Here is a 288,358-nt window from a genome sequence, read left to right as displayed (position 1 = left end):
AGCTTTTAGTTTTTTTGATATTTGCTATTGTTTCCTCCATTTGTTTTTCATTTATTTCTGATCTGATCTTTATGATTTCTTCTCTTCTGCTAACTTTGGGGTTTTTTTGTTCTTCTTTCTCTAATTGCTTTAGGTGTAAGGTTAGGTTGTTTACTTGAGATGGTTCTTGTTTCTTGAGTTAGGATTATATTGCTATAAACGTCCTTCTTAGAACTGCTTTTGCTGCATCCTGTACATTTTGGGTTGTCGTGTTTTCACTGTCATTTGTTTCTAGGTATTTTTTGATTTCCTCTTTGATTTCTTCAGTGATCTCTTGGTTATTTACTAGTGTATTGTTTAGCCTATATGTGTTTGTATTTTTTACAGAATTTTTCCTGTAATTGATATCTAGTCTGATAGCCTTGTGGTTGGAAAAGATACTTGATACGATTTCAATTTTCTTAAATTTACCAAGGCTTGATTTGTGACCCAAGATATGATCTATCCTGGAGAATGTTCCATGAATACTTGAGAAGAAAGTGTATTCTGTTGTTTTTGGATGGAATGTCCTATAAATATCAATTAAGTCCATCTTGTTTAATGTGTCATTTAAAGCTTGTGTTTCCTTATTTATTTTCATTTTGGATGATCTATCCATTGGTGAAAGTGGGGTGTTAAAGTCTCTTACTATGATTGTGTTACTGTCGATTTCCCCTTTGATGACTGTTAACACTTGCCTTATGTATTGAGGTGCTCCTATGTTGGGTGCATAAATATTTTCAATTGTTTTATCTTCTTCAATTGATCCCTTGATAATTATATAGTGTCCTTCTTTGTCTCCTGTAAGAGTCTTTATTTTTATGTCTATTTTGTGTGATGTGAATATTGCTACTCCATATTTCTTTTGATTTCCATTTGCATGGAATATACTTTTCCGTCCCCTCACTTTCAGTCTATATGTGTCCTTAGGTCTGAAGTGGGTCTGTTGTAGACAGCATGTATATGGGTCTTGTTTTTGTATCCATTCAGCCAGTCTATGTCTTTTGGTGGGAGCATTTAAACCATTTACATTCAAGGTAGTTATCGATATGTATGTTCCTGTCACCACTTTCTTAATTGTTTTGCATTTGTTTTTCTAGGTCTTTTCCTTCTCTTGTGTTTCCTGCCTAGAGAAGTTCCTTTAGCATTTGTTGTAGAGCTGGTTTGGTGGTGCTGAATTCTCTTAGCTTTTGCTTGTCAGTAAAGGTTTTAATTTCTCCATCGAATCTGAATGAGATCCTTGCTGGGTACAGTAATCTTGGTTGTAGGTTTTTCCCTTTCATCACTTTAAATATGTCGTGCCATTCCCTTCTGTCTTGCAGAGTTTCTGCTGAAAGATCAGCTGTTAACCTTATGGGGATTCCTTTGTATGTTATTTGTTGCTTTTCCCTTGCTGCTTTTACTATTTTTTTCTTTGTATTTAATTTTTGATAGTTTGATTAATATGTGTCTTGGCGTGTTTCTCCTTGGATTTATCCTGTATGGGACTCTCTGCGCTTCCTGGACTTGATTATTTTCTTTCCCATATTAGGGAAGTTTTGAACTATAATCTCTTCAAATATTTTCTCAGTCCCTTTTTTTTCTCTTCTTCTTCTGAGACCCCTATAATTTGGATGTTAGTATGTTTAATGTTGTCCCAGAGGTCTCTGAGATTGTCCTCAATTCTTTTCATTCGTTTTTCTTTATTCTGCTCTGTGGTAGTTATTTCCACTATTTTTTCTTCCAGGTCAGTTTTCTATTCTTCTGCCTCAGTTATTTTGCCATTGATTCCTTCTAGCGAATTTTAAATTTCATTTATTGTGTTTTTCATCATTGTTTGTTTGTTCTTTATTTCTTCTAGTTCCTTGTTAAACATTTCTTATATTTTCTCCATTCTATTTCTAAGATTTTGGATCATCTTTAGTATCATTACTCTGAATTCCTTTTCAGCTTGACTGCCTATTTCCTCTTCATTTGTTTGGTCTGGTGGGTTTTTACTTTGCTCCTTCATCTGCTTTTTATTTCTCTGTCTTCTCATTTTGCTTAAATTACTGTGTTTGGTGTCTCCTTTTCATTGGCTGCACTTTCATAGGTCCCGTTGTTTTTGGCATCTGCTCCCAGTGGGTAAGGTTTGTTCAGTGGGTTGTGTAGGCCTCCTGGTAGCGGGGACTCATGCCTGTGTTCTGGAGGATGAGGCTGGATCTTGTCTTTCTGGTGGGTAGGACCATGTCTGGTGGTTTGTTTTAGGGTGTCTGTGAACTTAGTATGATTTTAGGCAGCCTCTCTGCTAATGGGTGGGGTTGTGTTCCTGTCTTGCTAGTTGTTTGGCATAGGGTGTCCAGCATTGTAGCTTGCTGGTCTTTGAGTGGAGCTGGGTCTTAGCGTTGAGATGGAGACCTCTGGGAGAGCTTTCGCTGTTTGATATTATGTGGGGCCAGGAGGTCTCTGGTGGACCAATATCCTGAACTTGGTTCTCCCACCTCAGAGGCTCAGGCCTGACACCTAGGCAGAGCACCAAGACTCTGTCAGCCACACGGCTCAGAAGAAAAGGGAGAAGAAAGAAAGAAAGAAAGAAAGAAAGAATTAAAAAATTAAAAAGTAATAAAAAAAAGAATGAGAGAAAGAAAGAAGAGAGCAACCAAACCAAAAAACAAATCCACCAATGAAAACCAGTGCTAAAAACTATACTAAAAAAGAAAAAAAATAAATGGACAGTCAGAACCCTAGGACAAATGGCAAAAGCAAAACTATACAGACAAAATCACACAAAGAAGCATACACATACACACTCACAAAAAGAGAAAAAGGAAAAAAAATATTTATATATATAAAAGGAAGAGAGCAACCAAATCAATAAACAAATCTACCAATGATAATAAGCTCTAAATACTAAACTAAGATAAACCTAAAACCAGAAAGAAATTGGATGCAGAAAGCAAACCCCAAGTCTACAGTTGCTCCCAACGTCCCCTGCCTCGATTTTGGGATGATTCGTTTTCTAGTCAGGTATTCTAGAGATGCAGGGTACAACAAGTTGATTGTGGAGATTTAATCCACTGCTCCTGAGACTGCTGGGAGAAATTTCCCTTTCTCTTCTTTGTTTGCACAGCTCCTGGGGTTCAGCTTTGGATTTGGTCCTGCCTCTGCGTGTAGGTCTGTTCCCCGCACAGAAAGGACAGGGTTAAAGGAGCAGCTAATTACGGGGCTCTGGCTCACTCAGGCCAGGGGGAGGGAGGGGTACAGAATGTGGGGCGAGCCTGTGGTGGCAGAGGCCAGCATGATGTTGCAACAGCCTGAGGCGTGCCGTGTGTTCTCCTGGGGAAGTTGTCCCTGGATCACGGGACCCTGGCAGTGGCAGGCTGTACAGGCTCCCGGGAGGGGAGGTGTGGATGGTGACCTGTGCTTGCACACAGGCTTCTTGGAGGCTGCAGCAGCAGCTTTAACGTCTCATGCTCGTCTCTGGTGTCCGTGCTGATAGCCGTGGCTCATGCCTGTCTCTGGAGCTCGTTTAGGCGGTGCTCTGAATCCCCTCTCTTCACGCACCCTGAAACAATGGTCTCTTGCCTCTAGGCAGTTCCAGACTTTTCCCGGATTCCCTTCCAGCTAGCTGTTGCGCACTAGCCCCCTTCAGGCTGTGTTCACGCAGCCAACCCCAGTCCTCTCCCTGGGATCTGACCTCCGAAGCCGGAGCCTCAGCTCCCAGCCCCCACCCACCCCGGTGGGTGAGCAGACAAGCCTCTCGGGCTGGTGAGTGCTGGTCGGCACCGATCCTCTGTGAGGGAGTCTCTCCCCTTTGCCCTCTGCACTCCTGTGGCTGCGCTCTCCTCCATGGCTCTGATGTTTCCCCCCCACCCACCCTCCATCTCTGCCAGTGAAGGGGCTCCCTAGTGTGTGGAAACTTTTCCTCCTTCACAGCTCCCTCCCACTGGTGCAGGTCCTGTCCCTATTCTTTGTCTCTGTTTTTTCTTTTTTCTTTTGCCCTACCCAGGTACGTGGGGAGTTTCTTGCCTTTTTGGAAGTCTGAGGTCTTCTGCCAGCGTTCAGTAGGTGTTCTGTAGGAGTTGTTCCACATGTAAATGTATTTCTGATGTATTTGTGGGGAGGAAGGTGATCTCCACGTCTTACTCCTTCGCCATCTTGAAGGCCCATTATTGTTACTGTATAAGAGGTTTTAATATCTTTTTGGGAGCCTACCTCTCCCCATTATTGCCCTGCCTTTTCCAAACCTTCTTTGATAATATTTCCTGTTTATTTCTCAGTTATATTTTAGAAGTCATCCAGAAGCATAAAGACTGGAACATGGTCCCAGTGCTTTCTTCTATATTCTTCTTCCTCTAGGCACTCAATAAACATTTGTGGAATTAATAAAAGATAGAAGAAAGTATACAGCATGGTGTTTGCTGAAGGATGCCAAGGTAAAAACAAGTTTACACCTGCTTCCCGAAAGCCCTGACACTTCCAAAAGACACTTGGACTCTAGGATGTGTATTTGAGAAACCCTACTCTGCTGTTGGAGGATTACTGTTTGCTCATGCATGCAACAAATATTTATTAAGCACCTACTTTATCCCCAACATTGTTCTAGATACTGGGGATAGAGCAAATGAACAAAAGAGACAAATAAAATAAACAAATGAATATCTTATATAAACCATTTATATATAGTTTATGAATATACTTATATAAGTAAATAAACACACATGTGCAAATAAAGTATAAAATAAATATATAATACAAAAATAAATAACTGTATAAAATAAATATTAAATAAAAAATATAACCTCAAGTTGATATAAATGCTCTAAAGTAAAATAAATCAGGGTGAGGACATAGGGAGCGACTGAGTTGGGGATAACATTAGAAGGGACAAAGAAGGTTTCTCAAGAGGTGCCTTTGGGCTAAGACCTGAATAAGAGGAAGGCATGGGAAGACCTGTGGGAAGAGCATTCTAGTCAGAGGGAACAGCAAGCATAAACATTCTTAGTCAGAAATAAACATTATGATCAAGGAAGGAAAAGATAACTATTGTGGTTAGAGTCTCATAGACAAGAGAAAGACTCTCAGCAGATGTTGCTCAGGTCTGGGTTCCTCTTTGGCCCATAGACTCCCTAGTCCTGAGCTTCTCTTTTGATGGCAAGCTTGCTGGGCTTGAATGAGGAAAGTCCTGGGGAAGGGTTGTTTTTTTCCCATGGTTATAAACCATTCAAGCCACGCTACATGACAAATGTCATGGCTGGCCCTTTCAGGCTGATGTTTGCAAGTCAGCATCTGTTGAGTTATTGGTTTGGAACTATCAGGCCTAGGATCACCAGCCTTTCCTCTGTTCCAGGAGAGGCAAAATCAAAAGTTGCTTTCTGTCATCAAAAAGTCTACAAATAATAAATGCTGACGAGGTTGTGGAGGAAAGGGAACTCTTGTACACTGCTAGTGGGAGTGTAAATTGGTGCAGCCATAGTAGAAAACAGTATGGAGGTCCCTCAAAAAACTAAAAATAGAACTACCATATGACCCAGCAATTCCATTCCTGGGTATATATCCAAAAATAAAGCCCCACTAATTCGAAAGGATACATGCACCCCAATGGTCATGGCAGCATTATTTACAATAGCCAAGATATGGAAGCAACCTAAGTATCCACCAATAGATGAAGGGATAAAGAAGATGTGATATGTATATATCACACACACACACACACACACACACTATATATATAGAGAGAGTGTGTGTGTGTGTTATATGTATAATGGAATCTAATTCAGTCATAAAAAAGAATGGAATTCTGCCATTTGCAACACGTGGATAGACCTAGAGAGTATTATGCTTAGTGAAATAAGTCAGAAAGAGAAAGATACTCTGTTATCACTTATATGTGGAATCTAAAAAATAAAACAAACCGATGTACATAACAAAACAGAAACAGACTCTTAGATACATAGAACAAACTAGTGGTTACCAAAGCAGAGAGGGAAGGGGGGAGGGGCAATTTAGGGATATTTGATTAAGAGGTACAGACTACTATGTATAAAACAGAGAAACAACAATGATATATGGTACAGCACAGGGAAATATAACCATTGTTTTGTAATAACTTTAAATGGAGTATAATCTATAAAAATACTGAATCACTATGTTGTATACCTGAAACTAATATAATATTGTAAATCAACTATACTTCAATTAAAAACATGAGTTGTTATTTGGGAGAAGATGGGTTCCCCCTCTCCCCAGTTGTTTCTTTGAGCCTAGATAGAAAAATCAGTGGAACTAGTTTTAACTGTTTTGCTCAGAGTGACTAGTTATCAGCTACCCATAGTCTTTGAGAAATCAACTTCAGATCTCAGAGTTAGTTCTCTCCCTATGGATAAAAGGGAAGCTCCCACACAGGAGTGCTATGTAAACAAGTAAATATCTGTCTATAATGTAAAAAGACACAATGTAAGTGTCTACAAAAATCCTATTTGTAGAGTGGAAATTCCATTAGAACGTTGCTCAATAGGACTTGCATTCAGATATATCACTTGGCAAGTAATAATGGATGGCATGGGCACACAGCCTAAGAGTTTATAAAGCACTTCCACTCCCATTATTTCATTAAACTTCACAACAAATCCACAAGATGGAGGGCATTTACCTCTGTATTGGTCAGAATATAATAGGTTATGCTGTGGTAACAAACAACCCCAGAATTTAAATCAGTGAAAGCATTTTTTTTTACTCAGTATAGGGGCAGGACAGGAATAAAGATGCAGACGTAGAGAATGGACTTGAGGACATGGGGAGGGGGAAGGGTAAGCTGGGACGAAGTGAGAGAGTGGCATGGACTTATATATACTACCAAATGTAAAATAGATAGGTAGTGGGAAGCAGCCGCATAGCACAGGGAGATCAGCTCAGTGCTTTGTGACCACCTTGAGGGGTGGGATAGGGAGGGTGGGAGGGAGACGCAAGAGGGAGGAGATATGGGGATATATGTATATGTATAGCTGATTCACTTTGTTATAAAGCAGAAACTAACACACCATTGTAAAGCAATTATACTCCAATAAAGATGTTAAAAAAATTTTTTTAAATAAATATAGAGTGTTTACTCATTCTATATTGCTGGTCAGTGGAGGATTCTGGTCCATGTCGTCTTCACACAGAAACCCAGGCCAAAGGAAGCACTACCATTTTGAATGTTGTCCAAGGGGAAGAGAAGACAGTGAATCATGTGATCTCTGAAATGCTTCCACCCTAAAGTGACACACATCACTTCTGCTCCTATTTAATTGGTCAGAGCAAGTCAATGGCCACATTTAACTTAAAGGGGGCAAAGAAGTATAATAACCCCATATTCCTGAAAGTAGAAAGGAAGTGAATAGTGGTGACAGTAGTAATTTCCACCACAGCCTCATTTTACAGCCGAGAAATCCAAGACTCAGAGGTATGACATGTTGAGGGAAAGAGTTTGGAATTGTTGACCAAGCTTACAATAAAGGATGTTTAGGTATTGTTACTAAGAGATAGTATGATTTCATTTGAAAGAAGGTTCTCAAAAGTTGAGAATATGAGAACATAGGCTTTGGAGCCTGGGTTCAAACCCCAAATTGTGCCACTCACTAACAGAGTTCCTTAAGCAGGTGATACCACTTCTCTGAACTTCCATTTCCTCATCTATAATATGAGGCTAAAAAATTAAAAAGAAAAGCTTGCAGGGTTGATCGATAATTGGAGTTAATTGGAATTAATGTGGATAAAGTGCCTGAGCCCAAACTTAGTTATTCTAACCCCAAATTTAACCCCCTTGACTCTGCTAGGTGTGCCAGAACATGGAAATCTCATGGAGCAAGTCTTAGTCCAATTCTTCTCTGGCTTTCTATTTCCCATTGTGACATGTGAATAGGTGAGAGGATAGAAAGGAAAAGGAAAACGTGAGACAAGAAGGAAGGTCAAAAAATAAAAATTAAAAAAAGAAGGAATATCATTTTTACCAAGAGTTCAGAAATACCTTTTTATACCCCATTCCCTCTCTTTACAATGCCCTCTCCTGTCTCCTTCTTCCAGTCAACCCCTACTTATCCTTCAAGACTTAGGTCAATCCAATCATTTTTCTGGGAGGTGCTCCCAGACTCCCTCATGCTGAATTTGATGCCCCTTGTCCAAACCCCCAAATCACCTTTTGTCTAAGTCTATCTCAGCACTTAGCACATGATGCGTAAGTGTTTGGCATATAGCAAGCACTTAATAAACACCTAACTAAGGAATGAATCATATCATTGTGTGGCATAGAAGTATCCTGTTGATTTTTCTGTCTAGTCTCATTTCTCTCTATCCATCTCCTTACCCTGCCTCACCTATTCCTCCCACCAGCACCCCAAACACACACTTGCTATTCCAGAAATACTACACCGTTTACAGACCCTGAATTCCCTCAGAATCCCCAGCCCTCCATCTTTGCACATCCTGCTTCCTCTGCATGGCATGCTCTCTCACCACCTTTCAAACCCTTAATCATCTTTTGGCAGCAGCTGAGGACACGGTAGTTTCTGAAACTAGGCCACCTGTGTTTAAGTTCCAGCTCTGGTTATTAGCTGTGTGACTTCAGGCAAATTATCTAACTTCTCTGGGTCTCTGTTCCCCCATCTATAAAATAGGGCTAATAAAAGTACCTACCTAATAGGCTTGTTATGGAGATTAGATGAGTTACTACATTTGAATTGTTTATAAGCATACCTGGTACACAGTAACCTCTATAGAAGAGCTTACTATTATAATTTAAATCTTAGTATCAATACTACCTCTGTCTATGCTGGGGTCACAAATGGACAGGTTGCAGGCTATATTTTATTAGGATCACATGGTGTTTACATTTTATATTGCAATGCCCTCCAATTAAGTAGAAACTCTACCACTCCCTGTATCCACCTGTTTGATTCATTTGCCTGGTCTTGGAAGCTTTGGGTTTGCAACCTTGAGTAATCACATCTCTTTTCTGACCCCCTTGGACAAACTCCCACAGGTTCAGTGCATACCTCCATTAAAGCAGTTCTACAAATAAGTTCATTTGTATCATTTTTTTTAGATTCCACATATAAGTGATATCATATGATATTTGTCTTTCTCTGTCTGACTTACTTCACTTAATGTGATAATGTTTAGGTCCATCCATATTGCTGCAAATGGCATTATTTCATTCTTTTATTATGGCTGAGTAATATTCCAATGTATATGTATACCACATCTTCTTTATCCATTCATCTGTTGATGGACATTTAGGTTACTTCCATATCTTAGCCATTTACCAAAGGGGAAATGTTGGGGGAGGGATAAATGAGGAGTTTGGGATTAACATGTACATACTACTATATATAAAATAGATTAACAACAGGACCTACTGTATAGCACAGGGAACTCTACTCAATATTCTGTAATAACCTATATGGGAAAAGAATTTGAAAAAGAATGGATATATGTATATGTATAACTGAATCACTTAACTGTCCACCTGAAACTAATACAACATTATAAATCAACTATACTCCAATGTAAAATAAAAATTAAATTAAAAAATAAATAAATTACATGTGCCATAAATGAATGTCTGACTTGCACAAAATTATGATAGTTTATACTAATTTTGTGTGGCATATTTGTATTTAGTGATTCTTAAACACAGCATGTAAATGCATATATAGTGGGAAAACTGTGAAAGCATGAGTACTATTCTTTTCAAATAACTCTGTGACACTGATTTCCAATTATTAAAAACGTAGGATATCAAATTAATAGTAGTTAGAGAGAAGTTTTACACTGCTGACTAAGTTGGGAATCTTCATCTACACCTTATTTTTAATCTCACAAATTATTAATTACCTAGAGTATAGTTTAGATGCATTCTTCCTGTAAGACTGTTTAAAAGAACCGCATGACTGTAAATAGGGTCTGACACAATCATCACTGTGCAATAAGCCAGACAGTGTAATAAACTTACCTTGTCATTTCAAACGAACAAACAAAAAAGCAGTTCTACAGCCTTCTGATTATTTTCTTGTCTCAGTCTTCACTCCACTGTGATCTTCTTGAGCATAGGGATGGTGATCTCAGTATTGCTAGTACCTAGAATTTTGCCTTACACAAAGAATTGCTCAATAAACACTTATTGAATGACTGACTGAATGAATGAAATGAAATGAATAGTTGACGTAGCCCCTATTGTCACTTAAGAACAGGCTTCTGGAGAGAGTTATGGGGTTTCTTTGCAGGCAAACCTAAACTTTAGAAGCCATCCGCAGAGAGCTTTCTGGTCCTGCCTGGCTGATTTAAAGAGCTCTCTTTAACTCCTTTCCTCCAAGGCCTCATCTTCTCTGACAGTCATTAATGGGATCAAACTAATGAGACTTAGCCACAAAGGCAAAAGAGGCACAACACAACACAACTCCCTTTGGCTTTGTAAATAACTTGGAATTTGTCAGGATAAGAGCTGAGGTCTCCTAAAATGAAAAGGCATGCATCCTTTTTTTTTTGGAAGATAACAAGCTCAGGGTTTGCACAAAATTGTCCCAAAACAGCATTCCCTCTTTAGAAGTGATGAATTGTTTTTTCTAAGTTAAGAAAGTGGGGATGTGTCCATATGTCATTTGGCTAGGACCCTAGGCTGTGTGACCCAGGCCACAGGTTTACAGGCAGAGCAGGCTTCATGGATTTACTCTACTCTGTGCTTGGGAAATGCACCTTTAATAGGTGTACATACATTTGGGAGTAGTAGGACTGGATGTCATGCATCCCTAGTGGCTACAGTGTGATCCAGTGGAAAGATCACTGGATTTGGAATCAGACAAAGCTGGATTGGAGTCTATGGCAAACAGACATTAATGTGGCAACCATAACCTCCACTTCTGGCACTGATATGCCTGTGTAATGCCCTCCCCTTGAGTAGGGGTGTAACCTGTGATTTGCTCCTAACCAATAGAATATGGCAAAGGTGATGAAATATCTCTCTCATGATTATATTATGTTACACAGTCGTTGCTCAGTATCTGTGGGGGATTTGTTCCAGGACTGCCTGCAGACACCAAAATCTGTGGATGCTCAAGGCCCTTATACAAAACGGTGTAGTTTTGGCATAAAACCTACGTAATCTTCTTGTATACTTTAAATCATCTGTAGATTACTTATAATACCTAATAAAATGTAAATGCTATGTAAATAGTTGTAAATACAATGTAAATAGTTGCCAGAGCACAGCAAATTCAAGTTTTGCTTTTTGGAATTTTCTGGAATTTTTTTTCTAATAGTTTTGATCCATGGTTGGTTGAATCCATGGATGTGGAACCCACGGATACAGAGGGCCGACTGTTAATGACGACACCATCTTGCTAGCCAACTCATTCTCCCCTTGCTGGCTTTGAAAAACAAGCCGCCGTAAATCCTACAAGGAACTGAATGCTGACAACAACCACATAAGGGGGGAAGCAGATTGTTCCTTAGTTGAGTCTCCAGACGAGAACCCAGCCCTGGCCAGCACTTTGATTGTGGCCTTGCAAGACCCTAAGCAGAGAACTCATCTAAGCCATTCCCAGAGTTCTAACAAAATAAATTATGAGACAATAAATGTTTGGTGTTTTAAGCTGCTAAGTTTGTGGTAATTTGTTACACAGTACAGCAAACCAATACAGAGTTGTACCCCTACCACTCCACCACATGACTCTGGGCATGTGCCTTCCCCTTTCTTGGCCTCTATTTGCTCATCTGTAAAATAGGAAACGATAACCATGCAAATGCTTACCCTGCCCCCTTTCCAGGGGACTTTAGAATCCAATGAATGTGGGAGCTCTTTGTAACTCATAAAGCCTGATACAAATGTGAGGAATGCCTGTTATTTTTCTTTGCAGACTCTCCAGGGCATAGCAGCTCAAGTAGGTGACCTTGAAAAAAGAGAAAATGGGAAACAAATAACAAAAAAACTGCCCTGGCCTTAAAATTGACACTGGCTTATCTGGCCCATGTTGGAATATATGATTTTATGAAAAACAATCCCTGTGGGTAGACTGAAACATCTCAAACTGTTTGGAAGACATCCTAGCTAGATCCTTAAGGTGTCTGGCTCCCTTGGCTTCAGACTACCCAGCAGCCAGGTGCAATGTCCCATCTGTTTTCTCTCCATCCACCCCACTCCCAGATCCTCACTTTACAGACATCAGCTCCAAAAGCTGTCGTCCAATAGCCTCATTACTTCTAGGTCACTGCCTGAGGCCATGGAGGTTATATGGGGATGCGACAGCCTGAAGCTCTTGCCAGATGGAGCAGAAAGCTGCTGACAACCGAGGGAGGGTTGAGTTCCTTTCTTTTTTTTAAAAATAAATTTATTTTTTTTATTTTTGGCTGCATTGGGTCTTCATTGCTGTGCATGGGCTTTCTCTAGTTGCGGTGAGTGTTGCGCAGGCTTCTTATTGCCGTGACTTCTCTTGTCGCGGAGCACGGGCTCTAGGCATGCGGGCTTCAGTAGTTGTGGCACATGGGCTCAGTAGTTGTGGCTCGCAGGCTCTAGAGCGCAGGCTCAGTAGTTGTGGCGCACGGGCTTAGTTGCTCCGCGGCATGTGGAATCTTCCCGGACCAGGGCTTGAACCCGTGTCCCCTGCACTGGCAGGCAGATTCTTAACCACTGCACCACCAGGGAAGTCCCTGAGTTCCTTTCAAAACAGACCAGCAGTTCATAAGGCCACTCACAGTCATTCAATCTTGTGAACCTGAGCTAGGGAAAAAGGTTTGCTGCATGCTGGGGGCACTAGACCACATGTACAGGTTGATCACCCGGCCTGCTCTTCCTTGAAATAGCAGAAATGTAGGTGTTGGTCAACCACTTCTTCCGAGACCCTGCTCCAAACCCATTCTGCCACATCGCTTGGCATAATGCATGGCATTCAAGGCACTGAATGATCTGGCCCCTGCCTGTCTCTTCTTGGTCCTCCTTCCAGACATCCTCTGTCTCTTTCTCAAACACTGGTTTAGGGCCTTCTCTTAGCCATTGGGACTCTACCATAGAACAGAGAAAGCACCCCCTCTGCCACCACCACCACCAGTAATAATAACAATAATAGCATCTAACATTCATGTGCTTCGTAAGTTTATTGCATATATTAATCCATTCATCACCACAACAATCCTGTTAGGAATATGCTGATATTACCATCTCCATTTTATGGATGAGGATATCAAGGTGTAGGTCCTACTGCTAATATGTAGTGGTGCGATTTGAACCCAGATACATTGAGCAGGAAAGTATGTTCTTAATCATCATGCTATGCTTTGCTTTTGTTTACTTGACTATCTCTCCCACCAGACTGTGTGCTCCTTATGAGCAGCAATTTTGTGCCCAGTTCCCAGTACATTGTCTGTCACACAGTAGTGTTTAAAAAAATGTTTATTGGATGAGTGGATAAATGAATACACAATGAAAAGAGCACAGAATTTGGAGTCAGAAAGCCTAGTGTCCAGCCTAGTAATCTATCTTCTAATGATTTTTGTGGCTTTGAGCAAGTGAGTTAACCTTTCTAAATCCAAATAGCATAGTGTTCACACATGTGGGCTCTGGAGCCAGGATGCCTATGTTCAAAATGAGGCACCACCACTTACCGGCTGTGTGACCTTGAGCAAGTCCCTTAGCCTTTCTGAGCCTCAGTTTCCTAAACTTTAAAATTAGATAATTGTAATAATGAGGTCATGGGTTGTTGTGAGGGAAATATGAGTTAATACATACACAGTGCTTAGAACACTACCTGGGATGTAGCAAGTGCTTGATGCATGTTGGTCATTAATGTTATTATCACTCTTTAATAGTTTCACATATGAAAATGGGGATGAGAATATTTGTCTCACCAGGTTGTCGTGAGGATCATATGAGGCAAAAGACATGGAAATGCCCTGTCATCTTAATAGCACAGTGTAGATACTACAACTAAACTTAGAAAACATCCCAAATCAGTTCAGGACCTGAAGCTCAGATTCTGTGTAGCTTAATTTCACACTCACAGGTGAATGGCAACCCCCCAAAAGTTTGGATAAAGACACTAGTGTTGGTCTTGCCAGTGGCCTACAACTCCCAGATTATGTGTGAGCATGGTGTTTTATAAATAGAGACCTTCCCTCGTGTAAATCGTGGGCCAGAAAGTCTTCCAGATATGTGGCATTTACCCCTATAAGAGGCCAGGAGGTGGTCAGAGTTTGGCAGGAAGAGTGACATGACAAGAAGAAAGGACCTGTGAAGCCTTAGAAAAGTTTCCACCCTCTGCACCATCTCCACTGAGAGAGGGGAATGACCAAGGCACAGAGCCAATGAGGGGCTTGGGTTAGATCAATGTGTCTCAGTCCAGGCTACACACCGTCTACCGTGGACACCATGAGTGAGAGAGAGAAGTTGTCAAGAGGACAAGGAGTCAAGCAGTGGTCCAGCAACCCTGGTTCCCAAGAAGAAAAGGAGCAGGGAGGGAAATAACCACACATTGCTCTAAAACATCCTGGGCTAGTGCGTAAGAAGGGCCCAAGAAGATGATTACAGTTTCCACGTGCTAAGGTTCCCAGAGACAAGGGTGGCTAGATGTTGCTCAGGCTGTGACCCTCTTTGGTCTGCCTAAGACAAGGGCCTCATCCACCCAGCCTCATTGAGGGCAAGAGGGATCTAATAACTTCAAGTGAGCAAAACACATTTTTCAACAATGAGGCAAAGGTGAAGTGTCTGGAAAAAATCCCCATTTGGGTTCTCAAAGCCCCTTACTGCTGGCAGCTGCCGATTGAGATTTGAGTGGGAGGGTACAAAGGAGAGGGAAAGGAGTGAGAGATTTATGCCCAGACTAGACTGAGGGACTGATCTAAAGGAGGCTGCGTTAAGTATAAGAAAGTATAGACACAATGCTTGGACTGGAACCAGAGGGACAACAGTGAGTGAAGGTTGCAGACATTTTTCCTGCGTGGAGGCTGGAGCAGATCTTGTAGTATTTTCTTCTTGCTTTGTAATGCCTGCACTGACTAGAATAGGAAAGAACACACAAACAGCTGACTGACTGTTTAATAGAAGAGGGGCTGCTGAGGGGGGCCTTAGTGAGGTTTGGAAAGCATAGGAGACCTCAGACTGGATGTGAGTGTTCTGCTATACATCTGCAATTTTAATGTGGTTTCCACAAAAACATACAGCTCCAACTATGTGGCTACCTGCTTGACTGGCTTGTACTACATCCACTGCTCAGCAACTGGATTTTAATCCGGATTTCCTGAGCACTTCATTGGGGCCTAATCTCAGGAGAAGGGGATTATAGTAGATACAAAAAGGCTAAGACTTAGTCTTTGCTATCTAGTTGGGAAGATAAAACAAACCCTTGGGTTCCATTATAAAATATACCAAAGGGTCAAATGAGTGAGCTCAGAGACCCCTGGAAGGCAAAATCGACTGAGCTGCTGGACCTTGAAGAATGGTTAGATTTGTGAAAGGAGAAAAGGGAAAAGACAAGGGAAGGGAAGAGAAACTCCCGGCAAGGTAACAACTTGAGTAAAGACTTGGAGGTTGGAATGAGCATAGTCTGTTCCAGATACACAATCTTCATGTGATATAACACGACTCATATTCAAGACACTTCCTCCACTCTTTGATCAAACACAGCTTTGGCTATGTAGATAGATAGATAGATGTTAGATATAGATAGATAGATAGATATAGATAGATAGATAGATAGATAGATAGATAGGTAGGTAGTCCGGGGCCAAGAAACAGAACCATGTTTAAATATTCTGGGTTTATCATCAATTCACTATATACTAATTCAATAATTCACCATGACTTTGGACACGTCATTTATTCTCTGTGACCTCTGCTCTCCTCTCTGCAACAGAATGGGAGCAGGCACCCAGAGTCTTATCCTGAAGGAGATTCACCCTCTAACTAGCCTCTCCATCATCCACACACTCTTTACAATGCTCCCAGGAACTCCCAGGAACCCAGAGAATAACTGTGAAGTGAACAGTGTTTCCCAGATCTAATCAGAGGCAATGACACCAAGAGCCGAAACCCATGAGAGCCTGAGTCCTTTCTATTCTCCTGTTCCCAGGGTTAAACTTTAGATTCAGGGTGCTGGGCGGGAGAAGGGACCCCAGTGTGGACGTGGGGCCTGCATGGCTGCAGAAGAAACAGCCCTGTGTCTTTGGGAGGCAGAAGTTTCAGTCTCCCATCTTGAACCTCAAAGGCTCCCCCTTGGTCACCCTGAAAACAGGTGGGGTTGAAACTGGGCAGACAAGAGACAGAGCTGAAGCAAGGCACCCGAGTGTCAGGTACAGAAGGGGCCTGGGGTCCATCTGTCCCACTTCATCAGTCCTCCTCCCTCCAGGCCCTCATCAGACTCGGGCTAGAAACTCTTTCAGCTCACCTGCTCCCACCCTCTCTACCTGGCGGAGGACTCCTCTCCTCAGCCTTCCTGCCAAGCGTCCCCACCCAGTTTCCAAGTGACCCGGGACAGACCTGGAAGCTCCCTGCCTCGGCGGGCACAGGATTCCACTTGACAGAATGTTCTTCCTGCTGGTGAGCCAATCCTGCTCCCCTGTAACTTCCTTCCACACACCCACGTTCTGCCCTCAGGACAACCAACCAGACAGGACAGCGCCTTATTCTCAGGAATGTCTTTCACATATTTGAACACAGCTACCTCTGCCATTCTTCCTCCCTAGCCAGGCTTCTCTTTCCCAAGGTGAATACCCCCATCTCTTTCAGTCACTCCTTATTGATGCCAAAGGAGGTGATGCTTATCTTGATGCCTGAGTGAGGCAGCTAAATGCCCAATTTGTGCAAATTGGGTTTGATTTACATTTGTGAAACTTTGGGTAAGTCACTTTGCCTCTCTAAGACTCATTTCCCCCATATGTATATTGGTTTTCTTTGTGGTAATGGAATGTATTTACATTCCATGCCAGAGCTTGTGGGACATAATGGCCGGATTACACCTGACTAATCATATTTTTTTCCCTAGGTATCTCAATGTGGTGTTAATAGGTGAGGCTGCCCATATACTAAAAGAAATTCAGTGATTGGTTCATCTTGGCTAACATTTAGCTAACAAGGTGTTCGTGTCGTGTCATTTGTCGTGTCATTGGCTATAGTCTTAATTTTGCATGTTTCATGGTTACCATTTTGCATTTTCTCTCTAATCCTCCAAATTATTAATGGCTCAAAAGTGGTTTATTCAAGTGCAAAATCAGTGATGAAAAACCACAGTAGCTCAAGGTAACTTTAAAAACATAATTAATGAACTTGACTTTGGGATAAATATAGAATGTGAAAATATGTGCATTAGGACAAGTAATGTGAAAATACGATGATTTGATGTAGCAGGCAAAAAAACTTTTAATTTACAATGCTACTTTTTCATAATTAATAAGATTAATATGTGGCTTCTCTATGATAAAAAAAACAATTTCTGCTAATATAACAACAGAAATTTGGAAACACTGGCTTTTGTGGAGATCATAGTGTTAGGAAACTTGATCCAATGATGCCACCAAAGCCTTCATAACATTTTCATAGAAAGCACAGTGACCACTCTGGTAACCAGTCATATGTTTCCAGAAAAAGCAGAAAATAATACTTTCTAATACTAGATTGATGAATATTATTACTAACAAGAAATAAGAGGCCCAAACTACAATGGCATCAACAAAAATTACACTGCTTAGAGTATATGCACTACTTTTAACAGTTTTTCTAAGAAACTTATAATACTAACCACAGAGTTTGTGGCAACTATTATATTCATAAACATTCAGAATGAATATTTGGCACAGTTGGCTCGTTACTATCATATGTTGCATAATATTATTGGATGACATAGTGGAAGAACAATTTCTAATTTGTGAACATATTACAAGACATTTTCAGTTGGCATATTGATATACATATTCAAGAAAAGTGCTGGTTAACTTTTGTTCCGTTAATCACTGAAAAATAAGCCTTCAAGAGAAGATAGTATTCATTTACTTAAAGATCATTTTGTGATGTATGATTACAAACTGAAAACAATAGAGCTAAAATCAAAATTGACAAAGCAGCAGTTATGCATGCAACAAGGAAGGACCCCGCGGCCACATGAATAAAAGAACTTGCACCTGAATGTCAATTCACACTTAGAAGTATTCAAAGAAAATTAGTGGTCAACAATATACCTCTTGATTTTGATTCAGTGTTGAAGAAAACAGTCAAGATTGGGATTATGATAACATACCTCCCATTGAGTGTTCATCTTTTCACGATGCTAAGTGAAGAAATGGGCAGTAAGTACACAAGTCTATCTTTCCACAGTGATTTATGAGGACTATCAAGGGGAAAAATATTCTCCCAAGTTTTTTGAGGAATGAAACATAAAGCATTTCTTCATGACAGTGATAACACCAAAGAAAATCTGTATTATTTCAATAGAATTGTTCAGGTGGTATATCTCAGCAATATATTTTGCATTTTGAACAGCCTGAGGCTTATCACTTCAGGGCTTAGATATTACCATTTTATGGTATCAGGATTTCTTTAGATGACTTAAATGTGATACAAATAGTTCAATCACCAAGAGTTTGACTTGGTGATTTTCTTCACTCATCGGAGAAAGAAATTCAGCGTATATTAAAACCACATCCACATGCTGTAATGAAATGTGAAAAAGTACCTTTCAGAGCTGAATACAACCAAAGAAAGGATTAAATCCATTTGCTACTATCTTCCAAGTTGAAACATTCACCTTTTCAGCTTTTAAGTGTAAATGCTTATCATCTCCCTGTCTGTCTGATGGAGTGTTGAATGTAGCCCGTAGTGAGAAATTATTTCATAATTTCTAGGTTAATGTTCTATCTGAACATGAATATCCAAAACAATCTGCCAGAGCCACCAAATACTTACTGCCATTCCTAACAACTTTAATTTGTGAATTGTGTTTTTTCTTTTAATCAAAATAAAGGTAAGCAAAGAAACCAAAGAGATGTAGAACCTGACCTATAACTCGAGTCATTATTTATCTGGATATAAGTGTCTTGGTGAAATACTGCAAATAAATTACCATTATTCTCACTATAATAAAATTATTGTCATTGAATTTTAGAATTCAGTTTTCCTGTTTTTAGTTAAGGTTTGTAATGGATATTTGTGTGTGTGTGTGAGAGAGAGAAAAACATGGAGAACCCTAACCTATATAATTTGAATTGGAGGCTGGGAAACATTTCCAAGCCAAATATTTCCCCTATGCCTAAATATAGCCCATCAGAGTGTTTTCTTTTTTTTTTTTTCATAATCAAAATGAAAAATCCCACTGGCAGCTAGCACGTTAAGCTTCTATCAGTTATCAATGCCTTATTGCAGAAGAATTTATTAGATCTTTTCCCATTTGATAGATGAGAACAAATTTTGATAGGGAAAAAGGTGAGGCAGGGAAGACAGGCTCAGAGAATAGGATTAGAATCATCATCTAGGAAGCTACGAAACAATACTGATGCCCAAGCTCCACCCTCGACAATTGAATAATAATAATTTAAAAAGTTCCCAGATGATTCCATCATTCAACCAGGGTTGAGAACCACTAGTCCACATGCTTCCAGCCAGTTTTGTTTCATTGGTGGTTGGGGGAAGGGAGTGGATCTTGGGCTCCTGAAAGGGCTGCAAAAAGGGAGATGCTGGGAAGAATCGAGAACATGAACGAAAAGGAAGATAGGATGGGCCCTTTAATAAAACTGGTTTAATTTTCAGTTCAAATTTTATTCAAATTATTTAGTTAAGATGGAATCCATATGGTGTCTTTCAAGTTTCTGGAGCACTTTGTAAATAAGGCCATTGTTAAGGGGTTTCTAAAGGGAACCAGCTAGCAAATTTAGCAGTAGCCTCAGCAATGTATGTAAGCAACTCTCTGCTTGAGGCACTCTTGCAGAAGGATGGAATGTGAAGTGAACGCTAATAGGGAAGGAGGAAACACACACACACACACACACACACACACACACACACACACACACAAACTGCCCAAGCAAAATGGCTATAAAACTGTAGGACTGGGGTAAACCTGGTAAGTAAGTGGGGCATTTGGTGTTACTCATGGAAAGAAAGGAAGGAGAAATGTTAGAAGAGAGAGATCACTATTAGTCTTTCTCTCCTACCCCTTTGCCTCCACTTAAGGTGTTCTTTCAGGCTGAGAGAGGGAGAGACAAAATAGGAGGGCAAGTTGGTCTGACAGCTCAGATGAAGGCTAAAGAGATTTTTATGCCAAACAGAGGTGCAGGCTAAACCGCCAGGAAAAGCTTTCCTTTCCAAAATGGCAAGGGAAAAAAAATAAAAACAAGAGGAAGGGAACAAAGATGTCTAATTTTATCTAATAACTTTCTTTACAAGCTGCCCTGAAGTACCAACTTTCAAAAGGAAATATTGGTTTCAGTTAATTGTGCTTTTAATTCTTATGGCCTGAGTTCAGAATTCCCATGTAACTCTCCAGAAAGACACATGCCTTTCTACTTACCTTTTGACACTGTGCACAGACCACCCTCACTCTCTCACTAGCTTCTCCAATGGAGAGACAGCGCTTCAGGCAGCGTGGTATAGCGGATAGCCCATGAGACTTGGGCATCAGACACACCTGCCTTCAGATCCCAGGACTGCTCTCATGAGCTATATGACCTTGGGCAAGGTACTTTGACTTACTGATTTGCAATTTCCTCATCTGTAAAATAAGAAAATAATAGTATCCACTTGTTGGGTTTTTTTGAAGATTAAATGAGATGATGTATATAGTGTGCTAAGCACATAGTACGTGCTTTTATAATTACAATGCCAGGTGTTGAGCTGTATTTTGTCCTCATTCTTTTTAAAGGTATTGCAAATGTCCTGTGAAAATGGAGCCCAAGGTTAAGGAAGACCAAAAATACAATGTTGAACCACAAATATGCCCAATTCACTGCCAAGAGACGAGTTTGCGAAGGTGAGACTTTCTTGGCAGACTATAATTGGTACCACCTTTTTCTTGCATGCATAAAATCTGAACCTAGGCATTCCAACTACATTTTCCTTATTTGAGTAAAAGGGGATTCTTTATGAACTGGATGCTTTAGAAAGAAGGCCAAACTGTTGGTTGCACAAATTTCAGAGAGCATAGCTCTCAACATAGCTCTGTAAGTACCATCTCAGTCCAGGGATATTCAACAGATGGTCTCAACAGAACAAGTTGTTTTGCTCACTGGCTCCATTTCAATTATAAAGACGAATTTCAGCAATAAGGCAGATTATGCAATGAATTGGAAGTATTCCATTTTGAAGCTGTGTTGTTTTTGGAACTACCAAGTGTAGTTTCTCCTCTGGGTACCAGGAAACCATGATGTTTATATATTTGCTGCCTCAGTGTCCAGCACTCATCCTTTTCGACCTAGCAGGCTAGATCCTGTCCATCATACTACAGTGATAGTTAACCAACAATCATTATCTCACTTCGGTATACCTCTATCTATTCGGGCTTCTCTGAGTTCCAGGTAGCCAGCCCAAGGATAGTGTTACCTACAGTTCTGTGCTACTACTTCACACCTGTTCATTAGAGCTGACAAACTTTCAGGAAGTTTGCAAGGAAGTGGTTAAACACAGTCATCGTTAAAAATTAAATTATATAGACTTACATTTAAAGTAATAAATACTCATTATTCACTAATTATTTTACTACATTTTATTATGATCTATGATTTCAAAGTTATTTATATCTGTTGTATCTATATGGTGGAAATATGATACCATGGTGTGCTACAGAGCATCTCTTCTCAAGTCTGCATTCAATCATGCCACATTGATAGCTTGAACTTGGCCATGGTGGGAGTAGTTACAAGAAGGAAACTGGCAAATGTTACAAATTAAGGTATTTTTTTCCCAGAGAGCTAGTTGTTAAATATTTACCAGCATACCGTTGGACTTACCTCCCTTAAATCTCTAGAGAATCTGATGGCCATCATCTCAAGTGGAACACTAAGACCTCTCTCAATATCTCTGAACCCCAAACAGAATTTCCCTGTACAGTCTTGTAATTGGCTATTACTCCTCACTGCCTTCTTCTCATTCTAATTCTTCTCCCTCCCTCTCCCTCTCCCCACCTCCCTCTCCCTCTCTCTCTCTCTCTGTCTGTCTGTCTCTCTCTCTGTCTCTCTCCCTCTCTTCTGTCTCCTGTCTTTATAAAAGTATTCTTTTATATCTCTTCTTGGGAACGTACATTGAAATAATTTCTCCCCTTTAAGCCCTTAAAGCCATGAGTTCCAAACCCTTTTAAATGAAAAGAAGGAAAGAACTCTGGTTTCCACTGTAATCAGTGGAGATATGCTGGCAACTTTATCCATTCACTTATTCATACATTCAAGAAACTTTCATCAAGCATTTACTATGTGCCAAGCAGCTAGGTACTGAGACTCCTGAGATAAAATAAGATATGGTTCTGCTCTTAAGGAACTGACAGTCTAGAAGGGAAACAGACAAGTAAATATGGAATAATCAGATAATATGATAAGTGCTGAAACAGAGATGTGTATAGAATATAATGGGAACCTACTGTATAGCACAGGGAACTCTACTCAGTGCTCTGTGGTGACCTAAATGGGAAGGAAATCCAAAAAAGAGGGGATATATGTATACATATAGCTGATTCACTTTGCTGTACAGCAGAAATTAACAAAACATTGTAAAGTAACTATACTCCAATAAAAATTAAAAAAAAAGAATGTTATGGGAAATGAGAAGAGTAAGCAACTAAAGTTTTCTGGTGCGAATGGAGACTGGGGAAGTTTTCACAGAAGAAGAAACATTTGAATTGGGTATTAAAGGATGAGTAGACGTCCTTAAGACCAAGGAGGCATGGAAGGGCATTCTGAGGATTGGAAACAAGGACTTGATGTAAAGGGGAATGGCAAGCATCATAGTTAAAAATTGTCAGACTTAAGCAAATGGGAACAAATAAAGGAGTTTAATGGAAGATTTGATAAAGGCTTTGGGAGGAAATAAAACAAAATACACATTAGAGTGTTTCTGGGGATCTAGGTAGACAAGAATGGATGTGTGGCCTTTTCAAGGTACCACCATATGGCTGAAGCAGTTCCAACTATTTTCTGTCCTTGAGCTCAAGATTACAATTTCTGAGAGAGGATGTGTTTGGTATACCATGTATCATATACCCATCCATGCCCTGGATAGAGTTGGGCAGAGCACCATGTATGACAGTATCACCAAGACTGCAACAAATGGGAGAGAAGCAGTTCAACAAAAGGTATCCAGCACAGTGTTCTCTAATTCAAGTGGCATCTTGGCTGTAGCTGCGTCTCTTCCTAAGTTCTAGTTTCTGCTGAGGAACCTTTCCTCAATTGTTATAGCTTCTACCTGGCAGCCTCTACAATGAACTTGGCACCTAGGCTATAGTAGCACTGCCTCCTCCCTGTCTTCTTGCAGTCCTCGGGATGATAGGCAGGTTTCTACTATGGCTAACCTCTGGGTTGCCTCACTTTCTCCTGGTTGGTCTCTCAGCTCTCCCACTTCATTCCCCCATTAAATTTCATCTATTGGACACTTGATATAGGCTCTGTTTTCCCGACTAGATTCTTACTGTTGTAGTTTTACTTCTTTTGGCAGGGTAAAAACTGACAACAATCAACACAGGGGACCACTGGGCTCAGAAGAGCCCACATATCAAAGCTGAAAATAAGGCTATTCACATACCTGGACTTTAATCTTTGAATCACTAGTGTTGAGCAAGATTAGCAGAGGAAGCTGAAAAATCACAGCAGTATATCAAGGGCAAAAGAAGTAATAGCTATAAACTGTAACCAAACATTCACTAAGCTGTTGTTTTGTCCTAAACCTCCATGGGGGGTATTTTTAAATGAGTTTTCCATTGACTTAGTTAATTATTATAGGCTTTTTCTTGTGACCTTGTCCCTTTTTTGGAAATAAGTGCTTTGCTGTTGTTGCTTTAGAGTAGAATCATGCTGTGTCTCGGCTCACAGCATGTGTGCAGGGTGTGGTATGTGGACTCTTAGGGGAGCACGTGAGTACAGGGGACTGGGTGTGCATGCCTTCAAGTCTGGTGACTCCAGCTAAGGCTTTTCATCTATACTCTTATAGAGGAGGAGGACACTGACCCTAGACAGTGAGGCTGGAGATTTTTGCTGTCTCATAGGACTGGTCCTTTCCTCCACACTCTCAAGTCCATTTCTGCAAATGATTAGTCATTACTGGTCAAGAAAACTTCGCCTGGCTTGGCATCAAGACAGAGGTAAGGCTTTAAACTCATAATCTCCACTAGTCACTCCTAAAGCTCCCAGAAGAAACATACACTCTAATTCAAAATAGTATTCAAATGCAGTTTCAGAACAAATTTCCTAGATTTTACTTACCCTGCCCATTTATAAACAGAACAATTATTCAAGCTTTTCCTACATGGAAATTCAGGAGCCTCCACTGCCCCAGAACATCTTTTATTTGAGATTCACTTGAATTTCCTTCAGTATCTGAGTTTTGGGTCTATGGCCTTTTGCATGGCTATTAAAACCAGTAGTAACCTTGCCTCTATAGAGTGGGATTAGGCCAAGGTCAAGTCCTAGATTTCATGTGTCCATCCATACATGGTCTGGCTTTACTCAGACTTTGATTCACCTAGGTAAAAGTGCACTAGTATAAGGGCTGTAGAGCCAATGTTGAGTGGCCATGACTGTCTGTCCTCTTTGGGAGCAGTAGAAAAGGGAGACATGAGTGGAGGTCAACTCACCACTGGACTCCTGGTCTGGATTTCTCAAAGAATCCTGACATAGAGATGCCAGAGAGTACCACACATGCTCCAGTTATTGTGCCCCAGGAAATCTTTTAGACCTTACAGGATAGGTTCTCAAAATTGATCTTGCATCAGAATCACCTGGAGGGTTTGTAGGAGCTCTATGCTCCCACAGAAACATCCAAAAGCAAGCAAATCAGACCCAACTTTGTCAGAACTCTGGTAAATAATGAAGGGTTTACAGCCACCAATCGAATGCTTAATCAAGAAAAATGGTGGAAAAGCTTTGCAGCACTTTTACTTGCCTTCTCTCACCTCCTCCTCAGGGCAGCAGCAGACTTAGCCCATATTCCCAGTGTGGGATCCTGGTCCCTGGTTCCAGAGGAAGAAGAGACCTTACTTACATATTATTGAGTGTGTCTGTTTTAACCTGTCTGGAGTTACCTGAAGGACTGACACAAGATGCTCATCTCTGTCTAACTAATTTGGAACTCAGGTCGGAAAAGCCTTGGGCACTGCTTGAAAACACAGCCAGCTGAACTAAGAACCCATGGACGCCTGGGGCAAAAGATAACTTTCAAAATAGACAATAGACTGGTCTAAAGCTTGGCAACATAAGCTGGCGAGAGTTTCTTTGGGAAATTAGGACATTCAAAAGCACCATGCATACAGGGGAATCTAGAAGGCCACATGCATGCCTAGGGCAAGACACATGCTCAGAAAAGACTTGAGAAAACCCTAAACTTTCACTTCAGGCTGATCCCTAGGCTCTGTGCAAGCTTGGCTAAGAACCAATTTGCAAAGATTGAAAGAGGTATCTGTCTATTTGTTTTAATCTGTGTTTATTCAAGGAAATCTCTGTCAAAATACTAGCTGAAAACAAGCTAAGGAACAGACACTTCAGTGAACACACGCAACATACCAGAACTTATGGGATACAGCAAAGGCAGTGCTTAGGGGAGAAATTTATAGCTGTAAATACCTATAATTAAAAAGAATAAATATCTAAAATCAATAACCTACTTTACACCTTGAGGAACTAGAAAAAGAAAAGCAAACTAAACCCAAAGCTAGCAGAAGGAAGGACATAATGACTAGAGTGGAGAAAAATAAAATAGAGTATAGAAAAGCAATAGAGAGAATCAATGAAATCAAAAGCTGGTTCTTTGAAAAGATCAACAAAATTAACAAATCTTTAGTTATTCTGACAAAGAAAAGAAGAAAAATAAATACATAAAATAAAAATGAAAGTGGGGATTACACTTTACATAAATAAACAAGGATTGTAAAAGAATACTATGAATAATTCTACACAAAAATATTAGATAACCTAGATGAAATGGAATCCTCAAAATACACAAACTACCTAAGCTGACTCAAGAAGACGAGGAATATTTAAACAGAACTATCAAAAGTAAAGAGATTGAATCAGTAATCAAAAACCTCCCAACAAAGAAAAGTCAAGGACCAGATTTCTTCAATAGTGAATTCTAGCAAATATTTAAAGAATAATGAACACCAATCCTTCTCAAACTCTTCATAAATAGAAGAGGAGGGGACACTTTATAACTCATTCTATGAGTCCAGCATTACCCTGATTCTAAAGCCAGGCAAGACATCACAAGAAAATAACAGATTAATATCCCTTATGAATATAGAAGCAAAATTGTCAACAAAATACTGGCAAACTGAATCCAACAGCATAGTGAAAGGATTATACACCATGGCCAGGTAGGAATACGAGAGTGATTCAACATAAGAAAATCAATCAATGTAATACACCACATCAATAGCTGGAAGGAAAAATCCACATGATTAACTCCATTGATGCAGAAAAGGCATTTGACAAAATCCAACACCATTTCATGATAAAAGCACTCAGAAAACTAGGAATAGAAGGTAATTTCTTAAATATAATACAGGGCATTTGTGAAAAACCCACAGCTAATAACATCTTCAATGGCTAAAGACTGAAAGCTGTCCCCTTAAGATCAGGAGACAAGACAAGTATGCCCACTCTTACCACTGCTATTCAACATTGCACTGGAAGTTCTAGCCAGGGCAATTAGATAAGAAAAAAAAAGGCACCCAAATTTAAAAGAAAGAAGTAAAACTATCTCTACTTGCAGATGATATGTTCCTATATATAGAAAATGCCAAAGAATCCAGAAGAAAGCTACTAGAACTAATAAAAGATTTCAAGTTGCTGGGTACGAGATCAACACACAAAAATCAGTTGTGTTTCTATACACCTGCAGTGAACAATCTGAAAAAGAAATTTCAAAAGCAATTCCACTTACAATAACGTCTAAAAGAATAAAATAACTAGGACTACAGTTAACCAGAGAGATGAAAAACTTGTACACTGACAACTACAAAACATGGCTGAAAGAAATTAAAGACCTAAATAAAGGGAAAGCCATTCCATGTTCATGTGTAGGAAGACTTAATATTGTTAAAATGTCAATAATACCCAAAATGATCCACAAATTCAACACAATCCCCATCAAAATTCCAACAGCCTTTTTTTTTTTCAGAAACGGAAAAGCAGATCACCAAACTCATATAGAATTGTTAAGGGGACTTAAATAGCCAAAACAATATTTAAAAATAAGAAAATAGTTGGAGGACTCACACTTCCAGATTTCAAATCTTACTAAAAGCCTGCAGTAATCAAAACAGTGTGGTACTGGCATAGGATAGACATATAGACCAATGGAATAGAATTGAGAGTCCAGAAATAAACCCATACATCTATATTCAATTGATTTTTTGACGAGGGTACCAAGCCCATTCAGTGGGGAAAGAAGAGTCTCCTCAACAAATGATGCTGGGACCACTGGATTTCTACAAGCAAAAGAATGAATTTGAACCCCTATCTCATACCATGTACAAAAATTCATCAATGACCTAAATATAAGAGTTAAAACTGTAACACTGTTAGAAGAAAACATAAGTGTAAAACTTCATGACCCTGAATTTGGCTATGGATTCTTCAATATGACAACAAAAGTATGAGAAACAAAAGAAAAACTAGCTAAATTTGACTTAAAATTGAAAACATTTTTGCATTAAAGGACATTATTTAGAATGTGAAAAGACAACCTACAGAATGAGAGAAAGCATTTGAAAATCATACATCTGATAAGGGTTTAATATCTAGAATATATAAAGATCTCCTACAATTCAACAACATATAAAGACAAACAACTCAAGTGAAAAATGTGAAAAGGACTTGAGTAGTTTCTTCAAAGAAGACATAAAAATGGCAATAAGCACATAAAAAACGCTTGACATCAGTAGTAATTAGGAAAATACAAATGAAAAACACAATAAGATACCTCTTCATACCTACTGGGATGGCTATAGTTTTTTTAATGAAAAATATTAAGTATTGGCAAGGATATGGTGAAATTGGAACCCACATACATTGCTGGTGGGAATGTAAAATGGTTCAGTCACTGTGAAAAACAGTTTGGCAGTTCCCCAAAAAGCTAAACATAGGATTACCGTATTCCTATTCAAAAGAATTGAAAACTAGTTTCAAACAGATACTTGTACACCAATGTTTATTGCAGCATTATTCACAATAGTCAAAAGGTGGAAGCAACCCTGGTGTTCATCAACAGGCTAATGTATAAAAAATGCTGTATATCCATATGATGAAATATTATTCAGCCATGAAAAGGACTGAAGTTCTGACATATGCTACAACATGGATGCACATAGAAAACAATATGCTAAGTAAAATAAGCCAGACACAAAGAACAAATATTTTATGAAATATCTAAAAGAGGTAAATTCATAGAAACAGAAAGTAGATTAGTAGTTACCTGAGTCTTAGGGGAAAAAACAATGGGGAATTATTGCTTAATGTTTACAGAGTTTCTGTCTGCAGTGATGAAAAAGTTTTGGAAATAGATACTGGTGATGGTTGCATAACATTTTGAATGTAATTAATGCCACTGAATTGTACATTTAAAAATTGTTAAAATGGCAAATTTTATGCTGTACTATATATTTTACCACAATTTAAAAAAAGAGGGGAGAGGAGGTGGTGAATTGGATGAGAAAAATAACAACAGTAAAAATAACTTCCTAGTTGTGAAAAATAAAAAATAAAAACTTGAAAATTCAAATTAACCTATTGTGTCAGAATTCAGGTTAGTGATTGCCTGGGAAGGAAAATATTACAAAGGGGCAAGAGGAAAATTTGGGGGTGATGGATATAAGCATCATGTTGATTGCAATGATGTTTTCATGATATATACATACATCAGAATTCATTAAATTGTACATTTTTAATATGTGCAGTTTATTGTATGCCAATTATACCTCAACAAAGTAGTTTTTTAAAAATGAAAACTTATTAAGTAACCAGTTTTATTAAAGACTGGATCTGTATAATCAACAAGACAGGCCCAGTCTCTGTTGTCATGAAGTTTACACCCTAGTAAGAAGGATAGGTTTTAATCAAATAATCACACAAACCACTGCTTAATTAGAAACTGGGACATATTCTAGGAAGGAAAATTATGGGGAGTTCTGAAAGTGTATTAATATGGGACTTATTCTAGTCTGGGAATGACTAGGGAAGCCTTTCCAAAACAAATGGCCTTTGAGTTGAACGTTGATGGATAAACAGACATTAATTAAGCATGGATTAATGGAGATGGAGGGATGGGGAGGAGGCAGATTTTTAGTACAGGGGACAGCTTATGCAAAGGTCCTGGCATATAAAAGAGCTTGGCATGTTTGAAGAACTAAAAGGCCAGTGTGGTTCAGGCATAGTGAGTAGGAAGAAAGTGGTGGGAGAAAAGACTAAAAAGATAGGCAAGATCAGATCATGCAGCATGATAGAAGCCATAGTAAGGATCTGGATCTTTATCTTAAGAAAAGCGTGAAGTTATTGAACGGTTTTAATTAGAAGGGTAACATGATTGAATTTAAAGGAACACTCTGGCTGCTATGTAAAGAATGAACTGTAGGAGGACAAGAGTAGAATCAGAGAAACCAATCAGGAGGCTCCTATAGTGAATGGTCCAGGGAAGAGATGACAGTGGCTTGGTCCAGGGTGGAAGTAGTGGAGTTTGCAAGAAGTGAACAGATTTGAGATATTTTGTGTGAATTGGATAAGAGGATGGGTTTTGAGTAAAAAGGAATGCTCTGCAATAATTCTTATCATCAAACTACAGCCTGCAGGCCATATCTGGCCCACTGCCTGTGTTTGTAAATAAAGTATTATTGGAACACAGCCACACTGATTGGTTTATGTATTGTCTAAGGCTGCTTTTGTAATACAATGGCAGAGTTGAGTAGTCGTGACAGAGACTATATGTAGCCCTTGCAGCTTAAAATGTTTACTATCTGGCTCTTTACAGAAAAAGTTTTCTGACTCTTGATCTAGTATGATGCTCTTAGATATCTGGCTTGTATGACTAGATGGATGAATGGATGTAGGGGAAGAAGAAGGCAGAGAGGAAGGGAGGAAAGATAGAAGGAGCAACCTCCTGGGGGAAGAAGTCTGTGGTAATATAGGAGAATAGAGGATGTGAGGAGTGGTCCTAGAACAGTACAGCAGAGGTGAGAGGTGAGACCACAGTAACTGCAGGATATATACATGTATGTGCCAGAAGTACATATCCAGATCTGTCAGAGAACTGAATGGAAGGCTGATAAGAAGGAAAAGGGAGATCCCTCTTTGTGCCAACATCATGTTTTCAGTGGCTTCGTTAGGGACATTTACAGAAGACGCAAAGCAGGAAGGGCTATGACTAAATCAGATCATGAGTCAGAATCCAAATCATAACATATATTGAGTTATTACTACATGATAAGCTCTGCTCTAAGTGTGTGACCTACAATGTGATTCCTCACAATAATGCTAAGAGGTAGATTCTCTCATTATAACCATTCTACAGATGAGGAAACTGAGTCGCAGAGAGGTGAAGTTAACAATAAGTGGCAGGGCTAGAATCTGATCCCAGGCGAGACTCTGCTTTTTTTTAATCTTTTTTTTTTTTAACATCTTTATTGGAGTATAATTGCTTTACAATGGTGTGTTAGTTTCTGCTTTATAACAAAGTGAATCAGCTATACATATACATATACCCCATATCTCCTCCTTCTTGTGTCTCCCTCCCACCCTCCCTATCCCACCCCTCTAGGTGGTCACAAAGCACCGAGCTGATCTCCCTGTGCTATGCGGCTGCTTCCCACTAGCTATCTATTTTACAGTTGGTAGTGTATATATGTCCATGCCACTCTCTCACCCTGTCACATCTTACCCCTCCCCCTCCCCATATCCTCAAGTCCATGCTCTAGTAGGTCTGTGTCTTTATTCCCGTCTTGCCCCTAGGTTCTTCATGACCATCTTTTTGTTTGTTTGTTTTTTAGATTCCATATATATGTGTTAGGATACGGTATTTGTTTCTCTTTCTGACTTACTTCACTCTGTATGACAGACTCTAACTCCATCCACCTCATTACAAATACCTCCATTTCATTCCTTTTTATGGCTGAGTAATATTCCATTGTATATATGTGCCACATCTTCTTTATCCATTCATCTGTCGATGGACACTTAGGTTGCTTCCATGTCCTGGCAATTGTAAATAGAGCTGCAATGAACATTGTGGTACATGACTTTTTTGAATTATGGTTTTCTCAGGGTATATGCCCAGTAGTGGGATTGCTGGGTCGTATGGTAGTTCTATTGTTAGTTTTTTAAGGAACCTCCATACTGTTCTCCATAGTGGCTGTATCAATTTACATTCCCACCAACAGTGCAAGAGTGTTCCCTTTTCTCCACACCCTCTCCAGCATTTATTGTTTCTAGGAGATTCTGCTCTTAATCACATTTTGAAAACAGATGAAATGGAAGAGAGACCTAGCCTTGGGGATGGAGACACCTAGTCCTGTCTCCTGTAGAAAAATATCCAATCTACATTTGGGGGTTTCACATTGGAAAGACACCCTTACCTTGTTAGATAGGTCAGGGTTTTCATTAGCAAGTATTCCTAACACAGTGTTCAAGAATTTTGTGAGTAGGCATCAGCATCAGTGAGCATCCGTTCAGAGGTCCGTACAGAGCATCTTATGGTCTCTTGAATACCTGCTCCCAACCCCTCAACACTCAGCCACCAGAGTTGAGCAAGAAGTGAAGCTGCAATACTACCCTCTCTCTTCTCCTTCCAAGCTGCTCCACTGCCTTCTGAGGAGTTATGTTTTTTCTTTGAGCCCCCAGATGCCAGTCATCCTCCTCAGCACACCTGCTGCCTAGCTCGAAAAAGCCTCTGCCTTCCTAACCAGACAGGCTGCCCTCATCACCACATTGGACCCTTAGGTTATCTGCCCTCAGCCTAGGTAGAGCTATGCCCCAGCTGTTGGCACCAGCTGCCTTCTTTCTGCCCACTTTCAGCACCAATGGGAGGTCAGTCAGACAAACGGCAAAAACCCCAACCTTTCAAATAACAAGATTGGAAATACCTTGCTAGTCTGGGTTCCAGGGAAGAAATTCCAGATACCACCTCTGCCCCCATTTACCTGTCCCTGATGCCCACTACTTCACACAATACCATTGGACCAGAAGCCCATTTGCTGTCCTCATTTCAGGGTCATTTTTCTATTTGCCTTCCTCTTCTTCTCAGTTAGATTTCCTGGAATGTGTCTACTTGGCCTGAGGCTCTTTCGGTCCACTTCTGAAGCCTCCTTCCTGGCTGCTGCTCCCAGATCAGCCTCCACCTGGAGAACTGCTTGGAACTAAAATTGGTCTGGCATTGCCACATCTCTGTTCAGATTGAAAGTTTGATCCTTTTTATAGTCTTTCCATCTCCTTCTGTTTCTTCAGGCTATCTCCTCTTCTCTCAATGTGTAGTATATTCTAATTTCATGGTCAAGGGCAAGGCTTAACAGAGCCCCTTCCATTTCTGAGGAGCCAAGGAACAAATGTGGGGGCCAGGTGTCATTGCTGCCATTGCCAGCCCTGCCTGCCTGGCAGCCTTGAAGCCCCTCTAGAATGTCTGGTATGAAGCACACACCCTAATTCAAGGAGCTTAATGATCAACGTGAATCACATTTGTAAATCTAAGATTCTGAACTTAGATTCAAAACACGACCTAGTAGAGGTTATTAAAGGATGATGGAGCTTAACAGCAGCCTGAATAGAAAAGGTTTAAGAGCTTCAATCTCAATCCTCAGCGCAGTGTGGGGTGGTTACTAAAATCAGTGAGGATATAGTCTGCATAACCAGAAGTGCAGTGTCCATAGCAAGGAAGATGACGGTCCTGCTCAGGCCCAACCTCAAGCCAGTATACAATGGGATAGCCATAGTGGTTGTTAAAATATTGAAATCCTTCCATTCTGATTGGTAAATAGCAGTAGCCCGGAAGCCTCCAAGTGCCTCTTCTGTTACCCTAATGATTCCCTGTACCCTTGACCTCTTCGTAGTTCAGAAATTAGTGAGTTATTGCCCAGCCCAACAGAGAGCCTATACATAGGACCTGCTTCAGTGCGGAGGCCACTCTGATGGGTCATGCTTTAATGGGCTACTAAATATGTTGAATATCACCTAAAGACTTACATTATCACCCCAGGTCCTGCTCTGCTCCATTCCAATGAGAACATATCAGTTGAAGGTGAGAGCAATGATCAGGAAAATCACTTTGTAAAAAGCAGTAATAAAAGCAAACCCTCTACTAAGTGTTTTATATTCATTAGCTCATTTAAGCCTCATTATTAATCTGTGAAGTTGAAACCAATATTACTATCTTGTATGCTGATGAAATTGAGTCACAGAGAGGTCAAGTGATTTACACAAATTTCCACAGAGTGTGAATCAAACCCATGTTTCCAACTCCATTTATAAGAAATTTCCAGAATAGACAAATCGATAAAGACATGAAGTAGATTAGTGGCTGCCTAGGCCTCAGGTGCTGGGGAGAAATGGGTTGATAGTAGGTACAAGATTTCTTTTTGATTCTAGTGATGGTTGCCCAACTCTGTGAATAAACTAAAAAGTGTTCAATTGTACACTTTAAATGGATAAAAAATCGTACGGTATGTTATGTTAATTATATATCAATAAAATTGTGTGTGTGTGTGTGTGTGTGTGTGTGTGTGTGTGTGAGAGAGAGAGAGAGAGAGAGAGAGAAAGGGTCTGGCTAGGGAGGAAGAATGGCAGAGGTAGCTGTGTTCAAATATGTGAAAGACATTCCTGAGAATAAGGCGCTGTCCTGTCTGGTTGGTTGTCCTGAGGGCAGAACGTGGGTGTGTGGAAGGAAGTTACAGGGGAGCAGGATTGGCTCACCAGCAGGAAGAACATTCTGTCAAGTGGAATCCTGTGCCCGCCGAGGCAGGGAGCTTCCAGGTCTGTCCCGGGTCACTTGGAAACTGGGTGGGGACGCTTGGCAGGAAGGCTGAGGAGGGGAGTCCTCCGCCAGGTAGAGAGGGTGGGAGCAGGTGAGCTGAAAGGGTTTCTAGCCCGAGTCTGATGAGGGCCTGGAGGGAGGAGGACTGATGAAGTGGGACAGATGGACCCCAGGCCCCTTCTGTACCTGACACTCGGGTGCCTTGCTTCAGCTCTGTCTCTTGTCTGCCCAGTTTCAACCCCACCTGTTTTCAGGGTGACCAAGGGGGAGCCTTTGAGGTTCAAGATGGGAGACTGAAACTTCTGCCTCCCAAAGACACAGGGCTGTTTCTTCTGCAGCCATGCAGGCCCCACGTCCACACTGGGGTCCCTTCTCCCGCCCAGCACCCTGAATCTAAAGTTTAACCCTGGGAACCGGAGAATAGAAGGGACTCAGAGCACTATCTACACTTGGCAGCCAACACTGGAGAAATGTGAACAGCTGAGCGGACTCACCTTAACCCTTGGCCATTCTCAAACCACAAGACACCTTCTACTTGAAAACCTTCTAGCTTAACTCTACCACATCAGCAAATTTCAATCCCCATATCCAGTGAGCTCTTTGGCTTTAAGTATAAATGCAGCAGCAATAGAACAGCATGACTTAGGATGAGGCCAAGAAGACAGGTATTGCCCGGTTTGCAATTTGGTCAAGACTCTAGTATTAATGGTGTCATCAGCACACTTTTCCACAGTAGATAGTAGAAGATTTTAGAGACTTATTTAAACCATCTTTTTGTAATACTGTGGTATTGTCTGTATGCCTAATTATAGCTGACAAGAGGATCTCAAGGAATTCAAGAATTCTCTATGTCAGTGCTAAGGGTGGACACTGGATAGATGGCTAAGAATGCTCTCATACAGCTGGTATGCACTGTGATTAAAATTCTCAGGGGTTGGGACTTCCCTGGTGGTCCAATGGTTAAGAATCTGCGCTTCCAATGGAGGGGGCGCAGGTTCAATCCCTGGTCAGGGAACTAGGATCCCACATGCTACGGGGCACAGCCAAAAAATTAAAAAATTTAAAAAATTATCTGTGGTTAAAATATTAACATACTTCTGTACTGGTTTGTAAATAGCACTGCCCCAAGCCTCCCAAGTACTCCTTTGGCCCTGGCCACTTGAACCTCCCCCTCCCCAGGCTCCTGCCATGCCTCAACTACGGGGAAATGACTGACATGCAGGGAGCCTTCCAGATCCAGCTCCTGATGAGACCAAAGATAGTTCAACATTTTAAAATATTACCTCTGATTAAGTCTTAGGTCTTTTGTCTGGGAGAGGGGACATGAGACTTGGGGTCAACCACTTCAATGTTGAGAAGCCAAATTTGGAAGAATTTTATTGTACTATATATAAAGAGGAAATACAGAGCAACTTAGGTGCTGAAGAAGAGTCACTGAAGGACTGGGTTCTAATTCTCAACATTATGACCTGAGGTCAGACACTTAAGCTCTTTGTAACAAAGTAGATTTAGTGTCATAAAGCTTAATAATATGTTCCAAGAGCTTCTGATGAAGGGCAAGAAAGATTTTCTTTAAATCTAAGTTGGGATTTGTTAATTACTGTCATTGTTCCTCTGATAGTTCTGAGTACAGAAGAGTACACTATTTTTTTCATAATACAATGATCGTCCTTGAAATATCTGTCACATTTAATAATATCAGCTAACATTTACTAAGCACTTACTCACCCAGACACTATTCTAAGCATTTTATGTGTAGTGTCTAATTTAATACAACTATTCAGGTAGACATCACTATCGTCACTATTTGATGTTGAAGAAACTGAAATCCAGGGATTATTTAACGTGCCCAAGTCACTCAGCTGGTAAGTGGCTGAGCAAGGTTTTGAACTGAGGCAGTCTGACTTCTGAGCCCACATGCCTACCTGCTATGCTATATTGTATATCAACCAAGTCCACTACACCTCATTTAATCCTCGAACATCTATCTTAAGGTAGGCATCATCACCCTCATTTTATAGGCAAGGCAACTAAAGCTCAGAGATGAAACCACTTACCTAAGTTCACCCAATCAATAATCATCAGAACTGCAGCTCCAACCCAAGCCTTTTATGCCAAAGGCTGTGCTTTCTTGCTTCATGTGCTTTCCCATCTCCCAAATAACTTCCCTTCCTCTAGTACATTTATTCTTCCCTGGCTTTGTGTTCTCATGGTCATCTTCAATTTACCAGATTGGTAATTCCCTTCCTGAGACCCCTGGTAACATTCAGCCTTTAACATTGACCCTATAACTAGTCTGTAACCTACTCCTCATTAAAATGTCCCCCAGATTTAGTGTCCATTCATCTTCACCTGAACAAATCTTTACTGTGATGGTTGCAAAATGATGATTTTTCCAACTCTAGCACTCGCATTTTCCAAATCCTGCACAACAGAAATCACAAAGCTGACCCTCTAACTACTTCTTGAGCCAGTCAAGCAAACTTTTTTAATGACTTCTGTTTCAGTTACAGTGCTTTGGGCTGCAACTACAGATATCTGACTAATTCATACTCAGACAATAAAGACTTTTCATGAGCTCACATAATAAGAAGTATGGAACAAAGTAAATTCCCAGATTGCTTAATTTAGCAATTCAGTGATGTCATCAAAGACCCAGGCTCTTTCCATCTTTATGCTCTACCATCCTAGGAGTGTAGTAATGTCTCTCCTTTCTTCAATACCACATATTTTCTAAAACGGAAACAATACAGAGAAGATTACATGGCCCTATATGAAGATACCTGAATTCATGAAGCATGTCATTTTTTTCTCAAATAACTCCTTTTTTTTAACATCTTTATTGGAGTATAATTGCTTTACAATGGTATGTTAGTCTCTGCTTTATAACAAAGTGAATCAGCTATACATATACATATATCGCCATATGTCCTCCCATTTGCATCTCCCTCCCACCTTCCCTATCCCACCCCTCTAGGTGCTCACAAGGCACCGTCAAATAACTCCTTTTTAATTGGGCTGTCCTCAAAATCCCTATAAAAAATTACAACCCCATCTCTACATTCCCTCTCTTCTTTCCCTGCTTCACTTTTTCCATATCACTTATCACCATCCAGCATATATTTTATTTATTTTGTTTCCTCTCTCCCACATTAGAATGTAAACTCCATGAAGGCAGAGACTTTTGTTCACTCTTGTATCCCCAGTACCAAGAACATTGCCTGGCACACAGGATGCACTCAATAAATATTTATTGAATTAATGAATGACCACAAGATGACTGCTACAGCATTAACATCACATCCTCAAACAGCAACATTCTAAGGAGCAAAAAAGAGTCATGAGACAAAGAGGGTGTTTTCTTTCAAGGCTCACAGTTTTTATTAGAGAGTATATTCTTTCCTAGAAACCCCACAACAGACTTTCCCTAAGGTCTCATTAACCAGAACTGGTCATATGCTCACTAGTAGGTTTCACCAGGCAAATGGGAATGGGATTGCCATGATTGGCTTAATCCAATAATGACACATCTCCTAGGCTGAACAAAGAATGACTCTGGGTTCTTCCCTGAGCATATGGGGTGAGCATGTAAGGCTGTCATTTGAGCAACCTACAATGTTTGCCATAGTAGCTGCACATACTCTTGAGAACATCATCTAATCTCTGTTTTCCTCTCTTTCCCCCATAGCTAAGAAAGCTCTCTTCTATCTGGCCAGCTCCTATTGGACCTTTCTGTCTTTCAATTCAACACCTAATGTCCAGATCTTGATCTCTAATACCATTCCCCACTAAAAGAATCAGAGGTCCTTGGAGAAATGGGTGATCCCAGCGTTGGAACAGAGTAGGTACAAGATGAGCCTGGAACATCTCATTATGCCAGAAAGTAAGGAAGTGCTGGGACTTCTCTGGTGGTCCACTGGTAAAGAATCCGCCTTCCAATGTAGGGGACGTGGGTTCGATCCCTGGTCGGGGAACAAAGATCCCACATGCTGCAGGGCAACTAAGCCCACGCGCCACAACTACTGAGCCCACGCGCCTTAACTAGAGAGTCTGTGTGACACAAACTACAGAGCCCACACGCCCTGGAGCCTGCACACCACAACTAGAGAAGAGAAAAACCTACACGCCACACCTAGAGAGAAGCCCGCACGCCGCAGTGAAGAGCTCACGCGCCACAACGAAAAGATCCCGCATGCCACAACGAAAAGATCCCGCATGCCACAACGAAGATCCCGTGCTGCAACTAAGACCCGACGCAGCCAAATAAATAAATATTTTTAAAAAAGAAAGTAAGGAAGTGCTCAAGAAAATAATGGGCACATATCGCAAGGACACAGGAACCAGATATTGAAAGGGTTCCCACTGTCCAAACATAGAACAATTTGGGCACCAAAATAATTAAGAACAGTAATGAATTATAAGCCATTGATGAAAAATAGGAATCCATGAGTTCATAGTGGTAACAGGAAGATAAATAAAGGGGGAGAAGGGAGGGTTCATGCTTATAGTAGAATACTGAGAATTGACTGGTAAATGTGGAGGGAGTGCTAGAGGTGGAAAAAAATCATCATTTTACAACCATCATGCTAAAGATTGGTTCAGGCAGGGATCAATAGATACTAAATATGGGACATTTTAATGAGAAGCAGTTTATTTGCAGGCTATTAATGTGTCTTCCCACAGATGCAAGAGATAAAATAGTAACTATACAATGAAATGATTGGGCAACATCTTGACATGGGTGCCACCTTGTACAATTCCCTAAGAAGGACATAGCATCACCTATGTGATATTCCTGCCTGGAATACATAACCTGAATCTAACCACAAGGAAACATCAGGCAACTAAAATGAAGGACATTACATATTTTTTAAAAGCATAAGGTGGAGAGGATGATATTCTTCAAAAATGTCAATGTCATAAAATATGTACAAAGAAATGCTGTGGAAATGTTCTAAATCAAAAGAGAGTAAAGATACAGGACAGCTAAATTCAATACCTGATCTTAGACTGGATCCTATACTGGCAGAAGCAAACAAAAAAAGCTATCAACAGCGGCCAGTTGCCACAACTGGAATATGGAATATCTTACATAAGAAATATGGAAAGTAGATGATATTAAAGTATCATATTGATGTCAAATTTAGTGGTGATAACTGTGCTGTGGTTATGTAAGAGAGTATTGAAGTATTTATGAGGAAAAGGGCCACGATATGTGCAGCATACTCTCAAATGGTTCAGGAAAAATCAACTATGACATACGTATAGATAGATAAATAGATGGTAGATGATAGATAGAGCAAGCAAATGATAAAGCAAATGGGCAAAATGTTGGAAATAGGTGGATCTGAGTAAAGGGTACTTGAGTCTTCTTGGTATAATTCTTATTCTTACAACTTTTCTATAACTTTGAAAACATATCCAAATAAAACATTAAAAAATAAAACATTACAGCTCATGATCCATTCCATCTTCTTTCGAAGTCTTCCCTGCTTAGTTTTGTGGGGGCTCTCAGGGCTCCAGGATAGTGAAGGTTGTCACCTGTGGATTTGTGTGTTTGGGAAAATATGAACTCATCCCAGTTATTTGTGGGAAATCTTCCAGGAGAAGAATGATTACTCAAAAAACATTTACTGTGTGCCAAGCACTGTGTTATATATATGCTGGGATAAAAGGTGACTAAAGTCAGCTTCTTGCCCTCAAGAAGTTCATGAATAGACACATAAGGTATGTGTCAAGTACTATAATTAGAGGAATGCACAGGTTCTAGGAGAAGCCAGAAGAGAGATCGCTTATTCAGCTGGGGGCAGGGATCAGAGTTAGCATAGGAATGTAGAGAGGTCAGGGAACTTTTCCCAGAGAAGATTCTTGAGTTAAGCCTTAAAGGGTTTAGCCTGTGGACAATGAGAAGGAGGGAAGGACATTCTTGGCACACAGAAAGGAATGAAAGAGGTAGGGTAGTAGTTAAGAACACAGACTCTGGAACCAAAGTGCCTGGGCTCAAATCCCGAATCTGTCACTTATTAACTGCATGACCTTGGGTAAATTAGTTAGCCTCTCTGTCTCAGTTTCTTCATCTGTCACGTGGGGATAATGACATTATCTACCACAAAGGATAGTTGCTAATGATTAAATTTTAAGAGATGATATGTCTGGGCCACAACCTGGCACATAATAGGTGCCCAATAAATATGAGCTCAGTTTATGTCCCTTTCAGGAAACTAGAAAGTTTCAGTCAGTAGACTGCAGAGTTCATGTCAGGGAAGGTGGGGAAAAAGGAGGAAGGATGTGATGCCAAGCTAAGAAATTCATAGTTTAGCCTAAAGACAATGGAAAGTTATTGAAGAGTTTTAATAACTTGATCTAATTTGTGGTTTAGAAAGGTCCTTCTGGCTTGGAGAATGAAGCAGGGTAAGAATGGAGGCAAGAAAGCCAGTGAAAAGGTCATTGCATCAGTTCAGATGACAGGAGATGAGAATCTCGGATAGTGTAGTGAGGCAGCGTTATTGAGGAGGGAACATTCAAGAGACACCATGGGAGTAGAAGTCAAGGTTAACTCCCAGGTGCCTGATTGAACACCAGGATGGATAAAGGCTCCATCCTCTGTGATAGAGAAGAGAGAAAGAGAGCAAGTTTTGGGAGGTAGGGGACAAAGACGATGAGTTCAGTTTTCACCACAGTAAGCTTGAAGGGCCTGTGGGACATCCAAGTGAGAAATCTAATCAAAGGTAAGATATAAAGGCTGGGATTCACTATCACTTAAGACTAGCAAAGCAAATTCTACCCTTTTCTACCTGTGTGGCCTTGGACTAGCTATATGTCTTTGCTGAGCCACCCTTTCCTCCATTATAAAATGACTGTAATGATTAAACTGCCCTATTATAAGTGAAAAGCACGCTATTGAATTATACAGTATGATACAAATGCCAGATATTTTTCTCTGGGGGAGAGCTAACACACAGAAAAAAAAAACTTACTTTTTAGATCATCTTTTAGGAAACTTTTCCCTTCTGGGGCAATAAAAAGAGTTTCAAGAAAATACAGGAACAGCCCTGTCTTTCCTAAGCCTGGGTTTTTTCTCCCCTCCTAGTTTATCTAGACTAAAAATGGGCAGGAAATTTGAAAATAAGTCTTCAATGGGCTGGAAGGAACCAAAGTTGAAATGAGGGACTACAGAGGCCAAAACTTGAGATAGAATTCGAGCATTCTGGGGCTAATGTCATCTGTATTGAGATCTGGCCAACTTCCAGACACAATGGCAACATCCAAGACCCTGACTAGAGACAGCCTTGCAAGGCCTTTTGCAAAGAGCTTGGTTCTCATCTACCCTTATGGCAGTAGGTGTGGTTTGGAACTACAGGGACCACACATCAGGTACCCTAATTCTCTGTACCACAAACTAAATTTTGTCTGCAAATCCTTAGGGACTTGTCTGCCAAAATGTACCCTTGGTTCAATGGCCTTGCCTCATAATTTTCCTATGGAAGTCCTCATAAGCCCCCAGATTCTTTTAGAACAGAAGATATAATATTAGCTATTCAGGCTGTGAAACTGACTTCATTTGTAGAATGTGGGAGTATACAGTCTCTCTCTGGGAAGAGAGTATACAGTCTTTCTATTAAGTTCAGCTTGTTCACTTATTAATAGGTATTTTATTGGGCTGGTATTTTTGTTGCATCCCCAGATCTTGTGGCCCTGATCTTTGAGTCAATCATCTTTGAACCTATAGGCCCAATAAATATACCAATTTCTCAAAATCTCTGTTATTCTCTGTGTAGGATAATGAGGAACTTTATTTTCCTCATCTTTAAAATAGAAACATTAATACTTACCTTGCAGGGTTGTTGTGGGGACTAAATGAGATTATACATTGAAAGTGCCTACCCTCCACATTCATTCAAAAGTATTTACTGAGAACCTACTATATGCCAGACACTGCTATATGCATTGAGGATAAAGCAATGAAAAAAGACAAACATTACTAGCCTCATGGAGATTATATTATAGTGAAGGAAGTCTAACAAACAATTAAATAAGTAAAATATATAATATGACAGATTGTGATAAGAGATATGAAGAAAAATAAGACAGGATAGAGGGCTAGTGAGTGCCAGTCACAGTTGGAGATCATCACACACAGAAGGTACCTCATAAATGGTAGATATTTCTAAGTCTCTTTGGTCTCTATACCTCAAGCATTACTTGCATACAGAACCTAAGTGCCTGCAACAGTTCAAAGACACAGATCAAAACCTAACTATGGACCAGGGACTCGCTAGATTTTAGGGGTATAAAGATGAACAAGGCATGATCCATAGCCACACAGATCATTTCAATATACTATAGTAAGTGACTAGACATGGGGCGAGGGGGACAAAGGGTAGAGGAGAGTCAGTTAGCACAGTCAAGGGTCAGGAGAGGCTTTCTGGAGGTGTTGATGCCTAGGCTGAGACTTAAAGGTTGAGAGGAAAGGAATTTAAAAGGGTGAACTTGGTGGAAGAAATGACACCAGCAAAAGTCATGAGGCCCATGGACTAGTGAGGTGAATAAGAAGGAGCTACATTGAAGTTCAGGGGATAGAGAGTGAAAGGAGATGAAGCCAGAGAAGTAGGTACAAGTCAGGAGAACATGGAGAGTCAAGTCACGGACATCACTCAGAGCACAATTATGGAACAACCGGAAGTTCTTGGGTAGAGAAATGATATGGTCAGATTTGCATGTTAGTGGGATTATTTTGTAGAAAACAAAAGAAAGTAGAAGAAAAGGGATCATGTTGCCTGCAGTTTGTAAGTTAGATTACAAGGAAGTCAAAACTAAAGGCAGAGAATCCAGATAGGACACTACTAGAATAGCCCATGTTGGAGAGAATGAGAGCTTGAATTGCAGGAGACAGAGAGGAAATGATGGATTTCAAAAATATTTAGGAAGGCCTTAGTGGCTGATTCAATTAAGAATGAAAAATCAAGGTGACTCCCAAGTTTCTGGCTTGGGTCGATGGTAGTGCTCTGATGGGAAGTACAGAATGAAGGATGGATTCCCTGGGAAAAGATGACGAATTCTGTTTTGGATCCTCCAAACCTTATTCAATAGCTTATTTTCAAAAGATACTCTTTTGGGACCTGGTATACTTTAAGGTTTTGTAGTCAGGCATAGCTGGGTCCAGAATATAATATGGGAGAAATAATAAAAATTTACCTCGTAGCATGATAAGGAAGACAAAATGATATAATGCATATGAATTGCTTAGCACAATGCTGACACATAGTATAGATTTGGTACTAGCTATTATTATCAGCCTCTTTCTTTTCTGGGCTCAGATCCCACCTCCCACTTCTACTCAACTCCGCTAAGTTTGCTTTTAAGGTTTTCTAGCTGACTTGCCTCTGACCTCTTAGCATACTCCTTTGGGGACTGCCCCATGAATTTCTACAATCTGCATTAATCATCCTGTTTACTTTCTAGTTTCTTCACGGTTTTGAAAAGAGCTTCATCTTTATTCTGCACATGTTTTCCCTGCTGAGTCACCATCTCAGGTTCCCCTTGACCTTCAGATTCATACTCCTTGCTTAGAAGGAATTTTTAACAGGTATGTCTCTCCAGGCACCAATCTACTTGGTATCAGCATGAGCATTAAATGACCCTTTTATCATCTAAATAATTTTGTTACTAGACGAGACTACCCAGTACAGCAATTTTTCTGACAGCTACCATACATTTAACACCTATTAGGCAAGGAGCTTGAAATTTATTCTCCCATTTCATCTCTATGAACCTTCTGAGGTAGGTGCTAGTACTATTCCAATTTTGTAGCCAGAAACTAAGATTTATTTAGCATTTACATGATACCTGGTACAGTGTTAAGCACTTTGCATATGTTAACATATTTAATTCTCACACCATCCCAAAATGTAAGTACCATTATTAGCCCCAGTATTCAAATGAACAAACTAAGCCAAAGACAAGTTAAAGTAACACACTTAGGGCCACACAGCTGATGGTGGCAGCTTGGGGATGGAAATATGAATGTGTTTGCTCCTGTGCCCTGCTGCATGCCACAATGGGACAAGAAAAGGAAGGGCTGGGGAGTGGGAACCAGACTGAGTATGCATATCTGATAGGATGAGTAAGTATGGCTACTGTATATCTTTGTATTGAAAGACAAAATTAAGTCTTTTTCTTAGTTGGCTTTACTTGTAAGGTGATGATTAGGAAATGGAGTTAAGGGGGCTGGCGTTTGAAATTCCTTCTCCAACTCCTTCACACTCCTCACCTCCTACTCAAACACACATTAAAACTTCTAAAGTCAATCATCAAAGACATCGAAGTGGAGAGGAAGAGACTATCATTTGACCCACTGTCCTAATGCAATAATTTTCATTTTCTATAGTCCTTTCTAGGTTGTGTCCATATAAAGACAGTTTGACCTGGTTGTAACTATTTTGTATTTTGCTTTATTCATTTAATATTATAAAGTGAACCTTTTATCTTTCCTATTTCATTTACTGACAGGTCCTAATATACATCAAGTTGTTCAACATTAACATTATTTCCAGCTTCTCATTAGTAAAAATTATACTCATTGACAATCTTTGTGCCTATAGGCTTGTATTTTCCTTCTGCTGAAGTCTGTCCTTAGGATAGAGTCCCCAGGGGGATTGCAGTGTCAAAGGCCAAGAACATAATTATGGCTCTTAATGCAAATTACCAAATTGCTTTCCCAAAGGATCAGACCTATTTGCATTGCAGTTGTGAGAGTGCAAGCTTGTCATTGGTGGATGGAGTTTTTTAGTTGCTATTTTTCTTTCCATGTTTTTAGTTGAGTCTTAAACTTTATTGTTTCAATGATTACATATATACTCAAAATAGTGGGAAGGTGACAGGAAAATAAAAATTACCAATGAGGAATGAAACAACTGGCCACAATTTAATATCCCTTTCAGATGTATTTGTGCCCATGAGGATCTGCTAGCAGGCTGGTGTTTCAGTCATTTTCAGATCCATTTTTTCCATAATGAGATGACAGGTAGAAATATGGCCAACTTGGCAGGAGCCCCAGTTGGGAAGGTTAGATGGAGAGTGGGAGGGACATCAGCCAGTGTTGAGGGACCTGGTGAGTGGCACATGTAACCAGGACACAGAAGGCAGAATCACAGTTTAAGGATTAACTAAAAATCATCATTGGCATCAAAGTTCCCTCCATTGTGTAATTAACCTGGTAGTGTCTCCCTCATACGGAAACTCATTTGTAGTCATACTAATTAGAATCAAGAAGCAGTGCTGGCAACAAAGAAGGAAAGTCCAGGCCAGCTGCCCCTAGGAACAATGCAGAGACAGAATGATAACAACTCTTATTCAGAGCTCCTTCCTTGTGTTCAGTATTGTATGAAATGCTTCCCCCAGCTTAGCTCTAATCATCATAACAACCCTATGAGGTGGGTATAATTAAGCTGATTTTACTGATGAGGAATCTGAGGCTCAGAGAGGTTGAGTTGGCAGGCAGCATGAAGAGGTAGTTAATAGCATGAGTTCTAGAGTGAGAGGGTCTAGGTCGGAATCCTGGCTTCCCCATTTACTAGTTATGTGATCTTAGACGCATTACTTAACTTCTCTGCCCTTCAGTTTCTTCTACTTGTAGAAGAAGATAATAATAGAAGAACCTACCTTGTTTGCAAGGATTGAAGGAAACAATATATGCAAAGTGCTTTGAACAGTGATTGGCACATAGTAAGCACCCAAAAAGTCTGAACTGTGATCATTATTATTACCCAAGATGCCACAGTCTGTAAAGAGGAGAGCTTGGATTCTGGCCCAGATTTGCTGGCCTCCAAATGGCATCCTCTCTTCATTAAATCAAAGAGCCCACTTAGAACTAGTGTATGTTGTTAGCAAACCCTGTTTAGCCACCCAAATTATTTGCTTGTACTCTGATTCTCCTAGGAGCCACATGAGGTGGCAATGCAGGGATTTGAGTCATCTCCTAGCTCTTGTGGAACAACACCTCTTCCCCAAGGGAAAAGACCACTTCTTCCTTCTCTGTATCTATGAGGCTTGGACTAGTGGCTCATTAGGAAATGGTAATTTCCCACTAAGAGAGCCAAGGTCCTAGGTTTTATGTCCAAATACAACTCTGCCAGGGCTAAAGCAAGCTTCTATTCTGTTCTATTGTCTTTTTTTGAAAACCCAGAAGTTGTATTCAGGCTCAATTTTAAATCCCTAACCCAAGAGCATTGCCTCAGGCCAAGTATAATGGTTAAAGTGAAATTTAAGTAGAGAGGAGCTTCTGTGAATAGCTAATTATAAGAGTTAACACTTATTAAGGACTTTAAAATGTTCTAGGTACTATTCTCAGTTCTTTACCATTTCTGTATTTAATCCTCACAACAACCCTCTATGGTAGGTACTATTCTCACTTGACAGAAGAAACTAGACACAGTGGTTAAGTAAACTGGCAGAAGGTCACTTAACTAGTAAATGCAAGTGCTAAGATTTTAATCTAGGGCCCTAGAACCCACACCTACAATCACTATACTCTACTGACTCTCATTAATGGTAAAGGGCTAATTAATAGACAGAGGCTAATCTTAGTCTCTAGCATAGTGCCTGACACAGAGAAGGCATTTATTACATAATTTTGAATGAACCATTCATTATTTATATCTCCTTACCATGCAACCTAGTAATAATTGTGCATTTAATTAAATAAATTAGAGTCATGTTATTAATTTGTCTAATTAGCAAATTAAACTATGTGCCTGGATTAGCCTTAGTATGGCTCCAGGTAATGTAATCATCCATTCAAAATGCACAGCAAAGTCATTCATCCTTCACTGGTTGAGAATACCTACTAGAAGCCAAGCCCCCATACTGTCTCCTGGGATACAGAGATAAATAGACATAGGAACTCACAGTCTAGTGCAGGAGACAGACATATATGCAAATGCAAATGATACCGTCTGATCAGAGCATTGAAATGGAGAGGAACATGGGAGGACAGAAGAGGAAAACTAAGTGTGAGCATATAGTGTTTTTGCTGTCCAACATGTCTTCTTCTGGTAACATATCTCATCCTACTTAGATGGGTGTATCACCCAACTCTGGTGTGATGATTAATTTTAAATGTCAGTTTGACTGGGCTGAGGAATGCCCAGATAGCTGTTAAAACATTATTTCTGGATATGTCTGTGAGTGTGTCTCTGAAAGACATTATCATTTGAATCAGTAGACTGAATAGAGGTCACCTTCACCAATGCCAGTGGACATCATCCAATCTGTTGAGGGCCTGAATGGAACAAAAAGGCAGAGGAAGAGCAAATTTGCTGTTTGCTTGATCTGGAATATCCTTGGATATTGGCACTCCTGGTTCTTAGACCATCAGAGTCAGACTGAATCATACCACCAGCTTTCCTGGTTCTCCAACTTGCAGGTGGCAGATCAGGGAACTTCTTAGCCTCCGTAATTGCATGATTCCTATAGTAAACAAACAAATGAATAAACAAACAATTGGTTCTGTTTTTCTGGAGAGCCCTGACTAATACATCTGGTCATTGTTATTAGTTTGGGGATAGACTCAATTCAGAAACTTTTGCTGGGACTATTGAGAAAGTGGGTCTGTGTTTCCACTGGGGTTGCTGAGTGGTAAGATGCAAATCTCTAGCTCTTGGTGGCTATCTTGGCCACCATGAAGAGAGAGCCTACTTGAGAACTGAATCAACATAGAAGAAGTCAGAGCCAAGAGATAGAAACAAATTGCAGATGACATCATTTGAGCACCTGGATCAAGCTATGCCTAAAATTACCTCTGTGCTTTTCTATTACCATCAATAACCCCTTTCTTTTGGCTAAAGCTTATTTGTGCTGTATTTCTGTCACTTTCAAGCAAAAGAGTCGTGATTTATACAACCGTCTATCTATACTCTGTGTGTGTGTGCACATGCCAGCGTATGCACACATATACACTGGTGTGTTGGTTAGTTAGGGAAGGCTTCCTGGAAGAAGTATGGCCTGAGCTAAATCTTATGTTGGTAGGAGTTACCTAAAGCAAAGGGAAATGTATTCAAGGCAGAGAGACAGCATGAGGGGGGTTGGGAGTAAACAGTTTGGTGTGGTGGGAGGGTAAAGTGAGAGTCAGAGGACGAAGAGACAAGGCTAGAGAGCAAGGCAGGGGCCAATTTGTGGAGTATTTGGAATGTCGTGTTAAGGAGATGGCAATTTGTATTTCTTATATGCCTTTTCTACAGCCTAGCCAAATTTTTACATTGCTTCTCTTTGTAATTTTTCTCCAGTAACATGTACCAACAAATAGTATCAAAGTAGAAAGCTCTCTAGGCTTGGAGTTTGGTCAAACTCAGGATCCACTGTGGATTCTGAATCACTAGAGGAGCCTCTTTGTGATGTCCTATTTGTTGGCTGCTCTAGGGGAGGCAATCTTTATCTTCCATTCCATGATTAAGAGATATATCAAGACACCAACCAGAATGTTCCTTCCATATGACAAAAAATGCCTTTGGTCTTCCAGGCTCAGCGTCATGTGTTCAGTGATGACTGAGCATCAACCATGTCCATGCCCTGTGCTAGACATTGGGGAGCATATTGAAGAATCAGACATGGTTCCTGCCCTCAAAGAATATCCAGCCCAAGGGAGGAAACAATTACAATAAAATATGATCAGGGCCACAGTAGAGTAATATAAAGGGGGCAATGGGTATATCAAGAAAGAATACCTTACAGGTATCAAGGAAGATTTCTTCTACCAGTGTGATCTTTGAACTGACTTGAAGAAGGAGTAGGGGTTTGCCAGATGGACAAGGATAAAGTGGAGGGTATTCTAAGCAGGAAGAAAAGTTTGTGCAAAGGCCTAGAGGTACAAGAGAACAGATTGTGCTTAGGGTGACTGCCCATAATTTGGTACATCTAGAGATCCAAGTGTGTGTTGTAGGGGGAGGTTGGAAGAGGGTTGTGGGTGGCAGGGGGAATAGTACTATGTAAGCAGGAGCCACAAAATAAGGATCTTAGTCAAGGGACTTAGATTTTATTCAGTAAACAATGGGGAACCACTGAAAAAAAAATTGAACAGAGGAGTGACATACAGTTTGTGTTTTAGAAAGAGAATCCTGGCTACAAAGCGCTGCAAAGTGGAGAATGGATTTGCGGCATCAGGAAGCCCAGTTAGGAATCTGTTCCAATGGTCTAGGTGTGAGATGATGATGAAGTGGCGGTGGGCATGGAGAGAAATGGATGGATTTGAGAACTATTTTAGGACTGTAAATGGCAAACCTTGGTGGCTGAGTGTTTGTCAGTGGTTGGGAAGAAAAAGGGAGAAGTTAAGTATGATATCCAGATTTCTGAAGTTTAATCTGAAATTAAAACACTGAAAGAAAGAAAAAAGAAATAAAATAATTAATAATAATAAAAACACTGAAAGAAAAAACACTGAAAGTGCCCTAGATATTAAAACATCAAGTAATTGTCAGGTGCCTGACAGTTGTTCCAGAATTTAGGAACCTCTTTCTTTAGCAATCTGAGCTGCCAGACTCTCAGAGAAAGGAGCCAGGCATTCCCAAATTTGAACATGAGGCCTTATGTGTGGCTTTGTTCATGTATCTATATGGGTGAAGGGGTGGATGTATACACATCTAGGCACACGTACACATTCCTGGGACCACCTCCGCAAAGAAAATATTTGGAGAAAGTCATATTTTTCTGAAGTCCATCTGACACTCCTGGACAAAGGCAACAGGTTATTCTTTCCTCTTTGGGCTAGGTCATTCTAGATTCAAGCCAAAGCAAAACAGTTTCCTCTTTTGCCAATATTTCATAGATAGGGTTCATTTCTACTTACTTTAGAGTAAAAGTAAACTATCAAAGAAAAAAAGGATATTTATATCTATATTTTGACTGTCAACTGTGTACTTCTCCAGAGCTTCATCAAAACCACAGTGGGGACTTTGTTTTGCTCAAATGCTCAGTGCATTGGTGTACCTTCTCTGCCACTTCTCTGCAGGGCAAAATGATGGAAACTTTTTGAAAGTAAAAGGGCTGGATTTTGTGTGTATATGAACGTGTGATTTTTTTCTTTCCATGGCTGAAGTAATTGAGGTAAGAGCTTAATATGCACCAAAATTTTATTTTATTAATGACTAAGGAGTAATGAATGACTCGCAGAAAACAGAATTTGAGAAGTAGAATGGACTGGCTAACACACAGCTCAAAGCAAGGGGTGGCCCCTGTCCAAGCTGGGTACCATAAAAGGCCATCGTCAAGCCCACATTTTGGATCTCAGCAATTCATCTGATTTTCACATCCTTGATATGGAGTCAATCCCTGGCTGAAACTCCTGTAGAGCAATGGTAAACATTCTTCACAGCCCAGCTGAACCTGTACCAGATGACTGATTTCCCCAAGGGCAAATTGAAGGTTTCCAGTTGGGCTGACATTAGTGTGAGCTTAGAACACAAACAAACCAACTCCTGCTCCAACAAGCCTTCCTGGAGAACACCAACCACAACAGATGGCAGCCTCTTTCACACACACACACACACACACACACACACACACACACACACACACACATACACACAAAAGCTGTCTAGATTTGTCTACTAAGGAAGGAAGAAGTTCTAAATCTATAGTCTCAAACATAATACCAAGCCAAGATCCTGAGATTCCATGAGACAATTGGTGTTTTTCTGAGTGGATAAAAGCATAGGTTGACCCAAATGGCAATAGAAGGAAGGATTCTTTATAAAAGTTATCTAAGGAGAAACTGAAACTCCATATTTCTCCAGCAGCATGTACTTATGATTTATTTAACAAAATTACTGTCCCAGCTACAGTATTTTGTATGCTAATGTTATACTAGCTTTAATTCAAAAGAAACAGGCTTCTATCGTTATGTCTTTCCCTAGCCCCAGGCAAAATTCCCCAGGAATCAGACTCTTTAGTAGGTTAGTCTGCTTAGATTTGCCCTTTGTTGCAACCCTCACCTCCCACCTCCCCCCAACAACACACACGCCTTTAGGTGTATGCTAGGTGGGAGGGAGGAGCTTGCTATTATTTTCTTGTAATCTGTATATGAAAAATACCTGCCACACTAGACTTTTATCGCTCTCCACTGATAATTATCATTGCCCCAGATCTCTCCTCTGTGAGAAACATTCAGAAGAGCCAGGGTAATTGTTGGGCAGGGCGGGGATAAATGGAGAAACAAGGGCCTTAGAAATCCAAGTAGAATAGTCCAATGGATCCAATTGATGAGATTAAAAATGAACACTTTTTGATATCATTTATGACATAATCTGTTCCATTAAAAAATGCTTTGGGTCCCCCTTTGCCTATGAGTCAACTGGCCCAGGAATATTCTGGGTCCACCAATACTTGATTTTCCAAGAAAGCATGGAGGGATGATTAGTAAAGCAATGAATCTATTCTGCCTTTGGTTTCACCTGTAAAATGGTGACTCTAATTCTGACTCTTACCTTATTTTTCCCAATGGAGTGATGAAATTAAGAAGATGACTTGAGTATCTTAGAAGTATGTACCATAGTACACAAGATAACAAACACAAAACACAGGTTAGATTTCTCTACTAGGATCATTTGCCTATGACAAATGAGAACTTCCCTAGTCTGTAAATAATCTTCAAACAATCTGTGAGACAGCACAGAAAGGGTTTCTGAAATAGTGACTGCTAGCACACAGACAGGAAGTAGGAAGTCTGTGACTCCAGAATGGAAGGAAAGGGAAAGAAATGAAATTAAGCAGTCTTTTGAGGTAGAGCCTGCTTCTAAGGGAGAAGGTAGAGCCTGCTTCAAGAATCGGTATGATCACTGTGGGAAGGTGGCCCTCAAAGCTAAGTTCAAGGAACACATCTTCATTCTCTCTCCCTCTCTCCCCCGCACATACTCAGATCAACCTCCCTTGAGGACTGCATGGAGCTTGGGCCTAACACCCACATACACTTCCTGTTACACAGATGTACAGACACAGAGGCACCTAGGCAATCAGAGCTGCATTCAGAAACAGGCCCATATAGACATTCAGAAGACAATATGGAATAGAAAGCAGACAGAGGACACACAAATTGCATAAAATGGATTGGGTAGATATATTTGGGGGGTAGTAGTGAATATTAATACTCTCATCCACACACAAGTTCAGAACCAATTGAGAGACATGGAAAGCAGAGAGGCAGAGATTTAAAATATCTGTTTATTACTGTTAAAATCTGGATTGGAGAAAAAGGAATATGTAGATGTCCATAATAGGCTTCTTAATACCCTTCCCACTTAGCTAGACAGAATTGCCAACTCACCCAAAGGTGGGGAAAGAGGTCAAGAGAGTTATTCTAACAGAAGTACTCCCAAATGGAAACATGAAGAGAGCAGAATGGAGCATTCCAAACCCTTCTCTCCCCTGCAAAAGAGGAGAATATGACAGAGACATGATTAATAAAGTCATCGCAGGATGCTTCTGCAGCCTCCCTGCCTTGAAATCCTGGTTTTACCATTTCCTGACTTAGTTTCCTCACTTGGAAAACAGTTACTAATACCTACTTTGCAGGGTCATTGTAATCATTGCCAATAATACATGAAAAATGTGTTGCATGGTGCCTAGCATTTAGCAATTGTCCTCTGAATGTAGGGCAAATTAAGCCCACTGAATGAATACTAAATTTTCTGTTGAAACATTGTTTCAGTAAATATGTAAGCCCTTTAAAAGAACTGTTATGGCCATACTACACAAAGTGATCTACAGATTCCATGCAATCCCTATCAAAATTCTGATGGCATTTTTCAAAGAAATAGAAAAAAAATCCTAAAATTTGTATGGAACCACAAAAGACCCCAAGTAGCTACAACGATCTTGGGAAAGAAGAACAAAGCTAGAAGCGTTACTAGTGCCTGGCTTTGAAATATATTAGAAAGCTATAGTAATCAAAACAACAGGATATTGGCATAAAAAAACAGACATATAAACCAGCAGAACAGAATAGACAGCCCAGAGATAACCCCCCGCACAGACATTCAGCTAATATTTGACAAGGGAGCCAAGAACATCCAATGGGCAAAGGGTAGTTTCTTCAACAAATGATCTTGAGAAGACTGGATATCCACATGCAAAAGAATGAAACTGGACCCCTATCTTACCATTCGCAAAAATTAACTTAAAATGGATTAAAGACTTAAATATAAGACCTGAAATTGTAAAACTCAGAGAAGAAAACATAGGGGGAAATCTTTGTGACGTTGGTCTCAGCAACAATTTCTTGGATATGACACCAAAAGCATAGGAAGCAAGCATAAGTATATGGGACTACATCAAAATAAAAAGCTTCTGCACAGAAAACACAAAACCCAACAAAACAAACAGTAGATAAGGCAACCTATAGAATGGGAGAAAATATGTGCAAACCATATATCTGATAAGGAGTTAATATTTAAAATCTATAAGGAACTCATACAACTCAATAGCAAAAAAGAGAAAGAAGAAAAGAAAAAAGAAAAAGCAAATAACTTGACTAAAAAATGGGCAAAGGATTTGAATGGACTTTTTTCCAAAGAATACATACAAATGTCCAACAGGTATATGAAAAGATGCACAACTCACTAATCATCAGGGAAATGCAATGTCTATCACATCATACCTGTTCGGGATGGCTATTATTTAAAAAAACCAGAAATTCCTATTAACCATTGTTGGCAAGGGGGTTGAAAAATTGGAATCCTTGTGCATTGTTGATGACAATGTAAAACGGTGCAGCCAGCATGGAAAACAGTACAGAGGTTCTTCAAAAAATTAAAAATAGAACAACCATATGATCTAGAAATCTCACAACTGGGTATTTGTCCAGAAGAATTTAAATCAGGATCTTGAAGAGATATTTGCACTCCCAAGTTTATTGCATCATTATTCACAAGAGCCAAGAGGTGGAAACACCTAAATGCCCATTGACTGATGAATAGATAAAGAAGGTGTGAGATATATGCATATATATATATATATATATATATATATATATATATATATATATATAATGGAATATTATTCAGCCCTAAAAAAGGAAATACTGTCATGCTACAACATGGATGGGCATTGGGAACATTGCTAAGTGAAATAGGCGAGTCACAAAAAGACAAACACTGCATGATTCCACTTATATGAGAAATGTAAAATAGTCAGATTCATAGAATCAGAGTGAAATGATGGTTGCCAGGGGCTGAGGAGAGGAAGGAATGGATGTTGCTATTCAATGGGTACAAAGTTTCAGTCAAGCAAGATGAAAATGTTCTAGAAATCTGCTGTACAACATTGTGCATGTAGTTAATGATACTGTACTCTACACTTGAAAATTTGTTCAGAGGGTAGATTTCATGTCATATACTTTTGCCACAGTAAAAAAAATCTGATCTTTTACTAGAGCAAGGATTCTGAAGCTAGGGTCTATAAGCCTCAGCCCAAACTATATGCAACATGGGGTGATAATGCATAGCTTTCTAGGAGTTTCTAGGGGAGAGAGTGCATAGCTTTCACTAGACTCTCAAAAGAGTCCTTAATTCGGAAAGGAGCTAGAGGTGCTACTATGAGGAAAATTGTATTCAAATTTGTGTTAAAAAATAAAAAAGTTCAAAGAAGGACTGCTATTTCAATCTCCTTCCTACCAATAAAGGTAAACTGGTCAATAGATTTCTAATGAGAAAAGACTCCTGTGAGGATTTTTTTTTTTTATGAGGTGGAAGTAAACAACCTGTTTTTAATTTCTCTCTCCCTGTTTCGCTGATGGACCTTTTGCCCACCTCCCCTGTTGGCTCCTTTTTAGATCCTTCTTGACTTTTAAATACTAGCATAATATTTTAAATATTAGCATAATCCAAGGTTTCATCTAAATCTCCATTTTCTTATCATTCTGATATCCCTGCATGAGATTATCCACTCCAAATGGCTTCAACTATAATCCAAATGTGTATTATCAATCACCATTCCTCTCTTGATATGCGGTTTCCTATTTCTACCTGCCTACTGGACTTTCCACCTTTTTACCCACAGGCAATTTAACATACTTTAGAGTGAATTTATCATCTGTCCATTGGCTGCACACACACACACACACACACACACACACACACACAGAGAGAGAGAGAGAGAGAGAGAGAGAGAGAGAGAGAGAGAGAGAGAGAGGTAGAGAGAGAGAGAGGAGGAGAGAAATATACCCCTGGACTCTTCTCCATTGCTTTATTTTCACATGGTTCATCTCCATCATTAAGGCTTTGTTTGCACATATAACGATGTTTAGCCACTTGCCAGGAAGTAGTCCCAGAATTTTCAAACTGTAGAGGAACTTCAGAAATCAAGTAGCTCAATCTTTTCCATTAACAGAGAGGGGCAATGATCTGCTTAATATCACACAGCAATTTAATGGCAGAACCAGCTTAAAATCCAGGCATCTCACATCCTACCCAGTACCCTTTCCATTACATAATCATGCTCCCACTAACTGTACTTCCAAGGAAGAATGAGATCCCTGCCACTAGCAGTAATTTTTATCAGTAAAGAAGCAAGATTATCCAGCCATCCGATGTTCAAAATGGCTACTTATGTGCTGTTTGCACCAGGGGCTAGGTAATTTATGTTCTTTTGCTGTAATAATGGAAAGGATAAACTGAAGAGTGCAACAAGACATCAGTGTGGAGTAAGTCTTGGAATGAAAATAGATTGTTTAAAGGCTAGCTCAGTGCTTGCTTTCATAATAAGGTTGTGAGGATTTTGACTCTTTCCTTACCAAAGTGTTTTCATATGTATTATTTCATTTTAGTCTTCAACAGGCCTGGGAGGGAGGGAGGTCAGGGCTTATTAGCTGAAGTTTACAGATGAAAAAAATTAGACTGAAAACAGTTCAGTGATTTGCCCAAGGTCACCCATCTAGTTAGTGACAAGGCCAGGGCTCACATGTGTGTCTCCTGCTTCCCAATCTCTTTTCTCTAGTCTAGACACATAATTCTAGTAGACCTTGAGTGATGACCACAGATCCTGTGAACTGCACTTTATAGATTTCAATACGCTGAAACTGAAACATGCTAAGTTTTACCAAGTGACAATCATGGAGATAGAAGTCTTATGTCAAAAAGAAGACGAAGAAAAAAAATAAAAGCTCAGTTTCAAGGTGGGACAGAACAAATGAGTGTTATGTCATAGGTTGACATGCAATCAAGAAACTCAGCTGCCATTTTCTCAAATTTTCTGCTTTCTAGTAGGAGAAATGCAAACAAAAAATGAACATGATTGAAAGGGTTTCTGCAGGTCTAAAAATCTAAAAGATTGAAGGTGGTTCCCCACATGAATCATCTCTAAAGACTTTTTTCCTTTTTTTTGTTTTTTTAAAAATATTTCTATTGGAGTATAGTTGATTTACAATGTTGTGTTAGTTTCTACTGTACAGCAAAGTGAATCAGTTATACATATCTAAGGACTTTTAAAAAGCAGGTTATAAACACCAAAACTGCAGTTCTATTAAAGAAAAGTCAGGTCAGCATCATATAATGCAGACAGTCCAGGAGGCGGAGAAGAAAGGATTGGGGGAGGGAGGAGAGCCTGTGAGAGAAGTTTCTGTGGCCTGAAGGGGCACACACAGGCTGAAGTGTGTTGAAGAGGCTGTGACAGGTGAGGAAATGGAAGCAAAGAGTGACAACCTTGTCCGCAGAAAGCGGACTGTGGAAGTAAGGGTGTCATGGTGTGCGTTCTTGGCGATGAAGAAGAAACTGCACAAGAAGGCAAGAGATGGAACAGGCAATAGAGCATTGAGGGGTCGTGTGGAGTCACCACTGAGTTGTCAAAACTTTCCCTGCTACTGGGAAGCTCTTTAAAAACTCACTGCCTCAATGTGGTAACCGTGCCCAGGTCAAGACTGAGAAATCAGCCCAAGATTTCGTAACAAATTCACTTTTGGGGACTGTTAGTGGGGGTATTCGTTTGGTCTGTCCTAGAAGCTCAGCTCAGACACTACAGCCTCAAGCATGAACAGATGAGCAGAGACGTTCTGGCCCCCGTCTAAAAGCCGATTCTTCCAAAAGGCACCACATTGTTAATTGGCTAGCTTATCAATGGATGCTCCTTCCTGTAGGTTTGTTTAGGAGTGAAAACAATACTGCTAGTCATAAAGTTTGCTGATTCCTGGCTTGGTCATCTCAGTGGGGCAAGTGCAACGCCGTGCCAGGAACTCCAGATGACTGGAACATACATGAGCACAGTGCTACCCATAGACGCCAGCACTGAGCCAGGGTGCGGCTGAGCCTGGGCAGGGGGCATCCTCAAAGTGCTTCTTTATTTAAACTATGCTCCGGGGCGATGTTTCATAATGACCCCACACACCTAGCTCATACACACAGAGCAGCCTACACACACAGCCCCACTGTGTTCGCTGGCCTGCTTGCTTGACTTTCCATCCCTCTAGGCAAGGTCCACAAATTAGCAGCTTTGTAACCCTCCCAGGACCCGGTTCTCGGGACCTTCAGAAGAAAAAGGCAGTCAGAGAAACATGAACGCGCTAATCGGGAAAGCAGCATTTCAGCCCACTCAGCCACGCGGGCCATCCACACTAACGACTTTCACCTCCCCTCGCCTCGGCTGGTTGGAGGGGCGGGGAACTCTGCAGTAAGGAGGAGAACCAAAGAGGGGGGCCTGCTTGAATGAAACAATGTAACAATTGATGTGAAGCCTCGCCTTGCTCCCACTCCCCAGCGATCCTATAGGCGAGGTCCCAGTGACTGCCCCTCCCCATTGCTCCATTTTCTTGTCCATTACGCGCTATCCCTCCGCCTCTCCTTCTTTCTTTTCTTTTCTTTTTTTTTTTCCTCCTTTCTCCTTCACCCCCCTCCCCCTCTCTCCAGCTCCGTGTCATTTCCTCCTTGCGCTCGCTCGCTGCCCGAGAGTCTCCAGCCAGGAGAGTAGGCGGAGCAGGGCGGTGCGGGGTGGCGTAGCGCTGGAGGGCTATGGTGGTGGAGCCGCTGGGGGCGGAGGCAACGTAGCCCCCGCGGAAAAGGAGCCCCGCGGCCCTGAGCCGAGCGGAGGATGGAGAACCGGCCTGGGTCCTTCCAGTACATCCCTGTGCAGCTGCAAGGGGGGGCGCCCTGGGGCTTCACCCTTAAGGGGGGTCTGGAACACTGCGAACCGCTCACAGTGTCTAAGGTAAGAACTGGCGGCTCTGTCCCAGCGGTGCCCAACTTTGAATGGGCGAGCGGGTACGCAGGCTGCCGCCGGACGCGGCCCTCAGACCAACTTTGAAACTTGTTCGGTGCTGGGGATGAAAGCCCCGACGTGAAGCATTAGCTGCACTGGTGGGGGGGGGGTCTGGCCACCAGCCCCGGCGCGGACACCCCTTCGGGGTGGCGGGAGCGCTGGATGAGAATGCGGCCGGCCCCGGGTTACAGCCCCGCGCGCAGACACCCTCGGGAGGGTTCGGGGGCCGATTCTGCTCCCCAGTGTCTGGGCGGCTGCTCCCCTCCGTTGGAGCTGGAGGAAGTGGTGGCTGTTGGGGGTTCCTCCTTGGAAGTTCCCGTGCCCCTGCGGGACAGCGAGGGGCTGAAGGGACAAGCAAGGCGCCTTGGCACATTTCTTCACGGCGTCGGTCCCTGGATCGACCGGCGGGCCATCTCGCCCGGGCAGGTTGCGGGGCGAGGGTCCGGTGTGGGAACGGAGATGAGGCATCGGTGGCTTTCGTCAGCCTCACTTCCCACGGCCGGACGCGCGCACATCCATTCAGCCGGTGGGGCGTTGCTGCTGCCGCTTGGGCTCGGCCTTTCCCTCCCGCCGGAGTCCTGCCCCAGCGCCGGCGAGATTTCCTGCACGTTGAGGAGAGTGGAGGAAACTTTTGCGCCATGGAGCGCAGCAGTGCCGCCGCCGCCGCCGCCGCCGCCGCCGCCGCCGCCGCCGCCAGGGTTTGTTTGTTTTAGGAGGCTGTGGTCTGCAGGAAGCCAAGTTGCAGCTGAGGGCAGGGGAGAGGAGCTCTCTCGAGCGCTCCAGAATCCCTGAGCAAGCCATCCCCCGGTAGGGGTGAGTGTAGGGGGTGGGGGCCGCGGGGGCTGCAACTGGGAAGAGAGATTTGCAGGACGACTCACCTTGAGGCGCCAGATGGCCAAGGGAGCGAACTTCACGAACTTTATCCTGTTTTTTTTTTTAATTTTTGTTTCTCTGAAATGCTCAAATCTGAAAAGCCCTTCCCCTTCCAACCCGCTCAAATTGCAGTTGAGGTGGAAGACGTGGGTTTGGGCTGCAGATAAAAAGATGTGGTTTCTCTGTGGGGAACAAATGTCACTTTATTGTTTTGGCTTCTTAACGTGGGTCACGTCTCAGCAGGGGGTGGCGAATGCCCCCGCCACACCCCCGCGTAACCTGTGCCCCTTTCGCCAGGCACCGGAGCTGCTGGTTAACTTGTAGGGGGTCCTTCAGGCCTTGGGGGCCACACTCTTAGCAATCCTGGGGTGTTGCCATGGGGTGTACCAATCATGTTGAGCGCCTGAGGCAAAACTTTGAGGGGCTGTCAGGGAAACCTGGTATCTTTAGCTTCCCCAAACACCAATAACCAGCCCAGATCTTCATCCAGCACCCCCTTTCCCCATACTAGTCATGTATTTCTAACCAGCCTAAGATTGCTTTGTCACCCACTGTGACGCCATTCCTTCCCCCCCGCCCCCAAGGCACTATCCCTTTCCCTCCAGTATTATCCGGAGGGAGTAATAAGCTTTTTTTTTTTTTTAAACACTCTCAAACAACCCCTTTGAGAAGGGGAATCCTGGCCTTCAGGAATTTCTTCTAATCAAACTCCTCCTCTCCCCGCTGTTTCCACCAAGGTCAGAACTGTCTATGCAGCCCTCCATGGTCTGGCAGTTCCCCCCTTTCTTTTTCTCCTGACACCACCCACAGACTTTCCAGTCTGCCCAGACAACCTGCCTTGGAGAGGTCATTTTTCACCCCTGCCCAGGGCTGACCCATCCTGAGAAGCACCCCAGAGAGTGGTTGCTGCTGTGGTCCTGGATTGTTTTGTGCACCAGCAGGAGCATGGCAGGGGGGTGTTACTAAGCATGGGGCAGCCAACAATTTGTGGTCTGGCTGGGGGATTATTTGAGGGTAGATGAGGGTTTCCTTGGCCAAGCTGTTGAGGAAATGACTTGTGTGTTGAGAGGCAGGGTGCCTTTTAACGACTCCCTTTCTGCTGAATGTACAGTTGACCCCTCTTATATATGAAGGCTCATTATTACACACATTTGGATATGCAGGGGGTAACATCATTTCTCCCATCTATCCCAGATAGCTTGATTCCTTCCAGTAAAAGCCAGCTATATATAACCTGGTTAGCCCTATTATTATATAAAGGGGCCATGGCATTTTTGTAAGGTGCAATGGTTGCCTGTATTTTTTTTTCTTGCCAAGACAGTATGTGGCATAGTTCATTAATCCCCTTTTAATTTTTCTACCTTAGTTTTGTTTCCCCTTATGCTTCAGAACAATACAGATTTCTTCTTGAAAATAGCTTCAGTCTGTACACATTGGTGGGGGTGGGATGGAAGGGTGTAGAAAGAGAATTGTATTGACAGATTGAAAACTTGGGTTCTAATCCTTGCTCTGCCACTCACTAGCCCCAGGATCCTGGGTACATCACTTGCCCTCCCTGGGCTTAGGTGTCTCCACGTCTACTACGCAGTTCAAGTCTTTAAATAAGACTATGACAGTCTGGTAGCCAATCCTTTATGCCAGTGGTAGGCTCCAAATCTATTATATTTTCTACCACTTGGAGAGTTTCTTTTTTTTAATTATTATTTTTATTGAAGTATAGTTGATTTACAATTTTGTGTTAGTTTCAGGTGTACAGCACAGTGATTCTTTTTTATTCAGGTTATATTCCATTATAGATTATTACAAGATATTGGGTATAATTCTCTGTGCTATACAGTAAATCCTTGTTGCTTATCTGTTTTATGTATAGTAGTTTGTATCTGTTAATCTCATACTCCTAATTTGTCCCTCCCCCTCTCCCTATCCCCTTTGGTAACCATAAGTTTGTTTTCTGTGTCTGTCAGTCTGTTTCTGTTTTGTATATAGATTCATTTGTATTATTTTTTAGATTCCACATAAAAGTGATATCATACAGTATTTGTCTTTCTCTGTCTGACTTATTTCACTAAGCATTATACTGTCTAGGTCCATCCATGTAGCTGCAAATGGCAATATTTCATTCTTTTTTATGGCTGAGTAGTATTCCATTATATATATATATGTGTGTGTGTATATATATATATATATTTTTTTTTTTTTTTTTACATCTTCTTTATCCATTCACCTGTTGATGGAAACTTGGGTTGTGTCTATGACTTGGCTATTGTAAATAGTGTTGCTAAGAACATTGGGGTGCGTGTATCTTTTCGAATTAGAGTTTTTGTTTTTTCCAGCTATATACCCAGTAGTGGAATTGCTGGATCATATGGTAGTTCTGTTTTTAGTTTTTAAAGGAATCTCCATACTGTTCTCCATAGTGGCTGTACCAATTTACATTCCCACCAGCAGTGCACAAGGGTTCCCTTTTCTCCACATCCTCTACTTGGAGAGTTTCTCAATTCTTCCAGTAGTACTGCAGTTTGTGAAGGGGCATGGGGCAATACCGTTGAGGGATGTATCCAGTCTTGGCGGCCTCCCACCCCAGTGACCTTTTGCACGCCAGCCTGCGTTTCCAGAGTAGGTGAGCACTGGGTTGTAGACACTCCCTGGTGGAGTCTGGGCTCAGGGAGTAGGAGAGGACTGTTTTGGTGACTCCAAATCACTTGTGATGATCTCAGGTCAGGCAGAGACAGAGGTAAGGTGCCAGAACCATGGTAAGAAATATCGGAGAACCTCCTTCGGTGTCGTGGGGAAAAACACTAAAAACGATTTGGATCTGATGTGGTGTACATGCTTGGAGATAGCTTGTGGAACAGGTGGAGGCATCTTGGGAGTGGAGGAATTTGAGGAAAGGTGATTAGTGGGAAGAGTGCATAGAGTGTGAAAGTGTATTTCATATTTGTTATGGGGGACCCTTTGGATCAGGAAGTAATCAGGTTGGGGAAATCATCAGTTCCTATAGGCTTCTATGATTTCCCTGAAAGTAGGGAATTCAGCTGCCGAAGTTGTGGAGACTGGTATAGCCTTCTCTTAACAATTAAGTGACAAAAAAAGAAGAAATGTTAAAAAACAACTATTATTATTGATTATCCCAAGTGTTAAGGGATGGTTTATGATTGCCCCATACAGTGTGATGTTCCCAAAGAAATGTGACCAACTAGAGAATTGGGCCCATGCCCTTGGCGTTATTGATTCCTTTGGTTAGCATCTACCTCGTTGACCCAGGGGGCCTGTCTGGATGAAGTGGAGATTTTCTTCTAATCAGACTTGGCTATTTGCTACCTAGGGGTCCCCCTCTACCCCCTCTACAGTGTAGACAGTCATCCATGAAGTTGGCTCCGTGTGCTGGAAAAGATCCACTTTGGAGGGTGGGTGACCTTTTCAAGGTTCTGGCGCCAATGATTATGCATCAGATAGGGCCTCTCAGAGGCCTCAGAGATTCAAATTGTATTCTCCTGTGGTGTGTGTGCGTGCGTGCGTGTGTGAGAGAGAGAGTTGCTAAGCTGTAGTGTAAGATTCCTATACTCATTTTGAGTTCTTGGAAATGTGCCCTGAGGTTGGCTGAGGGTGGAGAAAAGAAAGGGTGGAGACCAATGTGGGGATGCAGGAAAAGGAGAAGGAGGAAAATTGGGGAGAAGGACAAGACATTGCAGAAACAGGCTCACCCTACATATTTGCCCTTTTCCTGGCCCACTTTTGGTGGCAGTCTCTATCTGGTACACTGAAGGAAGTGGACGCTAGTTACTGCCCTGGAACAAAGTAGGGTGGGGTGGGGCAGTAGCCTGGAGGAGGAAGAAGCTTCACCTCCTCCACTTAGTGTGCACTGATGTTGCTATATTATTTTATCCTCTTTGGACCCAAGATTCTATTTGCCAAATGGGGGTCGTTGGCCCATCTTTATTAGCACAGACGATGTGAAAATGAATTGGGCAAACCCTAATTCTGTGTGCCATCCTTAGCCTGGGAAAATGGCAGGACATGCTCTTTAAGTTGTTTTTATCCCCTCCCCCATCCCCACTGTGACTTTATTTCTAGAAGAAGCACACAAAGAGGCATTTGAGATTTCAAGAGGACGTGGGTAAAGTCAGATTCAGGCTGTCTTGTGGCTGGCAGTAGATTTGGCTGTGACTTTGAGTTCTTGTTGGGTGCAGAGGTAGTGTTATGCGAGAAATGGTAGTTCTGTGAAACCTTCTTAGTTATGTTATAGGCCGGGCCCACCCGCAGGCCAGGGCTTGGCATTCACAAGGGGACCCTTCATGGGGTGTGCTTCTTGAGAGCTTAGTCCAGCCTGGTTACTTAGATGAATCTCCTCCTCATCTCTGCTTCTAGAATCAGCAAAGATGTCTACTACCTCAGTTCCCCAAATGCTCCTCTCTCTCTGAAAGTAAGCTTTTGGGGACATGGGGTAGGAATCCATCCAGAGAAATACAAAGAAGGTTGGAGGGAGGTAGTAAGGCAAAGAGGGTGGGTGGTATGTCTGGTAACCCTTGGCTGAGCTTTGGGTACACACTACTTTGGGGCCTGCTGGGCTGTCACAATACACCTGGTAACCTATTGCAATCCACACATGTGCTCCCTGAAGCGAAAAAAGGCCAAGCCTATTAGAGGCTTTTCCTTCTCTAAAACCTCAAAAAAAAATAATTCAACTGCAGCTGGAAGACACTTGAATGTTGTCCCTTAAACAGAATTCAGATGATTTTGCCCCTTGCTCTCCTCCATCTCCTCCCAGGATTTTTTTTTTTTTAAGAAAAAAGACTTAGATTTGAGATTGGTGTTTATGGAGTGATTATCCGGAGGGAACATCAGAATTTTTATAGTTAGGCTTCTTCAGAACCAGGGGACAAAAAGATGCTGACCTGTCTGAGAAAAGTTAATGAAGAACAGCAGAGATTAAGTGAAGGGCTGCTCTCACTAAGCACCCTCCTTCCCCGCCCCTCACCAAAGGGCAGGCTCAACTCAGGCCTGCTAACGGAATGCTGTTCTTTGAGGTGGCTGGAATCACAGATTATCAGAGTGAGGAAGGCCTTGTGGAAGTCACCTGGTCTTAATCTTAACCGATCCATGTGCAGTAGCCCTGAGCTTGTTCTCCTGTGGTCATGGGGGAGCTCACTCCCTTCTTAGCCAGTCCATTTCAGTGTTGAAAAGTTTTCACTGCAGTAGACAGCTTTTTCTCAGGTTGAGTTGAAATCATTCTCCATCTACCTATTCTCTATGGGTCCTATAGCTCTGCCTTCTGGGACCACACAGAACAAGATGCTTTCTCTTACTTAGGACAACCTTTGGGAGGTCTGAAGACAAAGACTGTGTCTCTTTGTCTCATTTTTCTGGGCTAAAGAGCCTTAGCTCTTTCAGCTGTTCCTTACAGGATCTGAGATCCAGCCTCCTCCCACTCTGGATGCACTCCAGCCTAGCCATGTTCCTCTTGAGTTAGGGAGCCCACAGCTGAATGCAGTAACTGAGGAGAGTCAGACCAAAGTTAGGTAGGACCATTCTTTAAAAAAATACAGCTGAAGACCACTTTGGCTCTTTCTGGCATCCATGCCATAGGAAGACTCTGTGTCAAGCAAAGCCTTTTAGTGGAAGTGTCTGTGCTGCTGCTAAGCCACACCTGCCCAAGGCCTCTACCTAGGCACCTGGGACAACTACATAAGAGATTTAGGAGGGGCATATCCCATCACTCACTATGTATTTAGAATTGCCCCTAGCCCTGCCCCTAGCCCAGGTCAGCCTTGGAAAAAGTGTTCTAAGGGAGATGATAGAGAAGACATAAGCCATGAATTCCAGGAGCATATATATTTCTACAAAGAGTTACAGACGAGGAATTTGTATAATAGAAGAAGGAAGTGGCATTTGGCGAATAGTGTCAAAATCAGACCTCTAGAACATCAGATTGATTTGATTTGATTTTTAACCAACTACTGGCTTGGAAATTGTAGGAATAACCTCTCTGAACTTAATTTTCCCCTTCTGGAACAAATAGGTGTCTCCAAGATTGAAGATGCTGACCCTATGTGACATACAAGCAGACTCCAACTTACAGAACCCCTTGGTAGGAATTTAGACACAGCAGTCCCCAGCCCTGTCAGATATTTATTTCTGTGCACATTGCCGCTGGCACTGGCTGCAAATCTCCTATTGTTGCTGCCATTCCTGTGTTCTGAGGTCTTCTGTCTGTACCTGGAATACCCACAAGAGTCGTTCCTTCTGGAGGTCTTGCACTGACAGTCTCGCCCCTCCCCCACACCCTCACATCTACAAGTTTGTCACCTGAGTTGGGCAAATGCCTTTTCTTGCCCTGATCGGGGAGTGTATTGTAGTGGAGCTTAATCCTCATTATCACTGAAGGATGAGAGGCCTGGAGAAGAGAGAGTTAAAGTCTAGGAAATATGTCCCCCTGACACAGTTATTGATAGTGGCCACGTTCAGAACAGTTCTGGAGAGGCCTCTTTCATCCATAGTGTATCACTGATGAAATTACAGAACCTAACCACCATTTACAATATTCTGTCTATAGGGAACTGCATTCAAAGCTCCAAGCTGCTTATTTACGAAAGGTAATCTTGGAAAACAATCCATAAGTCAGGGACAACAAGTGCTCTAGATATCTCTGTTACATAGATGTAGGTGGGTTTGGGGTTTCTACTACTATCACTGCCCAGGTGCTCATATCCTTGATCCTGGGGCCAGATTTGTGTGTACATAAAGTGTATGCATCATTAAATTTCTCTCTGAAACTGAACTCCAGGTTTACCTGATTTATCTTGTAATCAGCAAGTGACCCTTTTGTATTACTTATGTTGGTACCTAGATCACTTTCACTCAGTTTCTGTGAAGGCAATATTTTGTTTCCTGGTGCTCCCCTGAAATACCCGCTTCAGACAGACTTCAATTAAGTCATTAATGAACAAGTTGAGATATTATTTTTCCCTGCTAAAGACTGTGTTCCAAGGACTGGGATGGGATAGAGGTTTGTCTCCTTACACCCCTTCGCCCCATCCAGTATAAACAGGCCAAGTGGAAAGATTGTCTTAGGCATTAGTTTTGCAAGGGATGATTTGTTCTTCCTCACATCACACTGGCATGTTTACTTGGGCACATAGCCATCCAGGCTGGGCACTGAAATTGCAGAGATCCAGATGACTTCGTTTCTCAAAGAGACTAACTCCTCCCCATTGACTTCACCTCCACTCCCTCCTCTTTCAGTGTGAGTCTGTGACTACGCCATGCCATGGGATGAGCATTGCCTGGTAGCAACAGAGACACATTTTCCATGCATCTAGGCTACCCTTCTTTCATGTCCAGTCTTTGGTTCCCAGCCCCCACCCACCAGCACCAAGTTGCTTGAGGCCTACATTTGGGACTGTCTCATTCAAGTGTCACTACTTCTTGGTTCATTCATTGTCTTCCCTGCCTGCTGTCCAAAACCCAGCTTTTTTTGTTGTTTGTTTTTCTTTTTTGGTACAGTGGGCCCTTCTAGTCTGCTGTACCAGCTCTGTCCCTCTTGGCTCAGCCATACTTCCAGTGTGGGGAGGTGGGGAGAGAGAAGTTCATAGAGTTAAGGTTGATAAAGTTTGAAAACTCTCAGCAAATTGGTAGCTGGATCAGGGGGAACTTTTCTCATACTGTGTCTCTCTCTGTCCTGTTTCAGTGGAGGACTGGACCTTTGTCGCATTCCTGATATTCTCTTATCAACTCGCTGAGTAATCTTGGCATGTTATTTCACCTCTCCGTACCCTCCTGTTTCTTCTCAGCCTCTCCGAGGGGCAAGCTTCTGCTTTATTGACGGGATGCTAAGAGCTCCAGGACCTTCGCTCATGATCTAGGCTGTGGAAGTGTAAAGGCTGACTGACAGCAGGCAGTTCTTCCAGGGCTTAGCTTTTCTCCACGCTCCTACTTCCTATGTTTCCAGAAGTGGCTGTTTCCTGGTATGTTCTCAGGGACGGCGTGCCACATGGTCTGTTAACTTTCACTCAAGTCTTTTAATGTTACATCTGTGAGGAATGCGGGAGGTGGGACTAATTTGACAGGATCAAGGGTTAAGCCCAGTGATGGACAGACCCTTTGTGGTGTCTTCTGGCCCCCACCCTAATGCCACTCAGCAGATTCCCAGCTGTATGGTCTTCTCTCTTCCTGAGCCTCTGGCAGGGAAGTTTTGAATGGTTCTCCTATACTGCCTTTCACGGTCCATCAGAAATTGATTTTTCTTTTGGGGGAAGGGGTTGGGGGTGAGATGAGGTAGACCTGGGAGGAAAGCTCGTTCAGCTAGTTATTCTGGAAAGGGGTTAGAGTCTCATGGCTGCTGCCCCATCTTTGCTTATGAGAACATGACAAGCTAAAGCCTTGTCTTTGTTGGGCTGCCTTGCTGCTTTCCATTTCTTTTTGTTTGTGTTTGATGTAAGTAAAACCTACTCTGAAAACTTCTGCAGGTAGGCAGTTTTTGATGGCATCTTATCTCTGACTTAGAGGGTGAGGGATGATGTCTTGGAGACTCAGGGGAGAGTAAGTATCAGTTCTTGACTCTCATGTTCTTTGAAGGACTTGACTGAGAGTTTGGAGCTCTGTGTTAATTTAAATTTGTAATCAGGGAGTAGCAAGGCAACAGGAGGAAAAGTGGACCAGGCAGGGACCTGGATACTCCACTTGTGTGGTTATGCCTCATTGGATGGAGGTAATGCTGTTTGGTTGGATCTCAGCAACCTCTTGAACTAAATGGGTGATCCAGGCATAGATATGGGGAGATAGGAGAGGTAGTGGACCTGCTATGTGGTAAATACTGCTACTTCTAGGTGTTTTATTACATATATTCTTATTTAATTTTTACAGTAACTCTTTGAGGTAGATATTGGTCTCCCCATTGTGCAGATGAGGGGACTGAGGCTCAGGAGAAGTTAAGTAACAGACTCCACGTGGATGAGCTGGCATTCAAATTGACTTCTGTCTGACTCCACATCCCAGGCTGTTTCAACACTATCATGTTTACATAGGTGAAAGAAAGAAAGAGAGAGAGAGAAAAAGAACTGGATAAGAATATGACAGGGGGTGGGGAATGAGAGAAATTAGAGAAATGTAACGTACTGCAAAAATTGGTACTGTTACCAGTACATGCCTGTCAGGGGTCAGGGTCAAAGGAAAGGTTTTGTTTTGTTTTAAATCTCAAGTCAGGGTGAGAAGTATAAGCTTGGATTCAGAAGACCTGAAGTTCAGTCTTCGCTTTGCTGCTCAATATTTGTGTATGACTGGGCATGTCATTTTCCTCTCTGTGTCTCCATTTCCTCATTTGCAAAATGAAAATAATAAAACTCGCATTTTTTCTCCAGTAGGGAGGGAGATTGATTTTATCCTTTATCTCATATAAATACTAGATGTGTATGTGATTTAAGAAAGAAAGGAAAAGCATTCTACAGGTGTCCCTTATTAAGCAGAAATGCTCTTAAGGGAATTCTGAACTTAAAAAAATAAGTGTATGAAGTTACCAAATCTTTGGAAGTTGTATGAAATGGCAGGACATCTTTAATGTGACGTTTGCTCCTGGCAGAATTTGGAGGACCAGACATGATTTCTGGCTAATGTTTGAAGAGACAGCAATTTGAAAGGCTATGCTAAGCCTTGTTTGGCTCCTACCTAAGAGCTCTCAATTAAGCCTCCAATCAATCAATCAGTCCACCAGTCAACACGTATTTGTTGAACACTTTGTAAAGTGCCTTACCCTAAACTAGAGAGTACAAGAGATAGCCACCATGGAAGACCTGTTCCCTGGAAATGACAGTTTTGTTGAAGAGAGGCACTACTGCAAGCCTGGGGAACAAAAACCTTAATTTAAGTGCTGAAACCATGGGCCAGGATCTAAGAGCAACATTTAAAAAAAATTATTGAAGTATAGTTGATTTACAATGTGTAAATTTCTGCTGTACAGCAAAGTGATTCAGTTATACATATACATACATTCTTTTCATATTCTTTTCCATTATGGTCTATCACAGGATATTGAATGTAGTTCCCTGTGCTCTACAGTAGGACCTTGTTGTTTATCTATTTTATATATTGTAGTGCATATCTGCTAATCCCAAACTCCTAATTTATCCCTCCCCCACCCCCCCTTGGCAACCACAAGTCTGTTCTCTATGTCTGTGAGGAAGAGCAACATTTATTCAGTGAGAGGAGATTTCATTGCAGGCTGATGTGGTTAGGGAGCTTTGTGGAGAAAGGAAGAATTGAAGCTAGGCCTTGAGGGCTCTACAGGATTTAGGTAGGTTGGGGAGGAAGAAAGGCATTCATTCCAGTTAGTACAAGTGCGGCATGTCCTAAGGACTCAGGCGACAGGCCAGTTGGTTCACCCCCACAGTGAACTGAGTAAGAGTATGAGCTCCCCAAGGGCCAGGTATGTGTGGTTTCTTCATTTATTCACTTATTAATTCATGCATTAAATTTATTGAGTGCCATTCTAGGAGCTGAGCTATACTTCCTATGGCCTGTGAAACCAGCACAAAGCCCCATAAACGTCACTTTTATTTGCTTTCTAAAAATACTTTCATAGTGCGTACCTTGGACCAGGCACTGGTTTTCTATTTTAACACATATTAGCTCCTTTATCAACCCCATTTTACAGATGAGGAAATTGAGGAATAGAGAGGTTAGGTAACTTGCCCAATGTGATACTGCTTGTGTGGCTGGATAAGTGGATCAGTGAAGATCTGCTTGAGTAATGAGACATAGGGTGAATGGGTTTGAGCCAGTTATTCTGAAGAACCCAGAACATTGGGCTATAGGATGGATTCAGGTTGGAAGTATGTAGCCATTTTGTTGTTTTTTGGAGGATTAGAGTTAAAGTATTAAAAATAAAGCATCTAACACAGTACCAGCCGTATAACTGCTTCCACGAGGAAAGACCTGTACTGAACAATTGGAGATGGCATTATAAAGGAATCAGTCATCTTGGCAACGTGCTGACTGTTGTTAACACATTAGCAAGTTGCCAGAGGTAGTGGTAATATACACCATTTGGATCTGAAGAAATGAGGGAGAGGCAGGAGTTAGAGATGAATCCAGTATTTCTAATCTAGAAGGCTCTAGGTGGTGACGGAGATTGGGAGGGCTAACCAGGTTTAGTTCAGTTTTGGATCTTCTGAGACCATAGGACCATCAGGGAAAGGAGTTCCATAGGCAGTTCAGAGAAAGAAAAAGAATTTTATTTAAGGCCACTGGTCAGTTAAAACAACAAATCATTATTTTAGGAACATAATGGTTAACACAGATGATTTACTAATCTGCTGATTGTTGTGGAAATGACTTAATTGCCAGACAATCTCATGCCCCAACAGACATTGGAACAGGCCTGCATTGTTATTTAATGGGCTTTTCTGGTCATAGTTTGGTCTTGCTATCTCCTCCAGTCTGCAGGCTGCCTAGTCACCTGAGGTATTACTGGCTGAAGTTCTTTCTGCCTAACTTAGTACTTTCAAGTGATGGGGAAGTCCAAAAATCAAACAAACAAAAAATAGAAGAAGCTGTCAAAACGCCAAAGTTCAGACATGAAGCTGGAAATGTTAAAAGATTCGAGGCTGTTAAAAAACATCAGTTGTCTTGCCAAGATATTTAAGGATTGTTTTTGCTATATGAAAAGTAAAATGTGGAGGCTTCGTAAGGCAAACTCCACTGGAGTTTCAAGTCTGGATTGCATTTTTGTTGTTAGTAGTTTTATGCTCTCTGCATGGGGGAGTATTATTAATCTGTGAATATCATTGTTCATATTTCTGCAGTAGCATTGGTTCTTAAAATGTGACCTTTGAAAAAGCATTGTTAAACTTGCAAATATGATTTAATTGTTTTCAGTGGTGTCCTCACCGTACTTTCATCCTGAGTTTTATATTAAAATAAAAAAGAAGCTAACACAACATTGTAAAGCAACTATACTCCAGTAAAAATTAATTAAGAAAAGGAAATAGGGATTTACTTCACAAATTCATTGGCTGCAAATCTGGCTGGAAAACATCACTTTATTATTAAGAGACTTCTGCACATTTGGAGTGATTATCTGACCCAAACCCTAGACTGGATGTCCTGTATACTTACGGAAAATTCTCAGGAAAGGTTAACTTTCCTACCTCCATCCTTCTTAGATTTGCTTTCTAGATCCGTTACTTTTTTTGTACAGCATCACATGCTTTTCTGCATGGTGTAAAACTGAAATTCAGAATGTTGTAAAGATGCTTGTGCCATGGAACTTGGTCTCTTCACTCCCTCCCTCCTCGTAGACAAAACTCATTTCATGCTAAAAATCTAATGGGCACATGGGTTCCCTTTACCTAACTCTGACCAGGTGAAATAGCTTGTAATTTATATTTGAAACTGATTTGAGTATCTAGCTGCTGGGGGTATTTTTGTGAAAAAGGCTACCCAAGTGCTCTGGCTTTTTTTTTGTTTAACATCTTTATTGGAGTATAATTGCTTTACAGTGGTGTGTTAGTTTCTGCTTTATAACAAAGTGAATCAGCTATACATATGCATACATCCCCATATCTCCTCCCTCTTGCGTCTCCCTCCCGCCCCCCCTATCCCACCCCTCTAGGTGGTCACAAAGCACCAAGTGCTGGGGCTTTTGCAAGAGCCAGCTTGCCAGTTTGTCTCTGCTGTGTGAGCACTGGTGGGAGGATGATACTCTCCCTCTCTGGTTGTAAAGGGTTAAATATGTAATTTTCATGTTTTCCCATGCCTTTGGCTGGAGAAATGTGCAGTGTTCTGAAACCTGCCCAGGCCCTGCACATATTGTATCTGCTTAAGGAAGGTTTTGGCTCTTAGCCCTTCTCAGCTGCATTAGGGTTCAGGTTTCATCCTTCTCCCCTTCCAGCCACTAATAAAAGCCAAAAGAATTAAGGATCAGGGAGAGTTAATTCCCACTGCTAAGACCCAGGTGGGGCCCTTCCACCTCCCATCCCGGCTTCTAGGTTAGAGCCCTAATTTAGGGCTGAGCTCTAGTCTAAGCCTGTAAGTGACAGTGATCTGGAACAGGCCCCAGAAAAGCACTTGACAATCAGGTTTTGACTTATGTTGGCACCTCTCTCTCCCCCCACCCCGCCTCACCCCCCTCCCTCTCTCTCCCTTCTCCCTCTTTCCCCTCCAGCTCCTCTGTTGGGATCTTAGAAGAGACCAGGGGCCAAGCCAACCGATGCTATTACAGAAATGGAAATGATGTATCATAGTTCCTTTCTTCTAAACTGGGAGTTTGGGATGAAGCTTCTACTTTTTTTTTAAGTCCCTGACCCAACTTCAGTACAACATTAGGAGTCTCATTCAGAATAAGAAATGTCATTGATATCTCACCCAACTTAAAAGAGATGCATAGTAATGAGCTCTGAAATTGTGAGCTCAGACAGAGAAGGCAGCTTGGAAGGAGGATCTTGCAAGAGCTGGGACAGGCAGGAAGAAGCCTCCTTCTGGAACAACTACACTATTGTAGTGGCCTCTTCAATGGTTTCCCTCCCTTTGATCATCCCCCCTCCCACTTAAAATTATTTAATATTTCCCTGCTACCTCCAAAATAGAGCCCAAACTACTTTAGCCTGGTGTAGGGACCATTGTCCATTGGGCTCGAGTCTTACTTTCTAGCATTCCTTCCAGGACCCAGATTCTCAGGCAGAGTGTTTTCCTCTCTACTCCCCCCACCAACACACCTGGGAAGTTCTGGCCTCCAAATTTCCCATCGCGATGTTCCTTGAGTGGCTCGGCTTCATATTGCCGACTCAGAAGGCCTGCTCCCTTCTCCCCTCCCCTCCCACTTGGGCCTAACCTTCAAGCCCTACTCTATGCCCCAAGCGCATCATCTCAGTCTGCTCCTGGTGGATGTAATCTCTCCCTTTTTGGAATGCTGGACTTCTGATTTTCCAGTAGAAATGTTGGGGTACTTTCACTGCCCTGTGTCTGGTTTGCTGGACCAAAATCTTCTAGAGGACAATGGCTGTGTCTTCTGTACCTTTACTATCCTCAGCACAGAGCGGAGCAGATTCTCCGCAATGGTTTGCTGGAAGAGTAAGCAAAACTTTTGTACTCAGTAACTGGTCACGTCCCCCTTTCTTCTCCCCATTACAAATGAGAAAGCGAATATGACTTGAAGAGCTGGATATACTAGCCGAGTTTTCCAGTCTTTTGAGAAACCTAGTAAGTGGGGTGAGCCTTGAATGACAGACACATACGAGCTTGGGACAGAGGGAACGAATAGAAGGAAGTAGTGGTACAGGTGGACATGGAAAGGGATCCCAGGTGCAACCCTGGATGAGAGGGGAGAGGGCGGCAGTGGAGGCTAGGGTCATCTACCTGCTTGTCCAAGAGCTGCCTCGAGTTGGGTTTGCAGTGGTTGGGTTTATTGCCGCTGCAACTCCTGTGCGTGAGCTGTGTTCCTGAGGCTTGCATGTGGGAGAGGCCTGCTGGCTGATGATTACAGCATTCCCTTGCTGTTGGGAAGCGTTGCTGCGAGACTCTTAAAACAGCAGCCACCCCTCTTGTTGCTATGTGTTCAGGGAGGGTAGAGTGTGAGGCTTCTGCCTGACTCAAGTGTTTCATTGCTTCAGCTGAAGCAGTGTGAACCTACTCTGTGTGTGTGTGTGTGTGTGTATGTTTTCACTTTTGCTTAAGCAAGCCCTAACGTGTTCTGTCTGACTAGCCTTGGATGTGAGTCACCGTCTGGTATTTATACCCAGTGCCTTAAGTGTCCTTATTATTTGACCATGACATTCCTTTTCTCACTGTTTTACTCAAAGCTGAGAATGCTGAAAAGGGCCAAAAGGAACCTTGTCCGTCCTCCTTCCTAATGGGGGTCTCATCTAATTGGCGGCTGTCTCTGTGGAAGTCAGTTAGGTTATGTCAGGGCACTAAAGGAAACACATCAAAACTCACACTGGCAGTACTGTGACAGTTTAAGATACACTGTGGGGTCTTCTCTTAATTTGTTCCTGCCCAGACTAGTGCTAGAGAGTTTGATCGCTGGAGCAAACTTTAGGAACAGGCCTCGAAAGAGACCCCAGGGAAATGTTTATCCTCATCAGGATCGCATAGTAAGTTTGCAAGGAGTACAGCAATCTGAGAAAGTCTTAGAGAAGATAATTCGGTCTTTGCAGGCGTTGGTGGAGAAACAGAATGTTAGCTTGCTCCTCACTGCTGTTCCCATTAAGGTCCTTCTAAAGTTGACAATTTTGTCTTGGGAGCGTGCTCGTAGAGTGTGTGAATGGCAACCCCATCAGGGGCACTGTTGTTATCAAAAGGACAGAGCCTCAGAGAGGAAGGACACGACTGCTAGCATGGTCATTTGGAGGCTAGGCAGGCGGTAAATCATTTGAGAATGAATTAAAAGTTCAAAGGGCAGGAGGGAATGCTTTGGGTGACCTCATAGGTGTGTGAAAAATCAAAGGGATAGCTGATGTGCTTTTATTTTTTGAGGGCTGGTTCGAAGGAGCGAGAGAATGGAAGCACACAGTAGGAAATTGGAACTCTGGGTTGGGGATGATCAAAGCTACCATTGATTAACTGCCAATTACATTCTGGGAATTTTATGTGCATAATCTCTAATCTTATCACTACTGTGAATTAAGTGATAGGATTCCTATTTTACAGATGAAAAAAAAAAAGAGGCTCAGAGAGGCCAAACAACATTCTCAAAGTAACAAAGCCAGTAAGTGGTAGAGCTCTGCTTTGAACCCAGCTCGGCCTGACCCCAAATCCTATGCTTGTCCCACTATACTTTGGAATTTTGTGTCAAATCCTCTTTTTGTGCCTCACGTTCTCTTTCTAATACCAATATTAACTATTCCTCTGCCCACGTTCTGTGTGCCGTAGCATTGGAGAAGAGGCAGGTCACACAGACCAGTCATTCCCAAGCTTTCCTGGGAAGTTTTTAAATATGTGAATTAGACTCTCAGGATTAAACAATATGGTGTTTGATATGTACTTAGTAGTGTCCCTATTCTAAGAGGCAGAAATTGAGGCTGAGAGAGTTTCCAAAATCCATTGGACCTGTAAGTGGCAGAGCTGGTATTCAAAATTCAGATTTTAGAGTGCCTTTTCTTCCCAATGCCCATGATGCCTCTCACACTGGGACAGGGGAAGCGATAAACAAAAAACTCTTCAACTGTCTGATGGACAGTGTCTACTTGAATAACTTTTCTCTTTTTTTATCTCAAACCCCAATATATCAAAAACGGAACTTGTTATCTTCCCCTTGCCAAACAGGCTCTGTCCTTGGCCTCCTGCCTCCCACTCAGCCAGCATTGAAATCTTGGAGTCACTGCTTATTCATCCTCTATATCCAATCAATCACCACATGCTGTCAGTCCTTCTTCCTTCAAAATAGCCCTCATATCTACTCCCTTCCTTTCAAATCCTGCTACTCCCACCCTCTTCCAAGCCCTTATTTATTTCTGGATTCCTGGCTGGCTTCCCCGCCTCTAGGCTCACCCCTTTAAAATTTACCCACTTCCTCTATCTGAGAATTTTAATTTCCCTGTCTGTACAGTGAAGAAGCTGAACTGGCTGGTTGATCTTTGCGGTTCTTTCCAGCTCTGATATTCTAGACCAGCAAACCCGCCATTGACTCTCTTGTACTGCCCTCTCTCACTTGAACAGTTGCTCTGGTTCCATGCTTAGTCTTGCATAAAGCTCTCCTCCATATTGTTCCTAGCGTCTTTATCTGAAATCAACTTAGAGTTGAAAAGAATCTTAGAGGCCTTTCAAGTTGGCCAACACTGACCCACTGCCTGACTACCATTTATGACACCCTTGACTTTGGTTGACCAGGCTGTGCTTGAACCCTTCCGTTGATGGTAAAAACTCTCTCACAAGCCAGCCCTTTGCACTGTCAGGCAGCTAGAGTTGTAAAAATCTCCTACCACAAATTGACAACAATTACTCTGCCTTTATGGCACTCTATTATTCAAAACTTTCTTCATTTTGATTTAAGTGCCAACCCCTCAAGTTTGGCAACCCAAGTTCTCCATAATATGGCTTCTACCTTCTCTGCTAGCCTTAAATCCTGGATACTTCCTTTGCACTTCCTCCAAAAAAAAAAAAAAGGCTGACATTCATTGCACACTTACTGGATGCCAGACACTGTTCTAAGTCATTTTACATGTATTATCTTATTTAATCCATACAGCAACCATATAAATTCCTATTGTTCTTCCCCATTGTGCAGAGGAGGAAAATGAAGCATATGGAATTCTAAATGATTTACACAAAGTCTCACAGCTAGTAACTGGTAGAGCTACGATGTTAATCCAGAAAGGCTGTTTTGAGAACCCATGTCCATAACCCCTGCCATACACAGTAAGCCCCAAATGTGACAACTCACAATTTCCTAAACATACCCAGTGCTTTGTTCGTCATCTTCTTTCAACACCTTCTTAGTCCTATCTACCTGACTAAACCTTGCCTATTCTTTGAGGCTCAACACAAATTATACTTCCTTCTGGTACCATTCTATTCTATCTTCCATCCCTCCATTCTTCTTCCATTTTTCTCCCATAAAATCCTTACAGTTTTCTTCACGTCTCTGCTAGAGCTCATCATGTTCTTTCTAATGAGCAGTGTGAACCTGTTTTATATTCCTCATGGAGATTTTTTTTTCATATTTTAAGTTTATATGAATCTTTGCTTTCTGAATCTGGTTTCTTTCTTCAGCACAAAATTTCATTTCTCTCATTGCCCTGTGGTTTGTACATTTGTTCCCAAGTACCATCAGTGACAGGGACAAAAACCAAACAGTTCAAGCATTGCCATCTGTAGTAATATTTTATAGTATATATTGCATAGTAATGTAATTTATATATTTATTACTTTTATATTACATTTATAAAATGTAATATGAATTTTATATATTATATTTATTAATTATCTACTATAATATTAATTATATATTATATTAAATATTTATTTATTTAAACTGAGAGCTGAATGAAGAGCAACCTAAAAATAAGGAGGGATTTTCTTAGCACCTCTATTCCCAGTATGACTGCCTTAACATTTATTACTTCTCATTTTCCCTCTTCCTAGCCCTTAACATTTTTTGCTATGCTATCTACAAAGTGATATAAATTTTGCTTTTTTATATCAATGGATAGATGGATGGAAGGATAGATACTTTGCCACTTGATCTAGAGATTGTGAGTGTGTGTGTGTGAAGTGTGGGGGGAGTAGGTGGTGGTTGTTGGATGGTTGGAGGTAGATGCTAAGAAAAAAACCTTAATTTTCCCCCCAGCTTTATTGAGATATGATTGACAAGTAAAATTGTACATATTTAAAGTGTACAATGTGATGATTTGATACATGCATACTTTTTTGGTGAGAACCCTTAAGATCTACTCTCTCAGCGAATTTTAAGTATGCAATACAGTATTATTAACTATAGTCACAATGCTGTACATTAGATCCTCAGAACTCATTCATCTTATAACTGGAGGTTTGAACCCCTTGACCAACATTCCATTTCCCCCACCCCCTATCCTCTGTCAATGACCATTCTACTCTCTGTTTCTACGAGTTTGACTTTTAATTTTAGATTCCACATATAAATGATACCAGGCAGTATTTGTCTTTCTTTGTCTGGCTTGTTTCAATTAGCATAATGCCCTGCAGGTTCATCCATGTTGTCATGACACTTTCTTTATCCAATTATCTGTCAGTGGACACTTAGGTTATTTCCATGTCTTAGCTATTGTGGATAATGCTGCAATGAACATGGGAGTGCCGATATCTCTATGAAATACTGATTTCGTTTCCTTCAGATATATTCCCAGAAGTGGGATTGTTGGATCATATGGTAGTTCTGTTTTTACTGTTTTTGAGGAACCTCCATAATGTTTTCTATAATGGCTATACCAATTTATATTCCCACCAACAGTGTGCAAGGGTTCCCATTTCTCCACATCATTGCCAACACTTGTTATCTCTTGTCACACCTTTTCATGTAACTACTGGTCCTTTGTATATTCAGGTCCTTTGCCCATTTTAAATTGGGTTATTTGTTTTTTGTTTTTTGGTTTTTTTTTTGCTATTAAGTTGTTTGAGTTCCTTATATATTTTAGATATTAACCCATTATTAAATATATGGTTTGCAAATATTTTTCTCCTACTCTGTAGTTTGCTTTTTTACCCTGTTGATTATTCCCTTTGCTGTGCAGAAGCTTTTTAGTTTGATGTAGTCCCACTTGTTTAGTTTTGCTTTTGTTGCCTGTGCTTTTCGTGTCATTTCCATGAAACCACTGCCAAAACCAATGTCATGAAGCTTTATCCCTGTTTTCTTCTAGGAGTTTTATGGTTTCAGGACTGTAAGTCTTTAATGCATTTTGAGTTTATTTTTGTGAGTGGTATAAGATAAGTGTTCAGTTTCATTCTTTTGCATGTGGATATTCAGTTTTCCCAACAGCATTTATCGAAGAGGCTATCCTTTCCCTGTTGTGTGTTCTTGGCACCCTTGTCAAAGATTAGTTGACTGCATGTGCTTGGATTTTTCTGGGCTCTCTATTTTTATTCTATTGGTCTGTGTTTTTATGCCAGCATCATACTGTTTGGACTACTATAGCTCTGTAATATAGTTTGAAATCAGGAAGTGCAATACCTCCAGTTTTGTTTTTCTTTCTCAAGATTGCTTTGTTATTTAGTGTCTTTTGTAGTTCCATATGAATTTTAGGATTTTTTTTTCTATTTCTGTGAAAGATGCCACTGGAATTTTGATAGGAGTTGCATTCAATTTGTAGATTGCTTTGGGTAGTATAAATGTTTTATCAATATTAATTCTTACAATCCAAGAACATGGTATATCTTTCTGTTTGTGTCTTCAATTTTGTTTTTTATTTTGTTCTTGGATATTCAGCTTAGTTATTCCTTTTTTTCTTAAAAAAAATTGAAGCATAGTTGATTTACACTATTGCGTTAGTTTCACGTGTATAGCAAAGTGATTGTTTATATATGTATATATCTTTTTTCAGATTATTTTCCATTATACATTATTACAAGATATTGAATATAGTTCCCTGTGCTATACAATAAATCCTTGTTGTTTACCTATTTTATATATAGTAGTGTGTATCTGTTAATCACATACTCCTAATTTATCCCTCCTCCCCTTTTCCCTTTTGTAACCGTAAGTTTGTTTTCTATGTCTGTGAGTCTGTTTCTGTTTTGTAAATAAGTTCATTTGTATTATTTTTTAGATTCCACATATAAGTGATATCATATGATATTTGTCTTTCTCTGACTTATTTCACTTAGTATGATACTCTCTAGGTTCATCCGTGTTGCTGCAAATAGCAAGATTTCATTCTTTTTTATGGCCGAGTAATATTCCATTTTATATACATATATATGTGTGTATATATATATCACACATCTTCTTTATCCATTCATCTGTTGATGGGAACTTGGGTTGCTTCCATGTCATGACTATTATAAATGGTGCTGCTATGAACATTGGGGTTCATGTATCTTTTTGAATTAGAGTTTTTGTCTTTTTTGGATATATACCCAGGAGTGGGATTGCTGGATCATATGGTAACTCTATTTTCAGTTTTTAAAGGACCCTCCATACTGTTTTCCATAGTGGCTTTACAATTTATATTTCCACCAACAGTATAGGAGGGTTCTCTTTTCTCCATTTGTGTCTTCAATTTGTTTTATGGTTTTCAGTGCATAGGTCTTTCACTTCCTTGGTTAAATTTATTCTTTTTGATGCTATTGTAAATGGGATTGCTTTCTTAATTTCTTTTTTTTTAACATCTTTATTGGAGTATAATTGCTTTACAATGGTGTGTTAGTTTCTGCTTTATAACAAAGTGAATCAGTTATACATATACATATGTCCCCATATCTCTTCCCTCTTGCGTCTCCCTCCCTCCCACCCTCCCTATCCCACCCCTCTAGGTGGTCACAAAGCACTGAGCTGATCTCCCTGTGCTATGCGGCTGCTTCCCACTAGCTATCTATTTTACGTTTGGTAGTGTATATATGTCCGTGCCACTCTCTCACTTTGTCCCAGCTTACCCTTCCCCCTCCCCGTATCCTCAAGTCCATTCTCTAGTAGGTCTGTGTCTTTATTCCTGTCTTGCCCCTAGGTTCTTCAGAACTTTTTTTTTTTATATTCCATATATGTGTGTTAGCATACGGTATTTGTTTTTCTCTTTCTGACTTACTTCACTCTGTATGACAGACTCTAGGTCCATCCACCTCACCACAAATAACTCCATTTCATTCCTTTTTATGGCTGAGTAATATTCCATTGTATATATGTGCCACATCTTCTTTGTCCATTCATCTGTCAATGGACACGTAGGTTGCTTCCATGTCCTGGCTATTGTAAATAGAGCTGCAATGAACATTGTGGTACATGACTCATTTTGAATTATGGTTTTCCCAGGGTATATGCCCAGTAGTGGGATTGCTGGGTCGTATGGTAGTTCTATTTTTAGTTTTGTAAGGAACCTCCATACTGTTCTCCATAGTGGCTGTATCAATTTACATTCCCACCAACAGTGCAAGAGGGTTCCCTTTTCTCCACACCCTCTCCAGCATTTATTGTTTGTAGATTTTTTGATGATGGCCATTCTGACCAGTGTGAGATGATATCTCATTGTAGTTTTGATTTGCATTTCTCTAATGATTAATGATATTGAGCATTCTTTCATGTGTTTGTTGGCCTTAATTCCTTTTTTAGATAGTTCATTGTTAATGTATAGAAACACAACTGATTTTTGTATGTTGATTTTGTTTCTTGCAGCTTTACTGAATTTGTTTTTCAGTTCTCACAGTGTTTTGGTACAGTCTTTAGGATTTTCTATATATAACATCAGGTCATCTGCAAACAGAGACAGTCTTACTTTTTCCCGTCCAACTTGGATGCCTTGTGTTTATTTTTCTTTCCCAGTTGCTCTGGCTAGGATTTCCAGTTCTATGTTGGGTAGAAGTCTTGAGAGTGAGGAAACTTGTCATGTTCCTGATCTTAGAGGATAAGCTTTTAGCTTAATATATACTACTTCTCATCTTCCCTCTCCCTTACCCTTAACATTTATTGCTATGCTATCTAGAAACTGATATGAATTTTGATTTTTCACATAGATGTATGGATAGATACTTCACCACTTGAACTTGTAAAATCTAGTGTGTGTGTGAGAGAGAGTGTGTGTGTAAAAAATAGAGATAGAGAGGAAGAGGGAGAGAATGGTGGTGGTGGTGGTGGTGGTGGTGGTAGAGTGGTTGAGGGGGTGATTCTTTTTGGAATAGAAATTTTCCATGTTTTCTGTGCTAATAAAGCCCCTTTAAAATGCTACTTTCTACAGAACTTCCTCCTTCCCCTCCCCTCCTCTCTTCTTTCTTCCCTCTTCTCTATTTCCTCCCTTCCTTTGGTAGTTATTGTGATTTCCCATTTGTATTTTGTAAATGATTTCCATCTGAAGTTTCTGAGTTCTCTGCTTGAGTGAGATATGCTTATCTAGCATGTTAGACAAGAACATGATTTACTACCCAGACGGACAGACTAATTAAATGGGTAACACATTGGTCTCTAAAGGATCAGGATACTTTTGCTAATTCCCTGTGTGTACCAATTTAATTACATTTCAGAAGTCAGAAAAATTTAAGTAGTTCCAGTTGCAGTGTTCCAGTTCACTAAGCATTAACTATAAATCACTAGTGGGCACTTCAAAAAAATCTGTTGATGGACTGGCTGGTATTTTACATGAGTATAAGCCACCTAACCTAAGGGTCTCTACGTTGGTTTTGCAAAGTTAAAAACGTGCTCTTGATATCTCTCTCTGGCCCCATAATATCTTTGTCAATCCCCACCCTATCCCTGTACACCTTTCATAGGGCCCCCTTTTCTTCTCCCTTCATATTTTTCAACAGACTGTTTAAGGGAGTCATAGACTGGTTGTGATTATTACTGAACCATATAGGAACCACACATCTTCTTTTTTTCTTCTTCTACTTTCTTGAATTATGGTTATGTCTTCCTAAATGAATATTTTTAAAAAACAACCAATACTAGTTTTTAACTATTGAAGAACTTATTAGCAAGTAGCCCAGTCTTAATTTCATCATCCAGTAAAGCCAAAGTTAATAACCCCTCTTTTTTTCTTTTCTTTCAGCTAACACCTAAAATCTGTTCTATAGGAGGGAGATACTAGTTATTGCAGTATATATTAGTGTGCAGCCTTCATGACCCCTTATTTTTTTTGACTAACAATTCTTCTGGATTAGAAGGGTCTGGGAGTCATTATTTAGTCTCCTTTTCCAGAATGAACTATATATACTGTGTAAAGTTTGGCTACAAAATAAGCATACTTATTTTTATTTGTTTGGGAAATCAGTCCCTATTTCACAAGTATGTTAACTATTGCGTTGAGGCAAATTTGACTTGATTTTATATTTTACACATTTATCGAACTATAATTGATGTATAAGAAATTATACATGTATAAATGCCTATACAATTTGATGAATTTTGACAATGCCCATGAAACTATCACCATAATAAAGGTAATAAACATATGATTCATCCCCAGATGTTTCTTTGTACCCCTTCATAATCCACCTCCATGACTCCCAGATAACTACTTTCTATCACTATAGATTAGTTTGCATTTTCTAGAATTTTATATCAGTAGAATCATTTAGTATATATTTTTTGTCCTCCTTCTTTCACTCAGTATAAATATTTTTACATTTTTCCATGTTCTTGCATGTATCAACAGTTTATTCCTTTTTATTGCTGAGTAATATTCCATTGCATGAATATACCACAGTTTGCTTATCCATTTGCTTGTTGTTGAACATTTGGCTTGTTTCTGGCTATAATGAATAAAACTGCTATGATCATTCATGTATAAGTCTTTGTGTAAACATATACTTTCATTTGTCTTGGTTAAATCTACAAGTAGATATGACTGTGTCATATGGTAGGTGTACCTTTATCATTTTTAAAAGCTGCCAAATTATTTTCCAACATGGTTGTAAATATCTTACACCAGTAGTGTAAGAGAGTTCCATTCCATACCAATACTTATTATGGTCATTTTTAAAAATTTAGCCATTCTAGAAGGTATGCATTGGTATTTCTTTGTAGTTTTAGTTTATGTTTTTATAATGATTAGCGATGTTAAGCATCTTTTTATGTGCTTATTTGCCATATGCATATCTTCTTTGGTGAAGTGTCTATTTAAATCTTTTGCCTATTTTTATTAGTTTTTCTCTTCTGATATTGAGTTGTAAGAGTTCTTTATATTCTAGATACAAGTCCTTCATTGGGTATATGTGATTTGCGAATATTTTCTCCCAGTCTATGGCTTGCCTATCCATTTCTTAACAGTGTCATTCGAAAAGTAAAAGGTTTTTTTTTTTTAAATGTCTGTGTCTCTATCTCCATCTCTGTCTAGATCTCTCTCTCTCCATCCTAGGGATGTGAAGTTATATCTCATTCTGGTTCTGATTTGCATTTCCCTTAATGAATAACGATATTGAGCAGCATATTTTCATGTGCTTATTGGCCATTTGTATATCTTCTTTGAAGAAATGTCTATTAAATCATCTGAATATTAAAAAAGAAAAGTAAAATGTTTTAATTTTGATAAAGTCCATTTAAATATTTTTAAACATTTTATAATTTCAGCTTTTTGTGTCCTAAGAAGTCTTTGCCTTACCCAAGGTAACTATGATTTCTCTCTTATATTTTCTTTTAGAAGTTATATAGTTTTAGCTCTTGCACTTGGGTCTAGGATCCATTTGGGGTTAATTTTTGTAAGTTGTGTGAGATAATAGCTGAGGGTTTTTTGGTTTGCTTTTTGTTTTTGTTTGTTTTGCATGTGAACATCCAGTTGTTCCAGCAACATTTGTTGAAAAGATTATCCTTCCTCTATTTAATTGCTTTGGTACCTTTGTCAAAAATCAATTGACTCTATACACATGGACACTGTAGTATGTACCTTTGACCTATATGTTTATCTTTATGCCAAAACCACATTGTTTTGATTAATGTATCTTTATAATGTCTTGTATTCAAATAGTGTAAACCCTTCAAATTTGTTCTTTTTCAGAAGTGTTTTGGCTATTCCCAGTTGTTTGAATTTCCATATAAAGTTTAGAATCAACTTGTCAATTTCTATTTTAAAAGCCTGCTGGGATTTTGATTGGGATTACACTGTATCTGTAGATAAATTTGGGGAGAATTAACACCTTAACAATACTGACTTTTCCAATGTAGGAGCAGGGTATATCTCTCTATTTAAATGTTCTTTAATTTATTTCAGTCGTGTTTTGTAGTTTCAATCTACAGCTCTTGGATATCTTTTGTCAAAATTATCCCTGAGTATTTCATATTTTTGATGCTATTATAAATGGTTAGTATTTTATTTTATTTTTTAAAGGAATTACTTTATTTTTATTATTTATTTATTTATTTATTTATTTTTGGCTGCGTTGGGTCCTCGTTTCTGCGCGAGGGCTCTCTCCAGTTGCGGCAAGCGGGGGCCACTCCTCATCACGGTGCGCGGGCCTCTCACTATCGCGGCCTCTCTTGTTGCGGAGCACAGGCTCCAGACGCGCAGGCTCAGCAGCCGTGGCTCACGGGCCTAGTTGCTCCGCGGCATGTGGGATCCTCCCAGACCAGGGCTCGAACCCGTGTCCCCTGCATTAGCAAGCAGACTCTCAACCGCTGCGCCACCAGGGAAGTCCCAATGGTTAGTATTTTAAAATTTTACTTTCTGATTCTTGATTGCTAGTAATAGAAATGTGATTGATTTATGTATATTGATTTTGTGTTGTAACCGTACTAATCTCTTGTTAGTTTTAATAGCCCTTTTGTAGATTCCTTAGAATTTTCTACATCATCTCTACATAAAGATGGTTTCACTTCCTTTCCTATCCATATCGAAACCTGGTTTTAACCAGCAGTGTGCGAGTTAGATGTGTTATGTAACTTCTCTTAAACCTCCGTTTCCTCATCACTAATATGGAGATCTAATAGTACCTACTCATAGGGTTATTGTGAGGATTAAATGAGATAACATAGGTAATGTTACTAGTGCAGGACCTGGCAGAATATATAACCCTTAAATCTTCATCTTTGGGCCCTCCTCCTAGTCAACATCTATAGTAAGTGATATTCTCCAAACATTAATTTCCTTTTTAAATATCTGTCAATGAATTTATCCAAATGTAAAAAAAAAAACATTGTATTAGGCTGTTCTAAACTTTGGAGGGTATATGTTTTCTAAGTATACTAATTGATGAAGTTGGACTTTGTTTTATTGGCTATAAATTTACCATTTTAAGCCTTTTCCTGGACCTTCTCCAGCTTGATGGTATTGTCCCTGAGATGTGATGACCAGACCTGCACACAGTATCCCAGATGAGGGCAAACCATGAAGGAAGGAATTGAGGGCAGGGTGAGGTGAGGGAGTGAGGGAAAGGAACATCTCATTTTTTTTTTTCTATTCCTGACATGCGTAGACCAATACTTATTTTGGTTGAAAGAACAAATTAGGCTGGTGTCTTCATTAAACAGTCTACAGTGCTTTCCAGATTTCTTTTCTTATTTAGAGCTGATAGCTTGGAGCCCATATTCCCAGAGGCAGAACCTATACTACAAAAAAACCCCCACAAAAACATAAAAAGCATTAATTACCTTATACTTGTCCCTTTTGAGACTGTTATCTGGAGTAGCTGGGAGGTCTCTTGGTCTCTCGGCATACAAGTATAAGTAGCCAGGGTGTCAGACAAAAGCCTCTTTGGAAGTGTCCAACCACCCCCACTCATTGCACTCCCATCTCTGTCCCTCTAACCAAGAGCACTCACTGGAAATATATGAATAGAGCTGCCTGCCAATTCTACCTGCTCCCCTTTATCCTGCAGTGGGCTTCAGCTCTATTTACATGACCTGTGTGGAGCAAAATAAGAATTTTGGGGGCTTCCCTGGTGGCGCAGTGGTTGAGAATCTGCCTGCCAATGCAGGGGACACGGGTTCGAGCCCTGGTCTGGGAAGATCCCACATGCCGCGGAGCAGCTGGGCCCGTGAGCCACAATTACTGAGCCTGCGCGTCTGGAGCCTGTGCTCCGCAACAAGAGAGGCCACGATAGTGAGAGGCCCGTGCACCGCGATGAAGAGTGGCCCCCGCTTGCCACAATTAGAGAAAGCCCTCGCACAGAGACGAAGACCCAACACGCCAAAAATAAATAAATAAATAAATAATAAATTAGATGCTTTAAAAAAAAAAAGAATTTTGGATTAGAAAAATGGAGATAAGCTGCCTATACCAGATTGTCCTTTCATGTTAACCTCCTATTACCATCCTAGTCTAAATTAGAACCTAAAGATGTAGAATGAGGGAAAATTTGCAGCTTAACTCGATATAGTTTGATGAGCCTTGCACTAAAGAGAATATACCCCAGTGATTTCAAATTAACTCTAATAGTTGGAGGGATGGGTGGGGTGGGGGTAGGTGGGGATAAGGGAAGGAGGATTGTGCCCAGGCATAAGTTCAATTTGAAACTTTACTGTGGGGAGGATGAGAGAAATCCTAGTATCCTGGCTGTTTAAGTTGCCCCCAGTGATTTTGCATATACGTAGGTAGGCCCCATCTGTCTTCTAACTTATTTTCCCCAAAACTGCCTATGCATTCAGTAAACCAAAGTTTGGCATCTCTTATGTGTAAGGTCCCATTTCTGAAACTTAGGTAATTTCCTTCTCTGCCTGTTTGTTTTGTTCTGTGTTGTTTTTTTTGGGGGGGAGGGGGGTTGTTTGTTTGTGGTTTAGCAAAGTGACTATTTGAGATGATTATTCATCTCAAGTATAGAATTAGAAATGGAAAACATGTATGGTCCCTGACTTCAGGGAACTTTACCCTGTCCCACTCCACCCTCACCAGATTTTTAGTTCATGTCAAGCAAAATACCCTACAGTCCACAGTTGAAATTGTTACTTACGTGGTCTGTTACCTTGAGCAAGTAACAACCATTCTTTAGGCCTCATTTCCGCTATCTGTAGTGAAGATTTAAACTAAGGACCCTGTCAGCCTCAAGAATTCTTATCCTAACCTTTGTTTTCCCTTTGTGAGTGTGATATGGGGCTTAATAAATTATTTATAATGGTGATGATGATGGTTTATTCTCAGATTAAAAAATTTTTTTTAAACTACCCACTTGAATCTTAACTCTGTTGGGAGTTTTAGCTTTGCAGGCAATCAAATAAAACTCTTATAATATCCAGCTATATGTTCTTGAAAAGAGATCAAGTGAGTTAGAGATGAAATAGCTGGATCTATTTGGGGTCAACACTTTAATATTTGTCTCTATAGTCATGATTTTTATTAATATGAAACCCTCTGAGGACACAGACTCCTGAGTTGCCACTAGCCCGTATGGTGCTTTTATGCCAATTACAAAAAGGTCCTCCTTTCTTCAGGGGGCATTCAGCCCTGTGTAGAGCACCAGGCTTACCAAGTGGAGCCCAGGTTCCGATTTATTCCCTTAGCTTGGGGACCTTATACAGTGCTTGGATGCTATGTGATTTCATTAATAGCGCTTTTCATAATGTCCTTTTCAGATAGGACTCATTTTTTCTTGTTTTTCTAACTCTTTAAAATTGAGTTTTCCAATAAGATCTTATCACTGCTCTCACGGACTCACTTTCAGCTGCAGCATCCTTTGAGTTTGCAATGCAATCTTTGTTTCTTCTTCCTCACTTTCTTTCCCTTTGCCTGGAATACCATATTGTTGATTCTAGGCCCCATGACCTCTGCCTACTTTTTGGTTGACTTTTTAAAACTATCTTATTAATTTAGGTGGCTAAAATTCTCTTACCTGTATGCACAGAGAATTCTGTGTCTGTTTTCCTGCCCTTGGTATACACAGGGCTGACTCAGTACTCTTTTGCATACTTCCTTGCCCAAGGGATTTATTACTGAACAGCCATACAAAGAGGTCCTCGCCCATATGCCAAACACCATACTGGGAGCTCACTATGCCTCTGGCCCCTGGGCCTTTTCCCTTCACAAGATGCTGCCACTGCTTGCTATGAGTTTGGAGGACTCCCAAAGGCCCTCACTTGCCCCATCCCCCTTCCAGTTTTTTTCAGCAGAAAGGGAACATTATACTGCTTTCCTAGTTTTGGCTCTAATCCCAGGCATTATCTCCCTCTGACTTCTCTTAAGAACAGTGTGGCGGTTTGCCTTAAGTAGTGGTGGTGGTGATGATGGTGACCAGGTGAATCTCTAGGACTGGAAAGAAGAAGCAGAGGTAGCAATGTCCAGGACAGGAGTGTTGCAGGCCATTGTGGGCCTCTCCTTCCTGTGTGTTTCATGTTCTCTGATTGCCACATAGAAATATCTGCACCTAATTCCTTTCCAGGGACAGTCCAGGTAGCTGGGGATACAGACAAGTTTCCATTATCCATTTCTTGGCCTGGAATACTGAGGGAGAAATCCCAGAGCCACAGATGGTTGCCTTTGGCTTACCCTCCACAAACTGTTTGCTTCATGTTTAGCTCACTGAGTGCAATATCCACAATACTATTTTAATTATTCGTATCAGTGAGCTTGTGAGCTCTTACAAAGTTAGATCTTGCTTTTCCAAAATCTGGGTACCCCCAATAGTCAAGTCATCAACTTTTACCTCATTCTTTATTATTTCTTAAAACCATAAACTATTTCTTTTCTCTATTGCCTTTAAAGCCCCCTGTTTATACACGTCAGAGAACATGGACTCTGAAGTCCTTCAGGCTTGAATTCAAGTTTAGCTGTGTAAACTCTGTCTTCTGTAAAATAAGACGACTGTCAATCTCATTGAAGAGTTGTGAGAATTCAGAATGACTATCCGTGCTAAATTCCCAGCACACACTCCATCTTGGAAATAATTCTGTAGTTATGATTGTTAATGGCCTAAATTTTGAAATAGTTATCATAATGCTCTTCTAAGGCAACATTTGTAATACCTAAAACTTATATAGTGGTAACTGTGGCAGATGGTGTTTAAGAGCTTCCCATTGCTTCACTCATTTAATTCTCACAACAATCTTTTGAATATGTATTAATATCTCCATTTCACAGATGAGTAAATTGAGGCACATAGAGGTTAAGTGCCCAAGGTCACTCAGCTGGAAAGTAGTGGAGCCAGGTTTTTGATCTCAGGCCGGCAACTCCAGATTCCATGTTCTTAACTACTGTGCCATATTAAATAAATTTGATCATGATTACTTTTAAATATGGCCTTTAAAGCTATTTTGAGTTGATGATCAGTTACTGAGAGCCTCCTGGATGATAGGAGTTGGGACAAAGGAAGAGAAAAGTGTAAGTTACTTTTTTTTTTTTGCTGAGAAGATTTTTTTCTAGAAAAATTAAATATAGTTTGTCCTCTGTCAAAATTAATTTAATTGAAGAATAGAAAACATTACCGTTCAATTCCACTTTGCTTTTTAAAAAAATTTATTGGAGTATAGTTGATTTACAATGTTGTTTTAGTTTCAGGTGTATAGCAAAGTGATTCAGTTATACATATACATATATTCATTCTTTTGCAGATTCTTTTCCCATATAGGTTATGTAAGTTACAACTTTTTAAACAGTCTTAGCATCCGAAAAAGGAGATGGACAAACACACGAGAGAAGCAATAAGGACAGCTTGGAAAGAGTTAATAAATCTGTCAATTAATTACAGCTGTCAATGCTTCGCTTTACCTTGACAGCTTTAGGGCCTCCTAGGCCAGTGCATTTCAAACATTACTGTGCATGCAAATCACTTGGATACTCTTAAATGCAGACTTTGATTCGATAGGTCTGGCTGCAGCCAGAGATTCTACCTGTCTGAAAACTCCCAGGTGAGGCCACACTTAGAGTAGAAGGGTATGACACATCGAGGGTCTACTATGTAATATGGTGCTTTCTAGTTAAGCAAAGACATGTTGAAGACTTTTAAGCTGATTATATGGGGACTAGGGTGATAGTTGGAGAATGCTGTAGAAGAATTGATTTAAAAATTGGTGTGGTATGTGAAGAGTACTTGGGAGTCTGTGGGAGTCTGAGCAAAGGATTAATATGGTCATAAAGGTGATTCTTGGTGCTTTGTGGAGGGTGGATAGTGGGGGCCAGAGTCTGGAGGAGATCCAGCTAAGAGACTAGTGTGGAAATTCAGGCAATGAGAGGGTAAATGCCTGGAGTGTGATTATGGCAGTGGAAATGGACAGGAAGAGACAGAGATTGGCCCCAAGAGAGACTGGCTCCAAGAGAGATTGATTTCTGCAAACCACCAAAAATTTAGCACACTTAGGATCTCCTCAGTAATAACTTAGAAGTGAATAGTACTCTGTTTGAAAAATCACTTTCACATCCATTATCTCATTTCATCAATACAGCAACTATGGGAGATTAGTAGCTACTTTCACCCCTATTTTACAAATGAAACTGAGATAATGTAGCAGCAACTTAAACCATGTCTGAGAAAAGGCAAAGCTAATTGCAAGAGAAAAGACACTGTGGAAAGGGTCACAATTATTCATCTTGTTTTTATAAACTGATTTTTTTCTCATTAAGAGTAATATATTTTGATTATAAAAGTAATATATATTTGAGATCATACTACATGGCTATATTTTCTGTATCCTTCCCTCAAATTCTTCCACTTATTATGGCTCTTTTTCCTTGTCATTAGGAATTTTTTTTTTAAAGTATTTATTTATTTATTTGGTTGCACCGGGTCTTAGTTGCAGCATGTGGGCTCAGTTGCGGCACACGGGCTCCTTAGTTGTGGCACACGAACTCTTAGTTGCAGCATGCATGTGGGATCCAGTTCCCTGACCAGGGATCGAACCCGGTCCCCCTGGATTGGGAGTACAGTGTCCTATCCACTGAGCCACCAGGGAAGTCCCAGGAATTTTTTAAAAACTTACTTTTAGATCACTGCATAATAATAGCCCCATATGGGTGCATTATAATTTAATTTACTACTTCCATGTAATTGGCCATTTAGGTTTCCAGGTTTTTTGCTATTATAAATAACATTGTGGAGAATATCTTTGTACATACATCTTAGTCCAAGCATCTGATAATTTACTTAAAGACGAATCAACTCTTTAAGAAGTTTTCTACTGATTTACAACTGGCTGACTTAATGCTTGATAAAAGATTGGGTCAGCCTAGGGCTTGAGGAGGTTACCCAAGCATCTCTCATTGTCTCAGATGACATAGTGAGCTCTTGCTGGGCTGCCAGATTCATGAAATCATGTCTTGGAAAATTCTGCTGCATTCTGGTATCATCATTGAGCTTGACTCTCCTCATGGTGGTCCATCGGCAACAGGTATGACTACCCATTGGGCTCTGTGCTGGGGCTGGAGTGAGACAGTGGGGAGAAACAAAATAGAAGGCCTAACTCCTGCCTGCAAGGGGCTTATCAGCTCTTTGGGGACAGACACATGTGGGATAATTAAGGAACAGATCAAATCAAAACACCGGGGTACGTAGCTTGAAAGTCTGTAGAGAAAAGCAGATATGTTTATGCTGTTATGGGTGATTTTGTTTTCTTTTTTTTGCTCATCTCTATTTTCTGAGGTATCTATATGGAAGAGTTAGGAAGGCAGTGTCGTATGGATCTGGAGGCTGAGTTGAACTGAAATTCTGTCATTTATTCCTTGTGGAACCTCAGACAAGTTATTGAACCTCTCCAAGCCTAATTTTTCATCTGTGGATTGTGGATAATAATAAGATTTATATGCAGATTTTCTGATGTGAGGAAACGATCTAAGCCACGAAGTGCTTAGTCCTGTATCTGGCACAAAGTAATGCTTATTACTAGGTAATAAGTACTACCTAGTATTATTATTATTAATATATAATATAACATAATATAAAAATATATATTGATATTATTTAAATAAAAGGTTAAAATATATATGTCATTTTATATGTATATGTATGTGTGTATGTATATATATATTCCTACCTATTCTGTTCTCTCTAAATATAACTATATATACACACACACACATCTATATTTATAGTTATATTTAGAAAGAATAGAATAGGTAGGAATTTAAAGAAGCCTAGAAATCTAATTTTGATTGGTCCTACTTCAGGAAAGAAGCTTTTCTTAGACTGCCAAGGTGAAGTTGCTGCTCCCCCCCCACCCCCTGCCACCACCGATGTTGGGGCCTTGGTTCCTTAGCTGTGCAGAACTGGCACTGTTCAGGGGGATGTGTTGAAAGACTACAAGTTGCGGAGCCACAGACATCGGGGTTCAAAGCCTGGAAGTTCTCTTTCCTAGCCAGGTAATTACCCGTAGTAATTTCTGTGAAGCAACTCCCTGTGTCTCATTTTCCTCATCTGTCAGAGGGCAATACTTCTTAGGTCACAGGATTGTTGGCAGGACAATTAAATTGAGTAATAATGATTGTGTTTAGTCAGTGGTTGAGTGCAAATTCTATTCTTTTCATTTCTTATTGGAATTTCTGCCTGGCTTTTGCGACACCACACCCTCCACCTCTTCTCTTAGCCTGGACTAGGACCACTTCCCTCACATCTCACACCTCGATGAGACTTTGCCTCCTAACAGTATCTCCTCTTACTTGTCAGCTGTTGGTCTCATAACGTAAGTAAAAATGTCCTTTTAACTAGCTATTCAGGATTTTGCTTCCCAGACTCTGTTTCTTCAACCTCCCTTTTACCTTCCCTTGTCAGCATGCCATTTATTTCTCTTTACTTGCTTCAAACTTGCCCCACCTCCAGGTCAGTTGGGGTGGGGGTTGGGAGGTTTCCCATGATTAAAGCCAAACATTTTTTTCCAGCTTTGGAGTCCTTGCTCTGGCACTGTTCCTAAAAACTGAACTGTCTGCTGGTTAACACCCCCTCCCCCGGCCCCACTCTCTGTATTCACACCTAGAATTCTTTTCTCCTGAGTATGATCTTTAATACAAACTGGGCCTGCCTCTGGTCTGGCTTGCTTGGTGCTAATTTTTTTTTTCTTTTTTTGTGCTTCTGGTCCAACAGGCACATAAGCTGCAGTAGAAAGAGGCCCTTAGGTACCACTGACTCTCCTACTCAAAGCCTAGTGTCAGCTGTTTCTAAGGAACTAGGCTGCTAGTTAAGGCAGTCGACACCACATAGCCCTAAACATATTCTAGGCCAAAACTGGTATTTTCTCTGCTCTCTGGGCATAGCATTTTTTGAGATCCCAACCAAGTATCCAAGAACTTGGAGCAGATCCAAAGCTGCAGTTTCAGGGGGGCGTTGGCACTGCTTGTTCACAGGTACCTCAGTAAGAGTACTGGGAAGCAAGTGAGGAAAAAGAAAAAGATTGTTCACATAGGGAGGGTGATTTAAGATGTGAGGGTCAATTTAAGAAATGATTATATGACAAAAGTACATTTTGCCAAAATGATGTTGAAGAGATCAGCCTTTGTGAGTTTTTTTCAATTGTCCCTTGTATAATTCGTATGTAGAATCCAGGGCCGACCAATAGTTTGCCTCCTGACAAGTTAGCTTGTTTCCTTTTATCAGACCAAAGTTTTAGAACCTATAGTGTTTGCCTTTATGCCTTGGCTGCTAGGAAGCTTGGAGCAAATTTGAATTTTCAACTGAAGCACATATGAACAAAAGGTTTTCTTCTTTTAAATAAAATCATCTCCCCCTCTGTTTTTTTAACCCTCTTTTAATTTTATGGTCCTGTGATACAAGAATTTTTATTGTAAGGTACTTCAAATCTTTTTGGATATAAGTAGGGTACCTGGTGGGTAGGGCTTGTCATCCTTGATTTTTTTGCTATCCTAGGAAATAGGCAAAGGTATAAGAGAAATTCTTCAGTCTTCCTTGGATGAGGCAACAGACCTTACAGGGAGAAGCACCCCTGCAAGCTTAGCTTAGGTAGAGAGAGGGAGCTGTGCATGGTCTTTGGTATTTTGCTTGGCAGGAGCTCTATTCTCCAGTCCCAAGCTGGTCTTTTGTGAAATTAGATGCAGATGGTTCAGGTGAAAAATAGCACATTTTAGACATTTTAATGGGTGCTATTGCTACCTGACACCATTCTGAGACAGTAGGGAGGCTGAGGTGTCTTCTTCAGTGTGAACTTTGTAATATGCAATGACAGGGAACTGGGGTCCTAGCTTCCTATATCACCTCCAAGAATGTGGTTGCGAGTCCTCAGTTTGGGAATTCAAGGAGACAGGTGACCTTCAGATAGTACCTTGGAGTCCTGCACCAGAAAAGGGAGCTTGTTCTGTAGACTAGGCTTTCTTGTCTGTATTCTACCTCAAATGAGAGACAACATTGCCTCAGGGGACAGGTGTCACCACCATCAGGTTAATTTTCCTAAAGCCCAGCTTTGATAGTGTCACTTTTTTTCTCACCACTCTTCCTTGGATCTGCCTCATGCTCTCCCTTCTAATCCATCTTGTTCATTGTGCCCTTGTCATTCCTTTTAGCTAAAACCTAATTCATTTATCAAAAAGGAAGTACCTCTCATGAAGCTGTGCAAGCAGCTTTGGTGTCAGTCAGACCTGGGTCTAAACTTTGGCTTTGTCACACTGAAATAGTGTGGGATGACCCTTTCTGAACCACATTTACTCACCTGTAAAATGAGATCAAGGGTACTTCTATGATAGGGTTATTATGAAGCTTAGCATATTAAGGCAAGATCTATCATTTATTGGGCATATAATCTTCATATCATCATTATTATCTCATGCACCCTTTGAGTCAGGTACTAAAAATAGCACACAAGACAAAAAATCATGAATTACTGGAAATTCTCCCTGAAAATCCCTTGTATTACAATAAAGCGCTACCTCTATATATAGAACCCTAGATAGTAATGCTTTAAGTATGTGAGCCTCTGATCTGGACTAAAGAAGGGAACAGGATCCTTATTCCCCTACTGGCTTTGAAGAAGCAAGCTGACGTGAATGTGAGTTACCTATGAAGGAGGCCATGTGGCAAGCAAATGAAGGCAGTCTTTAGCTGACAAGCAGCAAGACTCCAAAAGCCTACGAGGAACTGAATCCTGTCAACAGTCACATGAGCATGGACGTGGATTCTTCCCCAGCTGAGCCTCAGATGAGACCCTAGCCCTGACCAACACCTTGATTAAAGCCTTACAAACGACCCAGCTAAGCCATTCTTGGACTCTTACCCACAGAAACTGAGAGATAATAAATGCCTGTTGTATCGAGCCAAAAGAAAAAAAAAGGAACAAATGGAAAGTGTTTATAGAGTTGTCTGGATATTCAAACCATTTTACCTCTATGATGACCATTATATTTCTAGTGGTGAATAGGGGAATCTGTGGAGAACTCTACAGGTTTTGTTTGTTGGATTTGTTCCTTTTTGTTTTCATATTAAACCTCTACCTTAATCCAAGTTAATAGAATTGTGGTTGTGAACATATATGCCGTATGTAAAGCACTTAGCCCAGTTTCCACCACTACCAGTAAGGACTTAATAAAATGTTAGCTGCTATTTTCCTTACTAGTAGCAATAATAGTAATACTAGTAAGATATATGACAGCACACAGCACAGGGCCTGGTACATAGTCATTGCTCAATAATGTTGGATGGTTTGGGGTAATTGAATCCATGTATTTACTGTCCTTTTAAAGTATAGTAAAGAAGGATTTGGCCACCTGCTTCCTGTCTTTCCAAGTTTCCTGCTATGGCCCTTTGGCCATTGGTCACATTTCATCATGAAGTATGTTCTCAAATAATTCTGAAGGCCAGGAGTCTGCCTTGTTCATCTTTGCACTCCCACAGTTCCTGGCACATGATAGGTACTCAGGGAAGGAATAGATGGATGGAGGAAGCAAAGGTTTGAATCAAGCAAGGACTCTCCTTGCCTTTGTGAGATTTTAGGGACCAGACTTCAATTTGGGCTATTGCTGCTTTTTCTGGGCTTTTGGTACCAGGCCTTGATGGTTCTGTATATTCTTGAAACCTTGCTTTGAGCTGGCAACAGTTATACTCTTAATGGGGTCTCTCTGACATAAGTACTCAAAAATATAAAATCTGGCTTTGGTACATTGAGCACTTCAAGGGAGAAATGGCCCTTGAGAAGGGAGATGATAGAACAGCAAATAAGAGCATGAGATTTAGAGTGAAGAGGAAACCTTAGTTCAAATCCTAGTTTTGTCACTTCTAGGTATGTGACCTTGGGAAGTCCTTTAAACCTTCTGAGCCTCAGACTCCTCATACGTAAGATGGGGGACAATATTACATACCTCCTGCTATTGTTATGAGGGTTAAAATATGATGTGTGTTTGAAGCTGTGGTACATAATAGTTGCTCAATAAATGGTAGCTACTACTGTTGTTGCATACCATATTTCTTCTCCTGTTCAAAATGAATATAGCTTTATTTTCCATGTAATCAAAAACAATACTGTTTATTGTTTTAATATTAACTTAGAAGATACATAAACGTTTAAAGAAGAAAATGAAAATTACCTACATTCTATCACCTAGAGATAACCTGATTGATAATTAGGTGTATATATATCTTACGCTAATTTTTTTCTGTTTATACACACATACTAAAAATGAGGTCATAGAATATATATTGTTTTGTAGCCCACTTTTTTATACCTGACAATATGTTGCAGAAATCTTTTCCAATCTACATAATCATTTTAATGACTTTACAGTGTCACACTTTATGACTGTATGAATACTATAAATATTTTAACCAGAACCACATTAATTTAATTCACTTCTAATGTTTTGCTATTATAAACAGTGCTGCAGTGGCCATTTGTGTACATACATCTTCACACACTTGTCTATTTTATTTATTAAGAGATATTCATAGAAGAAGCAGAATTGCTAGGTCAGACAGAATACACTTTAAATATCATCCCCTTCATTAACTACAGCACATACTGGGTTAATTTGTATTAAATGGGATAATGAATGGGAGGAAGCTTTGTAAACTTGCAAGTGCTATATAAGTACGAGTTATTGCATTGCAGTTGTTATTGTTGGAGGCGTGGCAGAATGATGACCTTAAGGACTAGAAGAGGGGAGAAGGCTCAATTTCTCCCTGATTCCCATGAATCACACCTATAGGAACATGCATGCATAAGTGGGTGGTTACCGTTTATCCTAAAGGATCTATATGTTCACTCCCTCCCCCAGACTTCGAAGATGAAGAAAGCCTCTTGTAAACTTGAATTGAAAAATTGCATTTAAATATGGCTCTTTTAACCAAATGTTCAGACCTATTTCTTTGCCAACCTTTAATTCTAGGACAGCACTGGAATAAAGAAGGTCTCCCAAGATAGTCCTGCCCTGAGTTGTTCTGCTATGCTCTTGCGCCCCAAGCCTGAGGTCCTGGCGACTTTATTTGTGTCTGGGGGTGGGGTGGGGGCTGCGGGGGGTATCGGGGAGAAATACTTTTTTAAAGGCAAGGCTGGCATAAAAAAAGAACGAAATAATGCCATTTACAGCAACATGGATTGACCTAGAGATTGTCATACTAAGTGAAGGAAGACAGAGAAAGACAAATATCATGATATCACTTATACGTGGAATCTAAAAAAATTATATAAATGAACTTATTTACAAAACAGAAATAGATTCACAGACATAGAAAACTTATGGTTACCAAAGGGGAGAGTGGGGGGAGGGGAGAGATAAATTAGGAGTTCGGGATTAACATGTACACACTACTGTATATAAAATAGATAAACAACAAAGACCTACTGTATAGCACAGGGAACTATATTCAACATCGTGTAGCAACCTATAATGCAAAAGCATCTGAAAAAGAATATATATATATATATATATGTATATATACATATATACATATATATATATGACTGAATCACTTTGCTGTACAACTGAAACTAACACAACATTGTAAATTAACTATACTTCAATTTTAAAAAATGGTTAGAAAAAACAAGGCAAGGCTGGTTTGTCAGCACCCAGCTTAAGGATCCCTTGGCCACACCTTCAGTGGAGGGACTCAACTTTGCAGCGAGCCTGACATTCCACAGAGCTCAGACCAGCCTAGATACACTAACTTACCCACCCACTCCTGGCTTCCTGTTTTTCTAGCAGCCAGAGTACCTCTTGAGTGTAACTTTATTGTAAGCATTGTTGAGTAGGGGGAAGTGTGTGTTGAGAAGTCTTGAATCTGGATCTCCTCATCTAACAGCCTGAATTCTCTCTGACTTCAAAGGCTGGGCACTCATCCAGAAATGATGCTCTTGGCCCCTGCTAGAAGGTGGGGCCAGGTGTGGGAATGCAAACAGACTGTGGGGGCCTGTACAAGGGTAGAAGGCAGCAGGAGAATATGTGACCATGGTGGGGAGCAGATGCCTGTGTGCTTGGCCAGGCTCCACCTTATGAAGGGTGCTTCTTGCAGGAATGTTTTTAATGATGCCTGTCAGAGATCTTGGGCTCTTTGAAGCTCGGAGTCTGAATTGGGTGATGTTTGCCATAAGCAGTAATGAGCATGGAAATGATTTATTCTGGGACCTTGACTATATTACTATGAAATCACTGGCATACTGATGGGGCCTATTGATCCTCAAACCGTTTCCTGAGTTCTAGCTACAAATCCATTCTCTCCAGTCCCACCAAATCATTTGCCACTACTGGCTCTGTGTATGCTGCTGTCTTGAAAAGCAGCACTCTGTGGGTATTTTGGACTCATTCTTTCTCCTTCCTACCCAGGTCTCCAGCTCACTGAGCTGTGAACTTTCACCACCCCTCCCCAATCTGTTTACCTTCTCTTCTGACTGTAAGCAAACCTGTGTACATACCTTTTCGTATGTTCACATGCATTTCTGGGTATGCATGCTTGGCTCCCTGAGGCTATTTGTAAGTCTGTGTGGATGTGAGTAAGGCTTCTTGTGATTAAAGGGATATCATCTGTGTATACCTCATCAGGAACCTTGACTGTGTGTTCAGTAGAGGCAGGATGGCAGGCAGGAGAGCTATTGCACTGGAGGGGAGTGGTTGGCCCTTCTTTTGGACAAGCAGCCTTGAGTCCTTAATTGAATTATGAACAGGGAACTTATCTCCCATTGTTGGGGAAAAGATGGAAGATTACACTGACTCTGGAAGAGAATGTCTTCATTTTTTCTAGAGCTTGTGGGGGTAGACTCAGATGACTAATGCAGGGTCTAGAGTCAAAAGGCCTCTTCTGTTCAGGAAAAATGTGGGTGTTGAGATGTGCAGGTGGGCTTAAGACAAGTGAAGGTTTTGAATGGTTCTTATGTTCCCCATCCCCTCTAGACTCAGCCCTTTGAAGGTACAGTCTTCCTTATTTTTGCATTTCCTCTCTGGGTCTTATACAACACAGACACTTAATAGTGAATTGATTATTAAGGCAGAAGAAGAGACTACTAGGCTTACTGAGACTGTCGATGGCTTTACAGAGTCCCACATAACTCCCCAGGAAGGAAGGCTTGAACCAGGGAGGTCTTTTTTTCCAGAGCTGGCCTTAGACAAGGGTCCTGCCCTCCTCATTTATGAAGTAATCAGCAGAATGGCTAGAACAAGTGAATGATTGTGCCATAATTAGTTTATGACCTGAGGGCATGCCAGTTTGTAGCGCTGCCAGTCTGCTAGCTGCCACCAGCACAGATACGCCTCATAAAAGTGCAAGTGAAAAAGCTATGGTACTGTTCCCTGAGCCGGCTAAACCGAATGACTCAGTCCTATGAACTGAGAGTAACTGAGCTAGTACGTTAACATTTCCTGAACACTGACCTTTTATATTTCCATTTTATGCAAAAGTAACCTTTATTTCTTACAGTTGTTAATCCTTGCTTTAGCTTAATTGTAATATTCCTCCCTCTCTCCCTCCTTCTCCCCTTCCCTCTCCCTTCCTCCCCCCTTCCTTCCCTTTCTACTTTCCTTCCTCCTCTTTGTTTTGGAAGGGGGAGCACAGTGAGGCTAGGGCAGGACAGAGCATCTGGCCTATCCTGTGACAAGAATTGAAATAATTTCCTTCTGATATGCTTAGGAAATGGCTCAGTCAGTATCTCCTGCAGGTCTCACCTTCCTGGCCTGCTGCTGGTATGATTGTTGTCTAAATATTCTCTCCCAGTGTCCTAAGGGTTCAAGAAACCCAACTTTGGTCATGAGAAATCTATCAACCTGCCAGTCTAATTCATATAAATGTGTATCAGAGTGTCGGCGCCAGACATCAGCAGATCTAGGTTCTGAAAGTGGGTTTTGATTCTGCGATTCCATGAGCTCTTCTTTCCTTTCCTGCCCATCAACCTGCATTGTCTTTTTATTTCAGATGCTCAACATATGGGAAGCTTTGGATCCATTAAAGTTGAATTAAGAGTGTACACTGTATTTGTTGCTGGCCAAAGCACTAAGCAGCTCATGTTCATAGGCAGAGAAAAAGATTTACAGATAAAGCAATTTGCAGAAAGAGCAAAATTAAGGAATGGCTCCCACTCGCGGATTCCTTGCAGAATTATTAGGATGGTTGTTTCTATCACACAAGCAGAATTAACACCCCTGGCCCCATCCAGGGAACAGACCCAAGGTGGGAAATTCTTCACTTTTTTTTATCTTCTTGTCATCACGGCCAAGTTTTCACAGCTTAAATTTCTTCTGAGTATTTTGTTTTGTTGGTTGTACTGGTCAAAATGAAGATATCATCCTCTTTTAACATTGCCAGCAATCACTTTTTCCACCTAAAATGTTCTTATTTCTATTTATTTTGAATTGCCTTTAATGTGTCTATTCACTTCTTTGGTAGGACTGGTGTCTAGATCTTTCACAAAAAGGCTCTAATATGTTTATGTTAGGGTTTGTATTTGGTCCCTGCATTGATGTCAGATTTGAAGGCTAATCATATATGGCCTTAAATAAAACCTATGACTCACAGAGAACTGACATTTTGTTTTTTACAAATTAGTTTGAGATTGGGTCCTTGATGCGAAATGTTTGCAATTGGGTCTTTGATGATAAATATAAGACTGTAATTTTCATATGTTTGTGAAATTCAAGCACATTATCTATTATTTCAAAGCAGTAGTAAGCTGTAATAAACCAAATAAACCTAAGTTTAAATAAATGTATTTTAGTTGATAATAGGCATTTGAGCATGACTCTTAATAAATGAATTTGCTATTACTTGTTCCCAAGTTTCTCTTTAATCATAACATGGCCACATGTATTCTCAAGACTTATAATTTATAGAGTTTAAGGCTATCTTTCCTGATCCGAGGTGTTTCCATATGAAAATATTTCTAGTATGAACTGAAAGAGTTTTGTTCAAAAACATAGTGTTCATGAAATGCAAACAGTTTTACTAAAGGCCTGTAATTAAGGCAAAACCATTTGCAGTAATGCCTCACTTATCCGGGAGCTCAGAACGTAGCCTGGACCCCAGTAATAAGTTTAAAAAAAAAAAAAAAAGAAGGCTTTGAGGTCTTGATACAGCTGTCACAAAGCCCATGGTACAGGGGAAGAGGCCCTCATGCCTTGACTTCAGAAACACCCACTCATCCTTAATTTAATGGGAACCTGTCATTCCCTCAGTTATAGCAGAACACAAGCAGTAAATTAGAATTGGGGGTGGCAGGCTGCATAGGTTTCAGGAGGTAGTTTGCCCTAGAAATTGGCACAGTGACAGTTGAGTGAGTACCGAACGACTGGGATGGAGAGAACACAAAAAGGAAAAATCTGGCAATATGGAATAGGGAGATAGCCTTCCACACAAAAATATAAGATTGTGGTATACTGTTGTGTTGATATGCCAGATTTTGCTTAGCCATTCTATTATTACTGGGGATTTAAGTTATTTAAAATTTTTCACTCTTATAAAAAGTGATATAGTAAACGGTTTCTGTACAAATTGCATTTCTGCTATTCAGAGTTATTGCTTTCTGATATGTTACTAAACATATAATAACCAGGTCAAAAGGTATGAATTGTTTTATAGCTGTTGCATGTTGCCAGATTGTACTCCCAAAAGATTAAACTGTGTAAGTATTCCTATTTTCTCACAGCCCTGCAGCACTGAATGTTATCATTTTTATTTTTTTAATAAATTTATTTATTTTTGACTGCGTTGGGTCTTCGTTGCTGCACGCGGGCTTTCTCTAGTTGTGGCGATCGGGGGCTACTCTTCGTTGTGGTGCACAGGCTTCTCATTGCAGTGGCTTCTCTTGTTGTGGAGCACGGGCTCTAGGTGCACGGGCCTCATCAGTTGTAGCATGTGGGCCTCAGGAGTTGTAGCTTGTGGGCTCTAGGGCACAGGCTCAGTAGTTGTGGCACACGGGCTTAGTTGCTCCGCGGCATGTGGGACCTTCCCGGACCAGGGCTCGAACCCGTGTCCTCTGTATTGGCAGGCAGATTCTTAACCACTGCGCCACCAGGGAAGCCGCTATCATTTTTAATATTTTTGCTAGCTTAGTAGGTATGTATGTATACTCTCCATTTGTTTTAATTTTTATTTATTTAATGAAGCTTTACATTTCTTAATGTCATAATTTGCCATCTGTTTCCTTATTCATTTTCTTTGAACACTTATCAAGTAAAATCTATTGACCTTCTATATTTTTATCCATTCCTTATATTTTGGATAGTTCAACTTTATCATTTATATTTGTCACATATTTTTCCAATTTTGTTGCTTTCATTTTTATGTGTGCTTTATTATATTTCACTATGCAAAAGTGTTCTTTTTCACATTTATGTATTCAGATCCATTCATCCTGTCTCTGATGTTCCTTTCATTTTTCAATATTCAGAAATTTACCACTCCTCCACAGCTGGGACAAATATGTGATTCTGTCCTCCCACTCCCCCAGGGTGTTTTTTCTTTTTTGTGTTTAATTCTTGGACCCATCTGGAATTTATTGAAGTGTATGGTATGAGGTATGGATCTAAAGTAAAATCTCCATACTGATATCCAAATGTTTTAGCAATTCAATTTGGCAAATATTTCTTGAACTCCTATGTGCTAAACATTGTGCTAAGTACCACAAGGAAGTTTTTAAAAAATGAGGCAAAGTCCATGCTTTCCAAGTATGTTATCCTTTGTCTGTGTCTGTCTGCCTCTTGCTCTCCCTGTTTCTGTGAAGAACAGAAGGGTGGCAGTGGCAGTAATTAGCTAGATATTTAAATAATTATAACAAAGCACAAGGAAGACTATGACATAGGTATTATTAGAGAGGTTAAAAGCAAGAAGCCATGGGAATTTAAAGGAGTGAGACATTCCACCCGAGCCAAGGAAAGGCCTCAAAGTAGAGGTGACATTTAAGAAGGGCTCAGATGGCAGGATTTCATTCATTAATAAAACAGGTACTGAATGTCTATTCTGCTGTGCCTCATGCTGGTGCTAGGGCTAGAGATGAACAAGATGTAATCCCTGACCTCAAGGAGCTCTCAGACTAGCAAACCAGCATGTGGATAAAGGAAACATACTAGGAGGAGGTAGTAGAAAGGGAAGTGGATGTGGTAGGAGAAAGTTACAAGTTGGGGAATAATGGAGATTGAGACTGGAAAGGAAGGTTGGGGCCTCAAATGTCAAGAAGAGGCATTGATTCTTCCTTTGTTTTGGCATTGAAAAGGTTTAGAGATGTGAAAGTGCCATGATCAGAGTGGATTTCTAGGCCAGTCCATTTCATTAGGAAGGCTGTTATCTCTTTGGACTGTTCTCTGAAATGTGAGTACAGTAAACGTGTGCACCATTTTGATATTTGGGTTCATTGGCAGTATCACGTCTACCCTTTACAGTGTCTATCAGTATGTCTGATACCGCTATACAATTGGCAGGGTTTGTGATATCTTTCTGATACATTGCAGCTGGTTCCTTTTTAGTAATCCTTCATTCTCTGTTTCAAGTAGTTAGGATCACCTACCTTTTGCTTAAGTTATTTAGGAGACATTTTAGAGTGAGTACATCAAGATGGCTAAAATGAAGTGTCTGTGCTTAAAGGAATGAAGTTCAGGTATCAAGAAGATTTGGTTACGGGAAAATATTTCCTTCCCACCTTCTGCTGGAAAAATGAGGGGCCAGTATTCATGAAACACAAAATTAACTTGAATGTGTCTGCTTACATGAACATACACCTAATTAATTTGAGAAATGTTTTATTTCTTGTTGTGGGCATGAAGACTACAGTGTAGAAATTAAACCATTGGTAAGTGGAGCCAAGCCACCTGCAAATTTGAAAATGGGTTGTTTTCCAGAGGCTAAGAAAAGCTTAGTCAGAGGCTTGAAAATTAGTGGTTTGGGAGCAGAACTTTCAGAGAGGCTGTGTGAGGAGTTTGACAGACCCTCTTCCCAGTGAAACAACCACTTAACTGATGAAATTATCAAAAACAACATTTAAAGTCTCTCGAAGTTGACCTATATATATTGACCTCAATATATTGAGAAAAATTTTTCAAGGAAATCTACTAAGTCTCAGTGAAAACAATGGGAGCCTAGTTGTCACATCTCTCCCACCCAGCTCCATGCTATGGATGCTTTACTCTGGACAGTTGTAGCCAAAATATGGGGCTCCCTTTAGCCCCAGCTCCCAGTCACAGGGCAGTGGTTTCACCTCAGTGGGGACAGGCTGCCAACATCTCTCTTCCCACACTCTCAGCTTCATGTTGTGGAAGCTCTATTTTGGGCTGGCATGGGCAAGGAGACTGGGGTCCTCCCACCCTAGTTCCCATGTGTAGGGCAGAGGTTCCATGCTAGAAGACCATGGGCTACTAACCTCCCACAGGTCCTGTGCTTGTAGGGTGGAGATTCCATACCAAGAAGGGCATACCAAGAAGATGGGGGCTCCCATCTCCACCTTCCAGCTCTTGCTTATAGGGTAGAGATATGACTCAGGGAGAATCGGGCCCTCACCACACCCTCACTCCAGTGAAACAGTATAGAAATTCTGTGCAGGGGCTTAGGCAAGACTGGAGGGTCAGCAGCTCCAGCTCTGTTAAGGGGCCTGGTTTTATTTGGAACAGAGCATGGACGCACTCCTTCCTGTATTGTCAAAAACAATACAGATCTTTGTGTTGAGCAACTAGTAGAAGGCTAATAGTTCCATGAAACAAGGAGCAACAAATTAAATGGCAGACCAGCCAGAAGTTTAACAGAACCAGAGAGAGAGAGAGAGACAGCTTAAAAAGAGCCCTGTTAAAATCATACTTATCCCTGGGGGTGGGGAAGGCTGTGCACATATGCTACATTGCATTCCTTCAAAAACAACCTGAGTGGGCACTTGAGAGCTACTAGCCACTTCTTGAACGTGGAGCTGACTTAAAAGCATTTCCCAAGCCACACAGAGATCCATCATCAAGTTTGAAGCCTTACTGGCTCAAGGGGCATAAGCAACCTCTGACCAGTCACTAGCTGAACATTAAGTTATGCTGACCCAGGAGCAACTCTGAGGTAGTTAAAAACAAGGAAACAAACAAGGAGAAAAAACTGAGCAGTAACATTAGAGGTTGTACAATGCAAAGGAATTAGACTTAACAAACTTAATTCAGGAAAGCCACCAGACAACAAGGCCCATAGTGGTGGTGATGGTGGGACTAATCAGAATCTAGAATTGCTACAATATATTATCTAGAATGCACAGTTTTCAACAAAACATTACAACAGATACAAAGAAACAGTGTGACCATTGTACAGGGAAAAAGTAGGCAACAGAGACTACCTTTGTGGGGGGCGGCACATGATGTACTTAGCAGACAAACACTTCAAAATAGCTATTATAAATATTTTTAAAGAACTAAAGGAGTCATTTTAAAAAATGATGAAAGGAAGATATAACAATGAATCATCAAAGAGAGAATATTAGTAAAGGGATAAAAGTTATATTTTAGGGCTTCCCTGGTGTCGCAGTGGTTGAGAATCCGCCTGCCAATGCAGGGGACACGGGTTCGAACCCTGGTCTGGGAAGATCTCACATGCCGCGGAGCAACTAGGCCCGTGAGCCACAATTACTGAGCCTGCGCGTCTGGAGCCTGTGCTCCGCAACAAGAGAGGCCGCGACAGTGAGAGGCCCGTGCACCGTGATGAAGAGTGGCCCCCACTTGCCGCAGCTGGAGAAAGCCCTCGCACAGAAACGAAGACCCAACACAACCAATAAATAAATAAATAAATAATTAAAATAACTTAAGAAAAAAAAAATTATATTTTAAAAAACAGTGACAGGAAACTTCTGGAGTTGAAAAGTACAATAACTGAGATGAAAAATTTACCAGAAGGGCTCAGCACTAGAATTAGGCTAGAAGAAGACAGAATCAGTGAACTTGAAGTTAAATAATTAGAGATTGTACAGTTTGAATAACAGAAAAAAAGTGAAAAAAATGAACAGAGCCCCAGAAACCTATGGGACATTATTAAGTGCACCAACATACACATGATGGGAGTACAAGAAGGAGAGGAGAGGGCAAATGGAGTAGGAAAAAAATTGAAGATATAGTGGGTGAAAACTTCCAAAACATTGTAAAAAACAGTCTACACCTGCAAAAACTACCAAGGTCTACACCTAGGCATATCATAGTTAAAATGTTGAAAGCCAAAGGAAAAATCATGGGAGCAGAAAGAGAAAAAAATGACTCATCATGTATAAGTGAACCTCAATAAGATCAGTAGCTGACTTTTCATCAGAAAAAAATAGAGACCAGAGGCAGAGGGGTGACATATTCAAAGTGCTTAAAGGGGGAAAAAAAGAAAGAAAACAAGAATCCTATATCCAGCAAAACTTTCAAAAATGTAGGCAAAATAACGACATTCTCTGATAAACAAAGGTAGAGAGAATTCATTGATAACAGACTTGCCTTACAAGAAATATTAAAGGAAGTTCTTCAGGCAGAAAGGAAACCACATCACACAGTAATTCAAATCCACATGAAGAAAACAGAGTGCTAGTAAAGGTAACTGTGTAGTAACTGTAAAATACAGTACAATTGCACATTTCTTCACATCTTTCTTTAATTGATTTTAAAAACAATAGCATTTAAGATATCTGTGTAATTGAATCTTGGGGCCTGTAGCATATGGAAATATACTTAACAATGACAGCACAAAGTAGCAGGGAGGGAAGGAAGTGATAGTAGAGCAAGAAGGTGACACCAGAGAGTACCTCAAATCCACAGGAAGAAACAAAGAGTACCATAAATGGTAAATAAGAAGCTCAATTAAAAAAAAACTTTATATAGTTTTCCCTTTCTTTTCCTAGTTCATTCAAAGAGCATATGATTATTTAAAGAAACAATTATAACACTGATGTTGGGTTTGTAAAGTATATAGCCATATATGGCATTAGTAATACAAAGGAGGAGGTAGGGGATAGAGCTATAGTGAAGCCAACTTTTTATATTTTATTGGAATTAAGTTAGTATAAAACTAGAGTATGATAAGTTACGGTGTATATTGTAATCCCCAGAGCAACAAATAAGAAAATAACTTTAAGAAATAGAGTGAAAAATTAAAGTAGTTTAAATGATTCATTAGAAAATATCCATTTTCTATTGGTAGCATAAATGACAGAAATTTATCTCACAGTTCTGAAGGCTAGAGGTCGAAGATCAAGGTGTCAACAGGTTTGTTTTCTCTTGAGACTTCTCTCTTTGGCTTTCAGATGGCCCCCTTTTTACTGTTCTCACATGGTCTTTCCTCTGTACACATGCATGCTTTTGTTGTCTCTTTTGTCCAAATTTCATACTCTTATATGGACACCAGTCACATTGGATCAGGGCCCAACCCAATGGCATCATTTTAACCTAATTACCTCTTTTAAAGGCCTTATCTCCAAATTCAGTCATATTCTGAGATACTGGGAGTTAGGGCTTCAACATATGGATTTTGTGTTGACACAATTCATCCCATAACAATTGACAAACCTTTAAATATATTGATTGAGAAAAAGAAGAATGAAATTACTGATATCAAGAATGGTGAGGGAATATCACTACTGAACTTACAGAAAAGTTAATAAAAATGGTAAGAGAAAACTATGAACAGCTGTATGCCAACAAATTTGATAACTTAGCTGAAATGGAAAAATTATTGGAAAAATTAAAATTGTCACAACTGCTCAAGAAGAAATAGAAAATCTGAATAGTCTTATAACAAATAAAGAGACTGGATTAGTATTTTAAAATCTTCCCACAAAGAAAAGCCCAGGCCCAGATAGCTTCACTGGTGAAGTCTACCAAACATGTAAAGAAGAGTTAATACCAATCCTTCACACACTCTTCCAGAAAATAGAAGAGGGAACAATCCAATGCATTTTACAAGTATTGCCTTGATTCCAAAGCCAAAGATATCACAAGAAAATAAAACTAGAGACCAATATCCCTTATGTAAAAATCCAGGACAAAATACTTGCAAACTGAACCCAACAGCATATAAAAAGGATTATACATCATGAGCAAGTGGGATTTATCCTCGGAATACAAGGGTGTTTAGCATCCAAAAATCAGTCGATGTAAACATTGCATTAGTAGAATAAAGTACAAAAAGAACATGATCAATTCAGTAGATACAGAAAAAGCATTTGACAAAAATCAACACCCATTCGTGATAAAAACCCTCAACAAATTGGGAAGAGAAAGGAACTCCTCAAGCTGATAAAGGGCATCTATCAAAATCCTACAGGTAACATCATATTTAATAGAGAAAGACTAAATGTTTTCCGCTTAAGATGAAAAGAAGATGAGATGTCTGCTCTCACCAGTTATATTCAACATTTTACTGGAGCTTCTAGCCAGGGCAACCAGACAAGAAAAAGTAAATCTGTCTTCATTTGTAGATGACATGACCTTATACATAGAAAACCCTAAGGAATCCACTAAAAAAACTACTATAACTAATAAAGAAATTCATCATGTTTGCAGAATACAATATCAACATTAAAAGGCACTTGTATTTCTGTACAGTAACAATGAACAATCTGAAAATGAAATTTTAAAAAAAATTTCCATTTGTAATAGCACCAAAAGTAAAATAATTAGGAATATATTTGACAAAAAGTGCAAGACTTGTACACTGAAAACTATAAAACATTAGTGAAAGCAATGAAATAAGACCTAAATAAATAGACATCCCATGTTCGTGAATTAGAAGATGATATTGTTAAGATGTCAGTACTCACCAAATGGGTCTGCTGATTCAACACAATCCCTATCAAAATCCCAGGTGACTTTTTTTTTTTTTTTTCGGAAAATGGCAAGCAGACAGATCTTAAAATTCACATAAAAATACAAGGGACCCAGAATAGCCAAAAGCAATTTTGAAAAAGATAAAACTTGGAGGACCTACAATTGCTCATTTCAAAACTTACTACAAAGCCACAGTAGTCAAGTCAGTGTGGTACTGGCATAAGGACAGACATATAGATTAATGGAGATCGGTTGAGATCCCAGAAATAAGCCCTTACATTTTTGATCAATTGATTCATGACAAAATTGCCAAGAAATTTCAAAGGGAAGAAATGATGTTTAGCTAATAGGATTTAACCAATAGTATTGACTAAAATTGGTATTTAGCCAATAGGCTATCCGCATGCAAAATAATGAATTTGGTCCTCGACCTCACACCATACACAAAGAATTAACTCAAAATGTATAATAGGCCTAAGTATAACACCTTAAACTATAAAACTCTTTGGAGAAAACATAGGAGTAAATCTTCATGATCTTGGGTTCCACAGATTTTTAGACATGACAAAAAAGCACAAGTGATAAAAGAAAAAATGATAAACTGGACTTAATCAAAATTAAAATTTTTCACTTTTTAAAAGATGCCATCATGAAACTCAAATGTCACCCCAAAGTCTGGGAGAATATACCTCTAAATGATATATCTTCTAAAGTATTTGAATTCAGAATATATAAAGACCTCTTACAACTTTAGTACTGACTAAAAAGACAAATTACCCATTAAAAATCAGGATAAGAATTTGAATAAGTATTTTTTCCAAAGAATATATACAAATGGCCACTAGCACATGAATAGATACTCAGTATCTTTAGACATTAGGGAAATGAAAATCAAAACCACAATGAGATAATATTTCTCACTCTTAGAATGGCCATAATAATTATTTAAAAAGACAATAACAACTGTTGGTGAGGATGTGGAGAAATTGGAACTCTCTCATACATTGCTGTTGGGAATGTAAAATGATGCAGCTCTTTGGAAAATGGTTTAGCAGTTCCACAAAATGTTACACGTGGAATTTCCATATGAATCAACAATTTTACTCCTAGATACCTATTTACCTAAGAGAAATGAAAACATGTTCACATCAAAACGTGTATGTGAATGTTCATAATATCATTAATCACACTTGTCCCAAAGCAGAAGCACCCCAAATGTCCATCAAATGATGAATGGATAAAGTGTGGTATATCCATACAATGGAATATTGTTCAGTAATGAAAAGAAATGAAGCACTGTTACATGCCACTATATGAATGAACCTCCAACACATTATGCTTAATGAAAGAAGTCAGACACATAAGGTCAAATTGTATGATTCCATTTATATGGAGTGTTTTTTTTTTTTTTTAAAGCAAATCTATAGAGACAAAGTAATTGGTGGTTGCCTGGGGCTGGGTATGGGAATGGGGACTGACTGTAAATGGCACAAGGGTTTTTAGGATGATGGACATATTCTAAAATTAGATTGGGTGATAGTTGCAAAACTCTATAAATATGCTAAAATTCATTAAATTGTACATTTTAAATGGGTGAATTTTGTCACATGTAAATTACATGTCAACAAAGCTGTTAAATGCAGTAGTTTGAGAAAGTAATAATAATTGTGATGATTTTTATAAAGAATAAGATCACTAAAACAAATTATAAAATCTATTCCCAGATAAAGTATAACTCCCAAATTTCTATTCCTATTACCTTTTCAGGATCTTGTTCCATTTGTCAATTTCCTCCATGTACCCCTTCTGTACCCTACCATGGACCTCTTCCTTTCGATTCTGTGTCCCACCTTTTCCCTTGCCTTGAGCCTATTTACCCTTCCAGAACTTCTTTCTCTCCCAGCATTATGGTTTGTGCTCTCATCTCTCTCCTAAAGTCCTTTTCTCCTGAGGTTTTATTTCATTTCCAAATCATGAGTGTTTTTCTCAAACTGCTGGTTCTATTTCTTTGACTAAAAGTGGCACATAATTTCTCCTGGGTTTATGCATTTGACATAAGCACCTGCTGTGTACTTGACCCTGTGATGATACTTGTGGTGGCCTATGTTGCTGATCTTTATATTTGGGGAACAATAAGAATTTTTAATGTGGCATATAAAATATTCTGTGTAGAAGTTCTAAAGAGCTATATTTCATGGCAGTTTTTGTTCAACCTATAGAAAGGTCTCTATTTCAAAATGGCAAGTGTGTAATTGCCTTCTCTTAGTCCCTGAGCTGTCCCTCTGTTTGGGGTTTAAGCCAGTGGTGTGCTGGTAAACAGGACCTCCAGGGAAATTAAATAAATAAAACCTGATTTGTTGAATTTGTGATTTCCATAGTGGGTATACTCCCACCATAGTCAGTTTCAAGTTATTAACATGATATTAATGAATGCAGAGGTGGGAAGCTATCCAGTTTCAGCCTTCTGGGAGGTAATTGCTTAGTCCCAATCCCACCAAAAATAGCTTTCACACTGTCTCTGAAATACTACCCAATTTAGTTGGAAGGACTCTGGGGAGAAGAGAATGAATGGTTCTGGAATACCAATTCTGTGCTAGGCACTGTGCCCTTTAAGTACTCCTCATAAACCTGTGAGGGAGATACCCATTTCACAGGTGAGTAGATGGAGGCTCAAAGAGTTAAAATGGTCTGCCCAAAGCCCCACAGTATACTGCAGAGCTAGGATTTGAATCCTGATCAGGGCTTCCCGGGTGGCGCAGTGGTTGAGAATCTGCCTGCCAATGCAGGGGACACGGGTTTGAGCCCTGGTCTGGGAAGATCCCACGTGCCGCGGAGCAACTGGGCCCGTGAGCCACAACTGCTGAGCCTGCGCATCTGGAGCCTGTGCTCCGCAACAAGAGAGGCCGTGACAGTGAGAGGCCCGCACATCACGATGAAGGGTGGCCCCCGCTTGCCGCAACTAGAGAAAGCCCTCGCACAGAAACGAAGACCCAACACAGCCAAAAATAAATAATAAATTTAAAAAAAAATGAATCCTGATCATTTTGATGCCAAATCCCATGCTACTTTCATTGTACCATGGTATCTCCTACGGCAAAGCTAGCAACAGAGAGAATGAGACAATGTACCTTTCCAGTGGTACTGCCCTAGATATTGTTCACCTTCTGGGGATTGGACATAAGCACATCACTTGAGGTGCATTTCACTTGCTAGAGGATGTTAGGGTAGTCTCTCTGTGGGCAGCAGGAAGGGAAGGTGGTGAAGACCTTGGTGTGGGGCAGGGGACTTCTAAACCCTTTGATTAATTTGAGCTAAGGAGGGACTGAATTGAATAGCCAGGAGTTCCTGACTATTCCAGAGGAGTGGCAGAGGTGCTGAAGCAGCACACAATCCTTTTGGGCCTCAGGTGAGGCCTAGAATTGTCCATTTGAGGTCATTACTGTCCCTGGAGGTAGTGGTTTTCAAATCAAGTTAGGGAACATAAATGATTGAAGCAATTTTCTGAAAACAAATCTATGCCTTTTTTTTTTTTTTTGGCTGCGTCGAGTCTTAGTTGTGGCACGTGGGCTCAGTAGTTGAGGCACGTGGGCTCAGTAGTTGCAGTGCTCAGGATTAGTTGTGGCATGGGGGATCTTAGTTCCCCGACCAGGGATTGAACCCGCATCCCCTGCATTGGAAGGCGGATTCTTAACCACTGGACCACCAGGGAAGTCCCCTATTTTTTTTTTTTATTAGAAATAAAACTCCATAACAACAGGAATCTTTGTCTGTTTTGTGTATTGCTAGATCCCTGTTGTCTAGAACAGTGCTTGACACTCAACATGTTGGATGGATGAATGGATGAATGGATGATTTGCCTCCAGGCCTGTAGCTCTTTTCCAGACCTGGCTACTACTTGAAAGCAAGATTTTTTTCAGAGATCTCTAAGAGACCAACACTGAAGCTCCTCACTTTTTGCCAGCAAACGATTTCATTAGCAATTATGTAAAAACAAATGATGTTACTTGGTGATGAGATGTGTAACATTGCTTTAGGAAGTCCTCTTCACTGTCTCTGGGTAGAATAGCTACCAATTATTGAGTGTTTACGGTATGTTAGGTAGAGAGATAAGTGTTTTTCATGCATGAACATGTTAAATCCTCATAATGGCCTTATGAAAGAGACACTTAATTAGGTCCATTTTATGGATGAGGAAATGGAGGACTGGGGAGTTTAAATAGATTGCACCACAAGGCTGTACTCCTAGTATGAAGAAGAGCCAGTAATCAACCCCAGTTTCCCCCAACTATTAATCCTATACTTGCTCTAATATAGTACATTGCCTCTTTTTCTGTGCTACTAATCATTCATTGATTCAGGGAACATTTATTAAGTCCTAAGCTCTGTTGTATGTCAGACACTTAGACTTTCTGAAGGGAAAGGGAATCTTGCTCTGCTGAAATGTCATTAAAAACACTTATATTTTCTAACACCATTTCTCCCTATTTCCCATAACTATGATGCCTAGTAATTTGGAGCTACCAAGAGACATCAAATAACTTTACCTCTCCTCTTCCCAAATGCTTCAGCAAGTTCCCTGGGGTAAGAGTATCTTATCTAGTCCCAGAAGATGAATGAAATCTCAAGCAATGGTTTTACAAACTCTATCATATCCAACTCCCAAAGGTTTTCTTTTGGCTTTCAGTACTTGAGATGCTCCCCCCAAAATGCTTAACCTTATATCAGATGAGTCAGAGCCATATGAATACAGCCTTTCCTTTCAAGAATGTTCTTTCAAAAATCCTAAATCTATTTAATGCTAGTTAAAGGGGCTTTAAAGGGTCACATAAGGAGTCCCAGCAATACAATTTGCCCCTCTTGGGCTTGGGGACTCAGAAGGAGGTGGAAAGGGATTGGATTAAACCCAGGGCTGAACCAACCATTCCTTGATACCTCCGTTAAAGTTCTTGTCCCTTTTGTTGTTGTTGTTCTTTTGTTCCTTCAACAAACATTTATAGGATGTCAACTATGTGGCAGGCCTGGTTCTAGGCTGGTGCTGTCCAATATAAATATAATGAGAGCTATGTATATGCCATCGTAAGTGATCAAGTAGTCACATTAAAAAAGTAAAAAGAAATAGGCGAGGGAATTCCCTGGTGGTCCAGTGGTTAGTACTCGGTGCTTTCACTGCCAGGGCCCGGGTTCTATCCCTGGTCGGGGAACTGAGATCCCACAAGCTGCACAGTGTGGCCAAAAAAAAAAAAAAAAAAAAAAGAAGCGACATAAATTTTAATAATGGATGGACCTAGAGATTATCACACTAAGTGAAGTAAGACAGAGAAAGACAAATATCATATGATATCACTTATATGTAGAATCTAAAAAAAATGATGCAAAGGAACTTATTTAACAAAACAGAAACAGACTCACAGACATAGAAAACAAATTTAGGGTTACCAAAGGGTAAAGGGGGGGAGGGTTAAATTAGGAGTTTGGGATTAAGAGATACACACTACTGTATATAAAATAGGTAAATGACAAGGACCTACTGTATAGCACAGGGAACTATAGTCAATATCTTGTAATCACCTATAATGGAAAATCTGAAAAAGAATATACGTATTCTTTTTCACTGAATGACTTTGCTGTACACCTGAAACATTGTAAATCAACTATACTTCAGTTAAAAAATTGGAAGAAATTTTAATCTATATTTAACCTAATATATCCAAAATGTTTACATTTCAACATGTAATCAATATAAAATGTTATTAATGAGACGTTTTACATTCTTGTTTTCATATTAAGTCTTTGAAGTCTGGTGTGTATAATAAACTTACAAACACATCTCAGTTTAGACTAGTCACATTTAAGTGCTCAGTACTCACATGTGGCTAGTAGGTAGGTAGTAGACAGGACAGCTCAGTGCTAGGCCTTGTTCTCAGGAACACTGGAATGTATTAGATACCTTTCTGTGAGGTGATGAAGAAAGGCACATTAGTGGGAATGAGCCTGATAATAATTTGTTCAGCAGAAAGCTGTTCTTTCAGTTATTACCCACATGGGCTGCACATCATGAGGTTAGAACCCCATGTAACATTAACAGTCCTTTAAGCTCCTTCAAAGTCTCCTCCACTGCTTTTGGGAGAGCAACTCTCTTAAAGCACGACATCATTTTGATTCTGCAAATATTCTCCAAGGCAGGGAGGTCATAGACCTCTGGAGAGTGGCCATGAACTGAGGCAGGAAGTGATTTAAGGTGGGAACATCAGAGTCATCAAAGAAGAGGCCCCTGGTATTCAAGTCCTTCAAGTGATCCAGGGGAAGTACCAACAAAGAACTACCTACTAGCCTGGGAATTCTCTCTCTTTTCTATCCTCTACCCTTCCCCATACTCAATCTCTTTTCCCAGGACAGTCCATCTCTCAGGGGCTCCCTGTCTCACCTCTGTGCTCTGGAGGATATGTAACTGTATGTGTGAGCGTGTGCAGTCATGTGTGTGGCTGTGTGAAAGCGTGTGGCTGTCTGTGGGACTGTGTGCTGTCATAACTCAGCTGTGTAAGGGATGGATGGGTGAATTTACAGCCCCAAAAGTACATCTAGGAATAATCAAGTAAAAGAAATCTTCCTAGTTTGTGTCCTCTCAGAAGGAGACACAAATTAGTGTAGCCTGAATTTAGGCCCTGAGCTCGCCTGACAATTTCTAGCGACAGACTCTCCCTGTCGTTGCAGGGGCTATCTGGCACAAAGGAGGATTCAAAACTGGAATCGGTTTTTCTCCTTTGGAAGACAATATTTTAAATCTATTTTCTCACATAAAGGGCTTTCAGAGTTATCTTAGGTTTTAGGCAATCTTCCTTGATTGGTGACTTAGCAATGTGTTTTAAAAGAGAGCCCTTAGAGAAGGCAGGTTTCTTTTTTTAACCTTTCAGGGTAGAAAGGAAAGAAGGGGTGAGAGAGTAGTACTTTTCAGGGAGCCCTTCCCAGCAGGCCTTAAGCCACGTCAGGGGTTCCCTCATACTGCTTGTAAAGGCAATCTGGATAATGGGGTTAATCATCTGAAAAGTAAGACAGGTGGCCATCTTCCTGCTCTGAAACAGACACAGTCACAGATTGTCTGTTGTCTGCTTTCCCCAGGGAGAAGATGTGGCTCTAAGCCAGTGCATCAAAAGAGAAGAATTAAGGTGTGGGTGAGACTTACCCTGTCTGCTCTATCAGAATAGGAGGTGCTTACAGACCGCATTTCCCGGAGGGCTTAGTCTGCTATTGAAGAACCATGTGCAGCCAGGAGTGACTAAACCTGGGTTAAAGCTAGAGGGAGATCAGGGAAAGGAATCCTTGTAAATATTGGGAACAAAAAGCATGGAATAAAATGTTTATCCTCTGTTTAGTCAAGATTTATTGAACACCTGATTAGAACATCCTGTGTTATCTTCCCAGATGTAGGAATCGTAGAGACGAAAGGGGGAGGTAACTTTCACTTACAGAAATGTGCCAAGCACTTTACATATTCTTAAGGCCATCCTATGGGGTAGATGGCATCTTCCCTACTTTATCGATGAGGGGACTAATAATATCTATAGGACTTTTGTGACTTATAGCTAGTGAGGGGGAATTCAAACTTGGATATGCCTTATTCCAAAGCCCATTCTTCCCACTGCCCTACGCTGCTGTCTTAAGTCTTACTGTTTAGTTAAGGAGACATGACATCTATTCTCAAGAAACAATCAGAGAAAAGAAAGTTCTATGTTAACAATAATTAAACACTAATAATGTAAAGTAGAGACAGCATGTATTTGACATGATCAGGAACAGTTCTAAGGTCAGAGCAGACTTTGTATTTCCCTGATGGAGTTGGTTAGTTTCATGTTGGGTAGTAGGAAACTTGGACAAAGAGCTGTCAACAATACAGTTCAATGTTACTAAAGAAAATGACTATGGTTACCCTCCCCCAAACCATCTCAAAAACAAACCTGGACCAAAATTTAACAATGAACCCCAGCTCTGCTCGGTATGCAAAATATCATTAGCTCCTTAGCTAACATTATTTTGCCATAGTGATAGAGAAGCACCCTTTTGGCAAGGCTAGGTCTGAGTTATACCAGTGGGTGAAGAAATACTAGTTCGTTATTGTTCCCCTAGGAGACATAGCTGAGGATTCAATGCCTGATACATCTTGAAGATAAAAGTTCCAATATTGTTTTGTCCCACTGTCACATCACCCTAGAAGCAACAATTTCACAGTTAATCAAAGCAGTGGTACCACATGGGTCCATCTGTATTCTGAACTATGTTTAGCATAGACTCCATGATTTCAATTAGAATGATAGAATTCTCTCATTGCCTCATAAGTCTTAACAAAACCAATTGTCTTGTTATAAATGAATAAAGATGGGTTCAATTAAGAGTGCTTCGAAAAATACATTCTTCTATATGTATGTCTTTATGAAACCTTGGGTGAAGATAACGAAGACAAGTCTGAAAATTTCATCCCCTTTTTATTGAGCAAGAAAGACATATGGAGTGATATATTAAATGATGTTGTAATGGCTTGGCAAGTCTTAATGGCCAACCTCTTCTAGTAACCCATTTCAGAACAATCTTAACCAAGCTGTGGTTGGAGAGCTTTTTTTTTTTTAAATTAATTAATTTATTTATTTTTGGCTGTGTTGGGTCTTCGTTTCTGTGCGAGGGCTTTCTCTAGTTGCTGCAAGCGGGGGCCACTCTTCATCGCGGTGCGCGGGCCTCTCATTATCGCGGCCTCTCTTGTTGCGGAGCACAGGCTCCAGACGCGCAGGCTCAGTAGTTGTGGCTCACGGGTCTAGTTGCTCCGCGGCATGCGGGATCTTCCCAGACCAGGGCTCGAACCTGTGTCCCCTGCATTGGCAGGCGGATTCTCAACCACTGCACCACCAGGGAAGCCCTGGTTGGAGAGCTTTTATTAAATGCCCAGCACTGTACTACTACTGTCTATCATTTTCCAACCTGATCATTTGCTTGAGGGTGATGAAGGATGATGATGAACATTATAAGGTTTCTTTCCTTATAGTCCTTAAAATCAACTGAGGTAAATGCAGTTAGAAATAATTCAGAGACTTGACTGCTTCAGAAGAGATATAGCTATAGAAATAGGACCTCTTGGAACCATTTTAAGAAGAAAGCTACTGACAAATTCAGAAGTTCATCCCTTTAGGAAGGGCCTGTAATAACAGCAATAAGGATTCCTGACTGAAGCCCTTTGGACACTTTTCTCTGGAAAAGCATGGGCCTTTAGTAGCTGATCTTGGCCAGGTGGGCTGGCACATATGACACTCCTTTCTGGTCTCTCAGTATTAGAGTCTCATTGCCTAGATTCTAGCAAAGACCTCCATAATAATCCTTCCCTTCCTGGAAGTGTTGCCTGGAGGAGGCCAAAATAATGAGGTGGCTTCCCACTTTTGTTGGTGGCTTATGACCAGCTCCAGGTCCCCAAGAAGTGTCTCTGTTGTCCAAGACCAGTTCACTGTGCCTTTGACAATCCTCAAGAGATAGATGATGGAGGTTTTCTAACAACCAGATTTCTAGTGGCAAGGGCACAGCCCAGTCTGGGGTCAGCAGTGGAAGCCAGTTCAGGGTATCAGCGATTGGTAAGCTTGCTGAAACTCTAGTTTTATTTTTTTAATTTAATTTTTATTTTATACTGGAGTATAGTTGATTTACAATGTTGTTTTAGTTTCAGGTATACAGCAAAGTGGTTCACTTATATATATACTCATTCTTTTTCAGATTCTTTTCCCACATAGTTTATTACAGAATATTGAGTAGAGTTCCCTGTGCTATACAGTAGATCCTTGTTGATTATCTATTTTATATATAGTAGTGTGTATATGTTAATCCCAAAAGTCTAGTTTTAGAGAGAATCTCCCCGTAGCAAGAATATCAAGAAGTTGATTCACCACTTCCTCACACATCCTATGCCCTAACCAATCCATACCTGACAAACTATATTCTTCAAGTACACCAAGATCTTTCCCACCGCTTTGTCTTTGCACATGTTGTACCTTTTCTAGAATATCCCCATCTCCTTTTTACAGAACTATTCTAGCATTGCTCATACTGGGGAGTAAATCATCTATGAGGAGATCTCTCTGTTACATTGTGATCTTTTCAAAGGTGGGAATTGTATCTTATTATCTCTGTTATCTCCATTAGCCAGAACAGAGACTGACATACAGCATGCTGAACCAGGTAAATGCTGATTAAGTAACTGAATTATTTATCCAGATGTGGCTGGGGTTGCATATTTCTGAATTCCATTATCAGTAGGCTTTATTTGGTATCATACCCTGTGTGTGTGTATTTCAGGGACCTCTTGTTTAATGGAATGATTAAACTTTTTGACCTTTTTTGTTTGTTTCTTTGAGCAAAAGGTACATTTGTAGCCTTCAAGTGAATTGGTCCAATTCCCAGATTCCAGTGGAACACCACTGGCTCCCTCTTGTGAGGCAGTCTCAGAATTTCTCCTATAATTAATTTCTTAGGAGGTCTGTGGACAAGTACATCTTAGTAGAGTTGTTCTGGGTCTGAATGCTTTGGCTTCTAAGTGTTGTGAACCAACAAGTTACTTCTTGGAAAACATTAAGACCTTCACTTGACAAGGGTAAAGAAGCCATTCTAGGAATCTTGACCAGCTCAAAAATCTGAGCACCCTGGAGTTAAAAGTCTTCCTGAAGGTCATGTTTATAACCTAATCTCACAAAGCAACTCGTACCAGTTTTGAGTTGCTCCCCCTTCTAGAGGTTTCTCTGTCTTTTAGAAGATTATTCCTTTTAAGGAACTAAAATCTGCCTCCAACTGGTCCATACAAAATGATCTGTACCTTCTTAAAAACTAACTGCCTTTTGAGTAGTTAATGACAGTGTTGGATTCCTCATGACATATTTTCTAAATTCAGTTTTTTCAGTATTTTTGAGCACCTTCCTAGTGCCAGGCACCCTGGTCTAATCTTCTCCAGGTCCCTCAACTGTTTCCCATGTATCAGGTTCCTCTGAACCACGTCTATAGATAATTTCCACCTTGTCACTGGCTCCAAAGTTTGGAACTTGTTACATGATATTCTTGTTAAATGCTTCCCATTATTCCAGCCAGTCCAGATCTTTAAGATCCCATCATATGTGAGACCTGCCATGTTCTAGGTGAGTCTGCTCTTTTAGTTAATCAGTATAAGTACCCAGTTATGGGACTTTGGAATAGTACCTCTCCTGAAACAGTATGGTATAGTTGAATTGGAGGGCACCAGATCTGTTTTCAATTTATTTAACCTCTTTGGGACTCTTTGAGTGCAAATTATCCTTCCTTCATAGGGTCATTGTCAGGATTCACGAGATACTATCTATAAAACATTAAGCACTGTGCCTGAGCACTTAGTGGGTACACAATAGAAGTTAATGTCCCTCTCTTCCTGCCAGTTGGTCCTGCCTACCACTGCCCTCTACTGAGGAGAGTCAGTAACTGCTTTGAACTTGCATTTCTGGTTTGAGCCAAGTAGCTCTGTTCCATTCACTCTCTTTTTAGCCCTTTAAAGAATGGCAGTCTTATATGAGATATAACATAAACTGGTGGACTGGACTCAATTTTGTGAAATTGTTCCTGTAAAAATATTACAGTAGATATCTTTGCCAATTTCTGACACAGCACAACTGAATTAGAGTTCTATATTGCATGGATAGCTATTGGTGAGACTTTTTTTTTTAAGTATTATAAGATCCCAAGGTGCTAATCATTGATGTTTGGAATATAATCCAATTTCTGTTGTTCATTGTCATGTAAACAGTAAAAATCACAGCCTGAATATGAATTTCATTCACAGGTCTTCTGAATAATATGATTCCTGTGTTCTTTCTGAGAAGGAACATTTATATGAATTGGTATTTTAATTCGTCTGACAGGATGATGTAGGTTTGCATAAGAGCAATAAAAATACAGGGACCCAAGTGGTTCTTAGTGCCACACTGGTGAAAGGTCACATTGTTAGAATTATCTTCTATGAGAGGATTTTGGGGTGTGGAGGGAAATCCCTAAGCCTGGCAATCAGACATTATAGTAGAGTGAACAGAGGGTAGTCTTGGTGTCAGATCTGAGTTTGAATTCCACCTTGGCCATTCACTAGCTGTATGATCTAGGACAGGTCCTTTGACCTCACCTTACCTCAGCTTTATCTTGTATAATATGGGGAACAGTTATACCAAGGATTTATTGTGAGTATTATAAATGAGGTTAACAATTCTGTACCACTTAGCACAGTGCTTGGCATATGGTAAGCAAGCAATAAATCATTGCTCTTAGGATCGATTCCAGTTAATAGCAGTTAAGCCCCTTGGAGCTGCAGTATCATTTCCCTACTGGAGAGTGAAAGGAGCAATATCATGTACATGATTTGGGGATTCAATTCCTGGGTTCACGTAGAAACTAAGCCACCCTGAGTCCTTCAGATTTTGCTAGAAGTTTATAATCATTCACCTGAAGGGCAATGGGAATACACTGGGTTGTTTAATAGCCCTTGGCGGCATGTGGGCAAAAACAGTGAGAAGAACCCTGGGGAGTAATATATTGCTTGTTCTCTTGCCCACAATTCTTTAAATGCAAGTACTTGGATTTACCAACCCAAGCAGGAGTCAAAGGCTGCTGCCATTTTGGGGTTCTATAAACGTATATTCATGAATCTGGTGAACCAGTCACCAAAGCTCCCTTTAGGGAGGAGGGAGGTTACTGGAATCTTTGTTTCCTGTTGAGGAATCTTGCCCTAGAGACAAAAAGAAAACCCCTAAAATATTCTGCTCAAAAGAAAAGAGCAATCTGGCTGAGGTGGGTTACTTAGTAAAGGATAAACTTCGCCACCAACCAGCTTTATAAATTAAAAATAGGCACAAAAATTAATCTATAGTGACAGAAAGATGATCAAGCCTGTGGAGGGGGCCAGGGAAGGGTGGGTGGCAGTTCAAAGGGCAGAAAGAAACTTTTGGTGTTAATGAGCTTTGACATATGTTCACCATCTTGATTATGGTGATGGTACATACATATGTCAAAGCTCATCAAATAATATACTTTAAACATGTGCAATTTAATGTATTTCAACTGTACCTTGATAAAGCTCTTACTTAAACCCAGTGCCTATAACACCTGGCATGTAGTAAGTGCTCGCTAAGTATGTTCTTGAATTTAGATAAATAATTGTGACAGACCAACTTCTGGAATGGCTGTGTGAGAAGCTCAGCAGACACCCTCACTAGTGAAATAACCATTAAACTGGTAAAATTTTTATCAGAAACAACTGTTTAAAGTGTCAGGAAATTGGTTTAAGGGCATGCAACAAATTGAGAAGCATTTATTTAAGAACATTTATTGAATCTTAGTAAGAACAGTTGTCATATGTGGCATTTGATCCAGGACTTGCTCCTACTTCTCCTCCTAGCTTTATATTGCAGAAAATTTATTCTAGGTGGGCACAGCCAAAAGGCAAACAAACAAACAAAAAATACAAGGGCTCTCTTCTTCACTAACTCCTGGTTATAGGGTATAGTTTCACTCCAGGATGGGCAGGCTGCTAGTGACTCTAATTCTGCCCTCTAGTTTTATGTTGTGGAAGATTTATTCTGGGCGAAAATGGCCAAGAAAATGGAGGGCTCTCATCCCCGGCCCAGCTCCCACTCTTAAGATGAAGTCTGTTTCCTAGGCAGGTACAGCAAACTATGAGAGGCAGTTGGAGAAGACTGGCAACTCCTATTTTCTCCCTCCCAGGTCCAGGGCCAGGACCCAGATGTTGTACTTGTCAGACAAGGACTTCAAGGGCTCATAGGGCAGAGGTGTCACTCCAGAAAAAACAGGCTGCCATATCACACTTTCCTCACCTAGCTCCAGCATAGTTGCACAGCCTATGGAGGCTGACTTTCTTTAGAACAGAGCATGAAGGAACTCATTCCTAAAGGTGTTGTTGAAAACCATAGAGATCATAGTAGTGAAAATTAGAAAAGCAATTATATATTAGTAGCAGGCAGAAAAGAGCAGACCAGCCAGACATTTTGCAGAGAGACCTAGGGAAAGAAACCATCAAAATGGGCCCTGCTAAGATCAAACTTATCCCTAGTTTGGGCTGTACACATGCTGTAGGTAGGAGCAACCCATGCAGGGGCAACCAGAAATGTTATTTGTGAACTGCTGAATTCTCTTTGAATGCAGGGTAGAATCAAAACCTCTCTGAACTATGAAGGCATTCCACAAGCCATACAAAGATACATTGGCAAAGGGTAGAAGCTTTACTGGTTCTGGGTGCCTAAGAAAAACCTTTGACCACTTGATCACAGGCTAAAACTAACTATGCTGAACCAGAGGTGACTCCCAGAAAGCCAGGTTTAAAAATAAAACAAAGGGAAAAATGAGCATGATGTCAGAGGTTGCACACTGCAGAGAAAATAGACTTCAGTGAGAATTAGTCCAGGCAAGTGATTAAACAAATAGAGAAAAACAAAACAAAATAGAAATAAGACCCAAGAAGGGGAGGTAAACAGAATCCAGGGTTACTACAATGTATTATTTATTTATTTTTTAACTTTTTATTTTATATCGGAGTATAGCTGATTAACAATGTTGTGATAGTTTCAGGTGCACAACAAAGGGACTCAGCCATACATATACATGTATCCATTCTCCCCCAAACTCCCCTCCCATCCAGGCTGCCACATAACATTGAGCACAGTTCCCTGTGCTATACAGTAGGTCCTTGTTGGTTATCCATTTTAAATATAGTGGTGTGTACCTGTCAATCCAAAACTCCCTGATTATCCCTTACCCCCATCCTGTCCCCCTGGTAACCATAAGTTCGATCTCTAAGTCTGTGAGTCTGTTTCTGTTTTGTAAGTTCATTTGTATCATTTCTTTTTAGATTCCGCATATAAGGGATATAATACGATGTTTCTTTTTCTCTGTCTGACTTACTTCAGTCAGTATGACAATCTCTAGGTCCATCCATGTTGCTTCAAATGGCATTATTTCATTCTTTTTAATGGCTGAGTAATATTCCATTGTATATATATACCACATCTTCTTTATCCATTCCTCTGTCGATGGACATTTAGGTTGCTTCCATGTCTTGGGTATTGTAAACAGTGCTGCAACGAACATTGGGGTGCATGTATCCTTTCAGACCATGTTTTTCTCCAGATATATGCCTAGCAGTGGGATTGCAGGGTCATATGGTAGCTCTATTTTTAGCTCTATTATTTAAAATATCTAGTTTGCAATAAAAATTATGAGCCTTCCCCCCCCCCCAAAAAAAAACCCAGGAAAGTGTAACCATGGAAAGGAAATAAGTCAGGTAATAGAAATTACTTTTGAGGGAGCCCAGATGTTATATTTGTCAGATAAGTACTTCAAAGTTGCTATTATAAATATATTCAAAGAAGTAAAGGAAAACACGTTTTATGATCTAAAGGATATATAATGGCAATGACTAATCAAATAAAGAATATCAATGAAAAGATAGAACACATTTAAGAAAAGAACCACATGGAAATTCTGGATTGTAAAAGTACAATAACCTAAATGAAAAATTCATAAAAGAGGATCAACAATATATTTTACATGGTAGAAGAGAGAATTAGTGAACTGGAAAACAGATCAATAGAAAGTATACATTCTGAAGAAAATAAAAAGAATCAAAAAATTGAACAGACACATGTAGAATACAAGCACACCAACATAAGTGCAATGGGAGTACCAGAAGGAGAGGAGAGAAGGGGCAGAAAAATTATTCATAGAAAGAATGGCTTAAAAGTTTCCAAATATGATGAAAGACATTTATCTAAACATCCAAGAAGTTCACGAACTCCAAGTAGGATAAACTAAACAGATCCACACCTAGAGATATCATAGTCAAGATGTTGAAATTCAAAGCCAAAGAGGAAAATCTTGAACGTAGCAAGTGAAAAAAGACCCATCACAAAAAGGAACCCCAGTAAGTTTGACAATTGACTTCTCATCAGAAACAATGGCTATCATGGGATGGGGGGATGACATATTCAGCATGATAAAAATCAACCAATAATGCTATATCTGGAAAAACTAACTTTAAATTTGTAGATTAAATAAAGATGTTCCCAGAAAACTAAATATGAGGAGAATTTGTTGCTAGCAGACCTGCCTTACAAGAAAAAGTAAAAGAAATCCTTCAGGCTGAAGAAAAAGCAATAATGGACAGTAATTTGAATCCATACGGAAAAAAAAGAGTGCTTATAAAGTAATTATGTAGTAACTATAAAGACAGTATAATTACATATTTCTTCTCCATATTTCCTTAGTTTATTTAAAAAACAATAGCATACTGAAACAGCAATGAGCACACTTAGCACCAAGATTTTAGATTTTAGTGCCATTCTCCAATAAAAGGAACCAGGGATCTTTGGAGGAATGGCTGATTCTAGGACTGGGCTAAAAAATATACAAGATGAGCCTGGAGAATCTTGTAGTGCCAGAAAGTAAGGAAGTGCTCAAAACAAAACAAAAAAATAACCACACACACATACACACACACACACCCATACCCACACACACACATACACAATGAAGGGGGTATGTGAAAGGGACACTGGAGTCAACTGAAAGAGGTCCTAATGGCCAAAGCTGAAACAACTTGAGCAGAAAAAAAACCAATAAATTAGTAATGGACTATGTCCCAAGGTATAAAATAAATATCCATGAGTCTATATGGGTATAAATAAATGATTGAATAAATATATAAATGGGGAGAATAGACAACTCTTTCATGCAGAATAATTGCAAATAATTTATGTTGATAATCTTCTCTCAGGTACATGGAATATAACTCTCCACTCTTTAAGTCAGGCCTGTGTATAGTGACTTCCTTGAAAGAGTACTGTATGGAAAAGGAAAAAAGAGTAATATATAGTGAAGAAAGCTGACAAACACTACCTCAGCCAGGTGATAAAGGTTAACATCAACAGTATTAAGTCATTTTGATAGTATGCCCCTTGATATGATGTGATGAAAAGGGCATTGCACTTTTGTGATCTTCCCCTCAAAAACCCATAGCCCCAGTCTAATCGTGAGAAAAACGTCAGACAAATACCGATGGAGGAACATTCTACAAAATACCTAACCAGTACTCCTCAAAAATGTCAAGGTTGTGAGAAACAAGGAGAGTATGAAAAACTGTCAAAGGAAAGAAGAGCCTAAGAGATGTACCAACTAAATGTAATGTTGTATCCTGGATGGCATCCTGGAACAGAAAAAGGACATTAGGTAAAAACTAATGAAATTTTGAATAGTATGGACTTTAGTTACTAATAATGTACCAATATTGGTTAACTAGTTATTACAAATGTACCATATTAATGTCATACATTAATAGTAGGGGACATTGTGTGTGGGGTGTATGGGAAATCTCTGTACTGTCTTTGCAATTTGTATATCTAAAACTATTCTAAAATAAAAGTTTATTTTAAAAGCAATAGCACTAACATCATACTTAATGATGATAAGCTTTCTCATTAAGATCAGAAACAAGGAAAAGATGTTCCCTTTCACCACTCCTTTTCAACATTGTACTGGAAGTACTATATAATGCAGTAAAATAATGAAAGGTATAAAGTTTGGGATGGAATAAAGAAAACTGCTTGTAGGTGACATGATGGTATATATAAAAAATCTGAAAGAATGGACACAAAAAACTTGGAACGAATAAGCAGTTACAGCAAGGTTGCAGGATACAAGGTTAATATAGAAAAGTAAATCACTTTCCTATATATCAGCAATGAACAAGTGAAACTTGAAATTAAAAACATAGTACCATTTACATTAGCACCCCCCAAAATGAAATACTTAGGTATAAATCAAACAAAATATGTACAAGAACTATATGAGGAAAATTACAGAAAGTCTGATGGTACTAAAAAAGAACTAAATAAATGGATAGATATTCCATGTTCATGGATAGAAAGACTCAATATTGTCGAGTCATTTCTTCTCAAATTGATATATAGATTCAATGCAATCCCAATCAAAATCCCACCAAATTATTTAGTGGATATCGATGAACTAATTCTAAAGTTTATTTGGAGAGGCAATAGACCCAGAAAAACCAACGCAGTATTGAAGGAGAACAAAGTTGGAGGACTGACACTACTTGACATTAAGAATTTTTAAAAAATAAATTTATTTATTTATTTGTTTGTTTTATTTTAGGCTGTGTTGGGTCTTTGTTCTGTGCACGGGCTTTCTCTAGTTGCAGCGAGTGGTGCGCGGGCTTCTCATTGTTGTGGCTTCTCTTGTTGCAGAGCACGGGCTCTAGAGTGCAGGCTCAGTAGTCGTGGCACACGGGCTTAGTTGCTCCGCGGCATGTGGGAATCTTCCCGGGTCAGGGATTGAACCCGTGTCACCTGCATTGGCAGGCAGATTCCCACCCACTGTGCCACCAGGGAAGCCCAACATTAAGATTTACTATAAAGATACAGTAATCAAGAAGGTGTGGTATTTGCAAAAGAATAGAAAAATAGATCAGTGGAGCAGAATGGAGAGCCCAGAAATAGACCCACATAAATATAGCTCACTGATTCTTTTTTTTTTTTAAATCTTTATTGGAGTACAATTGCTTTACAATGGTGTGTTAGTTTCTGCTTTATAACAGAGTGAATCAGTTATACATATACATATGTCCCCATATCTCTTCCCTCTTGCATCTCCTTCCCTCCCACCCTCCCTATCCCACCCCTTTAGGTGGTCACAAAGCACTGAACTGATCTCCCTGTGCTATGCAGCTGCTTCCCACTAGCTATATATTTTACATTTGGTAGTGTATAGATGTCCATGCCACTGTCTCACTTTGTCCCAGCTTACCCTTCCCCCTCCCCGTATCCTCAAGTCCATTCTCTAGTAGGTCTGTGTCTTTATTCCCGTCTTGCCACTAGGTTCTTTTTTTTTTTTTAGGTTCCACATATATGTGTTAGCATACGGTATTTGTTTTTCTCTTTCTGACTTACTTCACTCTGTGTGACAAACTCTAGGTCCCTCCACCTCACTACAAATAACTCAATTTTGTTTCTTTTTATGGCTGAGTACTATTCCATTGTATATATGTGCCACATCTTCTTTATCCATTCATCTGTTGATGGACACTTAGGTTGCTTCCATGTCCTGGCTATTGTAAATAGAGCTGCAATGAACATTTTGGTACATGACTCTTTTTGAATGATGGTTTTCTCAGGGTATATGCCCAGTAGTGGGATTGCTGGGTCGTATGGTAGTTCTATTGTCAGTTTTTTAAGGAACCTCCATACTGTTCTCCATAGTGGCTGTATCAATTTACATTCCCACCAACAGTGCAAGAGGGTTCCCTTTTCTCCACACCCTCTCCAGCATTTATTGTTTGTAGATTTTTTGATGATGGCCATTCTGACCAGTGTGAGATGATATCTCATTGTAGTTTTGATTTGCATTTCTCTAATGATTAATGACGTTGAGTATTCTTTCATGTGTTTGTTGGCAATCTGTATATCTTCTTTGGAGAAATGTCTATTTAGGTCTTCTGCCCATTTTTGGATTGGGTTGTTTGTTTCTTTGATATTGTAGCTCACTGATTATTGACAAAGGAGCAAAGGCAATACAGTGGAGCAAAGATAGTCCTTTCAACAAATGGTGTTGGAACAACTGGACATCCACATGCAAAAAAAAAAAAATCAAGACAAAGACATAATACCCTTCACAAAAATTAACTCAAAATGGATCATAGACTTAATGTGGAATGTAAAACTATAAAACTCCTAGAAGATAATATAGAAGAAAACCTAAATGACTTTGGGTAAGGTGATGAATTTTTAGATAAAACACCAAAGGCATGATCCATCAAAGAAATAATTTATAAGCTGGGCTTCATTCAAAATTAAAAACTTCTGCTATGCAAAAGAGATTGTCAAGAGAATGAGAAGACAAGCCACCAGACTGGGAGAAAATATTTGCAAAAGCATCTTCTTTATCCATTAATCTATCAATGGACACTTACAATATCTTGGCTATTGTAAATAATGCTGCAGTGAACATGGGGTGGGGTGCACATATCTTTTCAAATTAGTATCTCCAATTTCTCTGAATAAATATCCACAAGTGGAACGGCTGGATCATATGATAGTTTTATTTTTAATATTTTGAGGAACCTCCATATGGTTTTTCATAGTGGCCAAACAAATTTACATTCATACCAACAGTGCACAAGGGTTCCCTTTTCTCCACATCTCCTCCAGCACTTCTTTTTTCTTTCCTTTTTGATAATAGCCATTTTGACAGGTGTGAGGTAATATCTCATTGTGGTTTTGATTTGCATTTTGATTTGATTGGTTATGTTACGCATCTTTCATGTGCCTGTTGGCCATATGTCACCCTTGGAAAAATGTCTATTCAGATCCCCTGCTCATTTTTTAATCAGCTTTTATTTTTATTGGCTTGTATGAGTTGTTTATATATTTTGAATATTAACCCCTTGTGGGTTATTTCATTTATAAATATCTCCTCCCATTCAGTACGCTGCCTATTTGTTTTGTTGGTGGTTTCCTTCACTGTGCAAAAGCTTTTTAGTTTGATATGGGTCCATTTGTTTATTTTTGCTTTGTTGCCTTTGCCTGAAGAGACAGATCCAAAAAAAAAATAGTTCTGAGACTGATAACAAAGAGCATAAGTATATGATTTCTTCTATAACTTAGGTGGTTTCAGGTCTTAAATTTAAGTCTTTAATCCATTTTCAGTTTATTTTTGTATTTTGTAAAAAAAGTGCCCCATTTTCATTCTTTTGCATATAGCTGTCCAGTTTTCACAACATCATTTATCGAAGAGACTTTTTCCCACTGTATGTTCTTGCCTCCTTTGTCATAACTTAATTGCCCATTTAAGTGTGGGTTCATTTCTTGGCTCTATTCAGTTCCAATGATCTCTTTGTTTTTGTGCCGGTACCATACTTTTTTGATTACTGTAGCTCTGTAATATAGTTTGAAATCAGGGAGTGTGATACCTCCTGTTTGGTTCTTCTTTCTTAAGGTTGTTTTGGCTATTAGGGGTCTTTTGTGTTTACGTACAAAGTTTAGAATTACTTGTTCTAGGTCTGTGAGAAATGCCATTGGTATTTTGATAAGGAATGCATTGAGTCTGTAGATTGCCTTGGGTAGTATGGTCATTTGAACAATACTAATTCTTCCAATCCACAAGCATGGTATATCTTTCCATGTATTTATGTCATCTTAAATCTCTTTCCTCAGTGCCTTGTCATTTTCTGAATATAGGACTTTTACCTCCTTAGTTGGATTTACTCCTAGGTATTTTATTCTTCTGGATGCAATTATGAATGGGATTGTTTTCTTAATTTCTATTTCTGCTAGTTTATGTTAGTGTATAGAAAACCAGCAGAGTCCTGGGTATTAATTTTGTATCCTGCAAATTTACCCAGTTCATTAATGAGTTCTAGTCGTTTTTTGGTGGTATCTTTACAATTTTCTATGTATAGTATCATGTCATCTGCAAACAGTGACAATTTTACTTCTTCCTTTCCAATTTGGATCCTTTTAATTACTTTTTCTTGTCTGATTGCTATGGCTATAACTTCCAATACTATATTGAATAAAAGCGGCAAGGGTGGGCATCCTTATCTTGTTCCTGATCTTAGAGGAAGTGCTTTCAGCTTTTCACCATCGAGTATGATGTTAGCTGTGGGCTTGTCATATATGACCTTTATTATGTTGAGGTATGTTTCTTCTATACCTACTTTCTTGAGAGTTTTTATCATAAATGGATGTTGGATTTTGTCAAAAGAATTTTCTGCATTTACTGAGATGATCATATGATTTTTACTCTTCAATTTGTTAATGTGGTGTTTCATATTGATTGATTTGCAGATATTGCAGAAATGGACAAGCTGAATATTCATTTCATGCATTCATATCCATTTAATGTTAATTCTAAAATACATATTGAATTGCACGTACCCTGTCTAGCCAAAATAATCTTGAAAAAGAAGAACAAAGTTGGAGGACTCACACCTCTTAAATTCAAACTTAGTACAAAGCTACAGTAATCAAGACAATGTGGTACTGTCATAAGGAAAGACATATATAGATAAATGAAATAGAATTGAGTGTCCAGCAATAAAATCATACATCTATGGTCAATTACCATATGATCCAGCAATTCTACTCTTAGATATCTACCCAAAAGAAATGGAAACATATGTCTACACAAAAACTTGTACATGAATATTCTTAGCAGCATCATTCCTCATAGTCAAAACACAGAAATGCCCCAAATGTCCATTAATGGTGACTGGATAAACAAACTATTATACATCCATATAATGGCATACTATTTGGCAATAAAGAGAATTGAAGCACTGATACATGCCACAATATGGATGAACCTCAAAAACATGCTAAGTGAAAGAAACCAGGCACAAAAGACCATACATTTTATCATTCCATTTATAAGAAAGGCAAATCTATAGAGACACAAAGTGATTAGTCGTTGCCTAGGACTGTGGGTAGGAACATGGACTGACTGAATATGAGCTCAAAGTTTCTTTCTTGGGGGTATGAACATGTTCTAAAATTAGATGTGGTGGTGATGGTTGCATAACTCTATAAATGTGCTAAAAACCTTTGAAATATACTTAAAATGGATGGATTTTATGGTATGATAATTTTATGGTATATAAATTGTATCTCAACAAAGCTATTCATTAAAAATTATAAATAATTGTTCCCCTAAATGCTACACATTGTCAGAAGACTTCAGCTGTACTTTCTCATTATATCTTAAGGGAAATGATAGAAAGGGAGTGAGATGGAAAATAAAATAAAACCTGTTCCACTAGTCTTTTTTTAATTGAAGTATAGTTGATTTACAATGCTGTGTTAGTTTCAGGTGTACAGCAAAGTGATTCAGATATATATTTATATATATATGTATATATATGTGTGTATATACATATATATATAAGTATATATATATTCTATGTATATGTATATATATTCTTTTTCAGATTCTTTTCCCTTATAGGTTATTACAAAATACTGAGTATAGTCCTCAGTGCTATACAGTAGGTCCTTGTTAGTTATCTATTTTCCCCTAGTCTTTTTTATGCAATTGGAATTTCAAGAATAAAGTTGTCCATGAGTAGGAATCTACTCTTCTCAGACTGGGAGAGACATACACATGACCTGGCTTCTCATCTAGGCTCTATTTCAGAATTGTACAGTTATATATAGAGGGAAGCCTGGGAGGTTTTTGTAAGATCCTCCAGTTCTTGAGGAGCATGGGCTTCTGAGGAGTGCATTGTTGGCTGCCTTTACCTGTAAAGTGCTTTTGGTTCATTTTAGTGCTTTAATTTCCATGGTTAACAGGGAGAGCCCACACCTTGCGGGCTGTGCTGGTGCTGTACAGCGGCTGATGACCAGAGCAAAATCAATCTGAGTGCTGATTGCAGAGGAGCCAAGGGCTGCAACTAGCCTGCATGTCAGGGGCCATGTCCCTTAGGTAGGCTTTTGCCTGACTTCTATACACTTGCCCTAGCTGAAACCCCACTGCCACCCCTCCACAGCCACATTCTCTGGCCTTCTCTGAACATTGCTGTGAGCCCCCACACTGGATTTCCTTCCCTCCTCTGGACTTTTCCAGAAACATCTTTTCTGCATTGCTGTAAATTTTCATTTTCTCTCACCCTCTGCTATTACTTAACTCAAGGACAGAGGAAATAGTTGCAGTCCAGAAACACACATAATAAAAAAAGAAGAAAAAGAAAGAAAGAGAAGAAGCCCCAAACCCATCCCAAATCTTTAAGAAAACAATCCCATAGGGTTTGGTTTTGAATTGCCATGCAATGTGGGGAATGTGAAACATGTGTTCATCAGGGCCCTTTCTGCTTGGAGCCTACCTGACTTCTCTCCTCCCTCCCCAGCCTGCTGGGCTAGGCTAGGCTCAGGGGAGCTACAAAGCCGCCAGCTTAGAAGATGGAGACAAATGGCAAGGCCCCAAGGGACAAAACAAGACTTGTAACTAGTTTTGAGGCCAAAGCAACACACGCAGTGTTTAAGGGCTGTGGGGGTAGATGCTGCAAAGCCTGGAATCCAAGCTTTGAAGTTAGACTGAGGCTGACTTGCAATGACCGTTCTGGAGGCAGCATTTTATGAGCTGGGCCTCCATTTGTTTCACCACCCTGACTCTCGCCTTGACTGTTACCACACGTTCCTGACTTGGTCTCCCTGCAGCCAGTCAGTGCCTCTTCTGAACTGTCCGCCCACATGGCTGCCTCGGTGCTCTTTCTAAAACAGAGGTGTGATCTCTACTCCCTCTCTTCTAGTATTTTTCATCTCCTCCGAGAGAAAACCACATTCCTTAACATGATAGATGAGACGCTTTATAAACTGGCCTCAACTGCTCTAGCCTCGTGTTTCATCACCTGTACTCACTCTCAAGTAACCCCACAAAACTATTTACCATTTTCCCAAATGTGTTTTTTTCTTTCCTTCATCAGCCCCTTTGCATCTGCTATTCCTTCAGCCAGGAATGCATATCCTTTTCCTCTTTATCTCCATTAGGCGATGTCTCACTCATCATTTAAGACCAAGTGCTCACTGGGAGTGGTTTTCAGCTTTTTTTTTTGTTGCCAGAGCTCACTGAATATACCTGAGGAAGGCAGAGTGGGGCAATGGAAAGAACCCAGAATATGCAGTCAGCCAGACTGTGTGATGACAGGTAAATGACTTAATTTCTCTCTGAGCTTCAGTTTCCTCACCTGTAAAATCGGAATGTGAATCCCAACAGTACAAAGTAGTTGATGTTTATAAGTGCCAAGCACAGTACCTGGTCCATGGTAGGTACTTGGGCAATGTTACACGTTGTAAAAGAGATAGAAAAATTATTCCTTCATCCTCAGTTGGGACTCTATGGAGGCATTTCCCCTCCAGGCAAACTAGTGGGTGGTGTTCTCTGGGACCTACTTTACCTAGTTGTCTTCTTGAGGTTCACGTGCCTTTGGCTACCCTCATATCTAAAGGGTGTTTTGCAAGTATCCTGCCTTCTTGGGAGCAGCCGTCAGCTGCCTTCCCATTCATGTCTCTTAGAAATCTAAATGGGCAGGTACGAGAGGGGAGGGTAACATTTTAGTGCCTCTTTCTTCTCTTCCTCATGCCCTGCTCTTGTCCTCAAGCCTCAAAGAGATTGTCAAGCAGTCACTCCACGTTGGCCTCGTTCTTTCCTGCAACCTGCTCCCTAGGCTTTTTTCTGCAATTGGGATTTCAGAAATGAAATTGTCCATGAATAGGAATCTACTGTTCTCCAGTTGAGATGGACATACACGAGCTCATTTCTCATCTGGACTCTATTTCAGAAATGTACACAAGATGTCAAAAATATACCACTTGGAACCAGAGCAATATTTATTTTTTAAAAAATTAGAGGGAAAAAAGTTGCCTTGCTTCAATTCCTACTGGAATGTACAATAACTATGTGCTGATGCTGCACTTTGAAGGCATTGATTTAGTTATCCTCAGGGTCACTGGATGAGTGGTGCATGGATACACACACACACACACACACACATATACACACATACATATATTCAGAGTGCTTTGTTGTGAACTGGGAATTTCAGGCATTACAATGCCAGAGTAAGGCTCTATTGGATCCAGCTATTCATTAACAATGCTTTATTAAGTGTTCCCTTGTGTGCCAAGCCTTGTGCTAGGCAGGGAGAAAAAAAGAAGCCAGGGAACCAGAAGTCACAGATGGAGAAATCAGAACACAATAGGAGAGAATAAAGAAAGCACTAAGGCAATAATACAAACTAAATATTAAAGGAGAAGGGGTTGAGGTTACTGAACTGGAGTCCCAGGGCAGATTTCCTGGAGGGGATGGTAAGACTTGAGCAGGGCCGTGGAGGATAGGGTTGGAGACTCTGAGTCATCCACAGTACTCTCTTAGCAATGTGCATTAGAATTAGTATTTGTTTGCAGGGCGTGGGAGCAAGAGTGATCAGGAATTATTCTGAAGGAGGCCGCCACATGGAAGGTTGAGAGAAACAGGAGACAGAGGCAGAAAAACAAAACAGAAACAAGAGGCAGAAGGCATCTTAGTCCTAGTGATACCACTGACCCATTACGAGTGACCTTCTCTCCGAACCTCAGTTTCCCTATCTATACATTGGAACTAAATAATACCAGTCCTACCCACCTCCCAGGACCATTGTTAAGAAAACAAATGAGATAATTGTGTGTCTATGCTTGGAAAATTAGAGAGGACGATCCATGACATAGGTTGGTATTATGAAGGTAGATGTTTATCTGCAGCCACTCTCCTGCAGCTGGGAATAGGATGACCTCAGTATTTAAATGAATTTTTCTTGGCAGGCCTCTTACTTGCCATAATTATAGCCTGCCAGCCACTAGTTGAGTGTGTATACTTAAACAGGACCTGTCACACAAGTGTACATGTGTATGTATTTGTGTATATATGTGTTTGTATGTATAAGCTTGCATTGGGCTAGGATATTGGAGCCATGACAGCAAAAAGACTGGAGAACTCTTAGGAACAAAGGTGGTATATAGAGATGGGGATTTGTGCAAACATCTTTGAGCATGCTTACAGAAATACATGCCCTGTTGCCACTGCAGTAAGCCCTGTTATCTATCTTCCTTGGTGTATTGCAAAGCATTTCTACTTGTCTCCCTGGCTGCGTGCTGCCCCAATCCAGTCCATCCTCCATACTGCTGCTAAAGTGCCCTTTCCAACCCACATGGAATTCCTGGGCTCCTGGATGCCCACAAGATAACATACATGTTCCTTCACATGACATTGAAGCAGGGCACTGATATTGCCACACCTCTTGTTAAAATTGTGGACTATTTTAATACGAGCTGCTCCTCTTGGTCCCCTCAAGACCCCTCCTTCTGCCCTGTTCCCCACTCCTGGACCCATTTTTAACCTCTGCAAGACCCAGCAACTAAAGGGATAGTGCCCAGCACAGCAGGGAGCCTAGGGACACTGTTTCATGTGTTCACCTGCATCTTTTCTGCTTGGTCAGTGCTCCTGATGTTCTGGTTTTTAAATATTTTGAGGATTATCTCTGCATTCATGGTTCATCTCATCCCAGATCATCTTTCTGGCCTCATGTCTCACAAGTTCTCCCCACAGATGGCAATAACACTGAAATTCTCATATTCCATGTCTGGATTGATACACCTGTCTCTCTCACTATATTGGAAATTTCTTGCAGGCAGAGACAGTGACTCCGTCATGTAGTCCCATAGCCCAGCTCAGAACCCAGCACATAGTAGACACTCAATACATGCTTGTTTCTTAACATAGAGAATGCTGGTAGATGGAACCGTTCTGTTTGTAATCCTCTAAACTACTCCAGGGTCCAGACCTGAAGCTGATGCAAGGCACTTTCCTGGTCTTACTACATACATCCTGAATGTTATTCACATTTCCAATATCCTTGAGTTGGAGGGAAGGAGCAAATACTATTTCCATTCTCTTACTGCGAAATGGAAATATTTCAAGAGTGTGTCTCAACCACACAATGAATGCTTAATAGAATTGAGACATACAGTCATGTCTCTGGAACTTTCACTTACCCACAGTGCTGTAAAGCCCTTTGGGATTTGGGAGTGAAAACTGCTGTCCTAACGTGAGTAATTGTAGACCACTGACTTCTGGGGAGATGCTGGCTTGCAGTCTCTCTAAGGGGGGCCTGAGGCCTATCTCTTGGAAGTGATGTAAATGTTCTTGCCCCTTCTCCTCCAGCACTGCCAGGGAAGACACCAGTTTGTGGGGTTGGGGTGGAGAATACATTACATCTCTCTTGATTTCGTTGCCAGCTTCTGCTTTATTAACATGGCTTCATAACTGGTGGTCCCTTGAGCAAGAAGCTAACTTTAGTTTCAGGAACCTCTCTGGCAACCTTTCTTCCCCACCCCCACAAGAATAGTCCATTGTAGCCAGCCAAGCTGTAAGGACTGTAGAGAAGACCAGGCTGGGAGAATGGCTGGGCCCCGTCTTCAAAGAACTTAGTCAAGAAGCCTCATCCATCAGGTATGACTTAGGCTGCAAGTAACTGCAACTGACTCTAACTGGAAATTATCTCACATAACAGGAAGTCCAGGGAAAGGGTAGGCTTCAAGATGGGTTGATTCAGCTGCTCATAATGACTGTCAACATGTACCAGGGTTACCTTGTTCTTGTCCAGCAGGAGAGAGAAGAATCTAATAACTAGGAAGTCCAGGAAACCATGTTGGTGTCCAACATTCTCAGTTCCATCTTTATAGATAGTAGAGAAACATGGGCACTGTAGAGCAGTAGGGTAGATTCAGAGTACCCACTGAGTTCACATTAGCTGTGTGGCCTTGCACAAGTCCATTAACTGCTGTGAGGCAGTTCCCTTACATGTCAAGTGACAATTGTTATATCTGACTTGGTTCCTAACAAGCTCATGGTGGGGATCATGTGACATAATGTATCTCTTCTTTTAACATCTTTATTGGAGTATAATTGCTTTACAATGGTGTGTTAGTTTCTGCTGTATAACAAAGTGAATCAGCTATACATACACATATACCCCCATATCTCCTCCCTCTTGCGCCTCCCTCCCACCCTCCCTATCCCACCCCTCTAGGTGGTCACAAAGCACCGAGCTGATCTCCCTGTGCTATGCGGCTGCTTCCCACTAGCTACCTATTTTACGTTTGGTAGTGTATATATGTCCATGCCACTCTCTCACTTCGTCCCAGCTTACCCTTCCCCCTCCCCGTGTCCTCAAGTCCATTCTCTACATCTGCATCTTTATACCTGTCCTGCCCCTAGGTTCTTCAGAACCATTTTTTTTTTTTAGATTCCATATATATGTGTTAGCATACGGTATTTGTTTTTCTCTTTCTGACTGACTTCACTCTGTATGACAATACCATATATCTTTAAGCCCTTTAAAAATTACTTTTATCAGAGAAGATATACATAGAACACCTACTGTGTATAAGGTACTGTTAGATTACAAGGTTAAAATAAAACTCAGTTAATACCCTCAAGTTTCCCCAAACTGTCCAACAAACATCTACTAAGCACCCATAGGTGCTGGGGAAACAGATATGAGAAAGACCTAGTCTCTGTCTTCGGGGAGTTCCCAGTAGAGCAGAGGAGACAGACCCACAAACAGACAACTTCAGTACAATGTGGTAAGTGCATGGAACAGTAGAGGTGAGTGTAGAGAGCTCTGGGAGTACATAGGAGTTACTAACCTATCCAGGCTACACAGGGAAGGGATAGGAGTAGTGTTGGGAGCTTATGAAGCAATAAGAAGATAAGAAGAGAACCATCTGGCATAGATACATATATAACAATGCCCCCAAACAGCCTTCTTACTTTATACTTGAGGAGCAAACTAAGGAGTAGAGCCTGTAGAAAACAATGAGTAAACAATGGGGTGACGAATTCTTTCCTCCTTCGTCTCCATATGTTGTGGTTAACCCACCACATATGCTCCCTAGAGGTTCCAATCCACATATACAGTCTGAAACCTAAGCATCTCCATGCATAATGGGGCCTCAAAAAATGTCATGGAACACTGACTCTCATTGACGGAACAATATCCTCCTAAGTCGCTTCATGATCTGCTATAGCATATCCTCTGGGAGTTGCAGAGATTGGACCTCTAATAACTGGTTGGGGCATGTGTATCAGCTTTTTCAGGAAAGATTATTTGTCTGAAGAGCCTCACATATCCTATCATTAAAATTTATAATTCTCTATCCTATGTTGCTATCTTAACATACCTTAAACTAAAACTGTATTCATAAAGGGTTTATGGACATTTTTAAAACAACAAAATATTCTTTAAATATAAGGCAATCTTTCAGTTTTTTTCACGTGCTGTTTTCATCAACCTTATCAGTTCCCTGAACCTGCTGGTTGTGCTGTGGAGAGAGGGTATATAAAGCCTGTAGAACCTAATCCTTGTCTTTCTGTGTCTGACTTACTACACTTAGTATGTTAAACTCTAGGTCCATCCATGTTGCTGAAAATGGCATTATTTCATTCTTTTTTATGAGAAAGACAAATGTCATATATCGCTTATATGTGGAATCTAAAAAAATGATACAAAGGAACTTATTTCCAAAACAGAAACAGACTCACAGACAGAAAACAAACTTATGGTTACCAAAGGGGAAAGGTGGGGAGGGATAAATTAGGAGTATGGGATTAAGAGATACACACTACTATATATAAAATAGATAAACAACAAAGACCTACTGTATAGTACAGGGAACTATATTCAATATCTTGTAATAACGTATAATGGAAAAGAATCTGAAAAAGAAGTGTATATACAGATATATATATATATATCTGAATCGCTTTGCTGTACACCTGAAACTAACACAACATTGTAAATCAACTATACTTCAATAAAAATAAAAGTTAAAAAAAGAATCTAATCCTTGAACCAGACTTCAGGGTTAGATGTTGAGTCTCAGTGACAAAGCCTTACTTCTCACCACTTTCTTGTGTAGAGATATTTGCTACCCCAAGGTTTTTGCCTCCTAAAACGCCTTAATTAGAGCCTGATTGGATTTGACCACTAGAAAGCCTGCTGCACATTTGGTGCATGGTTTTCTGTGCTCCAGAGAGCTCTGCTGTTCAGAGGCTCATAAAGCACCCTCCTGGACAGCTTCTCAGGCCCAGGTTTTTGCTCCTTGGCCGGCTCTGTGCTTTATTACCTCCTGAGGTACTTACCCACTTGCCTGTTCTCAAGTTACTTCCCCAGGCCCACAGTTTGACAGTGCTTTCCTAGGGGACACAGCCAGCCTCCCTGTTGCCCCAAACCAGCTGGAGGACTCGCAAAAGCCAGAAGCAACCACTTGCATGGGCCTGGCCTTGAAAATGGAATGCCTCACCTTTCTCACACCAATTAGTGAAGTTATTATTCTCCCTACTGAACAGATAAGAAGGCAAGTTTCAGGGAGGTGAAGTGACTTGCCTGAGTTCAAACCTTTATTGAATGGCAGAGCCAGGATTTGAACTCATGCCTAACACACAGTAGAGTCTCAGCTCATGCGTATTGTTTATGGAATGAATAAATGAATGAACAGTCTTTTTGACAGCTATATCCAGGAGCAATTTTTGGGCCTGTTGGTATGTGTTTCTGACATTTTATAACTGAATTTTTCAAACATACAGAACAATGGAAAGAATTTACAATGAACATTCATATACCCATCATTTAGATTCTATTATTAATGTTATACTGTTATATTTATTTGATCACATATCTGTTCATTTATTGATTCCCTCTTTCCATCCGTCAATCCCTGTTATTTTCTGATGCACTTCAAAGTAAACTGAAGACATCAGTACAGGTCTCTATAAACATTTCAGCATGCATATCATTTCTCCTTGTTCATAGTTCTTTCTTTTTTTGAATTTTATTTATTTTTTTATAGAGCAGGTTCTTATTAGTTATCTATTTAATACATATTAGTGTATATATGTCAATCCCAATCTCCCAATTCATCCCACCACCACCCCCGCCCCCGCCACTTACCCCCCTTGGTGTCCATACGTTTGTTCTCTACATCTATGTCTCTATTTCTGCCCTGCAAACCGGTTCATCTATACCATTTTTATAGGTTCCACATATATGCGTTAATATACGATATTTGTTTTTCTCTTTCTGACTTACTTCACTCTGTATGACAGTCTCTAGATCCATCCACGTCTCTACAAATGAGCCAATTTCGTCCCTTTTTATGGCTGAGTAATATTCCATTGTATATATGTACCACATCTTATTTATTCATTCGTCTGTCGATGGGCATTTAGGTTGCTTCCATGACCTGGCTATTGTAAATAGTGCTGCAATGAACATTGGGGTGCATGTGTCTTTTTGAATTATGGTTTTCTCTGGGTATATGCCCAGGAGTGGAATTGCTGGGTCATATGGTAATTCTATTTTTAGTTTTTTAAGGACCCTCCATACTGTTCTCCATAGTGGCTGTATCAATTTACATTCCCACCAACAGTGCAAGAGGGTTCCCTTTTCTCCACACCCTCTCCAGCATTTGCTGTTTGTAGATTTTCTGGTGATGCCCATTCTAACTGGTGTGAGATGATACCTCATTGTAGTTTTGATTTGCATTTCTTTAATAATCAGTGATGTTGAGCAGGTTTTCATGTGCCTCTTGGCCATCTGTATGTCTTCTTTGGAGAAATGTCTGTTTAGGTCTTCTGCCCATTTTTGGATTGGGTTGTTTGTGTTTTTAATATTGAGCTGCATGAGCTGTTTATATATTTTGGAGATTAATCCTTTGTCCGTTGATTCGTTTGCTAATATTTTCTCCCATTCTGAGGGTTGTCTTTTCGTCTTGCTTGTAGTTTCCTTTGCTGTGCAAAAGCTTTTAAGTTTCATTAGGTCCCATTTGTTTATTTTTGTTTTTATTTCCATTACTCTAGGAGGTGGGTCAAAAAGGACCTTGCTGTGATGTACGTCATAGAGTGTTCTGCCTATGTTTTCCTCTAAGAGTCATACAGTGTCTGGCCTTACATTTAGGTCCTTAATCCATTTTGAGTTTATTTTTGTGTATGGTGTTAGGGAGTGTTCTCATTTCATCCTTTTACATGTAGCTGTCCAGTTTTCCCAGCACCACTTATTGAAGAGACTGTCTTTTCTCCATTGTATATCCTTGCCTCCTTTGTCATAGATTAGTTGACTATAGGTGCGTGGATTTATCTCTGGGCTTTCTGTCCTGTTCCATTGATCTATGTTTCTGTTTTTGTGCCAGTACCATATTGTCTTGATTACTGTAGCTTTATAGTATAGTCTGAAGTCAGGGAGTCTGATTCCTCCAGCTCTGTTTCTTTCCCTTAAGACTGGTTTGGCTATTCAGGGTCTTTTGTGTCTCCATACACATTTTAAGATTTTTTGTTCTAGTTCCGTAAAAAATGCCATTGGTAATTTGATAGGAACTGCATTGAATCTGTAGATTGCTTTGGGTAGTATAGTCATTTTCACAATGTTGATTCTTCCAATCCAAGAACATGTTATATTTCTCCATCTGTTTGTATCATCTTTAATTTCTTTCATCAGTGTCTTATAATTTTCTGCATACAGGTCTTTTGTCTCCCTAAGTAGGTTTACTCCTAGGTATTTTATTCTTTTTGTTGCCATGGTAAATGGGAGTGTTTCCTTAATTTTACTTTCAGATTTTTCATCATTAGTGTATGGGAATGCAACAGATTTCTGTGCATTAATTTTGCATCCTGCAACTTTACCAAATTCATTGATTAGTAGTTTTCTGGTGGCATTTTTAGGATTCTCTATGTATAGTATCATGTCATCTGCAAACAGTGACAGTTTTACTTCTTCTTTTCCAATTTGTATTCCTTTTATTTCTTTTTCTTCTCTGATTGCTGTGGCTAGGACTTCCAAAACTATGTTGAATAATAGTGGCAACAGTGGACATTCTTGTCTTGTTCCTGATCTTAGAGGAAATGTTTTGAGTTTTTCACCATTGAAAATGATGTTTGCTGTGGGTTTGTCATATATGGCCTTTATTGTGTTGAGGTAGGTTCCCTCTATGCCCACTTTCTGGAGAGTTTTTCTCATAAATGGGTGTTGAATTTTGTCAAAAGCTTTTTCTGCATCTGTTGAGATGATCATATGGTTTTTCTTCTTCAGTTTGTTAATATGGTGTATCACATTGATTGATTTGTATATATTGAAGCATCCTTGCATCCCTGGGATAAATCCCACTTGATCATGGTGTATGATCCTTTTAATGTGCTGTTGGATTCTGTTTGCTAGTATTTTGTTGAGGATTTTTGCATCTATATTCATCAGTGATATTGGTCTGTAATTTTCTTTTTTTGTAGTATCTTTGTCTGGTTTTGGTGTCAGGGTGATGGTGGCCTCGTGTAATGAGTTTGGGAGTGTTCCTTCCTCTGCAATTTTTTGGAAGAGTTTGAGAAGGATGGGTGTTAGCTCTTCTCTAAATGTTTGATAGAATTCACCTGTGAAGCCATCTGGTCCTGCACTTTTGTTTGTTGGAAGATTTTTAAACCAGTTTCAATTTCATTACTTGTGATTGGTCTGTTCATATTTTCTATTTCTTCCTGGTTCAGTCGTGGAAGGTTATACCTTTCTAAGAATTTGTCCATTTCTTCCAGGTTGTCCATTTTATTGGCATAGGGTTGCTTGTAGTAGTCTCTTAGGATGCTTTGTATTTCTGCGGTGTCTATTGTAACTTCTCCTTTTTCATTTCTAATTCTATTGATTTGAGTCTTCTCCCTCTTTTTCTTGATGAGTCTGGCTAATGGTTTATGAATTTTGTTTATCTTCTCAAAGAACCAGCTTTTAGTTTTATTGATCTTTGCTATTGTTTTCTTTGTTTCTATTCCATTTATTTCTGCTCTGATCTTTATGATTTCTTTCCTTCTACTAACTTCGGGTTTTGTTTATTCTTCTTTCTGTAGGTCCTTTAGGTGTAAGGTTAGAATCTTTTTTTTTATAATGACAGAGGCCAAAGCTGGCTTTTCATATCAACAATTTCATTTTTTAAAAATTAATTAATTAATTAATTTATTTTTGGCTGTGTTGGGTCTTCGTTTCTGTGTGAGGGCTTTCTCCAGTTGCGGCAAGCGGGGGCCACTCTTCATCGCGGTGCGCGGGCCCCTCACTATCACGGCCTCTCTTGTTGCGGAGCGCATGCTCCAGACGTGCAGGCTCAGTAGTTGTGGCTCACGGGCCTAGTTGCTCCGCGGCATGTGGGATCTTCCCAGACCAGGGCTCGAATCCGTGTCCCCTATATTGGCAGGCAGATTCTCAACCACTGCACCACCAGTGAAGCCCAAGGTTAGATTCTTTATTTGAGATTTTCCTTGTTTCTTGAGGTAGGCTTGTATTGCTATAAACTTCCCTCTTAGCACTGCTTTTGCTGCATCCCAGAGGTTTTGGATCATCGTGTTTTCATTGTCATTTGTCTCTAGGTATTTTTTGATTTCCTCTTTGATTTCTTCAGTGATCTCTTGGTTATTTACTAACATATTGTTTAGCCTCCATGTATTTGTGTTTTTTACGTTTTTTTCCCTGTAATTCATTTCTAATCTCATAGCATTGTGGTCAGAAAAGATGCTTGATATGATTTCAATTTTCTTAAATTTACTGAGGCTTGATTTGTGACCCAGGATGTGACCTATCCTGGAGAATGTTCCATGTGCAGTTGAGAAGAAAGTGTAATCTGCTGTTTTTGGATGGAATGTCCTATAAATATCAATTAAATATCTCTGGTCTGTTGTGTCATTTAAAGCTTCTGTTTCCTTATTAATTTTCTGTTTGGATGATCTGTCCATTGGTGTAAGTGAGGTGTTAAAGTCCCCCACTATCACTGTGTTACTGTCGATTTCCTCTTTTATAGCTGTTAGCAGTTGCCTTATGTATTGAGGTGCTCCTATGTTGGGTGCATAAATATTTATATTTGGTATATCTTCTTCTTAGTTTGATCCCTTGATCATTATGTAGTCCTTCCTTGTCTCTTGTAACATTCTTTATTTTAAAGTCTATTTTATCTGATATGAGTATTGCTACTCCAGCTTTCTTTTGATTTCCATTTGCATGGAATATCTTTTTCCATCCCCTCACTTTCAGTCTATGTCTGAAGTGGGTCTCTTGTAGACAGCATATATATGGATCTTGTTTTTGTATCCATTCAGCGAGCCTGTGTCTTTTGGTTGGAGCATTTAATCCATTCTCGTTTAAGGTAATTATCCATATGTATGTTCCTATTACCATTTTCTTAATTGTTATGGGTTTGTTTTTGTAGGTCCTTTTCTTCTCTTGTGTTTCCACTTAGAGAAGTTCCTTTACCATTTGTTGTAGAGCTGGTTTGGTGGTGCTGAATTCTCTTAGCTTTTGCTTGTCTGTAAAGCTTTTGATTTCTCCATCAAATCTGAATGAGATACTTGCTGGGTAGTGTAATCTTGATTGTAGGTTCTTCCCTTTCATCACTTTAAATATATCATGCCACTCCCTTCTGGCTTGTAGAGTTTCTGCTGTGAAATCAGCTCTTAACCTTATGGAAGTTCTGTTGTATGTTATTTGTCATTTTTCCCTTGTTGCTTTCAGTAATTTTTCTTTGTCTTTAATTTTTGTCAATTTGATTACTATGTGTCTCGGCGTGTTTCTCCTTGGGTTTATCCTGCCTGGGACTCTCTGCACTTCCTGGACTTGGGTGGCCATTTCCTTTCCCATGATAGGGAAGTTTTCGACTATAATCTCTTCAAATATTTTCTCTGGTCCTTTCTCTCTCTCTTCTCCTTCTGGGACCCCTATAATGCGAATGTTGTTGCATTTAATGTTGTCCCAGAGGTCTCTTAGGCTGTCTTCATTTCTTTTCATTCTTTTTACTTTATTCTCATCTGTGGCAGTGAATTCCACCATTCTGTCTTCCAGGTCACTTATCCATTCTTCTGCCTCAGTTATTCTGCTGTTGATTCCTTCTAGTGTAGTTTTCATTTCAGTTATTGTATTGTTCATCTCTGTTTGTTCTTTAATTCTTCTAGGTCTTTGTTAAACATTTCTTGCATCTTCTCGATCTTTGCCTCCATTGTTTTTCCGAGGTCCTGGATCATCTTCACTATCATTATTCTGAATTCTTTTTCTGGAAGGTTGCCTATCTCCACTTCATTTAGTTGTTTATCTGGGGTTATATCTTGTTCTTTCATCTGGTACATAGCCCTCTGCCTTTTCATGTTTTCTGTCTTTCTGTGAATGTGGTTTTTGTTCCACAGGCTGCAGGACTGTAGTTCTTCTTGCTTCTGCTGTCTGCCCTCTGGTGGATGAGGCTATCTAAGAGGCTTGTGCATGTTTCCTGATGGGTGGGACTGGTGGTGGGTAGAGCTGACTGTTGCTCTGGTGGGCAGAGCTCAGTAAAACTTTAGTCCACTTGTCTGCTGATGAGTGGGGCTGGGTTCCCTCCCTGTTGGTGTTTGGCCTAAGGCGACCCAACACTGGAGCCTACCCGGCTCTTTGGTGGGGCTAATGGCAGACTCCGGGAGGGCTCACGCCAAGGAGTATTCCCCAGAATTTCTGCTGCCAGTGTCCTTGTCCTCCCGGTGAGCCACAGCCACCCCCGCCTCTGCAGGAGACGCTCCAACACTAGCAGGTAGGTCTGGTTCAGTCTCCTATGGGGTCACTGCTCCTTCCCCTAGGTCCTGATGTGCACACTACTTTGTGTGTGCCCTCCAAGAGTGGAGTCCCAGTCCTGTCAAAGTCCTGCAATCAAATCCCGCTAGCATTCAAAGTCTGATTCTCTAGGAATTCCTCCTCCTGTTGCTGGACCCCCAGGTTGGGAAGCCTAATGTGGGGCTCAGAACCTTCACTCCAGTGGGTGGACCTCTGTGGTATAAGTGTTCTCCAGTCTGTGAGTCACCCACTCAGCAGTTATGGGATTTGATTTTATTGTGATTGCGCCCCTCCTACCATCTCATTGTGGCTTCTCCTTTGTCTTTGGATGTGGAGTATCTTTTTTGGTGAGTTCCAGTGTCTTCCTGTCAATGATTGTTCAGCAGTTAGTTGTGATTCTGGTGCTCTCCCAAGAGGGAGTTAGCGCACATCCTTCTACTCTGCCATCTTGAACCAATCTCCTCTTTTTTTCTTTTGAGGTAACATTTACATACAATGAGATATACACATCTCTAGTGTACCATTGGGTGAGTTTTGACACACTTTGCACCTGTGTATCCCAAACCCCTATCAATATATAGAACGTTATCATCAACACAGAAATTTTCTTCACGTATGTTGCTTTTAACTGTGCTGTACAGCTTCCTTAACTGAACCAGCAACTCCACTGAAAGGCAGACGTCAATGATTCTAACTGGGAGGATGTGTTGAGATTGCTTTTCCTTCATTGACTGATGCTCTGGGAGTGAACCAGGTGGCACTTAACGGGATTTGGTCCTCAGGTCCCTTCACTTTGATAAATTTCACCTGGAAGCACTTCTTCTCCTTTCAAGCAAACATTTGTGAAAGGTTGCCCGTTGATTATGGCAATTAACTTTATCAGTTTAAACTGAAGTGAAACAATGAATAATTTGTTTTATTTTATTGTAATTTAATGTCAGTAATGTATAAGGGCCTGCTCTTTTCAGCAGGGACTCTTTCATCTGTGTTTTTTTTAAAGTAAAAGTAATGCTGCTAAAGATAAAACGTTCCCGGCTTGGACGTCAAAGTGAATTCTAGTCAGTTCATTGAAACTCAGATCAGGGCTAAGAGTTGAAATATACATAGAACACCCAAAGGAGTGTGTGTGCCTGAGTAGGATCTAAATGAGAAACCCAAAGGTCCTTTGCCCTATTTGAAACAGGCCTATTGGAACAGATAAGCAGGGTTACCTCCTTGAAACCCAGGCTTCGAGTAATTTGGTATGTAGTAAGAGTCAGGCTATTCTATGATCTGGGGATTGTGAAAGGCATTTAGGCTGAATTGGCAGAGATATTGTTGGGCCTACCAAACATGCCTGTGGCTTTGGTCCTTTTGGTTAATGGTACTGTTGCTGGTGGGCAATGGGATCATCACCACTAGGACTTCTGATCCAGGAATTTTCACAATTTAGAGTTTATCAGAATCACCCTGAGGGATTGAAACACAAATGGCTGGGGCCCACCCTCAGAGTTCGTGATTCAGTACACCTACGGTGGGTTCGGAAAATTGGCATTTTTTTTTTTTCCACACACACACACTGTATTTTATTTTTACAAGAGATAGATAGACTGACACCAAGCATTGTACATGGATGACCACAACAAAAGCAACAATGATTGCAATTACCAAACATGAAACACACTTATACTATGTCATAATATTGACATTCAGTCCAGTAATCCTCCACTGTAACAGCTCCTTTACTTTGCAGTGAAAATTGATTTGTATATTCTTTTCCTCTGAGTCCTTGTGGGATTTTTTTTTTTTTAATTCAGACAGAAAGTCACAAAAATTATACTCATCCTCATCAGTTCACTCAGTCCCATGTAATTAATTTCTTTTTTTTTCATCTTGATCTTTTGTTAGCACTTTTATGAGTTCATCAGTTTTTCATTAGAGTTCTGAAAATGCTTATTCATTCAGTTCAGCAGTACAGTCAGTTACCAGAAACCTGTACTTGTCAGAGTCTTTTCCATGAATTTCTTGAAGATGAAACTCTTTTATAGGAACATATTTGCAAAATCATCAGAGTACACCCAGAACTGTCTGTAAATGACAAAAGACTTAAAAATGACCATGGTTAAAGATTTGATGAAAGTTTATAATAATGCAGTTGACAAGAAAATTAGTTATTTCTGAGATATACATTTTAAAGTAATAACTAGGATTATTACTTATAACATTATACCAGAACATATAAGATTTTTAGACGTTTCCTGTAATGTCTGAAACATTTATATTAACATATTTCCATACATATTTCCATACAAATACAAATATAAGATTTTTAGAAATTTCATGTAATGTCTGAAACATTTATATTAACATATTTCCATACATATTTCCATACAAATACAAATATAAGATTTTTAGAAATTTCATGTAATGTCTGAAACATTTATATTAACATATTTCCATACATATTTCCATACAAATACAAATATAAGATTTTTAGAAATTTCATGTAATGTCTGAAACATTTATATTAACATATTTCCATACATATTTCCATACAAATACAAATATAAGATTTTTAGAAATTTCATGTAATGTCTGAAACATTTATATTAACATATTTCCATACAAATAACCCAATGAAAGTTTAGTATTAGTTGTTTTGTTTGTTTTTTTATACTGCAGGTTCTTATTAGGCATCAGTTTTATACACATCAGTGTATACATGTCAATCCCAATCGCCCAATTCAGCACATCACCATCCCCACCTCATCGCAGTTTTCCCCCCTTGGTGTCCATATGTCCATTCTCTACATCTGTGTCTCAACTTCTGCCCTGCAAACTGGCTCATCTGTACCATTTTTCTACGTTCCACATACATGCATTAACATACGATATTTGTTTTTCTCTTTCTGACTTACTTCACTCTGTATGACAGTCTCTAGATCCATCCACATCTCAACAAATGACTCAATTTCGTTCCTTTTTATGGCTGAATAATATTCCATCGTATATATGTACCACAACTTCTTTATCCATTCGTCTGTTGATGGGCATTTAGGTTGCTTCCATGACCTGGCTATTGTAAATAGTGCTGCAATGAACATTCGGGTGCATGTGTCTTTTTGAATTACGGTTTTCTCTGGGTATATGCCCAGTAGTGGGATTGCTGGGTCATATGGTAATTCTATTTTTAGTTTTTTAAGGAACCTCCATATTGTTCTCCATAGTGGCTGTATCAATTTACATTCCCACCAACAGTGCAAGAGGGTTCCCTTTTCTCCACACCCTCTCCAGCATTTGTTGTTTGTAGATTTTCTGATGATGCCCATTCTAACAGGAGTGAGGTGATACCTCATTGTAGTTTTGATTTGCATTTCTCTAATAATTAGTGATGTTGAGCATCTTTTCATGTGCTTCGTGGCCGTCTGTATGTCTTCTTTGGAGAAATGTCTATTTAGGTCTTCTGCCCATTTTTGGATTGGGGTGTTTGTTTCTTTGATATTGAGCTGAATGAGCTGTTTATATATTTTGGAGATTAATCCTTTGTCCGTTGATTCATTTGCAAATATTTTCTCCCATTCTGAGGGTTGTCTTTTCGTCTTGTTTATGGTTTCCTTTGCTGTGCAAAAGCTTTGAAGTTTCATTAGGTCCCACTTGTTTATTTTTGTTTTTATTTCCATTACTCTAGGAGGTGGATCGAAAAAGATCTTGCTGTGATTTATGTCAAAGAGTGTTCTTCCTATGTTTTCCTCTAAGAGTTTTATAGTGTCCAGTCTTATATTTAGGTCTCTAATCCATTTTGAGTTTATTTTTGTGTATGGTGTTAGGGAGTATTCTAATTTCATTCTTTTACATGTGGCTGTCCAGTTTTCCCAGCACCACTTATTGAAGAGACTGTCTTTTCTCCATTGTATATCTTTGCCTCCTTTGTCATAGATTAGTTGACCATAGGTGCGTGGGTTAATCTCTGGGCTTTCTATCTTGTTCCATTGATCTATGTTTCTGTTTTTGTGCCAGTACCATATTGTCTTGATTACTGTAGCTTTGTAGTATAGTCTGAAGTCAGGGAGTCTGATTCCTCCAGCTCCATTTTTTTGCCTCAAGACTGCTTTGGCTATTCGGGGTCTTTTGTGTCTCCATACAAATTTTAAGATGATTTGTTCTAGCTCCGTAAAAAATGCCATTGGTACTTTGATAGGGATTGCATTGAATCTGTAGATTGCTTTGGGTAGTATACTCATTTTCAAAATGTTGATTCTTCCAATCCAAGAACATGGTATATCTCTCCATCTGTTGGTATCATCTTTAATTTCTTTCATCAGTGTCTTATAGTTTTCTGCATACAGGTCTTTTGTCTCCTTAGGTAGGTTTATTCCTAGGTATTTTATTCTTTTTGTTGCCATGGTAAATGGGAGTGTTTCCATAATTTCTCTTTCAGATTTTTCATCATTAGTGTATAGGAATGCAAGAGATTTCTGTGCATTAATTTTGTAACCTGCAACTTTACCATATTCATTAATTAGCTCTAGCAGTTTTCTGGTGGCAGTTTTAGGATTCTCTATGTATAGTATCATGTCATCCGCAAACAGTGACAGTTTTACTTCTTCTTTTCCAATTTGTATTCCTTTTATTTCTTTTTCTTCTCTGATTGCCGTGGCTAGGACTTCCAGAACTATGTTGAATAATAGTGGTGAGAGTGGACATCCTTGTCTCGTTCCTGATCTTAGAGGAAATGCTTTCAGTTTTTCACCATTGAGAATGATGTTTGCTGTGGGTTTGTCATATATGGCCTTTATTATGTTGAGGTAGGTTCCCTCTATGCCCACTTTCTGGAGAGTTTTTATCAGAAATGGGTGTTGAATTTTGTCAAAAGCTTTTTCTGCATCTATTGAGATGATCATATGGTTTTTCTTCTTCAATTTGTTAATATGGTGTATCACATTGATTGATTTGCGTATATTGAAGAATCCTTGCATCCCTGGGATAAATCCCACTTGATCGTGGTGTATGATCCTTTTAATGTGTTGTTGGATTCTGTTTGCTAGTATTTTGTTGAGGATTTTTGCATCTATATTCATCAGTGATATTGGTCTGTAATTTTCTTTTTTTGTAGTGTCTTTGTCTGGTTTTGGTATCAGGGTGATGGTGGCCTCATAGAATGAGTTTGGGAGAGTTCCTTCCTCTGCAATTTTTTGGAAGAGTTTGAGAAGGATGGGTGTTAGCTCTTCTCTAAATGTTTGATAGAATTCACCTGTGAAGCCATCTGGTCCTGGACTTTTGTTTGTTGGAAGATTTTTAATCACAGTTTCAATTTCATTACTTGTGATTGGTCTGTTGATATTTTCTGTTTCTTCCTGATTCAGTCTTGGAAGGTTATACCTTTCTAAGAATTTGTCCATTTCTTCCAGGTTGTCCATTTTATTGGCATAAAGTTGCTTGTAGTAGTCTCTTAGGATGTTTTGTATTTCTGCAGTGTCTGTTGTAACTTCTCCTTTTTCATTTCTGATTTTATTGATTTGAGTCCTCTCCCTCTTTTTCTTGATGAGTCTGGCTAATGGCTTATCAATTTTGTTTATCTTCTCAAAGAACCAACTTTTAGTTTTATTGATCTTTGCTATTGTTTTCTTTGTTTCTATTTCATTTATTTCTGCTCTGATCTTTATGATTTCTTTCCTTCTGCTAACTTTGGGTTTTGTTTGTTCTTCTTTCTCTAGTTTCTTTAGGTGTAAAGTTAGATTGTTTACTTGAGATTTTTCTTGTTTCTTTAGGTAGGCTTGTATAGCTATAAACTTCCCTCTTAGAACCGCTTTTGCTGCATCCCATAGGTTTTGGGTCGTCGTGTTTTCATTGTCATTTGTCTCTAGGTATTTTTTTATTTCCTGTTTGATTTCTTCAGTGATCTCTTGGTTATTTAGTAACGTATTGTTTAGCCTCCATGTGTTTGTCTTTTTTACGTTTTTTTCCCTGTAATTCATTTCTAATCTCATAGCGTTGTGGTCAGAAAAGATGCTTGATATGATTTCAATTTTCTTAAATTTACTGAGGCTTGATTTGTGACCCAAGATGTGATCTATCCTGGAGAATGTTCCGTGTGCACTTGAGAAGAACGTGTAATCTGCCGTTTTTGGATGGAATGTCCTATATATATCAATTAAATCTATCTGGTCTATTGTGTCATTTAAAGCTTCTGTTTCCTTATTTATTTTCATTTTGGATGATCTGTCCATTGGTGTAAGTGAGGTGTTAAAGTCCCCCACTATTATTGTGTTACTGTCGATTTCCTCTTTTATAGCTGTTAGCAGTTGCCTTATGTATTGAGGTGCTCCTATGTTGGGTGCATATATATTTATAATTGTTATATCTTCTTCTTGGATTGATCCCTGGATCATTATGTAGTGTCCTTCCTTGTCTCTTGTAACATTCTTTATTTTAAAGTCTATTTTATCTGATATGAGTATAGCTACTCCAGCTTTCTTTTGATTTCCATTTGCATGGAATATCTTTTTCCATCCCCTCACTTTCAGTCTGTATGTGTCCCTAGGTCTGAAGTGGGTCTCTTGTAGACAGCATATATATGGGTCTTGTTTTTGTATCCATTCAGCCAGTCTATGTCTTTTGGTTGGGGCATTTAATCCATTCACGTTTAAGGTAATTATCGATATGTATGTTCCTATGACCATTTTCTTAATTGTTTTGGGTTTGTTTTTGTAGGTCCTTTTCTTCTCTTGTGTTTCCCACTTAGAGAAGTTCCTTTAGCATTTGTTGTAGAGCTGGTTTGGTGGTGCTGAATTCTCTTAGCTTTTGCTTGTCTGTAAAGCTTTTGATTTCTCCATCAAATCTAAATGAGATCCTTGCTGGGTAGAGTAATCTTGGTTGTAGGTTCTTCCCTTTCATCACTTTAAGTATTTCATGCCACTCCCTTCTGGCTTGCAGAGTTTCTGCTGAGAAATCAGCTGTTAACCTTATGGGGGTTCCCTTGTATGTTATTTGTCGTTTTTCCCTTGCTGCTTTCAATAATTTTTCTTTGTCTTTAATTTTTGCCACTTTGATTACTATGTGTCTCGGCGTGTTTCTCCTTGGGTTTATTCTGTATGGGACTCTCTGCGCTTCCTGGACTTGGGTGGCTATTTCCTTTCCCATGTTAGGGAAGTTTTCGATTATAATCTCTTCAAATATTTTCTCTGGTCCTTTCTCTCTCTCTTCTCCTTCTGGGACCCCTATAATGCGAATGTTGTTGCGTTTAATGTTGTCCCAGAGGTCTCTTAGGCTGTCTTCATTTCTTTTTATTCTTTTTTCTTTAGTCTGTTCCGCAGCAGTGAATTCCACCATTCTGTCTTCCAGGTCACTTATCCGTTCTTCTGCCTCAGTTATTCTGCTATTGATTCCTTCTAGTGTAGTTTTCATTTCAGTTATTGTATTGGTCATCTCTGTTTGTTTGTTCTTTAATTCTTCTAGGTCTTTGTTAATCATTTCTTGCATCTTCTCAATCTTTGCCTCCATTCTTATTCCGAGGTCCTGGATCATCTTCACTATCATTATTCTGAATTCTTTTTCTGGAAGGTTGCCTATCTCCACTTCATTTAGTTGTTTTTCTGGGGTTTTTTCTTGTTCCTTCATCTGGTACATAGCCCTCTGCCTTTTCATCTTCTCTGTCTTTCTGTAACTGTGGTTTTTGGTCCACAGGCTGCAGGATTGTAGTTTTTCTTGCTTCTGTTGTCTGCCCTCTGGTGGTTGAGGCTATCTAAGAGGCTTGATGGGAGGCTCTGGTGGTGGGTAGAGATGACTGTTGCTGTGGCGGTCAGAGCTCAGTAAAACCTTAATCCACTTGACTGTTGATGGGTGGGGCTGGGTTCCCTCCCTGTTGCTGTGGCGATCAGAGCCCAGTAAAACCTTAATCCACTTGACTGTTGATGGGTGGGGCTGGGTTCTCTCCCTGTTGGTTGTTTTGCCTGAGGCAACCCAACACTGGAGCCTACCCGTGCTCTTTGGTGGGGTTAATGGCAGACTCTGGGAGGGCTCACGCCAAGGAGAACTTCCCAGGACCTCTGCTGCCAGTGTCCTTATCCCCACGGTGAAACAGAGCCACCACTCGCCTCTGCAGGAGACCCCCCAACACCAGCAGGTACGTCTGGTTCAGTCTCCCCCAGGGTCACTGCTCCTTCCCCTGGGTCCCGATGCACACATTACTTTGTGTGTGCCCTCCAAGAGTGGGGTCTCTGTTTCCCCCAGTCCTGTCACAGTCCTGCAATCAATTCCCACTAGACTTCAAAGTCTGATTCTCTAGGAATTCCTCCTCCCTTTGCCGGACCCCCAGGTTGGGAAGCCTGAGGTGGGGCTCAGAACCTTCACTCCAGTGGGTGGACTTCTGTGGTATAAGTGTTCGCCAGTCTGTGAGTCACCCACCCAGCAGTTATGGGATTTGATTTTACTCTGATTGCGCCCCTCCTACCGTCTCACTGTGGCTTCTCCTCTGTCCTTGGACGTGGGGTGTCCTCCTTGGTGAAGTCCAGGGTCTTCCTGTCAATGATTGTCCAGCAGCCAGTTGTGATTCTGGTGCTCTCGCAAGAGGGAGTGAGAGCACGTCCTTCTACTCCGCCATCTTGGTTAATCTCTCAAAATTGGCATTTTTAACAAGCTCCCAGGAGACCCTGCTGCTGCTGGTTCAGGGACCACACTTTGAGGACCACTGCTTGAACGAATGAATGAATGAATGAATGAATAGGATCTCTTGTACAAGACTGCATTTTCCCCCTCTATAACCTTATGGTATTGTTTATAGTTGGACACAATAAATAGGAACAGGCACACCCTACACTACACTACCATATAGGGTGTGCCTGTTCCTACTAAGTTTTAGCATTGGCAGGGGATACTGGAGAAGACATACACACTTCTTTCTCCAACCTCCACAGCAGGGATTTCAGTTTGTACTGGGCTTATTATGACCCTGGCTTTTTCACACTCTTAACTGATCTTGCTGCAGACAAGGAAAGAACCCAGGCCTTAAACCACATGGCACAGTTTTCACTCCCTCCTGTGTTGGGACCCTTAGAGATAATATGTGGCTACGGAGACCATACATACCAGATTTCCTAGGACAGCTCTGATTTCACATATTCTATCCTCTTGTCCCCATAAATATAATTGGCAGACCATGTCCCGCTTTGGGTTCAAAAAATATTGTTCCCATATGCATGGCTTAGGTGCCCTGGGGAGCGAAAAGCAAGTCTTCCCCTTCTTTCTTGAGATTGTGGCGGCCAGGGCATAAAGCTTGGCTCATAGAAAGGGCTAAAGAATTAGGGTAAATCTAAACATCTGAGATCAGCAACAAGCTGCTTGTTGCTCCTTTTTTGACAAGCGTCTCTCAGTGATCCCTGTTACAGATCCTTGAATGTTATGAATATGAGATTCTGAGTGCTGAGAGGGACTGAACTGGACCTCTGGCTGCCTCTCTCTCCTCCTTCCCCCGCCCTCTGGAAGGACCACACAGAAATAGCCCAGACAGAAGAGCCACTCCAAAGAAGGAAATTCCACATCCTTCATTGACCAACCACTCAGTCTAATATTTACCTACTTTCTCTGGCAGGAAGTTCTTCCTTCTTGCTAACATCACTCCCTCTCATTGTGATTTCAGTTTCTTTTCCCTTGTTCTGCTTTCAATCAAAATTGAGAACAGCTGGTCCTCACCCTCTACATTCTTTATGGCTTAAAAGTCATTAAACCATCCTTCCTGGGCCCAGGTTTAACCATCCTTGGAGCTCCTTTATCCTTCCTGCATGTATCTGACTTGCCAACCGTTTAATCATCTTTGCCATGGGGAAGCAGCTTAGGCAGTTTGGACCAACAGTGCAGCAAAGCCTAAAGCTTTATGACTTGTGCTAATGGCCATGCTAAATGTTTAGTAGAGACTATTTTCGAGCACACAATTGTGAACAATTTAAAGTGGACTGTACATGGAACCCATTTCCTCTCCCAGCTCCCCCAACAGGGCCTCCCCTTAGCAGCTGAAATGAGTTAGTGGCAATCAGCACAGAGTAGGAATCCTGTGGTTTCTGCCCTTCCCTCCTGCTGGTTCTATGGCAGCTAGTCTCTTAAAATAAGCTTTCTCCTTAGTATGGCCAGTGAATGTGACTTTGGAATCAGTTGGGCAAAGGGTCTAGGAATCACATTAGCCAAAGAGCAGGCGGTGCTAGTGCCGAAGCTCCACGTGAGGTTTAGGAGAGGCTGGGGGGACAGAGGTGAACAGGGATCTGTGAGAGAGATTGGATCTGGAATGTTTGCTATCTACCGGATGATTGCACCTCAGAGTTGGACATGCCTTTTTTTGCAAGTTTGTGGAGGACTTGTCTGGCCTCTGTTTGTGTACTTGGCCTTTGTCCACCGCACCAACTCTGTGAAAGTGATGCCAGATCTGTGGCAGAATCCCAGCCTCAGGGCCAGTTTGGTTCTTAGAGAGAGGAGGGTAACTTGCCACATGAAACGACTCTCTTTGTCAGGGGGGTTGCATGCCTTCGGTGGGATGCATTACTGAGCTGTGCATGTGCTGTTTTAGGTCACGCTGTAGGGTGGGTTCAGGGCCTCTGCTGATCAGAATGAAATAGATCTAGCTGATGGCGCTGCACAGGAAAAGCATAGGGCCAACCGGTACTTGTCCTGTTCTCATCTTCTCACTCTTGGCTCCTCCTTTTTAATAAAACCTTAAAAGCTCTTCTTTTCATAAATGCTAGCCAGGCAGTTTGTTGCAGCAAAGCTATAGGAGCAGTTAATATACCCAGCCATAAAGAAGGAAGAGAAAGTGACAGAGAAAAAAAAAAAAGAAGTTGGCATTTGTATGAGGGTGTCATTGAAGGCTTCATCACAGATACACTAAAGACTTAGGAACAGAAATTGTCTTGGGGTGGGGGTGGAGAGAACAGCTTGATTGAAGCATTAGCTGCCTTGGCGCTGAGCCAAGGCAAATTGCCAGAGAACCATTAAACTCTTTGTAATTCCATATAATTCACAGCAGCCACAGGTAATCTGAATCAGACCTGACAAAACTTCCCTATCACTTATTATCCATTAGTGCTGAATGCATACTACAGATATTTAAACTTTTTTAAAGTCATATCATGATGGCCATATTTTCTAAAACCCAAATCAGGAATCCTGGCTTCACAAAGGATTTTTTTCAGACTTGTGAATATGTTTATATGAAAAACCTCACAAAAGTATAAACACTAAATCACACTTAGTTAAACACTGAACAAATGGCCTTTAAGGAGGGAACTATAGTCACATGAAATTGGGTCAGGGCTAACTTACATTCAAACATTGGTGAGGGTCCCATACACACACCTTTTTAGGGGTCTGAGGGAATTGGTTAACTAAGCACTAAATCAAATTAGAATTTGGTTTATGCCCATCGTCTGGATTTGCTCTTAAAATTTCCAGGGATGGTAGACTGAAAGAGCCTGTTGTAATTTCTGTACACAGGAAGGTGGAGTAGATGTTACTTTGAATTCCCAGATGCTGGGAGCAGTTAAATCTCTCAGTGTTCAGGTCTGTTTATGAGGGCTTGTGTGTGTTTTAAATTAACTTCCTAAGGCTGGGAATGTTACAAACTAAGCAGAATCATATATGGATACAAGGTATTGTTCCCATGCACCTAAATTTACTTAAAAGTTTCATTCTTCCCACCAAATTAAGAGTCTAGCATTCACCTCTGGGCACTCACCAAGAAGAGGAGATGGTACTGATGAACCTAGTGGCAGGGCAGGAATAAAGAGGTAGACATAGAGTATGGACTTGAGGACACGGGGTGGGAGGGGGAAGCTGGGGCGAAGTGAGAGTAGCATCGACATATATACACTACCGAATGTAAAATAGTTAGCTAGTGGGAAGCAGCAGCATAGCACAGGGAGATCAGCTCGGTGCTTTGCAATGACCCAGAGGGGTGGGATAGGGAGGATGTGAGGGAGGCTCAAGAGGGAGGGGATATGGGGACATATGTAGGCATATGACTGATTCGCTTTGGTGTACAACAGATACTAACACAGTATTGTGAAGCAATTATACTCCAATAAAGATCTATTTACAAAAAAAGGAGGAGATGTTTAGCTCAAAGGATAATAATTCTGAGCCAATAATAACAATGCTTTTTAAAAGGCTTGGAAACCTAAAGTGCCTCTTTAACCAGAACTCTTTGCGTTTCTAGTTAAGGATCATGACTAGCAATATACCCATGGAGAACAAAACTGCTTTGTCACAACCTTGCAGAAGAAAATATCTGAAGCCTAACAGATTTTCTATCTTGGGCAAGTCACGTAACATCCCTGAACCTCAGTTACATGATCGGAAAAGTGAAAGTAATGTTACTTGTCCAGAATCAGGCAAATGAGTGGGGCGATATCCTGAGGTCCCTTCTAATTCTAATTTCAACAGAGTTATTGAGCAAATACTATGTACTCAGTACAGACGTTCGTTTTCCTAGGTCCAGTGATAGAACTGTAAAAAGACATTGTCTGACTATCTCTCCCACTATAATGCAAGTATCCTGACAGAAAGTAAACACATATAGGAATAAATAAAATAATGCAAAATGATAAATTCTGTGAAGAAAATAAAACAAGGTAACGTGATGGAGAATGATGGGGATTGAGGTGGGGGAAATGGAAGGAATCTACTTGATATTGGTGGTCAGGAAAGGCCTCTCTGAGGAGGTGGCATTTGAGCTGATAACTGAATGATGAAAGGAGCTACATAAAGATCTAAAAAAGAATGTTCTCAACCGAGAGGACAGCAAGTGCAAAGGTCCTGAGGTGAGGATTGGCTTGACCTCTCTGAAGAACAGAAAGTTTGGTATGACTGCAGTACATGTAGGAAATGAGACCAGAAAGGCAGACATAGCCAGATTCTGTAGGGCTTCTAATCTGCTGCTATTTACACTGTAAAAATCATTCCTTGGTCTCTCTGATTCAATTAGTAAACATAAGTGCCAGATGTTAATGATAGGGGTGCTTGATATTTACCTATAAGAAACCCAGGAAGAGGCACTGGCAGAGGGGGGTGGATGTGGGGGTTAAAACAGAGAATGAAAGCTCAAATTCTTGGGGGAGAGAGAGGTGGGGATGGAAGAGTGAGTGTGTACACAGGGGAAATGGTTAGGGAGGGCTGGATAAAGTTTGGAGGGAGGAGGAAAAGCACCAGAGTGACCTTGGCTATGAGAAACAGCCTCAGTGCCTAGGTTTGTGGAGTCCACTGTCAGAAGGGTCAACCATTATAGGGGAAGGGGCAGGGCTTTGCCTTTGTGTTCAAAATCTTAAGTGGGGGAGTGAGTAGGGCAGGAGGCAAAAGTTTGGTTCTTTCTTTTCATCGAGCCTTAACCCGAAAAGCAAGCCTGCTAATCAGGAGAAAGGCTTCTGTACTGCTTTTCCGTTATTGATTCCTCAGACCTTGAACTCAAATGCCCATCATTTCCTCCTTATTTTCTTCCCCAACAAATCCTGGCATTGCAAAGGGAAATGCGCTCTGATGTAAGAGCCCCTATCCAACACTAACACACGAACAATTGAGTACATTTTCTCTCCCTTTTGGTTTTTTCATTTGTGGAAACTCAGTTTTGTTTTCTGTTATTGACGCATCTCACTGAGCGGAAAAGAGATGGTATGTCACTTCTCAGCCATCACGTGAACAGGACAGTAGCTTGGAACACAACAGTATGATGGCTTACTTGTTCCCAGATTTGCAGCACTATGTGAAAGCAGCGGCAAGTGTGCCGGTTTAATTTAAAATTGGATCTGTCCTAGGGTCAGTAAGGAATGGTATTGTTATTCCCTTTGCAACATGTATATATACCTTGGTAGGTTATTTCTGTGGGAGTTGTTTGCTTTGGTAGCAGTTATGCAGAAGGATGAGAGGAAATTAAATGCCTCTTTTCCCCCCTCTTTATCTAATACTGTTCCAAGGGCTAAGTGAAGACCAAAGATTCAAATCACTGCTGGGGGAAGGGGACCTGGGCAGAGGCAAACAATGTTCTGGGAGCAGAATGCAGGGGCCCAGCTGTGGGCAATAGGAAGCAAGCCCTCCCCGCCCCCCCCCCCCCCCGCTGCAACCCCTTGGTCCACATCTGGTAGAGGGCACACGGGTGCCTAGGAAGCTGGACAAGTGGGTTCCAGGCGATAGAGCTGGCCTAGTGGTTTCCAGAGGCAGCCTTTTGTCCCTTCCCTGAAGGGTATTAGTCTTTTGCTCTTTTTCTAGTCAGAAATGACTAATGTGGGGTATGTGCACTCTTTAGAAACTGTCTTTAGCTTTTTGCATAATGGGTTATAAATAAATGGCTTCAGGGAACCAGAAATGAGTTATTGAGTGAACTTGGCTATGGGATGGTTCAGATTCCAGATAGTTAATCACATTCTCTTGGGCTGGAAGGCTGTATCTAACCCATTCACATTCAGCTGGAAAGTTAAAAAGACACTTTTGATCAACTTGAAGAATAGTTTTTACATCAAAAATAGGTTGGTACTAGAGAAAGAAAGATTATATTAATCCAAGAAGAATAATTTCCATCTCTGTGTAGTAATCTGGTGATAAAAGTAACAACCACTTTTATTTTTAATTTGGACATTTCTTACAAGCATTCATGCACAGTTCATAAAGGCCAATAGGTTAATGTGTCCTATTTACAGTGTTTTTATATTAGGTGGTATATAAAAGACTGTTTTGTCTTTTCAGCCCCCTGGGCTCAGCTGCTAGATCTGCACACTATACTCTCTTAATGCTGGGTGGCATCATGGACTTTCTGGTTTGTTTTAGACTGTTTTAACCCTATACAAGGGAGCTTATATCATGGTTGTATACAGTGAACTCTTGCTGATAACTGCTTCTAGAAGTCAGGAGCAAAGTCCTTAACATGCTACCATATCCTTTCGTCAAGTTTCTTCCACCCCGGTCCTCCCTGAACTCTACCACATCAGCTTTGCAAGGTTCTTTGCTCACTTGTACCACTGAAATTCATAGCTTATTAGACAGCTAAGAAGCATAGGTAATCCAGTAGGAGGCAGTAATGATACCTGAAGAAGAGATTGTTGCCTCTGTGACAATGGCCTGACCTAAAGTTCTGCTTCTCAGAGTGGGTAGCAGGAACCCTAGGGACCATGACAAAGAGAGGTATCTGGGAGAGACAGGAGGAACAGAAGTGGATGGCTCCAAGATTAGATAAGGGATTGATTCTGGTTTTATGATATGTCAAGATAGAAACTGGCTGGTGATTTAAAAAAACACTTCATCTTTACCAGTTGGCAGGTAAGGAAAACAAAATGTTTGTCTTCATTTTCATTTCCTACGGAAATCATCCACCTTTTTGGAAGGCTGGGTATGGAAAGAAAAGCAGATGAATACTGTCTCAAAGCCCAGAGGAACAATGGGCAAATTCGTAAATTATAGGCCTATTGTAAAGACTTACCCTTTAAGTGAGATGTTTTTGCCTTGATTAAAGCTATGAGTATGTGAAAATAGTGCCTAATCCTTGGGCCCTACCTCAGAAATATAATCTGTATATCTGTATAGTGTAGAGTTCTTAATTTTTAAAATTCTTAAATTAAGGAAAAGTTTTATATATATATATATATATATATATATATATATATATATAAAATACATATATATAAAAAACACATATCTCAGTGAATTTTTAGATGTGTATATTTCCATGTAATCAGTTCCCAGATTAACATGTAAAACATTTCCAGCACCCCTGAAAATTATGCTCATGTGCCTTCGCAGTCAGTACACCCTTTCAAGGTAACTACTAGTCTGAGTTTTATCACCATAGATGAGTTTTGTCTGTTCTTGTCCTTTAAATAAAATGGAATCATACAGTATGTATTGTTTTAGTCTGGTCTCTTTCACTCAGTGTAATATTTTGACAGGCATCCATTTCGTTGCATGTATCAGTAGTTTGTTCTTTCTTTATTGTTATGAAGTGTGCTACTTTGTAGGTATATCTTGATGGATTATTCCTAATTTTTGTCTATTGTGAATAAAGCTGCTATGAATAATCAAGTCCTTTTTTTTGTGGACACATATGGTACTTTCTCTTGGGGATACTTAGGTGTGGAATTTCTAGGTGCTAGATTAGGTACACAGATTTCCAAAGTGGTTGTACAATTTTACACTCCCACCAGAAATGTGGAGTTCATATTGCTGTACATATCTTTTTTAGTGAAGTTCCTGTTCAAGTCTTTTGCCAATTGGTTATGTTTTTCTAATTGATTTGTATTTCTTTTTATATTCTGAATGTAAGTCCTTTGTCAGATATACGTATTATGAATATGTTTCCAATCTGTGGCTTGGCTTTTCACTTTTTCAGTGACATTTTAAATGAACTTTTTTTTAATTTGATGAACTCCAATACAACACTATATCTTTTAGGATTATTGCTTTTTGTATCCTGCCCATAAAACTTTGCCCACCTCAAGGTCATAAAGATGTTCTCCTATGTTTTCTTCTGAAAGCTTTATGGTTTTAGCCCTCTCATTGAAGTCTATGATCTGGCCAAAAATTTTTTAGTAAAAATTTATATCAGTAAAAATGTTTTGAGCATGTGTCCCCAATATACATAATTTTATTTATGGATGATACAATCTACCACCACCAATATTAAATACTAATAAAGCTTGGTTTTATTAAAAATTAGATAAATATAAACAGAACTTCCATTATCACCCTTTCCAGTAGATCATTTGTGCATAGCCTGGGATATATAAATCCACCCTGGAGACTACTGTTCTAAACCACCAAAGGCTAAATAACATTTTTGACAAACACTGATAACATTAATGTCAGCAAAAGACTTCAGTGTTAACAAATGGCTAGAGTTGACAAAGTGGGAAGAGGACCCCAATGAGCATATTTGGTGATAATGTAAGAAACTCTGAGTTTGCTCTTGCACAGTGATGTTTGTTCTCCCTTACCTGACTTACGGAGACAGCAAGAATGATCTGACTTGGTAGGAGAAAAGACAGACTTGCTTTTGGTCGCTGATGTAGGGTACAGTGCTCTTGACTCCCTATCCCTTTTCTCATTACCAAGTTCCTAGAGCTGAGCTTGGCTCTGGACTGACTTTTTGGCAAAGATACTTAGAATTTGACTTGGGGTAATCCCCGGGGAAATCTAATGATTTGGAGCTTAGAGAGCTTTCCTTGTGAGGATTAGTAAAATAGATGGTAATTAAGCAGCTGGGGAGGAAGGAGCTGTCTGTAAGGATAGGTCATACTGTGGGGCACAGCATAGCTCCCTTGGTCCAAGGTCAAGAGAGCCGATGGGTGTGATCCACAGAACTGAACATTCTGGGGCAGCCCCTTGTAGGATTCTTAGCTGGTAAGGTAAAGAATATCTTTTCCTTTGGTGTCCACCTCCTCAGTCTAGTTCCATATAGGACTTACTACTTAGAACCATGCCTACTTACATCTTTTTAATTGGGTGATGTTATTGAATTCTCATTTATTTGAGAGAGGTTTTTGTTTTCTGTTTTGCCTTTTGGGAAGCTGGGGTAAGGTAGGGAAGATGAAATTAGGAACAGCAGTTTCTTATTTTTCAAATCTAGACTACTTTGGAATTTGGGAGGGATTTTGAAGGGAGAAAGTTGCTAAAAGAAACAAGTTAGGGCAGGCAGTTTGTCTGCAACCTGGGATCAGACCGTTGAAAGTCATGGCAAAGAGATCGCAGAGGTTTCAAAGCCTGTATCTCCCTCATCCAGGTCACTCTGATTGATCTCTCCTAACATGATCAGATTCTAAGGGATACCAATGGGGTAAGAGAGGGCAGATCAGAAACAGCCCCCAACTTGTGGTCTGCTCAAGTCAAACTGAGTTTCAGAATAAGCACAGACTTTATTATTTGATGATCCTACTTCCTAATAGTTAAACTTCTCAAAGACAGATTATCTCCATCTCTACAATTTCTCTCTATTGATTCCCCAGAAAAGGCCAAATTGCTGTCTGGAGTGTTACTAAAAACTTGAAAATCTTTCAAAAAGTGATAAAAAGACACTCAGAGGATATACTTACTTTAAAAAAGCAATATAACTATTGTATTCTGGGTGGACCTTTTCCATTTATGTAGTAAAAAAATCAATTCATACAATTAACTATGTTATTTGCCTTCTTAGACAATGGGCAAGCTGGTGGAGGTAGGAGAACGGGCGGGTACAGTGGTCCCTAGGTATCCATGAGAGATTGGTTCTAGGACCCCCACATGGATACCAAAATCCATGGAAGCTCAAGTACCTTACAGGTGGCCCCCCCATGCATGGGATTTTGCATCTCTGGATTCAGCCAACCAGATGAACCCGTGGAATGCCGGAACATCCTGTGGAACATGCGCCGTGGCGTAATTTGGCCAGAAGCTCCTAGAACTGGCCAAGAAAGTTTCAGTTAGTGCCTAGTTTTTCCAATAAATTTCTTGTAGCAAGCAGAGGTATTCACAGTCATACCATTGACTTTTAATACTGCTCTTACACTATTGTAATACGCATTCAATACCTGCTGGTTATTGTTGCAGATGGTATGTCTCCTGCTGATGCATTTTTCCTGCAAGATAAACCTGGCTTAACTTTTCTTTCCTTCACTTTCTCATATTTCCTAGTTTAGTCAAGAGACCCAAGCAAGTATCTGCTAGTATCTTTTATTTAGTATAAAAGCTACTAGAAAACCAGTAAGTACTGTTAAGTCCATTTTCCTTTGCCTTTACTGTCAAGCGACCAACTTGTCACTTTGTTGACAGTTATTAGAGCACTTCATGCTTCATTGAAGATCCATCAAAAATTTCCAATTCATCAGCTCATTAGCACAAAATGGGGCTTCAGGAATCTCTTTCTCTCGGTGTCCCAACTGTGCTTTTATAAGTGTTCAAACCTTGATGGACCACTCTGAAACAATGGATAAAGACCACAGGGAAATGAGAGATGGATGTTGATTAGTTTCGAAGGAGTGAAACATAGGTGAAGGCAAAGCACAGTGGGATTATCTATGTCAGCAGAATGGTAATGCATGACTTTGCTAACTGCACACAGGTCACTGAATGTCAGAGCTCCACAGGTCCTCAGAGACCATCTAGTCAGACCCCCACGTTTTACCAGTAAGGGTAAAAGAGGCCAAAAGAGGGGAAAGGGACTTGTCCAAGGTCAATCAGCTCTTCCCAACTTTCCAGACAACAGCTGGCTTTTGGCTATATGACCTTTATGCAATCAATTTTCAATTACTTGGACCACTCACTGCTAGCCCAGCGATCACTTGGATAATCCAAAATGACACATAAGTTAACCATCGTTTACATTGGGCTTTGTAGTGTGTGTTTATACTGACATTCCAATGCGTCTGGGTCCAATCTGAGAATTCACAACACTTCAAATGAAACAAGAAAGCCACCCTGAAGGGCTGATTCAGGAAGAGCTGGAAAGTTGACCAGCCTTACTGAATGGACAGCATCAAATGATGCTATACAGCCCTCTCAAGAAGGACATGTTATTCTCAACATGTTTGTTGATTCACACCTCTTCTGTGCCCCAGCCAGAGTTACGAGTGGCACAGTGGGAAGGGAAAAACAAAATCTTTTATAGGAGAATATGCATATTGTTTCCCCTCCCTGCCTTCTTCCCTTCCCCTCCCTTCTTCCTTTCCCCTCCCCTCCCTTCCCTTCCCTTTCCTTTCCTTTCCTTTTCATTCCTTTTCCTTGCTAGAAAAATGAACAGCTGCTTTATCTTCTATATAAACAAATATGTGGTTGAGCCATCGACCTGGAGAACTGGCTGTCAGGATGCCAAACAATAAATGGAAGACATGCTGGATCCCAGGAATCTAGAGGTGGAGGGGGGAGGAGGAAGACCCGCGAAGCAATACTTTTTAAAAGAGTCCAGGGCTTCCCTGGTGGCGCAGTGGTTGAGAATCTGCCTGCTAATGCAGGGGACACGGGTTCGAGCCCTGGTCTGGGAAGATCCCACATGCCACGGAGCAGCTGGGCCCGTGAGCCACAATTGCTGAGCCTGCGCGTCTGGAGCCTGTGCCCCGCGACGGGAGGGGCCGCGATAGAGAAAGGCCCGCGCACCGCGATGAAGAGCGGTCCCCGCACCGCGATGAAGAGTGGCCCCCGCTAGCCGCAACTGGAGAAAGCCCTCGCACGAACCGAAGACCCAACACAGCCAAAAATAAATAAATAAATAAATAAAATCAAGTAAAACTTTAAAAAAAAAAAAAAAAAAAAAAAAGAGTCCAAAAGTTAGGAGGAATAAGAAGGCATCTGTTGTATAGCTCAGTAAATGCCCTGGGTTTGGGAAAGGGCTAGTTTGGGGTATAGTCCAAGGGCTCTTCAACCAAATGGAGTTTCAGTTCCTGATCTGGACCTGTCTGTACTTTGGAATTTGGTGCCATAATTTGCTGGTTTGTTGTCTGTGAACCCTCACACTTGTGCTAAAATGGAGTTATTATTATTCATGTTCTGAAGGTGATGCTGCTGGTGACTGAGAAAGGGCATGGAACAGAAAAAGGGGCGTGGACAGTTGGCTTGAGGCTATAGTCCAAGAAAGAGTCCCTGCAAGGATTCAGATAGTGGCAAACAAAGTGGCAGTAGGGAATGCAAAATGCCTGATCTTTTGCTGCAGCCATAATTAAGCATTTTAGTTTAAAAGGTACCCCTCTTTCATTTTCTGGTAGAATAAACAAATCTTATTGATGTAACAAAGGGCTTAATTAACCCGAGGTGGTACTTAATATCAATACATATTGAAGGAAAGACTTGCTATGGTTAACAGTAATATGGATAATTGAGTTATATGAATTTAAAAATGGGTAGAGTGAATTAAGACTAATGTACATCAACAGGAAAAATCTATTAGCATTCATTAGTTAGACTCTTGTTTGCGGTTCTTTGTTAGCCTAAGGAAGCCCTTTCAAATGGCTGATGATGCCTGTTGAAAGTCCTGCCTGATGCTGAGGGCCTTCCATGGATGCCAAAGGAATGAATCATTCAAACAGAACTTCTGAAATTCAAGTACAGCACTTTGCTTCTTCTTCTTTTTCTTTTTTCTTTCTTTTGGCAGCAGTGACTGTGAAGTAATAATGATAATGAGAATGGAAATAAGAGTGTGATCCTACTTAATTTGCTGAGAGTTGTTCCCCATTTACCAATATTGGCTTGTTTTGTCTTGAGTGGTGGCCCAGGTATTGGAACAAAGGTATATATATTCAATGTCACTTGGCTAACCTATGATTTGCCACACAAAGGTTAATTTAAAAAAATTGTTGGGTTAGCAGCAATAAATTTAATAACAGTCTGATTTAACTCAGAATTTCAATTTATTTGATGGGATTTTTAAAATCCTGAATTAACATTTTTTTTTGAACTCAGGAGGTCTCATCTGCCAAATTGCACATGAGCTGGCCAACCTTAAAGCTCAGCAATATTCTAACTTACATGGTGTGGGGATAGATTGGAGGGATGCTATAAAGGACTGAAAGAAAGATTGGAACAAGAGTAGAAGTAAATGTAAAAACACCTGCAGCAAAGACCAGCCCTTAGTTGCGCCATTTAGAACCTGCCTTTCCCTAAGAATTGTATGGTTTAATCATCCTCAACTCTTTTGCTTCTGAGAGAAACAAACACCTCTTCCTGATTCCATTAGTGGGTTGGACCTTTTTTCATCTGCCCATCTCCATGGACATATGAACTTTAGATGGTAACCCACCCCTGAATCTGGGAGCTATGTGTACTTTGTTCATTTCTGTATCTCTAGCACTAAGCATGTTGTCCCCTGCATACTAGAAATTAACCAAAAACTTGAGGATGGGTTAGTGGATGGATGAGATGACTCCTACCACCATGGATGGAATTGATGTTCCAATAGGTGGAACTCACCTTTGTAGTAGAAATGTCACATACAAAAGTAGCCGTAAGTAAGGATCCTTGGGGGAACATTCTGCTTTGCTTTGCTTTTGCCTACCCTAGTGGCTATTATTTCTTCCTTTGCTTTCAATGCCCACGCCCCAGCCTGACTACATTCCTGCCAAGATTGCCCTTGACCAATGGAAATTCTGTAGGCTATGGTGGAACAGTGAACACCCATGTTCCCAGCACTTGGTCAGTGCCCACTGTCAACAACATACTTGTTGAAGAGATATAGATAAATGATCAGTTACTTTGTATCTTTTGGATTTGCAATTCCACTCACAGAAGGTTGAGCTGGAAGCCACCTTCAAGGTCTTCAGAGTCAACCCCTTGCTCCCAGATACTTCACATACTAACAACCCTGTGAGGTAGGGATGCTTATTATCTGTATTTCACATATGGGGCCATTGAGACATGGAGATGTTAGGTAACTTGCTTGGGGTCACAGAGCTAGGAAGTACTAGAGCCAAGATTCACACTCAAGTTTGTCAGACTTCAGAGCCTGCCCAAAGAGAGAAGGACTTGCCAAAGGTCATTTTGCTGAATCCTAGTTCTTCTGGCTCTAATTTGTGTGCACAATTTGCTATTCCATGCCCACACTGTGGAGTTCCTTCGAACATCGTTTTCTTATTTAGAAGCACGTGTCTCCCCAAATGGACTGTTGACGCCTCCAGTGCAAAGATTGCATTATGTCTGTGTTGTTTTCTTCCTCAAGGGCTTGCCCAAGCTTTACCTTCAGTAAATAATGGCCTGTAATCAGCTTCTTAGCTGCTCCCTGGAGCGTCTTGGTGCCATCCCCCAGGACTATTTGTGGCTCAGAAGTTGGGAGGAGCCAGGAAGTAGAATTTGGGGGAAGGAATCTCCTCACCACCTGCTTTCTTTTTTGTCCTCTGCAACACAGATTGAAGATGGAGGCAAGGCAGCCTTGTCCCAGAAGATGAGGACTGGTGATGAGCTGGTGAATATCAATGGCACTCCATTGTATGGCTCCCGCCAAGAGGCCCTCATCCTCATCAAAGGCTCCTTCCGGATCCTCAAGCTGATTGTCAGGAGGTAAGGCACAGGGAGATTTGCTATAAGGTGCAGGGGCCGCTGAAACCACTTGGTTGGTAGTAAAGCCTCAATAGGGGCATGTCTCTATCAATATCAAGGAAAGAGGGGTTTCATGTGAACAGAATTTTGCAAACAACTGAAGCAGAATGGCATAAGAGAAAGGGCCTTTGGTTCAAATCCTGGCACTATCTCATACTACCCATGTCATCTTGCATAAATTTATTTTACCTCTGCAAGACTCACTCTCCTCATTTGCTTTTGAGAGAACTAAATGACTCAATACACACCAAGGGCCTACCTAACCCAGTGTTTCTCTGTCTCCTCCTTCATAAAAGGCTGCCACTGCTGAACCACATAGACTTTTTTTTTATTTTTAAAAATTTTTTTAAAATTTTATTTATTTATTTATGTATTTATTTTTTACCACTTAGATTTAAAGGGCTCCTACTCCCAGCCATGGTAGGCACTCTGGAGGCTGTGGCAAACTCTAAGACAGGAAGCCTGCCCTTGAGGAGTGTACAGTCTAACAGGGAAGAAAAGACACACATAAGACAAATTAATTAGCAATACATTTTTTTAAAGAAAGCCATAAAGGAGATTCCACAGGGTGAAGGGTGATTGTCAAATGAATTTTTCAGACAGAAATTGCTCTTAGAGTTCAAGAGAAAGAGAAAGCACTTCAGAAGAGATGGTCAGGGTAAGACCAATAGAGGAGGTGGAATCTAAGCTAAAAGACAGGTAGAATTTGACAAAGAAACCATCAGGAGGGGAAAGGCTTTCTAGGTAAGTAGAGTGGCACAAGCAGGAGGAAGATAAGGACATATTTGGAAGATAAGGACAGTCATTCTACTGCTGCCAAAGCATCCACCTATAGATGAGCTTACCATAGGTCTCCCTTTCATTTTGCTGCTGTATCTTTGTTCTCTACTCCTGGAGCTCATACTTCTCCCTTTCTGTTAGTTTGTTTCCTTTATCCTATACACATGCCTACGTTTCTCCATCTTAATTATTTTTATTAGAAAAAATTTTGTGTCTTCCTGTAATCATACTTCCCCCTCTGGCTTCTGCCCCATCTTCTTGTTTTTGTTCATATCCAGTCTCTCAAAAGGAGAGTCTATACTCACTGTTTCTACTTCACCTACCTTTACCTACCATTTAGCTTTCCACCCACTGCATTCTGAATTTGACCCCCAGAAGTCCACTGAAACTACTTTGTCAAAATATATGTATTACCTCCTAGTTGTCAGAGTCAGTGGGTTATTTCTAGTCTTCATCATATATGACTTACATATGGCGTTTGACATTGTTGCTCTGGATTACACCCTTCTTTGTGAAACTCTCCTTTCTTGCTTTCAAGATACCCCATTTCCTTGTTCTTTTTCTATCTCTCTGTTCATTTTTTAAAATGAGGTTCCTCTACCCCCTGCTCTTCCTCTGCCCATCCCTTAAATGTTGGTGTTTCCCCTAGTTCTACCCTTTCTAATTTCATCAGTATACCATGGAAAATCTCACCTGGTCCCCGAGTTTCAATTATCATCTGTATGTGGATGACTAGATCTCTTACGACCCAGACCCCTATAACCAACTTCTACTAGACATTTATACTTAGATGTCTCAGAAGCATTTCACACACAACATGCTCAAAACCTAATGCATCATCTTCTTCTCCTCGCAAGCTCCTTATCTCAGTGACTGGGACCACCATGCCCTTAGTCAACCAAGCCAGAAACACAGAAGCCATCTTTAATTCTTCCATTGTTCTCCTGCTCTGTATGCAAATGATTTATCCTGAGGAGAGAATACTTAGGGGGAAAGATTTTGAGTTAGTAAGGGTGAAGTTATATAGGATCCCATTGAGTTATTATATTACCTCCCATTGATTTATTATATTACCTGCATAAGACTAAGCCATGCCTGCCCATGTACCTAGGTAAGAGGTGACATGTTAAATAATGTCTTATACAATAGACACATTGTCACTGACTCAGTATTGGATAGGTCATAATTTAGGTTTTAAATAAGGCTTCTTAAAGGGGCAGCTTGGTGAATTTAGAAGTTTTTGTTTTAGAATCAGATAGACACATGTATGCTACTTCCTGGTTCTGTCACATGGGAAATAATAGTTCCTATATAATAGCATGATGATTAAGTGAGGCAATTTATGTAAAATGCCTTTAACATAATAGGTTCTCAGTGAATTTCAGTCCCATTCCTTTCCCTAGGGTATAAAAGAAGCATAATTGGAGTAACCAACCACCATTATGAAATAAGGAGATCATCAAACTGTATTGTGCTTTGCAACCTAACCTTCAGAGACAAGATTTGCTGGGAAACCATTAGGGGTGAAAAAGATCTGACAGGAAATAAAGCCCCTTGAGAAATACTGGTTATACAGAGATACCAGCACTTAGAAGGAATGTAGACATGATCTGCATTGGCTTCTGATCCAGTCATAAGAATGAGAGTGTTCAGGTGTGTCACTCACTCATCCTCCCTTGGTGAGCTCCATGTCTTCTTTCTCCCTGCTGTGGTGACATCTGCCACTACCAGTCACTTAAGAGTGGCTATAATTATGGCCTTGGAGATAGCCGGGCCCTTTGGTTTTCATGGTGTGGCAGGTCCTATGGCTCCCAGAACCTACGTTGTCTACCCTTTCAGCTTCCCCATCTCAACCCCTATTGGAGGAGGCGTTCAATGACATAATTTATTAGGTGATGCTGCCCTCTTGTGGAAAACTTAACCTTCACCTATGGACTACCCTGGGGATGGTGTAGGACATTTATTCCTTCTTTCTTAGTTCAAGTTATTCTTCTAATTTATGAAAGAGCTCTCAGCACATAAAAGAAATGTGATCTCCATGAAATTTAATATTTAGCCTAGTGTTTTATACTAAGGTAGAAAGTCTTTGGTTTGAGTAAAGCAATCAACTGACAAAGATTCAACACTGAGCTTTAGGTCTGAGCTTGAGTGTTTGGGGATGAATGTAAAGAAGGAACTTCAGAAAATGGCTTATTCTGAAAAGCCAGCCCAGCTCTTCCTCCTATATTGCTCTTTAGATAATGGTTAACTAAGTCAGAAATCTAGGTGTTGCCCTCAACTCTTCTCACTTGCCTCAAGCCACTTCAATCCAAGTTATTCCAAGTCTTGATTATTCTACTTGCTAAAAACCTCTCTGTAGCCCTTGTCTTAATCCAATTGTTCATTATTTCTTACCTGGACCATTGTAATAGTCTTCTCACTGGCTTCTAATCTTGTAGTCTCACCTCCTTCCAATCAATCCATTCTCCAAATAGGCATCTAATCATGTCACTTATCTATTTGAAAAAAAGAAAACAAAACAGGACCAATAACCATACAATCACATTGGTCCCAAGAAATAGAAGATACAGACTATATTAAGGATTTGTATTCATGAAACCATTGTTTGAGGAAAAAAAAAAGGATCTAAATATGTAAAGAAAAAACCTGCAATAAAAGAAGAAAAATTATATATATGTCTATATGGGAAACATTAACATAATTTAACTATATCAGATAAAGTAGACCTAAAATATGTACTTCAAAGGTTTGAAAACCATAATTCATAGGGTCTAATTAATAAATGTCAAAAATTATATTCTATAGACAGCAAATACACTATCTTTTCAAATATTCTGGTAACATTTAAAAAAATGATCATTGATATGCCACAAAGAAAACCTTTGCAAACTCTTGCAAGTAGACGCACTTTCTCTGTTCTCTGATGATAATGTAAAGCTTTTATAAACTTGAAAACAAATTTAAACAAAAGTCTTCAACTGCATGAATATTTCAGAACACATTTATATGCAAGTATTAGCTCAAAGAAACACTGGCAGACTAATAAAAAATAACAAAAACGAGATCACGACTTATCAAATCTTTGAGAGCAATATTCAGGAGTACATTTATAGCCTTAAATATTTCATTATTAAATATGAAGAATGAAATTATGTGACTAAGAATCCAATATAATATGAAGCCGACGAGTAGGGTTTTTTTAATGGGGGGATGAATTAAGTAGATAAGCCTCTAGCAAATTTAATCAAGAAAACAATGATGAATTATAAATAAAATTTAAATGATAAATGGAATATAAGAGCAAATACAAAGGTTTCTTAAATTATAGGATACTACTAAATTGTACCTTAATAAATTTGAAAATCTCAGAGAAATTTAAAATATCTAATAAAATATTAAATGGCAAGCATTATTGAGAAGTTGCAAACTAAATGGACCTGTAATTGTAGAAACATTGGAAACAATCATCAAAGAGAAACTTCTACAAATACTTTAAGGTCAGATGTATTTATCAGCGAGTTCCTTCAAACTTTCTAGGAATAGACAAATTCAACTCTATAGCAGTGTTATACAATTGAACATCTTGAAGAGTTATTCACATTGGTTTTGAAGGTAGCATCACTCTGATACCAACACCTGACAAACTGCTCCAAAAAGAACATTCTATCCAATTTCTGAACTTAGATGGAAAACCTATAAATGAAATTCTATCAAATCTACTTCAGTAATGTTGCACAATAACAATTCATTGCAAATGTTAAAAGATAATTTTTAAAAAGGTAAAATCTTAACTCATAGCGATAGAAAAATGAATGTGTTAAAGATTTTTATTTAACATTAACAAGGAAATTGTAAGGTGTTACAACCAGTTCAAAGGATAAGTCAAAGAAGCACAAATTTAATTTAAAACTAGACCACATTAACCAATGAGGAGCTATAAGGAGAAATATATCCCATTCACAATAGCAACCAAACACATACAATTCTTAGAAATGACCTTAGTAGGAAATATGTATGAAAGAAAGAAGTTGTTTATGCTGGAAATTACAAAACTGTCCAGAAAGAGAAAATGTGTAGACGCTATTTTTTATCACGTGGGTAAAGTCTCAGGGCACTGTTGTAATGATAACATTAAGACACAGTTTGATGGATAGTATATACACATGCCCTGGTTTAGGCATGCTTTCCACAGACAACTTCTAAACCATTATTCCTCTACCCTCACACAAAAATCCCTTTTGAAATTCAAACAAGCAGGCTTTATCATTTTCATTTCCTTATCAATGTCATCTGTCAGCCTGCAGGTCATTCTCCCACATCCGTTTTATACTTTGGCACCTGCTTCACCATCATCTTCTCTACCCTAGTTCCTGCTGTCATACTGAAAGATTTCATTGTTCTTGTAAAGAATCACAAACTTTAGTCTTATGGGTCCTTGATCTCAACTTCAGAGATAAACCCTTCTATATCAGCAGCTCACTCCCCCGACTGTACCATGGACTGTGCCAACCTTTCAGTCAACAAATATTTATTGAATGTCTAACCTAGGCTAGAGTCTGGTGACTCAATCATGGAACCCTGACACCTTCCAGTCTTTCTCCATTGGAGTTCCTTATCTGAATCACAGAAGAAAGAAAATAAGTTGAGTGACCATTATCTCAATTTTCCCAAGGACGGCACATAACTAGGAGTGTACTAGATGCAGAAGAGAGAAGTTAATTCATTATATACAATGGATTCTTCAGGGCTGTGTTTCTTACTGGCGAGCATCACCTAGAAACTTGTTAGAAATGCAAATTATTGGGCATTACCATAGACCTACTGAATCAAAACTCTGAGGGTGGTACTCAGCAATATGTTTTAACAAGCTTTCCAGGTGTAAAGCTTACAGTTTGAGAACCACTGTCTTGAGGCCTTAGGGCTTAATTCTCAGGAATCAGCTGAGAAAGACTAAATTCAACTCTCTGATAACAACCTTACCTCCTTCTAGCTTTCACATACCCCATTCTCTTTACAGCTGCTCTTCAATATCATCAAGCCCTCAAATATCATTTTCGCCTATTCTGTGCTCACGACTATATCTCTAGTTCTGATCTCTCCCCAAAGCTCATATGCACAGCAGCCTGGTAAACATCTCTACAGGAAAACCCAGCAGAAACTGAAAGGCAACGTGTGTAAATCTGAACTCATTATCTGGCTTATAAAGCTCTCTCCCTTTCCAATAGCAGTTGGTGGTACTTTCATCCATCTAGCCATCCAAGTGAGAAATCTGAGTCATTTTTGACTCCTTGTTCTCCCTCACTAAGCCATGTTGATTTAACCTCTTAGACACTTCCGGAATTTATCCTCCTCCCTCCATTTTCACCACTATTGCCCTTATCATCTCTCCCCTGGACTATTTCAGTAGCCTCTTGGCTGTCTCAGATCTGTCTGCCAAGGTGTTACCACAGAAGTAAATCTAAAATACAGATTCAATTATATTAATCCCCTACTGGAAACTTGTAAGTGGCCTTCATTGCCCAGAGGCATGGTAAATAAGGCATTGTATATCTTCATCCCTACCCATACCTGCAACTTCATCTGACACTTGTCTTTTGTGCTAGAGCAATACCATTCCCCAAGAATTTCATGCTGTTTGTCACCTCTGACTCTGATCATTCTCTGCTTTCTATTGGAGCATACTTTCCTCTTTCTTTCCTTAGTTAATGCCTTCATATTAACCTTTAAGATTCAGCTCTGGGGATGTTTCTAGGGTACTTTCTTTGATGCCTTGGGTTGAGTTAGGTGAACTTTCTCTGGCTCCCATAGAACTCTAGTAGGTTTTATCACATTGTGTTGAAATAATCTGTTTCTATGTTTATCTTCCCCATTACACCAAACCAGGAGTTGGCAACTACAGCCCATGGGCTAAATCCAACCCATCACATTTTTGGGGATGGCCTGCTACTAAGAGTGTTTTTTAAAATGTATTTTTAAATGGTTGGGGAAAAAAAAGAATAGGATTTTATGACATGTGAAAATTATATGAAACTCAAATTTCAGTGTCCATAAATAAAGTTTTATTGGAACAGAGCCATGCCTATTCATTTACATATTGTCTATAGCTGCTTTCACACTATGATGGCAAAACTCAGTAGTTGTGACAGAAACTGTCACAACTGAAAAGCCAAAAAAATATTATTTTGCTCTTTACAGAAAAAAATGTGCTGACCCCTGGACTAGAAGAACCATAAGGGGATCGGCTGCTTCATATTCATTGTTGTGTCCTCAGCACCTAGTACACCTTATGACACATAAGAAAGACTCACAATTGTTTTCTTTTAACATCTTTATTGGAGTATAATTGCTTTACAATGGTATGTTAGTTTCTGCTTTATAACAAAGTGAATCAGTTATACATATACATATGTCCCCATATCTCTTCCCTCTTGCATCTCCCTCCCTCCCACCCTCCCTATCCCACCCCTCTAGGTGGTCACAAAGCACAGAGCTGATCTCCCTGTGCTATGCGGCTGCTTCCCACTAGCTATCTATTTTACGTTTGGTAGTGTATATATGTCCATGCCACTCTCTCACTTTGTCACATCTTACCCTTCCCCCCGCATATCCTCAAGTCCATTCTCTAGTAGGTCTGCGTCTTTATTCCCGTCTTGCCCCTAGGTTCTTCATGACCATCTTTTTGTTTGTTTGTTTTTTAGATTCCATATATATGTGTTAGGATACGGTATTTGTTTCTCTCTTTCTGACTTACTTCACTCTGTATGACAGACTCTAGGTCCATCCACCTCACTACAAATAATTCAATCTCGTTTCTTTTTATGGCTGAGTAATATTCCATTGTATATATGGGCCACATCTTCTTTATCCATTTATCTGTCAATGGACACTTAGGTTGCTTCCATGTCATGGCTATTATAAATAGAGCTGCAATGAACATTTTGGTACATGACTCTTTTTGAATGATGGTTTTCTCAGGGTATATGCCCAGTAGTGGGATTGCTGGGTCGTATGGTAGTTCTATTGTTAGTTTTTTAAGGAACCTCCATACTGTTCTCCATAGTGGCTGTATCAATTTACATTCCCACCAACAGTGCAAGAGGGTTCCCTTTTCTCCACACCCTCTCCAGCATTTATTGTTTGTAGATTTTTTGATGATGGCCATTCCAACCGGTGTGAGATGATATCTCATTGTAGCTTTGATTTGCAATTCTCTAATGATTAATGATGTTGAGCATTCTTTCATGTGTTTGTTGGCAATCTATATATCTTCTTTGCAGAAATGTCTGTTTAGGTCTTCTGCCCATTTTTGGATTGGGTTGTTTGTTTTTTTGATAGGGAGCTGCATGAGCTGCTTGTAAATTTTGGAGATTAATCCTTTGTCAGTTGCTTCATCTGCAAATATTTTCTCCCATTCTGAGGGTTGTCTTTTCGTCTTTTCTATGGTTTCCATTGCTGTGCAAAAGCTTTTAAGTTTCATTAGGTCCCATTTGTTTATTTTTGTTTTTATTTCCATTTCTCTGGGAGCTGGGTCAAAAAGGATCTTGCTGTGATTTATGTCATAGAGTGTTCTGCCTATGTTTTCCTCTAAGAGTTTGATAGCATCTGGCCTTACATTTAGGTCGTTAATCCATTTTGAGTTTATTTTTGTGTATGGTGTTAGGGAGTGTTCTAATTTCATTCTTTTACATGTAGCTGTCCAGTTTTCCCAGCACCACTTATCAAAGAGGCTGTCTTTTCTCCACTGTATACTCTTGCCTCCTTTATCAAAGATAAGGTGACCATATGTGCGTGGGTTTATCTCTGGGCTTTCTATCCTGTTCCATTCGGGGTCTTTTGTGTTTCCATACAAATTGTGAAATTTGCCAGTGGTAGTTTGATAGTGATTGCATTGAATCTGTAGATTGCTTTGGGTAGTAGAGTCATTTTCACAATGTTGATTCTTCCAATCCAAGAACATGGTATATCTCTCCATCTATTTGTATCATCTTTAATTTCTTTCATCAATGTCTTATAATTTTCTGCATACAGGCCTTTTGTCTCCTTAGGTAGGTTTATTCCTAGATATTTTATTCTTTTTGTTGCAATGGTAAACGGGAGTGTTTTCTTAATTTCACTTTCAGATTTTTCATCATTAGTATATAGGAATGCAAGAGATTTCTGTGCATTAATTTTGTATCCTGCTACTTTACCAAATTCATTGATTAGCTCTAGTAGTTTTCTGGTAGCATCTTTAGGATTCTCTATGTATAGTATCATGTCATCTGCAAACAGTGACAGCTTTACTTCTTCTTTTCCAATTTGGATTCCTTTTATTTCTTTTTCTTCTCTGATTGCTGTGGCTAACACTTCCAAAACTATGTTGAATAATAGTGGTGAGAGTGGGCAACCTTGTCTTGTTCCTGATCTTAGTGGAAATGGTTTCAGTTTTTCACCATTGAGGACGATGTTGGCTGTGGGTTTGTCATATATGGCCTTTATTATGTTGAGGAAAGTTCCCTCTATGCCTACTCTCTGGAGGGTTTTTATCATAAATGGGTGTTGAATTTTGTTGAAAGCTTTCTCTGCAGGTATTGAGATGATCATATGGTTTTTCTCCTTCAATCTGTTAATATGGTGTATCACATTGATTGATTTGTGTATATTGAAGAATCCTTGCATTCCTGGGATAAACCCCAGTTGATCATGGTGTATGATCCTTTTAATGTGCTGTTGGATTCTGTTTGCTAGTATTTTGTTGAGGATTTTTGCATCTATGTTCATCCGTGATATTGGCCTGTAGTTTTCTTTCTTTGTGATATCTTTGTCTGGTTTTGGGATCAGGGTGATGGTGGCCTCGTAGAATGAGTTTGGGAGTGTTCCTCCCTCTGCAATATTTTGGAAGAATTTTAGAAGGATAGGTGTTAGCTCTTCTCTAAATATTTGATAGAATTCGCCTGTGAAGCCATCTGGTCCTGGGCTTTTGTTTGTTGGAAGATTTTTAATCACAGTTTCAATTTCAGTGCTTGTAATTGGTCTATTCATATTTTGTATTTCTTCCTGGTTCTGTCTCGGCATGTTGTGCATTTCTAAGAATTTGTCCATTTCTTCCAGGTTGTCCATTTTATTGGCATAGAGTTGCTTGTAGTAATCTCTCATGATCCTTTGTATTTCTGCAGTGTCAGTGGTTACTTCTCCTTTTTCATTTCTAATTCTATTGATTTGAGTCTTCTCCCTTTTATTCTTGATGAAGACTCAGGATTTTTTTTTACATATCCTGATGTAGGGAAGTAGGGAAGTAGAGAATATGAGTAATTGGTCCACTTGATAGTTTTCATGGTCACCTAAATTGGCGTATGAGATTGCATTCAGTCTCTTATGGGTATGGTTATTTGTGAGCCTGTTTTTAACTGATCAACTCTAGGTTCACTGATCAAAAAAAGCCAAAAAATCTAGTTTTTGTCCCTGCAAACCTGATGTCCAGATCTTCTACCAACATGATTAGGAGAAGGAACCATATTTTGGGGCTTTGTCCAGGCTACCTGCCAACCTCTCTAGCTGATCTTTCTCTGTCATGATTATGCCTCTGCCATCTACAGTTATTAAATGGAAGGGGTTTAACTGTTACAACTCATTAAAACTGTATTTGTCCTGTCATGTATTATTATACCAAGGATAGGAGGAGCTTCACAGTTGACACAGTGTTAGAGAAGTCCTGGAAAGGCAAGAAATGGAAGAATTGAAGTACTGTTATAAAACAGGGATAGGTAAACTATGGTCTGTGGCAAAATCTGGCCTGCTACCTGTTTTTTTTTTTTTTTTTTAAAGGATTTTCTTATTTATTTATTTATTTATTTATTTATTTTTGGCTGTGTTGGGTCTTCGGTTCGTGCGAGGGCTTTCTCCAGTTGCGGCAAGCGGGGGCCACTCTTCATCGCGGTGCGGGGACCGCTCTTCATCGCGGTGCGCGGGCCTTTCTCTATCGCGGCCCCTCCCGTCGCGGGGCACAGGCTCCAGACGCGCAGGCTCAGCAATTGTGGCTCACGGGCCCAGCTGCTCCGTGGCATGTGGGATCTTCCCAGACCAGGGCTCGAACCCGTGTCCCCTGCATTAGCAGGCAGATTCTCAACCACTGCGCCACCAGGGAAGCCCTCTACCTGTTTTTGTAAATAATATTTTATTGGAATACAGGCATGTTCATTCATCTGCATGTTGCTTTTATACCACAATGGCAGAGTTGAGTATTTCCATCAGAGAACATATGGCCCTCAAAGCCTAAAATATTTACTACCTGGCTCTTTATAGAAAAAGTTTAAAGCATCCTCCAAAAAGAAGCATCCTCCAAAAAGAAGGTATAAAGCATCCTCCAAAAAGAAGACCTTGAGACTATCTAAAGGTTAAAAGGACTGAAAGAGAACCACCACTGTCTACAAGTGAGGCTGCATAAAAAAAAATCACAGAATGTTTGAACCAACAAACATGTGAGGCCAACTGATGAATTCTTGAGATTCAATTATTCTTTTGAGTTTGGGTGATGATGTGGTTGGTATAAGGCAAAATGAATTGTATTTGTGTTCATACAAGTATGTGTTTGCTTGCTTGCTTCCTCCTATTCAAAAGATATACACACTACTATGTATTAAAAAAAAAACAAACAAGGACCTACTATATAGCACAGGACCTATATTCAATATCTTGTAATAACCTATAATGGAAAAGAATCTGAAAAAGAATACATATGTATGTATATATGTATGTTTATATATATGTATACATACACACACACACATATATATATCTGATTCACTTTGCTGTACACCAGAAACTAACACAACATTGTAAGTCAACTATACTTCAATAAAAAAGATATATATTTTAAAATTTTTATTAGAGTATAGTTACTTCACAATGTTGTGTTAGTTTCAGGTGTATAGCAAAGTGAATCAGTTATACATATACATTAAGAAAGATATTTATTGAGTGCTTCTATAATCTAGATAATGAGCTAACTGCTGGGGATACCATAAAGAATAAAACAGACACATTCCCTGCCCATATATAGCTTATAGTCTATTGTGTTTGACCCTGGCATGACTTTGAACAAGTTTACATAACTTCTTTTAGCCATTCTTTTCCCTCCTGTATAATGAGAATGCTAATGCCTCTTTTGCAAGTTTGTTGTAAGGATTAAATGAGATTTTATATATATTTTTCCCCAAGTCATTCAAAGAATATTTATCGAGTGCCAACTATATTCTAGGCACTATTCCAGGTATTGGTGATACAGCAGTTAATACAGTAGATTTAAAGAGAAAATCTTGCCCTCATGGAAATTGCATTTTAGTCAAATATATGAAAGTACCTGAGGCAAAGTAGGATTTAATGATTGTTCTTCTCCTTTTCCCGAATAAATAAAAAGATGGCAGTCCTTATCCTTCTGACTTTATACTCCCTGCTAAAGTACTGACTTTAGCAGGGAGTACAATACTAGTTAAAACTATGTTACACAAATTTCCTTTTAATGGCTAGCACTTTTAACAACATAGATGAGGTGTTATTATCAATCGTAATAATAATTGTCAACCAGATTAATCATTAGGTTGGATAGCACAAGTTGTGAAAAACAGCTAGTTCCAAATTGGTTTACTTCTCGTTCCTTGAGTGTGCCTCTTTGCCTTTTCTATGTTGTTCCTTGACCTAGAAAGTTTTTCACCTTTCTCTGCTGAACCAAAGACTGGCCATCCACTAAAGTCAAGCTGCAATCAAAGGAAAATGTACTGTCAGAGCTAAAAGGGGTCTCTCTAATCACTGTATTTAGCAACCCCATTTTATACGTGAAAAAAATGCCCAGGACAGGAAAAGACTCTAAGTTCACATAGCTTAGAAGTGACAGAGAGAGGTACGACTAAACAAGCAGCTTCTGCTTACCAGTTAAGCATTCTGTTCACCATTTTCGGGATGTCTCACATTTGCTACCTCCTCTAAGAAGCCTTCCTGCACTTGAGGGAGACATCATCTTCCTACACCCAAAGTACCTTCACTGTCCTAACCTTTACCTTATCTTTTCCCTCTGCCAACTCTTTTATGAATTGATCCACATCCAAGTGTTTCACCTCTCTCCTAGATGCAGGAGACTGCCAGATACCTCTGTCCAACTTTACCTTTTTTCTGGCCTGCAGACTTCCATTCCAAAGTGTGTATTACCCCTCAGCCAACTTCCCCACCTAATATCTCTATTTCTGACCATGGCATATTTCCCACCCCTGTAAGTCAAGCTCACAACTGTAGAATCCTCTTCCATTCCCTTTTTTATCCCCAACAGTCCCCAAGCCCTTTCTGAGCTTCTTCTGCAGTGTTTCTAATATCCAACTCATCTATCTCCTTTGCCTTCTTCCTGCTACTGCCAGGGACTCATTACCTCTTGTCTGGATGCCCTCTAACCCATTCTCTGCAATTCTGCCAAATGAATCTCCCTAAAGCACATCTCTGTATTCATTTCAATCAGCAGTAATTGTGCTCTGGGTAAACCTCATGAATTATGAGATCTCAATTGTGCTTAGCCTGGGTCATGTCATTCCCTTTCTCAAAAAAGGCTGCAATTGCCTCCAGAATTAAGTCCAGCCATTTCATTCCAGCATTGAAGACCCTGTATAGATGGGTCTAAAGGACTTTTTTTCTATCCTCATCTCCCTGAAACTCAAGGGATATGCATTTAAAACGTTTATCTCCTCACTTGGATGTACCCAATTCTTTCACTTGTGGCCTGGTCCTCATTCCCCTCTACTTCCTGGAGAAATTTTGCACTTTTGATTTCCACTCTCCTTTTTTCACATCTTATCAGCCTGTTATCCTTCTCTTTGCCCTGAGTCCACCCTCTATGTCTGAAAACCAGCTCAGATCTTTCCCATCTTGAAAATACCCTTTGTCAGACCTATGTTTATCTTTAGATATTACCCTTTTTTTCTTTCAAAGCTAAATTACCTTGTCTACACTCACTATTCCTACTCTTCCACTTTCCATTCACAACACAACTCATAAGAATCTAATTCTGTCCCTCACCATGTTCCTCAAGTGACTCTGGCCAATATTACCAGTGACCTGTTAATTATTTAAAGCAATGAACTTTTTCCTATTCTTATCTTACTTCACCTCTGCATTACTATGCTAGAGCTGCCATAAAGAAATACCACAAACTGGATACCTTAAAACAACAGAAATTCTTTCACAGTTCTGGGAGCTAGAAATCTGAAATCAAGGTGTTAACAGGGCCATGCTCTTTCTGAAGACTCTAGGAAAGAATCCTTCCTTGCCTCTTCCTAGCTCCTGGTGGTCGCCAGCAACTCTTGGTGTTCCTTGGCTTATAGGCACATCACTCTAATCTCTGCCTCCTTCTGTGCATAGCATTTCTCTCTTTGTGTCTGCGTCTGCATGGCCTTCTTATAAGGACACCATTTATTGGATTTATGGCTTACCTTAATCTTGTATGACCTCATCTTAACTAGTTACATCTGCAAAGGCCCTATTTCCAAATATGCTTGCATTTTGAAGTTCTGAGTGGACATTAATTTGGGGGGGGGGACACACCATTCAACCCAGTACAGCCTTTCCTCAGTACTTAACACTGTTGAACACTGCTTCCTTCTCAAAATTTCCTCTTCCTTTGGCTCCAGTAACACTATATTTCTCCTAGTTTTTCTTTGTTTTTTTCTTTTCTATTCCTCCACTCCCCTTAAGTATATATTCTCCAGAATTCTACACAAGGTTCTCTACTCTTCTCACACTGTACAATCTGGGTGATTTTAATTCATTCTCATGATTTTACTTAGCAAGTAAGACTTCTAAATATCTCATTCTATCCCATACTACTCTCTCATATATCCCACTGCTTTCTGGATATTTGTATGCCCCCACAGATATCTCAAAAACTCCACATGTATGTGTTAAATTTATTAACCTCCACCTCCAACACCTGATGAAATCTGCTTCTCCTCCTGTGTACCTCTATATAAGTAAATAGTTCCCAGTGAACTCAGTTTTCTCAACTACTCAGTTCTGTATCTAATTGACCAAGTCTTGGCAATTTTTACCTACTGAAAATTTCTCACATTTCTCCTCACTTATGTGTTCACTGCAATAGTCCTTCAACTAGTTTATCTACCTCTAGTCTTTCCATGTTCTCCACCTCCTGAATTGAATCTGTTCTCCACACTACAACCAGAGTCTTCTTTTTAAACTTGAATCTGGTCATGAAACCCTTACTCACCACAACCCTTCAAGGTTCCCTATTGTGTTTAAGATAAAATCCAAACTCCTTAATTTGGTTGAACAAGGCCCTTTAGAATATAACCGTACTTATCTCCACACAAGCTTCCAATCTATGCTATGCCCATGTTCAACTGCATGTACTCCCCAACTATAACATCATCTCCCATATCTCTGTGTCTTTTCACATTCTGCTCCTTCTTCCTGGCATGATGACTGCTCCCTCCTCTTGTTTGCTTAGCTAACTCAAGACTTGACCAAGGCTTTGCCACTTGTAAGACTTTCCTTAGCTCTTTCATCCCTGGACTGTATTAAGTTTTCCTCCCATAAACAACACCCGCTGATTTCCTCTATCTAGAACTGCTTATTCTATATTGTAACAGCCTGTTTACTCATCCGTTTCCCCCTATAAATTTTGGGTGGTGTCCACGTGTTATTTATCCTTGTATCTTTGACATAGCCATCATAGTGCCTAGCAGGGATACAAGTTCAATACTCATTGAATAGCTAATTGAATTGAATGAACGCGTGCCAGGCAAGGGCAATCAGGGTTACCAGAGTGAGGATTAAAAGCTGAGAATCCCAGGGGTGTTGGGTTGTCAGACTTCCAAATACTTGAAAATTGAGGTGGTGGGTTCAAGAAAATAAATATGAGTCAAAGATGAGTCCAGAGTTTCTTGCTTAATAGGCTAGATGGAGTTACAAGAACTAGGATTTATTGAGTCTCTACTAGACACTGTGCATTTGACTCAGTATTTTATATACATTATATCAGAAGGAAGTAAAATAATGAGCTCAGTTTTAGACATGCAGAGATTGAAGTATCTATTAAGACCTCTTAGTAGAAATGTCCAGCAGTCAATTGTAACTATAAGTCTTGGGTATAGAAAAGAAACAAAGACACAATAATTAGATTGAGAGTTAGTTGGGTAGATTGTAATTGAAACCTTGGGGGAGGTGGGAGGGATCTTCCAAAAAGGGCAGTATAAAGGGGAAGGGAAGAGGGATGGACAAAATCCTGGGGGACGTATACTTAAGAGCTAAGCACAGGGAGAGAAACTCTTCCTTCCTTCCTCCCTCCTTCCCTCCCTCCCTTCCTTCCTTCCTTCCTTCCTTCCTCCATTCCTTCCTTCCTTCCTTCCTTCCTTCCTTCCTTCCTTCCTTCCCTCCCTTTCTTCCTTCATCAGACAAATATCTACTAGGGCCATACTCTGTGCCAGGTACTCTTATAAGAACTGAGGATATACCATGGGACAAAATAGTTCTTTTTCTCATGAAGCTGATATTCTAGTGGGGATAGAGGAAGTACACAATAATCACAAACAAGTAAACATTATATAATATCAGTTTGTGAGAAGTGCTATAAAGGAAAACAAATAAGTGTAAGAGCATATAAAATGACTGAGTGTGGATATAATGGGGACAGAGGAGGCTTTAGCTAGTTCAGGGAAGGCTTCTCTGAAGATATTTGAACTAAGAATTAAATGATGAGAGACAGGCAGCCATATAAAGATCTGGGGAGAAGAGCATTCCAGGCAGAAGGATATCAAGTATAAAAGTCCTTAAATGGAAAAATACATGATGTATTCAGAGATCAGAAAGAAAGCTACTGAAACTAGAGTGTAGTAAGCAAAAAGGAGCATGAAAGGAGATGAAATTGAAAAGGTAGTCAGGAACACAGTCACATAGGGCCTTGTAAGCTCTGGTAAGGAGTTCAGATTTATTCTAATTGCAGAGCAAACCTGTTCTAAGCAGGACAGCACTATGATTTGTTTTGCACTTGGAGATGAACACCCTGGCTGTTGTATGGAGAACAGACTGTAGGGGGCAGAGAGGAAGCAGGGAAATTTGTTAGGAGGCTAATTAATTCAGGCAAGAGGTGGTTATGGCTTGGCTTGGATTTTAGTAGTGGAAATAGTGAAAAGTAGTTGAATGTGGAATTTGTTTTGGAGGGCTTGTTAATGGATTAGGTTTGAGTTGGGCAGCGTTGTGGTATGGAGTGGGTAGGTAAGGAATAAAAGGTTCCTTGGTTTTGGCCTGAAAACCAAGGTGGGAAAACTGAAGTGGGAAAGACTGGAAGAGGAACAAGTTTGGTGAGTGGTAAGAAGGAATAGGAAATAAATAGCTTGGCTTTATACGTGTTAAGTTTAAGATGTCCATTTGACAGCTACATGCTAATATTTACTAAGAAATGAGATAGATGTCAGGAAATAAGTCAGTGTTAACTATTTAAATTTTAGAATCACCCTCTGATAAAGCTTTGAGACTAGATGAAATCTCTAATGGGTTAAGTGTAGACAGCAAAGAGGGGAGGTCCTTGGACTGAGCCTTGGGGTACTCCAATATTTAGAGGTAGGGCAAATGAGCAACCAAAGAAAAAAAAAAAGCTGAGAAATGGCCAGTGTGGTAGGAAAAAGCCAGAAGAGAATGGTGTCTACAACCCAAGTGAAGAAACTGATTAAAGAAAGAGGGAGTAGTCAACTGTGTCAAATGTTGATGAGACATTGATTCTGAGAATTGACTATTGATTTTGGCAACGTGGAAGCGATTGGTAACCTTGACAATGGAATGTTGGAGATAAAAGCCTGAATGGATTATTTCATTAAAGAATGGGTAGTGAAGATAATGTCTTCCTAGGAGTTTAGCTGTGAAGGGGCACGGAAAAGTGGAGTATTAGCTGGAAGGGATTTGGGATCAAGAAAGGGAGATTTAATATTAAATATCTGACTATTTAATATGAAATATCTGACTGCTAATGGGATAATCCAGTAGTGAGGGAGAAATAGATGGTGTAGAAAATAAGGGATAATTTCAGCAGCAAAGTCCTTGGGAGGTCTGAGCAGAAATAGGGGCTTGAACTTTGATTTTTAAAAATAAGCATAATGATCTATATTAAGAAGAGGTAAAGCAAGGTAGGTTGGTAATGAAGTGATGGAAAGATGAGGATGTTCTCTTTTCAATACATCTCTTTTTAAATCAAACATAGGAGGAAGCCATCAGCTAAGAGTGAGAGGAGAAAAGGGGTGTAAAAGAGAAAGAAAGGACAATCAGAGATGTAGGAGGAGACATATGGGAGAGTGGAAACCAAGGGCAGGGGGAGGATTTCAAGAAGGAGCAGGCCATTGATCAATAATGTTAAATGCTCTTGCATTGAAGTTGTATGAATATTGAAAAGAGGCTATTGGGTTTGCTAATTAGATGACTGGTTGATGTTGGCAGAAAAGACTTCATTGAAATATTAGAGGCAGAGGCCCAATTTCAGTGAAGGGTAAACGGGATATAAGGAACTGTATTTGTAAACAATATTCTTTAGAAAAGGAGGTAGGCTCCTAGAGTAATGAAAATAAAAACAAAAATAAACAAATGGGACCTAATTAAACTTAAAAGCTTTTGCACAGCAAAGGAAACCATAAACAAGACGAAAAGCCAACCCTCAGAATGGGAGAAAATATTTGCAAACAAAGCAACAGACAAAGGATTAATCTCCAAAATATACAAACAGCTCATGCAGCTCAATATCGAAAAAACCCCAAAAAACAAAAAACAACCCAATCAAAAAATGGGCAGAAGACCTAAATAGACATTTCTCCAAAGAAGACATACAGATGGCCAACAAACACATGAAGAGATGCTCAACATGACTAATTATTAGAGAAATGCAAATCAAAACTACAATGAGGTATCACCTCACACCAGTTAGAATGGGCATCATCAGAAAATCTACAAACAACAAATGCTGGAGAGGGTGTGGAGAAAAGGGAACCCTCTTGCACTGTTGGTGGGAATGTAAATTGATACAGCCACTATAGAGAACAGTATGGAGGTTCCTTAAAAAACTAAAAATAGAACTACCATATGACCCAGCAATCCCACTACTGGGCATATACCCAGAGAAAACCATAATTCAAAAAGACACATGCACCCCAGTGTTCATTGCAGCGCTATTTACAATAGCCAGGTCATGGAAGCAACCTAAATGCCCATCGAAAGATGAATGGATAAAGAAGATGTGGTACATATATACAATGGAATATTACTCAGCCATAAAAAGGAATGAAATTGGGTCATTTTGTAGAGGCGTGGATGGACCTAGAGACTGTCATACAGAGTGAAGTAAGTCAGAAAAAGTAAAACAAATATCGTATATTAATGCATATATGTGGAATCTAGAAAAATTGTATAGATGATCTTATTTGCAAAGCAGAAATATGGACACAGACGTAGAGAACAAACGTATGGATACCAAAGGGGAAAGGGGAGTGGTGGGATGAATTGGGAGATTGAGATTGACATATATACACTATTGATTCTATGTATAAAATAGATAACTAATGAGAACCTACCGTGTAGCACAGGAAACTCTACTCAGTGCTCTGTGGTGACCTAAATGGGAAGGAAATACAGAAGAGAGGGGAGATACATATACGTGTAGCTGATTCACTTTGCTGTACAGTAGAAACTAACACAACATTGTAAATCAACTATACTCCAATACAAATTAAAAAAAAAAAAAGAAAAGGAGGTAGGGGATAATAAGTTGGAGAGAACATTCTATTTATCTTCTTTATTAGACTGTGAATTCCTTGAGGAAGAGGAATATGTCAGATTCACGTGGTATACCTAGTAACTTGTACAGGATATGACACTGCTGGTTTTCAATAAAAGTTGAGTATGTGAGTGAATGAATGAATTCTGTACCCAGATAGAGTCAATGAAATCTTCTAAGTTGTTCTTTTGAGAAATTGGATCTGTTTTACTACCCTAAAAACAAGTGGTTGGAAAAAATAGCTAAAGAGGTGCTTCTGTACCCTAGAGGAACAGAAGAATGGAGATGACAAAGGAGGAAGTTCAAATGCAATCTGTGGTGTCTGGACACCCACACCACTGCCCAGTGTATAGGTGGAGACCTGGAAGGTCTGACCCCAGAACTGCAAGAACTTAGATGGTGTTTTCTGCATAGGGTAGGAAATACTGAGGTGGCTAGAAGTTGTGACGGGGCTGCAGAGTTTCCTTTGCCGATGTTAGCTTAAGAGTCAGCCAATTGACTCTTGGGGAGGGGAGGGAATAGGGTGTGATAGCCATATAGTTATATTTGAAGGGTATAAATACAGCAACAAATGAGGAATTGCAGAGATTGGGATCAGGGTTGATCAGAGCATAATTAGATGAAATCAAGACAAGGGATATTTTGGCTGACTATCAGAGAAACCATCTTGACACTGAAAATTACTGGATTGTGGGCTAACCTTTGAGAGGAAATAGTGGAAACCCTGCCACTGAGTCATTTATAATTATTTACAATTAGGCAGGACAATGTAGTTGAGAAATAATGTAGCATAATACAAGGAGTGGTTTTGCTCTGTTCCCAGAGGGATGGACTGGATATGACCTAATAGCTTTTTCCTACACTAATTTGGTTGATTGTGTCAGAGAAAAAACTGGTTGATCATTTTGTTTTCCTGCTGTTGAGTGACTCATACCTGAGTTGACCACAGGGTTATAACAAAGAGAATGTCCATTGATTAGGCAGGGACAGAATATGGCTGATGACAGAATATGGAATGGGGGGCCAAGAGGTTGGAAGAGAAGACAAACTTCTTCAAAACTTGAAGAGTTGGTTAGGAACAGGTAAAGCTCCCTAAAATTAAGGCCTTGTGTTGTGTACCATTCATTTCAGGACATGGATCCAGAGCCTGGAATATAGTATTTGAGGAATAAATAGCTGATGAATTAATGAATGGCACCTTGGGAAGAACACTTAGGAACACCAGGATAATACAAGCAGTGGACTGATAGATTGAACATGTTCCTTAACATATTTGAATCAGCTTTCTCATTTCCTTTTCAATGCGTGCTTCTGAGGATGAAATAAGAGCATGTAGATAAGATGCTTGGCATTTAGCACCTTAAAAAGTATTAGCCCTAGTTCCTCTTTATTTTTCCAGACTCAGTCTCTCCCAACAAGTCAAACTTTCTGTTTATGTTTTACCACGTTGGGAATAAAGAAAATTATACCTTTTCTCTTAAAAAATCATAGATATTGATGTTAAAACAGCTTAGCTTAACATTAACCGACACAGCAGGCAATTTTAGAGCAATTTTTAAAAACAATAAACAGCTAAGGCACTATCGGGTATGATACTCCTTCACTTTGCTTTTATCAACTCAACCCCAAATCTTAATGCAAACAAAATAAAAAAGCTCTCTGGCAACATGTACTCATCCTTGGGACTCGGTCAGTATCCAAAACACCCGGGGCTGCGGCTCTCAGTGATTAACTGTAATTCACACTATGTTGGCCACAGATAAGCTGCTCCGCTGGCCTTAGCTGTTGGAGCTAACCAGTGGAAGAAATTCTAAGTTTACCTTTTCCACCTCCTTGCTTCCAGATTTCCTTCTATCGTTATTTTGGTCCTTCCACACCAGACAGAATTTATAAATAAAAGAATAGCTTCATTAAAGAAGTAATACCACTAAATGTATAAAAATCTCTTTTCTCTCTTGTCCTTAAGCAGGAGGTTATTTTCTCTTTTTCTCTTTTGTATTTCTTCTCTTCCCTCCACTTTGCTACTTTTTGAGCTGGAGTTAGGGGACACTGGTTTAATTTGGATACAATAACTGGGCTTAATTAATATCCCAGGGCAGGTCATTTCCTTTAGCAACACTGCCTGACACTTTTTTTTCTCTGAAATGTTTATTCCAAGGGCTTATATCCCTTGCACAGAACAGAATGTTTTGGACAATATTTAAACATAGTTTTTTATCAGAGAGTTAAAGTGATCCTATCATAACAGCTAAAGATGGGTGCAGAGAATTTGGTGAGCAATCAAGGAAGTGCGGTAAAATGATTCATGGATTGAAAAGTCATTCAAGTGAAGGCTTTGTAAAAGAAGCAAGATAATTCAACCCAGAGAAGATAAAATTTTCAGACCCTGAGAAATAGCCACTTACCATGGATGGTTTAAAAAACAAAACAAAACAAAAAAATGCCGACTTAACTCATTCCACAACCAATTTAATGTTCATGGAGGAGTTTTGCCTTGTAAAGTAAATAAGCCTTGTGTTGGATTCTTTATATATTTGTTTTGCAAGACAGGAAGACATGATTTAATAATTGCTTTTAAGTATTGAAAAGTATTCTCTAGGAAAAAAAAATCCACGTTTCTAGAATGCTAGGAATTGAGTCCCATGGTCTCCTCTATCCACCCCCTTTTCCCTGTCAACCCTAAGACTTCCCGTCAGCCACTTTATTTTTCTTAAAAAAATCTACTTTCCCATGCTGTCCATACCAGAAAATACATTCTGTGACACACACAACAGGATGTCTGTTTTCTTTTTCCGTTAAGGACAGCACAAGAGGAAATGGCATCATTTGTAGCAGAAGGGATTTTAGCTAGGTCTTCTAGAGGACTTCCAAATCACTTTCTGTAGTCAGTGATAATTTACCAAAGAAAGCTATGGAATTTTCTTTACTGACCTCAGCAGATCCTTACCTCCCCAGAGATGCCATGCTGAGACAGAACAGGAGAAGGGAGTTGGCAGCAATGGCTGAGAAATGGATGAACTACAGCCTTTTCATCTCTTTATTTTATTCAAGCCAGAGTTCTCAAAATGCATTGAGGGGAATCTGAACTACTTTTGTGAAGACTGAATGGCAAGCAGTCAGAAAAGAACATTTGGACTTTGCTCCATCAGTTTCTTTTTGTCCCTCACATGTACACACACACCCAGCTTCCCAGTCTGTCCTTTCAACATGTAATGTAATTTATTACCATGGCTTCAACTACCTGAATCCTGATTACTCTCCCATTTACATCTCTAGCCCAGAACTATTTTCTGAATACTAGCTTCATATTTCCAGTTGTCAAAGGACATTTCTGTCTAAAAACAGTTACCTCAACCTCAACATTTCTTGATATTCCCCCTCCAAAAACAAGAACCCCTCTTCCTTTCCTGTTCCTTATTTCATTTAATAGTCCTAGTCACCTAACGTAGGACGTAGAGGAACATCTTGATCCCTCCTTTCTCTTAGCTACCCATTTCACTTTTATCTAATCAGTTACCAAATCCTGTTGATTCTACCTCAAATATGTCTTCTTTCACATCTCATGCTTTCAGCCTCTTGGAACATCTTAATCATTCCCTGAATATACAGTATCTTCTTTTTTTTTAAATTTGATTTAATTTTTATTTTTTATTGGCGTATAGGTGATTTGCAATGTTGTGTTAGTTTCAGGTGTACAGCAAAGTGATTCAGATATATATATATATATATATATATATATATATATATATATTCTTTTTCAGATTCTTTTCCCATATAGGTTATTACAGAATATTGAATAGAGCTCCCTGTGCTATGCAGTAGGTCCTTGTTGATTATCTATTTTATATATAGTAGTGCATATATGTTAATCCAAAGCCCCTAATTTATCCCTCCCCCTGCCCCATGTTTCCCCTTTGGTAACCATAGTTTGTTTTCGAAGTCTGTGAGTCTGGTTCTGTTTTGTAAATAAGTTCACTTGTATCATTTTTTTAAGATTCCACATATAAGTGATATCATATGATATTTGTCTTTCTCTAACTTACTTTAGTATCTTCTAATGACTCTTTGCCATTTGAAGATACATTTCTCTCTGCTTGGAATAGTCTCTCATCCCTTCTTTACCTGGTAAGCCCCTACTCATTGTAAAGGGCCCCACTATATATTACAAGCCGTTCCTCATTCCCACAGGAGAGCTCATGGTTCTCTCCTCTGTGCACTTACCGTATCTCATCATACCTATCAGTTTAGGTATCTCTTTTCCTACTAAACTATGAGCACCTTGAAAGCAGGGACTGCATCTTAATCGTCTTTAAAATCCCAGCATTTAATGATCTGTGATAACAATAAAGAATGAATTATGTAACCTAAATCCAATTTATCAATTTTTCTTTTAATGGATCAGTCCTTTTGGTGTCAAGTTTAAGAATTATTTGCATAACCCTAGATTCCAAAGATTTTCTCCTTTTTTTTCTAAATTTATGGGGTTTTTTTACATTAAATCCATGATCCATTTTGAGTTTTTTGTGTGTAAGTGTAAGACTTATGTCAAGGTTCATAAGTCTAATTGCTTCAACACCATTTGTTGAAAAGGCTATCTTTCCTCCATTAAATTGTTTTTGCAACTTTGTCAGAAATAAGTTGGGCATATCTGTTTGGGTCTTTTTCTGGATTTTCTATTTTGTTCTTAGGTCCCTGTGTTTCTAGAATAATTGTGTCTATACCTACAAAAAAAAAATCTTGGTGAGATTCTGACAGGAATTGCATTAAATCTGTATATGAATTTTGGGAGAGCTGACATTTTTACTTTGTTGAGTCTTCTAATCCATGAATACAGTGTGTCTGTTTACTTGGATCTTTGATTTCTTTTATCAGCATTGTTGTCGTTCTCAACATACACATCCTATACATGTTCTATTAGATTTACACCTAAGTATTTCATTTCCTTTGCAGCAATTGTAAATGATACTTTAAAAAATTTGTTTCCTCATGTCTGTTGTTAATGTATAGAAATGCAATTGCTTTTTGTGTTGATCTTGTATGTCTCAAACTTGTTGAACTTGGAAGTTCTAGGAATTTCCTTTATTTGTTTTTGTTTTTAGATTCCTTGAATTTTCTATGTATGTCATCTATAAATAGGGACAGTTTTATTTCTTCCTTTCCAATTTGAATGCCTTTTTATCGCTTTTACTTGCCTTATTGTGCTGGCTATAAATTCCAGTGCTATTTTGAATAAGAGTGGGGAGAGTGGATATCCTTCCCTTGTTTCTCATCTTGGGGGGAAAGCATTGTCTTTCATTATTAAGTATGATGTTAGCAGTAGGATTTTTGTAGATGCTCTTTATCAAGTTGATGGAGTTCTCCTTTATTCCATGTTTGCTGAAAATTATCATGAATGGATGTTGGATTTTGTCAAATGCTTTTTCTGTGTGAATATATGATTGCATGAGTTTTCTTCTTTAGCCTGTTGATGTGATATATCACATTGACTGATTTTTGAAAATAGAACCAGCTTTACATCAGAGGAATAAACCCCACTTGGCCACATTATATTATTCTTTTTATATATTGCCAAATTCTATTTTCTGATATTTTGTTAAGGATTTTTTATTACCTGTGTCATTATTCATGCAGTCTGTAGTTTTATAAATCTGTCTTTGTCAGGTTTTTATATCAGGGTAATACTAGCTTCATAAAATAAATTGGGATTTATTTTATCTGGAGGATACTGTGTAGAATTGGTGCTAATTCTTCTTTAAGCATTTGGTAGAATTCTCTAGGGAAACCATCTGGGTTTGGGGATTTCTTTAAGGAGAATTTTTTATTTACAAGTTAAATTTCCTTAATAATTATGGGACTATTCAAATGATCTATTTCACATTGGGTAAGTTGTGGTAGTTTGTAGTATTCAAGGAATTTGTGCATTTCATCTAAGTTGTCATATTGATGTGTATAAAGTTGTTCATAGTATTCCCTTGTTGTCTTTTTTATATCTGCAAAGTCTATAGTGAGAGCCTTTGTTTCAGTCCTGATATTGGTAATTTGTATCTTGTCTCTTTTTTCCTTTGTCAGTCTTGCTAGAGGTTTGTCAATTATATTATCCTTTTCAAAAAATCAGCTTTCTTTATGCATTGATTTTCTCTATTTTTTTACTTTAAATTTCACTGATTTTTGCTCTTATCTTTACTACTTCCTGTCTTCTGCTTGCTTTGGGTTTTTCACTTTTCTTTTTCTAGCTTTTTGACATGGGAGCCTAGATTATTGATTTGAGCCTTTTTTTCCTTTACAAATATAAGCATTTAGTGCTATAAATTTTCCTCAACACTACTTCATCTGTGTCACACAAATTTTGATATGTTGTATTTTCATTTTCATTTAGTTAATGTAATTTGTATTTCTCTGGAGAGTTCCTCTTTGATCCATAGATTCCTTAGAAGTATATTGTTTAGCTTCCATTTGTTTTCTACAATATTATTCATTCCTAGTTTAATTTCACTGTGGTCAGAGAATATGCTGTGTATGACTTCAGTTCTTTTAAATCTGTTCAGGTTTGTTTTATATCCCAGGATATAGTCTATCTTGGTATATGTTCCATGAGCACTTGAAAATAATGTACATCCTACTGTTGTTGGGTGAGGTGGTCTGTAAATGTAGATTGGATCTTGCTGGTTTATGGTAATGTTGAATTCTTCAGTATCCTTGATTATCTTCTGTCTAGTTGTTCTATTAATTGCTGAAAGAGGAGTGTTGAAGTCTCCAAGTATAATTGTGGATTTGTCTATTTTTCCTTCTAGTTCTATCAGTTTTTGCTCATGCATTTTGCAGTTCTGTTGTTTGATGCATACACATTTAGGGTTGTTATTTTGTCTTGGTGGGTTGACCCTTTTATCATTTTGCAATGTCTTCCCTTTCTCCAGTAATTTTCTTTTCTCTGAAACCTGCTTTACCTGTTATTAATGTAGCCATTCCTTCTTTGTTTTGATTAGTATTCACATAATATATTTTCCTATCCTTTTGCTTTCAACCTGCCTATATTGTTTTATTTGAGGTGAGTTTCTTTTGATGGTATGTCATTGGGTCATGTGTTTTTATGCACTCTGCCAATCTCTTATCTTTTAATTGGTGTACTTAGACCATTTGCATTTAATATAATTATTGATAAGTTAGGGCTTAAGTAAAATATTTTATTTTTCTTTCTCTTTGTACTCTTTGTTTTTCTTACCCTACTGTGGGTTACTTAAACATTTATTAGAATTCCATTTTTATTTATCTCTAGTTTTGGGGCATATCTCTTCATATAGCCTTTTTAGTTGCTGCTATAGGTATTATATTATATATACATAAATTATCCCAGTCTATTGGTATTGTCATTTTACCATTTTGAGTAAAGTACAGAAAACTTATCTCCCTTTACAATGCTTTATCTCCCAACATTTATAATAAAATTGTCTTCAGTATTTATGCTACATACATTTACAACTGTATCAGACATTGCTATAATTTTTGTTTCCACCATCAAACATAACTTAGAAAACTAGAGGAAAAGGAAGTCTATTGTTTTTACCCATTTTTTTGCCTTGTTTTCTTCCTTTCTGAAATTCCAGGATTTCTTCTTTTGTCATTTCCTTTCTTTTAGAGAACTTCCTTTAGCCATTATTTTAGAGTAGGTCTGCCAGTGATGAATTCTCTTAGTTTTCCTTCATCTGGGAATGTCTTGATTTCCCCTTCATTCCTGAAGGATATTTTCTCTGGATATAGGATTCTGGGTTGATAGTTCTTTTCTTCCAGCAGTTGAAAAATATTGTGCCAGCTTCTTTCTGGCTGCATTGCTTTATGATGAGAAATCATATGGCTTTCAAATTATTTTTCTTATACAGGTAAGGTATTATTTCTCTCTCTCTGCTTTTAAGATTTTCTTTTGTCTTTAGCTCAGACTTTTGGCTAAGATGTGTCTTGGTATGAATTTCTTTGGGTTTATCCTGTTGGAGTTTGCTTAGCTTCTTGAGTTTCCAGGTTTAGGTCTTTTGCCAAATTTGGGGAGTTTTCAGGCGTTATTTGTTCAAGTACTTTTTTTTAGTCCTGTCCTCTTTCTTCTCTTTTCCTAGGACTCCAGTGCCATTAATGTTAGATATTGCATTATAGTCCCACAGGTCCCTAAGGTTCTCTTTATTTTTCTCAGTCTATTTTCTTCCTGTTGTTAATACTGAGTAATTTTTATTATTCTGTCTTCAAGTTCACTGATTCTTTTGTTCCCTTCATTATGTTATTGAGACTATTCATCTAGTTTTTTATTTTGAATATTGTATTTTTAAGTTCTAAAATTTCCATTTGGTTCTCCTTTATAGCTTCTATTTCTTTGCTAAGAATTTCTGTTTTTTCATTTGTTTCATGTATGTATATATTTGATCACTGAAGCATTTTTATTATGGTCACTTTGTCATATGATTCTAACATTTTTGTCATCTTTATATTGTTGTCTATTGATTATCTTTTTAACTTCAGTTTGAGATCTTCCTGTGTTCTTTGTATGACAGGTGATTTGCAGTTGAAATCTAGACATTTTGAGTATTATGTTATGAAACTTTGGGTCATATTTAAACTTTCTGTTTTAGCTGGCTTCTTCTGACACCATTCTGGCAGGGGAAAGGGGTTGCTGCCTCCTTGCTGCCACATGGAGGTAGAAGTCCAGGTTCCCTATTGGAATTTACTAATACCCAAGGAGGGAGGCTCCTTTCTCTTGCTAAATCTGTCCTTGGTGCTCCCCATGTGGTCTCCTCTGACACCACCTCAATAGGGAGAGGGAGTGCCTCCTTGTTACCACAGGTGGGATTACATGCCCATGTTCCTTACATGGTCTCCATGACAATGGAGACAGGAGTGGATAGTGGAGGGCTTGTTACCACCCAGCATGGATGAAAGTCCTATCCCAGAATTCAGCCTTTTCTGCCACCACCTTGGCCGTGATGATGTCAGAAAAGACCTTATTATAGCATGGCCAGGGTGGAAATCTAGGCTCTCCATTCAGCCTTTGTTGGCATGAGTAGAGATGGGGCCACAGTTTTTCTGTGGTATTTGGCTGGAATAGAGAAGTTATATCTAAAAGTTTTCTGTCTTGCTAGTCTACCCCTCTCCTGGTTCTCTGGCTAGGAAGAGCAGGCTTCTGTTGGGACTTATTTTGTCTGTGCCCATTTAGCATTTCCAGTTTGTTGCCTCTCAGATCGAAGCCTTGGCTATATAAGGCAAAAAGAAAGCCCAGGGAACTTACAACCATATTGTTCCTTGGAAAGGAAGGTCCTTTGTCAGTCAGCTTTTTTAATGTAGTAGATGTCTTCTTCATTACCTTAAGACTCTTCTAATTGGATTGTTTGTTTTTTACTATTGGGTTTTAATATTTCTCCATATAGGCTAGATACTAGTCCTTCGTCGGATGTATGTTTTGCAAATATTTTCTCCTAGTGAGTGGTATCAGAGGAAAACATATGAGAGTGTACTTATGTTTGTTTTAGTGTCCAAGATTTTTAGTTGTACTTCGTGGAAGGAATAAGGAAAAGTTCATCTACTACATTTTCACAGAAGTGGAAGTCTCAATAATGTTTTAATCCCTCATCCTGAGATTTTTAAGCCTTACCTCCCCATATCTTCAATTAATTCAAAATTAAATAAATGTCTAAATTGAATAAATGTCTTTATTAAAAATCAATATCTTACAAAAAAATGAATCTAGAAACAGACCTTACACCCTTCACAAAAATTATCTGAAAATGGACCATAGACCTAAATGCAAAATGTAAAACTATAAAACTCCTAGGAAATAACATAGGAGAAAACCTAGATGACTTTGGGTATGGTGATGACTTTTTAGATACAACACCAAAGTCAGGATCCATGAAAGAAATAATTGATAAGCTAGGCTTCATTAAGATTATAAACTTCTGCTCTGGGAAAGACATTGTCAAGACAATGAGGAGGCAAGCCACAAACTGAGAGAAAATAGTTTAAAAAAATACATCTGTTATCCAAAATATGCAAAGGGCTCTTCAAACACAACAATAAAAAAAACAAACAACCTAATTTAAAAATGGGCCAAAGACCTGAACAAACAACTCATCAAAGAAGATATACAGATGGCTAATAAGCATATGAAAAGATGCTCCATGTCATACGTCATCAGGGAAATGCAAATTATAACAACGAGATACCACTACATACCTGTTAGAATGGTCAAAATCTGGAATACTGACAATACCAAATGCTGACAAGGATGTGGAGCAACAGGAACTCTCATTCATTGCTAGTAGGAATGCAAAATGGTACAGCCGGCTTTGGAAGATTGTTCGGCAGTTTCTCACAAAACTAAATATACTCTTACCATAAGATCCAGCCAGTGCACTCCTTGGTATTTACCCAGATGAGATGAAAACTTATGTTCATTCAAAAACATGCACATGGATGTTTATATAAGCTTTATTCATACTTGCCAAAACTTGGAAGCACCAAGATATCCTTCAGTAGATGAATGGATAAATAAACCATGGTACATCCACACAATGTAATATTATTCAGCGTTATATATATATATGAGTTATCAAGCCATGAAAAGACATGGAAAAATCTTAAATGCATATTATTAAGTGAAAGAAGCTGATCTGAAAAGGCTATATAATGTATGATTCCAGCTATATGACATTCTTGAAAAGGCCAAACTATAGAGACACCGAAAATATCAGTGGTTGCCCAGGGTTAGAGGGAAGGAAGGGAGGGATGAAAAGGCAGAACACAGGATTTTCAGGGCAGTGAAACTATTCTGATGATACTCTAATGGTGGATACGTGTCATTATGCATTTATCCAAACCCATAGAATGTACAACACTGAGAGTAAACTATGTAAACTATGGACTTTGGGTGATAATGTTGTATCAAGGTAGGTTTATCAGTTGTAACAAAAGTACCACTTTGGTGGAGGACATAGATAATGAGGAAGGTTATGCATGTGTAGGGGCAAGGGGTATATGGGAAATCTCTGTACCTTCTTAATTTTGCTGTGAATCTAAATCTATACTAAAAAATAGTCTTTTTACATTTTCTTCTTTAAAAAATTTTTATTGGAGTATAGTTGATTTACAGTGTTGTGTTAGTTTCAGGTGTACAGCAAAGTGAATCAGTTATACATATAAAAATCCAATGTCTTTTTTACAACAGCTAAACTAAGCAAACCTTAAGCACCAAAAGTGTTCCTTTTAGCTGATGAAAGAAACATATGAATCCTGAAGGCAGTCAGTATTTTATTTTTCACCAGTCCTTATTACTTCGCTTCTTCAAGCCCCAGTCTTAAACTTGGATCCTAATGAGTATGCCAACCCTGGATCTTATTGCAAGTGTCAAGATCCCTTCTGTGGATTTGTCTCTAAACTGCCAGCTCTGGACTTCAGGCCAGTTTCTATTTTGAGTGAAAGCTTCAATCTAGCAAGAGTGCATTGATTGCTTTCCAGCTAATCAAAGGGAAAGCATTGGTTGGCCGTTCTGGCATCCTTGTTCAGCTAAAAATGATTATGTCTCTGGCTCCTAATGCAAAGATATATTCTTCCTTTTTTTCCTGTGATGAGGGTGCAGAATATCCTTCAATTTTGTTAAGTATAAAGTTAATGTATGCCTTTGAATAGTCTTTGAGAAGTTATGAAGGGTAGTTTTTCTCTCTAGGGGAAGGAGCAGAACATCACCTGCCCTTCTCTTTCTCTCAGTCATAAAATTTGTGTGATTTAAATTTACATACAGTTGGTCTTCCCTGGTGGCGCAGTGGTTAAGAATCCGCCTGCCAACGCAGGGGACATGGGTTTGAGCCCTGGTCCGGGAAGATCCCACATGCCACGGAGCAACTAAGCCCGTGCGCCACAACTACTGAGCCTGTGCTCTAGAGCCCCTGAGCCACAACTACTGAAGCCCGCGAGCCACAACTACGGAAGCCCATGAGCCACAATTACTGAAGCCCGGGTGCCTAGAGCCCGTGCTCCACAACAAGAGAAGCCACCACAATGAGAAGCCTGCGCACCGCAAAGAAGAGTAGCCCCCACTCGCCGCAACTAGAGAAAAGCCAGTGCGCAGCAAAGAAGACCCAACACAGCCAAAATAAATAAATAAATAAATTTATATAAATAAATAAATTTACATACAGTGAAAGTTACTTACCTGAGGTTATCCCTCTTTGCACTTCAGGAATAGATTTCTTAAAGTACTCATGGCCCTTCCAACAGAATGGAACATTTGAAACAAAAATTCAAAACTAGTCTTGGTACATGAATTTTGTATGAAATTAGGAAAATTTTCTCTTGTGATATCCTTCCTTCTCTCTCTGTTTGTGTGTGTATGTGTGTGTATGTGTGTGTGTGTGAGAGAGAGAGAGAGAGAGAGAGAGAGGGAGTGAGAGATTCTTTGCTACTCTGTACTTCTTGGGAGAAGCTTGGGGTTTAATAAAGAAAAGTTTAAGGATGAGTGGAGTGAATTCCCTGGTGGTCCAGTGGTTAGGACTCCACGCTTCCATTGCAGGGAGCCTAGGTTCAGTCCCTGGTTGGGGAATTTAGATCATGCAAGCTGCACAGCCAGAAAAAAAGGATGAGTGGAGAAGGGCACTCATGAAGTGATGGAGAGTATGGCTGATCTCTTATATGTGATTCAGGATCATGATTATGATGAATCCTTCCGAACACAAAGAATGAAGAATTGCTAGAAGCTCTTTGTCATGCCACAGTAAAAAGAATTTCTTCTTTCCTTCCTCATGCTTATCAGGGTAAACACTTGCAGTAGCCATTGGTTTGCCATAACTGGACAGGGAAAGTAGCTCTGTGTTGCCTGTGTATTATATCCGAGGATCTAAGTGGCTTGCTTGGCCTGAGACCTCGTGTGATCATGAGAACTTAATTAGTGATAGCACCCTTACATCAATTGAATCCTTACCAGAGTTCTACAAAGTATGTATTATGTGAGGAAACCAAGGCTCAGAATGGACACGTCAGTTGTCTTAAGCCACACAGCTAATACGTGTCAGAGCTGGGACTTGAATCCAGTCTCTGTGTGTGACTCCAGAATCCATCTCTTTTTCCTGTATTAACATTGCTGTGAATTCCAGTCATAGGGACTATCATAGTTCTACAGCTCACTGAGATAGTGCTGTATCAGTTCTCTACCAAGTAGTTAGTTTGAAAATGTTAAGACCAGTAAGGGATGAACTGAGTTCTCCATAGGGCTTTGGATTCAGGCCGAAGGGTTTCTCCAAGGTGCCTTCCCACCTAAGTCTGAAGCAGTACAGCCAGAACCATGATTACTTTCAGATTTAATAGACATTCTGTAAATGTTAGTTCTGTCCCCCTATCCCAGCACTTACTGTGGGTCAGGTGCAGTGCTTGGAGCTCTCAACTGCATCATGCCATTTAATCATCACAGCTCTCTTATGAGGTATAGGGATGAATATATCCCTATATTACAGATGAGGAGACGGAGGTACAAAGAAATGAAATAGCTGACATGTCCACTATCTCATAGCCAGGTCCATCTGACTCCATAGTATATAGTTTGCTGTCTGTAATACCTCATTGGTTCCTACCGACCTGCTTACCTACTATTTTGCTTCTGTCTCTGTAACATTTTCTGAGGCTTTAAATTGAATATATTAGTTGAGATCTTCAAGAAATCCTTGTATGACTTTAAAAATCCTTAGGCCGTGCATGCTTTCTCCCTTGCCTCACCCTGTTAGTATTATTCTCAGCAGTAACCTTGCACCCCAGTAGAGCCCAGAGCAAAAGAAAGTGTAAGAAGTGGTCTGAGAGGACAAATGAATCTTTCTCAGTCATCCAGACTTAAGCTTTGCCTTGACCTGGGATGCTTGCTAATCTTGACAGAAGAATAATCTGAGTTAATTGGCTCTTAGATAGGGTGAGAGTTAAGGTTCTAGGAATGGGTCTGTTTGCAGCTGAACTGATGGGTTTTGGCACCTTAATAAAGACATCCAATAGCCGTCTGCTGGGTGAAGGCATCTTCCTTTCTCACCTGAAGCTGGGTCAGTCTCAGTCAGTGGGAAAATGTTGTCATTTGTATTCTGCATTCCTCCTGTTTCTTTGGGTTGTGCTATGTTTAATAAAGCATGCATTAGGAGATATTGAAAAAAGAGTTTTTAATCTAGTCTTTTTCTCCCAGAAAGTTTAAATTGCCCCCAAAGTGCATGTGTGTGTGTGTATGTGTGTATGTGTGTGTGTGTGTGTGTTTTAGACCAAATATCACTGAAGAAGTTGACACCTTATTACATGTAGGTTATTGCATTTGTAGAACAAACTCTCCCTTAAGTGATATATCTACTATGTGTCATAAAAATTAATTCACTTGATGTGAGTGTGTTTTCATTTCGGGTGTCCTTAATAGGGAAATATATTCTGGTAGATTACAATGTTTCTAAATAATAAATCATAAACACCAATAAAAGAAAATAGCTAAAATGTGCATATTTGAGAGTCGATTATATGTTGATTAACCTTATATGCTTTTGCCATAATTCTTACTATTGCCATTTTCCTTTGCTGGCAAACAATTCATTTTTGGAACATAAGTTGCATAATTATGAATGTTAATATAGCACCCTGCTGCATCTCATCTCTATTTGCATCATGGCACAAGTTTACTTCGGGGACACACAGGTACTTTCTCTCATTAGTCATAGTAACTGTAATTAGATACTAAACTTGAGATATAAGTATATTTATTATTTACCTGTTTTGTTAGTCACAATTTTTTCTTACATCAAGACTATAGAAAAACCATGTTTATAATTCAACTAAGAACCATAGGAGCCTGTTTAAAAATTAAAAATGAAAGAAAGGAATCTGTGTTATGGAGGATAGAGCAGTGGACTTGGGGGTTTTCATTGTAGGCTCTGAGTACTCAGTAGAAATACTGGACAAGTCTTTAACCATCTCATAGTCTTGTATTTGTGAGTAATTCAGGGCAGTAATTCCCACCTGACAGGGATCTGGTAAGGATTAAATAGGTATTTCATGAGATTGTGCCTACAATAGTACTTGATACTGGGTAATAACTAGTGAATGTGTACTGTTTTTAATATGACATTTGAAAGTGAAAAAGAAAGTAGGCATTTTCTAAACATCAATTCACCAAATATCTCTTTAAATACCAAGTTCTCATGATACGATTTCATTGATTTAATAAGTGTTTTTGAGTTTGAGTGCTTAGCATGTACATAGCAATATGTTAAACAATGTAGTGGGGCTCACAGCAGGAGCATGTTCCACCCCTGAACTCTAGTGGATGGAGATAAGACATATATAGGTAAACTGGTTGAGAAAGGAAGTAGGTGATTGACAAAATGAGTGATACCAGCAGCAAGTGGTTGTGAAAATTGGAAGAAGAACATCACAAGGAACTTGAACAAAAGAAGGGGAGGTTGGCTCAATTCCTAAATGGTATGTGGGAAGGCATGAAGAGAGGATGGAGAGAAATGTAGATGCAGGTTTGAGGAATATTAAGGAAGCCCATCCAAATTTACCCATCAGTGAGAGGTAAATTTGAACTAATAGAAGGCCCAGTAAAGCAAAGTTTATCTAGTAGCCAGTGAGGAGTCATTGCAGGATTGTGAATAGGTGAATAAGAATGAAATTAGTATTTGTGGGAAATTGGTGTGGGTTGGACTGGATGTAGGGAGGCCATGTGACATGCCTGCTTACGTAAAGTAGTGACAGTAGGAATGGACAGGACGAGTTAATGGGGGAGATATTTCAAAGCCAGGACTTGGTGAGTGATTCAATATAAAGGCCAAAGAAGAGAAGAAAACAATGATTACAAGGTTTGAGCCAGTAAGACCTTTAAGGATTTAAGACAAAATAAAAAGATAAATTAGGAAGAGCTAGGCTTGATGTCAGTGTTTGTTTGGTTTTTGTTTTGTTTTGTCTTTAGTTTGAGGGGATTGATGGGATATGTAGAGATTCAACTGGCAGTTGTAGAGCATAGGTAGAACTGGTGTGTTGTTTAGGTCCAGATCAGGACCAGAGATTGTCCTAGGCCCATCGAATGTTACTCCTAATCTAAAGTGATCTCAATTACACATAAATATCTTCTGGTGCTCACTTCATCCTAAAAATATCAGCTCTCCTTAACTTTCATCCTCCATTTTCTTCTTCTCATTTTCTCACTGAAGTGTGGCTTCTTCCACTACATGACAGTCTTCTCTATAGTTCCAGATGAATTAGTATCCTCCAGATTGAGAAAAAACCATCAAGGAGGATCTTTTTTTTCTCCTTTTCCAGTGGGCAATTTTTCAATAGCAGTTTTTCAGCAGTACAGTGGAAGGAGTACAATGGAAGGCACATAGCCATTGGTATATAACAGCACTGGTGTCAAATCACATATCAGCTGGCTGACCTTTAGCAAGTTAGTTAACCAAAATTTTCTCATCTGCAAGATGGGAATAATGGTATCTACCTTATAGAGTTATATGAGTAAATGAGGTAATATGTATAAAGCCCTTTGAAAATAGTTGTTGCTTAATTAATATTGGCCCTATTGAACTTTTATTTCTGGAAATTTCTTCTCTTTGATTATTAAGTATATCTTTCTCCTGGTTTTCTTACTACTACTTATTTTCAGCTCTCTTTCCTTAATTTGTCTGTTAACTACAGTATACCTTAGAAGAGTGGTCCTCAAACTTGAGTGTGCATTAGAATCCTCTGGAGGGTTTGTTAAGGAACATATTGCTCCCCCACCCCAAGTTTCTGATCCAGTCAGGGTCCAAGAAGTTCTCAGGTAATGCTGGTGCTGCTGGTCTGAGGACTGAACTTTGAGAACCACACTAACCTAGAGTTCAGCCTCAGACCCTCTTTTTCATTCTATGGACTTTTCTTGAGAGGCTTTAGGTATCACTGATGACTCTCAGATTTCTATATCCAGAGAAGACCACACTACTAGACGCCAGATTATCATTTTCAACTGCATGTTACACTGTGCCACCAAGTTGTCTCCCAAACATATCATAATTCAACATGCCCAAGCTGATTATAAAGTACATATGGAAATATAAATCTGTAAGATTAGTCAGGAAAGGTCTGAAAAAGAAGAGTAATAAGGGAGAAAGGAACCAGTCCTGTTGAAACATATTATAAAACTACAGTTATTAAAATAGTTTGGTACTACCACATGAATACAGATCAGTGGACCATAATTGAGCCTAGGAATTGATCCAAAGGCATAATTTAGATTTTTTAATATATGATTTTATTATTAAATATTAAAGGTCTCTCTAAGCAGGACACAAAGGAAGCCATAAAGGAGAAAATTGTTAAATTTGACTGCATGAAAGTTAAAATTTACAGCACCACAAAAATACAGAAACAGAATCCAAAGACAAAAAGCTGGGAAGAAGGATTTGCATCTGATATGGGAAAGGGCTGGTTCCCTGTATATATAAAGAGCTCTTGAGATTGAGAATCACTTAGAAAAATACCAATAAACCATTATTAAAAAAGAGGAAAAATGGACCTAAACAGCCAGTCCAGGGAAAAAGAAAATTGGCTTATAAAAATAAACAGAAAGAGGCTCAACAACACTCATAATTAAAGAAATATAGGTTAATTTAAGCAACAACTCTCACCTGAAGATACAACTTTCACCAGTCAGAATGGCAAAAATCAGAGCATGAAATATACAATTTTTGGCAAGCGTGTGGAGAAATGCGCACTCTTACACCCTGCTATATACCTTGCTACTCAAAGCATGATCCTTGAACAAGCAGGATCTGCATAAACTGAGAGCTTGTTACAAATGCAGCCCCATCCCAGACCTACTAAATCAGAATCTGCATTTTAACAGGATCCCTAGGTGATTTGTTTGCACATGAAAGTTTTTTTTTTTTTTTTTTTTTTAAGGATTTATTTATTTATTTATTTATTTATTTATTTTTGGCTGTGTTGGGTCTTCGGTTCGTGCGAGGGCTTTCTCCAGTTGCGGCAAGCGGGGGCCACTCTTCATCGCGGTGCGGGGACCGCTCTTCATCGCGGTGCGCGGGCCTTTCTCTATCGCGGCCCCTCCCGTCGCGGGGCACAGGCTCCAGACGCGCAGGCTCAGCAATTGTGGCTCACGGGCCCAGCTGCTCCGCGGCATGTGGGATCTTCCCAGACCAGGGCTCGAACCCGTGTCCCCTGCATTAGCAGGCAGATTCTCAACCACTGCGCCACCAGGGAAGCCCCACATGAAAGTTTGAAAAGCACTGCTCTAATACATTGTTGGTGGAAATGCAAATTAGCATAACCTCTTTGGATTTCAGGAGACTTTATCACAATTAAACATTCATATGCTCTGAACCAGAATTCCAGTTGCAGGAATTTATCTAACAGATATAATCATATATGTGTGTGAAGAGATGTTCAAAGATATTCATTGCAGCATTATTTGTATTAACAAAAAATTAGAAACAACCTTAATATTCATTAATTGGGTAAAGGTTAAATGAACTATGAAAAAGTCACACAAGTGCAACACTAGGCGGTTATTAAAAATTTGTGAAAAAGTACATGCAGATACAAAATTATCTCCAAGATATATTGTTAAACACTAACAGCAAGGTTCTGAACAGTATTCTAGTATGCTTTTTTTTTTGTATTCTGTTATTATAATTCCGATTTTACAGATAATGTAAGTGAGGCAGAGGTGTTAAATAACTAGCCCAAGGCCACACAGCCAGCAGTGGCAGATTCAAATCTACACAGTCTGGTTCCAGAGCTTATGTTCTTAACACTATGCCGTACTGCTGCTCTGGGATAAACAAGAACCTGTTAATGATGGTCTCCCCCAGAGTATGGGGAACTCATTTTTCATTGTATATGCTTTTGTACTGTTTGAATGGTTTACCTTTTGCAAGTATTGCTTTAAAAAATAAAAACTTAAAAGTCGACTTGTCCAAAATTGGACTAATTTCCCTCCCCCCTCTTCTTGGTGACAGGCTCAATTATTTGTTGAAGTGAGAAATCTGGCAGACACTCTGGGCTCCTTCCTCTACCCCTCACATTTTGTCCAACTGGGAACCAAGATTTATTGGTTCTACCTCCTAGACCATTCTCAGACAAGCCTCAAATCTGCCTTGCCACTCTATCCCTGAATCATAGATCACTTTGGACTATAACATTCATTTCCTAACTGGTCCACCTGCTTCTTTTCTCCCTAAAAATGTTAGCAGATACATCTTTCCAAAATGCAGATCTGATTCTGCCATTGTCATGCTTACAGTTTTTCACTGGCTCCGCAGTGCCTGTGGGAAAAGTCCCAACTCATTAGCACGGCAACCTGGGTCTTCTGTGTTCTGGCCCAGCCTGCCTCTCTAGCCTTACCTCCCACCACCCCTCCTCATACACCCTACCTTCAGGACACTATTTTTTCCTCACATTTCCATGATTTTTACATACTACTCCTTCTATAGAAGTATGTTTTATCTTGGTCAATTCCTACCCTTCCTTCAAGACCAGACCTCAAGCATGACCTCCTTTATGTGGGTTTTTCTGGCTGCCGGTTAGTAGACATTATGTATTCTGTACTAGGCAGGTTAGGATACCCTAAAGTCCCATGGCCTCTCAGTTTCCCACAGGAAATGTCTCCACTATCAAAGCACTCCTGTCTGAATGCTGTGCATTCACACTCCTCGTGGACTCCCAACATGGATGCAGTATCCTGCAGCCTGTTTCTCTAGCTCTCTCCCCAGCTAGTTCAGTCCTCTCCCCAGGTCTCCCATAGGCCCCAGAACTCTTCTTGGTCACCCAGGACATCTGGGAGACTTTTCCTTTTATTCTCAATTGTAGATTCATCATGCCCCCCTTCCCATCCTTCTACCTCTACCTGTAGGTGAGGCAGGTTAGAACAGTGGTTAAGAACATGGGCTTTGGAGCCAGGCTGCCTGCGTTCGAATACGATCTCTGTGACTTTGTAGTTCTGTGATCTTGGGCAAGTTACTCAACCTCTCCAAACCTCTGATTTTCCTCTCTGCACAATGGAGATGAGTAGCACCTGCTTCATAGGGTTCTTATGAGTATTAAATGTTTTAATATTTGTAATACATAGTGAACACTATAAGTGCTTTTGATATAAAAATGCCTAAAGTATGGCGTGGAAGAATCTTTTCAAATTGGCGTAGGAGGCAGGCCTTTTTCTCCTTTGGAGCTCTTTTCTACTAAAGATGGCTCGTTAGTATTAGGAACAAGTATACATGAGTCAGCAAGAATCCCCACCCCTTTTCAAGTCTCCTGTAATTCTGGCTTGTTTCCCCAAATGGATGACAGATTGAAGCTTCTTGAGGGCAAGGATCATAGTGTAGACTTTTTAAGACTCCTTGGCACCTGTTAAACACATGATAGACACATTTATTCCCATCAGTCTTACAATTAAATCCAAGTCCTTACAATGACCCACTCACCTGGCCCTTGGCTCCTTCCCCAACCTCATTTCCTACCCTTCTTTGTCTTGTTCATTCTGCTCCAGCCACACTGGCTTTCATGGTTCTTGGACCATGGCAAGCTGATCCTATCTTGGGACCACTGCCCTGGCTGATGCCTCTGCCTAGAACATTCTTCCCTCAGATATTCGCCTGGCTCCTTCCCTGACTTTAAGTTGCTGCTCAGATATCACCTCCTAATAGAGGCCTTCCCTGACCACACTCTAAAATAGGATCGGCCCTCACATAGCCCTGTCTGACAGTTTACCCCTTACCCTGCTTTCTCTGTCTTCATAGCACTTAGCACTACCTGTCATATTATATATTTATTGAGTTGAGCCCCATGAAGTCTGTCTATCTAGTCTGTTTTATTCATTGGTTTGTCCCCAGCACCTTGAACAGTGCTTTCTTGGCTCTCAATAACTAATGAATGAAAGAATCAATGAATGAATAAGTAAAGGAATGAATTCAATGCAAGTACCTGTGTAGAAGGGGAAACACAACAAATTCTGTTCACTCCTAGAATTTTGAAAACTTTATAATTTTCAGTCCATGATTCTGTCTTTCAGCTTTAGCATTTTCAAATTAAATCCATATCCATGCATGGGTTTTGTTTCAATTTTATAAACATCACCTTGACAAAAGTTAAAATCCAATATAAATCAAGTCCAATTTTACAAAAAATTGCTGATTTGTTTGTTCTCCATCCCATGGGGAAGGAATGTGTATGATTGTGTGTGTGTGTGTGTGTGTGTGAGAGAGAGAAAGAGAGAACAGTTACCTGCAGTGAGGAAATTGGGTAGGGAGTAGGTTGGGGAGGCGGGAGTAGGGAGTCCAGGTTCCCCAGAAGGAAAATAATTTTGTTCAAATTGCTGTCTATTTTTTTTTCTAAATCGTTGCTTCCAAATCCATTAGAAAACCAAACTGAAATCCAAAGAAATGAAAAGCTTGATGAACTAGAGGTTCGTAAACGTAAATACATCAGATCAGGGAATTTCTCAGCGGCTCATGCAGAGAATTGCGAGACCATGTGAAAGCTTTATGAAGAGAAACTTCAGCAAGGGGGACAGATATATGGCAGCTGCTTGCCAGCTCATATCTCCACTCAACACGGGAAGTTGTGATGTGGGAACTGCCCTCTTGGTTCTGGGATGCGCCTCACCATGAAGTAGAATGTTCCTGGCCCTGGCGCCCAAATTCTATTCAAGCAGCTGCCCTCTATTGTGTACATAGCCACTGGAAGTTGAAGGAAGGTTCCCAGGCTCCCTTGGAAGACAAGACCCCGCATAAGTCAAAGCAGCAGCAGCCAGTATTTTAAAGAAGCCATTTGAAAATCTGTTTTCAAATGTATGATGTGTCTCAAACTTGAGCGTGCATCAGAATCACTTGGCGGGCTTGTTAAAATTCAGATGGCTGGGCTCTACTCTCAGAGTTTCTGATTCAAAAGGTCTGGAGTGGGGCCCCAGAATTTCATTTCTTACAAATTTCCCAGGTGATGCTGATGCTGATCTATTCGACAGACTTTGAGAACTACTGTTTAGGAAAAAAAACACAGGAATTTGGAAGCAAAGAACTTGGATTCAAGCCTTGTATGATTTACTTCACCTCTGATCTTGAGTTTCTTCTTTTCTAACATGGAGTTTATAAGGTTGTTGGAAGGATTAAATAGAACGGTGTCTATGAAAGTTCTTTGTGAACTGTAAATATTAGCGGTTAAATGGCTTCACAAATAGTACTTGCTGCCACCCCCCAGCAGATTTTCCTGTGCTTTGTCCCCTCTCCACACAACTTTGTCCCACCAAGTCCATCAGGCGCCTAGGAAAAACTAAAGCCAAGCAGGCCCTGAGTAGTAAAAAAATTTTTAACCCACTGGGCATGGCCATAATGCTGACCTTGACTTGACCTCCCTTTTCCTCTGACTGGCCTCTTCTCAACTTGCTCCTCGTTCTTCCAGCCCTGGCCACCTCTCACAGCAAAGAATAGCAACTAGTGCTGACATTGGGGTAAAAAACTGTCAGATGGAATTTTTTTTAATTAGTAGCATAAACAGAGGAATCCACTGCCAAGCAGGAAAGCATTTGTTGGGGAAACCATTTTGCTAGGTTGGTGGGCTCTGAGCTGATTTCCCTGAGGGCAAAATCCAGATGTTTGAAAGAGTTAAGTGGAATCATAAGTATAATTGCAGATTTCTAACTTAGGAATGTGTCAGACAGTTGTATTAGACAGTTGCCAGGGTAAATGATATGTCTGTGTAGAAGGGTGTCCTTTTTCTTTGGAAACCTTTTCTCATTCAAAACTAATACATGTGTAGCGTAGAAAATTTTAAAATTTTCTAAAGGTATAAAGAATTAAAATGACCCTTAATTCTGCCACACAGAGGTAAATACTTAGTGGTAAGATATTGGTACATTTTCATCCAGCCTTTTAATATGTGTATGCTTATACATGAATATATGTGTATGGATATATATTTTTTGAATTGGGCTGGTACTACATACAGGTTTGTATACTGTCTTTTCACTTTTGTAATGGCAGACTATTATTCCTTCATGTAGATATACAGTACTTCACCTAACTTCCTAAATGTTGAACAGTTAGGATATTCCTAATTTTACATTACAAATAACGCTGCAGTCGATGACACTTCATGTACATAAATCAATGTGTGCATCTCTAATTGCTCTCTTAGGATAGAATCCTTGGAACGGAAAGATTAGATTAAAGGGTAGGAACATTTTTAAAAACAGGTATAATTCACCTACCATAAAATTCATTACTTTTAAGTGTGAGATTCAGTGGTTTTTAGTATATTTACAAGGTTGTATGACCACCACCACTGTCTAATTCCAGAAAAAATAAGCAGTGCTTCACAAATTTGCATGTCATCCTTGTGCAGGGGCCATGCTGATATTCTCTGTATTGTTCCAATTTTAGTATATGTCAGCTAAAGCAAGCACAGTAGGAACATTTTTATGTCTCTTGATGATATATGGCAAGTTTCCCTCTAGCAAATGTATACCCAATCCATTCCCATTCAGCAGTGTATAAGAATGCCTCTTTCCCTGCAACTTTGCTGACACTTAGTTAAAAAAATATATTGCCAGGGCTTCCCTGGTGGCGCAGTGGTTGAGAATCTGCCTGCCAATGCAGGGGACAGGGGTTCGAGCCCTGGTCTGGGAAGATCCCACATGCCGCGGAGCAACTGGGCCCATGAGCCACAATTACTGAGCCTGCGCGTCTGGAGCCTGTGCTCCGCAACAAGAGAGGCCACGATAGTGAGAGGCCCGTGCACCGCGATGAAGAGTGGCCCCCGCTTGCCACAACTAGAGAAAGCCCTCCCACAGAAACGAAGACCCAACACAGCCATAAATAAAATAAATAAATAAAATTAAAAAAAAGAAAATGCTAAAAATATATATATATATATATATTGCCAATATCATTGAAAATGGCATTTTATTATTTTGTCTTTTTGATTAGCTCTTCTTCCTCTGTAGCTGTTCTGTAGAGATATGTCATCCACCCTCTTTCCTTTGCACGCATTTACCATGGGCAGTCACATCCATTGCGACAGCCTCGGCTGCCTCCTCTCTGTGGATAATGACCACATGTCCATACCCTGCCCTAACCTCTTTCTAGCACTGCAGCCCAGATGTCAACCTGCTTGCTGGGCATGACTATCTACATTATTTGACAGCATATCAAACACGCTCATGTCTAAAATCAAACTCATGACTCCTGAAGCCAGCTCTGGCTCTCAACTTCCCTATCTGGATTAGTGATACCACCATTCTCCTAGGTGTTTCATGGTCACCTTAACTCCTCTCTCTACTCCATATTTAATTAGTAGTCCAAGCTTCTTGATTCTGTCTCTTATGTCCTTTCTCACATCCTTCCCTTCTGCTCCACCCTCACTGTCATTGCTCTACTTCTACCTTTTATTATGTCTATTACACTAGCCTACTCACTTCACTGTGCTTTCAGTATTTATCCATATAATTAATTCTACATGTGGCTATGAGAATAACCTTCCTGACATATGCTTTTACCATGTTGCTTTCCTATCCTGGAACCTCGAAAGCCTCTCTCTCGCCTATTGGTAAAGTAAATGCTTTATCCTGACACTTAAGGCCCACCGTGTTGTTGCATCATTCTAATTTTACTTCCTGTGTGCCTTACAGAAACTGTGTTCTTCCTTCAGCATGTTCCTGCTTTACCCACTCTTGTTTTTGCAAAACCTGGCATGACCTCTTCCCCAGTCTCCTCCAGCTGAAATTGTCCTGAGTCTTCAAAATCAGAGGCTCTGTGAAGTCTTCCTTGATTCAATCAGCTGTACTTTCCCCTTTTTTCCCTCATTGTCTGGTTTTAGACAGCAATTTTATAGTGTTTTCAACAAAAAATTAAGGAAGCTTACTTGCTTAATAATGTTTTTATTACATGAGTGGCTTTAAATTTTTATTGAAGTATAGTTGATTTACAATGTTGTGGTGTTAGTTTCAGGTGTACAGCAAAGTGCTTTGGATATGTATGTATGTATGTATGTGTGTATATATATATGTGTGTGTTCTTTTTGGATTCTTTTCCATTATAGGTTATACAAGATATTGAATATAGTTCCCTGTACAGTAAATCCTTGTTGTTCTCCTTTTTTAAACTCTCATTTTGTTAGCACTTCCTTTATGACACGATATTCTGCCCTGTTTAGTTACTTAGCTATTTTTATTCACCCCCTACCACACTATAAATTTCTTGAGCACAGGAAGTATATCTTCTTCATTTTGGCATGTTCCATAGTACCTCTCCAAGCACGTTAAATGTAGATAGGAGCTCCATAAAAGCTTGAATAAAAGACTGGTAAAGACTGCCAACTTTTTTTTTTTTAAGAACTACTAATGACTCAGTTTCGGGAATGAATTCTGTGCTAAGAAGGTACAGATGCCAGACAACCCAAATGTCATGGCTTATTCTTCTTTTTCCCTCACTATCCACAGCCAATCCATCAACAAATACTGTAAGCTCTACCTCTTTAAGATACCTCTAATCAAACCTCTTTTCTCTACCCCTACTGCTTCCTCCCTAGAACAAATCACCATTATCTCTTACCTATAAGAGCCTTTTTAAACTGGTTCCTTGGCTTCTACTCTTGTCCTGCCTAAATCTGTCAGCCAAGTGAGAGTTTTATAAAACTTAGATCATGGTAGTCCTCTGCTTAACAACCTCCAGTGACTTACTTCCCACTACACTGAGAATAAAACACAAACTTCCTATCTTGGCCTTTGGAAACTCCATGATGTGGCCTTGGCACTTCCCCAACCTCATGTCCCTGTACTGCCTACCTTGCTCACTGTGCTCCAGCTCTGCTGAGCATTGGCCATTCCTCATTGTCATGTTTGCTCGAAGCAGAGTGAGTAGGTTCTCTTGGTTGTATTTAGGTCCTCACTGTCATTGGACGTTGTCTTTGGGCTTCATGCCTTTAGTAGTGGAGATGACTCAGGGAGTGGCCAGAAGCAATTCTAAAGGTTTTGAGACTTGACTTTAGGCAAAACTTTTGTGGAGTCCATCATTTTGCTGAAAATTGGTACTCCGATACTGAGTTTGAGCTGAGGGAGGTATTTGGCTGAAAGGGAAAAGAAAGGAAATCTTATATTATTCCTGTAACCTTCTTCCCAAGGGATGCTATAAATATTACTGATAGAAATCGGAGCTGGAGGACAAACATCCTCCACCTTCTTTATCACTCTGGGTGTTGATTTAGGAAATTGGGCATCACAGCAGAAGCTGACTCAACAGATGGGATTCTGTGAACCTATTGTCATTTTCCCTATGTGCTCCTCTGAAGTCTCCCTCAGGCCTCTGGTGTTGCACCCTTAGCTTTTGTATATAAGGGAAGAGAGAAAAGCCCTCTTTGTTATTCAGATTCTTGACTTGCTCCCCTTGCTTCTAGAAGCTGTGAAATATGCACCATCCACCTCCTTGCCTTTGGGATCATTGACAAGAAATAGTCTATGATGGGTATTTGATATCAGACTATACATAGAAAAACTAGAGTATGCTTCACAGCCCACTCTGAAAGAGAATTCCAAGTACAGTGTTTCTAAACTACTGAGCATTTTTCTAGCCCCTAATATTTGCAGAGCTCTCCCACATCATTCATATGGTTGCTTCGTGCCAACCTTCTTTAGAAAAAGAGGTGTCCCTGTGTTTTAAAGATTCCAATGTGAAAAAGTGGAGAAATGAAAGCAAAAGGTCAAGTGTAAAGGCCCTAACCAGATGAGGGTATTGCTCTTTACTTGGAAAGCCAAAAGACACCCCTTGACACGCAGCACAGCATTTCAGGGAGTCTTTACTCCCACCCCAACATCCCTTTCCTTTCTTATTCAGTACCCTGGGTTTCCTTTAAGCCATGAATGGATCCTGAGGTGGAGGCTGGAGAGGGGGATCCAGCAGGTTTACATGAAAGAACTTGACCTGGCTATTCCGAGAGGTGAGGGGAGGTAGTCCCTTCTATGTAAAGTACCTGTATCTCAGATGACCCAAATTATAGCTCCCCAACTGACAAGAAAGGCCTTGTCCTAAAAGTTCTCTTTTAAATTATACATACATATATACACCCACATACACATAGATATACACACAGATACATACATACCCATACATGTACACAGACATATACATTCACACATTTACATACACATACATGTTCTCCCTTGGTTGGGTCTGTATAAGGAAGGTCTCCAGATCACCAGGTTGCAGGGTCCCCCAGCTAACAGTGTGAGGGTGTGAGGAGGCCTTCAGAGCTCTATATCCCTCTACAGTGATCAAGCGGCTTTTGCCTCCTTCTGTCAGATAAACAAGCCATGCATTGTTCTGTCCACCAGCTGTGTGCGGGCTTCCCTTCCTGCTGAGCGGGCCAGAATGAGCATGGATTCCTTCATGTGGGGCAGGTGGAATGTGCTGTTTTGGGGTGGGGGAGGCTGGAAGAGCCACAGAAAGTAAACGGAGCAAATCAAGGACACTCTTTTGTGCTTCTCCTTATCTAAACACTTTCAGAAAAGGAAAGAGCCTGCAGTAGGTTATGGGCCAGACCTCAGGCTAAGCATAACCCCAAGCAACAGGGGCCATATTTTTCTTCTTGCCCTGGGTTGGATCAGAGCCCCGGTTCTCTTTCTGCTTGCCCTCTACCTTCCTCCCTCCAAGTGGCTCTTGAGGGGTCTGCTGGGAGCCAGGCTCAGAGACTGGTAGTGCTGTCGGAAGGTATTGGGGTGACACCCCACTACAGCAGCCAGAGGTTGACTCCTTCTAGAATTGGTCCACCTCCCTCTCCCCACCTTTCACAACAGCCTTTATGAGGCCTCTTCTGGGAGCCAGCTTCTGACACATCTGCCACTTCTGCCTGCATGTGCTCACCCTCCTTGCACCCACGCCAAGTTCTTATCCTCTGAGTGCTTGGAAAAGAAGCAGTCATCTTTTCCTTCCCCTGAACATCGGAGGTGATACTTGCTCATGTTGTCTGGAACTTAGCTCTGCTAAGGGAGAGGGTACCTCTTTTACCCCCACCCCATCTCCCAGCCTCCTTTCTAAATCCCAAACTGGCCAAACTGCTCACGTTCCTCTCTAATCATCCTCTGCCCAAGGATTTCTTCAGTATATGCTATCTGTGCCCATCTGCCCATCATATCACCTCCTCTGGTGACTACCCAACTGTCATGCCCCCACCCTGCCTCCCTACCTGAGCCAGTCCCAAGAACATGCTTGCACCTTTAATCAAAACTTCCTCAGCCCACCTGGCCACTGACAGGGCCAGACTGCTATCAAATTTGTTATTCTTTATTTTGTTAGGAAATGGGGGGGGGGGTCAGGGAAGCATTTTTATGGACTGGGTTACTGAGTAGAGGCTGGGTACCCAGGCCTCAATAGTGACATTAAAAGGGACTGTTTATTCTGATGCTGTTTCAGACCAGGGGTTATTCCCTAGTGTACTGCTGACACTAAAGGTATTATATTCCCCAGTGTATCGTCAGAATGTGGTTATCACACTGGCAGCATCACCATCACTCTAGAGCTTGTTAGAAAGTCAGAATCTGGAGCCCAGTCTAGAGCTACTGAATCAGAATCTGATTCAAGATGGACAGGTGATTAGTCTGGCCACTGAGGTTTAAGGAGTGCTACTCTAGAGAACTAGGCTTGGCTTTTGAACCTTCTCTTAATTAGTCCTTTTGCTCTCCTCTTCATTTGGCTTGAAGACATTCTTTTTCTAGCCACTAACAATACCTTGCCCATTATTATTTGGGGTAGAGGACAATATTAATAACGGATATCATTTATTGAATGCCTATCACGTGCCAGGCATGCACTGCAGATGAGGAAATTGAGGCTCTGTGACACGCCCAAGGCCAAACAACTAGTGGGTGGGAAAGCTGAGACTCCAAGCCAGATCCACATGCACATAAAATCCCCAAACTTCCCCCTTACAGTACTTCTAACTACCAAAGGAGGGCTTTGGCACCTGCCTTTTGTGGAACAGACAAAAGTCCACCCAAACCTCCCTAGGAGGTACAGAGGGAAGAGAGGGGAAGGTGCCTCCCGGCATGATTTCCCTAGAAAGTGAAGGCCCTGGCATCCTTCTTGTCCTGAGGAAGCTCACATAAACCCTCTCAGGGGCCAGAAATGGCTGGAATTGGGACCAGAGGCCAAGGGAAACTGGAGTGGGGATCCAGGAATATTATGAAGGGAAAACCCTAACTCTAAATCCCCAAGAGAAATCAAATTCTGATGCCTGAGCTTGGGCTTCGTGTGTGCAATGAACTCCTGTGGGGCTGCTCGGGGTTCTGGCTGTTGCGTAGGTCATTGAGGACATCATGTGGACCCCCAGGCTCGGGCCTGGGACTATTACGTCAGAGCATGCCATAGTTGGACGGGTTGTTTGTGACAGTGGACTTTAATGTTTTATTTTGCAGAGAGGAAACAGAAGCCCATAGAGGGGGAGTAAATTGCCAGAGGTCAGAGCAAAATCATGGCAGAGGCAGGGGTGCTTACTCCAAGCAGCACTATTCTGGAGTTGGAGTGTCTGGTGTGAAATGCAGTTTCCTTTGGGTCTGCTCAGGTGCCTGTAGGATGTGCAGACCCTGAAAATACAGCCCAGAATGGCTTGTGAATCTTTCTATCTCAGCAGGACATTCATCTTGGGAGAGCTCTAGGTTACTTGCCCCCATCTATGTAAAATCAGCTGTAGTGCTACTTGCTTTTCTGGACCTGGAGGCTGCTGGGCCTGGCTGATCTGGGCTTTCCTTTTCTGGGGCCCAGAGGACCTGCGGAGATGGCTGGGTGGGGTCAACCCAGTCCAGGAAGCACAGGAATTCTTTTAAGTGTATGTGTCTGGGGTATTTTTCTCTCTCACTTACGTGTATTTTTAAAAATTCTTTTTAGACACCCGCTTTATCTTTCCCAAACATCATTTCCTTGCTCCTTTCCTGAGTTCTAGCAGTGGCTGGGGGCCCAGCTTCCTTATTGGCCTCTGAGCTGTGGAAGGGGGCGGGCCAGGGCTCAGAGGAGGCTGGAGTAGGGAACAGGGGGGCTGTTTATGCTGCTGGAACTGCCTTTCATCCTTCCCTTTGCCACCAGGGTGCTGGCTGGTTTCTGGAGCAGCGTCTTCACTCCTATCCAGTTCTTGACACTGCCTTTCATTCCCTAAGGCTGTGGCCTCCTCTAGGCCCAACCAGGCTGATGGCCATACCTTGCCTTCAGTGCTACTCCTTTCTGTTCTTGGAACTGGGACCTGGCTGTGCTTGAGCCCCTTGAATCACACTCAGGGGCTTGGGCTGATGGCCCCTCTTGTCAAGAGGACTTAAAGGAAGGCAGATGGGTTTCTGCTAAAGGAGGATCCAGCCTGCAGAAAGAAGCCCAGGGGGCTGGCTGGAGGGGTTGTTGAGGAGCATCTGAGCTGGCTGGATAACCAGCTCTCTCCTAAGCCATCTCCCCATCCTGGGCAACTTCCATGGTAGGTACTACTGGTAGCCATGGCCATCATGGCTGCTTCTCCCTCTTCCCCCTTCGGCTTTCTTTCTTCAATATCCCGTTTTGCTTCCTAAGAAAGGAATTTGGGGGTAATGAATGATAGGGTGTGTGTTTAATGCTAGTGCCTTAGGAGAAAGAGGTTGTTGCCTCCACAACTAGGCCTGGAGCTACATGGTTGGTGGTTGGCATTTTCTTACCTCTGTGCTTATTTCTCCTCATCCTCTTTCCCCACTGCCTGAGGAGGGGATGGTTTAAACTTTAGGACTACTGAGACTTCCCTTTTCTGACTGCTTCTTGAAGGAATGGCTAGGAGAAGCCTTAGGTGTATAAGCTTTTTGAGATAGATCCCTCTTTGAGGAGGCGGGGTCGTGTGGTATCCTAAAAAGGGTTGGAGGACCTGAGCCTCATTCTCAACTGCTGGTTACTAGCTGTGAGTTCTTGGCAAAGCAGTTCAGCTCTCTGTGTCTCTGTTTCTGCATCTGTAAAGGGACCATAATAATAGCGCTTACTGATAAGGCTGGAGTGAGGATTGAATCAGCTAATGCATGCAAAGTGTGCAGTGTCAGGTACATCTTAAGTATCCAATAAATGGTCCCTGTTGTTATTTTTTTAAGTTAATAGTGTTATGTTTTTTTAAGTTAATAGTACGTCAGACACGATGCTGAGTGATTTCACACGTGGGACTGCATTTAATCCAGACTTTAACTCATGAATAAGGGATGGTGATCATCTCCATTTTACAGATAAAGAATCTACAACTCAGAGAAGTGACTTGCCCCAGGTCACACTGCTAGGATTGGAATGTGAGTGTGGACTGACTCCAAGTCTAGGGCTCTTCAGGAATAATAATAGGCCAGGTATTAGACCCTGTAGATAGTTTCCTCTCCTTTCCTAATCTAGGGCTAGAAGGCTCCAGCTCTGGCTACAGTTCCTCCACTGGGATTTTCCTCCCTGCAGCTTGTGCTTTTCTCCCAGTGGTCCCAAAGCCCCCACTGCCTTGCTTCTGTCTCCGTTAGGGTTGTTTCCCACTCCTGGAGAAACCCTAGAGAGAGTAGGAGCCTTTGTAAGCTATCTTTCAAAGTGTGGCAAGGGAGTGATGCTAGTGGAACCTTGACAGTGGATGGACAGATCTGGGTGGAAGTACTCTTAAACCATCGAGAAGGACAAGCCTGAGCTGACAACCCTTACTATAGTACCTACTACATATTGACCACTTGTTATGCATCAGTATGTGTCCCAGATGCTTTGAGAATATTCTCTCTCATCCTCACAATAACCTAGCCAGGTAAGGATTATTGTTTTGTTTTGTTTTGTTTTTTAGATAAGAAAACTGACTAAAGCTCAGATAGGTTAAGTGACTTACACAGAATCACACATCCAAAATGGTAGTTAGGCTATGAACCTAGTAGATCTGTCTCACTTGTTTTTGTCTCGTTGCCTGCTGGCTTGGTATAGTTGGTAGGATGAGACTAACGTACATGAGATGATGATGAGCAATATCAAACATTATATTATGATGGGCTAAATTGTGGGGACTAGATTACTAAGGACAAGCTCCCTGGAGTATACGTTACTCGAGCAGTACCTTGAATAACAGGTGGGATTTAGAGTAACAAAATGAGAGGGGGCGTTCCAGGCAGAGGGAACATTCACAGTAACAACTGAAACCCTATTCTAGGCAGTTGACATTCATGGTCTCATTTGATTTTTTTACAACTCCATTAATTAGGTACTGTTATCCCCATTTTACTATCATGGAAGCTAGAGCTCTGAGAAGTGAAGGCGCCTGTCTAAAGCAATAGAGCTTTTAAGTGGTGGATTCCAACCAAGGTCCAATTCCAGAGCCTGTGCTAGATTCTAGTAGAAAACCAAAAGCAGAGCCACAAAGCTGGTTGCAGGGTGTGATTGGAACAGAGACATGAGAGGCTGGGCTGGGTGGGTAAAGATAGCTTATAAAGGGCTTTGAAAGTCTGATCCAGTTTACATTTGCTGCAGGACAGGTTAAGAAATAGGGAGCCAGTGAAGATTCTTGAATAGGAAAGTGCCACAATCCAATTGGTGTTTGATATGATATGATCTAAAAGCAGTGACTGGAGGTGGAACAAGGTGAGACTGGCTGGCAGACTAACACAGCATTTTGGACACAAAGTGTTAAAGGCTAGAACAGGAGCTGTGGGTGGCGGGCTCTGTGGAGGAGAAAAATGATTATGTGGAATAGCCTCAATGGAAATAATGGTGGGGGGCAGGGGGAGAGATAGAAAGAGGAAAAGCCAAAGAGATACTGTAAAAGAAGGCTCAGTAGAATTCAGTAAGAGACTGGATGGTTGGGGAGAAGGTGGTATCAAGGCTGACTGCCCAGGTTTTAAACTCTGCACTCAACTTCAGGAATGCTGGATGTGGAAGAAGGGCCCAAAATAAGAGAGATGCCGTGCTCTCCACTGTATCCTCAGTGCCTAGAAATGTGGTACATAGTAGATACACATGGTACCTAGCACGTACTAGTACATAGTACATCTGTGAGATGCTTTATAAATCGTTGTTAATGGATGACTTCTGGGTAACAGCCGCTGGAGAGGTTTCTAGCATCATGGTTTTGTGTGTGAAACTCTGGAGCAGGTGCCTCCCCACAAGGTCTTCTAGTGCCTTGAGCCTCCCTGCTGGGCACTCTGAATCCATAATAGAACAGTGTGGTTAAATGTGGGGGCCTCACCTCCTTTCCTTCCCATAAGTTTTAGCCACTGCTACTGACCTGTGGCTCTGGTTCCTGACCTTTGGTAGGCAGCTTCCCCTGCCCTTCCTCTTACACCTCCTTCTCTGTGTCTGGCCTGTTACCGCTCAACACATGTTTTCCCCAGCAAGGTCATTCTCCTCAGGACTACCTTTTTAGGCCTTAGCCCTCTAGAGCTCTGCACAGCTGGGATATTCTGTGTTTCCGCTGGGGTGAGGGGCATTCCCAGCTAGGATGGAATCAGCTTGAGTCTGTCTACTACTGCTCCTGGGAGGTAGAGAGCTGATTTATCCCCCTCTATAACAAGCGTGTTGAAAACACGGGCCCTTATCTTAGTCAACTCTGCTCCCTCAGTGTGTCTAGTATGGAATCTGCCACAGTAAATGAATGAATAAATTAGTAAATAAGCTATCATCTATTTACCTCTCCATCATCTCCTTTATTTATCGTCTGTTTCTCTTACTCTGTCATTATCTTGTTCTCTATCATCCATTTCTCTCTGTGTAGTTCCTTATAGTCTTTCTCAGACTTTTCTCCCTTTCTGTCACTTATTTTTCTCTGTACCATCTCTCCCTCTTATCTCTGTCATCTGTCTGGCCCTTCTGACGTCTATCTTTCTCTCCTTGTTTCCTCTCCCCTCCCCTTCTCTCCCCTCCCCTCCCTTCCCCTCTCTCTCTCTCTCCTTCCCCCTTCCCTCCTCCCTTTCCCCTCTCTCTTATTCTCCCCCCTCCCCTCATTCTCTCTCGTATCAATCATCTCTTTATCTTCTGGCACTACCCATGCCCCATACATGCTCTTCCCCATCCCATTCTTCCCCACTTGCAAGGGTGGCATCTATTCATGTGAAATATACCAGAGCACAGGGATGGGTCCTGTAGAAGCCAGTCAATGCAAGAGTTGTGGCTGCAGCCTCCAGCACCAGGCAGACGCTGTGGTTGTATCCAGAGCCTTGGCCTCAGGCCCATTTCCCTTTATTCACTCACCCCTGTCCTGCTGAACAGCCGGTCTCCCCTGTCAGCCTAGCACACCATCCATCATCTCGTTCTATTCTCCCTGGCAGGAGTTGGGGCTCCTTGCCACCCTTTTGCCTACAAACTTGGGGACCTCACCTCTGTGCCCATCTTATCCTTCACTCTCTGAATGCCTTTACCATGCTTTATTTGAATTAGGTCTTTCTCTCTCACTAATCTGTAAGTTCTCAAGGGCAAAGCCATATTTGATTGATCTCTGTATCCCCAGAGCTATGTACAGATGGTACACAAGACACATACAACAAATGCTGATCAAATGAATAAGCCAAAAATTGGCAGCCAATTAGTGTTGACTTGCTCAAACTTCTCAGTCATTTACCTATCCCTTTCTTAGAGAAAAATGGGAAGACTGGCCAGAATGAATTTTTTCTCAGAGAAAACTTAGGGTGGGCGCACTGTTCATTGGGCAGCAGCACTCACTTATTCCACAAATATTTATTGAGCATCTACTATGCGTCCGGCACTGCTGTACACGCTTGGGATACACCCATGAGCAAAAGAGCCCTGTGACGCTAACTTTCTGTATCTCCAGGGATTGTCCTTGGGGTGAAGGAGATTTGAGTACTGAGAGCTGAGGGGGTGGCCAGTAAGATTCCTACACCAGCTCCTTGCAAGATGTTCTACTTCATTTAAGGGAAAGAGGGGGTGGGGGCGGAAGCTGCCTGGGAAGTGATTTCACCTCTGGTTCCCTAAGTTGACTTCCTGCCCCTTTCTTACTGTAGGAGGAACGCCCCCGTCAGTAGGCCACATTCATGGCATGTGGCCAAGCTGCTGGAGGGATGCCCTGAAGCGGCCACCAACATGCATTTCCCTTCTGAAGCCTTCAGCTTGTCCTGGCATTCCGGCTGCAACACGAGGTAAGTCTAGAACCCTCCCCTCAAGATGGGGTAGAGGCTAGATCACCCAGCCACTCCTTCTCCTCTGCTCTAGTCCCCGTTGGAGGCTGTAGAGCCCAGAGTGCTATCCCGGAAAATGGGGTGGGGTTCCAGAGTGCCTGGCTTCTGGTCCTCGTCTACTGAGAACTGTCTGTGACTTCGGGACAGTCGCTTTCCTTTTAGAAAATGTTTCCTTGAAATACTGACCTCACTTGACTTGCAAAACACCACTCTCTCCTCCTTTTCGCCTTGTTTCCTTTGCAGTCTCTTTCCCTGGCTCCTCTGCATCGTCCTGGTCTCTGATATCGGTGGCCCTGGAACTGGGTTCTGGTTCTCTTCTCTAGCTACAGTGACTCATGGTGACCTCATCCATTGTTCCTCTCATCCCAGCTCTGTCACAGAACCAAAGCTTTCAGAATGGGAACCTCCCTGAATAACAGGGTCCACCTGCAATGAGGATCTCTCAATTTAGGGTGCTTGGCATGGTCTGTGGTTGAAACAGCTGCCCAGCAGACTCGGAGAACTTTCTCAGCAAGCCCAGAGCCAGCAAAGCTGCTGGCCTCAGCTGCCTTTTCCCTTCCACAACAAGATCTTCCCTCTGAGAAGGGATTTCTGTTGAGGAGGCTCAGGGAAGCTAAGGGTTGAGTTTGCCCTGACTCGGTGTCTTTATCTGGCATCGGAAGCCAGGGGCTCAGGGAAGAGGCGGAGGCAGTTTTGTTCTGGGAGAATACACAGAAATATATTCTGAGCTTGGCTTCTGTTTGAGTGGGGGCGTGGCGGTTTTCAGCAGGAAGGGTGGTGGGTTGGGTAGCAGATCCCCTTGCCAAGGAGTAATTGATGGATTCCTAGCCCAGAGGTCAAGTAAGTGGAGTGGCTAAGGGACAAGGCAGGGAGCAAGAATTAGGAAAGGCTGACCTGGGGGATCTTGTGGGCTCCCGCCACCGCTCAGCTCTGGTGTTTGGAGCTGTGGCCTTTCTGAGGGCAGCCTGCAACCTCCTGGGTTTCTAGTCACAGGGTGTTACTGGCATGACTTGGCTCAGTTTGGCTTTGTGTGTGGGAAATGGTACTTAAAATTCAAGATTGTGTCTGGTCCTAGTCGCTTCTTTGTTCTCCCCTGTTTGGCTTTGCCATGGGGGATGAGGGCGGCCTGGGTGGGCAGGGACCACTGTAGTATCAAAAGTCGTAGTAGAGAGGATGCTGATAACAATAGCCATGAAAACAACAACCAAGAGAGCAGCAGCTCCAGGTATTGAACCTTCGCTAGCTGCCCAGGCTGCGACAAGAGCTTCACTTTTATTATCTGATTTCACCCACAAAGCAACCCTCTGATACAGATATTACTATTATTTACATTTAACAGACAGTGTAGCAGAAGACCTAGGACATTAGACTCATAGAGGCCTGGGTTCAAATTCCAGGTCTGCTTCTTTAGCTGCTGTGTGAGCTTGTCAGTTTACTTTCCCTCTCTCAGCTTCAGTTTTCTCATTTGTCAAGTGGAGATAATAATCTCTTCCCTTCAGTTTGAAATGAGACATTGTAAAGTGCCTGGCACATTGTAGGTCCTCAGTAAATGGTGAGGATTACTATTACCAAGAAAAGAACAGGGGGACGCCTAAATTCTGGCCCTGTCTGGGCCATGAACTAGAGCTGGGCGATCTTGAGAAAATCACATCCTCACGATCACTTCCCTTTGCAGGGCTTGCTTGACACCAATGATTCTCAAAAGCATGGTCCCTGAACCAAGAGCACCAGCATCACCCAGGAACTTGTCAGAAGTAAAATTCTCAGGATCCACCCAGACCTAAAACTCTGGGCATGAGACCTAGTCACCTGTGTTTTGATGAGCCCTCTGGGTGATTCTGATACATGCTCAAATTTGAGAACCACTGATTTACAAAATGGGCTGGCTGAAATTAAATCAGCCTTTTCGGGCCCCTCTCAGATGCTAATAGTCTGTGCTTGTTTCTCCTAGCAGAGAGCTATAGCTGACTCCCTGGGGACAGCAATAGTCCAGAAGCAATTCTAGACTCACTGAAGGCAGAGAAACAGAGCACAACCCTCAGTGGAGTTCTCACACTGTTAGTCTTTGGGATCTTGCCCTATCCTTCTTCCACATATCATCTTGTCTCCCATTTTACCACATTTCTGTGGTACCCCCAGTGTCCATCTGTTCCCCTGTTTCCCTTCCTTCCTCTTTTGCCTTATCTCTCTCTCACTTGTGACATGGGTGCCTCTCCCATGGCAGGGCTGGCCAAGGTGGGAAAGGGATCTGGTGACGTAACTAACTGGTGTGTCCTGTGTCTTGCAGTGACGTGTGTGTGCAGTGGTGTCCACTCTCCCGGCACTGCAGCACTGAGAAAAGCAGCTCCATTGGCAGCATGGAGAGCCTGGAGCAACCAGGCCAAGCCACCTATGAGGGCCACCTCTTGCCCATTGACCAGAGCACATACCCCAATCAGCGTGACTCAGCCTATAGCTCCTTCTCGGCCAGCTCAAATGCCTCTGACTGTGCCCTTTCCCTTAGGCCAGAGGAGCCAGGCTCTGTGGACTGCATCATGCAAGGCCCAGGGCCAACTAAGGCCCCTAATGGCCAGCTTAATGTGGCCGAGACCTCAGGAGGTGGCCGGCGTACCAGTGGGGGCCACCTGACTCCTAGCTCCCAGATATCATCCCGTCCACAGGAGGTCCACCACTCAGGGCCTGCCAAGGCTGCCAGGGGTCCACCACAACCTCCAGTGAGGCGAGACAGTCTTCAGGCCTCCAGAGCCCAACTCCTCAATGGAGAGCAGAGCAGGGCTTCTGAGCTTGTGGACTCCTTGCAACAGGAGAAACCTAGCTTGGACACCATGCTATCCCCAAGGAACCCTAACAGGTTCTGCTGCCTCAGCGGGCAAGACCAAGTGACAAATGAGGGCCATCAGAACTGTGAGCTCAGCCAACTTCCTGAATCCAGCCAGAAGGGCTCTGAGCATCTACTGATGGAGGCCTCGGCCAAAGCTGTTGGATTCCCAAAAGCATATGACAAAGCTTCCAGCACAGATTCCAGCCCACTCAACCAGGCTTCAGCAGAACTAGCTAAGGCTTCTTCTTTTGGCAGCCCTCCACACCTCACAGGACATCGCCATAGTGCCCCTGAACAGCTACTGGTGTCCCACTTGCAGCATGTGCACCTTGATACTAGGGACAGCAAGGGGAAGGAGCTTCCAGCTGGGCAGGATGGGCAGGAGTGGACTCTATCCCCTTTGCACAGTAGCCACACAGGCAAGAAAAGCCCATGCCCTGCTGCAGGAGGAACCCAGGACCAGCCCAGCAAAGAGAGAAAGACCAGGCCAGTGGATGATAGACTTCTGGGTTCGGGGCATCAGAGCCCAAGCAGTTCCCCACATGGAGAAGCTGATGGACACCCTCCAGAAAGAAGTTTCCAGGACCCAAACAGAGCAAGCAGAGCTGACAGTGAATTGGCCAGCCAGCAGTCCTCTGCCTCTGGCTCCCTTGTTCAACAAACCACTAAAGTAGCTGGCCGCACAGAGGCAACTGAAGAAGGGGACAGCGAGCCCAAGGAGTGTGGCCGGGTGGGTGGTAGGCGAAATGGAGGGACCCGGGGCCGCTCAATACAAAACCGGCGCAAGAGCGAGCGTTTTGCTACCAATCTACGTAATGAAATTCAGAGGAGGAAGGCCCAGCTCCAGAAAGGCAAGAGTCCCTTGTCACAGCTGTGTGACACCAAGGAGCCAGTGGAAGAGACCGAGGAGCGCCTAGAAAGTCCTCCACTTCCTGCCTCTAACTCATCTCTTCTGTCTTCGTATAAAAAACCACCTAGCCCCAGAGACAAGCTCTTCAACAAGAGCATGATACTCAGGGCTAGGTCTTCAGAGTGCCTCAGCCAAGCCCCTGAGGGCCATGAATCTAGGACGGCCTTGGAGGGACGAATGAGCCCTAGCCAGAGACCTGGCCAGTCCTCTTTGAGCCTGAACACCTGGTGGAAGGCATCTGACCCATCCTCCTCAGACTCTGAAAAAACAAATGTTCACCGCGGAGTCCGTGGAGGTCACTGGAGATGGTCGCCAGAGCACAACCTGCAGCCACACGTGGCACTAGCCGTGGAAAACTCTTCCAACCCAGGTGACAAGGAATTGAAGGCTTCTACTGCCCAAGCTGGGGAGGAAGCCATCCTCTTGCCCTTTGCAGACAGAAGAAAGTTCTTTGAAGAGAGTAGCAAATCTACATCTCATTTGCCAGGTTTAACCACTCATAGCAAGACTTTTACTCAGAGACCAAAACCTGTTGACCAAAACTTCCAGCCAATGAGCTCCAGCTATAGGGAATTGAGGCGCCATCCCATGGACCAATCATATCACTCCACAGACCAACCCTATCATGCCACAGACCAATCATATCATTCCATGTCACCCCTTCAGTCAGAAACTACCACTTACAAAGAATGTTTTGCAAGCAAAGGTCTAGAACAATCCATGTGTTGTAAGCCACTACACTGTGGTGATTTTGATTACTGCAGGACGTGCTCTTACTCCTGCAATGTCCAGGGAGCTGTAGTCCATGACCCTTGCATTTATTGTTCTGGGGAAGTCTGCCCTGCTTTGCGAAAGAGAAATATGATGCCAAACTGCTACAACTGCCGGTGCCACCACCACCAGTGCATCCGGTGTTCAGCTTGCTATCATAATCCCCAGCACGGTACCCTTGAGGACAGCAGCTTGGCACCTGGCAACACTTGGAAACCCAGGAATCCAACAGTGCAGGTGAGGACTTGGCTCTTGGATGGGTGAGCTTCATTATTCTCTTTGTGAGGAGAAAGCTAGGTAAATCATTCGAAAACATAACAATTATAATATCTTAAAATTATATAGTGCTGGGTCCACCAGGTGGTAGCTTACTAACCTTGGGCAAGACATTCAGTGATCAAAATTGCACTTACCTCATCTTGAGAGGTAGAATAAAATAACTTTTTTAAAAAATTTTTATTTATTTATTTATTTATTTATGGCTGTGTTGGGTCTTTGTTTCTCTGCGAGGGCTTTCTCTAGTTGTGGCAAGTGGGGGCCACTCTTCATCGCGGTGCGCGGGCCTCTCACTGTCGCGGCCTCTCTTGTTGCGGAGCACAGGCTCCAGATGCGCAGGCTCAGTAATTGTGGCTCACGGGCCCAGCTGCTCTGCTGCATGTGGGATCTTCCCAGACCAGGGCTCGAACCCGTGTCCCCTGCATTGGCAGGCAGATTCTCAACCACTGTGCCACCAGGGAAGCCCAATAAAATAACTTTTGCCTCACAAAATGAACAGAACTGGGCTTTATATCCTGACTGTATAATTGGTATCTGAGTGACCTTAAGCAAGTCATCCAGCCACTGAAAGTTGTAGTTATGTGATTTTTTTTAAAGGGAAAAAGAAAAGAATTTTTACCTCATAAAATGGCCAGTACTAAATAAAGTCTTATTACCTCATCTCTAAAGTGGAGGAAAGTAATGGCTGCATCATGAATTAGTTGGGTGGATCAAATGAGATTGTGTAACACAGAGTGCCAGGCTCAGTGCCTGATCCAAAACAGCATGTATTCCCTTCCATTTCCTGCTTTAAAATATATTTGGAGCTGAAAAACTTGCACATGTCTCCCAGGCTTTGTTTGCAGAAACCCAGGTCTAAACTGGCTGTTGCTATACCCTGGTTATGACCTACAACTCTAATACAAGCCACCACCATCCTTCAGGGTATTTGTGGGAGGACTCCCTATGCTGTTGCCAGCTTACCGCCAGATTCCTTCCCCGTGTCTTCCCTAGTGCCACCTTTTGGCTGGTGCATTCAAACCAGAAGTTAGTTCCTGTGTTGAACTGTTTTTGCATAGGCCTAGACTTCTGAAAGACTTACTGTATGAAATTGCTCAATACATATTCTTTGAAGAAACGAAACTTAGGGGTAAAAGAAGCCTTACACAGAAGAGTACATACTCTACTATTCCTTTATATAAAGTTCTAAAACAGCTATTCTATGGGAAAAATTTTCAAAACAGTGGTTGCCTGTGGCAGGCAGCACAGAGATTGACTAGGAAAAGGCATGAGGGAACTTTGTTGGGTGATGATGTATATCTTGATAAGAGTTTGAGTTACACAGGTGTATACATTTGCCAAACCTTAACAGATGTATACTTAATGTTTGTGCATTTCACTGGAAGTACGTTTTGCCTAAAATACTGTAAACAAATATCGAACTTTAAATGATATGTATGCTTGAGTTTTTGAAGTATATTGATTTACACAACTTATTTTCTAGTTTTCAGCATACAGATGTTGCACATATTTTGTTATATTTATCCTTAAGATTTCATGTTTTCACTGCCATTGTAGATACTATTGTTTTCTTAAGGTCAAGTTAAAATTCTTTACTATTATGTAGAAATGCAATTTAATTTTGTATATTTTCCTTGTATCCTGCAACCTTGCCAAACTCACTTTTCTTGGTAGATTTTAAAACATTTTCTACATAGACAATCGTGTCATCTGTAAATATAAATAATTTTGTCTTCATTTCCACTGTGTATGGCTTTATTAGGAGAGGAGGCCCCTATTGCACTGTCTAGGACCTCCAATACAGTGTTCAGTAGAAGTGGTGAGAGCAGATATTGTTACTTTGTTCCCAGTTTTTCACTATTAAGTTTGATGTTAGCTGTAGCTTTTTTTGTAGATGCCTTATAACAGGTTGAAGAAATTCCCTTTTACTCCTAGTTTGTTGGGAGAGCTTTTATCAAGAGTGGATATTGAATTTTTTTCAAGTGCTTTTTCTGTGTGTATTAAGATGGTCATACAGTTTTTCTCTTTTAGTCTATTGATGTGGTGAATTACATTAATTGATTTTTGAAATAAGAACCAGCCTAGCATTGCCAGAATAAATCCCACTTGGTCATGACGTCTTATCCTTTTTATATATTACCAGATTTGATTTGCTAGTATTTTGTTAAGGATTTTTGTCTATGTATATCAGGGATTTCAGTCTGTAGTTTTCTCGTGATGTCCGAGTCTGGTTTTCATATCAAGATACTGGCCTCACCAAATGAGTTGGGAATTGTTCTCTTCTCTCCTATTTTCCAGAAGAGTTTGCATAGAACTGGTATTACTTTTTGCTTGAATGTTTGGTAGAATTCATCATTGAAGCCATCTGGGCCTAGAGTTTTCTTTGTGGAAAGATTTTTGACAACAAATTCAATTTCTTTAATAGACATAGGGTTATCTGAGTTATCTATTTCTTCTTGAGTGAGCTTTGGTAGTTTGCCTTTCAAGGAATTTGTCCATTCCATTTAAGTTTTCAAATGTATGGGGATAAAGTTGTACTTTGAAATGCATCAAGAATTTAAGATGGATTTGTGGATGGATAGAGGAGTGAATAGATACGTGATAAGGCAAATATAGTAAAATACTAACTGTAGAAACTATACAATGGTGGATATATAGGTGTTCATTTTAAACTTGTTCAACTTTTCTAAGTGTTTGAAAATATTCATAATAAAATGTAGGGGGGGAAAAAGGAGAGGAAATATAAAATAATGGTTTAAGGGCATGATGCCGAAACCAGACTACCTGGGTTTGAATTCCTAAGCATTCCCATCTAAAAAAATGGGAATGATAACAGTACCTACTTCATAAGTTGGTTGAGAGGATTAAATGATGTAACATGTGCAAGGCACTTAGAACAGTGACTACCAGATAGTAATCATTTTTTAAAGGTGAGTTATTATCTTTTGGAATAAAGGGAGATTTGGGCTTACCTTGAGAAACTTTTGCTGAAAGAAGGACCTGCAAGTAGACAATGGAGAAAAGGGGCTAAAGTAGGGGGTGGGGGTGGGGTAAGCAGATGACTGCAGAACGGTCATCCTAGGGCTAGTAACTCCATAAGGGAAGGAGGTGAAATTTGCAGGTTGCAGCAGCTGACAGCAGCAATGCAGGTGTGCCTGTGCCCATACCATGCCTCTCCTTTTGTGCTCTGAGGGAAGGACACATTGGGTTCCTAATGTCTGTTAGATTAGATAAGTAGGTTTGCTTAGATGCTAGGCTTTCAGACATGTGAACAGCCGTCCAGAAGCCACTTCATGCCCATTTCTACCCCTGCCACCTGAGCTCACCCTCCCCCCAGACATGGGGAAAACTTGTAGCATGGGTTAGGATACCCCAGCTCAGGTGGCTAAGGTACTTGCGATGGTGGCTCTCTGAAGTAGGGTTGAGATCCTGCTCTTTATGGCCCCTGGAAGAGGTTGTGGAGCCAATTGGCTCCTCTTTGGTGCTGTTAAGAGAACTAAAATCAGCACACACCTAAATCCCTCATGCTTCATGCCAGTTAGTTCTGCATATATTATCAAAGTATTTCATTTAACAACTATATGGGATACATTATAATAGGATCCCCATTTTACAGCTGAGAAAGCTGAGGCTCAGTGAGATCACACATCTTGCAAGTGGTGAAGCTAGGATTTGAACAACATAATGATAATTAACATTTGAGTGTCTACGGCGTACCATGTGCTGTTCCAGGCGCTTTACGTGTATCAACTCATGTCGTCCTCAGAGCAATCAAGAAATAGATACTGTTATTATTATGATCACTGTTAAATAGCTGGGGGAAATGAGCTAAGAGAAACTCGGTAGTTGGCCTGAGGTCACACTCAGTGTGGGATTTGAATCCATGTAGTGTGGCCTCAGAGGCCAAGCTCCTAGTTGTGCTACACTGCCTCTCCAAAAGCTGATTGCAAAGCCCAGGCCCTCCCCACTCTGGCAGGATGCCTCCTAGCAGTATAACTTCCACTAGGGCAACAAGTTCCTACCACAATCAATCTCCATCTGCAACGAGCCGTGGGGATATCTGCCTCTTTGATTCAAAGAGTGCAGACAATTTACAGCAACCTAAGTGGCTCAGTGAAAAAAAAAAAGTAATGTGATACTGGGGACTTGAGGAGATTGAGAGTTGGGACAGGACTTTGGTTGGGCCACTTCTGTTTACTGAGCCCTTTCCACAGGGTTAGACAGGGCATGGACAGGAAATCCTGGCTCCCACTGTGGCAAAACGAGTAATAGTGTCTTTGAAAGCAGGGACATCTTACAAGGGCATCAAGGCAGAATCTAAGTTAAACAAGTGGTTTTTGCTGCTCTCACATGACAGGTACAGGCAGGGACTTCTCTGGTCTTGTGAAAGCTGTGAAACCTCATCGTTTCCATGGCTACTAACATCCAGAGCCTCCTATGTGCCGAGTGCTGTGCTAAGCATTCTCTGTACACATCCCATTTTATCCTCACTCCTGGGAATCCAGCAAGGCTAGATAGCCTAGTCCTTATTTGCCAGACAGGAAGCTGAGGTTCAGGGAGGTGACATAACTACCCTCAAATAACAAGTATCTTAGCCAGAATGACTGACAACCAGGTGTCTTACCCCCAAAAGGTAGTAAAATTTTTTTTTTTTACTGAGGCAAAGTTAATAAAACTTTGAATGGGACCAATAATAGCATTGGAGAAAGCAGGACTTTGGAAGATCAGTGAGGTTTAGGGAAAACTGTGCATTCCCGTTGGGCTAAGTTCTGAGTCACTAGGTAGAGGGTACGGAATGCTGAAATCAGGGAGAATGTCAAAGGCAAATTTGCATTAGGCTTGGAGCTAGAATAGGAAGGCAGGGACATTTTTACAAATGGCATATGTGGCTTGGGCTGCAGGGAAAAGAATGCTTGGGCAAAGCCCTTAAGGACAATATGCCCAGGGTGAAGAGTCTCCTCCTGTAATATGGGGGATGAGTGCTCCCCAGAAATAAGCCCACCTCAGCCACTGTCAGCGGATCTGGAACGAGGAGGAAGGGCCCCTGCAGTACAGGGTGGGCTGGGATAGGGTTGCAGCAGCAGGAACTTTAGGCCTCCAAGCCCCCCTCAAGGGCTGCGGCTTCCAAGAAGATGCTTTCTATGGTGGAAGAGGCGAGAGGAACGAGCGGGTTCACTGGGAAGAACGAACAAAGAGAGTTTCTTTACAAGAGCCAGAACAAACAGCGAACATGCTAAACTGGTTTTTAACGTGGTTTGGGAGGGGAGTGGAGAAAGAGAGGGAAACTCAGAGCTTCTAGACCACATTGTCCAGGTCCTTGAGTGCTGTCTTAGACTCTGCATGCCCCCAGCAGCCCAGCAGGCCTCCTGACAGAAAGGCAGCCCTCTAGGTACATAGTTCTGTAGCCTGTATGGGAGAGTAGAAGGAACCAGCTGCGGGGGCGGGGAAGAGGGGGTGGGCCTGGCTCAGGACAGGCTCCTGACCTCTTTACCTTTCTGAAGCCATCTATATACCTGGCTGCCCAGAGCTCCCTAACTTATCAGGATTTTGCTTTGCAGGACTTTCCTGGGGACAAATGGAAACCAGTAACAGGAAACAGGAAGACCAGCCAGTCAGGGAGGTAAGTGACCGCTCTGGGAGTTGGGGTGAGTTAGTACCTCTGAGGCTTCTGTGGAAACTGGTAAGGTTTTCTATTTGCTCCGTTTCCTTTGAGGAACCTTGTCTGGTGTCAGTACAAAGGCCTTGATGCTGTAAGATGTAATCCAGCCTGCCCACTAGGCAGCTGGGCTATAGACCAAACTGATGGGTAGCACATTTTGGAATACGTAGTCAGGAGTATTGTGGGACATTGTGCCCATCAGCTCAGAGGCCTGAGGCAGGTGCCCAGGCACAAGGACATGGGGACCAGACCATGCTAAAACACAGATGGAAGGCATAAACTATGCTTGCCTTCCCAGCAGCCACTGGGTGGTTGGAGGGGCCAGAGAGGAGGTAAGACTGTCCAGCTACTGCTGTGCCTTTGCCTCAGAGCGTTTCTTGGGTTCTGCCACCTTTCTTTTTATAGGGCTTGTTGAGAGCTTAAGGTCTGTTCATTAAAAACCCAAGGCAGATCATGCTAACAATAGGGTAGAATTCCTAAAAGAAGTCAGGGACATTTTTACAAATGGTATGTATGGCTTGGGCTAGAGGGGAAAGAGTTGCTTCTGCAGAGCCCTTAAGGAAAAAAGAATGCCCAGAGTGGAGAATCTGTTCCTGTGATGTGGGGAACATGGCACCTGGCACTTATGCTCCAAAGACGTGAGCCCACCTGTCATAGGTGACCATGCGGAGGAGACAGTTCCCTCCTCCAGGTTGCTCTCCATCAGTCTGGTTGGAACCCCTCTTTTGTGAAATTGTTTGATATACTCTTTCAGCCAGTTCTTCTCCAGGACAAGAGGCCCATAAATTATATTGATTCTTTAACTCAAACTCCAGGAATAAAGGAGGGACAGGGCAGATGGCTCTTAGCTGTGCCTCTGTGGGGGCACCTAGGGAGAGGGCTAGAATCTGGATCCCCTGACCTCTGAAAAGCCCAGGGTTCTTTCCAGGGGCCTATATTATCCCCTGTGATTTGGTGGTATAGTCAGGAATAATTTGGGCTTTCTTTTGACTCCAAAGTCTGGGAAACCTATCGGTTTTCTAGTTGGCAATGGAAAGAGAGGAAGCCAACATTTACTGATCACTAAGTGTCAGTCACTGGGTTGGATCTTTTTATACCCATAATCTCATTTATTCTCCACAAGAGTTAATTTTACTACCTATTTTATAGATGAGGTCCAGAGAGGTTATATAACTTAGTTGAGGTCGCACAGCTAGTAAGTGATGGAGCCAGGACTCAGACCCAGGTTTGTCTGGCCCCAAAGTTCATGCTTTTTCCATTATAACTGCTTCAATTAGGATCCCTAAGGAAACCCTTCAAATGGACCCCTCAGTATCATGTCTCAGGAACCTAAGGCCTGGGTGGGGATACTGTGGGATTCTATGGCTGGCCTTGATTCCCCACTGTTCTTGGAGAAATCATCTCAGTCTAGTGGGTCTGCTCAGTTTCCCCTAATAGACTGAGACTGTCAAGAAAGGAGACCACACCTTGGTCATGGATGTATTCTCCATGCCTAGCACGGTGCCTGACACAGAGAAGTTGCTCAAGATGTATTTGTCATTTGCTTGCCAAATGAAGAAACAGAGCCTCCTCCACCACTGAATAGGTGAAATGACACAAAAATAATAATGCCAACTAACATTTCTTGAGCACGGTACTCTATTCTAGGCACCATTCAAAGCGCTTTACAAATATTTATTTACCACCATAACCTTAAGGGGTAGGTACCGTTAGTTTCTTCATTTGACCGAGAGAAGAAAGTGAAACACAGATAGATAAATTCAGTTGCCTAAAGTCCCACCGCTAGTAAGTTGACTAGACCCAGGTAGTCTAGCTTCAGAGACACTATACTATGCTATGGTGCTTCTCCAAAATGGCTGTCTTACTAATCAGCCAGTCAAGGAAGAGGACTTTATTTAAAACCTAGTATATGTACTGCCTGTTTCTAGGCAAGCAGGGAAATATTAGAGGAAGAGCATCAGGAAGCATAATGCCTGCCCATCCCCAGCTTGAGCAAGGAAGACTAATCCACACAAAGTTAAGTAGCAGTAATAATAAATTACCACTTGCAAAACAACCTATGTGCCACTAGCTAAGTTACACATATCCTGTTTTATCTTCCCCCAAACTGTCAGGAAGGCATTATTATAACTAGGACAGTGATTCTTGAACTTGAATGTGCATTAGAAATACCTGGAGGGCTTGTTAAAAAAAAAAAATCCCAGATACATGGTAGCTCCCACCCCGCCCCCAGGGAGTGTGATCCAGTAGGTGTGGAGTGGGGCTCAAAATGTGTATGTCTAACAAGCTCCCCAGGTGATGCTGATGCAGCTGGTCCTGGGATCACACTTTGAGAACTGATGACTCAGATAAAGAATCTGAGGTTCAGAGGAGCTAAGTAACATACTCAAGGTCTCACAGATACTAAAGGGACAAGCCAGGTTTTCAACTCAGGCTAGTTGCTATAAGATGAAAAAGTGTCAAATACATGGTTTAAACAAGAAAAGCCTGGCACATGGTAAGGGGCCAACACATGATAAGTATCATTGTGCCCTATTTAAGTTCACTGGAGGGTAAGAAAACTAAAGGCTGGGGCCTACAGGAGGAAAGGCCCAGAGGGGAAACTAAGCAGGCTGTATTGGAGGAATAAACCCTGCTGGTTGTTAAGAGTTCTGGCCTTATCATTAAAAAGTCTACAAATAACAAATGCTGGAGAGGGTGTGGAGAAAAGGGAACCCTCCTACACTGTTGGTGGGAATGTAAGTTGGTACAGGCACTATGGAGAACAGTATGGAGGTTTCTCAGAAAACTAAAAATAGAATTACCATATGATTCAGGAATCCCACTCCTGGGAATATATCCGGACAAAACTATAATTCAAAAGGATACATGCGCCCCTATGTTTATAGCAGCACTCTTCACAATAGCCAAAACATGGAAACAGCCTAAGTGTCCATCAACAGATGAATGGATAAAGAAGATGTGGTATATATATACAATGGAATACTACTCAGCCATAAAAAAGAATGAAATAATGCCATTTGCAGCAACATGGATGCAACTAGAGATTATCATACTAAGTGAAGTAAGTCAGACAGAGAAAGACAAATACCATATTATATCACTTATATGTGGAATCTAAAATACGGCACAAATGAACCTCTCTACAAAACAAAAACAGACTCAAAGACATAGAGAACAGACTTGTGTTTGCCAAGGGGGAGGTGAGGAGGGAGAGGGATGGAGTGGGAGTTTGGGGTTGGTAGATGCAAACTATTACATTTAGAATGGATAAACAAGGTCCTACTGTATAGCAAAGGGAACTATACCCAGTCTCATGGGATAAACCATAATGGAAAAGAATATAAAAAAAGAATGTATATATGTGCATAATTGAGTCAGTTTGCTGTACAGCAGAGATTGGCACAACATTGTAAATCAACTGTACTTCAATAAAAAAAAAAGTTCTGGCCTTGAAGTCAGTCTGCCTGGGTTCAAATCCAGGTTCTTCTGTGCTCTAGCTGTGTGAATTTGGCAGGTGGCTTTCTCTCCCCCCGCCCCCCGCGCAGCTCCTCTCTTTCACCCCACCCCATTGGTTTCCTTATTTGTGAAATGGGGTAAGAGTGCTTACCTCCTGTGACTGTTGTGTGGAATAATTGAGTTAATATATGTAAAGCATTTAGGACAAAATCTGGCACCATAAACCCTCAGTAAATGTTAGTTGTAATAAAGGAGGAGGAGGAAGAGGAGCAGCAGCAGCAACAGTAACAGTAGAGAAAAAGGGTAAAGAGTGAAGTATTGCACCAGGATAGTTAGGCCTTGAAAACTAGGTAGGATGGCAAATATGGAAGCAATTGAAGGTTATTGATCAGGTAAGTGACATGGTAAATATGGCACTTTAGATAATTTGGCAGCATTTGCAGTCTAGATGGGTTGAAAAGAGACCAATTAGGGGCAGTGATCCAGGCATGAATGAGTGTGGCCTTGGATTGGGAAGGTGGGGGTGCAATGGGAATGTAACAGAAGGGATAGATAAATATGTGGATATTTTGGGGGAAATGTTTATTGCAAAGGCAATATTACAGGAAATTAAAAACAGAAGAAAAAGTATCTTTTTTTTAACATCTTTATTGGAGTATAATTGCTTTACAATGTTGTGTTAGTTTCTGCTGTGTAACAAAGTGAATCAGCTATACATATACATATATCCCCATATCTCTTGCCTCTTGCGTCTCCCTCCCTCCCACCCTCCCTATCCCACCCCTCTAGGTGGTCACAAAGCACCGAGCTGATCTCCCTGTGCTATGCGGCTGCTTCCCACTAGCTATCTATCTATTTTACATTTGGTAATATATGTAAATCCATGCCACTCTCTCACTTTGTCCCAGCTTACCCTTCCCCCTTCCCGTGTCCTCAAGTCCATTCTCTACATCTGCGTCTTTATTCCTGTCCTGCCCCTAGGTTCTTCAGAACCATAGAAAAAGTATCCTTACTCTTACCACCCTAACACCCTGATTGTTTTCATTTCCCTGCCAGCCTTTATCTATAGGTGTAGAGATTTGCGGGTGTGGGGGGGGTCATGATTATAATAACTATGTAGATGTGATTTTGTGTGTCCTGCTTCTTTATTCCCCACTAAGCATTACTTGGTGAACAATTTTTCCTGTTGCTATAAAGGCTTCCTCAATAGTTATAAATTTTAATGGCTGTATAATATTTCACCAGCTTAATGTGCCCTAATTTGCTTAATCATTCCCAAATTGGTGGATAATTAGGTTGTTTCCAATTTCTTGCTATTATAAAGTAATGCTGCTGAAAAATCTTGAGCAGCTATAACCTTTTTCTCATTTTGAATTATCTCATTAAAAACAATTATACAGAGTTGGGATTAATTGTTGAAAGAAAATTAGCATTCTTATTGTTCTTGATATATTTCACCAAACTGCTTTCCCTGGAGGTGTTTTACTCTGCCATTAACAATATATGAGAATACCAGTTTCCCCTAAAATTTGCCATCATGGAAAGTTTTCTTTTTCTAATGCAATAGGTATAAATGGTACATATTATAATTTTAATTTGCTTACTTTGATTATTCTGGTTTGAACATTTTTCATGTATTTATTTAATATTTGCATTGATTCCCATATGAATTGTTGGTTCAGATAATTTGCTCACAAATACGTGACAACTTTTGAGAGAAAAGTAGAAAGAACTTGGGAATGAAAGGAGTTAAGCCAAAAATAATTTTCTGCCCCAGTGACTTTAGAAAGAGAAAATTATTGATGTAGTGGGGGCAGGTGACAAGGGGACCTGGTGTGGTGGAGATAATAAGTTTGAGTTGGGATATGTTGAATTTAAAGTTAGTGAGGAAGACAAGGGGATGCTTTTGAGGAGCCCTGTTGATCACCCAGCCAGCGGGGGTAGGATGAAGAAGAATAGCCAGCAAAGGGGATTGAAGGGGCAAGCATCTGGAGTGGTAAGAAGGAGAAGTATGCCAGTGTACCATCACAGACGATAAGGAGAGGACTGATATTGGCTTTGACGGTTTGGACGCACAAGTGACCTTCGAGAAAGCAAACTTAGTAAAATGGTGGGCATAGAAAGTAGATGGCATGATGGTCTGTAAAGGGGATGCATAGAGAAGAAATGCACACAGTTTTACACATCCTAAATTTACCTTTTAAGTGAGTTTTGGTAAATTTGCATGCTATGCAATCATCACCACAATCCAATTTTAGAACATGTCCGTCTCCCTAAAAAGATCCCTTTTGCTCATTTCCAGTCACTCTCTATTCCACACTCAGCCTCAAGCAACCACTAATCTACTTTCTGTCTCTATGGATTTGCCTATTCTGTACCTTTCATATAAATGGAATCATACAATATGTGGGCTTTTGTGTCTGGCTTCTTTTACTTAGCAAGCTTTAGCAGTTCATCTTTGTTGTAGCATATATCAGTATTTCATTCCATTTTTTGCCAAGTAATATTCCATTGTATGGACATACCACATTTTATTTATCCATTCATCCATTAATGGACATTTGGGTTGTTTCTACTTTTTTTGTGAATAATGCTGCTATGACCATTCACATACAAATTTCTATGTGGACATATGTTTTCAATTCTCTTGGGTATATATTTAGGAGTAGAATTTCTGGGCCATATGATAACTCTGTTAACTTTTTAAGGAACTGCCTAACTGTTTTCCAAAGTAGCTGTACCGTTTTACACTTCCACCAGCAAAGTAGGAGGGTTTCAGTTTCTTTTCATTAATTTTAATACAATGATTATGTGTTACTGTGTGATTTGGAAAAGGATTTAAAAGAAGAGTGCTTGAAAAGACATTTATACATTTTAAAATGTTTAAAAAGAAGTTGGCTAGGAAAAGGAAGGGGAGAAATGGGGTGGTAGTTAGAGAGGGAGGTAAGGTTTAAGTTAGTGGTTCTCAAAATGTGGTCCTAGGACCAGCTACCTCAGTATCACCTAAGAACTGAAGTAGAAATGCAAATTATTGGACCCCACCCAGACCTACTGATTCAGAAACTGGGACATGGCCCAGAGATATGTGTTTTAAGAAGCGCTTCAGGCAATTCTGATGCAAGCTAAATATGAGAACCTCTGGTTTAAGTGATGGTTTGATCAGGATTTGGGAAACTGGTTTAAGTTTAAAAACAGAAAGGAGAGGTCAAAGGAAAGGGAAAGAATATTTATGCTGAATATGGAGGCAGCAGATCATAGTTTATGATCTCAAGGAAGATGAGAAGGCCTAGGAAAGGTCAAGGGCAGAGATGACATTTAAAGAGGAGAAATCCTGATGGAGCTTCTGCTCACCTTCCTCCCACTACACACACATTTTTAACATTTCTTACGTCATTTCTGTCACAACTGGAATGATGGGTGTAGGTGGGAAAATCAAATGTATATTCTTGAGCCACTCTCTGCCTGGAAGCCTGCTACGAATTTTAATTCCAGGTAGTTACACTCTTGGTTGTCTCCCTCCACAGTTATTTAGTTTGCATGCAGAGAATGCAAACGCATTTTGATATCAGCAGGAGGGAGAAAAACACTGGTGAGTAGATCTGCTGGGAGAAAAAGCTACATAAATGTGAAGCATTTAAAAGCCCAAAGAAATTATTTTCTAGATTATCTCATTTGGTTTTCCATACTTATAATTGCCTCCTGCGATAGTTTCCATTTTTCTACTTTGCACAGACCTTTAGAATGTGTAGAGTATTTATATTTATATATATATATGACCAGAGTTAATCCTCACAGAAACTCTGTGAAGCCTTATTTTTCCCATTTGACTGATAAGGAAGCTGAGACTCAGGAAAGGTATTATTATACTATTATTAACAACAACAACAACAAAAGGTATAATAACTAACATTTATTAAGTGTTTACTGGGTGTCAGGCACTGCTCTAAGCATTTCACATGAATTAATTTATTTATTACTAATCATGACCCTATGAAATAGTTACCATTTATTGACCCAGTTTTACAGATGAGGAAACATACTCACAGATAGATTAAAGTCACTTGCCCAAGGTCAAACAGGCATCTGACTCCAGAGCCCATTACTTCTGGGATTATACAGCAAGTACGTGACAAAACTAGGCTACTACCCAGGTTTTTCAGTTCGCAGCCTAGGGCTCTCTTCCTTCTTTTTATCATACCACATCATGAGCAGAGTGTGGAATATCCAGTACACATTTCCTATTTGCCAATTGAGTAAAAGAAAACGGATAATTCAGAATTGAATCTCATTTTATTAGAAATAGTACACTTTTCAGGAAGGCTTTACCAGCTAAGAAGAATGCAACCTTCAGAGGCATGAAAGGATTTGTCAAAGAGTGTGACAAAGTGAATTTAAATACTTGGATATTAATTTAATCCTGGGTACACAAAACCTATTCAAGGAAAATTATAAAACTAATGGGAGAAATAAAGACATGAAGAAATGCATAGCTATACTCTGCTTCAATTTGGGAAGACTAATATAGTAATGATTACAATACTCCCTAAGTTAATAATATATAGATGTAATGCACTACCAATTAGAGTCACTGTGGTATACTTTGTAGAACTTATCAAATTCACCGTGAAATTTATCTGAAAGAATAAGTGGGCAGGAAGACCAAAGAATACATTTATTTAAAAAGGTAATGGTGGTTCAGCCAACATCGTTCTCAATGCTGAAAAACTGAAACAATTTCCACTAAGATCAGGAACAAGACAAGGTTGCCCACTCTCACCACTATTATTCAACATAGCTTTGGAAGTTTTAGCCACAGCAATCAGAGAAGAAAAAGAAAAAAGGAATCCAAATCGGAAAAGAAGAAGTAAAACTGTCACTGTTTGCAGATGACATGATACGATACATACAGAATCCCAAAGATGCTACCAGAAAACTACTAGAGCTAATCAATGAATTTGGTAAAGTAGCAGGATATAAAATTAATACACAGAAATCTCTTGCATTCCTATACACTAATGATGAGAAATCTGAAAGAGAAATTAAGGAAACACTCCCATTTACCATTGCAACAAAAAGAATAAAATACCTAGGAATAAACCTACCTAGGGAGACAAAAGACCTGTATGCAGAAAACTATAAGACACTGATGAAAGAAATTAAAGATGATACCAACAGATAGAGAGATATACCATGTTCTTGGATTGGAAGAATCAACATTGTGAAGATGACTATATGACCCAAAGCAATCTACAGATTCAATGCAATCCCTACCAAATTACCAATGGCATTTTTTTTACAGAACTGGAACAAAAAATCTTAAAATTTGTATGGAGACACAAAAGACCCCGAATAGCCAAAGCAGTCTTGAGGGAAACAAACGGAGCTGGAGGAACTAGACTCCCTGACTTCAGCCTATACTACAAAGCTACAGTAATCAAGACAATATGGTACTGGCACAAAAACAGAAACATAGATCAATGTAACAGGATAGAAAGCCCAGAGATAAACCCACGCACCTATGGTCAACTAATCTATGACAGAGGAGGCAAGGATATACAATGGAGAAAAGACAGTCTCTTCAATAAGTTGTGCTGGGAAAACTGGACAGCTACATGTAAAAGAATGAAATGAGAACACTCGCTAACACCATACACAAAAATAAACTCAAAATGGATTAAGGACCTAAATGTAAGGCCAGACACTGTACAACTCTTAGAGGAAAACATAGGCAGAACACTCTATGACATACATCACAGCAAGATCCTTTTTGACCCACCTCCTAGAGTAATGGAAATAAAAACAAAAATAAACAAATGGGACCTAATGAAACTTAAAAGCTTTTGCACAGCAAAGGAAACTACAAACAAAATGAAAAGACAACCCTCAGAATGGGAGAAAATATTAGCAAACGAATCAACGGACAAAGGATTAATCTCCAAAATATATAAACAGCTCATGCAGCTCAATATTAAAAAAAACAAACAACCCAATCCAAAAATAGGCAGAAGACCTAAACAGACATTTCTCCAAAGAAGACATACAGATGGCCAAGAGGCACATGAAAACCTGCTTAACATCACTAATTATTAGAGAAATGCAAACCAAAACTACAATGAGGTATCACCTCACACCAGTTAGAATGGGCATCATCAGAAAATCTACAAACAACAAATGCTGGAGAGGGTATGGAGAAAAGCGAACCCTCTTGCACTGTTGGTGGGAATGTAAATTGATACAGCCACTATGGAGAACAGTATGGAGGTTCCTTAAAAAACTAAAAATAGAACTACCATATGACCCAGCAATCCCACTACTGGGCATATACCCTGGGAAAACCATCATTCAAAAAGAGTCACATACCACAATGTTCATTGCAGCTCTATTTACAATAGCCAGGACATGGAAGCAATCTAAGTGTCCATTGACAGATGAATGGATAAAGAAGATGTGACACATATATACAGTGGAATATTACTCAGCCATAAAAACAAACAAAATTGAGTTATTTGTAGTGAGGTGGATGGACCTAGAGACTCTCATACACAGTGAAGTAAGTCAGAAGGAGAAAAACAAATACCGTATGCTAACACTTATATATGGAATCTAAAAAAAAAAAAAATGGTTCTGAAGAACCTAGGAGCAGGACAGGTATAAAGACCCAGACGTAGAGAATGGACTTGAGGACACGGGGAGGAGGAAGGGCAAGCTGGGACTAAGTGAGAGAGTGGCATGGACATATATACGCTACCAAATGTAAAATAGATAGCTAGTGGGAAGCAGCCACATAGCACAGGGATATCAGCTCGGTGCTTTGTGTCCACCTAGAGGGGTGGGATAGGGAGGGTGGGAGGGAGACGCAAGAGGGAGGAGATATGGGGATATATGTTTATGTACAGCTGATTCACTTTGTTATACAGCAGAAACTAACACACCATTGTAAAGCAATTATACTCTAATAAAGATGTTAAAAAAAAAGGTAATGGTGGTAGACTTACCCTATCAGATTTTAAAGTCTGTCATAAAGTGACAGTCATTAAAACCATATGATAGTGGGTTGATAAAAAGTCAAACAGTGAAATTAAATAAAAAAGAGAGATTCTAGGAACAGATAGTAAGACTATAGAGCACACTGGATGCAACCGTGAACTGCGGAAAGCAATCATCTGTCTTCAATAAATGTTGGGAACTGTAGGTATCAATATGGAGAATAATTAACTTAGAGCCACAGTGCATACAATACTCTGTAGTAAATTTCAGAAAGCAGACCAATGGAACAGCATATTCATTCCAGCTATGGATGGAAGATAAATTTGTGCCTGTTAAACGGAGGATATCATCAAAGAAAAGATGGATGGTTTCAAATATTTAAAAGTTGGGGGAAGAAACCTTTGTACAACAAAATGTAATAAAAAGCTAAATAGCAGAATGAGGAAAATGTCTGGGGTCAGCATCACAGATAACAGTTGACTGTCCGAAAAATATAAAGAATGGATACAGATGTAGAAGGTCGGCTTTCAAATTCAGCTTCACAAAAGGACAAGGAAAATGAACAGCCAATTTACACATGAGGAAATAAAGGCAGTAAAATCACTTCCTGGAAAAGTACAACCTCTCTACCAATTAAAGAAGTGCAAATAAAAACAACATCAAGGTATCACAACCTGCTTATTAAATTATCAACAATTAATGGAAATTATAAATAGAAATTACAAAACCCTATCTTGACAAGACTTAAGGAAACAGTATGTGTTTTGGGGAGCAGTATAAATTGGTTCAGTTTTCCTAAAAGACAGTCTAGAAATATGTGACAAGAGTTGCAAAACTGTTTGTACATACTCCTTGATCCAGCATACCCCCAAGGAAATAACCTAAAAAGGAAAAAGTAATTTTTTAAAGATATTTAAAGTAGTGCTATTTATAATCATGGAAAATATTTACCAATCTAATATATCATCATGATGGAATAGAATATAGCCATTAACAGTGACAGTTATACAAATATTGGGTCTTACACAGAAATGGGTATTTGTAATAATATTAACAACAAAAAAGGATAAATTCTAAACTCACATGTTGAATCTGATAGTAGCCTTGCACAAAGAAGATTCAGAAAGGCATCTGGTAAAATGTAAATAGTTGGAGTTGAATGCACATGGTGTTCTTTGGGTACATGTCAAGTTGCTGGAATTCATAATAAAAAAGAAAATCTGAAGAAGAGGCAGCCCACATTGGTTTGATTTAGGCCTGCAAAGTTAAAGATCAAGGGCTTTAGAAAAATCCCCATACCAATGACAGACAGTGTTACTTACCAGACATGCTTGATCTCTCTGTTAGCTAGAATTTGTTTTGCTAGAATTCTCCATCAACCGGCACTTCTGCTTATCTAAATCTGTGAGAACTTGACACTTCTGAGGGGGTGCATCACCAGACATTTGTGAATCTTCAAATTTGTTACCATTACTACAACAGAGAACCTCTCCACCCCCACTAATGAACATTTTATTATCTGACTCAGAACCATTACTTTCTCAAGACCGTTACATTTCTCTTCACTTCCATCATCGGCACTAGTTTGCAAATAGTTTGCATTTCAGTGCCATTATTCACAGAGAAGCACATATTCTCTCTACCATGGTTACTGCACACCTATGTACCTTGTTAACAAATAGAGACCTATCAAGCCACATTGAGATGGGAATGCCAAGTGGTTGACTAGGCTCCCTCCTTTGCTTGGTGACTTGCCCTACAAACCAGTATTGTGAGGCCTTGCAAGTCAAATTCATACCCTTTGCAAAATGACCAGCTATTACACTTCATGGATCTTTAGGGCTACTCTCAAAGGGTTAAAACCTCAAATGTTAAATACGTGCATGCCAAAGAACTACTCTATGATAATAATTGTCATTCATAATTGAGCACCCAGAATGCCTTTTAAACTGAGATAAAATCATGTTCTTTATAACTTTGGTATTAAGTCTATTCCACTGTATTTTAGGTCTTCGAAATTTAGTACATTAACATCTGGTATATATGAGGACTCAAATATACAAAAATTGCTCTCTTCCTCTGGCACATCCATTGTTTAATGATGGTGGGGCACCGAATTTCATTAAATAGCATCAGGATTCCCAGAGCTTTATGGACCTCCCATTATTTTATTTTGTAAATCTTCATTGCACTTGTTACATGGGTGGTATGTATATAGTTCATTAAAATGCATTTCGTTTTGAGAGTTTTTTTTTTTTTTTTTGGCTGCATTGGGTCTTTGTTGCTGTGCATGGGCTTTCTCTAGTTGCAGTGAGCGGGGGCTACTCTTCCTTGCGGTGCATGGGCTTCTCATTCTTCTCATTGCGGTGGCTTCCCTTGTTGCAGAGCACGAGCTCTAGGCACGCAGGCTCCAGTAGTTGCAGCACATGGGCTCAGTAGTTGTGGCTCATGGGCTCTAGAACGCAGGCCCAGTAGTCGTGGTGCGTGGGCTTAGTTGCTCTGCGGCATGTGGGATCTTCCCGGACCAGGGCTCGAACCCGTATCCCCTGCATTGGCAGGTGGATCCTTAACCACTGTACCACCAGGGAAGTCCTTGAGAGTTTTTTTTTTTAATGGCTTTATACCTCTTAAGATACCCTGATGAGTTGGGAACCTGGTAGATAATGACTGTTTAGAGCAGTGGGTCTCAAAGTGTGATCTGGGACCAGCAATACCATCATCATCCTGGGAATTGTTAGAAATAAAAATTCTCCACCCTGCCCCAGACCTAACAAATTAGAAATTCTGGGGGTAGGACTAAGCCAACTGTGTTTTAATAAGCCTTCCAGGTGATTCTGATGCATGTTCAAGTTTCAGAACCACTGCCTATTAGAGAATAGAGCCTCAATAACCTCGGCCAGCCTGATCCTCCATTAAATTGTTCTCATGGATATCAAACCCTCCAGGCCCCTCCACAATGTGTTACGTGCCCCTAAAATGTCTTTTATTAAATCTCTTGAGAAGGTTATGAGAATGCTGAAGAGGCAGCATGTTGTGCTGGTAAAAGCATGGGCATTAGAGTCAGATGGACCTTAGTTGTAACTCCTCCTGGCTGCTTATTCTCTTTATGTTCCCTCAGTTGTTTAACCTCCCTGAGTCTCATTTCTAACGTGGGCAAGAGAATACTCAGGCTGGAAGATTGTCTTCAGGGTGAAACGAGATGGAGTCTGTTAACTGTCCAGTGCTGTGCCTGACACATGGTGGACTCTGAGTAAACAAGAGTGGTCATTACCATCCCTTAGCACCATGTCTGTGACACTATGCAGGGTTCAGAGGAGTAATGGGAAGACCTTCTTGGAAACTCCAAGTTGGAGTCATTGGAGAGAGGAATCTAAGCTTCACCCAGGACAGCCCCAATATAGCAAGGACTTCTCTGATCTCTTCAAAGGACACTTTGCAGCAGGCTCCTGGGGGCTGTAGAAGGCTCAGAGTGAGTCCTGCCACTTGTATTTTGCTGTTGCCAGACTAATTGTTCCTTGCTTGAAGTTCTGTGGCCCCAGAGACGGAGAAGGGTGGCAACAACAAGCTCTCTGGGCCCTTCTCCCCTCCCTGTGTAGCCTCCTTGTATCTCACTTCCTGGATCTTGCAAATATTTCCTTCAGCAATAAGCTGGGAGTGGCTGTTTCTCTTGGAGCAGTCTTATCTTTTGGCTGCCGAGGAAAGGGGAAGGGGAGAGGGGCTGGGACTGTGCACTCTTGCTGCTGAGATCCTGGAATGCCAAGCTATTGTGGTGAGGTTAAAAATAAAAATTCCAAACAAGAAAACTTCAAAAGGCCTAAGGAGGAGGCGGGAGGAGATTTTTCAGTCTCTGAAAATACTGGTTTTCATTTTCAATTACTATGAGCCCCTCCCCCCCCCAAAAAGATTGTAACAAAAGGGGAAAATCTATTCATCAGAAGAACAGGCAACCTGTGCCAAGAGGAAAAGAGAAGAACAGCCCAGGACTTGGCACACGATTTGCTTTTGTTTTTGAGATGTAGGCTCCTTGCTGGTGTCAACAAAGCCCTTTCTCAGTCTTAGCTTTCATGCTTCCTCCCCTCTCTTCAGCAAGGAGCTAAAGTCTTTGAGAACACCTTGGGGATGAATGTAGTGCAAGTACCTTTTGCCTTAACTCAGGAGTCCTTGCTTCAGTGGGATTTCCCTTGGAGCCAGATAAGGCAAGTTCTAGTCTGGACACTACTACTTCTTACTAGCTGGGAAAATTAATGACCCTCTCTAAGCCTCAGGATCCTCACCTGCAAACTGGCAATAATGGTAATTACTTCAATGAGCTGGTGTGAAGATTAATAGAAATACCTACATGAAAGTGCCTACAACAGTGCGTGACACATAGTAAGTAAGAAGTAAGAAACCATAGTTCTTTTCCCTTAATTTAGCTCCTTAACCTCCACTCTAGAGAAGAATCCTTACTTCATCCCAAAGAAGAGTTGTAGATTTAAATTTCTGTGCATATAGGAGGCTTGAGCCCGTTGAAACTAGGGCCTCTAGAGACCAATATCCTTGGCTTGAGCCTGACACACTTCAATGGAAGCCTCCCATTCACCAGTCTGCTTCAGCTATTAGTGCCTGGAAAGCAAGGGCTACGGGTTTTGCTCCCCTGAGATCTGGTCACCTTGCACAGTGTAATATTGAATGACAGCTTGGATGACTTGTACACACATGGGCCCAGCTGGTCCCATCGAGGGCAGTTCTTCCCCTTTTCTGGAGTCTTGCCTAGTTCTGCTCCCCTGATGTAAATGACTCTGCAAGGTTCAGGCTGCCCTTACACAAGCTGTGTCGGTGGGAGAGCAGTGCTTTTGAAATTAGGATTGATGCAGAGAATAGCAATTTCCAGGTTGCCTTGCTAGAGCCTAGTGCCTCAGGATAGTGTCACAGTGCCATAAATCAGGGTACTGAATGTCCCTAGAAGGGTGTGCTCTTTTCTTCCAACTGGTTCTGGAGTTGGCTACTTAGAGGTAAATTCTGTAACGCTGACATAAGTGATTAGTACCTAAACAAGACAACATAGAATATCTAGTCTTGTTGATTGTCACACTGCTTTTAAGCCTAAACTTGCTTTTTATTCTCTCTCCCTTTTAGTAGATGAGAAGAGTGAGTGAATGAGCCTAAGATTAAAATCCTTGGTTATCTAGGACCTCCTGGCTCGGCAGCCATGTAGCTGAGCTGGGACCCCAGGTCTCTTGGTTTCTTGGCTATTGAGCAGGGCTGAACATTAACCAGGGGACAGTGCAGTTCAACTCCCTTGATGGGAACAAGGAGCAGGGCTGAAGCATACAGCAGTGAAGGCTGTACACTGCACAGTTTGCACAACCATATGCAGTGGCCCTGAGTAAGGACTTCACTCTAATAATAAGCATAGTTCTGTCATTTATTAATCACTTTTCCATGTACCCAGCATCATTGCTAGGTCCTTTTTATTTTATATGGTTAATCCTCACAGAAGCTTTGTTAAGATAGACATTTTACTGAAACTGAGGTAAATTAAATACTTTCCTCAAGGTCATGCAGCTTTTGGCTCTGGAGGCAGATTTTTAAATTTTACTGAAATTCAGACCCAAGTCTTTCTAACACTGTGTTCTTTGCGCTCTGCTCTGTTGCCTTCCCTGTGCCCTGGCAAGGAAAGAGTGGTAAATTTGATGACTCTCATGGAGCAGGGTTTTTCTCACCACAGCTGCAGGACATTGGCCCAACTTGAGGCTTTGGAGACGTTGCTTTCACCACCTGCATCTCATAAGATCTAGATTAGAGATGAAGGTGGGGAAGAACAGGAGAGGCAAGGACAGAAGGTAGGAATGTGTGTGCTGAGGGGTGGGACACATACTGTGCAGATTGGAAACCAACCTAACTGGAACAAATAACTCTATCCCCAAACCTCTCCCTCCAAACCACAACACTCCCATCTTTTTCACCCTGGACCTTTGTTTCCATAGTATGATCCCTGAATCACTGGTATTAGAATCCCTTGGGGAAATTGTTTAAAATGTAGATTCCTGGGCTCCACCACAGAGGTACTAAATCTCAATTTCTATTGATAGAAGTGGAGCTGAGGAATTTGCATTTTAAACAACATCTTCAGGTAATTCCAAATTAAGAGCCACTTCGATTAGGAACAACTGCCTCAGACCAATGGTTTCCAACTTTTTGGATCCCGCACCCTTCTCAGAAAGAATTTTTTTGAGCATTCACCTTTAATATGTGTTGGTAGTTTATTAATAAATTACTTATATCTACTAATGTTCTAATATTTATGTTTTTAAATGCCAAAAACAGTGAGTTTTGCATTAGTATTCTTCGATGAGAATGGTCTCTGGTTTTCCTTTATGTATGTTCTAGTTGCTGGGTTTTGGTATTGATGTTATGCAGGATTCTTTTCTTCTCCCCCTATTCTCTAGATTCCAGAATCTAGAAAGCGTAAATAACATTGAGGTTGTCTGTTCCTTGAAGGTTGGTGGAATTAACACAAGACCATGGGAGTGTGCTGTTTTTTTGGTCAAATTTATCAAATTTTTTCCTATGATAACTGGTGGTTTAGATATTCTCGTTCTTCTGCAATTAGTTTTGGTAATTATTTTTTCCTAGAAAACTAAGTTTTCAAATCTGTTTTCATAGAGTAGAGCAAAGTGTTCTCTTACTCTTTTCATTTACTTTGCAACTGTGGTTATTTCTCCATTTCTAATTTTGTGCATTTAGGGTTTTTAATTAGATTAGCAAGTGGTTTATCTGTTTTATGGTTTTATATTTTCTTTTGAAGAAAGCTTTTGGCTTTAATTATTAGTTCTATCATTTGTTTTCTAGTGTATTAACTTCTGCCATTAGTTTTTTTTTTTTAACTTTTTCTCTCCTGTTTTCTTTTTTTTTTTTTTTAAAGGATTTTCTTATTTTTATTTATTTATTTATTTATTTTATTTATTTATTTTTGGCTGTGTTGGGTCTTCGGTTCGTGAGAGGGCTTTCTCCAGTTGCGGCAAGCGGGGGCCACTCTTCATCGCGGTGCGGGGACCGCTCTTCATCGCGGTGCGCGGGCCTTTCTCTATCGCGGCCCCTCCCGTCGCGGGGCACAGGCTCCAGACGCGCAGGCTCAGCAATTGTGGCTCACGGGCCCAGCTGCTCCGTGGCATGTGGGATCTTCCCAGACCAGGGCTCGAACCCGTGTCCCCTGCATTAGCAGGCAGATTCTCAACCACTGCGCCACCAGGGAAGCCCTGCCATTAGTTTTATTTCTGCTTTGCTTAGGTCTATTTTTGTGGCTCTTAACTTCTTTTGTTGAAAGCATAATTCATTTATTTTAATTTGTTTTTATGTATTAATATAAGTATTTAAGACTATCAATTTTCCTTTAACCATTGCTTTAATCAACCACATCCTCTTGCTTCTGATATTTTCATTGTTGTTATTTTCTAGGTAGTCTACAATTTTAGATTAGATCTCCTCTTTGACTTAGAGTGGGGGATATTTTCTCCCTTTTATTTTCTGTGTGCTAAAAGTATTTGTTTTTCATTTTGCTATTAATTTCTAGTGTTATTGTATTGTGACTAGATACAGTATTGTCATCAGCTGAAAAGGTCTTATATTTTGTTTCTGCTTTTTCTACCTTTGCATTTTCTATATATTTGCTTTATGAATTTTGATGCTATGTTATTTGGTACATAAAGATTCAGGGTAATTAGATCTTAATTGTGTTTTCTAATCATTAATATTATAGTGCCCTTCTTTGTCTTGTTTATTGCTTTTTGCCTTTAATTCAACTTTTTTTATGATATGAGTATCATGGTCCTTGGGGTTTTTTTGGGAATTAGCTCAGTTATTAAATATTTATTGAATGCGTCCTGTGTGCCAGGCAGTAGGTACCAGATGAATGAGACACGCAAGATCTCTGCCCTTGTGGGGATGTATGCTCTGAGAAAGGCAAAATAGAAAAATGATAATTAAGGATAAGTTGTCTCTACTTTAGATAAGGTGGTCAGGAAAGGCCTCTCTGCCTGATAGCATTTATCATCCTATTACTTCCCACTCACCACCTTGTTTGTTTGTTTCCTGAGGGGGGAAATGCCAGGTGGAACAGTTTGTACACAAGGGATTATTATAATCTTAAGGAGCTATAGGTGGGCTAAGGTCCAAATGAGAAGAGAATGGGGATGTGTGGCTATGAATTTCTGATCCACATGAGGGATGAGCTAGCCAGGATGGGGACTGCAGATGAGGGGAATGAAGGAGATTTTGCTTTCCATTCTATCTGACCTGGGCCACCATTATGTGTATTATTATTTTTTGAGGAAATATTCTCAGTCTTCAACGTGACTACTGAATGGATATTCTGTCTGATGATTTAATTGAACTGCTGGAATTTCCTGTCACTAGGCAGTACTTAGCATGATGCTGATTGCTCACAGACTACAGCAGGAAACCAGATCTTCTGGCTTAGAGGGCTTAACTCTTTAAACTCAGAGATTAAAGAGATGTCCTTTGCTTTGGTCCCTCTTTATTATACAGAAGTTTAACTTTTTATACATATTTAAATAAACCTGGACTTGTTTTCCTTGCATATACTTTTCTATTACTTACGAGATGAGAGTCTTATTTCACCTCACAAGTCATAGTTTTTAAGTTTTCTGATAGTTTTTTCTTTTTTTTTTTTTTTTATAAGGATTTTTTTTTTAAAGGATTTTCTTATTTATTTATTTATTTATTTATTTATTTATTTATTATTTTTGGCTGTGTTGGGTCTTCGGTTCGTGCGAGGGCTCTCTCCAGCCGCGGCAAGCGGGGGCCACTCTTCATCGCGGTGCGGGGACCGCTCTTCATCGCGGTGCGCGGGCCCCTCTCCACCGCGGCCCCCCCCGTCGCGGGGCACAGGCTCCAGACGCGCAGGCCCAGCAACTGTGGCTCACGGGCCCAGCCGCTCCGCGGCACGCGGGATCCTCCCAGACCAGGGCCCGAACCCGCGCCCCCCGCATTAGCAGGCAGACTCCCAACCACTGCGCCACCAGGGAAGCCCAGTTTTTTCTTATAAGTATATAATATATATACACATATATACACATATAACACATATTAAAATTTTATACACACACACACACACACACACACTCTTAACTCTTGAATCTGAAATTTATTTTGGTATATAATATATGGTGCAGCTCCAAATAACACTGCTCTGCAATTGTCTCAAAAATATCTATTAAATAATCTTTATCTTCTTGTTATGGAAGGTGAATTATATATGACATTTTTATAAGAAGTAGTTTGATATGTTTCTGGACTTTCAATTATGTTCTATTAGTCAGTAAAACAGTTTTAATTATAATTGCTTTATATTATGTTTTATGCCTTACTTACCCCCCATTTCTTCTGTAGCAAAATATGTTTTTTATTATACAGTAGTCCCCATGTATCTGTGGGAGATATATTCCAAGACCCCCAGTGGATGCCTGAAACCACAGATAGTACTGAACCCTATATATACTATGTTTTTTTTAAAATACATACATACCGATGATAAAGTTTAATTTGTGAATTAGGTAGAGTAAGAGATTAACAGTAATAACTAATAATATAATAGAACATTATAACAATATACTATAATAAAAGTTATATGAATTCTGTCTCTCTCCTTGATCAACTTCCTCAACTCTGCCAGAAACGTGGCAGTGGCTTCTTCATTGACAGATGCAGCCTTTCCAGTAACTTTCCTGTTGTTCAGTCCGAACCTATTCCTAAATCTTTGTAACCATCCCTTACTTGGAGTAAATGGCTGAAGTCACTTGTTTCAGGGGATCCCTTGCTGAAGTCTTCGTATAGGCTCCATGTTTTCTGGCGCAACACGTTGCTGTCAGTGGGAACATGCTTTCTGTTCATGTCTTCCATCCACAAATTTAATGCCTTTCCATCTTACCTGAGCCCATATCATGCACTCTGGCTGTAACTTTTGCAGTTTGAGGTATGACAGCAGGCACGAATTTCTTTTTCCTTCTTCATGATTTGATGGATAGAAGATTCGTTCTTACCATAGATCTTAGCAACCTCAGCATATGATTTTTTCCCTTTCCTTATTAAGTCAAGAACGTTCACCTTTTCACTTAAAGGAAGCACTTTACGGCTTCTCTTTGGCAGATCTAAATTGCCAGCATCTCTACTCTTAGGCCTTGGGGCCAGTATTAAGTAAACTAAGGGTTACTTGAACACAAGCACTGTGACACTGTGACAGTCCATCTGATAACCTAGACAGCTACTAAGTGACTAATGGGTGGGATCCGCTGGACAAAGGGATGATTTAAGTCCTGGGCAGGATGGAGCAGGATGGCGGGAGATTTCATCACACTACTCAGAATAGTGTGCACTTTAAAACTTACGAATTGTTTATTTCGGGAATTTTTCATTTACTATTTTTTGGACTGTGGTTGACTACAGGTAGCTGAAACCTTGGAAAGTGAAACAGCGGACAAATGGGGACTACCATATCCTGCTTTATTTTGCAAGTTAACACAAAAATTCTATAAAAAGTTAAAAAGTCCTGGTGAGAATTCTGATTGGAATTGCATTAGAAGGATATATTTTAAATCCAAAACAGCAGATATTTGTGAATGGCCTGCTCGATGTTTTTTGGTACAAGTATAAGAACATGGACAGAAAGTATACATGCCAAATTCATGATATAGCTTGCATGTAGAGAGGCAGCAGGGGAATAGAAGTGGGGAGTGAAACAAAGGATATTATTATTTTAGAAATTCATGAAGCATAGATGGTAAAGTATTAAAATGTGCTAATTGTGGGCAGTAGGTGGGAACATGAATATTTATTATAACAATCTCTGTATGTTTTTAAACATTTGAAATGTTTCATAATTAAAAACAAAACAAAAACAACAGATGTAGCAAGATAACCACACTTGCAAGCCCCAGAACACAGCACATTCAATCTGAGTGGGGTGGTGTGTATATCCAGACTTTGGAGCTAGACTCTCCATGTTCAAATCCTAGCTCTGCCACTTACCAGCTTTATGACCCTGAGCAATGACTTAACCTGCCCATGCCTCAGTTTCCCCAGCTATAAAATCAGGACAATAATAATAGCTACTTCCTAGGGTTATTGTGAGCATTAAATAAGTTAAGACATGGAAAGCACTTAAAACAGTGTCTGGCACTTAGTATGCACTCAGTGTTAGCTATCAATATTCTATATCATATATTATTATTACTACACTTACTACCGATATTATATTGTGTTGTGGCCATTTTAAATTTTATGTAAATGATGTTATCCAAAATTATGGGACCATCTGCAACGTGCTTGCTTTATACAACCTTTATCTGCTGTTTTGCAGGGAAATGGCTCATTCCAAGGCTAGCTTTTCATGGGCAACCCCCTTCCATCCTTGCTTTGAGAACCCAGCACTGGACTTGTCAAGCTACCGAGCAATCTCTTCTCTTGACCTCCTTGGAGACTTCAAGCACTCCTCAAAAAAACCAGAGGAAACCTCCGTTTATGAAGAGGAGAGCTCCCTAGCCTCCATGCCCCGCCCACTGCGCAGCCGGGCCTTCTCAGAGAGCCACATCAGCTTGGATCCTCAGAGCTCCCGGGCCTGGGGGCAGCATAGGAAGGAGCTCTTTACCAAAGTTGATGAGATCCAGCCAGATCCTCTGGGTGCCAGGAAGAAGGCCTTTCCTCCTCCTCGCCCTCCTCCTCCCAACTGGGAGAAGTACAGGCTCTTTCGTGCAGCCCAGCAGCAGCAGCAACAGCAGCAGAAGCAGCAAAAGCAGCAGCCAGAGGAGGAGGAAGAGGAGGAGGAAGAGGAAGAAGAGGAAGAGGGGGTGGAGGAGGAGGAGGAGGGGGAGGAGGAAGAGTTGCCACCCCAGTATTTCAGTTCAGAAACCACTGGTTCCAGTGCCCTCAATCCTGAGGAGGTCCTGGAGCAGCCCCAACCGCTGGGCTTTGGCCACCTGGAGGCTTCAAGGCAGAGCTCACAAAGCCTTCCAGCAGAGCAAGAGTCTTTTGCTCTCCATTCCAGCGATTTCCTGCCTCCAGTAAGGGGCCATTTGGGATCTCAAGCTGAGAAGGCTCTGCCCCCTTGCTATTATGGCATTGGTGGGCTTTGGAGAACATCAGAGCAGGAGACCACTGATTCCCCCAAGTAAGTGCTTATGAAAGATGTTAGGTCCCTGAAGAGGTGGCAGCATGAGTTTGAATTCCACCTTCACCATTTGCCAGCTGCGTGACCTTGGGCTGGTCAATTAAACTACTTCCAGCCTCAGTTTTCTCACCTGGAAAATGGGCATGATGATACATGGTTGTTGTGAATATGAGGATAACCCACGTAAAAGACATAGCCCCATATTTAGCACATAGTAGGTACTCAGTAAATGTCATTGATGTTCTTATCCCTAAATATCACTATCAAGGTACTATATTTATTTTTTTCTAGTTTGTCTTTAAGGTATGCATCAGTTTCTGGCCCCTGAGCAATAAGGCATTAAACCCTTATTGCCTTGTGGCCTTTTCCAGAAGCCTGGCTCAGGTCCTTTTCTGCCTTTTCTGCTGCTTGCTCTCTAGAACAAGAGGCCAGCTCACAACCTGACCTGCCTCTGCTCTAGGATCTGTCTGAGCTTCTAAACTCTTCCCCCACCCCCAGCATCAAAGGTGTTCCTGGGGTTGGATGCTTTATGCCCTGACCATTCCTTACAACAGCCAAAGGCATTCTTTTCATCCTCCACTTTCTCCATCACCCCCACCCTTGTTTCCTCTGCCTCTTTGCATTTGCTTCAGTGGGCAAATGGTAGTACCAAAAGTGGTAGTTGACAGGGTCAGCTGTCTGGGCAGAGAGGCCGAAGAAGGAGTGTACTCTGGCCACAGAACTGTTCCCTTCACTGTGCCAATGCTCATTGGTGTGCCCCACAATGTGTGGTTGTCCTCTTTGCTCCAAAACAAAAGAGCTTTGGCTTTCGGCTCTGCCAATCCTCCTGTAGAGAGCTCCACCCACTGTCTGCTGGGGATGGGGATGAGGGGCAGGTGTCTATCCTTTCAGTGCTTTCTTTAAATACCTTCACAGAAGGAACTTGTCTGAGACTTGTTGCTATTAGAAGTACCTTGTTATTGTGTCTTTTACTGACGGACAAATCCATTACTTGGCTATCTGGAGCTAGTTGACAAGTTTTCCAGCCTAAGGTGCCACAGGCACAGCACTTATAGGGCCTGGCTCCCAGACACTATGAGAATTTCTTGTCAGATCCCTAGTGGCTGCTTCTCAAGCTGCCCATCTAGCTGGGGAGTATTCTTATTGTAATTAGAAAACATTTGTGGAAAGTGACTGTGGATTGTTACCTATCACAGCAGAGAGAAGGGGAGGCAACCTAGCACATAGTAGGCACTTACTATTTCTGAAGAAAGAATGAATAAATGAATGAATGATCACGTATTAAGCATTTGATATGTGTCAGACACTGCTAGTCATTTCATATCTATTATTTCATTGAATTCTCCCAACGGCCCTATGGGCCATTATTATCCCCATTTGACAGATGCGGAAACTAAAGCTGAGTAAAATAAGGGACTACCTAACTCAGAATTACACAGAAAAGACTCAAAGCCAGATCTTACTCCAAAATCCATGCTTCTTTTGCCATCCTAGGCAGCCTCTCTCAGGGAGATCTGATTCCTGCAGTAGCCAGGCCTTTACTTAGACCTCCTGCCCCCTAGAAGGCAATGTGTACCAGAGGTAGTAGTTACAGGCCCCAGGCTTACCCCTTTCAGCCTCCTAGTCCTTCCTTCTTTATGTACCTCCATTCATCTTGGCACCTTGTCCAGAGAGAAGGAAATTGCTATTACTAGAGATCTTGTAACTTGTTCCACAGATTTTTTTTTTTCTTAATGACTATGGGATGCAAGGGGAAACATTTGTTTGCACACAAGCCTGGCTTGTGGCTGCAAAAAATCAATTATAGATGCTTCTTTGAGTGATGGAGATTTAAGGAAAAACATCATTCCCGACATAGCTAATATTTTTTGCCTCTTTACTATGTGCCAAGTATTGTTCTAAGCACATTTGTGTATTGACTGATTTAATCTTTACAACAAGCCTATGAAATAGATACCATTAGTTTCCTACAGTTTTTAGATGAGAAAAGTGAGGCACAGGGATATAAATTAAGTTGCAGAAGATCACAGGTAGCCAGAACCCAGATAGTCTGGCTCACTGTGCCAACTACATCACCCCAGGATCTCTGGGCTCCTCAAGAAGATCCTATTCCAGACCCTCAGAGAGCACAGGGTTCTACCCAGCAGGAAGTGCCTTTAAGGTTTTGTAAGGGAAAGTAGTGTTAAGGGCAAGTAGATGTGTAATATTTTGAATCTAAAATGCAAAAAAAAAAAAAGACATCCTAATTTCAGCCATGTTAAACTAGAGTCTCTCTGTAACCCACATACTCTTTAGTTACAAAATGTCAGGATACATGTAGAAGCAGGTGAGTGAAATTATTGAGCATTGGTTAAATCTGATAACTCTGATTCAGTTACAGGTATAGTTTGCTTTATGGACTCTATGCATTTTCTCTCAGTGCTCTGGAGAAGGAATCTTATTTTTGCAACAAAGTTCATTATCAAGGTCAAATTATGTTCTCATGGATCTCCTATAACCTCTGCCCTATTAATGGAGAGTATGAGGAAAGGAGCCCTAGAACACAGTGCCTGATATGATACACTATAATATAGTACAGGGCCATGTCTGCTAGGGAACTGAGTCTCTAATTAGCACATCCTTTTTCAAAATTTTTCTCCAGTTTTATTGAGATATAATTGACAGATAGCCACATCCTTTTTTTAAAAAAAATTCTGTGCTTTCTTTCAGTACTTTCTTTCAACTCGCACACATGCCCCTAAATATTTTTCTTATAGGTAGGAATTCCCTAAATTCATACATTTATATTTCCTCCAGAATGTTCTCTCTTCTCTGCTAACATAGATACAGTCCAGCCAGAAAATTCCTTACACGCAGGGTTTTATGTGATGTCAAGTTGACCCTTTGGCTACTAGTATAGTATAGTGGCGAAAAGCACAGATTCTGGAGTTAGGTCACCTAGGTCTAAATCACAGGTCTGCCATTTACTGTCGTGATCCCGGGAAAGTCACTTTACCTCTCAGTGCCTCATGTTCCTTATCCATAAAATGGTTGTCATGAGCATTACATTTTATGTCTATATTTACACACACACACACACACACACACACACACACATATCTTAGGACAGCTCCTGGGCAGAGTAAGCACTATGTGAATGTTAGCTAGTAGTGCTCTTTTATCAGTGCTATCAGCTTAAAAACCTCCATGTAAAATGAATACCTAGGATGAGCGATATTGGCATGCCCAAATTTCTTTTGTGTGATGAATTAGGAGACAGCATAGCATGAATCAGTAAATAGCTGTGGAGCCTTTTACCCATTATTTTTGACCTTTATCTTAGAGCTGCAAATAGCTGCAAAAATGACTAATGAGTTTCTCCTATTTTTCCTTTCAAACAGCTAGAGGTTAGTGAAGGGGCAGTGACACAGACAGGTGGAGGGTAGGGATGGCTGGGTGGCAACAAGAACATAGTGGGGGTGGGTCTCCCCCTTACATAAACCATAGGCGGAATTATTTGCCCCTCCATCACTGAACCCTAACATGGAAGCATTTCATTTCTTTCCTCACATTAGACCAGAAGCTTTGATGGCAGAAGAGTCCAAACCTAAGCCAGCATGGAGCCAGAGCTACTTCTTTCCTGAGGAGCAGTTCTCTTTCATGGGCTGGGGCTCCGAGAAGCAGCACCTCAACCCCGCAGGCTTCAGTGAACCCAAGACAACAGGGTCTGCTGTTACACTGGTCAAGCCCCTGGGCACCACTGGTTCCATTTCCCCCCATTTCATTCTGCAACCATGGAGGAGGCTGGGACCATTGGGGATAGGCCAGAAGTTGAGAGATGTTATCCCTTCTCAGGCCAAAGGCCTGCCCCAGCTCAGGCAATCTCAGAAGAGTTCATGAGAGATGTGGTGGGCCGTGACAGGTCTCTCTGGCAGGGGTGCTAAACTCAGCCTCCAACGCGGTGACCACTGCTGAGGTCATGGGTGACCTCTTTGCTGTGGGAGAGATGCAGTGGAGGGGTTATTTCAAGCAGGAGTGGCACCACCAGGAAAGGCGAAATGATGAGCGTGTCCAGGAAAGCCATGGGGTGCCTTTGTAAGCAAGCAGACTAGATAGAGCCAGGTCGGGCTGGCATCCAGGATGGGTAGGATGGAGCCCAACAGTCTTAGAGGACAAATAGCTAAGGTCTCAGACATGTCCCTACCACCTAACCCCTCCCGCGGGATCCATATACTGGAACCCTGAACCAAGGGGAATCATTGATGATGAGAAGCCTGGAACTTTAGGGGCCTGCTAGTTTTTTTGGATTTTATTGGGGTGTTAATGACCAAACCCATTGATCTCTAAAGAAGTCCCCCCAACTGTGGAAGTCAGGGATGTAGAAATAGCCTTCTAAGTTCTTAAAGTTGGCCTTGACTTGGTTTCTAGAGAGCCTTCACATGGCCTGTTTATGTTTGAACAGTGCCTCCCCGTCCATTATTTCCTTATTTTATAACTCCTTGGTGAAGCAGGGTCCCATTTTATAAATGGGGAAATTAAGAAGCAGAAAGGTCAGCAGGCTGTCAACAGAGGTGCTCAAATGGTCATTTTTTGTTTCCACAGACAAGAGTTTCAGCACTTCTCACCTCCTCAGGGTGCCCCAGGGATCCCTACCTCTTATTCAGCTTATTACAATATTTCTGTGGCCAAAGCAGAGCTGCTGAACAAGTTGAAAGACCAACCCGAGATGGCAGAGATGGGCCTGGGAGAGGAGGAAATTGACCACGAACTGGCTCAAAAAAAGGTGAAGTTTTTGGCATGCCTTAGAGATTTACTGCATTTAGCTTGAGAGTGTCTGGAGGTTGACCTGCCCTCTACACTCTCCAGAATATCTTGGTACATTCCTGTATTTTCAATATGGAAATCAAATAGCCTGTCTGGGTTTCTCACAAATGCAACTCCAGTCTCTCTGTGATCCAGTCAATAATAGAAATAATAGTATAGTAATCATCATCATCATCACAGTGTCTCTCAAATCCTAAAACCAACTCTATAAGATAGACATTACTGTCTTCTTTTTACCAGTTGAGAGGACCAGATTGCCCAGGGTTACAGACTAAGTGTTGATCCAGGACTCAAAGTCAAGACTGTCTGACTCTCTACTCTGAAATAAGCCAGCCTTGTAAGTAACTCGCTACCCAAGGCACATCAAGAGTTTTTGCCAGTGAGCTCTAACCAATGGCAGCCATTGATTTTATTCTGTGTAACTTTCAAAGAGAGAGCAGACTGGCCAAGAAAGAAAAGGAAAAATTATAGGCCAGTCAACTTTAATATTTATTTGCAAGGATAGTCAATCATCTCTTAAAAGTACTAAAATAGATAAATGGAGATGATGTTGTTCTGAAGCCTCCCCTTTCTTCCTCTAAGTACCACTAGCCTGGGTTTCTAATCAAATTCCTGGAATCACTTTGCCCTCCCTGCACTTACCCCTTTTATTTCATAAGCAAATAGGGTTTCCATGGCAACCTCAAAGGCCCAATTTACCACTTTGTAGACATCTGAACTCAATGCAAATTGCTCTTCTGCCCATATTTCTTATTCAGGACATGACCTGTACAAAAAGCTCAAGGCCATTTGCAAGAGACCCCCACCACTTTCCAATCTGAAGCAAAATGTCAGGGAAAGAATAGGAAGCATGGTGGCATCAAAGTTTTATTGATCCAGGTGCCTGCTTCCTTGGATTCCATGTTTCCTAAGTATGACAGGGCTGCTCCTGGCTCACTCAGGGTTTTTTTATTAGGAGCAAACCTAATAAATGTCTGATGAGGAGAAGAGAGACATGATCAGAAATGGCAAAGCACAGAACAGCAGATAGTGACTTGAAGTGATTGTGGGTGGGCTAAGACAGTTTTTGTCTCTGAGGAAAATAGGTGAGGAAGGTCACCAATTTGTAATATCCCAGAAAAGCCACTCAGCTCTAGCTGGGTCTGTGATGACTCTACAGCTCTATCCACTACCCTTTCCCCAGAGTTGAAGTTCAGGTTATAAAGCCCAAGTGCTCAGAAACAAAGGGCTCTGTCCACTTTCTTCCTTCCAGATCTATGGGACCTAAGAGCTGGGGGTAGGTAGGTGATTTTCCAAGTTGATCATTTGGCCCCCAGCCCTCCCTTGTCCCTGGCACTGAGTTTTGTTTGGGAAAGCAGAGGGTGCGGATATAACTTGGAGCTTCTTGGCATCTAATTGTGTTGCCTCGTTCATATCATTGATCCTTAATTTCCAGTGGGTTTTGGAAATTTCCCTAAATGTAAACCTATTACACTTTACACTAAGATCATGGTGAGCTCCTGACTTTTGACCAGTTCTGAATTATGACACCTGGCCCAGACCCAGAGCAGGCTCTCTTGTCCTTTGTCACCTCGGACATCTCTAAATAAAGGACGAGAAAAGAACATACTCTACATAACTACAAGCTTATGCTCCCAGAGTGCCTGAGCAGGAATAGTAATAAAACACTGAAGCATACTTCCTATATAGAAGACACTATTCTAAGCATGTAGTATGTATTAACTCATTTCATTCTCATAACAACACTATGAGGTAAGTAATATTGTTACCCCATCTTTTAGATGGTGAAATTGAGGCACAGAGAGGTTGAGTAACTTGCTCAGGTTTACACCATTACTTTGTGGCAGAGCCGGGGTTCAAACCCAGGTAGTCTGGCACTAGAGTCCATGCCATTGACCATAATGCAATACTGACTGCAAAGGCAGGGAGCAACCTGGGACAGGTCTATTCTTGTCAGGACCTTGCAGCTAGACAGGTATCCATTAGCTCAGAGTGCCAGGTGGTGGTGGTGGTGGTGGTGGTGGTGGTAGTAGTAGTAGTAATAGTAGTAGTAGTAGTAGTAGTAGTAGTAACAGCATCAATATACATATATTGAGCACTTAATGTGCCAGGCACAATACTAAGTACTTCTATGATCTCATCTAACCCTCACAACAATGGAGGGTTGGTGGGGGGGCACTTCTCCAATTTACAGATGAGGAAACAGAAGTCTCAGTGGGATTGAGTATCTTGCCCAAGGTCACACAGTTTGGAGGAGGTGGAATTGGAATCCAGGCATCTCTGACTCTAAAACTGCACTCTACCACACTACCTTCCTGTGAGTGCAGTCCCACAACTGGCTACACCTATAGGGGAGACAAATCAGAAGACACAAGCAGTCCTTCCCTTGAGAAACTCACAATCAGTGGTAGGAGAGGGATCAGATGCACACACAGGAAACAGAAAGTGAACAACCTCAAATTACACTCAAGGGTTCTCATTCTAAAAGACTGGAGAGTTTAGAAAGGAAAAAGATCATTGAGAGAGGAGTTATGGGGGCAGGGGCTTCCAGCAGGGAGGGTAGGGGCAAAGCTGGGCTCTGAAGAAAGAATGGGAATAGCCAAAGTGAAGGAAGAGATAAAGAGCTGGCAGAACTGCATAAGCAAATCAGGAATATAAGAATGAGGGTTGTGAACACAGCATGAGGGGCTAATCCTCAGAGGTTCTGAGGAGTGAGATTAGAATGGTAGGGTGAGGCCAGACTGAATCATAATCATAGCAGCTGCTTTTATTGAGCACTTAGTCTGTGCTAAACCCTTGGCATGCATTATCTCATTGAACCCTTATTACAATTCAGTGAAGTAGGTACTGCAGTTACCCCATTCTGCAGATAAAGAAAGTAAAACTCCATAAAGAAATTCACCTAAGGTCACACAGCTAGGAAGTGGCAGAGCTAGCAGTCAAACCTAGTCATTGTGACTCCAGGACTCACACTTTCATCCAAAAGGCCTCAAAAGCCAAGCTGAGTGGGGGAAGATCTAGCACAGTGTCATCAACATCAGAGGTACTGAAATGGATTGAAGGAGAATGAATGAAGTGATAGGCAAACACTTGATGGCAGTGCTTTTCTTACCTATGCTCTCACAAGCATTCCTGTTTATTAAATAGCCTCAGCAAGTATTTAGTAAGTTACATTTGGCAAACGAGAACTAGCCAATGGGTACCACTCATCTAATGCCAAGAAGTTTGGTGGTGACAGAGATTCCTAGCAGATCTGAAGAGATGGGAAAGAAGGTGCCTGTCCAGAAAACTGGAACTGCTCACGACTTGCTCAGGTTTCCTTTGTTTCCAGTGACTAGCGTAGAGCCCGCCTTCGGTTATTTAGATCTCAAAACAGAGGTTCCAGGCACAGATCCGTTTCTGTCAGTCCCCATTCTCACCCTTTGCTTCTCCTGTTTATTTCTCCTAGATTCAGCTCATCGAAAGCATTGGCAGAAAACTTTCTGTCCTGCAGGAGGCCCAGCGAGGATTGCTGGAGGACATCACTGCCAATTCTGCCCTTGGGGAGGAGGTGGAGACCAACCTAAAAGCCGTCTGCAAATCCAATGAGTTTGAAAAATACCGTTTGTTTATTGGGGACCTGGACAAAGTAGTCAACCTGTTGCTGTCACTCTCTGGTCGACTGGCCCGTGTGGAAAATGCTCTCAACAGCATCGATTCAGAGGCCAACCAGGAGAAGGTAGGGTTGAGGTCTCCGGGGTGTGGATGGAGGGAAGTGCTATCTGCTTCTTCCCAGGGATCCCTCTTTCAAGTTTGGCTAGTCTGGAGGCAGCAGAGCATAGTGTGAATAGTGTGGGCACTGGCTTTTAAGTGGAAATTCTGGCTTTACCACTAAGTAACTGTGTGATTGTGGGCAATTCACTTAACCTCGCTCTGTCTCCATCCCTTCAAAAATAGGGTAAACACACTACCTACCTCATGGGGTTGTGAAACTTAAATTGGATAATCCATGTTAATGACTTAAAACAGAGCCTGGAACAAGATAAACACTAAATCATTGCTAGCTGCCAGTAGTAGTAGTAGTAATAGTAGCAAGTAGTTGAGATTGGGAGTCTGTCAATTTCATAGGTTGGGACGCTCTGCGTAATTCCTGAACCCAAATGGCATTACCTTTTTCTATCCAAGTGGTTCTTGGATACAAATTTGAACCCACAGTGAAAGGCACATATGCTTGTGCATACACACATGGATACACACACACACACACACACACACACACTCACACAGAGACACACACTGTTTTGGAAGCCTCGTCACAGCGATGGTTTTTTTTACCAGATGGAAGGTGTACGAGCTGGCTTTGTCAGAGCCTTCCCCCACCCCAATCCCAGTGGTGGTCCACAGATTAACAACAGTTTAGCGATAGAAAGAGGTGATTGCTCATCCCCCATCCAGAATTGCTGTCATGTTTATCCTCCCCTTGCTACAGGAAAGAAAGGCTTTTGCATGAAGGTGGACTTCAGGGCAAGAAATCTAGGACTGATCACTGAGCAGAGGGGCTAGTGGCTTTGTGGGAGCATCACTGGTGGAGCACTGGGTCGGGCAGATGACTGGTCATTGGGATATAGCCCTTATTGGTCTTCTGCTTCCCCAGTTGGTGCTGATAGAGAAGAAGCAGCAGCTGACAGGGCAGTTGGCAGATGCCAAGGAGCTGAAGGAGCACATGGAGCGCCGGGAGAAGCTGGTGTTTGGTATGGTCTCCCGCTATCTGCCTCAGGACCAGCTCCAAGATTACCAGCACTTTGTGAAGATGAAATCTGCTCTCATCATTGAACAGCGAGAGCTGGAAGAGAAGATCAAGCTCGGGGAAGAGCAACTCAAATGTCTCAGGGAGAGCCTACTCCTGGGGCCCAGTAATTTCTAATTCCACCAGCAGACTGCCTACACCATCCCTGCCCCGCCATAATGGGAAGCGCTTTCAGTCCTTGTTAGCACTTTGTTAGCAAGTAGATAACAGTTAGTTAGTTAGCAGTTTGTTCCATATTCTCTACCCTGGACGTCTCTCACTGCCCCTTAACCTAGCAGTGTTCCCAACCAGCTAAGAGGACCTGGGGAGGCCCCAAGCTTCTACCCAAGGGAGTAGAAGCAAGAAGCAGGAGCTGCAGCAAAGTGTGATCATACAACCACACTTTCCTTCCCACAGTTTGCACGGCCAAGCATTCACCACACACAGGACCAACAAAGTGCCTTCGTTATTCTTTGTACTAGGACACCAGGAACATCATGTACTCAGCCACCCACCCACACCATCATCAGCCTTTGAAGTCTCTCTCAGAGAGAAGTTGCCTGTGCAGCTCCACTCTTCCCCAGGGCTCGTGGCCCAGCCATTTCCCACAGAGATCTGGCTGTCTTGAGGGCATTCACCTACCACCAGCTTCAGGGCCTCACCCCAGCTTTGCAGTAGGAAGCACAGAAGGAGGAATGACATTTAACAGAATGTGAGCAAAGGTTGGGAATCGCCTGATACCCTGCTAGAAGGAGCTATGCTTAAACAAACTGGCTCTACCCCTGCCTTCCCCATTATCTAGTTGAGGGGGAGGAGGCCTATCTTCAGCCCCAGCTAGTGTGGCCCTCCTCCTGTCCTAAGACTTTGGCCTACCACTTCCTGTTTCATCTTGCCTTCTCACTGCTGGGAGTTACAGGTGCCTACCCTAAGGGCTTGACACTATGGGCCATGAATAGCTCTACTAAAGCTGACTTCTGGATACATGTTTTATTATTGGGGGGAGGGGGTTGTTGTTATATTTTAAATGGCCTTTTGATTTTATTTATTTTTATGTCTTGATGGTTTTTTTTTTCTTTTTTAACTAATAAGGTAAGAAGAGGGGAGTTGGAGAGGGAAAAGTTAGCCCAGAAGGAAAGCATTGTCTGCAGATCAGCCTGAATTCACCATGGCTAGGTAAGCAAGTGCCAAGGCCTTGAATTCTTCCCACCATAGCTAACAAGTGTCTAAGGAAGGAGTTCTCACTTCAAACTCAGAGTTTCCCCACTGTGGCCTGGCCATATACTTCCCTTGAAGTCTGGATGACCATGAGCTTAGAGTTCCCCAACAGGCTTCAACTGCTTCTTATTTTTTCTTGAAACCAAAGAAATCTGAAAGGGACAAAGGTTCACCCATTTCTCTACCATTTCCAAGCTAAGGAAGGCGTAGAGGTGAGCTCAGGAAGAGCTCCTCTATCTAATTGTTTTCTTATCCTGTGGCCTGGCTCGAGGAACCGAAATTCATGGTAGCTGGAAGCTCCAGCCAGGGCCAGCCCCCCAGAGCAAGTTATAATCCAGCCCGGATCTTAGGCACACAAATAATGAATGCTGCTGCTGTGGCCACCGGTAGCCAGTTTCTATCCTGGAAAAGCCCTCAGGTGGGTGATGGCAGGAAGGGAGTTGTGGCCAAATGCTGCCCTGTTACCCAGCTCAGTCTTCTGTTCCTTGCTAACTGGGGCCCATGCTTGGTATTGCACAGCCCTGTGCAGCCAACCCGGCATTGGCATCGCTTCTAGTTACTGCTCAGTTCCTCAGGGTCCTTGGAGGTTAACTGTAGCAGCAGGGGTGCCTCATTCAACCAAAGAATTTGCCAAGGAACTTTGCTGCTGCTACAAATACTGGTTGCTAGCTTCCGTTTCCTCTTCATTGTATTTGGAAACAATGGAAGAATCTTGGCCAGCAGGGTGTCCTGTGGGGAGGGGTGCCCTGAGTATGCTCTTAGTACACTGCTGCTGTCAGAACCACTGTTAAAATGTCAACCTGCCATTCTCCCATCAAGTGGAGGATTCTGCTCTATTCAGGAAGGCTGATGGCTTATAAAGGGCTAGGTTTACCTAAGCCAAGGTTGCATGAGATGGGGGAATGCTTTGAATAGAGGCTGTGGTTGCCATCATTTTTTTTTTTTTTTTTTTTTGTAAACAGGCTCTTAAACAGTGAGCAGGCGGAGATGTCCTGTATTGGGGAGGATGAGGCCAATGTAGCCCATCATTCTAATATATTTTTTTTTTTTGCCAGAACAGCTTTTTGGGAATATAGCCCAGGGAAAAAAATAGCCACTTACCTGGACACCATGACCATGCTCTGGGCTTTTCTAGTCAGCATTAGAATGATTGTATCTTAAGTTTATCAGACTAAAAGTACTATTGACTTTGTTATTTGTGTTCCTTATCCCACCTCCAATTATTTTAAAGTTGGGATCAGAGTACAAGAATGCTCATTTTCACACGGAGGGACAGTTTCCAAAGCACTTAATACTATATTGAGCAGTGAAGCTCGGCAAAGGTGAATGACCAGACAGGCACAGATGCCCCACAATGCTGACGTGGCAGGCCCATCATGAGTGATAGCACTGCAAAGCCACCGGTATTACTTGAGATGCAGTATCTCTTGCCTGTTCTCATTTCCTGTGCTCAGCCCTCCACCAAGGCCTGCCAGGGAGTAGCAGTTTGGAAGGCAGGGCAAGGGATTTCCCCGTACAGGCCACAGTGGGTAATGTGTAAGCACAGTGGTTGAAATTTAGAGAGGAATCAGTGTAAGGGGCTTTGGGTAATTGAGTCTCCTTGAGTCCCACCAGCTGCAGGCTCAGCCAGGGTAGAGCAGTAAATGCTCAAGGGGAAGCCAAGAGAAAAAGGACAGAGACACTGAAAAAAAAAAAAAGCCCTAGAAAGTGAGAGACTGGAAGCTGAGGAACGGAGAGGGTGAAAAGATGAAAAGCCTCTTTCAAGGCCAGGTTCAGGTTCTGTTTTCCATTTCACCTCATGTGCCAAAAAGCTGCCGAGGGGCACCAGAGCCACAGCCTTAACCCCAGCCTCCCTAAAGGTGCTGCTCTGCCAGTAGCAGGCCCCAAATGGAGGAAGCTGGGCACATTTCTGGCCACTTCCTCCTGTCTGGAGCTTGATGTCTCCCTCTGTCTTTGCCAAAGGAGTTGTCTATGCCAATAATATTTCTGTAACAGCATATTGTATTCTTTGAAGATTAGTAGGTCTTTAGAGGGGGTGGGGCAGGGGGCAATTTCTATAGAGAAAGAACCAGTGTTTGTTTGTTGTACAAATGTTGGGGGGGGTCATCTATCCCATGTGAAGCTATTATTTTTCTGAATCTTATTGTTTCTGCATTTGTGTCCTCCACCACTCCCTTCTTGGCTGACATTGATATGCCTGCCAGATTGTCATCAAGGGTCATACTTCAATAAAAGGTGCTAAGGACAAAAAAAAATTATCTCACGTGTTTTGACTAAGGTCATGGAAATTCCCTAATAAATATTCTGCTGAAAAGTATTGGAAAGGAATTTGGTCACCTATCCATAGTCCTTCATAAGTAACCGTATGATCAGAGCCTTACCCACATCCCTAAACCCTTATGCTGGCCACTCAGGGATAGCACTGATGCTACACCATTCATTATTCCCAGTACAATAACTGAGAATTCAGGAAGAGTCAACAATAGGCATGATCTCAAGTGTAGACCTCAGCAGTATACAGAGTCCAGTTCTGGAGTCTATCCTGATCAGAGGTGAGCCACTTTCTAGACCTCCTCCAATCTTGAGTTCTCTCTACTAGTATCATCTGACTTCTACCTAATAGTTCAGTCTCACACATTTACTCTTAGTCACTGATCAGCTTTCCAAGATAACCTCAAGATTTAGACCCAAATATACTCCAGGCAGCTCCTCTGACCCTGAAAATCTTTCATATTTGCCCCCCCATCCATACATTATTGATAAAGACTGTTGTGGCTTAAAAATAATAAATGATAGCCACCAGCTATATACTAAGAGGTTGTTTGTTAGAAAGGCAGACTCCCAGGCTCCACTCGAAACCCAATGATAATAGTCTGCATTTTAACTAGACTCCCAGGAGATTCATATGCATATTAAAAGTTGAGAAGCACCAGCTTATCACAAACAGGCTCAATACATAGTAACCATCATTCGAGTCCTGATTTACTCAATTCATTCTTTTCCAACCCAGACACATTCTTGCTCTTCTCATATTGTCACAACTACCTGCCTAAATGAGTTTAGCAAGGTCTCAGGACACAAGGCTGATATATAAAATCACTTCTGTTTCTATACACTAGCAATGAACAATCTGAAAACAATTTCATTTATAGTAGCATCAAAAAGAATAAAATACTTAGGAATACATTTAACAAAAGTATAAGAATTTTATACTGAAACTGAAAACATTTTTGAAAGAAATTTTTTAAAATTCAATAAAGGCACTCTATGTTCATCGATTGGAAGAGTTAATATTGTTTAGATCACAATACTCCCCAATTGACCCACAGATTCAGTGCAATCCTTATGAGAATCCCAGCTGGTTTATTCGCATAAATGGAAAAGTCAAACCTAAAATTCATATGGAATTACAAGGGGCCCAGAATAGTCAAAACAATCTTTAAATATAACATAATTGGAGGACTCACACTTCTTAATTTCAAAATCAAATCTCACTACAGAGCTACAGTAATCAAGACCGTATATGTACAAGGTTAGACATAAAAATAAATGGAATAACATTGAGAGTACAGAAATAAACCCTCATATTTATGGTCACTTAATTTTCAGTAATGGTGCCAAGACAATAAAATGGAGAAAGAATAGTCTGTCAACAGATGATGCAGGGACAACTGGGTATCCACATGGAAAAGAATGAAGTTGGATCTCTTCCTTACACCACACAACAAAATTAACTTGAAATGGATTATAAAGCTAAATGTAAGCATTAAAATTACAAAATTCTTAGAAGAAAACATAGGAATAAATCTTCCTGACATTGGGTTAGGCAATGATTACTTCAGTAGAACTCCAAAAGCACAAGTGACAAAAATATCAATAAATTGGAATACATCAAAACTTTAAACTTTCGTGCTGCAAACAATACCATCAAGAAAGTGAAAAGACAATCCACATAACTGGAAAAGTACCTAATATTGGGCTTTTATTCAGAACACATAAAGAACTCTTACAATGCAAAAACAACCAATTAAAAATGGGCAAAGACTTTTTCTTTTTATCAGAATAGACGTTTCTCTGAAGAATATATGCAAATGACCAATAAGCACAGGGAAAAATACTCAACACTAAGGAAATACAAATCAAAACCACAATGAGATACCAGTTCATACTGACTATGATGGCTATAATAGAAAAGGCAAACAATAACAAGTGTTGGTGAGGATATGGAGAAATTGAAACACATACATTGCTGGTGGGTAAAATGTAAAATGATGTGGCCATATTGGAAAACAATTTGGCAGCTTCTTTAAATGCTAAACATAGAGTTTCCATATGACTTAGCAATACCACTCCTAGGCATATAGCCAAGAGAATTGAAAACAGGCATTCAAACAAAAACATGTACACAAATGTTCAAAGCTGCATTATTCATAACAGCCATAAAGTAGAAACAACCTAAATGTCCATCAGCTGAGGAAGGGATAAACAAACTTTGTTGGGATATTATTCAGCCATAAAAAGGAATGAGGTACTGATACCTGCCACAACATGGATGAACCTTGAAAATGTTATGCTAAGTGAAAGAAGCCAGTCACAAAAGATCACATATTGTATGATTCCATTTATATGAAATGTCTAGAATAGGCAAACCTACAGAGGCAGAAAGCAGATTAGTGGTTGCCAAAGGCTGGTGGGCTGGGAAAAATGAGGAATGATTGCTAATGGGCATGGGGTTTCTTTCTGGGGTGATGAAAATATTCTAAAATTAGATTGTCATCAAGGTTGCCCAACTCTGTGAATATACCATAAACCATTGAATTGTACACTTTAAATGAGTGAGCTGTATGGTATATGAATTATTTCTCAATAAAAGTGCTTTTTTAAAAAAGAAAAACACTTTGGCCTATTTCTGTCAGTCTCATTCCTATTGACAAAAATCTGAATTGATGGTAAGCATGTAGTTCATGCCTGAGCCTGAAAGATACAATATCCACACCATTTGTGTTTTGGGAGGGAGCTTGTCATTACATCCTTCCCCATGCAGACTTGGCAGACCCAGCAACACAAGGAGTAAGAGTAGTCTCAGCTCTATCTCATGACTTCAGCGGGAATAGTAGGGATGGGACCTATTGGGGAAGAGGGCAATCTTTCTAGGGAAGGAGTATGGTAGAGTAGATAAGGACTTCAACTCTTTAGGCAAATAAATCAGGTTTTAGATCCTGAGTCCACCAACTTACTATGTCACCTATACAAGTTACTTGACCCCTCTCAAGCTTCATCTCTAAAAGGGGGCTAATAAAAAGCACTACCTCAAAGTGTTATGAAGATTAAATGAGATAATCCATATGAAGCACCTAAAATAATGCCTGCCATACAGTAAGCATTCAATAAATGTTAGCTGCTAGATTTATTATTTTTATTGAGGTGAAATTGAAGCAAAACCATATAAGGAAAAGTAAAGCACCCTCAGCTTTGGAATCAGACAGCTCTGTTAAGGTGACCTGGGTAAGTCACTTCATTTATGGAGCTTTAAGCTCCTCTGTAATAATGAGGATAATAATCCTTCTCTAGGGAGGCAGTTTAAAGCCTAGACACTGGAACCCACACCACCTGGTTTTGAATACTGTCTCCACCACTTACAAGTTGTGTGACCGTGAGCATATTTAACTTCTCTGTGTGTGGGTATCCTCTTCTGTCCATTGGAGGTAACAAAAATACTTACACCTCCTTGGGTTGGTGTGAAGAATTATTGAGTTAATCCGTGTAAAGCGCTTACAACAGTGCCTAGCATACAGTAAGTACTCAATGAATATTAATGGTTGTTACAAAGCTAAAGTAGGAAACAAATGAGATCCTTGGTAAAGCTAGGCATGTAGTAGGTCCTCAGTAAAAGGTGGTTCCCTTCCTCACCCATCCTGCTCTGTGAACCAGGTCAAGATTTCCTCGGACTTGCAGAGAAAATGTTTCAGACTAAGGAGGTCCTCATGGTAAGTAGAATTTTCTGGCAGGCTCAGTACTACCATCTGATGGGAACAATGCCATCTATTAGCTGCCTGCAAGATGACCACCTATATTCCTAAGAATATACCCCATTCAGAGCAGTAGGGAAAGAATTATTTTGCCTGTGGACTACTTGGGCTCCAATTTGAGGATGGCTTAGGGAAATCTTCTACTTCTCCTCAAACTTCCTCTTTAGATTTGGTGTCAACTTAAATGTCATTGAGTTCCCTACCCTAGGTTAGGCACTTTTACATATGTGCCACTATTTTTTTCTAGCTAGATATACAATTTTAAACAAAAATTCTCATTTAATCCTTACAACATCTCTGTGACTTTTAAACACTTTATTAAATAGAGATTCAGAAGTGAATAAAACAGGCAAATTGTCCACCTTCATGAGGCTTCCATCCTAATGAGACAATTACATAATACTTTATTTATAGAAATATACACACATAATCATTTTTTACCCTAGTAGAGCAAGACAAAACAGACTTTTCCTTGATTCCACAACTATTAGCAATAGGTTAAATTCATGACTCTCTTTGCTACTGTAATAACTAAAATATTTTTATGTTAATTTTTAGCAGTGATATTCTTATTTTCTGACTGAATGGAATTTGTAATGGGATTTTTAAAAAATGCCTAGCAAAAGGATGGCAAACCCCTGTCCCTGAAGAAGTTGGATTTAAAGATGGTTTAGACAGAAAGGTTGAATTCCACTATTAATAAAGACAACTAACTTATATCACATGGAACGAATGCCCAATTTGTGCATGGTTCAAACATAGCCACAGGCTAAAGGGTTCTGGCAAAAGCCTCTCTGCTACTGGGCAATGTAAATCTTAAAAGACCATGCTTTGTTTGTAAACTAAGTTTCTTAAATATGTCCCTTCATCCTGGATTTGCTCACTGCTGCTAACTGAGTGAAACAACATGGTTTGAATTTCCATTTTTCTCTCAGCTACTGATTTTCCATCTAAAAAGGATAATTAATGGAACTCACTTCTTTGGGTGCTGAGTTGGTCATATTTTTTACAGAGGAAATAATTTGGGAAAAGGCCATGAGTGACAAATCTTTCCAACTTGAAAATGCATTAGGTTAAATGTGAATAAGTCAAAGTGCTGGAAAAAATCATCTGTACCCTGATTTGTCCACATTTTTTAGTTTGAGAAAGGTAAAATAGCAGACCAAACCCATTAGTAGATACAATAAATGATAACTTCTATTTGACAGAAATCTCTTATTTTGGCTAAGCTTAAATAGCTACTGTTTAGAAGTCTCATACATGACTATATATTTAAACACCTTTTACAAATAGGAAAGCTTTATTTTTCTTTCAGAAAAGTAGGCAATGGTAAGAGTGAGGAGAGGCAGATAGAGAAGAGTAATGAGACTGTGGGTAAATTAGATAATGCAATGCATTTAGAACATAATTTTGGTCACTTTCACACAGCCTGGTAGCTATTAAGTAAGCCTGTTGTAAGAATCAGACAAATCCGGTTTTGACAAACATAGCCTAAACCATGTCTGTTACTGAACAATCCGAAAATGAGGAAAATCACATGTCTTCTGGACCTTGCTGTAATGGAACTCAGACCCTTAGACCTAGAGCCATCTCTGCCCTCCCTCTGAGACCTAGAGCTCCACTGTCAGGTCTGTGAAGCGGATACTTTTGGGGTTATTAAAGAAGTAATACCCCCTCCTGGCTCCAGGCTCTGAATATATGGTGCATGTAACACCACTCTCCACACCTGGCCCCCAAATGGCATACAAGGCCAGGTCCCTCTAATTGGCCTCACTGCCCACAGGATAAAGTCCTGACTCCTTGCATACAAGGCCATTTGTGATCTGTCTCCTGTGGACCTCTCTCTTCTCCAGCTAGGACTCCTGACACCTCCTCACATTCATCCTCAGCTCTAGCCAGTTCTCCAAACATGTCATGCAGTCTCATCCCTCTATGCTTGCAGAAAGACAGGTTCCTCGGCCTGAAAATCCCTCCCCTGACTTCACCCATTTAACTAATTCCAGCTTGTCCTTTGATGTCAACTCGGAATTCACCTCTTTCAGAAACATCCCTTTATTATACTTATAAGAGTATATGATATTTGGATAAGTTAATTATTTATGCTTTCTCTCTCTTGCTTTAGGCTGTGGGCTTTTTGAGGACAGAAAGTAATTTAGACCACCAACACTTTTCACAATGGACCTAGCTCATTGTAGACACTTCAGAAATAGAGGGTAGTAATATTTTATGAGAGGGATGCATTCATGAAGTCTTTACTGTGAGCCTCATATTCTGGAGATATTTTATGCTGGCTTCTCTGCCTCAACACAATTATTAAATATTGGAGAGTTTTTTTTTAACATCTTTATTGGAGTATAATTGCTTTACAATAGTGTGTTTCTGCTTTATAACAAAGTGAATCAGTTATACATATACATATGTTCCAATATCTCTTCCCTCTTGCGTCTCCCTCCCTCCCACCCTCCATATCCCACCCCTCTAGGTGGTCACGAAGCACCAAGCTGATCTCCCTGTGCTACGCAGCTGCTTCCCACTAGCTATCTATTTTACGTTTGGTAGTGTATATATGTCCATGCCACTCTCTCACTTTGTCCCAGCTTACCCTTCCCCCTCCCCATATCCTCAAGTCCATTCTCTAGTAGGTCTGTGTCTTTATTCCCATCTTGCCCCTATGTTCTTCATGACGATTTTTTTTCTTACATTCCATATATATGTGTTAGCATACAGTATATGTTTTTCTCTTTCTGACTTACTACACTCTGTATGACAGACTCTAGGTCCATCCACCTCACTACAAATAACTCAATTTTGTTTCTTTTTATGGCTGAGTAATGTTCCATTGTATATATGTACACATCTTCTTTATCCATTCATCTGTTGATGGACACTTAGGTTGCTTCCATGGTCTGGCTATTGTAAATAGAGCTGCAATGAACATTTTGGTACATGACTCTTTTTGACCTATGGTTTTCTCAGGGTATATGCCCAGTAGTGGGATTGCTGGGTCGTATGGTAGTTCTATTTGTAGTTTTTTAAGGAACCTCCATACTGTTCTCCATAGTGGCTGTATCAATTTACATTCCCACCAACAGTGCAAGAGTGTCCCCTTTTCTCCACACCCTCTCCAGCATTTATTGTTTCTAGATTTTTTGATGATGGCCATTCCAAGCGGTGTGAGATGATATCTCATTGTAGTTTTCATTTGCATTTCTCTAATGATTAATGATGCTGTGCATTCTTTCATGTGTTTGTTGGCAATCTGTATATCTTCTTTGGAGAAATGTCTATTTAGGTCTTCTCCCCATTTTTGTAATGGGTTGTTTTTTAGATATTGAGCTGCATGAGCTGCTTGTAAATTTTGGAGATTAAGCCTTTGTCCGTTGCTTCATTTGCAAATATTTTCTCCCATTCTGAGAGTTGTCTTTTCGTCTTGTTTATGGTTTCCTTTGCTGTGCAAAAGCTTTTAAGTTTCATTAGGTCCCATTTGTTTATTTTTGTTTTTATTTCCATTTCTCTAGGAGGTGGGTCAAAAAGGATCTTGCTGTGATTTATGTCATAGACTGTTCTGCCTATGTTTTTCTCCAAGAGTTTGATAGTGTCTGGCCTTACATTTAGGTCTTTAATCCATTTTGAGTTTATATTTGTGTATGGTGTTAGGGAGTGTTCTCATTTCATACTTTTACATGTACCTGTCCAATTTTCCCAGAACCACATACTTAAGAGGCTGTATTTTCTCCACTGTATATTCTTGCCTCCTTTATCAAAGATAAGGTGACCATATGTGCGTGGGTTTCTCTCTGGGCTTTCTATCCAGTTCCATTGATCTATACTTCTGTTTTTGTGCTAGTACCAAACTGTCTTGATTACTGTAGCTTTGTAGTATAGTCTGAAGTCAGGGAGCCTGATTCTTCCAGCTCTGTTTTTCTTTCTCAAGATTGCTTTGGCTTTTCGGGGTCTTTTGTGTTTCCATACAAATTGTGAAATTTTTTGTTCTAGTTCTGTGAAAAATGCCAGTGGTAGTTTGATAGGGATTGCACTCAATCTGTAGATTGCTTTGGGGAGTACAGTCATTTTCACAATGTTGATTCTTCCAATCCAAGAACATGGTATATCTCTCCATCTATTTGTATCATCTTTAAATTCTTTCATCAGTGTCCTATAATTTTCTGCATACAGGTCTTTTGTCTCCTTAGGTATGTTTATTCCTAGATATTTTATTCTTTTTGTTGCAATGGTAAATGGGAGTGTTTCCTTAATTTCACTTTCAGATTTTTCATCATTAGTCTATAGGAATGCTAGAGATTTCTGTGCATTAATTTTATATCCTGCTACTTTACCAAATTCATTGATTAGCTCTAGTTGTTTTCTGGTAGCATCTTTAGGATTCTCTATGTATAGTATCATGTCATCTGCAAACAGTGACAGTTTTACTTCTTTTCCGATTTGGATTCCTTTTCTTTCTTTTTCTTCTCTGATTGCTGTGGCTGAAACTTCCAAAACTGTGTTGAATAATAGTGGTGAGAGTGGGCAACCTTTTCTTGTTCCTGATCTTAGTGTAAATGGTTTCAGTATTTCACCACTGAGGATGATGTTGGCTGTGGGTTTGTCATATATGGCCTTTATTATGTTGAGGAAAGTTCCCTCTATGCCTACTTTCTGCAGGGTTTTAATGATAAATGGGTGTTGAATTTTGTTGAAAGCTTTCTCGGCATTGATTGAGATGATCATATATTTTTTCTCCTTCAATTTGTTAATATGGTGTATCACATTGATTGATTTGCGTACATTGAAGAATCCTTGCATTCGTGGGATAAACCCCACTTGATCATGGTGTATGATCCTTTTAATGTGCTGTTGGATTTTGTTTGCTAGTATTTTGTTGAGGATTTTTGCATCTATGTTCATCAGGGATATTGGCCTGTAGTTTTCTTTCTTTGTGACATCTTTGTCTGGTTTTGGTATCAGGGTGATACTGGCCTCGTACAATGAATTTGGGAGTGTTCCTCCCTCTGCTATATTTTGGAAGAGTTTGAGAAGGATAGGTGTTAGCACTTCTCTAAATGTTTGATAGAATTCGCCTGTGAAGCCATCTGTTCCTGGGCTTTTGTTTGTTGGAATATTTTTAATCACAGTGTCAATTTCAGTGCTTGTGATAGGTCTGTGCATATTTTCTATTTCTTCCTGATTCAGTCTCAGAAGGTTGTGCATTTCTAACAATTTGTCCATTTCTTCCAGGTTGTCCATTGTATTGGCCTAGTGTTGCTTGTAGTAATCTCTCATGATCCTTTGTATTTCTGCAGTGTCAGTTGTTACTTCTCCTTTTTCATTTCTAATTCTATTGATTTGAGTCTTCTCCCTTTTTTTCTTGATGAGTCTGGCTAATGGTTGATCAATTTTGTTTATCTTCTCAAAGAACCAGCTTTTAGTTTTATTGATCTTTGCTATCGTTTCCTTCATTTCTTTTTCATTTATTTCTGATCTGATCTTTATGATTTCTTTCCTTCTGCTAACTTTGGAGTTTTTTGTTCTTCTTTCTCTAATTGCTTTAGGTGTAAGGTTAGGTTGTTTATTTGAGTTGCTTCTTGTTTCTTAAGGTAGGATTGTATTGCTATAAACTTCCCTCTTAGAACTGCTTTTGCTGCATCCCATAGGTTTTGGGTCGTTGTGTTTTCATTGTCATTTTTTTGTAGGTATTTTTTGATGTCCTCTTTGATTTCTTCAGTGATCTCGTGGTTATTTAGTAGTGTATTGTTTAGCCTGCATGTGTCTGTATTTTTTACAGATTTTTTCCTCTAATTTATATCTAGTCTCATAGCGTTGTGGTCGGAAAAGATACTTGATATGATTTCAATTTTCTTGAATTTACCAAGGCTTGATTTGTGAACCCAGGTATGATCTATCCTGGAGATTGTTCCATGAGCACTTGAGAAGAATGTGTATTCTGTTGTTTTTGGATGGAATGTCCTATAAATGTCAATTAAGTCCATCTTGTTTAATGTATCATTTAAAGCTTGTGTTTCCTTATTTATTTTCATTTTGGATAATCTGTCCATTGGTGAAAGTGGGGTGTTAAAGTCCCCTACTATCATTGTGTTACTGTCGATCTCCCCTTTTATGGCTGTTAGTATTTGCCTTATGTATTGAGGTGCTCCTATGTTGGGTGCATAAATATTTACAATTTTTATATCTTCTTCTTTGATCGATCCCCTGATCATTATGTAGCGTCCTTCTTTGTCTCTTGTAATAGTCTTTATTTTAAAGTCTATTTTGTCTGATATGAGAATTGCTACTCCAGCTTTCTTTTGAATTGCATTTGGATGGAATATCTTTTTCCATCCCCTCACTTTCAGTCTGTATGTGTCCCTAGGTCTGAAGTGGGTCTCTTTTGGACAGCATGTATATTGGTCTTGTGTTTGTATCCATTCAGCCAGTCTATGTCTTTTGGTTGGAGCATTTAATCCATTTACCTTTCAGGTAGTTATCAATATGTATGTTCCTATTACCGTTTTCTTAATTGTTTCAGGTTTGTTATTGTAGGTCTTTTCCTTCTCTTGTGTTTCCTGCCTAGAGAAGTTCCTTTAGCATTTGTTGTAAAGCTGGTTTGGTGGTGCTGAATTCTCTTAGCTTTTGCTTGTCTGTAAAGGTTTTAATTTCTCGATCAAATCTGAATGAGATCCTTGCTGGGTAGAGTTATCTTGGTTGTAGGTTTTTCTCCTTCATCACTTTAAATATGTCCTGCCACTCCCTTCTGGCTTGCAGAGTTTCTGCTGTAAGATCAGGTGTTAACCTTATGGGGATTCCCTTGTGTGTTATTTGTTGTTTATCCCTTGCTGCTTTTAATATTTTTTCTTTGTATTTAATTTTTGATAGTTTGATTAATATGTGTCTTGGTGTGTTTCTCCTTGGATTTATCCTGTATGGGACTCTCTGTGCTTCCTGGACTTGATAAACTATTTCTTTTCCCATATTAGGGAAGTTTTCAACTATACTCTCTTCAAATATTTTCTCAGTCCCTTTCTTTTTTTCTTCTTCTAGGACCCCTATAATTTGAATGTTGGTGCATTTAATGTTGTCCCAGAGGTCTCTGAGACTGTCCTCAGTTCTTTTCATTCTTTTTTCTTTATTCTGCTCTGCAGTAGTTATTTCCACTATTTTTTCTTCCAGGTCACTTATCCGTTCTTCTGCCTCAGTTATTCTGCTATTGATACCTTCTAGAGAATTTTTAATTTCATCTACTGTGTTGTTCATCATTGTTTGTTTGCTCTTTAGTTCTTCTAGGTCCTTGTTAAACGTTTCTTGCATTTTCTCTATTCTATTTCCAAGATTTTGTATCATCTTTTCTATCATTATTCTGAATTCTTTCTCAGGTAGCCTGCCTATTTCCTCTTCATTTTTTAGGTCTGGTGGGTTTTTTCCTTGCTCCTTCATCTGCTGTGTGTTTTTCTGTCTTCTCATTTTGCTTAACTTACTGTGTTTGGGGTCTTCTTTTCACAGGCTGCACCTTCGTAGTTCCCGTTTTTTTTTGGTGTCTGCCCGCAGTAGCTCTGGTTGGTTCAGTGGGTTGTGTAGGGTTCCTGGTGGAGGGGACTAGTGCCTGTGTTCTGGTGGATGAGCCTGGATCTTGTCTTTCTGGGGGCAGCTCCACGTCTGGTGGTGTGTTTTTGGGTGTCTGTGGCCTTATTATGATTTTAGACAGCCTCTCTGCTAATGGATGGGGTTGTGTTCCTGTCTTGCTAGTTGTTTGGCATAGGGTGTCCAGCACTGTAGCTTGCTCATCTTTGAGTGAAGCTGGGTCTTGGTGTTGAGATGGAGATCTATGGGAGATTTTCGCCATTTGATATTACGTGCAGCTGGGAGGTCTCTCGTGGACCAGTGTCCTGAAGTTGGCTCTCTCACCTCAGAGGCACAGCCCTGACGCCTGGCTGGAGAACCAAGAGCCTTTCATCCCCCCGATAAAAGAGAGAAAGGGAAAAATATATATATCTTTGCTCCCAACGTCCACCTCCTTTATTTGGGATGATTCGTTGTCTATTCAGGTATTCCACAGATGCAGGGTACATCAAGTTGATGGTGGAGATTTAATCTCCTGCTCCTGAGGCTGCTGGAAGAAATTTCCCTTTCTCTTCTTTGTTCGCACAGCTCCCGGGGTTCAGCTTTGGATTTGGACCTGCCTCTGCGTGTAGGTCGCCTGAGGGCGTCTGTTCTTTGCTCAGACAGGACGGGGTTAAAGGAGCAGCTGATTCGGGGGCTCTGGCTCACTCAGGCGGGGGGGGAGGGGTACGGATGCGGGGCGAGCCTGCGGCAGCAGAGGCCAGTGTGACGTTGCAGCAGCCTGAGGTGCGCCATGCGTTCTCCCGGGAAATTGTCCCTGGATCATGGGACCCTGGCAGTGGCGGGCTGCACAGGCTCTCGGTAGGGGCGTTGTGTATAGTGACCTGTGCTTGCACACAGGCTTCTTGGTGGCGGCAGCAGCAGCCTTAGCGTCCCATGCCCGTCTCTGGGGTCCACGCTGATAGCCGCGGCTGGCGCCAGTCTCTGGAGCTCCTTTAAGTGGCACTCTTAATCCCCCCTCCTCGCGCACCAGGAAACAAAGAGGGAAGAAAAAGTCTCTTGCCTCTTTGGCAGTTCCAGACCTTTTCCCAGACTCCCTCCCGGCTAGCTGTGGTGCACTAACCCCTTCAGGCTGTGTTCACGCTGCCAACCCCAGTCCTCTCCCTGCCATCCGACCTCCGAAGCCCAAGCCTCAGCTCCCAGCCCCTGCCCGCCCCGGCGGGTGAGCAGACAAGCCTCTCGGGCTGGTGAGTACTGGTCGGCACCGGTCCTCTGTGCGGGAATCTCTCCACTTTGGCCTCCGCAGCCCTGTGGCTGCGCTCTCCTCCGTGGCTCCGAAGCTTCCCCCCTCCGCCACCCACAGTCTCCACCCGCAAAGGGGCTTCCTAGTGTGTGGAAACCTTTCCTCCCTCACAGCTCCCTCCCAATGGTGCAGGTCCTGTCCCTATTCTTTTGTCTTTGTTTTTTCTTTTTTCTTTTGCCCTACCCAGGTACGTGGGGAGTTTCTTGCCTTTTGGGAGGTCTGAGGTCTTCTGCCAGCGTTCAGTAGGTATTCTATAGGAGCTGTTCCACATGTAGATGTATTTCTGATGTATTTGTCGAGAGGAAGGTGACCTCTGCGTCTTACTCTTCCACCATCTTGAAGCTCCTTGATCTTTCTTTTTTTTAATGTAGGCATTATAACTATCAACTTCCCTTTCAGTACTTCTCTTGCTTCATCCTATATGTTTTGGTATGTTGTGTTTTCATTTTCATTTATTTCAACATATTTTTGATTTCCCTTTTGGTCATCTTTGACCCACTGATTTTTCAGGCGTGTGTTGTTTAATTTGCACATATTTGTGAATTTTCCAGTTTTCCTTATTTATTTGTTTCTAGTTTCATATCATGTGGTCAGAAAAGATACTTGATACGTTTTCAATCTTTTTAAATTTGCTAAGACTTGTTTTGTGACAACATCTGATCTATCCTGGAGAATGTTCCATGTGCACTTGAGAAGAATGTGTGTTATGCTCATTGTGGATGGAATGTTTTGTATATGTCTGTTAGGTTCATTTGGTCTAAAGTATAGTTCAAGTCTAATGTTTCCAGATTGATTGTCTATCTGGGTGATCTATCCATTGTCAAAACTGGTGTATTGAAGTCCCTATTGTTATCATACTGTTGTCTATTACTCCCTTCAGATCTGTTAGTGTTTGCTTAATATGTTTAGGTGCTCTGATGTTGGGTGCATATATATTTACAATTGTTATCCTCTTGATGAATTGAGCCCTTTTTCTCATTACAATTTTTGACTTAAAGTCTGTTTTCTCTAAAGAATGAAATTTTGCCATTTGCACCAACATGATTGACTTGGGGGGATATTATGCTAAGTGAGATAAGTAAGACAGAGAAGAAAAATACTGTATGATATCACTTATATGTGGAATCTAAAAAATACAACAAACTAGTGAATAAAACAAAAAAGAAGCAGACTCACAGATATAGAGAACAAACAGTGGTTACCAGTGCAGGCAGAGGAGAGAGGGGCAATATAGGGGTAGAGGAAAAAAAAGGGTTATTATGGGATTATAATGAAATCATGTGTGTGAAACATAAAAATTGTAAAGCACTTTAGAATTTAAAAAATCTTTCATTCAATAAAAAAAAATAAAGTCTGTTTTGTCTGATATAAGTATAGCACCCCTGCTCTCTTTTGGTTTTCATTTCTGTGGAATATCTTTTTCACCCCTTCACTTTGAGCCTATGTGTGTCCTTGAAGCTGAAGTGAGTCTCTTATAGGCAACATATAGCTGGGTCTTGTTTTTACTTAATCATTAAGTCACTTTATGCCTTTTGATTGGAGAATTTAATCTATTTACATTCAAAGTAATTTTTGATAGGTAAGAACTTACTATTAAAAGCTTATTAATTGTTCTCTGGCTGTTTTGAAGTTCCTTTGCTCCTTTTTTCTTCTCTTACTGTCTTCCTTTTGAATTGATGATTTTTCCACAGTAGTGTACTTTGATTCTCTTTTCTTTATTTTGTGTTCATGTATTATAGGATTTTTTGTGTGTGGTTACCCTGAGGCTTACTGGAAACATTTTATGATATAACAGTCTACTTAAGCTAATAACAACTTAATATTGATTATATACAAAAACTCTACCCTTTTGCTCCCTCCATTTTATGTTTTTGATGTCACAATTAACATGTATTTATATTGTGTAGCCATTAACAAATTATTGTAGATATTTTTAAAACATCTTTATTGGAGTATAATTGCTTTACAATGGTGTGTTAGTTTCTGCTTTATAACAAAGTGAATCAGCTATACATATACACATATCCCCATATCTCCTCCCTATTTTTAATACTTTTGTCCTTTAACTTTTATACTAGAGTTATGTGGTCAACATACCACCTTATTACAGTATTAGAGATTTCTAAATCAGACTATATACTTAACATTACCAGTTTGTTATATATTTTCTTATGTTTTCATATTACTCATTAGCATCCTTTCATTTCAGCTTGAAGAACTCCTTTTAGCGTTTCCTGTAAGGCAAATTAGGTGGTGATGAACTCCCTCACTTTTTGTTTTTTTGTGAAAGTCTTTATCTCATCTTCATTTCTGAAGGACAACGTTGCTAGGTAAAGTCATCTTGGTTGGCAGCTTTTTCTTTCAGCACTTTAAATATATCATCTCATTCTCTCCTGGTCTGCAAGGTTTCTGCTGGGTTCCCTTGTATAAGAGAGTTTTTTCTCGTGCTGCTTTTAAAATCTCTTCTGTATTAGATTTTAGACAGTTTTATTATAATGTTTCTTAGAAAAGATTGTTTTGGATTGATATTATCGGGTGGCCTCCTAGCTTCATGAATTTGGATATCCAAATCTCTCCTCAGGTTTGGGAAGTTCTCAGCCATTATTTATTTAAACTTTCTCCTTCTCTTCTCTTTCTGGGATTCCAATGACACCATAGATTGTTTCTTTTAATGATGTCCCATAAGTCCTATAGACTTTTTCATTCTTTTTTTCTTTTTGTTCCTCTGACTCAATAATTTCAAATGATCTGTCTTTGAGCTCATTGATCTCTTTGGTCCAATCTGATGATGAAACTCTCTTTTGAGTTCTTCATTTCAGTCACTGTATCCTCAGCTCCACAATTTTTGTTTGGTTCTCCTTTATGTTTTCTATCTCTTTGTTGGACTTTATTTTGTTTTTGTATTTTTTCCTGATTTTGTTAAATTGTTTATCTGTGTTCTCTTATAGCTCTCTCAGCATCTTTAGAAAAATTACTTTGAATTCTTTGTCAGGCAATTCACATAACTCCATTTCTTTAAGGTCAGTTACTAGAAGTTTACTATGTTCCTTTGGTGGTGTCATATTTCCCTGATTCTTTGTGATCCCTGTAGTCTTGCATAGGTTCCTGCACATTTGAAGATGCAGTCACCCCTTCCAGACTTTATGGACTGACTTTGGTAAGGAAAGGCTTTCACTTGCAATTGGAGCATGATGGAGCATGATGTGACCCTGGATCTGGTGGTGAAGGGCACAAATTCAGGGGCATGTGGTGGCTCCAGGTCTGAGTGGGGTCATGATTTCTTGTCAGCTCAGGCTGCTGGGATCCACAGCATCAATAAATGCGTGGTGAGCACTGTGGGGGGTTGCAGTGGCTACAGGGGTTGTGGGGGTCCTCAGCTGTACCTCCAGGTCTAGCAGCTAGAGACCAGGGCAGGCAGTGGTGGTAGCTGGAGCTGGTGGCATGCACATGCTTGGCTATGGGGGCCAGCTGCAGGTGCCTGTATAGTGGGAGGGGCTGCTTGCAGACATACACACAATGGTGGGGGCCAGGGCCAGCAGTAAGGGACTGGGCCAAGTGTTGGTTCACAGTGGCAGCTGTGGAGGACCTGGGTATTGGCATGCGCTCCTGTTGCTGTAGGGTCTTCCCATGAGTGTACATAAAGCAGTTGAGGCCAGGGAAGGAAATCAGCTAGAGTTATGCAGGTGCAAAGCTGGAGGGGCTAGTAGCAGGTGGGACCAGTGGTTCAGGCTAAAGACAGGAGACAGGACCAGAGCCAGGTCCACAGCAGTTTCAGGGGCCTTGTTTGTTGGCATGCACTATAGCGGCTGCAGTATCTCCACATGGGTTTGTGCCCAACAGTGGATGTGGGTGATGAGGGTCAGGCCAGGGGCATGCAGGTGCATAGCTAGGGGATGGGGGAGGCTAGCTGCTGGTGAGCCCATTGGTGGCTCACCTGGATATAAGGCCAGTGACTGGATATAAGGCCAAATCTAGACCCATAAGCAGCTGTGAGGACCTTGACTACAGGATCTTGCCATGGGAACAGACGTAGCAGTGATGAGAGACAGGGTGCTTGTGTGCTAGTGAACAGCTCAAGGGACTATCCCCAAGCACTCATATAGCAGTTAGGGTCAGCCACAGGCATCTAGACTAGTGTCTTGCATTCACATGGCTACAGAGGCCTGGGCTGGCTGCTGGTACAGATTTCAGGCTCCAGCAGGAGAGGGTAGAGGGAGCTGGGAGGGTCTTGGGTAGCTGGCATCTGTGAATGCGAATACCTGTGGAGCAAAAAATGGTGAAATCTGCAGGAGATCCACACAGGCTGTGCTGGCCATTGGTTTCTTTAGTGGCAAAGGCTGCTGGGTCCTCTATAGAGCAGGCCACTGGGAACCATGGACTCTCCTGCTGCATAGCTAATACTGGTAGCCCTGCTCTCTTTTTTGTTCCTTGCCACCTCTATATGTCTCAGCTTTGCCAGTCTCTGGGTGAGAAAAAACTGAAATGGGTCCTCCATGTGGTGCCTTGAAAGGCTGGGGAAGCTGGTCACTCACCCCATTCTCCCTTTCCTAGCAATGTAACTCTTTCTAGCTGGAGAGTTACTTCTTGGCACTGAGTAATGTCACTTGGGGGATGGGATGATGCAGGCAAAATGAAGCTGTTGTTCCTTCTCTTTTTGTGTGGTTATTCTTAGGTTTTTTATTCCACTGTGTTGCTGAAGTTTCTTCAGTGGACTCTTGTGGTCTCCCAGAGCTGTTTCTGTTTGTGGATAGCTATGTAATTGTTGATCTTTGTGGGAAGACAGAGGCTTGGTATTCTACTTCACCATCTTGATGACATCACTCCTTAGCTTTGGCTTTGATATTTGCAGACTGAATAGCCAATATATTCTTCAACTTTTAATTAATTAGTTTATGTTGTGGCAACAAACAATTCCTAAATTTAGATGGCTTACAACAAACATTCCCTGTGATTCTTACATGAGGGCTAATGGTTAGTTACAGCTTTGCTGTTTGGCTGGGCCTCATGAATCTTTTCATTCAGTGACCCAAGCTAAAGGTACTGCCACTCCCTTTGGCCCACTCTTCTCTTGTTGGAAAGCTAAAGCTTGAGGGAGACAGAGCCAAACCATGAAAGGGTATTTAAACCTTCTTTTCTGATGTGAGGTATACCATATCCACTATATTAGTTAGCTATTGCTAAATGATAAATTACAAAAAAGTTAGCGGCTTACAACAACACATTCATTGTCTCACAGTTCCCGTGGGTCAGGAGTCTGGACGTTGCTTAACTGGATCCACTGCTTAAAGGTTCACCAGCTACTTGCTGGCTGTAAGCTGAAGGCTACCCTCATCTCCTAAGGGTTGCCCTCAGCTCCTAGAGGCTGCCCACAGTTCTAG

At 40.6% G+C, this 288,358-nt stretch overlaps 1 protein-coding gene and 1 non-coding gene across 6 annotated transcripts; one reads left to right on the top strand and one right to left on the bottom strand.

The window, feature by feature from the left end:
- Positions 1 to 58,076: 58,076 nt before the first annotated feature.
- On the top strand, positions 58,077 to 272,886 carry SHROOM4 (shroom family member 4). 5 transcript variants are annotated; one of them, XM_057538373.1, is made up of 13 exons: positions 58,206 to 58,306; positions 83,907 to 83,942; positions 91,462 to 91,580; positions 92,356 to 92,547; positions 169,377 to 169,528; positions 224,092 to 224,226; positions 226,553 to 229,004; positions 234,602 to 234,663; positions 256,508 to 257,314; positions 260,869 to 261,018; positions 261,896 to 262,076; positions 265,566 to 265,835; positions 266,751 to 272,886. In XM_057538373.1, the coding sequence occupies exons 5-13, from the start codon at positions 169,413 to 169,415 to the stop codon at positions 267,018 to 267,020; spliced, it is 4,443 nt and encodes a 1,480-aa protein (XP_057394356.1). In that variant the 5' UTR covers positions 58,206 to 58,306; positions 83,907 to 83,942; positions 91,462 to 91,580; positions 92,356 to 92,547; positions 169,377 to 169,412; the 3' UTR covers positions 267,021 to 272,886. The 5 variants fall into 5 exon arrangements, with proteins under 5 accessions (XP_057394353.1, XP_057394354.1, XP_057394355.1 ...); XM_057538372.1 differs by lacking the exons at positions 83,907 to 83,942; positions 91,462 to 91,580; positions 92,356 to 92,547 and adding an exon at positions 134,019 to 134,103 and having other exon boundaries at positions 58,205 to 58,306; XM_057538370.1 differs by lacking the exons at positions 83,907 to 83,942; positions 91,462 to 91,580; positions 92,356 to 92,547 and having other exon boundaries at positions 58,077 to 58,306.
- Positions 212,448 to 212,551, bottom strand: LOC130706560 (U6 spliceosomal RNA). Its single transcript, XR_009006782.1, has one exon. It is a non-coding gene; the product is annotated as a U6 spliceosomal RNA (small nuclear RNA).
- Positions 272,887 to 288,358: the final 15,472 nt, after the last annotated feature.

This window comes from Balaenoptera acutorostrata, chromosome X, assembly GCF_949987535.1.
Source record: "Balaenoptera acutorostrata chromosome X, mBalAcu1.1, whole genome shotgun sequence".
Lineage (NCBI taxonomy): Eukaryota > Metazoa > Chordata > Mammalia > Artiodactyla > Balaenopteridae > Balaenoptera > Balaenoptera acutorostrata.
The sequence above is the reverse complement of the archived record's forward strand: the minus strand, read 5'-3'. Positions and strand labels throughout refer to the sequence as shown.

What these genes read in the sequence shown, in the direction of transcription:
- SHROOM4 (XM_057538370.1), top strand. Translation starts at nt 58,190, where the DNA reads ATGGAGAACCGGCCTGGGTCCTTCCAGTACATCCCTGTGCAGCTGCAA. An exon ending in AACCGCTCACAGTGTCTAAG is followed by an intron (nt 58,307 to 169,376) that starts GTAAGAACTGGC and finishes TCTGCAACACAG; the next exon opens with ATTGAAGATGGAGGCAAGGC. An exon ending in ACGAACTGGCTCAAAAAAAG is followed by an intron (nt 262,077 to 265,565) that starts GTGAAGTTTTTG and finishes TATTTCTCCTAG; the next exon opens with ATTCAGCTCATCGAAAGCAT.